The following is a 250,164-nucleotide window of genomic DNA, read 5'->3' as shown; positions in this document are numbered from 1 at the left end:
CCACCCCGGCTCCAACTCACTGCTGCCCCAGGATCAGCCCCGGAGCTGCTGTCCCAGGACACTGGGGACCTGCCCCCCAACTCACTGCTGCCCCGGGATCACCCCCCGGAGCTGCTGCCCCAGGACGCTGGGGGCCTGCCCCCCGACTCACTGCTGCCCCAGGATCAGCCCCCGGAGCTGCTGTCCCAGGATACTGGGGACCTGCCCCCCGACTCACTGCTGCCCCGGGATCACCCCCCGGAGCTGCTGACCCAGGATACTAGGGACCTGCCCCCCAACTCACTGCTGCCCCGGGATCACCCCCCGGAGCTGCTGCCCCAGGATACTAGGGACCTGCCCCCCAACTCACTGCTGCCCCAGGATCACCCCCTGGAGCAGCTGCCCCAGGACGCTGGGGGCCTGCCCCCCGACTCACTGCTGCCCCAGGATCAGCCCCGGAGCTGCTGCCCCAGGATATTGGGGACCTGCCCCCCGACTCACTGCTGCCCCAGGATCACCCCCTGGAGCAGCTGCCCCAGGACGCTGGGGGCCTGCCCCCCGACTCACTGCTGCCCCAGGATCAGCCCCGGAGCTGCTGTCCCAGGATACTGGGGACCTGCCCCCCAACTCACTGCTGCCCCGGGATCACCCCCCGGAGCGGCTGCCCCAGGACGCTGGGGGCCTGCCCCCCGACTCACTGCTGCCCTGGGATCACCCCCCGGAGCGGCTGCCCCAGGACGCTGGGGGCCTGCCCCCCGACTCACTGCTGCCCCGGGATCACCCCCCGGAGCGGCTGCCCCAGGACGCTGGGGGCCTGCCCCCCGACTCACTGTTGCCCCAGGATCAGCCCCCGGAGCTGCTGTCCCAGGATACTGGGGACCTGCCCCCCGACTCACTGCTGCCCCAGGATCAGCCCCTGGAGCTGCTGTCCCAGGATACTGGGACCTGCCCCCCGACTCACTGTTGCCCCGGGATCACCCCCCGGAGCTGCTGCCCCAGGACGCTGGGGGCCTGCCCCCCGACTCACTGTTGCCCCGGGATCAGCCCCCGGAGCTGCTGTCCCAGGATGCTGGGGACCTGCCCCCCAACTCACTGCTGCCCCGGGATCACCCCCCGGAGCTGCTGTCCCAGGACACTGGGGACCTGCCCCCCGACTCACTGCTGCCCCGGGATCACCCCCTGGAGTGGCTGCCCCAGGACGCTGGGGGCCTGCCCCCCGACTCACTGTTGCCCCGGGATCACCCCCCGGAGCGGCTGCCCCAGGACGCTGGGGGCCTGCCCCCCGACTCACTGTTGCCCCGGGATCACACCTCCTAACTCTCTGCTCCCGTAGGGCACTGGGGACTGCCCCCAGTTCATTACTGTGTTGGGATTCCCTCCCTGGCTCTCTGCTCTCCTGGGACGCTGGGGACCTAGCTCCAACTGAATGATGCCTGGGACCACCCCTTGGATATGGTGCCCTAGGGAACTGGGGACCTTCCCCCATCTCCCAACTCTTTACTGCCTTGGGATCATCCCCTGGCCCTCTGCTCCACTGGGAACCTGCCCCACAACTCATTACTGCCCTGAGATCAGCCCCCTATCTCCAGATCGCTGCTTCCTTAGGACACTGCCCTCTTCAGCTGCCTGTGGCCAGGGGACTGTGCTGTGCTAGCTACTTGACCCCTCTCTGCTCCTAGGGGACCACAACGTGCTGGAAACCTGCTTCCATCCATCCCCAGCCCAGTGGGGAAGGGTCGGAAGAACTGGGCAGGTGCCAGGGGCCGCATTATTAAAAGATAACCTGCACCAGAAAGGTTAAATTACTGTAATTAACATTACTCCTTTTCGACCCAAGTGACTAGTCAAATTTCCAGGCTCTGGGGATGTTCCAGCTGGAAGCAGAAATTGATGGAGTCTGGTATTTTCTTGGATGCAATCTTGTTTATTTTTATGAGCAGCGTACCAAGTCCTGCTTCTCAGAAAGCAGGAGGAACCAAGAACAAAAGCATCAGTTTCTTGGCTTACAACTCCGAGCCTCTTTAGCCAACGGACCTAAAAGCTCTCGCTAGCTTTTCCCAGGGTCACACTGTGCTCACAAGTGACTGCGCTGCTTTCTCGCTTTTTGGCTCTGCCTCTGTCCATCCTTGTCGGTTTTCAGTTTCTGTGTGTTCTCTCTCTCGCACGCACACACACACACAGCTCAGCCAAAACCTCCTGGGTGGGTTCACACACAACTTTTGTCAGGGCTTTGCTTATAGTTATGTTAACTGAAGAGCGAATTCACACCTATCAATCTCAATGGGGTTTTAACTCATAACAAAGTTTCACCCAGCTCATAACATTAATTATTATTTTCTTGTGTTATTGCGGTACTGCCTCAGAGCAGCAGTCATAGGCCTGGACCCCATTGTGCTAGGTGCTGTACAAACACAGAACAAAAAGAAAGCCCCTGTCCCAAGGAGCTGACAATTGAATGCATGCTGTTCTGGTTCCTTGTGATCCTGGTGCATTGGATAATGTTGCCTGTTCTCCACTGAGGTAGGCTGGTGAAGAGTGGAGAGAGGGAGTGTGTCTGTGTGTGGGCAGGGGCTTAGCATCAAGCTCTCTGGCCACTTCAGTAAGGAATCTCAGGGCCCCATTGTTCTCATTGTCTTGCATACACCACTGTAACTCTGTTATTATGAGGGACATTGTTCCTGATTTACCCCCCTAGATACAAGCAGGATCGGACTCATTGTCCCCCTTTCTGGGATTCAGGGCCTCCTGGCAGAGGTCTCTGGTGTACCTTCCCAGCATTGAGAGCTGGGCTTCTCAAGTTTTTCCTTCTGCCTGGCACGTGTGCACTCAGGGCCCTCTCTCTTTCATCAGCCCAAGGCAGGAATTAGAAAGGGGAATTAGTTGCAAGCTGGGGGGAGAAGCTGTGGGGGGCATGAGTGTCTGATCACTATGATTGAAAGGCTGTCTGCCCAAGTAGTGACAGCCTGCTGTGCTTATCTGCTAATAATAATATTTAGCTCTTATTGTTTTTCATATCTAGATCTCAAAGCACTTTACAAAGGAGGATATCATTATTTCCATTTTACAGGTGGGGAAACTGAGGCACAGAGGGAGACTGTAAGTTGCCCAAGAAGTCAGTATCAAAACTGGATATTGAACCCAGGCTTCAAATTTAAAACAGATTAAAGGTGCAGCACAATGCACAATGAGCATGTGGAACTCACTGCAGTAAGACAGCATTTTGAGAGCCTAGCAGGATTCAGTAAAGGATGAGATATTTATACTGATGACGGAGATGTCCAGGGGTGCATTACTGATGCAGTTTGCAAATTAATTCCAATTCAGCAGTCTCTCGTTGGAGTCTGCTTTTGAAGTGTTTTTGTTGTAGTATTGCGACTTTTAGGTCTGTAATTGAGTGACCAGGGAGGTTGAGAGGTTTCAGAGTAGCAGAGGTGTTAGTCTGTATTTGCAAAAGGAAAAGGAGGACTTGTGGCACCTTAGAGACTAACCAATTTATTTGAGCATAAGCTTTTGTGAGCTACAGCTCACTTCATCGGATGCATCGGATGTATTCTTTTTGTGAATACAGACTAACGTGGCTGCTACTCTGAAACTTATTCTTTTACGTAGAGTTCAGTTTGGCCAATGTAAACTGGACTCCATTAAATTAGGCTTGAATAGAGACTGGGAGTTGATGAGTCATTACACAAAGTAAAACTATTTCCCCATGTTTATTTTCCCCCCTGCTGTTACTCACACCTTCTTGTCAACTGTTGGAAATGGGCCACCCTGATTATTACTATAAAAGGCTTTTTTTCCTCCTGCTGATAATAGTCCACCTTAACTGATCACTCTCATTACAGTGGGTATGGCAACCCCCATTGTTTCATGCTCTCTGTGTATATATATCTTCCTACTGTATTTTCCACCGCATGCATCTGATGAAGTGGGTGTTAGCTCACGAAAGCTTATGCTCAAATAAATGGGTTAGTCTCTAAGGTGCCACAAGTACTCCTGTTCTTTTTACATTAGTTACTGTATCACTGCCACTGTTCTGCATACAGCCCTGTCCATCAGGGAGGTGAGACAGACAAAAAGGTCAAATCTATTTACAGAAACAGATACTAGAAACAGGGGCAATGAGAAAAGTAGATAAGGAAAATTGCACCAGGCTTAGGGTGACCATGTTTCCCTATGCTGACTACGGGACACCTGGTAAAATTACTTGTTTTCAAATGAGTTCAATGGCAACCAATCAGACCGATGCAGTACAAACATTCAAATTAACATCAAGTTGACTGAGCCCCTGTTAAAAAGAAACGCTGCGTAGCTGGATTCTTTTTATTTACCTTCTTATCTTTAAAACTTTAGAGTTCACACAGAGAGAGGTGACATACACACACTCCCATACACCTCTCTCACACGGCGGGGAGTGACCGACTGACCCAACCCTCCCTGCCCGGCACTTTCCGCCCTCCAGTTCTGGGTTGGCCCCCGGGATGGACCCACCTCTCCTGGTACCTGGCACCATGTCTTCTTGAGGCAATACATGGGCAGGGGGCATGCAGGGTCGCATGCCCTCCCTCCCCAGATTTCTGCCAGGGTTCACACCAGAATGTGGCCAGCAGCAGCCTTTTGGCACGGTGCTGAAAGAAGGGGATGGGAGCTGCTTCCAGCCACAGGGGAGGAGGGCAAGGGGAAGGGGAAAGGGAAGGGGAAGGGGGGACCTGGCCTGTGTCTTTGCAGAGCTCATCTCTTCCCCGGACACACACACACATCCCTGTGCCTGGAAGCAGCTTATCCCTTCCTGCCCACACAGTGTTGAAAAGCAGCTAACACCTGCAGGCTGCTGCTGGCCACCGACAGCCCAGCCGCCTCCTGTCCCCTGGCAACAGTACGGGCAGGAAGGGGTTAAGCCCTAAGGATGCATCAGGGCCCAGGGAACCTGACTGTAGGGGCTTCAGCGAACCGGGCCAGAGAGGTGGCTCAGCGGAGGAGGGTGCCTAGGGGATGGAGCAGCCCCATGCTCCCTGGGGGCAGGACCCGGGGCTTGGGGGTGGGGAGTGAAGAGGGTGCTAAGCTGCTGCCCAGGGTCTGCAGTAGAGCCTGCAGGGTCAGGACATGAACAGGCTGGAAATCGCTGCCCCCCTGCCACTCCAGAGCTTAGCTGAGGGGCAGAGAGGCTTCCCCATGCCAGCGATGTCCGGGGCTTTGGCACATGCCAGGCTTGGCTCCTCCTGGCCAGTGCACCGGGGCAGAGGGTCTTGGGCTTTCCTAGGGCACCGGCCCAGCCAGAGGCAGCGGGGGGTGGAAGGAACCTGCCAGCCGGGCTGCTGGTGAGCTGAGTGCTCTGACCAGGGGCTGGTTCTCCACACAGCACTGGGGGTTGGGACACGCCCCGCCCAGAGGTATTTGGAGGAACAGCAGGGCTGGTGGGGGTGAAGGGGCAAAGCAGGGAAAGGACAGCGAGAGGGGGAGCGCGTAATGGGCCTACAGGTGGGCAGTAAAGGCGACACGTAGCCAGCCGCTGCCTGGCACCTGCTCGCACTCACAACCCACTGCAGAGCGCAGCCAGCGCCGGCTGGAAACGGGCCAGGGGGCCAGGCCCTGCTGGCCGAGAGCCGATCCGCAGCGGGGCCTGCGCTGACAGACCAGCAGGGAGAGTGGCCAGCCCCCCGTGCTGCAGCTTTGCCCTGCCACCAGGCTTGCACACCCACCCCCATTGTCGGCCACTGGACCCTTCCACTCACTGCTGGTAGGTGGCTAGCTGGCGAGCAGGGATCCGGCCAGCAGCAGGACCCATCAGTACTGGGGGAGAAGAGACAGAAAATACAGGACAATGTGCCCATTTTTAAGAAAACGTAGGGACACATGCAGGAGGGCTTAAATATGGGACTGTCCCTTGGGACGTCTGGTCACCCTAACCAGGCTTGAAGGACTAGAAACCAGAGAAGTGACTGTAAGGACCTTTCGTACATATGGGACAAAACTACAATTTCATTGCAATGTTTCTTATAACTAAATTAATGAGCTAGGTTTCTCTTACATACACTCATCCCCACCCGACCACAAGACCCTGGTCTGGAGAACTGGAGATGCTTTTCCCGTGTAGCCGCCACAGTCAAACCTGCAATCTGAGCTGGGAGAGAAAAACAGACAGCAGGAGCCTGGCCTCCATTCCTGCCTCTAAGCACCGCGCTGGTGACCTATGGGGCTATAAATGAACTGCAAAAGATCTGGGGAGAATTCCTCCAGTGCTGGGTCAGTGTAAGACCCATGTAAATAGCCCTATACTGCTCCCCCTTGCAAGAGCCAGGCTTCATGGGTCAGCTGCAGCAGTGAATCAGTGCTGCCTTTCCACAGAGTAACTCTGCCACCTCCTGGCCACGCGCTTCACCTCTGGCACAGCCCTGTCTCTTATCTGAAAGGCAGTAACTAGGGGACAGAGTCAAGTAACTTTGATCCTGGGTGCCCTGGGGTGGGCAATGGTGTCAAGAGGCAGGATGGTAGGGCACTGTCACCCTCGGTGCCCTGGGGCTGGCTGGCTGGCTGGCTGGGAGAGAGCTCCAACACCTGGGAGCCCTGGGGCTAGAGGGTGCGGGGCATCACCTCACCAGATGTCCTGGAGCCAGCTGGAGGTGTGGTGCAGGAGGAGGAGGGGACAGTGGGTTCAGAGCCAGGTGCCACCTTGCTGGCTGTCCTGTGGCTGGCCAGGGGTGCGGGCCAGGAGGAGGGGTATGTAGGCAGTACAAGGCTCTGCCTTGCTGGGGTCCTGTGGCTGGTTTGGGGGGATGGGCAGGGGGCTGTGAGCTGCCTGTCAGGGTGATCTGGGTCCTGTCCTAGGGGATGGGAGTGAGAGGAATGGGGAGCCAGGGGCTGCTGCCCCAAGTGCCTGCAGGCACCTGGGTGTTGGTGATAATCAGTAGGTGTGGGGTAGGGGGGAGCAGTGTGTGGCCAAGTTCTGCCCAGGGCCAGACTAGGGGTGAGTGAGTGGGATGGGCATAACAGCCTCAGGTGCCCTGGGGCTGGCTGTGGGTGTTGGGGGGAGTGGGAAGGCTGGGTGCCACCACACTGAGTGCCCTGGGGCCAGACAGGGAGCAGACGCCACAGCCCTTGTGCCCTAAGGTGGGCTGTGGGTGTCGAGGAAGCAGGAGGGGCCAAGCACTGCTGCCCCAGTTGCCCTGGTGCCGGCCAGTGGGTGGGTGGGGGGGAACGGGGGGCTGGATCCTACCACCCAGATGCCTGAGGGCCAGCCAGGGGGTTGGGAGCAGTTGGGGGTGGGGGCAAGGCTCTGATGCCCCAGCTGATCTGGGGCTGGCCAACTGCAGCAGTAGAGGATGTAGTGGGCAGTTGGGGGTGATGTGCATTGCTGACCCAGAAGTCCTGGGCCCAGGTTGGGAGTTGAGGGGACAGGACCCTCTGCGGGGGTGTCAGGGCTCCTTCCCCACTCTGAACTCTAGGGTACAGATGTGGGGACCGGCATGAAAGACCCCCTAAGCTTATTCTTACCAGCTTAGGTTAAAAACTTCCTCAAGGTACAAACTTTGCCTTGTCCCTGAACGGTATGCTGACACCACCAAGTGTTTAAAGAAAGAACAGGGAAAAAGCCCACTTGGAGACGTCTTCCCCCAAAATATCCCCCCAAGCCCTACACCCCCTTTCCTGTGGAAGGCTTGATAGGAATCCTCACCAATTTGTATAGGTGAACACAGACCCAAACCCTTGGATCTTAAGAACAATGAAAAATCAATCAGATTCTTAAAAGAAGAAATTTAATTAAAGAAAAGGTAAAAGAATCCCCTCTGTAAAATCAGGATGGTAAATACCTTACAGGGTATTCAGATTCAAAACACAGAGGATCCCTCTCTGGGCAAAACCTTAAAGTTACAGAAAACAGGAATAAATCTCCCTCTTAACACAGGGAAAATTCACATAAAACAAAAGATAAATTAATCCGCCTTGCCTGGCTTACCTATACTGGTTGCAATCTTGGAGACTTGGATTAGGGTGGGTTGGAGAAGATGGATTTCTATTTGGCCTCTCAGTCCCAAGAGAGAACAAACACGTAAACAAAGAGTACAAAATAAAAGCCTTTCCCCGCCCAAGATTTGAAAATATTTCGTTCCCTTATTGGTCCTTTTGGTCAGGTGCCAGCTAGGTTAGCTGAGCTTTTTAACCCCTTACCGGTCACAGGATGTTGCCACTGGCCAGGAGGGATTTTATAGCACTGTATACAGAAAGGCAGTTACCCTTCCCTTTATATTTATGACATGTCCCCCAAATCACAGATAGGATGAAACACTGGCTATGAATTCTTCCTGGAGCTCTAGGAGAAAACAGAGTTAATAAGACACATGCATCTCTAAATATACTACTAACTGTATAAAGACTAACAATATTTCCCACATCTTAAGGACGATTTGGACCAGTTGATTCTGGGAAACTTTCACGGGAGAGTGCATCAGCCACTTTGTTAGAAGCTCCTAAGATGTGTTGTATGTCGAAATCAAAATCTTGGAGAGCTAAACTCCACCAAATAAGTTTTTTTGTTATTTCCCTTGGCAATATGAAGCCACCGTAGCGCAGCATGGTCGGTTTGCAGGTGGAAACGCTGTCCCCAAACGTATGGGCGTAGCTTTTCCAGAGTGTAGACAATGGCATAACATTCCTTTTCACTGATTGACCAGTGGCTTTCCCTCTCAGACAGCTTCTTGCTGAGAAACACAACAGGATGGAACTCTTGATTGGGTCCTTCCTGAATTAAGACTGCTCCCACACCGCGCTCAGATGCATCTGTGGTTACTAGAAACGGTTTGTCAAAGTCTGGGGCCCTTAGCACAGGGTCAGACATGAGTGTCGCTTTAAGCTAGTTAAAGGCCTTCTGACACTCTTCAGTCCACTGAACTGCATTTGGCTGTTTCTTTTTGGTTAGGTCGGTCAGTGGGGCGGCGATTTGGCCGTAATTCGGTACAAATCATCTGTAATATCCAGCCAAGCCAAAGAAGGATTGGACCTGTTTCTTTGATTTTGGGACAGGCCACTTTTGGATAGCATCCACCTTGGCCTGTAGGGGGTTGATAGTTCCTTGACCCACCTGGTGTCCAAGATAAGTCATCTGTTTAGGGCTACTTGACACTTCTTAGCCTTAACAGTTAGTCCTGCCTCCCTTATGCGCTCAAAGGCTTTTTGTAGATGTTCCAGGTGTTCTGCCCAGGAATCCGAAAATATGGCCACATCATCAAGGTAGGCAACTGCATATTCTCCCAGTCCCGCTAGGAGACCATCTACAAGTTTTTGGAAGGTGGCGGGTGCATTCTGCAGCCCGAAAGGGAGCACATTAAATTCATACAGCCCGACGTGTGATGAAGGCCGACCTTTCCTTGGCGGATTCATTTAGCGGTACCTGCCAGTACCCCTTGGTTAAGTCCAAGGTAGAGATGAACTGGGCCCATCCCAGTTTCTCCAATAGTTCATCTGTGCGTGGCATTGAATAGTTATCTGGGCAAGTTACAGCATTTAGCTTATCGTAGTCCATGCAAAAACGTATTTCCCCATCTGGTTTGGGAACTAGAACCATTGGAGATGCCCATGAACTGTGGGAGGGACGGATTACACTCATCTGTAGCATATCCTGGATCTCCCGTTCTATAGCAGTTTTAGCTTGAGGAGACACCTAGTAAGGTTGGACTTTAATTGGGTGAGCATTACCTGTGTCAATGGAGTGGTACGCCCATTCAGTCAGTCCTGGGGTGGCTGAGAACGTCGGCGCGTAGCTAGTGCACAGCTCCTTGATCTGCTGTCGCTGAATACGCCCAAAGGCCATGGAGAGGTTCACCTCTTCCACGCCACCCTCACTTTCCCCTTCGTAGTAGACACCGTCAGGCCACTCACTGTCATCTCCTCCCTGGGCTGTAAACTGACAAACCTTTAATTCTCTGGAATAAAAAGGCTTTAAAGAATTAATATGGTACACCTTAGGCTTTCGGTTGGAGGTGGGGAATGCTATGAATAATTAACAGCTCCCAGGTGCTCTTGGACTGTGAATGGCCCTTCCAACAACGCTTTCATTTTATGGGCCTGGAGTGCCTTTAAGACCATGACCTGGTCCCCTACTTTGAAGGAACGCTCTCTGGCATGTTTATCATACCAGTCTTTTTGCTCTTTTTGAGCATCTTTTAGGTTTTTTTTAGCAAGAGCTAAAGAGGTTTGGAGGCTGGTTTGTAGGTTGGTTACGAAGTCCAGAATGTTAGTTCCTGGAGAAGGTGTAAATCCCTCCCATTGCTGCTTCACCAACTGTAATGGCCCCTTAACTTCGCAGCCATATACAAGTTCAAATGGTGAAAACCCTAAACTAGGATGGGGTATCATAGAATCATAGAATCATAGAATATCAGGGTTGGAAGGGACCCCTGAAGGTCATCTAGTCCAACCCCCTGCTCGAAGCAGGACCAATTCCCAGTTAAATCATCCCAGCCAGGGCTTTGTCAAGCCTGACCTTAAAAACTTCCAAGGAAGGAGATTCCACCACCTCCCTAGGCAACGCATTCCAGTGTTTCACCACCCTCTTAGTGAAAAAGTTTTTCCTAATATCCAATCTAAACCTCCCCCACTGCAACTTGAGACCATTACTCCTCGTTCTGTCATCTGCTACCATTGAGAACAGTCTAGAGCCATCCTCTTTGGAACCCCCTTTCAGGTAGTTGAAAGCAGCTATCAAATCCCCCCTCATTCTTCTCTTCTGCAGGCTAAACAATCCCAGCTCCCTCAGCCTCTCCTCATAAGTCATGTGTTCTAGACCCCTAATCATTTTTGTTGCCCTTCGCTGGACTCTCTCCAATTTATCCACATCCTTCTTGTAGTGTGGGGCCCAAAACTGGACACAGTACTCCAGATGAGGCCTCACCAATGTCGAATAGAGGGGGACGATCACGTCCCTCGATCTGCTCGCTATGCCCCTACTTATACATCCCAAAATGCCATTGGCCTTCTTGGCAACAAGGGCACACTGCTGACTCATATCCAGCTTCTCGTCCACTGTCACCCCTAGGTCCTTTTCGGCAGAACTGCTGCCTAGCCATTTGGTCCCTAGTCTGTAGCGGTGCATGGGATTCTTCCGTCCTAAGTGCAGGACCCTGCACTTATCCTTATTGAACCTCATCAGATTTCTTTTGGCCCAATCCTCCAATTTGTCCAGGTCCTTCTGTATCCTATCCCTGCCCTCCAGCGTATCTACTACTCCTCCCAGTTTAGTATCGTCCGCAAATTTGCTGAGAGTGCAATCCACACCATCCTCCAGATCATTTATGAAGATATTGAACAAAACTGGCCCCAGGACCGACCCCTGGGGCACTCCACTTGACACCGGCTGCCAACTAGACATGGAGCCATTGATCACTACCCGTTGAGCCCGACAATCTAGCCAGCTTTCTACCCACCTTATAGTGCATTCATCCAGCCCATACTTCCTTAACTTGCTGACAAGAATACTGTGGGAGACCGTGTCAAAAGCTTTGCTAAAGTCAAGAAACAATACATCCACTGCTTTCCCTTCATCCACAGAACCAGTAATCTCATGATAAAAGGCGATTAGATTAGTCAGGCATGACCTTCCCTTGGTGAATCCATGCTGGCTGTTCCTGATCACTTTCCTCTCATGCAAGTACTTCAAGATTGATTCTTTGAGGACCTGCTCCATGATTTTTCCAGGGACTGAGGTGAGGCTGACTGGCCTGTAGTTCCCAGGATCCTCCTTCTTCCCTTTTTTAAAGATTGGCACTACATTAGCCTTTTTCCAGTCATCCGGGACTTCCCCGGTTCGCCACGAGTTTTCAAAGATAATGGCCAATGGCTCTGCAATCACAGCCGCCAATTCCTTCAGCACTCTCGGATGCAACTCGTCCGGCCCCATGGACTTGTGCATGTCCAGCTTTTCTAAATAGTCCCTAACCACCTCTATCTCCACAGAGGGCTGGCCATCTCTTCCCCATTTTGTGATGCCCAGCGCAGCAGTCTGGGAGCTGACCTTGTTAGTGAAAACAGAGGCAAAAAAAGCATTGAGTACATTAGCTTTTTCCACATCCTCTGTCACTAGGTTGCCTCCCTCATTCAGTAAGGGGCCCACACTTTCCTTGGCTTTCTTCTTGTTGCCAACATACCTGAAGAAACCCTTCTTGTTACTCTTGACATCTCTCGCTAGCTGCAGCTCCAGGTGCGATTTGGCCCTCCTGATTTCATTCCTACATGCCCGAGCAATATTTTTATACTCTTCCCTGGTCATATGTCCAACCTTCCACTTCTTGTAAGCTTCTTTTTTATGTTTAAGATCCGCTAGGATTTCACCGTTAAGCCAAGCTGGTCGCCTGCCATATTTACTATTCTTTCGACTCATTGGGATGGTTTGTCCCTGTAACCTCAACAGGGATTCCTTGAAATACAGCCAGCTCTCCTGGACTCCTTTCCCCTTCAAGTTAGTCCCCCAGGGGATCCTGGCCATCCGTTCCCTGAGGGAGTCGAAGTCTGCTTTCTTGAAGTCCAGGGTCCGTATCCTGCTGCTTACCTTTCTTCCCTGCGTCAGGATCCTGAACTCAACCAACTCATGGTCACTGCCTCCCAGATTCCCATCCACTTTTGCTTCCCCCACTAATTCTACCCGGTTTGTGAGCAGCAGCAACTGCTGGGTACAGTTTGGGTACAGCTGCAACACTAAGTCCCAATCATTGGAGTGCTCATTTACGAATTTACGTATCATGTTCCATTAAACTTCTCCACCAGGCCACTTGTTTGATGATGGTAAGGGGTGGCAACCAAGTGATTCACCCCATGAGCTTCCCAAAGGCTTTTCATAGTTCCTGCCAGGAAATTAGTTCCTGCATCTGTAAGGATGTCAGAGGGCCAACCTACTCTGGCAAAAATATCTGTTAGTTTCTGGCACACACTTTTAGCTCTATTGTTGCTTAGAGCTACTGCTTCCGGCCATCAGGTGGCAAAATCCATGAAAGTCAGTATGTACTGCTTTCCTCTGGGTGTCTTTTTCGGAAAAGGACCCAGAATATCCACGGCTACTCACTGAAATGGAACCTCAATGATGGGGAGTGGCTGGAGAGGGGCTTTGACCTGGTCTTGGGGTTTTCCCACTCTTTGGCACACCTCACAAGACCGGACATAGGTAGAAACATCCTTGCCCATTCCCTCCCAGTGGAACGACTTTCCCAAATGGTCTTTGGTTCTGTTCACCCCAGCATGGCCACTAGGATGATCGTGAGCTAAGCTCAAGAGCTTTACCCGGCATTTATTTGGAACTACCAACTGTCTCTGAGGATGCCAGTCTTCCTGGTGTCCACCAGAAAGAGTTTCCTTGTATAAAAGTCCTCTTTCTACAACAAACCTGGATCGATTAGAAGAGCTGAGTTGCTCCGTGCCTCCGTCCAAGCTCTCTGGAGGCTTTCATCTGCTTCCTGTTCAGTCTGGAACTGTTCCCTTGATATTGGAGACCAATAAGTTCCTCACTGGATTGTGGACCTGGGCTTGGTCCCTCTGGAAATGATGCAGGGGATGGGGCTGTTTCCGTTGATGCTGAACCGCCCTCCGCTGGTGCACTATGGGGTATTTCAGGCTCTGGCTGAGCCTCTCGTGTAGGGTCATCTGCTGCTGCTGCCAGGGCAGGCTCAGTGGTGCCCTCTGGTGTAGGAGCTGTAGACGGGGTTGCAAGCGCTGGACTCAGTGCTGGCAATGGTTCTGGTGCTGGTTGCTTCGCCAGTTTCGGTTCGGGGACTGGCTTTGGCTGGGTCTCTGAGACTGGATCCACTACGACCGTTGCAGTTGTTGGCAGGGGATCCAGTTCCACCACCTCCATCTGGGTCTCTGGTAACACAGACAGGGCCCTGGTGGAAGGCTCAGGAACAGGGATAGGTGTGGAAGCTTGCTTAGTCTGGCTGCAGGTAACCATTCTCATCCTCTTGGCGAGCTTTACCTGGTTGGCCAAGTCTTCCCCCAGCAGCATGAGAATGGGATAATCATCATAGACTGCAAAAGTCCACATTCCTGACCAGCCCTTGTACTGGACAGGCAACTTGGCTGTAGGCAAATCGAAAGAGTTGGACTTGAAGGGTTGAATCGTCACTTGGGCCTCTGGGTTGATTAAGTTGGGGTCCACTAAGGATTTATGGATAGCTGACACCTGCGTTCCAGTGTTCCGCCACTCTGTAACCTTCTTCCCACCCACACTGACAGTTTCCCTTCACTCTAAGGGTATCTGGGAGGCATCTGGGCCTGAGGACCTTTGGTGTGACCCCGGTGCAATGAACTGTAATCTGTTGGGGTTCTTGGGGCAGTTGGCCTTCACATGCCCCAGCTCATTACATTTAAAACATCGCCCAGTTGACAGGTCACTGGGGCGAGGTGGGTTGCTGGAGAATGGAGTGGCGGGACGATAAGGTGTCTGGGGTTTTCCTTGGGATGTAGGTGGGGCCTTGGGTTGCCCCCGGTGATAGGGTTTTGTTTCGGGTTGCCCCTTCTGATATTCACCCCAACTGCTACTAGTTTTTTTTTCCTTTCTGTCACCTCCACCCATTTGGCTCCAATCTCCCCCGCCTTGATTACATCTGTGGGCTTCCCATCTAGGATGTACCTTTCTATTTCCTCAGGAACACCCTCTAAGAGCTGCTCCATTTGCATTAGGAAGGGCAACTCCTCCGGAGATTTAACACTTGCTCCTGATATCCAGGCACCCCAATGTTTCACAATGTGGTAGGCATGTCGGGTAAATCATAGAATCATAGAATATCAGGGTTGGAAGGGACCTCAGGAGGTCAACTAGTCCAACCCCCTGCTCAAAAGCAGAACCAATCCCCAATTAAATCATCCCAGCTAGGGCTTTGTCAAGCCTGACCTTAAAAATTTCTAAGGAAGGAGATTCCACCACCTCCCTAGGCAATGCATTCCAGTGTTTCATCACCCTACCAGTGAAAAAGTTTTTCCTAATATCCAACCTAAACCTCCCCCACTGCAACTTGAGATCATTACTCCTTGTCCTGTCCTCTTCTACCACTGAGAATAGTCTAGAACCATCCTCTCTGGAACCACCTCTCAGGTAGCTGAAAGCAGCTATCAAATCCCCCCTCATTCTTCTCTTCTGCAGACTAAACAATCCCAGTTCCCTCAGCCTCTCCTCATAACTCATGTGTTCCAGACCCCTAATCATTTTTGTTGCCCTTCGCTGGACTCTTTCCAATTTATCCACATCCTTCTTGTAGTGTGGGGCCCAAAACTGGACACAGTACTCCAGATGAGGCCTCACCAATGTCGAATAGAGGGGGACGATCACGTCCCTCGATCTGCTCGCTATGCCCCTACTTATACATCCCAAAATGCCATTGGCCTTCTTGGCAACAAGGGCACACTGCTGACTCATATCCAGCTTCTCGTCCACTGTCACCCCTAGGTCCTTTTCGGCAGAACTGCTGCCTAGCCATTCGGTCCCTAGTCTGTAGCTGTGCAGTGGGTTCTTCCGTCCTAAGTGCAGGACCCTGCACTTATCCTTATTGAACCTCATCAGATTTCTTTTGGCCCAATCCTCCAATTTGTCCAGGTCCCTCTGTATTCTATCCCTGCCCTCCAGCGTATCTACCACTCCTCCCAGTTTAGTATCATCTGCAAATTTGCTGAGAGTGCAATCCACACCATCCTCCAGATCATTTATGAAGATATTGAACAAAACCGGCCCCAGGACCAACCCCTGGGGCACTCCACTTGACACCGGCTGCCAACTAGACATGGAGCCATTGATCACTACCCGTTGAGCCCGACAATCTAGCCAACTTTCTACCCACCTTATAGTGCACGTCTGGTTTCCACCTTAGGGCTCTGAACCGCCGACGGGAATGCTCGGGTGTTAGCCCCATTCTGACTCTCGCCTGGGTTTTAAACAGTTCATAACCGTTCATGTGGTCCTTAGGCATTTCAGCCGCCACCTCGGCTAAGGGTCCACTGAGCTGCGGCCTCAGCTCTACCATGTACTGGTCTGTAGAGATGCTGTACCAAAGGCAGGCCCTTTTAAAGTTTTCTAAGAAGGCCTCAGTATCATCGCCTGCCTTGTAGGTGGGGAACTTTCTGGGATGGGAAGCGGTACCTGGAGAAGGATTGCTCGGGTTGGTTGGTATTTTCTGCTGAGCCCTTGCCTTCTCCATCTCCAGTGCATGCTTCCTCTCTTTTTCTTTCTCCTCCATAGCTCTCTTGTGGGCAGCTTTCTCTGCCTCCACCCTGGCTTTTTCTGCCTCCATATCCAAGCACCTTAAGGCCATCTGTCTATCATGCTCTTTTTGTTTCTCTTCAGCTTCAAATGTGGCCAGCTCTAGTTTATTAGCTGCTTCACTGGTAGTCATTTTCCTGCTTTCTTGTGCTTAACTCTAGCTATATCCGAGAGTTAGAAAAAAAACACAAAACTTGTGAATTTCCCTGCAGGAGATTAACTACCCTGCCTTTAGGTAGAGAAAACTCCAGCTCAAAAAAGAAAAATCCTTTTGTAAAAAACCTAACACCTGTGTCTCCAGGCAAATAGACAGAAAACTCTCTAGTTGCTCTCATCTTGAAAAAAAAAACCTCTTCAGGTCTGTGCTTTTGGTTCAAAATGATCCCACCCCTCTGCCACCATGTCAGAGTTCCTTCCCCACTCTGAACTCTAGGGTACAGATGTAGGGACCGGCATGAAAGACCCCCTAAGCTTATTCTTACCAGCTTAGGTTAAAAACTTCCCCAAGGTACAAGCTTTGCCTTGTCCTTGAACCGTATGCTGCCACCACCAAGCATTTTAAACAAAGAACAGGGAAAGAGCCCACCTGGAAACGTCTTCCCCCAAAATATCCCCCCAAGCCCTACACCCCCTTTCCTGGGGACGGCTTGATAAGAATCCTCACCAATTTGTACAGGTGAACACAGACCCAAACCCTTGGATCTTAAGAACAATGAAAAATCAATCAGATTCTTAAAAGAAGAATTTTAATTAAAGAAAAGGTAAAAGAATCACCTCTGTAAAATCAAGATGGAAAATACCTTACAGGGTAATCAGATTCAAAACACAGAGGATCCCCCTCTGGGCAAAACCTTAAAGTTACAGAAAACAGGAATAAACCTCCCTCTTAACACAGGGAAAATTCACATAAAACAAAAGATAAACTAATCCGCCTTGCCTGGCTTACCTCTACTGGTTGCAATCTTGGAGACTTGGATTAGGATGGGTTGGAGAAGATGGATTTCTATCTGGCCTCTCTCGGTCCCAAGAGAGAACAAACACGTAAACGAAGAGCACAAAACAAAAGCCTTCCCCCTCCCCCCAAGATTTGAAAGTATCTTGTTCCCCATTGGTTCTTTGGGTCAGGAGCCAGCCAAGTTAGCTGAGCTTCTTAACCCTTTACAGGTAACAGGATGTTGCCGCTGGCCAGGAGGGATTTTATAGCACTGTATACAGAAAGGCGGTTACCCTTCCCTTTATATTTATGACAGGGGGGGAATGAGAGGAGGCTGGATGCTGCCTTCCCATTTGCCCTGTGGAGGGGCTATGTCATCCCTGGGGCCTGGGAAATGATTTGGGGGGCTGCAGACTGCTGCCCTGGGTGCCATGGGGCCAGATGTGCTGGCATGCACCACCTCCCCTGGTGCTCAGGGGACGAGCAAAGTGGGGGGGAGGAGGTGGAAGGGGGGCTAAGTGCTGCCCTGGTACTAGCCCGGGGATTGGGGGAGGGCAGGCGCCTCCTCCCCAGGTTCTCTGGAGCTGGCTAGGGGGAGTGGGGGACCAGGCCCTGTTGCCAGCAGTTAGGGTGGGAGGGTCGGGGCTGCAGAGGGGGCCAGACTCTGAGGTGGGAAGTGGGGTCCAGGCTGCAAGGTGGGTGCTGCTGCCCAGGCTGACAGGAGAGGGGGCAGGTGGAAGGTGGTGGTTGGGGGTGGTGGGGGTGGGTGGGAGGATCCAGACACCAATGTCAGTGGGGCAGAGTGGAGATGACCAGAGTTGTTAGCACTCAGGAGAGTTGTTACAGCTGCTCAGGGCTGCAGTTCCTGGAGCTGGGGAGGCCTCCAGGCACTAACAAGCAGTGCGGCCTGTTAAGTCAGCACCTCTCGATGTTATTCACAAGGAAAGATCATGGGCTTGGCTGGGTGGCAAAGGCGCTCGGCCAGGTCTATTTGTCTGCAAAGCGTGGTACTAGAGCCCTGTGTCACTCACAGGGACACTAACACATGTATGCCCGGGACAAGGCAAAGGCTCAGTCAGGACAGAAGCAGTCCTGTCCCTTCGGCCGATGCAAAGTTGCCCCTTCTATAACTGCTCCTTTTATTCCTCACTACTCCAGATGTTGTCAGTTGCCACCTGTACACCTTGTCCCCGCTGGTTCACACAAAACATCCTGATCCATGATCCTGTCATCCCAGCCTTCTCTTGCGAGGTTTCAGTGTATGCCTGCACAATCTCCTGGGAGTTCATTCATGTAGTTACTTGAGAACTTGGGGTGTTCCTATGCCATCCTCGCCGGTCAGGAACATGCCAATACCTGCTGTGTTACCTTCCTGCCAAGGCCAGGCCTACCCTGGGTCACAGCCTCCGGTTCACACTGCTAGCTAGGCCTAGGCCTCCAGCAAGGCCTACAGGCACCATCCCATGGGTGGCCTGGGCAGGCAGGGAGGATGGTGGGTGTCCAGGCAACACCTCCACAATTGCCCAGAGGCTCTTCCCTTAAGAACTCTGTGTAGCTTGAAAGCTTGTCTCTCTCCTATCACAGGACTGACACAGATACAACTTCCCTTGCAGCTGTCAGATTGAGCTGCCCCCTCGTCTCGGTGGCCAGAGCAGGAAAGGTCTGCTGGGCTCCAGCCTGGGACTCTTGGTCCTTCTGTGGGTCCTTGACTATTAAGCCTTGCCCTGTGAGTCCTTCTTTTAAACATGATGTGGGAAAGAGTAAAAACGTGTAGGAAAATGCAGGGGCAAAGGCATGCATGCATCAAGTAAAGCAGCGAGAAATGCGGCCATCAGGTCAACCAATAGGGCCGCATGCAACTCCAGCTGTACTGTCGAGTTGCAGGGTCCCAAGCTATTGTGGCCATCTGGTGAAGCCAGCTGGCCCAAAGTCCTCTCACTAGCGGGCATGAGTAACCAGGCAGAAACAAAACACAAACTCCTGTGCAACTGTAGATGGCAGGTAGAGTCATAGGGTTCTGAGACCTTCCGACCAAACCAGTGCAGCACTGAGACCGGAACCCGGATCGCAGGATTCAGAGCCCTGAGTGCTGATCATTTCTCCATGGGATCTTCTAATGGCTTTGTCTCTGGACACCTGTGACTCTTGGCACTCAGATGGCAGAACTGTCCCCTGGCCTCACTGATTCTCACCAGCTGGTGTGCCCACACTTCTTGCTAGCATAGCAAAACATGGTACATGCCATGACAAACCTAACACCTGCAATGCTGTTTATGGGGCAAAATCTCAGCTCACGCTTGGATTTATTAAAGCCAGATCTACAGCTACAAATCGGAAATTGTCCAATAAGTCAAGCTGTGGCACGAAGGCCTCACCTCGTCAGCTACAAGTGAGGCCTGGTTTTAGCAGCTGTTTGGGATTATTAGGAGTTCGTAGGTGTTGTACTTTTTGACCGAAGGTCATTAGGCTTTATTACAGGATGTTGGGCATTATCATGAACTTGTTTGCAATGTTTAGCGGTCACTAAGAATTGCTAGATGTTAATTTTCTACAAATCCGCACAGACACACCCCTAGAACCCTGACCAGGGGTATTCTATCTGCTACCCAAGATCCATAAACCTGGAAATCCTGGACGCCCCATCATCTCAGGCATTGGCACCCTGACAGCAGGATCGTCTGGCTATGTAGACTCCCTCCTCAGGCCCTACGCTACCAGCACACCCAGCTATCTGCGAGACACCACTGACTTCCTGAGGAAACTACAATCCATCGGTGATCTTCCTGAAAACACCATCCTAGCCACTGTGGATGTAGAAGCCCTCCACACCAACATTCCACACAAAGATGGACTACAAGCCATCAGGAACACTATCCCCAATAATGTCACGGCAAACCTGGTGGCTGAACTTTGTGACTTTGTCCTCACCCATAACTATTTCACATTTGGGGACAATGTATACCTTCAAATCAGCAGCACTGCTATGGGTACCCGCATGGCCCCACAGTATGCCAACATTTTTATGGCTGACTTAGAACAATGCTTCCTCAGCTCTCGTCCCCTAATGCCCCTACTCTACTTGTGCTACACTGATGACATCTTCATCATCTGGACCCATGGAAAAGAAGCCCTTGAGGAATTCCACCATGATTTCAACAATTTCCATCCCACCATCAACCTTAGCCTGGACCAGTCCACACAAGAGATCCACTTCCTGGACACTGTGGTGCTAATAAGCGATGGTCACATAAACACCACCCTATACCGGAAACCTACTGACCGCTATGCTTACCTACATGCCTCCAGCTTTCATCCAGACCACATCACACGGTCCATTGTCTACAGCCAAACTCTACAATATAACTTCATTTGCTTCAACCCCTCAAACAGAGACAAACACCGACAAGATCTCTATCAAGCATTCTTACAACTACAATACCCACCTGCTGAAGTGAAGAAACAAATTGACAGAGCCAGAAGAGTACCCAGAAGTTACCTACTACAGGACAGGCCCAACAAAGAAAATAACAGAACGCCACTAGCTGTCACCTTCAGCCCCCAACTAAAACCTCTCCAACGCACCATCAAGGATCTATCCTGAATGACGACCCATCACTCTCACAGATCTTGGAAGACAGGCCAGTCCTTGCTTACAGACAGCCTCCCAACCTGAAGCAAATACTCACCAGCAACCACACACCACACAACAGAACCACTAACCCAGGAACCTATCCTTGCAACAAAGCCCGTTGCCAACTCTGTCCACATATCTATTCAGGGGACACCTTCATAGGGCCTAATCACATCAGCCACAGTATCAGAGGCTCGTTCACCTGCACGTCTACCAATGTGATATATGCCATCATGTGCCAGCAATGCCCCTCTGCCATGTACATTGGCCAAACTGCACAGTCTCTACGTAAAAGAATAAATGGACACAAATCAGACATCAAGAAATATAACATTCAAAAACCAGTTGGAGAACACTTCAATCTCTTTGGTCACTCAATTACAGACCTAAAAGTGGCAATTCTTCAACAAAAAACCTTCAGAAACAGACTCCAGCGAGAGACTGCAGAATTGGAATTAATTTGCAAACTGGACACAGTTTACTTAGGCTTGAATAAAGACTGGGAGTGGCTGTGTCATTACACAAAGTAAAACTATTTCCCCATGTTTATCCCCCCCCCACCCCATTCCTCACACGTTCTTGTCAACTGTTGGAAATGGCCCACCTTGATTATCACTACAAAAGGTTTTCCCCCCGCCCCCTCCCCCGGCTCTCCTGCTCGTAATAGCTCACTTTACCTGATCACTCTTGTTACAGTGTGTATGGTAACACCCATTGTTTCATGTTCTCTGTGCATATAAAATCCCCTCACTGTATTTTCCACATCCGATGAAGTGAGCTGTAGCTCACGAAAGCTTATGCTCAAATAAATTGGTTAGTCTCTAAGGTGCCACAAGTCCTCCTTTTAATTTTCTACTAAGCATTGTTGGGGAGTAGGAAATGTTAGGAATTGTTAGGTGGTGATAGGGATTATTTCGTGGGGCCATTAGGATTTATCTGGGGTTATTGGGGATATGTAAGGGTTAGCAGGAGCACTGTTCCCTCTAAGCTGTGCAGGTGTGTGCACACACACAGATCCTAAACCCCGTGCACACGGTGAAACACCGCGTGCACAAAAATTTGCACAGAAGCACAACAATTTGCACAGAAGAAATTTTTTGAGCACACAGCCTGTCAAAAATTAGAGAAAACACTGAGCAGGAGTTCACTGTTAGTAAGCATTATTAGTAATTATTTTGGCATGTACGGTATAAGGGGTCGTCAGGATTTGCTAGGTTTTGTTAATTGTTAGTAAGGGTTGTGAGGTGTTATTGGCATTTTTAGAGTTTGTTGGGTTTTCTTAGGGTTTGTCAGATGCTGTCAGTTTGGAGGAGTTATTAAGTATTGTTAGTTGATATTAGGGATTGTTAGCAATTGTAAGGGTTTGTTTGGGGTCATAAGAAGTTGTTAGGTGTTGGGTTTTTAGGGATTAGTAGGGGATGTTAGAAGTTATTAGGAAATGTTAGGCATTAATTGATGTTGTTGAAGTCAGTCGGATTTATTAGGGATTGATGCAGATGCCCTGATAACCACTAACAGAGTCTGATAAACCGTAACACCCAAACACACAACAACCACCCCTACTAATCGCTAACAACACTTTCTGACAATTAATGCCTCCTAGCAAATCCTGATAATTCCAACAACACCCCATAAATCCTGATGATGCCTAACACCACCAAAGAACCTCTAACACCAGCTAACATCCTATAATAACTCCTAACAACCTTTAATAACATTTAACAATTCCTAATAACCCAAAATAAACCCTAACAATCACTAATAACATTCCTGATGGGTGTGCGGGTATGATGGGTGCATGTGCGTGTGATGCTTCGTCACGTTGGATGAGTGTGCATGTGTGTGTGATGGGTGTGCATAGGTATGATGGGTGCAGGTGGTGAACACACAATATGTGTGTGAATGATAGAAGCAGTTGTGTAATAGTTGTGTATATGCAATGGCTGTGCATGTGCATGACAAGTGCAGGCATGAATAATGGATGCACATGATTGTGATGGGGTGTGTGTGATGGGTGGAAACATGATGTGTGCGTGTGCACACAATGCGTATCATGTGATGTGCGTTCACACTTGGATGCATGCACGTGCATGTGTGTGAAGCATGTGCAATCATAATGGATGTGTGTGCACATGCTATGGGTGTGTGCAAGTTTGTACGAGTTTGTGATGGGTGAACATGTGATGGTTGTGCACGTTTGATGGGTTCACACATGTAGGTGTGTGCGCTTGTGATGGTTGGGCATGTGTGATAGGTTGTGCATGTGATGCATGCTTGTGCTTGAGGGGTGCATGCGCCCAATGGATGCCTGTGTGTGATAAGTGTGCACTCGTGATTGTGTGTGCGTGATGGAAGCACACATGTGGGTGATGGGAGTGTGAGCATGTGATGGATGCACATGAGTCATGGCTATGCAGGTGCCTCAGGGGTCTCTGCATGTGATGGATGTGCACCTGTGCGACAGATGTGTGTGCATGTGTGATGGGTGTATATGCCTCTGATGGGTGCGTGTGTATAGTGGTCGTGCGCGCATGGGGCAGATGCATGATTGTGTGATGGGTGTCCATGAATATGATGGGCACACAAATGTGTGATGCTGTGCGTGTGCACCCAGCACATGTACACACTCAGGTGTGAGCACCCATCACGTGCAGGCATATCCATCACACTCCCATGCACCCACCCATTACATGCAAACATCCATTACACACACGCACATTATTGAGAATTCATAAAAGTCATGTCTGATGCATAAGTTTGGACAGTAAGGGTGGCTTTGGCCCAGAGATCCCTGAGCTAAATGTGAAATGTTGCCTAAAGTGACCTTGTGATTGAGTAAACTTGTCTAAAACTGTTGAATAGGACAAAGAGGGGTGTTTTTCACCCAGGTTGTGCTTAAATGAAAAAATAACATATCTACAAAATGTGCTGCCAGAAAGCAATTAGGGAAAATCAAGCAGAAGAAGAATGGAAAGTGCCTAAAAGCCTGGATGCAGAGAAACAGGTCAAAGTGACCTGGCTAAATATACACTGACTATGCATTAATTGTGTAATAAACTACTCAGAACAGAGAAATGACAACATGAAAATAGCAAGGGCAGCAAGTTATGCCAATTAAAGTTCACACATACATATTATATAAGTCACATACTTAATATTTAATGATTAGAAGAGAACTAGTAAATATGAAATTTGGATGTGTATAATATATGGAGATTGTAAGGCATAGCCAGAGTTCATAAGGAGAATTCCATTGTGACCCACCTATGCCTCAGGAGAAGGCAGCTGATCACTGTACTTTACTGTATGTCTGTCATTTCTTACTTTAATAATAAATGTAACCACAAGGTATGTTTTTGGTTCTAAAAGTCTAGAACTTCATCCAGCAAGTTTTGGTTCAAGATTTTGTTTAAGATGGCTTTTCTCACACACAGTCTTCCAGCAAGATGGTGACTGACCCTTGCCTCAGTTCACATCTCTCCCAGAGGCCCCCAAAGTCCTGGTGCCTTTGTATTCTTAAGTGAAAGAGACAACCTGGATTTTTTCAGATCCCTGAGAGACATAGCTATACCACAGTAAATCCCCTGTGTAGAAAAGACCTAAGAAAATGGTTCATATCATGTAAGACACTTTGTCTAAAACCCCACAGATCAGACAAAGTTCCTCTCCCCAAGAATAGAAAGCAAAATAGCTAAACGTTAATTACCTAGACAAGAATCTCTCATAATTTGCGTATGGATGAAACCTCTTTCTCCCTCCCAACCTAGCTAAAAGAACTCTAAAGTTACTCATTCTGAGTCACACCCTGCCTTCCTATGCAAAATAGCCCATTGCCGTCATGAGCGGCTCAAGAGAGGGGTGGGGAAGCAGCAAGTTTGTTATTTTTAGTTTGCTTATCTGTAAGACTGAAGGTCAAATTGAGCAAACTGCCAGTTACCCCAAGAAATCCAAGCCAGTGGCGCAGTGTGGGGGCTAAGGAAGGCTCCCTGCCTGTCCTGGGGCACTGAGCTGCACCCCGGAAGTGGCCAGCAGGTTCAGGTCCTAGGTTGGGGGGGCCAGAAAGCTCCGTGCACTGTTCTTGCCCACAGGCACTGCCCCCCAGCTCCCATTGGCCAGTTTCCAGCCAATGGGCGTGCAGAGTCGGTGCACAGGATGGGGCAGCACGCAGAGCTTCCTGGCCCCTGGCCTAGGACCCGGACCTGGTGGCTGCTTCCGGGGCGCAGCGCGGTGCCCCAGGACAGGCAAGGAGCCTGCCTTAGCCCAGCAGCACCGCCAACCGGACTTTTAACGGACCGGTTGGCAGTGCTGACCGGAGCTGCCAGGTTACCTTTTCGACCAGGCATTCCGGACACCCGAGCATGTGGGCCTGAGTCCACAGGGGTTCCTTGCCTAAATCAGATTAACTTCTATGGGGGCAGAAGTGGGGCTTCAGCCTAAACATGAGTCAGAGCCTGGGTTTAGACATACTGCTAGAGCCAGTGCTGGCAGCAACCAGGACCACCCCCAGCTGGCCTCCCATAATTACCGCCAATGGAAACTGGGACTCACCTGCTGCTGGCTTCCCAGAGCCAATGGCACCCAGCCCCAGCCCCCGATGGACTCCCAGAGCCATTGCTGGAGACACTCAGGCCCCACCCCCTGCTGACCTCCCAGCACCCAAGCCCCATCCTTGGCTGGTCTCCCACAGCCAGCAAGAATGGCATCCAGGCTCCAATCCCTGCTGGCCTCTGAGACCCACTGTCAGTAGTACCAATGTACCAAGGCTGGACTCCCAGAGGCAAGTGCTGATGGCCCATAGGTACCACCCTCTTGCTGGCCAGCCAGAGCCTGTGCCAACAGTACTTGGGCTCCACTTTTATGCCCAATAATCACAACAACATACCCCAATTTTAAGCTCAAATGTAAAAGATACATGCAAGTTCATAAAATGTCACATTAACCTGTAACTTTTTGCCTTCCTAGAAATGAACTAAGGAAAACAGATCGAGTTGTTTTTAATAAAAGAATGTTATGAACAAGTGCAAGAGAACCAGACAGAGAAACGAGATTAGTCCAAAAGAAAAAGGGCCTGCTGATATGGTTCAAGGACTGTTGAAATCACGCATGTTAAAAGCGGATGATGTTGGGAGTCAGAAATTAATGAACCTAAATTGTTCAACTCCACTGTAAACAATGCCAATAGTATTGGGAAGAAAATGGATGAAGCAATAACTAAAATAGCCAAAATGAATAAAAAGATTCTTGTCCTGGAGCCCAAAGGACCTGCCCCTTTTTCCATTCCACTCCCCATCTTTCCTCCTTATCCTGCTCTTTTGGTTCCACCCACAGCAGAACCCAGGACCATTCCAATTCGGCCCAACCAGAATAATTCTGCCCCTCAACCTTGGGTTCCAAGAAAGGAATTACTATATGAGGGAATAGAGGTACATGAAAATTTAAGAAAATACCTGGTGATAGAAGAAGATATTTTGATCTAACAGTCCAAGGTGATAACATTGTAAAAATCACTATTAGACTGACGAGCTGAAAAATATTTAATTTGCGTGCCTTTGTTTTCAATGCTATTGCAAAGTCCTTGCCCCGATAAACCACTCCAGAAAAGGAAGAGTACACTAGTTACGCAAAATCTTGATGAAAAAGCTGAGAGAGAGAGAGAGAGAGAGAGAGAGAGAGAGAGAGAAGTGGGGACCGGGAGTAGAAAGTAACATAAAAGGAAGGGAGACAGAACAGGATTTTACCTGCCTCTGCAGGACTGGTCATTTGGAATCTCCACTGCTGGGCTGGGGACTGGATGTCATCATGATTTTCAGGACTTACAAGTGAAAAAACAAAGTTTCTTGAATCAGAATAAGGCCTAATGACTTTCCTCTCAGGAAGAAAGTCTTCAGTCTGGTCTGCTCCTTCTGTCCTGGGGGAAGGGAAAATGAGATGAGACAAGCTGGGATGCAAGATGGGACAGGAGACAAAATTATTTTTTCAGTCCCTATTTATGTATTCCAAAAAGGGGGAAAGTGGGCAGCATAGTTCATCCCCTCATTATTTTGTCCACCAGTTAGGACTAATATCCATCACAACAATTTTGGTTCATTAATTTCCTGCTCCACATCATCTGTTTTTACCAAGCATGAGTTCAACAGTCCTTGAACCATATCAGCAGGACCTTTTTGTTTGGACTAATCTAGTTTCTCTGTCTGGTTCTCTTGCATTTGTTCATAACATTCATTTATTAAAAACCCTATTTTCCCATGGTTAATTTCCAAGCAGGCAAAAAGTTATAGCTTATCGTGACATTTTAGGAACTGGCACACACTTTTTACATTTGAGCTTACACTTAGGATCCGATTTTAGATCCAATAATGACAACGTCACCCGCAGCTGACCTCCCACACCAAGTGCTGGTAGCATTCAAGGCCACCTCCTACTGGCATCCCATAGCCAATCGAGGCAGCATCCAGAACCAATCCACTGCCGAACTCCCGGAAATAGCACCGATAGTGTCCGTGCACCACTTGTTGCAGGCTTCTCAGAGCCGGTATTGGGGGCACCCAGGTCCCACCTGCTGCAGGGCTTCCAGGGCCAGCATGGGCAGCAGATGGGCCCCACCTCCTGCTGGCCTCCCAATTCCAGCACCAACAGAGCCTGCGTCCACCCACTGCTGGCCTCCCTCCGTAGACTTGGGCTCTGAGACTCGCTGCTGTGGGAGTTTTTTTGCCATGTAGACATACACCCAGAGCCTGTGCTGGTGGTACCTAGCTGAGCCCCATTCATCTGGCCTCCCACATCAAGGGCTGACAACACATAAGACCGTCCCCTCCTGTAGGGGAAGGTGGGGGGGGGGTTCCCCAGGGTTGAGGCAAGGGTCCCAGATCCTATCCTCACACTTCTGCACAGACACCAGTCCTCCCTCCTGGGGGACGGAGAAGGGGTCAGTGTTAACTCCCAGAACAAGCACTACACTTAATAATTTTATTAAGATGATGTTGAAGTAAAAAGAAAACGGTACAGAATTTAGGCATATTATGAGGGAATAAGGTACAGATTATCAAGGGGTGCGAAATTTGGTTTAGGAGTGGGTGGCGTAAGGAATACATAATCTGCAATCTCCCCGATTGGGGGTAAAAGTTTAACGGGTCAAAGTACAGACATTGAGCTATGGGGGTATGTTGTCCATATAATGACTATATTCAGGTGTGGAGTATAATGAGCGGATATGATGATGAGGATGGATCTACCCTCATTTGGTGGGATTTAATGTTCAGTGAGTTTATGGTTCCAGTTCATATGGTCCAATGGAAAAAGTCTCAGTCCCTTTTTAGTAGAACACTTATCTAACCAGGCAAAGCCAGGTCTGGATCTCTAGCAGGGGTTGGTTATACAGACTCCTTCAGCCCTAGCACAGTATACAGCAAAATAGCTCTTCCCTAGTGTAAGCGGGGGAATGGTCCCACTATTGTGCGGAACTTTCCTGGCTTATACACTACCCCAGTGAAGTGCGCTAACGAAAGGATCTGGGTCCTCGCTCCCGCTTCCTTTACCCAGAAGCCTGCCTGACCTCAAGGGCTCCCCTTCCACTCTCCTGGGTGGCAGAGTCCTCGTAACCCCAAAGGCTGGGCCCAGGATTCCTGCGGGGCTCAACCTTCAACCTTGTCATGGTCACTTAGGGCAGGGACTAGGGGATTCCCAATCCGGGCTGCTCTCTCTGCACTGGATGCTCCCCTGACCCACTGATCATTCCATAAAGTTCAAAGCAAACACAATTTATTAAACAGCAATCAATTTTAAAAAATGGGAAAGGTTAAAGGAAAAACCCATCAGCCCGCTCTGTGGCACAGGGGCACGACAACCAGCGTCTCTGGAACGTCAGAGCAGTTCAGTCCGTTTCTCACACGTCCCAGCCCCTGCCCGGGCCCTGACTGTGCTGCAGGATGCTGCGGGTTGGACACTCGCTCTGGCGGTGGCCACACACACTCAGGCTCCAGGTGGCAGGACCCTTCTTCCCAGCGTCAGCCCCCCGTCGGGGTTACGATCCCCCTCCAAGTCTGGCCTGCAGGGCCTCTTGGCTGGGGGCATCTCCCTGTGCTGGGCCCGCTGCCCAGGGTCCCCTTCGCTCTCCCCAGCTGTTCCCCGCACCCAGCTCCGGACGGCTCCAGCTCCATGACTCTGTCTCAGCTCCAGCTCCAACACTCTGCCTCAGCACAACTGCTGCTGCTTCTCTGGCCCCCCTGGCTCTGGTTGTTAGAGCTCTGCTCCCAGCACAGGTCTGCTCTCCGAGCCGCTTCTGTGACTCTGCTCCCAGCTCTGACCTGCTTCCTGGGCTGCTTTTCTGGCCCCTCTGGCTGGCAGGGTCCTGCTCCCCAGCTCAGCTGCCCTGGGTCCCCACTCTGTCTGACCCAGGCAATTCCAGCTCACAGGGAGGATGGACCCCCCTGGCCTCCTGACTCCCTGATTAGCCTGCCCGCCCTGTCAATCAGGCTGATCTGGAGCATTGGCCTCTCCCCATTGTTCCTGGGGACTGTCGGGATCCTGGATACCCCATCGACCCTTCCCCTTTCTTTTAGTACTGGGGAGCTAGCCAACCAAAACAGCCCCACTGAATGTAAGTAAGGGGACAGTCCCCACACCTGGGTAGACACACAGACTCTCTGCCCCGCCATTGTGAGTCAAGCTAGCCTGTCCCTGCGCTTTGGGCTGGGGCTGGCATGTGGCGTGAGCTCAGCACTGGGCTCAGTTCCTGGCTAGGCATTTACAAGAGTCCCCTTTTGCCAGGAGCCAGTTCCCTTCAAGCAGCTTCCTCTCTACCTAGCATAGGGCTCCTGCTTCACCTTTGTTTCCTTCTTCAATTTCCCAGGCTTGTTTCTCATCCCTTCCCCAGTTCTTTCAAACCCTCGCAAGAGGGAGAGTTAATTCTCTGTGTTTGACTGGCACTCTCCCCCAGCCAGTCAGGTTTGTGCAGATTAACAGGACAGTGGGGAGAAGGGGAAGGAGCTCTCCCACCAGCTCCAAGGGGACCCTGACAGGGCAGGGAGGGGTAGGGCTATGGGTGGCAGGTCACGGCAAGGGGCAAGACTGTGGGGAGCTGTTTGGGTGCAGGGCAGGGCTGTGGGAAGAGCTGTATTTGCAGGGACAGAGGGCTGTTGGGGTTCAAGGTGATAAATGGGGCTCTGTGGGGTCTGTTTAGGGGGCTGGGGGAGGGAGCTGTGTCAGGAGAGCAGGAGGCTGTGTCAGGAGAGCAGGCTACAGGGCATGGCTGTAGGGGGCTCTGTTTGGAGGGCAGGGGGCTATGGTATGGAGAGTGGGGGGAGGGGGCAAGGCTGTGGGTGCCAGGCTGTATGGGGTCTTTGTGTAAGGGGGGAAGGCAGGGTGTAAGTGTGAAAGGGGGTCAATTTATGAATTTGCCATGGTGCCAGTTAGATTTTAAAGCTGAAATCTAACAAACTAGGTTTGCCAATATACAATAGAATCCAATAGGATAACTCCTTTTATTGAGTCCCTGGAGAACTAGCTTATTAGTTTAATGCTGGGTTCTTTTCAGATCAACTTTTAACTTGAGCACCATTTATCAAATCAGGACACTGGGTTATTCTTAACCAATCAATAATTTATTAATTCACCCAGAACCACATCAACAGTTCGTGACTCAAACATAGACACACCCAATTGCATACGACACACACAATACAGACTTGCAAGCAATTATCACAGACTAGAGTGGAGACTCCGCAGTTATACCAAGGAACAATGCAAACCACCAACATTTCTTAGGTTTCAGAGTAACAGCCGTGTTAGTCTGTATTCGCAAAAAGAAAAGGAGTACTTGTGGCACCTTAGCGACTAACCAATTTATTTGAGCTGAAGTGAGCTGTAGCTCACGAAAGCTCATGCTCAAATAAATTGTTTAGTCTCTAAGGTGCCACAAGTACTCCTTTTCTTCTTCCAACATTTCTTATTACATTTATTTATGATCAATTCTGAATTGTTTAGTACCTAACATTTACCAGACTTCCAAAGGTGCCCTTGTCTTTAAGGCATTTTGAAGAGTGTGGTTATTTCTTTTTGACTAGATTGGTCCAAAAGGGACAAGATTAGAATATTAGAAGCAACTGCTTAAAACATTTCTTTTAAATCTCTCGTAGGCCAATTTGCTTAGACTTATAAAGCAGTTAAAATGTAAAATATGGTTATTTGAGGTCTTACTAGAGTGTGCAGATGCAGGAAGATAACCTACAGTTATTTATGCTAAAGAACAGACAGGGAAATACAATCTTTGAAACGAAATCTCATTCTCTGAACTCTGGGATGGGGGAAGAGTACTTTCCACATGGCTAGTCCAGGCATTGATCTCACTTAGTTCTGCAGCTTCTTGTGCTGGAATCAATCAATTCCCTTGAGCATAGCACATGGTGACCTCAGTTTATATCCCCTAGTTTCAGGGCTTGTTGGAGGGGGCCACCGTCTGATTCCTGTTGGATATGTACCAACCAACTGGGTCCTCAGATTTTAGCTTTGTTTCTGTGCAGCTTCCACTACTATCCAGTAGATGGCACTGGTGTATAACAAATGTGAAGTTTCAGAGTAACAGCCCTGTTAGTCTGTATTCACAAAAAGAACAGGAGGACTTGTGGCACCTTAGAGACTAACACATTTATTTGAGCATAAGCTTTCGTGAGCTACAGCTCACTTCATCGGATGCATTCAATAGAAAATACAGTGGGGAGATTTATATACATAGTGAACATGAAACAATGGGTGTTACCATACACACTGTAACGAGAGTGATCACTTAAAGTGAGCTATTACCAGCACAAGAGCGGGGGCGGGGACTCCTTTTGTAGTGATCATCAAGGTGGGCCATTTCCAGCAGTTGACAAGAACGTCTGAGGAATGGGGAGGGGGGGGATAAAAATGGGGAAATAGTTTTACTTTGTGTAATGACCCATCCACTCCCAGTCGCTATTCAAGCCTAAGTTAATTGCATCCAGTTTGCAAATTAATTCCAATTCAGCAGTCTCTCGTTGGAGTCTGTTTTTGAAGTTTTTTTGTTGAAGAATTGCAACTTTTAGGTCTGTAATTGAGTGACCAAAGAGATTGAAGTGTTCTCCAACTGGTTTTTGAATGTTATAATTCTTGACGTCTGATTTGTGTCCATTTATTCTTTTACGTAGAGACTGTGCAGTTTGACCAATGTACATGGCAGAGGGGCATTGCTGGCACATGATGGCATATATCACATTGGTAGACGTGCAGGTGAACGAGCCTCTGATAGTGTGGCTGATGTGATTAGGCCCTATAATGGTGTTCCCTGAATAGATATGTGGACAGAGTTGGCGACGGGCTTTGTTGCAAAGATAGGTTCCTGGGTTAGTGGTTCTGTTGTGTGGTTGCTGGTGAGTATTTGCTTCAGGCTGGGGGGCTGTCTGTAAGCAAGGACTGGCCTGTCTCCCAAGATCTGTGAGAGTGATGGGTCGTCCTTCAGGATAGGTTGTAGATCCTTGATGATGCGTTGGAGAGGTTTTAGTTGGGGGCTGAAGGTGACGGCTAATGGCGTTCTGTTATTTTCTTTGTTGGGCCTGTCCTGTAGTAGGTGACTTCCGGGTACTCTTCTGGCTCTGTCAATCTGTTTCTTCACTTCAGCAGGTGGGTACTGTAGTTGTAAGAATGCTTGATAGAGATCTTGTAGGTGTTTGTCTCTGTCTGAGGGGTTGGAGCAAATGCGGTTGTATCGTAGACCTTGGCTGTAGACAATGGATCATGTGGTGTGGTCCTATGCCTCTTCGATGTGGATGGGACCCTGACCGCCCCTAGGCAGATGGATTCTCCTGCTTCCATTTTTGAAAAAATTGATGCTGCTTTGAAGGTGTATTCTTCTGCTGCTACCTTGGAAGGAAATCCTCTCTCTGCTCCTGAGACATCCCCAGCTGCACCGTGTACTACCACCACCACCACCGCTGCTGCTCCACAGAAGGTCTCTCGGACAGTGACTACGAAGAAGGTCCTAGGTGCTTCCAGGACATTGCAGAGCAGCAGCATGAAGGGCAAGATCGGTGGCTGCTCGAAGGACCCCCTCCGAGATGCTGTTCCAGGAAGATCCTGCATTTTGAGGCCGGCCTGTCGGGACATCACAACCAGAAGAAACATCCCCGCCGCTCCCCAGCAGTACCAGCCGCCATGGGTAAGCCCCCCCACTTTACAGCAGCTGCCAAGCGAGAGCCCCCCCCGCTCTCCAGCAACACCAGCCACCATTGGAGAGCCCCCCCACTCTGCAGCTGCAAGATGCTCTCAGGTGACCACCTCCCACCCCTGCAGCTGCCCAGGTCCCTGACGCTGGTGGTGCTCTCGCTGCTCTTCACACCATCAAGAGAGGAATCTCCATAGATGGGACCAGCATCTCTCCAGAGACCACCTACAGGGTCACCAGCGCCTCGCCGGATGCCTGCCCAGCCTCAGAAACCACCCAGAGGGACCCCAGGTCCCTGCCAGATGACCGCCCAGCCGGACGTCTTGACCCCAACCGCCCACATCAGGATAAACCAGCCAGCGATGCCGCTGATGCTGCTGGAACCCCCCTGCTGCAAGGTAATGAGGACACCATCTACCTGCAGTACCCCCTCACTGCGGACATGCTCATCTGCCCCATCTGCTCTCCGCCCCGAAGCTTCCACCTCCTCGGTGGCATCACCAGGCATCTGAAGAGATGCCACAGCAAGCGGGTCGCCTTCAGCTGTGCCCTCTGCAGCCTGCCCTTTGAGACACAGAAGCAATGCAAGACGCACCAAGTCACCTGCAGGAAACGCCTCAAGGGAACAACACAGTCTCCTGCCCCGGCTCCCAGCCCTCCTGCTGAGCGCTGGCCTGCTGCTCCTGAGCCTCAACAAAGAAAAGCGATTGTGCAAGCTGCCATCAAGAAGCCTGCCCCCATCGTCAGGCCAGCGCAACAGGGTGCTGCGATCGAGAAGGTACCTGCTGCCACGGGGAACATCACCCAGGTCCTCGCCAGCAGGAAGCCCGTCTTACCCTCTCATGTCACAAAGCAAATCTGGATAGCTCAGTGGTTTGAGCATTGGCCTGCTAAACCCAGGGTTGTGAGTTCAATCCTTGAGTGGGCCGTTTAGGGATCAGAGGATTGGTCCTGCTTTGAGCAGAGGGTTGGACTAGATGACCTCCTGAGGTCCCTTCCAACCCTGAGATTCTGTGATTCTGTGATTCCATACTGAGATGACTCAGTACTACCTTGCCCCCTGCCCAGCACGTCCCCGTTCCCAGAAGGATCAGTGCCCCACCACGCATAGCTGCTCTAGATCCTGTTGCCAGAAGAGCCAGCGCCGCCCCTCAGACCGCCCTGCGAACTCCAGCAGCCAGAGGAGCCAGTGCCAAGCCTCAGACCGCCCTGCGAGCTCCAGACGTTACTGGAGGAACCAGCCCTGCAGCCACAGCAAAACACCGGGCCTTCATCGCCAGATGGCCCAGCACGGCCCCCAGGTCCATTCTGCGGGATACTGCCTATGGGAGATCTCACGCTCCAGCAGCAACCGCCCAGGCAGCAGCCACTCCTAGAAGGACCAGCGGTGTCCCAGCAAACCCCCGAGCCAGACCGCGTCTCTCCGACCACTAGCAATGCCAGCATCCCGCCAGAGATCCTGCCCCAGCACCCAACCGAAGGGAATCCTGACCCACGAGATAGACAGCAGGCCAACCATGCAGGCTTTGAGCCTGCACCAGATGAGGTCGAGGACCATGAGGGCCAGCAGCCGACGGTGAGGGCTGCCACTCCGTGGCAGACTGCCTGAACCGAGGAGCTACAAGCGGCAGCTTCCTTTGACGACTTCGACTTCCTCGTAGACAGGCTCACCCAAGAACTGTCTGCGGAAACCGCTCCCAGGAGAAGTTCCAACCAGGAGAAGGCCCCGCCTGCCCACAGAACACCTGCTCCAAACCTCAACGCCACCACCAGGGGAGCCAGAAGTAGAGACGCCAGCCGCCGCTACGATCCAGCAGCGGCTTCAAGGATCCAAAAGCTGTACCGGGCAAACAGCTCCAAAGCCACGAGGGAGATCCTCGACGGGCCCTCGCCCTACTGCACGATCCCATCTGAGCGTCTCTACAGCTGCTTCAAGGATGTATCCGACCGCACAGCCCAGAATGACGCGCAGCGCCCAGAGCGCCTCCGCTCCCTGCCCCGTGTCGACGAAGCAGGTGTCCTGGAAACTGACTTCACGCCCAAGGAAGTGATGGCCAGACTCTCAAAAACAAAAAACACAGCTCCTGGGAAAGACGGCGTCCCCTACAGCCTCCTGAAAAAGCGAGATCCCTGCTGCCTGGTCCTTGCCACACTCTTCAACCAGTGCAAGCGATTCTGCCGGCCTCCCAGCTCCTGGAAAAAGGCCATGACGGTACTGGTGTACAAGAAGGGTGAACGGGATGACCCCAGCAACTGGAGGCCCATCTCCCTCTGCTCCACGATGTACAAGCTCTATGCCAGCTGCCTGGCGACGAGGATCACGGAGTGGTCGGTGAGCGGGGAAGCCATCCGCTCCACCCAGAAAGGCTTCATGTCCTGTGAGGGCTGCTATGAACACAGTACATGATGGTTTGTCCTTCAAACCACCATTGAAACGGCCAGAAGGGCGCGGAGGCAGTGCACGGTAGCATGGCTCGACCTGGCTAACGCCTTTGGGTCCATGCCCCACTACCACATCTTTGCTACGCTCCAGGAGTTTGGGATGCCAGAGAACTTCCTCCGTGTGATCCGAGAGGTGTACGAGGGATGCAGCACCACGATTCGCTCGGTCAAAGGGAGACCGCCGAGATCCCGATCCGGAGTGGAGTTAAGCAGGGCTGTCCCCTCAGCCCCATCATCTTTAACCTTGCCATGGAGCTGTTGCTGCGAGCGATCTCCAATGGCGCAGATGGCTTCAACCTCCACGGTGAAAGGGTGAGCGTCCTGGCTTATGCAGATGACCTGGTCCTGACCACAGACGACCCAGAGAACCTCCAACGTATGCTAGATGCCACCAGTCGAGCTCCCGATTGGATGGGGCTCCGCTTCAATGCAAAGAAGTGTGCATCTCTCCACATCGATGGCAGCAAAAGGACTCGGTGCAGATGACAAGGTTCCAGATCCAGGGCGAGCCCGTCATCCCCCTGGCAGAGGGGCAGGCGTACCAGCACCTCGGCACGCCGATGGGTTTCCGTGTCCGGCAGACACCCAAGGACACCATCCAGGAGATCTTGCAGGATGCCGCCAAGATCGACGCCTGCCTGCTAGCACCGTGGCAGAAGATAAACGCCCTGAACACCTTCCCGATTCCCTGCATCTCCTTTGTCCTAAGGGGATCTGCGGTGGCGAAGGTACCCCTCAACAAGGCAGACAAGATCGTCCGGCAGCTGGTGAAGAAGTGGCTGTTCCTTCCCCAGACAGCCAGCAACGAGCTGGTCTATATCGCCCACAGGCATGGCGGTGCCAATGTCCCCCGCATGGGTGACCTGTTTGACATTGCGGTGATCACCCACGCCTTCCACCTGCTGACGTGTCCCGAAGCCATGCTAAGGAACATCGCAGCAAACGCCCTTCATGATGCAACAAAGAAGCGGATCGGCAGAGTCCCCTCCAACCAAGACACCACCAGCTTCTTGAGCGGTTCCCTGGATGGCGAATTCGGACGGGACGGTGGCGACATCGCTTCACTCTGGTCCCGCGCTCGCAATGCCACGCGCCGCCTGGGGAAGCGCATTGGCTGCCGCTGGGAGCGGTGCGAGGAGCGCCAGGAGCTGGGAGTCCTGGTGCCGCAGATCAGGTCCGACGACAACACCATCGTCACCACGGGCGCCAGAGACATGCTGGAGAGGATCCTGAAGGCGGCCATCCACTCGCTGTACATGGAAACCCTGAAGCGTAAACCAGACCAGGGTAAAGCCTTTGAACTGAGCAGCAAGTGGGACGCCAGCAACCACTTCCTCGCTGGGGGCGGCTTCACCCGTTTTGCCGACTGGCGGTTCATCCACTGCGCCCGGCTCAACTGCGTCCCGCTCAACGGAGCCGTCCGCCACGGGAACCGAGACAAGCGTTGCAGAAAGTGCAGCTATTCCAAAGAGACCCTGCCCCACGTCCTGTGCAGTTGCAAGCCCCACTCCAGAGCCTGGCAGCTGCGCCACAATGCCATCCAGAACCGCCTCGTGAAAGCCATCGCACCGTGCCTGGGGGAGGTCGCCGTGAACTGTGCCATCCCCGGTACTGACAGCCAGTTGTGACCTGATGTGGTAGTCACCGATGAGGCCCAGAAAAAGATCATCCTCGTTGACATCACGGTCTCCTTTGAGAACAGGACCCCGGCCTTCCGCGAATCCCGAGCTCATAAACTGGAAAAATACGCCCCCCTGGCTGACACCCTGAGAGCGAAGGGCTACGAGATGCAGATGGATGCCCTGATCATCGGAGCCCTGGGCGCTTGGGACCCCTGCAACGAGCGTGTGCTGCAGACCTGTGGAATTGGTTGACGCTACGCACGGTTCATGCGGCGCCTCATGGTCTCGGACACCATCCGATGGGCCAGGGACATCTACATCGAACACATCACTGGCCACCGACAGCAACAGGAGATGTGAGCCGGTACGACATCGTGCATGAACTATGGGAAAGGGACTGAGAGACTTTTTTCCATTGGACCATATGAACTGGAACCATACACTCACTGAACATTAAATCCCACCAAATGAGGGTAGATCCATCCTCACCATGGTATCCACTCATTATACTCCACACCTGAACACAGCCATTACATGGACAACATACCCCCATAGCTCAATGTCTGTACTTTGACCTGTTAAACTTTTACCCCCAATCGGGAAGATTGCAGATTATGTATTCCTTACGCCACCCACTCCTAAATCGAATTTCGCACCCCTTGATAATCTGTACCTTATTCCCTGAAAACCAGAAACTTTTATGCCTAAACTCTGTACCATTTTCTTTTTACTTCAGCATTATCTTAATAAACTTAGAGCTTGGCTGTAGACAATGGATTGTGTGGTGTGGTCTGGATGGCCTCCAGCTAATTTGCAAACTGGATACAATTAACTTAGGCTTGAATAGAGACTGGGAGTGGATGGGTCATTACACAAAGTAAAACTATTTCCCCATGTTTATTCTCCCCCCACCCCCCACTGTTCCTCAGATGTTCTTGTCAACTGCTGGAAATGGCCCACCTTGATTATCACTACAAAAGGTGTCTTCCCCTCCCCCCCCCCGCCTGCTGGTAATAGCTCACCTTAAGTGATCACTCTCCTTACAGTATGGTATGGTATGGTAACACCCATTGTTTCATGTTCTCTATGTATATAAATCTCCCCACTGTATTTTTCACTGAATGCATCCGATGAAGTGAGCTGTAGGTCACGAAAGCTTATGCTCAAATAAATTTGTTAGTCTCTAAGATGCCACAAGTACTCCTTTTTTTTTAACAAATGTGAAGGGTGTATACCCCTTTCTTATCCAAGGCTTTTTTAAAGTTTGATTTATTTCAAGGATTGTACTTCCTTATGTGCCCCTACTATCAATTGGGATCCCTTTTTTTAGAGATGTAAGTATTGTTTAAAAAGTTAACCATTTAAATGATTAAAAATATATAGTTTAATTGGTTAACCAATTAAAGGGAGAGGGGCTGGGGCTGGGCTGGCTGGCAGGGCTGGGGTCAGCTGGCTGGCCTGTCCGGGGTTGGGGTCAGCTGGCCAGCCTGGGGTTGCTCCGGCGGTCCCCAGGGCTGGGGGTTAATGGTTAAGGTGGGCTAACCGGCAAGACTAATGCTTACTAGTTAACCAGTTAACTGTTTAATATTTTACATACCTACCTCCTTTCAGCAATTTCTCTTAATATCCCAGTGTTATACACAGGTTTATATCAACATTTCTTTTTCCTTGTGCCAGACAATTACGATTACTTCTACAGTGGAGTGATTATTTTACAATATAAACCAACAAAATCCTTATAGTCTTCTATATTTGGAGGACATACTCTATATGTTCTTTGAAAGCACTTCATATTAGTTAGGACCTAAAACAGAACAAGAGACATTTTCCACATATAGAAGGATGTGAATCTGACTTTCAAGGCAAACAAATGTGCAGATTCTAATTTAGGGTGAAAGACAGATTATTCAAGGTATATTTGATTTATAAGGAAACAATGTATAGTTTATAATTTGGTGTGAAAGCCTGTGGTTTAGATTTCTTCAGGTAATGGTTTGCCTAATTTGACCTTCAATCTTACAACCACATTTCTTATTTGTTTAACTTGCAGCTTTCCCACTCATCTCTTCTTGATTCACCCACTCAACTCCACTTTGCAACGGAAAACAGGGTGTGACTTGTTTGGTAACTCGGAGTCTTTTAGAGAGGTTGGGAGAGAAAAAATGTGTATATGTATGTAAATGAGAGACCCTTGCCTTGCTGATCCTCTCTTGAACTAAAGAAACTGGCTAAATGAAGGTAACACCCAACTTTGGCTGATCTGTATGGGTTTTTAGACAAAATGCCTCACATGATATGGACCATTTTCTTATTGTTTTCATAGGTGGATCCTATTATGGGATAAACAGAGGTGGATAGTTTTTCTAAGGGCAGGTCTACCCTTAAAACACTGCATCACTGCCATAGCGCTTTAATGAAGATGTTCTACAACTACGGGAGTTAAGCTACCTCCTCGAGAGGCGGTAGCTATGTTGATGGGAGAAGCTCTCCTACTGACATAGCACTGTCTATACCAGGGGTTAGGTCAGTATAACCTCAGCGGTGTGGATTTTTCACACCGCTGAGCAACGTAGTTATATTGATGTAAGTGTGTAGACCAGACCTATTTTCTGAGGGCCAGATTGAATCATTAATCAATCATTCAAGGCATATCAGTCCCATATATCGCTTACAAGAGAGGGTGTGGGGCTTTGGGAGGAGTCCTATGTTGGGGAGAGGTCTATGAGGGGATGGCAGCAGGGTGAGGTATGTGGGGGATGTGGGAGAAGCTGTATTTGGGAGGCAGGCAGGGGGCTGTGGGAAGGAGGGTGGGGATAAGTCCGTGAGGAGCTCTGTTTTGGGGGCAGGATAAGGCACAGGGCTGTGGGGGGCTTTGTTAGGGCAGGAGTGGGGGGGCAGGGTGAGGGGTTGTGTTGGGGACAGGGCTATGGGGGGATCTGGCAGTGGGCAGTGGCTGGTGTGGGGAAGGGTTAGGGTGGGGCTGTGTTGGTGAAAGTGGCTGATGGGGGCGGATCCTGTGAGGGGACAGCGGAGCTGTGTTGGGCCAGTAGTTGTGGGGGGCAGGGTGTGTGGAAGGTGATAGTGGGGCTCCGTTGGGACAAGGGTGTGGGGGTCAGGGTCTCTGTTGAGGGCAGAGGCTGTGGGGTGATCTGTTGAAGGAAGACTGAAGCTGGTGGGGGCCAGGGTGAATGGTGGGGATGAGGGGGGCTCTGTTGGGGGTCAGGTGGCTCTGTTGGGGAAAAGGGGTGGGGGCAGGGTAATGGGCTCTGTGGGGGGCAAGGGCTGTGCAGGGCTCTGTGGGGGAAGTGAAGCTGTGGAAGACGGGGTGAAGGTGGGGCTGAGGGGGGCTCTGTTGGGGAAGGGGTGTGGGGACAGGGTGATGGGCTCTGTGGGGGACTGAAGCTGGTGGGGGGCAGGGGCTGTGCAGGGCTGTGGGCTGACAGGGTGAAGGCAAGGTTGTGGCGCCCTGTTGGGGGGTAGGGGCTTGTGGGGGGCAGTGCAGTGACAGGGTGAAGGGCGGGTTGTGGGGGTCTTTTGGGGGGCAGGGTGATAGGCTCTGTGGGGGGAGTGGAGCTGGTGGAGGGCGGGATGAAGATGGGGCTGAGGGGGGCTCTGTTGGGGGCAGGGGCTCTGTGGGGTGACAGGGTGGAGGGCGGGGTTGCGGGGGGCTCTGTTGGGGGGCGGGGGCTCTGTGGGGTGACAGGGTGGAGGGCGGAGTTGCGGGGGGCTCTGTTGGGGGGCGGGGGCTGTGGGGTGACAGGTTGGAGGGCGGGGTTGCGGGGGGCTCTGTTGGGGGGCGGGGGCTCTGTGGGGTGACAGGGTGGAGGGAGGGGTTGCGGGGGGCTCTGTTGGGGGGCGGGGGCTGTGGGGTGACAGGGTGGAGGGCGGGGTTGCGGGGGGCTTTGTTGGGGGGCGGGGGCTCTGTGGGGTGACAGGGTGGAGGGCGGTGTTGCGGGGGGCTCTGTTGGGGGCGGGGGCTCTGTGGGGTGACAGGGTGGAGGGCGGGGTTGCAGGGGGCTCTGTTGGGGGGCGGGGGCTCTGTGGGGTGACAGGGTGGAGGGAGGGGTTGCGGGGGGCTCTGTTGGGGGGCGGGGGCTGAGGGGTGACAGGGTGGAGGGCAGGGTTGCGGGGGGATCTGTTGGGGGGCGGGGGCTGTGGGGTGACAGGTTGGAGGGCGGGGTTGCGGGGGGCTCTGTTGGGGGGCGGGGGCTCTGTGGGGTGACAGGGTGGAGGGAGGGGTTGCGGGGGGCTCTGTTGGGGGGCGGGGGCTGTGGGGTGACAGGGTGGAGGGCGGGGTTGCGGGGGGCTCTGTTGCGGGGCGGGGGCTCTGTGGGGTGACAGGTTGGAGGGCGGGGTTGCGGGGGGCTCTGTTGGGGGGCGGGGGCTCTGTGGGGTGACAGGGTGGAGGGCGGGGTTGCGGGGGGCTCTGTTGCGGGGCGGGGGCTCTGTGGGGTGACAGGTTGGAGGGCGGGGTTGCGGGGGGCTCTGTTGCGGGGCGGGGGCTCTGTGGGGTGACAGGGTGGAGGGAGGGGTTGCGGGGGGCTCTGTTGGGGGGCGGGGGCTGAGGGGTGACAGGGTGGAGGGCAGGGTTGCGGGGGGCTCTGTTGGGGGGCAGGGGCTCTGTGGGGTGACAGGGTGGAGGGAGGGGTTGCGGGGGGCTCTGTTGGGGGGCGGGGGCTGTGGGGTGACAGGATGGAGGGAGGGGTTGCGGGGGGCTCTGTTGGGGGGCAGGGGCTCTGTGGGGTGACAGGGTGGAGGGCGGGGTTGCGGGGGGCTCTGTTGGGGGGCGGGGGCTGAGGGGTGACAGGGTGGAGGGCGGGGTTGCGGGGGGCTCTGTTGGGGGCGGGGGCTCTGTGGGGTGACAGGGTGGAGGGAGGGGTTGCGGGGGGCTCTGTTGGGGGGCGGGGGCTCTGTGGGGTGACAGGGTGGAGGGAGGGGTTGCGGGGGGCTCTGTTGGGGGGCGGGGGCTGTGGGGTGACAGGGTGGAGGGAGGGGTTGCGGGGGGCTCTGTTGGGGGGCAGGGGCTCTGTGGGGTGACAGGGTGGAGGGAGGGGTTGCGGGGGGCTCTGTTGGGGGGCGGGGGCTGTGGGGTGACAGGGTGGAGGGCGGGGTTGCGGGGGGCTCTGTTGGGGGGCGGGGGCTCTGTGGGGTGACAGGGTGGAGGGAGGGGTTGCGGGGGGCTCTGTTGGGGGGCGGGGGCTGTGGGGTGACAGGGTGGAAGGCGGGGGCTGGGCAAGGGCTTGCATTGTTTACATTCAGCTGCTTCCAGGGTAACCGCTGCCTCCGCGTCCCCTGCAACCTGGCGACGAAAGAAAACTTCCCTTTACGGCCACAACGCAGCGCTCCCACGCAGCCCGTGCTCCGCAACTCACCCGCTACGCCCCGTAACCTACGTAAATAACTTCAGGAATACGCTTCCCCTCCCCTCGCAAACCACCACCTAGCTCCTGCTAGGGCTTAACAGCGGTTACCAAGACAACTTCGTTTTCATCTAATCAGTGTGACATTAGTTCATTGCTAAGGGAAACAGCCAATCACTCACCATATCAATCATTCAATCGAGCCAATGAGGAGAGTCCTGAGGAGGGAGATTGCTAATTGTGACGTAAGGTAGTTGAACAGTCTGACCAATAGAGAGCGGACTGGAATTGGGCGGGATTAGCAATTTGAGTGACACCGTTTTAACCGACAGGAGAGTTCTTATTTTGCTGAGCCTCGTTCTGAGCGGCCATTAGTGGCTGTCGGCAGGGGCTGTGGGCGGGGGCAGGAGCGGTGCGCGCGCAATCCGTTGGTATATAAGCGGTGGCGGTTGGCTGCTGTGACGCAGCTACTGTGCAGATTGCTGCGTGACTGTTGCTGTTGAAGGGTGTTCGGTGCCGCCGCCATGAGGGAGATCGTGCACCTGCAGGCCGGGCAATGCGGGAACCAGATCGGGGCCAAGGTCAGTTCTGTCGCCGCCCCCGCGGCGGGCTGGGGGGGTTGGTCCGGCCCCGCCGGGGAGGACCGGCTGCCGCAGGGTGGGGGAGGGTTGCCCCGCCCCGCCCCGCCCCGCCTGACCCGTGCGTCTGTTGCAGTTCTGGGAGGTGATCAGCGACGAGCACGGCATCGACCCCACCGGCACCTACCACGGCGACAGCGACCTGCAGCTGGAGCGCATCAATGTCTACTACAACGAGGCCACAGGTAGGGCTCGGCCTGGCTCCCCCCTCCCGCCGCCCCACCCCCCCCGACCGGCGGCCCCGCGCTCACGCGCTTCCCTCTCTGGCAGGTGGCAAGTACGTGCCGCGCGCGGTGCTGGTGGACCTGGAGCCGGGCACGATGGACTCGGTGCGCTCCGGGCCTTTCGGCCAGATCTTCCGGCCCGACAACTTCGTCTTCGGTAAGCCGGGGGCCTGCGCGGGCCGGGCCGGCGGCGGGTCTGCCCGCGGGGACGGGGGCCGCGAGGCGGCGGGTCGGGCCGCGAGGGGGGAGGGCGGCACTGGCAGCAGCGCGGTAAACGCTCAAGCATCCGCCTTCAGTTGGAGCTGGTCGCGGGCAGATAAAGGGGAACTTCTGAGCGCACCTCAGATAAGCGAGTTCAGGCTGCACCGGTTAGTGCAGGGAGCAAAAGTTAATTTGGGGGGCGCGAAGCGGACCCTTTTGAATGCTAACACTAAGTTGAAAGTAAAGTAGTATGAAATATCTATCTTAAAATACTTGAGTGGCATCTTGTACCTGGGTTGCAATGAGAGCAAGTACTTTAGGGGGGAGGGATTGCTCAGTGGTTTGAGCATTGGTCTGCTAAACCTAGGGTTATGAGCTATTGTGAGGGGGCCATTTAGGGATCTGGGGCAAAAATTGGGGATTGGCCCTGCTTTGAGCAGGGGGTTGGACTAGATGACCTCTTGAGGTCCCTTCTAAGCCTGATATTCTGTGATTCATGGGTGGGGTGTGGGGGCTTCCCCTGGTTATGCAATCATTTGGGGCTCATCCTTCATTTTGCTTGCAAGCAAATGGCTTGCTGTGTTAATCTGAAGTGAAAATGGCTCTTTTCCAGGTCAGAGTGGAGCAGGAAACAACTGGGCAAAGGGCCACTACACAGAAGGTGCAGAATTGGTTGACTCTGTGTTAGATGTTGTAAGGAAAGAAGCAGAAAGCTGTGATTGTCTTCAGGGCTTTCAGCTTACCCACTCTCTTGGTGGTGGCACTGGCTCTGGCATGGGCACCCTCTTAATCAGCAAGATTCGTGAAGAGTATCCTGACAGGATCATGAACACTTTCAGTGTTGTGCCATCTCCTAAAGTATCGGACACTGTAGTGGAGCCCTACAATGCCACTCTTTCTGTACATCAACTTGTAGAGAACACAGATGAAACCTATTGTATTGATAACGAAGCACTATATGACATCTGTTTCAGAACCTTGAAGTTAACTACTCCAACATATGGTGATCTGAACCATTTGGTGTCAGCAACCATGAGTGGAGTTACCACCTGCTTGCGTTTTCCAGGTCAGCTTAATGCTGACTTGCGTAAACTAGCAGTTAACATGGTTCCTTTCCCCCGTTTGCACTTTTTTATGCCTGGCTTTGCTCCACTCACCAGCCGTGGGAGCCAACAATATCGTGCTTTAACTGTACCAGAGCTCACACAGCAGATGTTTGATGCAAAGAACATGATGGCTGCCTGTGACCCACGTCATGGCCGCTATCTCACAGTAGCTGCAGTTTTTAGAGGCCGCATGTCAATGAAAGAGGTGGATGAACAAATGCTTAATGTGCAAAACAAGAACAGCAGCTACTTTGTTGAATGGATTCCCAATAATGTTAAAACTGCTGTCTGTGATATCCCACCCCGGGGCCTGAAAATGTCTGCTACATTCATTGGTAACAGTACAGCTATCCAGGAGTTATTTAAGCGCATTTCTGAGCAATTCACTGCTATGTTTCGCCGAAAGGCTTTCTTGCATTGGTATACTGGAGAGGGCATGGATGAGATGGAGTTCACTGAAGCTGAGAGCAATATGAATGACTTGGTATCTGAGTATCAGCAGTACCAGGATGCCACAGCTGAGGAGGAGGGGGAGTTTGAGGAGGAAGCTGAGGAAGAGGCAGCATAAAACCTGTGCAGTAGCTACTCCTGTAAATTATGTTTAAAGCTGTATGAACTCCCTTCTCATTCAGAAACTTGTCTTTATTCATGTCTTTACTGTGTACCTTCCACTTCTGTTTCCTGATGACTTCATGTCAATGCTGTACAGACACCACAATTAAAGCATTTTTCACAGCGCAGAGTTTTGTGTCTGCCCTTTCTGGTAGGCTTTCCGGGTATTGTTCCCAAATGTTAAGGCATAGCTGTGTCTGAAGGCTGGAAAACAAAATATCGTAGTTCATTTTTGCATAAGTACTTGCCTATTTTGCTCTTAATTTTAGTTGGAGAAAATACTAGAACAAAAATGGTTTTACATGTACTACTTTAAGACTCAAATAAGGATGTCTACTTGCAATGTCCACTTGGACTGAAATAAGACTACTCTGCCAGAGGTGTGGAGTAGTTGTGCATCTAGTGAACTGAAATGCATAATTATAAATACACTTTCCATGTGTTAGTTTAGAGAGAGCTTACTAAATACCTCTATTGAATACTCTATGCTGTAAATGTTTGCAGCATAAATAGTGGATGGCTTCAAAAGACTAGGTTTGTACTCAACTTGTGTTGTCCCAGCTCAGTGAAATGCAAGGACTTTGTATTTTAAAAAAATTTAACTTGCTTTCAAAAACACCACTGCTTCAATTTTGCAGGTTTGCCTGGTTTTTTTGGGGGGGCTTCTTTCAGGTGAAGAGAACCTGAAATTCCTTCCTGCTGGCTGATGATTCAGAAGTGATGCCCAAGATTCAAATTAGGTGCCTGTTAATTTGGGGCTTTTTGGAAGGGGAGGAGCCTAGCTTATGTCTGATTAATATGGGGGAATCTTCTATTATAATTTTTTGAGGTGAAACCTGAATTTTTAATGATGCCTTTCAGGTCTCATCTGGCTATCATTACAGCAACAAAGCAGCTTCTATGTCACCTTTTAAGAGTTGAGCACTGTCTAAAGTGCTCAGAGAAATGAGAGCCTTGACCAATATGGGGGAAGTCAATATACTCGGGGCTGGAGCCCAGAGACTGAAGTGCATAACTGCCTCTAGGTGCCTAAGGCACAGATCTGTGCACTGCTGCTATTTGCAAAAATTCCTCTCCGCTGCCACTGAATCCTGTAGGTATCTAAACTCAATGGGCCCTTAAATTTTTGCAGTAGATGCTTCCTGGGCTGCTGCTTTTGTCAGTGTATGTGCTCTGCTTCCTAGTGAGGGAGTAGCGTCCTTTCAGCATAACCATCAATAGCAGGGTTTAGGTTGGTTTAACTGCTCAGGGGTGTAGTGTGGCTCATTTCAGTTTTTTTAAAAATGAGTGATGTAGTTACACCACCTCAATTTCCTAGCATAGACCTGGCCTAAGTTTCTGCTTTTGGGTATGCAGCCTGCAGCAGTTCATGAATATGGGGAACTCCTGTGGGCCCTAAGGTGGCAGGTATACTTGCATGTTGTTTAACTCTATAGAAAATAGCTGGGGGCAGATGAAGGAGCTCTTGGTTTTTAGCCTAGTGTTTTAAGGTTGTTATGGGGGAGACCCCCCTCAGCTGTATTCCCCCCTTCTGCCAATAAGGCAAAGAGCCAGGCATCCAGTCCCCCTGCTCCAATGTTTATTTAGCCAAAGTGGACCAGCTTCAACAGGAGAGATTGATAGAACTGCACATCAGAATATCCCCTAGTCCAGTGGTTTGGGCACCCTCCTAAAGGCATACAGAGTCAAGTTCAAATCTCTTCCCCAGCTGGAAGAGGGGAGACTTGAAGTGGGAGTCTTTCACAACTCAGGTGAGTACCTTAACCACTTGGCTAAAAGCTAGGGGGGAGTAGCTCCTGCTGGCAGCTTCCTGCAGAGGAAGCCTGACTCCAGCAGAGGGCTCATAGAGAATCCCAAGCAGAACTAGGCACCTCCCTTCAGCCTGGACTCTAGGCATGAACCCCCTGAGAAGGCTGTGACTTACCACATTTCCCCCCCTCTTGGCATCTGTTGGCTAGTTCAGGTGGCTGTATGTGCTGGCTTGTGTGAATCCCATTCTTAGGGAGCCTGAGTGCTGAATTCAGATTTTGAGAGTCTCAGTGGTTTTCCAAATGCCTTGGTCCCCAATCCTTTGATCCTTTTTTGCCTCTGTGGCACCAGGCTTCTCATACAGACCTCTGAGCTGCAGAGTTTTTTGGAGTGAAATTTGAAACTTTTTCAAAATTTCTAACAGTTCAGTGTTGTCTAATTCCCCTTTGGACCCCAGGACTGCTTTTGTTGCTTGGAGAGATTGTTTCCTTGGTTCTGCTTCCCCTTTGAGGCATTTGCAGGGGCTGGTGTCCACTGTAGGCTTCAGGAGAGAGGTGGGCCAAAAAAACCCAGTGGCAAAAGGAAAGGTCTGTGTACTGTGCTCACTCTTCTGCTTGTTGAATGACTTGATGGGGAGCTTGGCTGGCTCTGGGGATAGTGCAGTTTCTCTCAAGTCAGTCAGGGTGGAGGGGTCATCTTGGGCCCTTCTCCCCCAGGTGGGAAAGGAGGTAGGCAGGATTGGAAAAACTGGCTCTGGGGCAAACAGCTCCTCACCTCTGTGATGGGAGTGATGCCAGAGGGGTTCTGTACTAAATGAAAGAAGGCACCTTGATCTTGCATCAGCAGCTGTGCTGCCTGCAGAGCTCAGTTGGACCATGGCACTGAATACAGCATGGGCACTTCCAGCACTGGCCCCAAAATCCTTAACTGCTTTCTCCAAACTCCCTGTACTGCAACCCCACTCATACCCCATGAGGACTCCACAGGAAATAGACTCATCTGCCTCATGTAGATCTCATGCAAGAGAGAGCTGAAGCTTTTGGGGAGTTCATCCCTGTATCTCCTTTCAGATGCACAGAAGGTTCCATGTGTAGGGAGGAAGGCAATAAGACTAGCCTCTTTGAGGACAGGGAGATCGTAACTGCTTGAAATATTTTTGGAGCAATCCTTGAGCCTAATTTCACTCCCTGATCTGAAGAAGGATTATGGGGACAAACTGAGAGTGGAAATCAAATCAGAAGTGAGCTGCAGCTCACAAAAGCTTATGCTTCAATATATTTGTTCAGCTCTAAGTACTCCTTTTCTTTTTGCAAATCAAAACTGTTTCCCCTTCTCATGCTCACAGAGGGCAAAAGGTCAGATCAATGCAGGAAAGAGCAGCCCATGGATGGGCTGATTCTAGCCACACACAGCAGGAATTCTCCTTTGGAGAAGAAGTCCCTACCACACCACCCTGCTGCAAGGCAGTGGTCCTGAGCTCCTCCACCCAGTAAGTGGAGAATGGGGTGCCAAAGGGGGCCACTCTAATGGTAAAAGAACAGGAGGACTTATGGCACCTTAGACTAACAAATTTATTAGAGCATAAGCTTTCATGGGCTACAGCCCACTTCATTGGATCATAGAATGGAACATATAGTAAGAAGAGAGATATACACACACATACAAAGAAGGTGGAAGTTGCCATACAAACTGTAAGAGGCTAATTAAGATGAGCTATTATCAGCAGGAGAAAAAAATGTTCGAAGTGATAATCAAGATGGCCCATTTAGACAGTTGACAAGAAGGTATGAGGATACTTAACATGGGGAAAATAGAAGTTTCTCCTTGAGAAAGATAGAGGGACACAAACCAGTTTCATATAGGATGGGCTGATTTTAATAACAGGAAGTTAAATAGGGGAGGGATAGCTCAGTGGTTTGAGAATTGGCCTGCTAAACCCAGTGTTGTGAGCTCAATCTATGAGGGAGCCATTTAGGGATCTGGGGCAAAAATTGGGGATTGGTCCTGCTTTTTTGAGCAGGCGTTGGACTAGATGACCTCTTGAGGTTGCTTCCAACCCTGATATTCTATGAAATAATTTTTAATCTCTTGCTTTTTTTGTTATAGTCTTAAAGAGAGATTGATTCTCAATGGCTGGTATAATTTGGTGCTTTTAGCTAACCAAAGGGATAGACTGTGTACATATTTATTGAAGCAATTATATAGCTTAACATACATTCATTGGATTCTTCATTTTTTATATTTTTTATTATGTTAGTAAATGGTACAAGGATCTGTACTGGGACCAGTGCTGTTCAGCATATTCATAAATGATCTGGGAAAGTGGGTGAACAGTGAAGTGGCAAAATGTGCAGACAATACACAGTAATTCAGGATAGTTAAGACCAAAGCTGACTGCAAAGAGTTACAAAAGGATCTCACAAAACTGGGTGACCGGGCAACAAAATGGCAGATAAAATCAAGTAATAAGTGAAAAGTAGTGCACATTTGAAAACATAATCTCAACTAGAAAAGGAGTAGTTGTGGCACTTTAGAGACTGACAAATTTATTTGAGCATAAGCTTTCATGAGCTACAGCTGACTTCATCCTGCATCCGATGAAGTGAGCTGTAGCTCACGAAAGCTTATGCTCAAATATATTTGTTAGTCTCTAAGGTGCCACAAGTACTCCTTTTCTTTTTGCTAATACAGACTAACACAGCTGCCACTCTGAAAATAATCCCAGCTATACATACAAAACGATCGGGTCTAAATTAGCTGTTTCCACTCAAGAAAGAGATCTTGGAGTCATCAGGGATAGTTGTATGAAAACATCTGCTCAATGTGCAGCAGCAGTCAACAAAGCGAACAGACCCATTAGGAAAGGGCTAGATAATAAGACAGTAAATATCATAATGCCACTATATAAATCCATGATATGCCCACACCTTGAATACTGTGCACGGTTGTGTTCGCCCAGTGTCAAAAAAGGGATATTAGAAATGGAAAAGGTACAGAGAAAGGCAACAAAACTGCTTAAGGGGATGGAACAGCATCCGTATGAGGAGAGATTAAAAAGATTGGGACTGTTCCGCTGGGAAAAGAGATGACGAAGAGGGGATTGGGTAGAGGTCTATAAAATCATGACTGGTGCGGAGAAAGTGAATAAGGAAGGAACAGTCATTTACCTCTTCACATAAAACAACCAGGGGTCATTCAGTAAAATTAATGGGCAGCAGATTTAAAACACACAAAAAGGAAGTACTTCTTCACACAATGCACATTCAAGCTGTGGAACTCATTGCTGGTGGATGTTGTGAAGGCCAGAAGTATAACTGGGTTCAAAAAAGATTTACATAAGTTCATGGAGGCTAGGTCCATCACTAGCTATTAACCAAGATGGTCATGGATACAACGCCACGCTCTGGGTGTCCCTAAGCCTCTGCCTGCCATAGGCTGGGGCTAGACAACACGGGATGGAGCACTTGATAATTGCTCTCTTCTGTTCATTCCCTCTGAAACATCAGGCACTGACCACTGGTGGAAGACAAGATACTGGGTTAGATGAATAATTGGTCTGACCTGGTATGGCCACTCTTATGTTCAGATGATTAATCTTCCACTTTTCTTTCATAACCTAGGCTGTTTACAGGGCTTACAGCTTAGGATGTTTTGGAACTTTTGTAGCATTTGGGATCAGTGCAAAGGGAATGCTGCTTCCATGTTACACTTCTCAAAGTGGATTTGGCTGTGTGCTTTGAGACTAGTTATACGTCAGACTCTAAATTCTTAACTGAAGGGCAGCAAGTGTGCACTTTGCTAGTCCTCCTGAAGCCTGTAGTTCAACAAGACTCCATCCTGTCTTGTAAACAAGAAGGCCAGACTGCATTTACTCTAGGTTCCAGAGGCGGTCCCTTTCAGTACCAGAAGGCACAGCCCAGCACCTAAACTGACAACGGCTGCATTTCTCAAATTTCTCCACTGAGCTCCTCACTCATGACCTCAGCTGTCAGGTCTTTACCAGATGTGCCTCTTTTTAACGGATGTTGTTGCCAACTTCGAGTACAAGTCCTTCACTGAATCTTCTGTTTTGCACCCTGTTTCCACAACTATGAATACGTCCCAACCACCTTCCCCATCATAGCCCCGGGAACCTGCTCTAAAATTATAACAAACCACCTGCCAGTTGCGTAGCTGCTGGTTATTGCTCATCTCTGCTTGAAATCATGAGGCAGTCCTTATACAGATGTGTAGATCTGTGGACACATATTGTCCCTTTAAGATTATGGGAGGCTCCGAGAACCACAGTCACCTGTATTTGCAGTTGGAATTTCAGTCCTGCTTTTTTCTCCTCTCTGCTTATGCTTAATTTTTTCCTGTTTCTATGTTGCTCTCTCTCACTCTCACATTGTTTCTTTTCTCCTCTCCCATCAGTTTGGGGAAGATCTCAATTTTTATCTACAGAAGGGAGGGGAGTGAGGGAAGCTAGCTACTGAGACTAGGTGGGGAGGACATGGCAGATGGCTCCACCCTGGGAAGGGGCATCGCAGCAGTTCCTATTGCTGTTCCTTGGCACCTGGTGCCCTGTGCTCCTGCCCCCCCCCAGCCTGTGTGCTGATGCTCCCTGCCCAGGTGCTGCTGCCCTGTCCCCCACCCCGACAGCAGGTGCCCCACCCCCAGGCCAGGTGTCTCCTCAAGGACCCTCAATGGCAGGAAGGTGGGGAGAGCAGAACTCTTCCTACTTGCTCCCCAATGGCCAGCCTGACCTAGTGTGCCATGGTGGCTAGTCCAACCTTACCTCCTGATCCTGTTCTCACCTTTGTGAGATAATGTGGGGGCAGAAAACATGAGGTGGGGATGGAAGGAAGCATAAGCCCCCCAGTATTTCCATTGCGGGGGCACTAGTTCCTCCCACCTAGTTCTGGGGCCCCAAGCTACAGTGCAATTTCCTCTGGTTAAAGAGGCACACACAATTGTTGAAATCAGTTCACAGTTTAGGCATGCTGTTTGAGTCCTTGCTGACGCTGAGCTTTCATCGAGCAGTCTCTGCAAGTCAAGTGTGTGCAGCTGGCTGGGAGACTGGGTGCTCCCATTCTTGTGGCTGATGTCTTGGCCTGACTACTACACACGTGTTGCCGCTCAGCTGGACAACAGCAATGCACTGTAGCTGGGCATGAAGCTATCAACCCTGAGGATACCTGATATATGACAGAAATGTCCTGGGCAGGGTTTGCTGTCAATAACGCCATACCTTTGGCACAATGGAATTATCTACAAGAAGGGAAAAATTCCTTTGCGCAGGAAAAGTTTTTTTTTTTCCTGAGACACCAGTCCAAGGCTGTGGAATGGACTCATGCAGGATAACTCACTGTTATCCATGCCTCAGCTTCAGCTAGACAATGAGAAAGCCACTTGATGGCATCTTCAAGGATGGCTGAAATGGAAAATGAAGTTTGATGCTATACTTAAGGCATTTCACGCCACACCTTCTTGTACATTGAAGAGGAGAGGTGGCAGAGTAGAACTCTGGGGTGGAAATCCATGTGAGATCACCTTTGGGGCAGGAAAACAATTGCCCAGTAAAGAAACAAATCCAAAATCGAGCATCCTCATTCCTGTCAGGCTCCACAGGCAAGATATAAGCATCTCATGATCACAGGCAGCTGACAGGTCTTAGAGCCACTTTTTTAGTATTTATCCATGGTGGAACAGTCATTGGGCCAGAGAGAATGAGACACAGAGAATGATTTTGTAGTCTAGTAGTTAGGGCAGCCACCTATGAGGTGGGAGACCTGGGCTCCAGTCACTCTTTAATTAGTTATCCACAGTGCATTAGCGAGAGAGCACCATGTCAGAATATTCCCTAGCTCAGTGGTTAGAGCACTCTCCTGAACAAAAGGAGACCATGGTTCAAGACCTTTCACTCCCTTGGCTCCCACATCCCAGATGAGTGTTCTCACCAATGGGATACAAGTTGTTAGTGGATAGCACCACCTTCTCTCCTGTTATTTAATGTGGAATGAGGCAGGCCATCTACCTCGTTGCCTCAAGAAATGCCTTAGACATCTAACATGGACTGCTAAGCAGAGATGGGCACCTGCCTTCAGCCTGGAGTTAGGTGCCTATCTCCAAGAGAGGGGCAGGGTTTAGCACACACCTGTCTCATCAACATCTCCCATTGGCTAGCTTAGGTGGCTCCTGGGTAAGCCTTTTGTGGATCACATTCTAAGGCACCTGTCTTTGCTCATTCATTGTATAGGGAGCTTGGGTGCCTAACAGCTTGGTGTATCAGTGTTATTCCTGTTTTTTCTATGCACGGCGACACTCAGCATTGCAATGCATAGGTTCCTTAACGGATCCCACTGCAGGTCCACTGAATTTCTATTTCATAATCAACTTATATGCAACCTCGCTTATTCTAGTGGAGTCTTCTCCTGGTATTATAAAAATAACGACTTAGGACAAGAGTCTCCCTAAGGATGGTAACCTATTATCTTGCAAAGTTATTTTTCAGTATCATGTCTCCAATGGCCTCTTCCTGGCCAAAGCTGAGAAACAGTACACTATTATCATCCTTCTTTACCTGTCAGCTGCCTTTGACAGTGGCGATCATGCTCTTCATCTTGAAATCTTGTCCTTTCTTGGCTTTTGTGACCATGCACACAGGTTCTCCTTCTACCTTTCTAATTGCTTCTTCAGCACTGCCTCCTCATCCCCCCCCCCCCCCCGCCCCAACCTTCTGTGTGGGTTCCACAGGACTCTGTCCTTAGTTCCATCCTCTTCTTGTAGTTCCCTACACTTACACAGGCCTATCTCCACACTACCCATCTCTTATTCACTATGAAGATGTTGATGCCTGATTCTGCTCTGCCAGTGATACCTATTTATTCAATTTTCAAGTGCTATCTTGCATGCTACTCCTCAGGCTTGGAAGCAGCATACTTAGACTTCTGCAAAAGTTTAAAAAAAAGGGGGAGGGATAGCTTAGTGGTTTGAGCATTGGCCTGCTAAACCCAGGGTTGTGAGTTCAATCCTTGAGGGGGCCCTTTAGGGATTGCTTTGTCCTGCTTTGAGCAGGGGGTTGGACTAGATGACCTCCTGAGGTCCCTTCCAACCCTGATATTCTATGATTCTACCTCCTTCAAAACTCTCCCCTTTACAGTGATATCTTCAAAATATGAACAGTGGTTAGGCAGCTGGTGTGCTGTAACAATGACCTGTCCTGCTGAACAGAACTGACTCTCTGTTTCTTTGTGTTTCTCCCATCTGTTTGTTGCATCCAATTGTTGTCTCGTCATATTTAGATTGTAAGCTCTATTGGATGGACCATCTCTTTGTTTGTAGAGGCCCAGAACAATGGGAGTTGCATGGGTGATCCAGGACTCAGGCCACCACATACGAATAATTATAAAAATCTCAGTGATTCATGTTTGGTCAGAGAATAAACTTACTTGGTACAAAGCCTGTGTAGAAAGGTATCAGTCCAGCGCTGGTATAAATTTTTTTATTAGGCCAGTATGTCTGTGGTAGTCTCTTACCAAAGTTCCACACTGGGTTTCTTATCATAAACTGAAAGAACAAATAGGAGCTTTTATTTTCAAATTCAAAGTGTTGCAATGCAAATTAATACAATTTTTAATCCACGTTTGTACAACAATTTCCAAAAAATTGAAACTAATGCTAAAGCAGAATCAGATTGGAGCTGGACTAGGGCAATTGGGACACTAGGCTCAGCGTAGCACAGCTGGACTGCAGTGATGGGACACCTGGCTCACCGTGACACAGCTGGACAGCAGCAATTGGGACATGTGGCTCACCATGGTAGCGCTGGACTATGCCAATCATGGCCTCAGGCTCTCTATCTCACAGGGCCCATGGCACTGCACCATTCCATGGCATTGCTTCCCCCACTCCAAGCCTGCAGGGGAAGAAGCCCCATCAACCCTAACCATACACACTGTAGCGAGAGTGATCAGGTAACCTTAACCCTATTACCAGCTCACCTTATTATTACTGGTAATAGCTCACCTTACCTGATCACTCTCGTTACAGTGTGTATGGTAACACCCATTGTTTCACGTTCTCTGTGTATATAAATCTCCCCTCTGTATTTTCCACTGAATGCATCCGATGAAGTGAGCTGTAGCTCACAAAAGCTTATGCTCAGATAAATTTGTTAGTCTCTAAGGTGCCACAAGTCTTCCTTTTCTTTTTGCGGATACAGACTAACACGGCTGCTACTCTGAAACAATATTCAGGTTACTCTCAGTCCCAATGGACTGGTCACTTATTTAAGGTCAATTGCACCCTAGATCTCACACGAAAGACAACACTTGTAGCCAATCCTATTGTAAACTGTCTAAGGATTTATTCACTAAGAAAAAAATGAGTTATTTACAAGGTACGAGCCTAAGGGGACCATCTGTGCCTCGATAGTATGGCCAATATAATAATCCAGGGATACTGCTTGTTACTGGTTTGGTAAAATCTAATTATTGATAAGGCTAAGATTTTGTCATGGTTATTTTTAGTAAAAGTCAGACATGTACGGGCAATAAACAAAAATTCACAGAAGCCGTGACCTGTCCGTGACTTTTACTGCTGTGGCTTCATGGTTTCCCCCACCACCATGGTGGCTGGGAGCTGCATGGTTCTCTCCCCCATCCCCAGGAGGCTGTCCCTGGTCTCTGGAACCCTGAGGAGACTGTCGCCTGTCAATGGAACCCTGCACGGGTACCCTGAGGAGGCTGTCGCCTGTCAATGGAACCCTGCACGGGTACCCTGAGGAGGCTGTCGCCTGTCAATGGAAGCCTCCACGGGTACCCTGAGGAGGCTGTCGCCTGTCAATGGAACCCTGCACGGGTACCCTGAGGAGGCTGTCGCCTGTCAATGGAACCCTGCACGGGTACCCTGAGGAGGCTGTCGCCTGTCAATGGAACCCTGCACGGGTACCCTGAGGAGGCTGTCGCCTGTCAATGGAACCCTCCACGGGTACCCTGAGGAGGCTGTCGCCTGTCAATGGAAGCCTGCACGGGTACCCTGAGGAGGCTGTCGCCTGTCAGTGGAACCCTGCACGGGTACCCTGAGGAGACTGTCGCCTGTCAGTGGAACCCTGCACGGGTACCCTGAGGAGGCTGTCGCCTGTCAATGGAACCCTGCACGGGTACCCTGAGGAGGCTGTCGCCTGTCAATGGAACCCTGCACGGGTACCCTGAGGAGGCTGTCGCCTGTCAATGGAACCCTGCATGGGTACCCTGAGGAGGCTGTCGCCTGTCAATGGAACCCTGCAAGGGTACCCTGAGGAGGCTGTCGCCTGTTGCCGAAATCCTGCCAGGGCCCTGCTGGCTGCCAGCTCCTGTCCCGCAGCCCCAGAGACTGAAGCAGAAAATGTCACAGAGGTCACTGGAAGTCGCGGCTTCCATGACCTGTGACATAAATGTAGCCTTAATTATAGAATATACCACCAGTTTGGGGTGTCTGCCCTGTTTTCAGACAGACTGTCCTGAGTTTGACACTCTCAGTTGTGAACCACATATCAGACAGGGGTTACTATGAGAACTGAAATGTGGATGAGGAACTGGTTAAAGGGGAGACTACAATGGGTCATACTGAAAGATGAACTGTCAGGCTGGAGGGAGGTTAATAGTGGAGCTCCTCAGGGATTGGTCTTGGGACCGATCTTACGTAACATTTTCATTGATGAAAATTTTCATGCACCCCCACAAAAATTGTGCTAGTACAACTTGCAGATGACACAAAGTTGGGATGTATTGCTAATATGGAGGATATCATACAAGAAGATCTGGATGACGTTAAAAACTGGAGCAATAGAAATGGGATGAAATTTAATAGTGCAAAGTGCAAGATCATGCACTTAGGGCCTAACAAGAAGAATTTTTGCCATAAGCTGGGGATATATCAGTTGGAAGTGACAGAGGAAAAGAATACCTGGGTGTATTGGTTGATCACAGACTGACTAAGAGCTGCTAATATGATGCAGCTGTGAAAAAGGCTAATGCAATCCTAGGATGTATCAGGCAAGATATTTCCGATAGAGATAGGGAAGTATTATTGCCATTATACAAGGCCCTGGTGAGACCTCATCTGGGATACTATGTGCTATTCTAGTCTTCCATGTTTAAGAAAGATGAATTCAAACTGGAACAGGTGCAGAGAAGGGCTATTAGGATGATCAGAGAAATGGAAAACCTATTTTAGGAGAGGAGACTCCAGGAGTTTGGCTTGTTTAGCCAAACCAAATGAAAGCAGAAGGGATATATGATTGCATCAGAGGGATAAATACCAAAGAGGGAGAGTGTGGTGGGGCAGCTGCCCCACACAGGGAGAAGAAGGGGTTAAAAGCAGCACCAGGGAGTCTGCACAGAGCCCACTAAGCAGGAAAGGGCTTATTGAGCCCACCAATAGGGGGAAGGCTTGCTGGAGCAGCCAATCAGGGCTGGCGAGGGCCATATATAAAGGGCTGCTCAGCAGAGCAGAGCCTCTCCCTGGAAGGCAAGGGAGGAGGACTGGCTGCCTGAAGAAGCGCCATAGATAGAGCAGGGCTGGGCAGGGGCAGCAGAGTGCAAGGGTGAGCTGCTGGCTCACGACTGCCAGGCTGAGGCCTTGCTACAAGGGCTGAGAGGCTGCTAGGGCTACAGGGGAAGTGGCCCAGGGAAAATAGGCAGCGGGTTGGAGGAGGGCAGTAGGTGGCTGCTGGCTATAGGGTCATTGGGTCAGGACCCAGAGTAGTGGGCTGGCCTGGCACCCTCCCTTGATAATGAGAGTGGCCAATATCCAGTCTGCAGTTTGCCCCGAGGCAAGTGGTGGGACTAAGGTCTGCCAGTCCTCCAGAAGAGGGAGATACCAGAGTGGGGGCACAGCTGGAGGACCGTGCCCAGAAGAGGACACTGCATCCCGGGGAGCAACATGGGTTCAAAGAGTGGAGACAGCAGTGACGGCAAGCATGACACCAGTTGGTGAAGGAGCGCTGGAAGGGCTGAGAAGTTCTGGAGCAGCCTTCCAAGGAGAGCAGAGGGGACAAAAAACCTAACTGGCTTCAAGACTGAGCTTGATAAATTTATGGAGGGGATGATATGATGAGACTGCCTAGAATGGCATGTAGCTGGTCTGCGACTGCTAGTAGTAAATACCCCTAAAAGGCAGTGATGGGACACTCTGACCTACTACAGAGAATTCTTTCCCAGGTATCTGCCTGGTGGGTCTTGTCGACATGCTCAGGGTCCAACTGATCACCATATTTGTGGTTGGAAAGGAAGCTTCCCCGGGGTCAGATTGGCAGAGACCCTGGACTGACTTTTTTTTTTCTTTTTTCGCCTTGCTCAGTGGCACTGGACATGGGTCACTTGCAGGTTTAAACTAGTGTAAATGGTGAATTCTTTGTAACTTGAAATCTTTAAATCATGATTTGGGGACTTCAATGACTCAGCCAGAGGTTGGGGGTCTATTACAGGAGTGGGTGGGTGAGGTTCTGTGGCCCGTGATGTGCAGGAGGTCAGACTAGATGATCACAATGGTCCCTTCTGGTCTTTGAGTCTGCGAGTCAGATCATAACAGCCTTAACTTTGGCCAAAATCAAAAGGTTGTTTGTAGATGCTTCATACTTTCCAAATCCTTAGAATTCTCAGAAATCTTGTGCAAAGGAGAAACATGTAAAAGAGTAAAAGGGTAATATTTTTTTTTTGCAATTTTTCTTCATAACTGAAAGCTTCTGAAGCATCTGCTACAGAGAATTCTATGAAGAACTTTTCCCTCGTTCAAAATAGTGTCCCATTTTTTCAATAGAACTGAGACTGTAGGTTGCCCTTAAAGACAAATGTCCACTGTCTCCGTTCCTCAGCTCCTCAGGGGTCCCTTCTAACTTCCGATGACATCATTTCCCCAAAGAGCAGATGGGCTGTCACTCACTCTGGGAACCGTGGGAGATTGTCCTGTGTACACTGGATGAAGAGCCAAGTAGTCTCAGCCCAGAGAATTTCCAGATGGAACATATAGGCCAGCCCAGGCCACACCTCCAGAGAGACTCGGTGGCTCATCTGACGAGGGCCCAAGCGCCTTCCATTGAGTTTCTCTAGTTTTTTCATACTGGACATTTGCTGGGCCACTTCACGGTCCTCTGTGCAGACTTCTACCAAACGCTGCATTATTACTACTGCATTTAGGTAAGATGCAGACTTTTTGGAAAAGAAGTTCTGCAGTCACTGGTTAAGTAGACTCCAAGCCCCGCCTCCTTCCATTGTGGCTTGTGAGTCACCTGAGTGGCATATACATCTGCAAGCACTCAGAGAAGAAAGGTTACTCATCTGAATTGTTGCTCTTCGAGATGTGGGTGCAGACTCCCTCCATTCCCTCTGCACTGGAGTCTCCAGTTTTGGCTTTTGGAGCAAAGCAACTGAGAGGCATCTGAGCAGCACTTCCCTTAAATAGCCATGTGAGTGGCTATGAGGGGCAAAAGGGAATGTGTATTGTGCCAATGTGTATTTGTAGGCAAAAGTATCTGGCTTGGATGTACTGAGTTCATGCATACCTGAGCCAGTGCAATACACACCTGCACCCACATCTCCTAGAACAACCATTACAGTTAACATAAGTAAGACATCACCAGCAGTGACATCCCCAGAGGGAGTGGAGACTCTGGGGGGCTTGGTCAAGCCTGGAGCGAATTGCAAGAATGGATCTTGAGAGAGGGGGATCTGGGAATGGTGACAGGGCAGTCACAGGGTACCAGGAGACGGTCTTGGCTGTCCTTGCCTGAAGAGGTGGGCTAACAGAAGAAGGATTAGCAGGGCTCTGAAGAGACTGTATGTATCACTAACTAAAAACGCTTCCCACATGATGAGCTTTGGTGGTGAGAAATTCCGGAGACAAGATGGGGGACTCCAAAACTATCCCAGTCACCCAGCAACAAGGTTTGGTGGTGAGAGATGACGTGACACACAGACGGGTCACAACACAATATCTTTGTAAATAAATGAGATGCTCAAGACAAACAGGTAAGAGGAACGGTTTCTGTACATAAAATTATTTCTTTAACACTTCCAGTTCCATGATAGATTATATTTGTTCTTAGTACAATAAATAAGATACTCTTATTTTTACTAACTCTAAGACTAAGTTTGCTATGTACTACTAGGTTATCATGTGTCAAAGTGATGCTACATAATAATTACCACATGCTAGAGTGTATCTCTGTGTTTCCCGGTCCTGTGGAGAAAAGACTTTAACTATATCAAAATGAGACAAGGAGTGAATTCTGGATGATGGCAGCAAAGGTCCCAGATAGAGTCGCCAAGTTTATAGATGTCAGCTTTTCACCAAAGGTTGTCATACAGAGGTACAAATGTTATTACCATCTTGGGTCAATAGATGCAATCCTGTTTTCCCCATGACCCACAAAGGAAGGGGATGAACTGGGGGATTCATAAATTCACAAATTCCAAAGCCAGATGAGATGACCATGAGTAGGCTCAGCAGAATTAGATTTTTATTGTCTTATAATTTCAAGGGATACGATCCATGGATTTTTTTTAAAGCATTTTTAATCAATTTCAATATTCAGTTACAGGAAATTTTGTGGGGGGTAGTCAGAAAATAATTATTTAATGACAGACTATGAGATTCAAAAAATTAAAGCTTTATAATCATTAAAACACAAATCAATGTTGCATGTCAAAATATACAAGGAAAATATCCTTAAATCAAACTCTAATAAGTTCTCAAGCAGCATTTTTCTTATTTTGCCTGTCTGTAAATTTCAACTGTTATCAATGGAAATACTTTTTCATTAGTTTGTGTGTGTGTGGTGAAATCAGTGTTTACTGACATTTACCAATAAACCTGTAATGCTTCCGAGCCTACCCATGACCATCCAGCCTGACCCTCCACCACACACAGGCCACAGAACTTCTCCCGGAAACTGGATTAAAGTACAGCTTTCACTTTCAGAAAGAGATCCAATCTTGTCTTCAACTTTCCATGCACTGTAAGTACCACCTCTCCAGTACACTGTGCCAATGATTATTCAACCCCACGGCTAGGAAAGTGGGTCTATTTCAAGGTTGAAGTTGTCCCGCTTCAGCTTTCTTGCTATGCCTTTGTCAGCAAGGTTGAAAAGCCGCCACTATCTGCTCTCGTCCCTGAGTAGAGTGACTGAATCGCCACTCAACCTTCTCTTTGAGAAGCTGAATAGGTCAAGCTTCTTAAGCCTCACGTCATATGGCTTGTTCCCTAGCCCTGATAATTTTTGTGGCCCTCCTTTGAACTCTCTCCAGGATGCCCACTGTGACAGGTTGGATCACAGAAACCCCCTTGGGAACTGCCAACTGATGTGCTAAGACTACTTCTCCCCCTGCTTTCCCTGCCAGTTTGGGATTCCAGCACCCTGTCTTGCTGAGCCGGACACGCCAGTCTTCTCCAACACGGACCCAGTGGCTGAACCACGTGCCCCAAAGCTGCAGACTTAACTGAAAGCAACTTAGGAAGCGTTCCTGTCTTTAACACTCAGATGCCCAACTCCCAATGGGGTCCAAACCCCAAATAAATCTGCTTTACCCTGTATAAAGCTTATACAGGGTAAACTCATAAATTGTTCCCCCTCTATAACACTGATAGATATGCACAGCTGTTTCCCCCTCCCCCACTCCCCCAGATATTAATACATACTCTCAATTAATAAGTAAAAAGCTATTTTATTAAATACAGAAAGTAGGATTTAAGTGGTTCCAAGTAGTAACAGACAGAACAAAGTGAATTACCAAGCAAAATAAAATAAAATATGCAAGTCCAAGTCTAGTACAGTAATAAAACTGAATACAGATAAAATCCTTACCCAGTAAGCTTCCTTTTACAGACTAGTCTCCTTCTAGTCTGGGTCCAGCAATCACTCACACCCCCTGTAGTTACTGTCCTTTGTTCCAGTTTCTTTCAGGTATCCTTGGGGGTGAAGAGGCTCCCTCTTTAGCCAGCTGAAGACAAAATGGAGGGGTCTCCCTGGGATTTAAATAGACTTTCTCTTGTGGGTGGACACCCCTCCCTCCCCTGTGTAGAATCCCAGCTACATATGGCATTTTGGAGTCACATGGGCCAGTCACATGTCCCTGCATGACTCAGAACTACAGGTAGCAGCCGTGGTTCACATGCTACCTTGAACATCCTCAAGTAGACTTCTTATGTGGATTGGAACATTCCAAGACCCATTGTTCCTTAAGTGTTTCTTGACTGGGCATTTAACTTTGCAAATTCCTTTCGAAAGAAGCTGACCAAATGCCTTAGAAAGCTTACTTAGAAATCAAGCAAGTATACAGTCAATATTCATAACTTCAAGTACAAAAATGATACATGCATACAAATAGGAGGAATGTATTCAGTAGATCATAACCTTCTTGACATGCAGATTCCAGAACTGGATATGCCATTCCATGTATAGGGATCCTGGGCGCCTAACTCAGGCTTTGTGAATCACCTGGGTTTTTCTGGGCACCTAAAAGTTAGATACTGTGAGGCTGTGCATCACAACACCTAACTCCAGGCTTCAACTCTTCGGGGCAGGGCCCATTTTTTGTTTCTGTGGTTGTACAGGGCTAACTAAAATGGAGTCCTGGCCCACAGCTAGGGGTTCTGAGGTGCAAGGTAATACAAATTAGTAACTACAATACCACTGATTCACACAATCACATTGTCATATTTTCTGTTCCATTCTTTGCACATTCTAATGTTTTGTTTGATATTTTGAGCACTGATGCCCATGAGCAGAGGTCTTCATTGAGCTGTCCACAATGATGCCTAGAGTTATCTAAGTGCTAATGTGTATAATACTAGTTTGTGACATGCTTTTAGATCTTTTCCTTCAGTATGAATTGTATATTAGCATTGCCTAATTTTCCACAGGCATAATGAATTTTTCTTTATTTCTCTTGGTTGGTTCCCAAGGTTCAGCTGGATTTCCATATTGAGGAGCCTATTGCTCTACCTTCTTTTTACCCAGAACTCAAGAAATATAAGCAATAAACTTTATTAATTTAAACCCAAAATCCTACTAGATGCTTTATTAAAAAAAATACACCATCCTGGCCCTTAAAATTTTACAATATAAATTTACATGACACAAGGTAAAGGTGTCAAGCATTAGGGAAAGCCTGGGGCTTGGAAGGATGTGAGTTACAGCAATATGGTCATGCAATTAAGAAGTAAAAATTTTGAACATTGTTGACTTGCTTACTGTGGGCATCACAAGAAGAGGTGAATTTTAAATGAGGATAAGGCAATAGTTGCATGCATTAAAGCCGGAAGGGTGTTCCAGACACATAATATGTGGAAAGACTTGAGGATGCTTATGGGAAAAACAGATAAAGCTTATATTTGATGGAATGGAGGAGGAACCAGCGCAGGGTTTTAAAGAAGCGGGTGACATGACCAGACTGACAGCGATGAAGGTCATTTTTGCAGCTATGTTCTAGAGGGCCACAGGGGCGGGGGGTAATGTGAGTGATGAGGAGGCCAGGCAGGAAGAGATCACAATAATCAAGATGGTACAGTACATAATATGGGCATGAGTTAAGAGTTTTTGCTGTTGGGAATGAGAGAAAGGGTCATGTCTTGGACGAGGAGTGGAAGAACAAACAGCAAGGTTTGAACATGGATTAGATGGGAAGGGAAGAGTGAGATGAATGGGAAAGTTGACAGTGACCTGAAGGCTGCAAGCTGGAATGAAAACCAAGACGGTGGTATTACCAACAGTAACAGAGACAGGAGGAAGAGGAGTGTGTTTAGGAGAGAAAATCAGTGGATCTCTTTTACCCATGTAAAGTTGTAATTGTCTGAGAAATATCCAGGGCGAGATGTCAGAGATGCAAGCTGAAATGGGACTGCTAGAGTGGGAGACGTTGTGAGGGGAGAGGTAGATTTGTGAGTCGTCATCATCATAGAGAGGATAGTGAAAGCCATGGGAATGGTTAAGGTCACCCAGGCAAAGGGTGTACAGAGAAGTGCAGGGATCCAGCCCCGTGGGCCCCCTCCTCAGCACAGAGGCTGTAAGTGGGGAGAAGGAGGAACCAGCAAAAGAGATGTGAAAGAAGGAATCTGAGAAATAGGAAGGGAACCAAGAGAGACTGGTATCACTAACGTCAAGGGAAGAGAGGAGGAGGGAGTGATCAGCTGTGTCAAAGGTCAGTGTTGAGGGAAAGTGAGAAGGTGCTGGGGAAGGAGGGACAGACCTTATCAATCTTCTCTGTAGCTGGTCTGGAAATTTCCTTTGGAAAGATTGTCCAACAGAAAATGAACTTTTTGTAAAATCAAAATTTTCTGTGGGAAAATTTCAGTTTCACCCCAAAATTTCAGTTTTCTGCTGGGGAAATTGAAAAGATGGCTCCCAGGAAGAACCTGACAAAAGCCTTCCTGGTGGGCAGCTAGGGAGCTGAGAAATTCCATTTCAGATTTCCCCAAATGGAATTTTTCAGAGTTTTCTGTGCCATGAAAAATGTTGAGTTTTTTTCTTTTAATTCCAAATTGAGACAGTTATTTTCTGAAATCTCAAATTGTCTGTGGGATGAAAATTCCACTTTCTGGTCAGCTCTTGTCTTCTCGAAGATATCAGAGAGATCCTGTGCAGAGAGGAAGGAAATATGGGGCATGGGGAAGATTTTATGAGGGAATCACCAGTGCTGAATAAGCAACAGAGTTTCAAGGTTTGAGTCTTAGTCCTGGTCTACACTAGGAGTTGAAGTCAAATTTAGCAGCGTTAAATCGATTTAACCCTGCACCCATCCACATGACGAAGCCCTTTTTTTCGACTTAAAGGGCTCTTAAAATCCATTCCTTTACTCCACCCTTGACAAGGGGATTAGCGCTGAAATCGGCCTTGCCGGGTCGAATTTGGGGTAGTGTGGACGCAATTAATACTGACCTCTTGGAGCTATCCCAGAGTGCTCCATTGTGACCGCTCTGGACAGCGCTCTCAGCTCAGATGCACTGGCGAGGTAGACAAAAAAAGGCCCACAAACTTTTGAATCTCATTTCCTGTTTGGCCAGCGTGGCAAGCTGCAGGTGAGTGCAGAGCTCATCAGCAGAGGTGACCATGGAGTCCCAGAATCACAAAAGAGCTCCAGCATGGACTGAATGGGAGGTACGGGATCTGATCGCTGTATCGGGAGAGGAATCTGTGCTATCAGAACTCCGTTCCAGTTTTCGAAATGCCAAAACATTTGTCAAAATCTCCCAGGGCATGAAGGACAGAGGCCATAACAGGGACCCGAAGCAATGCCGCGTGAAACTTAAGGAACTGAGGCAAGCCTACCAGAAAACCAGAGAGGCAAACGGCTGCTCCGGATCAGAGCCCAAAACATGCCGCTTCTATGATGAGCTGCATGCCATTTTAGGGGGTTCAGCCACCACTACCCCAACCGTGTGCTTTGACTCTGTCAATGGAGATGGAGGCAACACGGAAGCAGGTTTTGGGGACGAGGAGGAGATTGTAGATAGCTCACAGCAAGCGAGCGGAGAAACCAGTTTTCCCGACAGCCAGGAACTGTTTCTCACCCTGGACCTGGAGCCAGTACCCCCCGAACCCACCCAAGGCTGCCTCCCGGACCCGCCAGGTGGAGAAGGGACCTCTGGTGAGTGTACCTTTTTAAATAGTATACATGGTTTAAAAGCAAACATTTTTAATGATTAATTTGCCCTGGCATTCGCTGCCAGTACAGCTATTGGAAAGTCTGTTAACGTGTCTAGGGATGGAGCGGAAATCCTCCAGAGACATCTCCATAAAGCTTTCCTGGATGAACTCCCAAAGCCTTTGCAAAAGGTTTCTGGGGAGGGCAGCCTCATTCCATCCACCATGGTAGGACACATTGCCAGGCCAGTAGCACGTAGTCGGGAATCATTGCATAACAAAGCATTGCAGCGTATGTTTGCTGGCACTCAAACAACATCCGTTCTTTATCTCTCTGTGTTAGCCTCAGGAGAGTGATATCATTCATGGTCACCTGGTTGAAATAGGGTGCTTTTCTTAAAGGGACATTCAGAGGTGCGCGTTCCTGCTGGGCTGTTTGCCTGTGGCTGAACAGAAATGTTCCCCGCTGTTAGCCACAGGGAGGGGTGGGTTAGCCACGCGGTGGGGGGAGGCAAAATGCGACCTTGGAATGAAAGCATGTGCTATGAAAGAAATGTTAACGGCAAGGTTTACCGTGAAAGAGTGTACCCATTGTTCTATAAAATGTGTCTTTTTAAATACCACTGTCCCTTTTTTTTTCTCCACCAGCTGCATATGTTTCAAGGATCACAGGATCTCCTTCCCAGAGGCTAGCAAAGATTAGAAGGCCAAAAAAACGCACTCGTGATGAAATGTTCTCTGACCTCATGCTGTCCTCCCACACTGACAGAGCACAGACGAATGAGTGGAGGCAGACAATGTCAGAGTGCAGGAAAGCACAAAATGAATGCGAGGAGAGGTGGCGGGCTGAAGAGAGTAAGTGGTGGGCTGAAGAGAGGGCTGAAGATGATAGATGGCAGCAGCGTGATGAGAGGAGGCAGGATGCAATGCTGAGGCTGCTGGAGGATCAAACTAACATGCTCCAGCGTATGGCTGAACTTCAGGAAAGGCAGCAGGAACACAGACTGCTGCTACAGCCCCTGTGTAACCAACCACCCTCCTCCCCAAGTTCCATAGCCTCCTCACCCAGACCCCCAAGAACGCGGTGGGGGGGGGGGCCTCCGGCCACCCAGCCACTCCACCCCAGAGGGCTGCCCAAGCAACAGAAGGCTGGCATTCAATAAGTTTAAAGTTTTAAAGTGCTGTGTGGCCTTGTCCTTCCCTCCTCCACCATCCCACCCGGTGCTTCCCTCCTCCACCACCCCTCCTGGGCTACCTTGGTAGTTATCCCCCTATTTGTGTGATGAATTAATAAAGAATGCATGAATGTGAAGCAATAATGACTTTATTGCCTCTGCAAGCGGTGATCGAAGGTGGTTAGCTTACAGGGAAAAAGTGAACCAAGGGGAGAGGGGGTTTCATTAAGGAGAAACAAACAGAACTTTCACACCGTAGCCTGGCCAGTTATGAAACTGGTTTTCAAAGCTTCTCTCATGCGCACCGTGCCCTCCTATGCTCTTCTAACCGCCCTGGTGTCTGGCTGTGTGTAACCAGCAGCCAGGCGATTTGCCTAACCTCCCACCCCGCCATAAACGTCTCCCCCTTACTCTCACAGATATTGTGGAGTGCACAACGAGCAGCAATAACAATGGGAATATTGGTTTCGCTGAGGTCTAAGCAAGTCAGTAAACTGCGCCGGCGCGCTTTTACACGTCCAAATGCACATTCTGCCACCATTCTGCACTTGCTCAGCCTATAGTTGAACAGCTCCTGACTACTGTCCAGGCTGCCTGTGTACGGCTTCATGAGCCATAGCATTAAGGGGTAGGCTGGGTCCCCAAGGATAACCGTAGACATTTCAACATCCCCAGTGGTTATTTTCTGGTCTGGGAAGAAAGTCCTTTCCTGCAGCTTTTGAAACAGACCAGAGTTCCTGAAGATGCGAGCATCATGTACCTTTCCCGGCCATCCCACGTTGATGTTGGTGAAACGTCCCTTATGATCCACCAGTGCTTGCAGCACTATTGAAAAGTACCCCTTGCGGTTTATGTACTCCCCGGCTTAGTATTCCGGTGCCAAGATAGGGATATGCGTTCCGTCTATGGCCCCACCACAGTTAGGGAATCCCATTGCAGCAAAGCCATCCACTATGACCTGCACATTTCCCAGGGTCACTACCCTTGATAGCAGCAGATCTTTGATTGCGTTGGCTACTTGCATCACAGCAGCCCCCACAGTAGATTTGCCCACTCCAAATTGATTCCTGACTGACTGGTTGCTGTCTGGCGTTGCAAGCTTCCACAGGGCTATCGCCACTCGCTTCTCAACTGTGAGGGCTGCTCTCATCTTGGTATTCTGGCGCTTCAGGACAGGGGAAAGCAAGTCACAAAGTTCCATGAAAGTGCCCTTATGCATGTGAAAGTTTTGCAGCCACTGGGAATCATCCCAGACCTGCAACACTATGCGGTCCCACCAGTCTGTGCTTGTTTCCCGGGCCCAGGAATCAAGGTTCCACGGCATGAACCTGTCCCATTAGCACCACGATGCCCACATTGCCAGGGCCCGTGCTTTGAGAGAAGGCTGTGTCCATGTCCTCATCACTCTCGTCACCGCGCTGACGTCACCTACTTGCCCGGTTTTGCTTTGGCAGGTTCTGGTGCTGCATATACTGCTGGATAATGCAAGTGGTGTTTAATGTGCTCCTAATTGCCAAAGTGATCTGAGCGGGCTCCATGCTTGCCATGGTGCGGCATCTGCACGGAAAAAAGGAGTGGAATGATTGTCTGCCGTTGCTCTGATGGAGGGAGGGGCGATTGATGACATGACTTACAGGGTTGTCTTACAGGGAATTAAAATCAACAAAGGGGGTGGCTTTACATCAAGGAGAAATAAAAACAACTGTCACACAGAATGGTCCCCTCAAGGATTGAGCTCAAAACCCTGGGTTTAGCAGGCCAGTGCTCAACCCTCTGAGCTATCCCTCCCCTTGGTAGTCCAGGTAGGACTGAATCTCCATTAAACTTTTCAAGGTGCCCCTGACAGACCTCACCGAAACGATTGTCGGCCGTTGATTTCATGGAGGGAGGGAAGGGGGAGCAAATGAACACAAAACAGATCTGGTCTATTTCTTGTTTTGATGCACTCCATGTATCTTTTACATCTTTGGCTGGCAGCAGACGGTGCAGTAGGACTGCTAGCCACCCTCATCTCCTGGCTGCTCACCAGAAGACAGTGCAATACAATGGCCGGCAGGACTAAAGAGAATGACCTGGTTGAGTCACTCCTGTTTCAGTCCCTGCACCCATGTCTGCCCAGGCACTCCTGACCGACCTTATTGAGGCAGCCAAGAGCACCTGGGACATGATGACGATGGTTATCAGGCCTATTGCACCGTTTGCTGCCACAAGGCAATGAGTTGCTGCTGTGTAGCAATGAAGTCCCACGTCTGCCAGCACCAGGAGACGTACGGTGACAGTGAGCTGAGCGGGCTGCATGCTTGCCGTGGTATGGCGTCTGCACAGGTAACCCAGGAATAAAGACACAAAATGATTGTCTGTCGTTGCTTTCACAGAGGGAGGGCCTGATGACGTGTACCCAGAACCACCCGTGACAATGTTTTTGCCCCATTAGGCATTGGGCTCTCAACCCAGAATTCCAGTGGGCGGCGGAGACTGCGGGAACTGTGGGATAGCTACCCACAGTGCAACGCTCTGGAAGTCAATGCTAGCTTCGGTACTGTGGAAGCACTCCGCCGAGCTAATGCACTTAGAGCATTTTGTGTGGTGACGCACACAATCGACTATATAAAAACGATTTCTAAAAACCCGACTTCTATAAATTCGACCTAATTTCGTAGTGTAGACATACCCTTACTGAGGAAGATGCAATCCTGTTTGTCAAGGAAGAAGGCAGAACTGAAGGAAGACAGGACAGAGTTATCTGTGCGGGGTCTGATTTTCTGCAGAGGTACCATGCTGGAAACAGGGGGATGTGGATGCTGGATGGGCACCAAAGTTAAGAGTTAGTGGATGGACTATGGGAGAGAGGGGCAGAGGCGTTATGGGTGGAGAGAAGGCATCAACAACAGTCAGTACAGATGGGGGAAAAATGGGAAGGAGAAAGGAGCTGCAGAGAACATGGACTGGAGGTTACAGCAGGGGCAGGCAACCTATGGCACGCGTGCCGAAGGCGGCATGCAAGCTGATTGTCAGGGGCACTCACACTGCCCGGGTCCTGGCCACCGGTCCGGGGGGCTCTGCATTTTATTTAATTTTAAATGAAGCTTCTTAAACATTTTAAAAACCTTATTTACTTTACATACAACAATAGTTCAGTTATAATTATAGACTTATAGAAAGAGACTTTCTAAAAACATTAAAATGTATCACTGGCACGCGAAACCTTCAATTAGAGTGAATGAATGAAGACTCGGCACACCGCTGCTGAAAGGTTGCCGACCCCTGGGTTACAGAATAGGAAGCTAAGAGTTATCTGACTGAATCAGACCAGAGCTGCTTCTCATCCAGCCTCCTATCACTGACATGAGCTGGGTCAGATGCTACTGTGAAAAACTCTGCTTCAGCAAGAGAAGCGGAAGGTAGAAGGGATAGAAATAGGATCATTACACGAAGACTGCTAGGTACTTTAGCCAGGAGAAGTGGTTAGATTTCTACTGATGGGCCTGACACTTGGGGAGATTGGGCTGAAACCATACAGCGGTTTGCCCCAAGATCATATGAGGTTAAAACAGAAAGAGAGCTGTACCTGAGCCAAAACCACAAAACCTGCCAGAGGGTCCAGTGATTCCTTGACATAATGCCTTGCCAGGAGAAGACTATGCCTGTGAATCTACCTGCTTACAGACTGTTGGCTTGCTTGTGATCTAACTTGCCCTCCTAGAAATGGAACAGCTTACTGAGAACTCCAGTCCAGGGCTGCAAACCCCCCAGCACAGAGCCATTGAGCTCACTAGGTAATGACATGTCAGACACACCAATGCCACTGCAAGAACAATTCAGTCTCAAGGTCCTTCAGCTTTCTGGCCTGTTCGACTCCCAGAAAAACACAGAGTGGCCGAACAATTTCAAAAATGCAAAGACACTGAAACCGGTCGATTTTCTGTACGGTTAGTTGTGTTGAAGTAAGTGATCAAACAGAAAAGTTTAAAATGAATTGTTTTGTGAAAGGAGCCGTGTATGTGGAGCAGCATCTATTGTTACATAAGTGTACAGGTTTGCCTGATGAATTCAAGGTCACCCTTCACACCCCAATGCAGGCTCATGAAAAGAGAGCTGCCTGGTGTGTGCTTGTTAGCTGGATGTAAAGTTTAAATAAAGAACACAAGACAAGCTCTCCTTGTGTTAATGTGGAGAACAACATCTGCTTTATGGCTTGAAGCAGAAGGGTTCGTATTCCTTCCAAAACGCTTGGGATTTTTAAAATCTTTGTTACTGTAATTCTGGATGATCTCATTAACTATAGAAATGTCCAATTTGCTTCTGAATCCTACTAAACCATTGGCCTTGATATCTTGTGCCTAAGTTCCACAAGCCACTTGTTTGCTCTTTTGACTGCTGCTGCGTGCTGCGCAGAGGTTTTCACTGAATTGTCTACAGTGATGCACTTGGACATCACTGGGGGGGAAGGGATAAAATGGGATTTAACACAGAAGGCAGAACATTACAGGGTGCTGCTAGGCACTACTGTAATAATAATAAGAATTGATATGGAGTGATGTTCATTGGAGAGGATGGAACATCATGAGGTATAGCGAGAGGGCAAATTTCACAGGGAGCTCGTGTAGGGAGATGGCAGTGCACCATGAAATGCTATATGGGAGTATAAATGGCAGTACTGCTAACCTCAAACCTTAAAAATTATGAGTTGGGCCTCCCAAAATCAAGAGATTTTTTGGGGAAAAACGTTATTTGAATTTTCCTTCCAGTTCTGAACACTTAGAGGGCATTTGGGTCAAATTCTCAAGGTTTTTCTCTGCAGCTATGAAAGCTAGAGACTTACTTTTTGTTTTGAATGAAAGCTGAGATGATTACATAATCACCTGACTCCAGGTGCTAGTGACTTAATAAAATCACAAAACTGACAACAATGAAATGGTCCCTTTTTAATGATGAAGAGTAAATTGTTAAATGGCAACCAGAAATCTCTCTTCAATCTCTGGGTAATGTAAGAAAATCATAAGAGTGCAAGTAGAGGGATCAGAGTAGCAGCTGTGTTAGTCTGTATCCGCAAAAAGAAAAGGAGTACTTGTGGCACCTTAGAGACTAACCAATTTATTTGAGCATAAGCTTGAGCTGTAGTCACAAAAGCTTATGCTCAAATAAATTTGTTAGTCTCTAAGGTGCCACAAGTCCTCCTTTTCTTCAAGTAGAGGGATAAACCCCAAGGTTAAGGCTTTACAGAGTTCTTCTTCAATCAAAACTCCCATGAATTCAAGGAAGGTCTACATTCAAAATGCTCCAGATTGGAAGGCTTCTCCCACCAGAGTAGGGACTCCACCCCAGAGAGGCAGTAGCTAGTTGGCAGGAGAAGCCCTCCCATCGACATAGTGCTGTTTATACCATGGGCTAGGTCAGTATAACTGCATCACTTGGGGGGGTGGATTTTTTACACTCCTGAGCAACATAGTTATACGAACCTACTTTCCTAGGGTAGACCTAGCCTAAGTGAGTGCTTCGGGCATTGTTACAGAGCCTGGGTCTTATAAGAAGTGGCTGAAGTTGCTCAGTGAAGAAAAGGAGATGATCTAGCAGTATCTTAGAGACATGCTACCTATTATCAGGTATTTATGGTATACATCTTAGCAGCCATATAGCATCATTGTAATACTGTGTTGTAGCTGTGTCAGTCCCAGGAATTAAAGAGACAAGGTGGGTGATGTAAATATCTTTTATTGGACCAAGTTCTCTTGGTCAGAGACACAAGTTTTCTATCCCACCAACAGAAGTTGGTCCATTAAAAATTATCCTACTCACCTTGTCTCTCTAATACAGTCACTTTGCTTAGTTGATAAATCAGAAATGAAATGGCTTTTCAGTTCATTCTAATCGGTTACGGCAAATGACGTTCCTTCAGCCTATTACCTAGGAGAGCTTTATGCTGAATATAGAAGAGCCCACATCCAGCTCCTGTTACAGTCAAAGGAAAGGTTCTCGATGAAGGATGGGGTCAAGGCCTAAATCAATTTGCTGAAAAAATGCATGTTGCTATAATTTACCTGATTTCTGTCAAATTCATTCATGGCGTCTTTAACTCCCTGGAGGTAGTTAACACCCATAATCCAAGTGAAGCGCGGTATGAATCCAGTGTAGCCTTTGGGTGAAGATAAGAGAGCATATTTATTGCTTGAGAACACATCAGTACACAGTGTATGGGGCTCAGCAATATACAAGCAGGTGCATTTGGGAGAATTAGATACATATATTAAAAGTCCTATTTTAGGCAAATTCAGATTTTTTTAAACCTTCTCTAAATTAAATTTTAAAATTAGATATTTCACACCCAGTGGTCATTTTGAAACATGGCTTTTTTCACTATCCCAGGGAAAATCCTGTGAGCTAGATGACGCTCTTTGTCTATATATGACCTCCATATAATGGGAACAGAAATACTGTTTCTTCATAACCAATAGCCCTGCGAATGGTATGTCATAGTGGAATACGTAGCCAAGTATAAGAAACACGAAGTCCATCTTTCATTTCTCATGTTCCTTTTCCCTTCCAGCAACTCCTCACTGAGGATCAGAGAAGAAAGCAGCTAGAAAGGTGAAAAAGAAGCAAAACAAGGAAAGAATTAAAGAAAAAAAGAGGATCCAGAATTTCCTCCTCCCACAGACAGAGGCTTCCTTTGGAGGCAAGGTAATTCTGCTTCCTAAACCTTCAGCTATTGGAGCCAGGGATGTACCTCATCCACTCAAGACCTATAAGACTGTACTTTCTTTTCTGCCCCCCAACCAGAAGGGATTAAGAGGGATAACTTTCTGGTGCAGTAGCCCCACGTGGCCTTGTAAAGTAGGCACCAACCCTCTGGCTCAGACTTTCCAAGTGCCATACATCATCATAGGTCTGTAACATCTCAGGGAGGGAGCAGAGAAGGAAATAACTTTTTGTGTGCACTTTGCAACCCTTTTTATGAAGAAAGGCCTCATACCCCTGCCTGAGGGGAAGCAACTATCATTCACATGTTTCATGGATTAGGCAACAGAGTCACTCCAGTCACAGCTGAAAATAGAACCCCCGTCAGAAAGACCTAAGCCTCATCCTTGTTGCCATACTGTCTCTCAGAAGGAACGTGCCAAACTGCATGCTTGTCTATGCTGTGTCTAACTGCATGACCAGTCTCTTCCTAGACCCAGGAAAAAACCCAGGAATCATGATGTGCAACATTGTACTGCTGTCTTATGAATCACTGTAGATCCCCTTGCCTGAGCATGTGTTATCCTCCCTTTGTGGCCTGGTCCACATTGAGGATAGCAAGATAGCACTGATGCTGTTTACTCCTATAGCTGAAGTGACAATGCTCTGTGATGTGAATCTGAATGTGATGGTGTAATCCCTGCTAATGTTGGTGGAATGTATACAGATATGAGCCCATCTTAAATTATCCTGAGGACTTGGAATGATTGTACTTCATTAAATGGTTTTATTTCCCAGAACACTATATTTAGAATTGAATTTGTTTGTGTTAATATTTGATTTATTGTTCCATTTGATGCAGGTAATCTGAAGAATAGAAACTCTCACTTTAAGAACATGAACATTACAGAATATGCTTGAAAGAGATTTTGCCTGTAGGGTCACTGAGGGGTAGACCTCATAAAACTTGATTTAATAAACTAAAATTTCCAGAAAGCAAGCATTGTTCTCAAGGTGTAACATTAGCACTTATTAGAGGCCTGGATTCATCAGGGCACTGCTATTCATAGACTTTAAGGCCAGAGGGACCATCGTGATTGTCTAGTCTGACCTCCTGCACGTTGCAGGCCACAGAACCTTGCCCACCAACTCCTATAATAGACCATAATCTCGGGCTGATTTACTGGAGTCCTCAAATCATGATTTAAAGACTTCAAATTACAGAGAATCCACCGTTTTCACTAGTTTAAATCTACAAGTGCCCCATGCTGCAAAGAAAGGCAAAACCCCCCACAGTCTCTGCCAACCTGACCCAGAGGGAAATTTTTTCCTGACCCTAAATATGGTGATCAGTTAGACTGAGCAGGTAGGCAAGATCCAGCAGCCACACACTTAGGAAAAAGAAAAGGAGTACTTGTGACACCTTAGAGACTAACAAATTTATTTGAGCATAAGCTTTCGTGAGCTACAGCTCACTTCATCAGATGCATCCTGGCTGGGATGATTTAGTTGGTGATTGGTCCTGCTCTGGGCAGGGGGTTGGACTAGATGACCTCCAGAGGTCCCCTCCAACTCTGATATTCTATGATTCTATGATCCCCTCCATAAATATGTCAAGCTCAGTCTTGAAGCCACTTAGGTTTTTTGCCCCCATTACTCCCCTTGAGAAGTTGTTCCAGAACTTCACTGCTTGGATGGTTAGAAACCTTTATCTAATTTCAAGCCTGAACTTATCGATGGCCAGTTTATATCCATTTGTTCTTGTGTCAGCATTGGTCCTTAACTTAAATAATTCTTCCCCCTCCCTGATATTTATCCTGATGTATTTATAGAGAGCAATCATATCTCCCCTCAGCCTTCTTTTGGTTAGAAGTCGCCTCTCAAAAGGTAGAGGTAGTGGGGCGGTCACCCCACTCTGGCTCAGAAAGGGTTAAAAGCCAGCCCTTGGAGAGGGCTGGGGCTGAGAGCAATCAGGAAAAGGCTGGGAGGCAGCCAATCAGGGCCAGGCTGGACCCTATAAAAGGGCTGCAGGGCCAGAAGGCAGTCAGTCTCTTTCCAGCCTTGGAGAGAGGTGGATCTGGCTGCCTGAAAGAGCAAAGGGTACCCTGGACAGTGTAGTGCTGGGGAAGGGCAGGAGGAGCTGGGGGAGCTCCAGCCTGGTAAGCCCCCAAGCAGAAAGCCTGGCTGTCAGGGCCGAAAGAGGTATTAGGGCTGTGGGGAGGCAGCCAGGGAAGGAAGAGTCAACAAGTCCAATCCCCTAGCTGATGATGAGTGGCCACTTCAGTTTGCCCTTGGGGAAGGGGCTAGGTGAAGACTGGCAGTGGGTTGGTGAGGTGAGGTGGGCATAGGAGATTAGGGTTCCCAGGAAAAGGGAGGACCCTGAGTGTGGGGGTACTGCTGCGGGGCAGTACTCAGGAAAAGGGGCACCGTGGAGGGAGGGACACAGGGCCTGAAGTACAGTGGTGGAGACTGACTAGGAAGTAGGTACCGGTAGGGAGACACTGGCCAGCAGGAGGTGCTCTGGGGCTGGGATGAGCTAATTCCTGAGGTAACCAGCAGGAGGTGTCACGGTGGTGAGTGCATGCCATGTTACAGTAGGTTTTCCATTCCTTGGATCATCCTAGTAGCCCTTCTCTGCACTGCTCCAGTTTGAATTCATATTTATTAAACATGGGGGACCAGAATTGCACACACTATTCCAGATGAGGTCTCACCAGTGCCTTTTATAATGGCAATAACCATTTCCCTATCTTTACTGGAAATATCTTGCCTGATGCATTAATCTTTTTCACAGCCACATCACATTGGCAGCTCATATTCATCCTGTGATCAACCAGTACAACCTGTTTTTTCTTCTTTTCTGTTGCTTCCAACTGATAAACCCCCATCTTATAGCAAAATTTCTTGGTGTTAGTCCCTAAGTGCATAACCTTGCACTATTAAATTTCATCCCATTTCTATTTCTCCAGTTTTCAAGGTCATCCAGATCTTCTTGTATGATATTCCGGTCCTCCCCCATATTGGCAATACCTCCCAACTTTGGGTCATCCACTTATTTTATTAGCATAGTCCTACTCTTTGTGCCAAGATCATTAATAAAAATGTTAAATAAGATTGGTCCCAACGCTGATCTCTGAGGCACTCCACTAGAAACCTTCCTCCAGACTGACTGGAGCCCTCCCCACATCCTGGCATGCTCGGTCCCTGTCCCCGGCAGCCAAGCCTGGGCAGGGAGCGGGCCGCCACTGCCTCCGAGCCAGGCTCTCAGGCAGAACAAGCTCCGTCCCGCTCTCTGCCTGGCTGGCAGGACAGTGGCTGAACGTGTAGAGGGGGAGACACAGAGAGAAAAGGACAGAGAGCGCCCCCCTCCCACCTGCAGGTAACGTGGGTCAGGGATAGCGCTGCGGCCCAGGCTGGGTGCATGGTGGGTGATCACTGGGCAGGGGAGACACATGGGCTGGTCACATGCCCCCCAGTATAAGGAGGCACCAGTCATATATGCTGGAGATAGACAAGGATGGGCAGGCTGTGGCCACCAGAGAGAATAGAACCAGGAAGAATTCCACACAGCTCCAAGTTTCAAAACAATACCAGGTCTTCAACTGGGAAACTGGAAGACAATTTTAAAGATCCAGCAGGTCCAAGGGAATTGAGAGATGCACAGGACACACCTGTGAATGGTAGCTTGGCCCAACCTGTAAGAAAATCAAGGTTGTTCACAAAGAGTTCTCCAACCACCCAAGGAAGACAGATGATCCATCTTGGGGTTTCAGTACTCAGAAGAATCAAAAGAATATTCTACAAGGGACAGGTGGACAACAGGACAACGTGCTTCATTCCCAGGGCTAGGCACGAGATATCACACTAAGATTTGATAGGCTTTTGAAGTCGATGGGAAAAGATCCACTGGTGATGGTTCAAAGTAGCACTAATGACACTACATCACAGCATATCTCACAGACAGTAGATGATATCAGGAAATTTTGAAGAGTGGATGTCTAAGCCATCTTCTCTTTAGATCCTTTCTGTCCCATGAGTAAAAGACAGAATGCAGAAGATTCTGAAAGTGAACTACTGGTAAGGCTTAATTTAATTTAATTTAGGCTTAAATAGAGACTGGGAGTGGCTAAGTCATTATGCAAGGTAGCCTATTTCCTCTTGTTTTTTCCTACCCTCTCCCCCCCCCCAGATGTTCTGGTTTAACTTGGATTTAAACTTGGAGAGTGGTCAGTTTGGATGAGCTATTACCAGCAGGAGAGTGAGTTTGTGTGTGTATGGGGGTGGGTTTTTGGAGGGGGGTGAGGGAGTGAGAGAACCTGGATTTGTGCAGGAAATGGCCTAACTTGATTATCATGCACATTGTGTAAAGAGCTGTCACTTTGGATGGGCTATCACCAGCAGGAGAGTGAATTTGTGTGGGGGGGTGGAGGGTGAGAAAACCTGGATTTGTGCTGGAAATGGCCTAACCTGATGATTCCTTTAGATAAGCTATTACCAGCAGGACAGTGGGGTGGGAGGAGGTATTGTTTCATATTCTCTGTGTATATATAAAGTCTGCTGCAGTTTCCACGGTATGCATCTGATGAAGTGAGCTGTAGCTCACGAAAGCTCATGCTCAAATAAATTGGTTAGTCTCTAAGGTGCCACAAGTACTCCTTTTCTTTTTACTGGTAAGTGGTGTAGGGTGGACCATTTTGGTTTTGTGGAAAATTGGCCCATATTCTATGAAGAGAAGGGGCTATGTAGCTGGATGGTTTCCACCTCAGTAGAAGGGTAACCCATTGCCTCAGAGATAGGCTGGCTAGAGTAGTCAGGTGTGTGTTACATTAATAACAAAAGGAAAATGTAAAAAGAGGGAAGATATAAGCGTTCAGCAGCACAAAATCAAGACATTGAGAACAAAATTAATCAAGGAACCAAAGGATATGAAGAGAAGAAATTTGTAATGGCCTATAGACCAATGCTAGGAGCCTGGGTAACAAACAAGAGCCACTGGAATTCCTAATTTATAAGCATAAATTTGATCTACTTAGTATTACTAAACCCTGGTGGGATGATTCACGTTACTGGAATGTTAAAATCAATTTTAACCTATTTTAGAAAGATCAAGTGGGCAAAAGGGGAGGGAGAGTGGCACTCTTCAAAAGTGACATTACCTGTTTCTGAGTCATGAATAACTTGGAAGAAAATTATCTTGACTATTTATGGATCGTATCCTAACAGATAAAGCACAAGATGGGTATTAGCTGGTGTCTGCTACAGACCACCTAATCACACTAGGGAACAGGATGACTGGCTCCTTATACCCCTTTTTATAATGTGCAAGGAAAAAAGTTAAAAACAATTACGAGCCAAATCAGCTGAGAAGAAGAATTTAATCCGAAAAATGTGAATGATAATTAGGAATTGTTTAAGAAGACTTTGCTAGATGCCCAAAAAGCAACTATCCCACAATTGAGGAAGAAGGTTGTGCTGGTTAAAAAACTGCTGCTTTAGAGAGGATGAGAAGGCAGCTATAAAAATATATATAGCAAGTGGAAGAAAGAGGAATTTGATGGTAATAAATATAAATCAGAAGCCACGAATTGTAGAAAATTGATAAAGCAAACAAAGGGACACAAGAAGAAATCTATGGCCAACAGTGTTAAAGAAATTAAGGCGTTTTTAAAAGTATATTAGGAACAAAAAGAATCCTGAAAATGATATTGGTCCACTACTAGTTGGAAATGGTAGAATTATAAATAATAATGCAGAAAGGGCAGACGTGATCAATAAATATTTCTGTTCTATATTTGAGAAAAAATAGCGCAGGATGTAACCATATCATATGATAACATTGTTTCCATTCAACTAGTATCCGAGGAGGATGTTAAACAGAAGCTACTAAAGTTAGACATTTTAAAAACAGCAGGTCTGGAAAACGTACATCCAAGAGTGTAAAAAAAAGCTGGCTCAGGAGCTTGTTGGTTTGTTAATGTTGATTTTCAAGACGCATGAGATGACACAGGTAATTGTAGGTCTGCTGGTCTGACGTTGATCCCAGGCAAGATAATGGAGTGGATGATATAGGACTTGGTCAATAAAAAGAGTTAAAGGCGGGTAATATAATAAAAGCGACTCATCACGGGTTTATGAAGATAGATCCTGTCAGACTAACTCAATATCTTTTTTTGATGAGATGACAAGTTTGGCTGATAAAGGTAATAGTGTTGATGTAACATACTTAGACTTCTGTAAGTCATTTGACTTGATACAGCATGACATTTTGATTACAAAATTAGAATATAAAATTAACATGGCACACATTAAATAGATTAAAAACTGGCTAACTGATAGATCTAAAAATGTAATTGTAAATGAGGAATCATCATCAGAAAGGTGTGTTTTTAATGGGGTCCTGAAGGGATCAGATTTTGGCCCTATGCTATTTTACATTGTTATCAATGACCTAGAAGAAACCATAAATTCCTCACTGATAAAGTTTGCAGATGACACAAAAATTGGGTGACTGGTAAATAATGAAGAGGACAGGTCACTGATTCAGTGTGATTTGGATAGCTAGGTGATTTGGATAGCTAGGTGCAAGCCAACAATGTGTGTTTTGTTTTAATATGGCTAAATGTAAGGTCATACATCTAGGAACAAAGACATTAGGGATGGGGAACCCTGTCCTGGAAATCAGTAACTCTGAAAAAGATTTGGGGATGGGGGTGGATAAACAACTGAACATGAGCTTCTAAGGTAACACTGTGGCCAAAAGGGCTAATGAAATACTTGGATGCATAAACAGGGGAATCTCAAGTAGGAGTAGAGATGTTATTTTATATCTGTATTTGGCACTGGTGCGACCACTGCTGGAATCCTGTGTCCCGTTCTGGTGTCCACAATTCAAGAAAGATGTTGACAAAATTACAGGGCATTCAGAGAAGAGCCATGAGAATGATTAAAGGATTAGAAAACAGGCCGTATAGTGACATACTCAAAAAGCTCAATCTATTTAGTGAAACAAAGAGAAGGTTAAAGGATGACTTGGTCACAGTTTGCAACTACCTAGATGGGGAACAAAAATTTGACAATGGGCTCTTCGATCTAGCAGAGGAAGGTATAACACAATCCAGTGGCTGGAAATTGAAGTTAGATAAAAATGCACACCTTATTTCCAGTCTAAATTTAAGTGAGAGTAATTAATCATTGGAACAATTTACCAAGAATTGTGGTGGATTCTCCATCACTGACCATTTTAAAATCGAGATAGGATGTTTTTCTAAAAGCCCTGCTCTAGGAATTACTGTGGGGCAGGTGTCTGGCCTGTGCGATACAGAAGATCAGGCTAGGTGATCACAATGGTCCCCTCTGGCCTTGGAATCTATGAATCCAATCAGAAATAGACACTCTGCACCTCTCACCTTGCAAAGAATCACAATCTTTCTCAGGTTGATGTGGATTATATCTTCAGAAATTTACATCACCCATTATATACATCTCAAAATGAGAACCCTGAAACACTAGCTGGCAAGGACCTGATGACCACATGCAGGCAGCATGTATCAAAAGTTTCCCATTCCAAAGAAGATGCTACTGTCTCCAAATTGTTGGTTTTATCCTCAGAACATCCTCAGAAGTGTAGCTCCATCTATAAAAATTACCACAGACACAGCCAGCATAGTCTGGAAAGCTCACTGCCACAGTATGACAGCATGGAGGATTGGAATCTCCCACACAGGAAGTTACATATCAACCTCTGACAGCAATTAACTGGGTATTAAAAACATTTCTACCTTATTGCCAGCAGAGAGATATCCATATGGTCAATGACAACACCACAGCAGTGTTTTACATAAACAAACAGGGAGGTGCCCTTGGCACAAAACTATACAGGGAGGGAAGAGCTCTGTGGGAGTGGCACATTCTCCTCTGTCTGTATCCAGTGGCCTTGCACCTAACAGGGAAAGACAACAACCTAGCAGACCAATTAAGCGGAAAATTATGGACACTCCTGAATAGTCACTGAAAACATTGGTACCAAAAGTGATCCTCACCTGGTGGGGCCATCCAGATGTGGACCTTTCCATAGCTAAACAGAAGGTGAGTGCTGAAAATTGTGCTTGAGAACAGGGTGGTACAGTCATTCCACAGCCTGGAGCCAAAGGCCTCTTTATACATGACCCTCTCTTCCACTCGTACGGATGGAAAAGCAGGACAAGACCAAAATTATTTAAATTGCACCAGCATGAGCCAGACATCGATGGTTCCCTGACCTGCTTCGCTTCTCAGCAGGCAGCTATCAATCTCTCCTGGTCTCCCCAGGCCTACTGACTCAGCAACACAGTGGATCTTATCAATCAGACCCAGTCTTCCTTCACCCCACTGCATGGGCAAACTGGACTTTAACCCACTTGGAACTACTTTGTTCAATTGACGTTCAAGAGTTTTAGTTCATTCTAGGAAAAAAAACTCATCTCAGACGTGATACAGTTTAAAATCGAAAAGATTAATGCTTTGGACAAACTCCCGTCCAATCCATATTGGAGTATTTGCTGCAGCTAAAACTCTAAGGCCTCTCATTATTCTTGTTAAGGTTCATTTCTCAGCCATATCAGCCTCTATTCCACTGCTGACAAAAGATCAGTGTTTGCCCATGAAAAAAAAAATTCCAAGAAGTCTCAACAATATCTACCCTCCTATCAAAAGTTCTACACCTTTGTGGGATCTTAATTTGGTTCTCACAGCTAATGAAGCATCTATATGAGCCAATGGGAAAATGTTCTTTATTCTATTTATCAATTAAAATAGCATTCTTGGGAGCAGTTACATCTGCAAGAAGAGTAAGCAAAGTAGATGTACTCAGAACAGAACCATGCTTTACAATTTTCCAGAAGGACAAAACAGTGCATCCCCAGTTTCTCCCAAAGGTGGCCACGAATTTTCACATCAGTCAATCAATACATTTTACCTCTGTTTTTTCCTGAACCTCATTCACACAAGGCAAGGTAAACACCATATGTTAGATGTAAAAGGAGCTTTAGCTTATTATTTAGACAGGACTAAAGAATTCAGGCATTCTCTGAACGTCTTTATCTTGTACTCTGACAACAACAAAAAGCAGACCAGGTCTTTCCAACCATTACCCAGATGGCTTAAGTACTAAGTACTACATTTAACTGCTGTCCATCTCCATGAGGGGATAAAGGTCCCACCCTACCAAAGCCAAGGCAGCTTCAGTGGCATGCCTAAGACACGTACCAATTACAGAATTTCATAAAGCCATCAAACAGAGCTTCAGATGCATTTTAAAAAAACCATTGCTCTCTGGACCTAGGGTTCAGCTCTGCTGCTCAATTTGGCAGAACAGTCATTCAATCTTTTCTTAATTAAGACTCCTCATCCTACCTTTCTTCACAGGACTACTGTTTGGCAATCTATCCCATGCATGGGAATATGTGGAGGCCATTTACTTGTAACCAGAGTTCTTTGAGATGGACTCTGCAAATTCACACTCACTCGACCACTTTCCCCTCTTCCTCAGAGGCCTAATTACAACATGGACTGGAGGAGGCGATGATGGAAGGACTGAGATGGACAGAGTGCTGGGCGCCCTTTTATAGCCTCTCTCTCAGAACATTCAGGAACAGTGAGGGGGGCGGAGCAAGAGGGGACGTGTGAGCACTCCAGTGGGCACTGCTATGTAAGAGTCCGTCTTCAGAGCTGCACCAGCCGGCGCATCCCATGAGTGGGCGTATGCAGAGGCCACTCAGAGACCTCCGGGAACATGTAAGTAACCTTTGTTCACTGTGAAGCAAGCGCCGAGATTCTGCTCAACCTGGGCTAGAGAAAAGGAAGGAGGCATAGTCAGAGGTGGATTCATAGATCCACTGACTTTAAGGCCAGAAGGGACCATTGTGATCCTCTAGTCTGCTGGCGTAGCACAGGCAGAGAATTTTACTGAGTGATTAGCATATTTGATGTATTCTGAACTCACCCTTATACCTGCAACTGGACTTTTGGGATCAGCTCCAAACTTGGGTGTTGCAACACTTAACCCCTAGGTGCCCGGCCACCCAGAGGAATTCTCACCCCCAACCTTAGGTGCCCAGGCTCTTCATATGATGCATGGAGACAGTTAAGCACCTACAGGAAGGATCCTCAGAAGACAGCAAACTGGGAAGGGAGCTGCCAAAGCTAGCCAGGAGTGAAATGCAGAGGAAAGGGATGGAGCTTAGATCCAGATCTTCAAAGGTAGCTAAGTGCTTAACTCCTCCCATTGACCTAGACTTTTGGTGCCTGACTGACAGACTGGAGATAGATCCCTCCTTCTGCTCAGGATCTTCAGCTGTGAACTTTCTCTCCTTGAGTGAGGCACCAATGCGAGGTCAACCACTTAATCAGCCCATGCCCTAACAGCAGCTGAAACCCTGAGTTTTCTAACCCAAACCCAACTGTGTGAGACAGATGACCCAACAGCCTAGTGGACAGGGCACTCATCCAGAGCATGGAAGGCTTGTATTCAAATCCTGGCTCTTCCTGATTTGGAACAGGGACTTAAGCCCACCTCCCAGGTGAGTGCTCCAACCACCACACTGTTGGGTGTTCCGGGGTGGGAATCTATCCCACTTGGTATAAGGAATTAGCTATTAATTGAAGCAGGGACTTCAGCCTGGATCTCCCACATCCCAGCTAGTGCCCTAACCACCAGCTTATAGAGTCAGTCTGTCTTAGCTGGGGATTATATTTAATAACTATTTCAACAGAAAGAAAAGGAGGACTTGTGGCTTTTCTTTTTGCGGATACAGACGAACCCGGCTGCTGCTCTGAAACCTGTCATTATTTCAACAGAGAAATTCAAAGAAGCCTATTCCAGGAGAACCAATAGCTATGGTATTCACTAGGGATGTGAGAGACAGAGCTGGGATTTGAAGTTGGGTCTCCCTTAAACCTCCCTGAAGGGGGGTTCCAAAGAGGATGGAGCTGGGCTGTTCTCGGTGATGGCAGACGACAGGACAAGGAGCAATGGTCTCAAGCTGCAGTGGGGGAGGTCTAGGTTGGATATTAGGAAAACTATTTCACTAGGAGGGTAGTGAAGCACTGAAATGGGTTACATAGGGAGGTGGTGGAATCTCCATCCTTAGAGGTTTTTAAAGCCCTGGCTGGGGTAATTTAGTTGGTGTTGGTCCTGCTTTGAGCAGGGGGTCGGACTAGATGACCTCCTAAGGTCTCTTCCAACCCTAATCTTCTATGATTCTATGATTATCCCAGGTGAATTCCTTAATTACAGGGGTGGGCTCACGCGCACACACACACACACAATGCATGTTTCGAGGGCTGTCTTTTGTGCTGGTACCAGGTCTCAGGTGTGCACACCTACCAGATAGGGCCCCACAGGTGAGATGGGGGCAGTTTGAGCACCCTGCTTCAGGGCCATCAGGGCTAGGGTTCTGAGTAGCTCATTAGCTCTGGGGTGGTGTCTGGACTTAGGGGTTTTGCACATGCCCACCATGAAAACTTAGTTAACTACAGCTTAGGTAGCAGGTGAGCAGTTTGTTTGAGAATGGTGTTGGCACTTAAATGTTGAACGTAGGTGCCTGAAGGGACAGGTAGGCACTTAAGTAACTTTTTGAATTTGGGCCTTTGTGATTGGGGAAAAAAAGAATTTGGATTGTAATCAAAACTCAACCAATGAGGAGCTTCTAAACCAAATCAGGCACCCATATATCTGTTTAACCCAGCTGGCCTTGCGCCACTCACCCAGCCTCTGTGTCTTGGTTTCTCCATCTGTGAAATGTGGATAATAATACACATCTTTGCAATGGAGTGGAAGCCACTGACAAGTCTCTTTAAGATTTTCAGAGGGAAAAGAGGATGAGGAGAATGTTCATTTTGCAGTGAAATGGTTGAGTAACTGCTTGGGCTAATCCTGTATGTGGTCTTGTTCTCTCCTACCTGAAATGGCTTTCCGTTGGATCAGGTTTGGGACATCCAGCTTTGGGAGCTGATTATATCTGCTTACATCCACTGTCTCAGTCACTGCATCCAAAGGCACTCCCTCAATCCTAACAGGCTGAAAACCAAAATAAAACAAGTGCCAATGAAATCTTCTTCCTCTCTTGGGTCTCTTCCATTCCCAGCATTGCCAGAGCCCACAGATCACATATCCTGCCTGTTCTTATGCCTTTACTGTACTTTAACACCTGGGATGATCTGAGACCCTTTTGTGCAGTCACTAATATGGCAGATCAGCTGGCTCGTCATGGCAGATTTTCAAGGGTTCAGCTGAGAATAATGGGAGCTGTTAAGTGCAGAAATCTTTTGAAAATCAGTCCTATAAACTAGTGCTTAGAGTAAGGGACAAGGATGCAGGACTCCTTGGATCTACATCCAACACTGCTACTGATTTGCTTGGGGAAAATCACCTAATTTCTGCCTTCAGTGGATTTGCACAAGCATGACTGATTATAACCTGGTAAGGAATCTTTCTGACACATAGCAAGGAACAGACGGCAGCACACTTTCCCATAGTTGGGTTGGTGCCACAGGGTTAAAAGGAATAAAACACAGTAAAATCTTAGTTCTGTCTCTAAAATCAGCAGCTATGATTAGATACACAGAGGATACATCAACACAGCAACCGCCCCCCCACCCCAGGGGCAGCGAGTCTCAGAGCCCTGGTCAATTAACTTGGGCTCATGCTACAGGGCTAAAAATGGCCATGTAGACATCCAGGCTCTGAGACCTGGCGAGAGGAGAGAATCTCAGAGCATGGGCTTCAGCCCAAGCCTGAACACCTACATGGCTACTTTTAGCCTTGTAGCATGAGCCCTGGGAGGCTGTCAGTTGACTCCGCTCGAAGAGTCACTGCCACGGGGAATGGTGTTGCTGTGTAGACGTACCTATTGCAAACCAATCTGCTGACTCAAACAGTATCCTGGCCAGTAATAAGAGTGGAGCTGCACTTTAGTAAATTACTCTATTTCTCTTCGCTCAGGTGACTGGTCTGATTAGCTCCAATGGGGTGAAAGTAGAGAGACCTTTTTTCAAAAAAGGAATAAAAGACAAAAAAACAAAAGCAGAGAAACAGGAAATGGTTCAAAAACCAAAAACCAGGTATGGAAAACTCCTTCATACCCACATAGTAGTTCTGTGCCAGGAGTTCCCCTCATGTACCTACATACTGCTGGTATCAGAAAATTCCACCATGGCCAGTAGTAGCAAAGCACGAAGGTTTCCTTATGGCCATGTACAAACCTGGAGAGTGCCAGCATAATACTGAACCTCCCCCCCACCCCCGTGCCTAAATCATTATGCATAAATCAGGAGCACCGGAAGCTCCCTAGAAGTGGGGGGCCACCAGTGCCTGGACTGTGGCCCCACCCCACTCCTCCCTCAAGGCCCCTCCCGTCCTCCTAGGCCCTGCCTTCACTTTGCCTTTTCCCCCAAGGCCCCACCCTCACTCTGCCTCTTCCCCCGAGGCACTTTTAAAAGCCTGGATCCTCCCCGTTCCCACGCCCTTGGCATAGATTCGTAGATTTCAGTATGATGATGTAGTCTGAGCTCTTATCTAACACAGGCCAGAAACCTCCCTCTAATGATCAAGTCACTTATTAGCCTTCTCTTGGCTAAACTAAATAGAGTGATTAAATATTTGTTGGGCCGGAGAGAAAATAAAAATGACTCTACAGATCAGTGCCTAGGGCATGCACCTGGGAAGTGGGTGGACCCTTGAATTCTGGTCCCAGCTCCCATGGCGATTTAGTTATAGAAAGTGGAACAGCTTCAGCAGGAGAGAGTAAGCGAGAGTGCCCTCCTGAGTATGCACTAGCTTGGTGGTTAGGACACTCCCCAGGGAGGTGGCAGACCTGGGTTCAGATCCCTGCTCCAAATTAGACAGTCTAGGGATTTGAAACCAGGTCTGCCACCTTCGAGGTGACTCTCCTGATCCATTGGCTTCCATGCTTCATAAGAAAGAACTGACCTGGCTTAGGTGCCAGGAGCAGGCTCTCAGATGAGAATCCTGACCAGGAGGGAGGTGTCTAAATACACCTGTGGATCTGCCCCTCCCCCACCCCAGCCCGCCCCCGGTATTATAGTGATGAGCATGGTGCATGTGCTTATATAGCATAGAAATAAGGCATACATTTTTCACAGTGAGGGTAATTAACCATTGGATCAACTCACCAAGGGTCATGGTGGATTCTCCATCACTGACAATTTCTAAATCAAGATTGGATGTTTTTCTAAAAGATCTGCTCTAGCACAGAAGTTGTTGAGCTTGATGCAGGAATCGCTGGGGAAGGTTCTGGCTCTGTGTCATGCAGGGGGTCAAACTAGATCATCACAGGGGGCCATTCAAAAATTAAGATCTATGAATCTATGCACTGGGTAGTGGTGCTGAGGCACAAAACTCTCCTCCTTGCTCACATACCAGGGCAGTGCCATTCCAGATTCTCCCTCTTCCAGGCCTGTAGGAAGTTCTTGGTAATGCCAGACTAGGAGGGAGGTCTCTCCCATGCTCATGTACCTATGCAGCGTTTGCAATGTGGAAAGTGAACTCATCACCATCCAGCCCTGCACAGCTCTGTGCAGCAGCATATCCCTTTCCATGCTCACATACCTGAACAGTGTAAGGACAGCAGAGAGAACTCTCTTTGTGTCCACATACCTGGGTAGAGAGAACTCCCACCATGTCTACACAACTGTGTGCTGGAGGTCTGGCATGGCCCTCTCAAAATCCCCACGTGCTCACAGGCCTGAAGAGTACCAGAATGGTAAGGACTTCTCCATGCCAGCACAAAGCCAGCTTGATCCAGCTCACTCCCTGTGTAGAGCCAGAGTAAGAGAGCGAACCTCCCCCACGCTGCCTGTCTCTGCAGGAGATGTGTGGCACAGAGCTCTCCCATCCACGCCCACACACCTGTTTGGTTCCACGGAGGCAGGGAGAGCTCCTCCATCCCTGCCCACATGCCAGTGCCACGTCAGGATGGCAGGGTCCATGATTGTTTTGCTGCCCACATGCCAGTGCCACGTCAGGATAGCCAGGTGCCTTCCTCTCCTCCTGCTCAGATGCCAGTGGCGTGCCAGTAGGGGAGGATGAACTCTTCCATCCATGCCCACATGCCAATCTAATGCCAGGATGGCAGGGGATATATTTTCTCTGCTCACGTAGCTGCCTAGAGTCACCAGGGTCTGTGTCCACCCACGACTGTTGTCCCTGTGTTGGCAGCACCATTAGCAGTGGGGCTCTTGATTCAGTGGTTGGTGTGGGACAGCATGGTCCAAACTGGGCATTTTGGTAGGGAATGAACCCTGTAAAACAGAACAAGCCAAGCTATATGAATGTGTACATGGACGCAATCAGGGGAAGGAGAGAGTGCCCATTTCAAGGGGGGGAAAGGTCTGTCCCATAGGCTATGTGCGCTGGGGAGGTCCCACTGTGCCCAGACGACAGACATATTGAAAGCTGCCTCAGGCACTGAGCAGCACCTAGGGGTGCTCGGTGCTGAAGTCATGCTGCACACGCATATGAGCAGATCTCCTAGCAGCGGTTACATTAACATGAACATTTTTGTGGCATGCTATAGACACTCCCCTGGAGCTAGCTGAATGAGATCAGAGCCCCTCGGGTATCCCCCAATCTGTCCCATCGTAGCACCTTAGCACAGAGCCTTCTCCCCAGAGAGACTGAAGAGCCTGGGCACTTAAATTCATAACTTTTCTAGACACAGAAAATCATGGACTGAATAGAGATGCTGGATTTATGGCTTCTTACAACAATCCATAACCCACTTACAACCCTCCCAGCTGCTCCCTCCCTTCCTGGTCCCTTGAAATGTGTTAACTACTTATGCTAAACAATCTGTTCCCCCTTGTATTTAGCAGTGACTCTCTGAGGGTAAGTCTACACTACAAAATTCAGTTAACCTAAGTTACATTGATGTACGGCCACGGCAGTAATTCAACCGCTTTTGCATGTCCACACTACGCTCCTTGTGTCGGTGGTGCGCATCCTCACCAGGAGTGCTTGCACTGACTTAATTGTCAGTGTGGGGCATTGTGGGACGGCGTCTGAAAGGCAGCAACAGTCGATGTAAGCAACACAATGTCTACACTGACACTGCGTCAACCTAAGTGCTACGCCTCTTGCGGAGGTGGAGTTAAGTTGGTGTAGTGGGTGAGTTACATCTGCGGGAGCTACATTTTAGTTAACTCTGTAGTGTAGACCTGGACTGAGTTAGCTTCCCAGACTTGAGGAAAAGCTCTGTGTGATCTCAAAAGCTTGTCTCTCTCACCAACAGAAGTTGGTCCAATAATAGATATTACCTCATTCGCCTTGTCTTTCTAGACTTCTGTAAAACATTTGACTTGGTACAGAAGGCATTTTGATTAAAATACTGGAATGATAAAAAATTAACATGGCACACATTAAATGGATTAAAAACTGGCTAACTGATAGGTCTCAAAATCTAACTGTAAATAGGGAACGGTCATTGAGGGTGGCATATTTCCAACGAGTTCCTGCAGGGATCGGTTCTTGGCCCTACGCTATTTAATATTTTGTCAATGACCTGGAAGAAAACATAAAATCATCACTAATAATGTTTACAAATGACACACAAATTGTGGGAGTGATAACTGAGGCTATGTTTTAGTCACAGGTATTTTTAGTAAAAGTCATGGACAGGTCACAGGCAGTAAACAAAAATTCACGGCCCGTGACCTGTCCAGGACTTGTACTATATATCCTCAACTAAAACTTGGGGGCTCTAGAACAGGGAGCGGCTCAGGGGTACCCCAGGTGCTCTTGGGGGAAGAGAGGCGGCCCGGGATCCCGCTGCTGCTCTGGGGTGGAGGTTGGCAGGGCTGGCAAACTCCCTACCTGGCTCTGCGCAGCTCCCCAGGCTCCGGCCAATGGGAGCTGCAGGGGAGGCACCTGTGGGCAGAGGCAGCACGTGGAGCCCTCTGGCCGCTCCTCTGCCTAGGAGACAAGAGACATTTCACTGCTTCCGGGGAGCACCCCCCCCAAGGTAATCACTGCCCAGAACCCTCACTCCCTCCCACACCCCAACCCCCTTCCACACCCAAACTCCTGCTGCTGCTGTTGGGGGGAGGGGAGGGGAAGGCGCAATGGCCTGAGATTGCCCCTGTAGCAGTCGGTGCGGCTGGCCCAGGGGCTGCCTGAACTGCTCAGGTGGACCCCAGGTGAGCAGCACCAGACGCTGCAGAAGTCACGGAGGGCCCAGAAATTCACAGAATCCGTGACCTCCCTGACAGATTCACAGCCTTAGTGACAAATAATGAAGAGGACAGGTCATTGATTCAGAGCAATCTGGATCACTAGGTAAGCTGGGCACAAGCAAACAATATGCATTGTAATATGGCTAAATGTAAATGTATACATCTAGGACCAAAACTCATAGGCCATTCTTACAGGATAGGGGACTTTATCCTGGGAAGCAGGGACTCTGAAAGAGATTTGGGGGTCATGGTGGATAATCAGCTGAACGTAAGCTCCCAGTGTGATGCTGTGACCAAAACAGCCAATGAGATCCTGTGATGCATAAATAGGGGGGATCCTGAGTAGGAGCAGAGAGATTATTTTATCTCTGTATTTGGCACAGGTGCGACTGCTGCTGGAATCCTGTGTCCAGTTCTAGTGTCCACAATTCAAGAGGGATGTTGATAAATTGGAAAGGTTCAAAGAAGAGCCACAAGAATGATTAAAGGATTAGACAACATGCTTTAGAAAGGAAGGTTAAGGGGTAACTTGACTACACAGTCTATAAGTATCTACATGGGGAACAAACATTTAATAATGGGCTTTTCAATCTATCAGCGAAAGATATAATGCAATCCAATGGCTGGAAGATGAAGCTAGACAAATTCAGACTGGAAATAAGACATACATTTTTAATGATGAGAAATTAACTATAGGAACAATATTGCAAGAGTTGAGGTGGATTCTCCCTCCTGACAAATTTTAAAAATCAAGAGTGTCTGTTTTCTAAAATATATGGTGTAGGAATTATTTTGGGGCAGTTCTCTCGCCTGTGTTATACAGAAGATCAGATTAGATGATCACAATGGTCCTTCTGATCTTGGACATGTATTTTGAAGAATAGTTAAAAATAATCCAGAGACTCGCTGAGCATTGTTGATTCTATATGGGGAGAGATGTTTGTTTAGGTAAATTTTAATTTAATTATTTTATATAAAGTGAAGGATATGTGCAACAGCTGTGGTTTTTAAAGGTTGTGGCGCATGGCTTCATCTTGAGCACATCTGTTGCACCCAGAGTTTTGGCACAGACTAACTGCTTAGGTTCCTTAGATTATACCCAGGCACATTTCAGATCTGAGACCTTTTGGATGTAAGCCACTGCCTTGAAGCTCCCGAACATTTCTGCAACAAGAATGTTGGAGGAGACACCACCAGGGAGCTTGGTTTGCCCTGATGATCAGACCAGATGCTCAGGCTATAAAGTCTGCTAGACGACGAAGGCCTTTCAGACTGTAGGGATCTTCTTCTGTTTTCATATGCCAACTTCAAAAGTAACATTAAAAGGTCAACATCCAAGTTTATCATCCACTCTATGGCTTCCAGTAATATGGAATACATCAAGGCTGTCCTTCAGCAAAAGATCTTAGTGGGCAGTAATGCACTAGATGTTCCATGGTTTGGATGTCTTCTCCACATTCACATATAAGACTTCTTCATTTTCCATGTGTGCAGTAGGCAATTGCAGCACCTGTGTGACGTTCCAATGTGGTTCGCTAGGATCCATGTCTTATGAAGCATGGTGAAGGTAGGTAATTGTTCTGTAGGATCCGTGATCAGGTCTTGATTCTTGACCCTACAGTTTTTGCATAGCCTCCACCACTTGTCTTTTGGTGACACTCCTGAGGTTTTGAGAGCTTTAGCTGCTAACCAGAAAGGGTTCCTGGATTTAAGGTGGCATCTCAGGAGCGGGGTTGGAGACCTTCATAGATGAGCAAGTCTGAGTTTGTTATCACCGAGTCGTATTCTTGTATTATTGCTGCTTCTCTTCGGGGGATGTTGGTAAGAAATGCGCAAGGACGTGGAATCAGAAAGTCAATGTTAAGTTCAGCACTTCTGTGACAATTTGCATAGCAGTGTTCAGTTGCCCATTGGCAAGTTTCATATGTGCACTATCTACTCCTACTGGCACGCAGTATTCAGCCGCTGACGCTGAGGGCCAAGGTGGTTGTCTGCAAGGTGTGAGCATCTGCTCCCCCACTGGTCTTGGCTAGTTTGTGGATTGTACTGTTCCTAGCCTTTATTCTGGCAGTGGTTTCTATCAGACGTTAGGCTACAATCCAGAGCCACACAGATATCGTGGGAAGCCCTCTTGCGTGAATGTCACCTGCAGCGCCAAACGCAGCCATGTCATTACATGCCGGTTGCTCTGGTGGAATGAGGAGGCAGCAATCTGAGGGTTCGGTCGGAGTCACCAGGACCGGCAGCACTTCTTCAGGTTCTGCAGATCTCGCGTTGTGAGGATGTCTTCTGCTTGGTTGAAAGGCTCACTTGACGGCGAGTGTGAGATCACTCTCATATCCAAATTTTCATGACTGGCTCCATGGCATGTCACTGAGATAAATATTAAAGAGAGACAGTGCCAAGACAAATTCCTGTGGCAGCCCATTGTTCAGGAAACGAGGTCAGCTGTTCTGTTCTAGTAGAAGAATGCAACACTTGTGATTGGTGAGCATAACCGTCAGTAGGTGCTGCGTTGCTCTCCATCATGCAATTTTTGACACTTTCAGAATCAGGCTGCCCCATCAAACCATGTCATATGCTGAGGACAAATCCACAAAGGCTGCTGCTGGTTTGAGCCCATATTGATAGCCAGCTTCCATGTAGGTCATCAGTGCATGTACCTGATCACAGGTACTTCATCCCAGTCTGAACCGAGATTGCTCTTTTGAGCCTCAGTACTCAAAGACGGGTGTAGTATCCTTCCCAAGAGCTTGTATATTATGCATAGTAATGATACCAGCTGTTAATTTTTCAGCTTATCTGCTTTCTGCAGTTTCAGGATGGTGGTGACCTTTGCCTGTTGCCACACCTTAGGCATTTGGCCAAGGGCATACACATTGATAAAGAAGCATGTCATCTAGTTGTGGCCATGCTGGCCTAGGTTTTTCAGAAATTCTGGGAAAATGCCATCTGGGCCTGCTGTATTGCCAAGTTTGGTGAGTTTTAGGGGCTTGTTCACTTTTTCTCTAGTGAAAGGCTTTGATAGATTCAGTGTTGCTGGGCAGTAGGACAGGGAGCAGTAAAGCTCTGTCTTCACTGTCCATTTGTGATGAAGATCTTGGAATTCAAGCACATTAGGGTGGTAATGGCGTCAGCTGTGACATATGACACTGTGCAAAGCGGAGGGTTGGCACTGCCATGGTTACGGGGAAGCTTCCAGGCTTTCCTGGTTGAGTGGGTGAAATCGAGGCTCTGCATAGCTTTTGTATATCACTCTTACCTAGCAGAGTTCAGTGTTTCCAGGAGTGTGGTTGCAGCAGCAAGGTTATCTGTTGTCCTGGACTCCTTTAGGGGAGCCTCACTGTCCACCAGTCAGCAGGGACTGTAGGCTTTCCTGTAGCCACAGGGGATGTTCCTTTTTACAGCCTCTTTAAGGAGATTCATGAACCTGTCATAACTATGCATGTTCACAGGGCTTTGTCGAACCACTTTTTCCATGGTTCCATGTAGCTGTTCCAGGGGTCCTTCCTAAAGTTCCAACGTGGCTTTTCCAATGTGATTAGGGGACTAGGACACTGATGCGTATGACAAAAGGTCAGCATTGGCTATGTGGAAAATCACTGAGGACAGTTTGTTCCACCACTAGGGGCCATGCGTTCCAGGCATGGGACACGAAGCATAAGTCGGGTGAGTCATCTTTTCTCTATTTGCAGGATGAAAGGTTCCTGGGTGCTTAGATCAAACAGTAGGTGCTAGTTTTGGTTCAAGGTCCATTTAAGCAGCTGTTTGCCCATGGGATCCTTGTTGTCAGAACCTCAGGACGTAGGATGGCTAGTGATGTCTCCAACCCATATTGAAGGGTGGCTGTGATTTGCTAAAACCAATGTGGGCCAGGTGACATATGGTGGCTTACAGATATTTGTGATCTTAAGCTGGCTGATTCTCATTGTGATAGCATATAGTGTTGAAGAGTTTGAGTCCACAGAGCAGGTATTCCACAGCTGTTGTTTTTCCATTGCTGGTCCATGTTTTGGGTGGTGTTGGCTCACTGCTAAGTGATATCCTGGAATGTGACATTTGATGCTTTCTTGTGGTCCAATAAGTGAACCTCTTATAGTGCGAGGACATCAATCTTCTGTTCATGTATTTGATTGGTCGGGTCATTGCATTTTGCAGGAGAGAGGCCTTCCACATGGAGGGGGCATACACATAGGTAGGAGCCTATTTTTCTCTTTCAGTGTTCACCCTGCAAAGGGTCGTTTCACTTGAGATCACCACGAGTCTGTCAATTGGTGTTCAGTTGTCATACTGATGGCTTGGTTGTGCCAAAGCACTTAACAGGGAGGGCTAAGTGAAGGTTGCCATCACCTCCTTTAGGTGGTGACAAGTATATGGAGCATGCCTTGGGAGGACCAATCAGTAAGCCAAGTCAGACAGTGATGACATTTTGGTGTCACAGAGGTGCAATTCCTGAACCCATCGCTGTAAGGAAGCCATCCCTGCTCAGATCAGGAGTAAAATTATTCAATACTGCAGAGATACATGATTGTATCATAAAGCAGATCTGCTAGTCTCTTCCACCTACCTAGGGTAGGCCAAACAGTGATGCAATGCAACACTGACCAGCTGCTATAAAATCTTACAGTCACAACAGCTACTTCTCAAATACTACAGGAAAAACACATGAGAAAAGAACTCGACCCAGCTGAGTGAACAAGGAGCTACGCCTCAAAGAGGAGCTTACACGGGGCCCAGCGTGCTGCTGCTAATGCAATCTTGGTTTCAGATATTCAGATCTGTTGCACAGGGAGCATGTGTGCTGCCCAAGGGCACTTCTATTCCAGAGGAGCCCAGGGTCAATTCTGAGGGTGCATGCAAAATCCTGTAAGTGCGAATCTATGTGGGCACTTCTCTAAAGAGAAGGAAACGCTTCACTCTACAGGTGCTTGGTAATGAGGAGAATGAGAAGATGCACATTGTAACACCTCTGGCAACAGGAGAATGAGAGGTCTCATTGAAGATCCTTAAATTCTAAGGTCAGAGGGAATCATTGTGGTAATCTAGTCTGACAGTCTGTATATCACAGGCCACCACCATCACCCAGCATCCGCAATGAGACCCACAGGAGTCTAATGGAACTGTGATTATTCCATGAAAGCATGTCCTACTAGTCCAAATATCAGAAACACAAACCCAGGCCACCTCGGTGAAACCTCTGACTTCAGCTGGCAGAACTTCCCTTTGTGTTTATTCCTTGGCAAAATCTTGAGTTTCACTCACCAGTGTATCCGGGAAGGTAATTGTAGTTTTGATCCAGCATCTGGTTTGAAGGATGCTTTGTACCACTAAAGTCCTCTGTGAACCTTGGCTTCACCAGGGGTGCCAGCACAGAGCAAGGGCTCTTCAGAACACTGCAGTCTGTCAGCAGGCGAGAGGTGGTTTTGCCATAGGTTTCTCCAATCTGGTAGCGGATCTGAGGGTAGAACCCACCGTATCTGAGGAGGAAATCACAGACAGGTGCTTACTGGTTTGGCAGTGATGAACATTTTAAAGTCCCAGCTCCTCCACACATAGATAGAATAGTTAGTTTCATTGTTATGTTTGCATGTATCTGAAAGAGCGTGTAATGAGGGAATATGTGGGTGCAAACGTGGGATGCAAGTGTAAATTGCAAATGAAGATGTGTATGGAGATGAATGTGCACATAGAATCATAGACTATCAGGGTTGGAAGGGACCTCAGGAGGTCATCTAGTCCAACCCCCTGCCGAAAGCACGACCAATCCCCAACTAAATCATGCCAATCCCAACACATGCCAATGTGTTGCTATGTGAAAAGCATGAAAGTGTGCAAGTTGAAAGCGTGCATGTGGGTGTGTGAGACGCTTTGTCAGGGAGTTCAGAACTCTAAGTCACCTTGTTACCCTGTCTCAGAAAGAGAGAAATTTGCTGCGACTAAACTGCGTGTCAGCTCCTCAACATTTCAGTCTGTTAGGTGGCCCAACAAACTCTTTAGGATTCTGCCCGTCCTTGCCTTGCCATGCAGATAATCCTGGGTATACTACATTTCCCGAGACCTCTGGAATAATGTTCCGTTGTGGCATCCAGTCCCTGTTACTGGATGCCCACAGAAATATCACGTCCACTGTCTCCAAAGAGAGCATATGCACCAGCCTGTTGTCTCAGCTGAGGATGTGTCCCTCGCTGCAGCATAACACTGAGATGAATTTATAATAAAACAAGAATAAGTTTAATAATAGAGATTTAAGTGGTACTAAGCAGTGATAACAGAAACAGAAAATGGTTACAAATAAAAAAAGAATAACACACTTCTAAGAGTCTACATATAACCTTAGCAGCTACCAAGCTTTGTCTAAAGAGTTCTCACCTACAGTCTCTTTTCAGTGTCAACCAACCAACCTAGCTGGGAATCCACTGTTCATAGCTTCAAAGAGTACTGACCTCTTTGTCCCCTCAGTGATGGGTAACAAGATGCCTTTTTGCTTCTCCTTATATTCCCCAAAGTGCCTTGTCTTTGTCTCAAGAGTCAGGCTGACTCCCAAGGTCCTCTCTTGAGTTCAGCCTGTGGTGTCCTACAGCATGCTGACACCATGATGTTTCCTCATCCACCTGATGACCTCAGATGCAAATGAGCTGCCCATTGTCTTTGGCATCCCTATTTATGTTATAGACATTGGCAAATCAACATTCCACGGTTTGCCAGAAGCTGGGAATGAGTGACAGGGGATGGATCACTTGATGATTACCTGTTATGTTCATTTCCTCTGGGGCACCTGGCACTGACCACTGTCGGAAGACAGGATACTGGGCTAGATGGACCTTTGGCCCGACCTGGTATGACCGTTCATATGTTCTTTGTCTAGGACAAACTTGTTTAACAACTTTGCCCCCAAAACATATTTCAGAACCATATTTCCAGCACACATGCATAACTCAATAAACACCCTCCAAACATACATCACACAATGATATTATTGATCAGTGTGTCACCAGCTTTCATTTGATACTACACACAACTCTCTTGGCAGATAAATACTAGGACAATAATAAGTTAGGTCTAATAAGTGTGTCAGACCTGAAGGGAGTTTACAGACCAGTGAGCAGAGACGACCCATGCCTGCTAATAGTGGGGGGGCGGGGGGCACAACCCCAGAACAGCTGAGTCATGCCCCGCCAGGCAGCCCCTCCCCCCTGGTAAAGCAGTGCCACCCCCTCCTGGAAAGCAGCGGCTGCTCCCTGTAACTCCCAGCTGTTCCTTCTGCCTTTCCCAGCAGAGTTAGAGAAGCTCCCTCTCTCTGCCCGGTGCAGCTCGTTGGCTCAGCTGCCCTGCAGGGAGGTGGCCCAGCTGTACCTTGTGACTGAACAATCTGGGGGGGGGGGGAGGAATGTGACCCTGCATGCCCCCTCCAAGCATTGCCTCTGCCAGTGAGCCCTCTGCCAGCTGGCATTGAGGGGCTCTTAGTGCAACCATGGTTTGTAGGGGTGTGAAAAGGTGCACCTGGGTCTGCATGCATGTGTACAAGTTTGTGAATGGGACTGTAGATGCATGTAAGGTAGCGCTTGGCAGTGTATGTTGTGAATGTGTAGAAGTGTGACTGGGCCTGCGTGCATCTGTGCATGTGGTGGGTGGGAGAGATGGGTGAGTTGTGGCAGTTTGATTTTGGCAAAACCTCAGTCATCATGTGTTGTTTTTATAATTAACAATAAAACCTCTCTGTTCCAGGTGACACACTGGCAGAAAAGGTGCTAGCTCACGCCAAGGCCCCAGGCTTTACTGAACACTTACAAATGCATAGCTGGAAACAAGTCTTGTTTTCCTGGGGTGTCAGCATCATCAGAACAGATAGTAGATGGTAAGTTGATAAGATTGTCTTTAGACTTTATAAAATGCTTCTAGAATGCTGCATGTATTGCTCTCACTGATAATTTCTATAGCCCCAGTATAAAGTTATATTGAGTATTTTCACTGTAAACCTTTGTAATTGTGTAACTCACCAAAACAGGAAAAGCAGCATTGATTAAGGTAAAGTGCTTACTCTGCATACAAGAATGACCCACTGAAGGTGACTGACATATTGTGTAGCATCAAAAGACAGATTTTGTTGATTGCATTCCTAACTTCCGCCAGGAATGAGAGACCAACACATGAACACATCCCATCAGTTTTGGATTCTGGAGGGGAGGGGATAAAAATCCTTGACAAGAGGAAACTGAATTTCTTTTATGCTGTCTGGACTCTGAGGGGCAAGGATTCCTAAACATAAGCATAGAGATCCCCATGCTGGTTGGCACGGGTTAAACCTGAAAAGACATTCAGTGCTGACAGACTACTATCTCTCTGTCACCTTTTGAAACCGTAGACTGACCTCACTTCTGTGTATATGTTGCCTGCTTTAAGTTATAAATAACTCGTTTCTTTTTCCTAGTTAATAAACCTAGAGATAGTTTATTAAAGGATTGGCTACAGGTGTTGTCTTTGGTGTAAGATCTGGGGTACCAATTGATCCTGGGTAAGTGACTAGTCTCTTGGGACTGGAAGCAATGTGAATATTTTGTAATTTTGGTTAAGTGCCAATGTATTACTAAGTCCAGCTTGCTTGGGTGGAAAGATAGACTGGAGAGCCCAGAGGAGTGTCTGCGACTCCATGGTAAGACCGGTACAGTGATCCAGGAATTCACATTTGTTACCAGGTTGAAGTCTAATTATAGAATATACCGCCAGTTTGGCATGTCTGCCCTGTTTTTGCACTCCAGACAGTGTGACACCATGGTTTGAGTTTGCATTCGCAACCTGTAAGAACACTGAATATTTTACAGTCTCCAAATATTCTGTATTTAATCGTGGGTCTAAAAATGAACAAAACAAGCTTTTTACCTTTAAATAATTCCTGCCCTTCTGCTATAAGAAGGGGATGGGGGAAAAAAATAGCAAACTCCAGTAAAACACTGAAAAAATACATATGCAATAATTGATGTGTGTTTCAAAGGAAAAGTTATAGGATGGTACACAATTCAGTAAGGAATTAAGGACACTGAAGATACAGATAGATGGTGTAAACATGATATAGCACATTGATATTAACAGGTCACAGTTACACTGATAGTAACAACTAAAGCCAAAGTCTGGTGCAATAAATGAGTTTGTAACCAAGTAGCAAGCAAATTATTCACAGGGCTTAGTCTGGCATCTTCACTGAGCAGGGATTTCAGATATTTGTGTTACTATTGTGACAGGTTGGATCACAAAAACCCCCTCAGAGCTGCCACCTGATGTGCCAAGACTACTTCTGCCCCTGCTTTCCTGCCCAGTCAACCTAGGACTCCAGCGCCCTGCCTGGTTTGAGCCAGACCCACTAGCCTGCTGCAACCCAGACCCAGGTCTGAACCATGTCCCCTAACAGCTGTAGGCTCCAATTGAAAGCAGCTTGCAGAAATGTGCCTGACTTTAACACTCAGATGCCCAACTCCCAGTAGGGTCCAAACCCCAAATAAATCTGTTTTACCCTGTATAAAGCTTATTCAGGGTAAACTCATAAATTGTTAGCCCTCTATAACACTGATAGAGAGATATGCACAGCTGTTTCTCGTTTCTCGTCCCTCGTCCCCCTCCCCCCCCGTATTAATACATACTCTGGGTTAATTAATAAGTAAAAATGATTTTATTAAATACAGAAAGTAGGGTTCAAGTGGTTCCAAGTAGTAACAGACAGAACAAAGTGAATTACCAAGCAAAATAAAATAGAACTCAAGTCTACATCTAATCAAACGGAATACAGAAAATCTCACCCTTAGAGATGTTTCAATAACTTTCTTTCATAGAGTGGACACCTTCCTAGTCTGGGCACAATGCTTTCCCCTGATACAGCCCTTGTTCCAGCTCAGGTAGTAGCTAGGGGATTCCTCATGATGGTTCCTTCTTGTTCTGTTCCACTCACTGATATATCTTTTGCATAAGGTGAGAATCCTTTGTCCCTCTGGGTTCCCACCCCTCCTTCTCAGTGGAAAAGCACCAGGTTAAAGATGGATTCCAGTTCAGGTGACATGATCACATGTCCTGTGAGACCCCCAAGCCTTCATTTCTCCCAGCCTGACCCACAGGAAGGCCTGCCTGCAAACAGAGCCATCCACAGTCAATTGTCCTGGTTGATAGGAGTCATCAAGATTCCAACCACCATTAATGGCCCACACTTTGCATAACTACAATAGGCCCTCAGAGTTATATTTCATATTTCTAGTTTCAGATACATTTATACAGATAGGATGACCACACTCAGTAGATTATAAGCTTTGTAATGATACCTTACAAGAGCCCTTTTGCATGAAGCATATTTTAGTTATATTATATTCACACTCATAGACTCATAGATATTAAGGTGAGAAGGGACCATTATGATCATCTAGTCTGACCCCCTGCACAATGCAGGCCACAGAATCTCTCCCACCCAATCCTGCAATACACCTCTCACCTATGTCTGAGCTATTGAAGTCCTCAAATCATGGTTTAAAGACTTCCAGGTGTAGAGAATCCTCCAGCAAGTGACCCATGCCCCATGCTACAGAGGAAAGCAAAAAACCCCCAGGGCCTCTTCCGATCTGCCCTGGAGGAAAATTCCTTCCCGACCCCAAATATGATGATCAGCTGAACCCTGAGCATGTGAGCAAGATTCACTAGCCAGATACCCAGGAAAGCATTCTCTGTAGTAACTCAGATCCCACCCCATCTAACATCCCATCGCAGGCCATTGGGCCTATTTACCATGAATAGTTAAAGATCAATTAATTGCCAAAATCATGTTATCCCATCAGACCATCTCGTCCATAAACTCATCAACATACTTTTATAAAATCATATAGAGTGTGTCACAACTATGTCATAGTTCACTGGACCATGAACAAAATCATTTTGTGTTGGTGCTTTTGTTCAGAGCTGACGTGTGACGATTACATGGTTTGTTTGCTCTTTTGCTTCAAGTAATACTATGTCTCTAAGGCCCATTATAGAAAACATATCTTATAGTGAATGACTCAAGGTGCTCAATTCATTTAACTTAACAAAGAGAAGGTTAAAGGTGACTTGATCACAGTTTATATTTACCTGTGGCCTTGGAATCTATGAAATACTAAAAATAAATATTAAACAGAACTTAACTACAAACAAACAAACAAAAATCTTGAAGGTTAAACCACGATATACCATTTAAAGACATCTTTAACAACAAACAAAACCCAGAAAATTCCTATATATATACAAACACACACATATATCACACACACAAAACTATGTTTAAAAGAACGTTATTTAGGTTGCAAAGTCAAATCCTCAACTTTTAGGAAATGCCAGTATTTAGGTTGCTAGTGCTACCTTAATTCAATTCTCTGATGTGTATTCACTATGATATAGTCTTTAATTACATATTCTTTTTTCCCCCTGGACCCTAGTCTTGACCAAATGCACAGGATTGATTGTGGTCAGTGAATGAGCAGAAATTCATTCATGTTTTCTTTCCTACCTGAAGCCAGAAGGGTATTCCTTTGTATGAAGTGCACATTGATAACTGTGCTGGTGGAAAAGAGTTTCTTGATTTTAAGGACCAGGACAGACACTATGGAGCCTCAGAGGAGTGCATCTGGGAGTGAGCCTCCCAGCCTGGGCAAACAGATTTATCCTACTGGGGCTCAAGCTAACATACTAAAAATAGCAGTGTGGATGCCGAGGCTTGGGCTGGAGCCCCTGCCATGCACTGTGCATAAGGCTGCGGGTCCACTGGATATCCAGGTTGAGGAAGCATCACTGCCCCTGATTCAAAGAAGAAAGCAGCTGGCCATCAAGGAACCAGAGAGTGAGGAAATCAGAGGAGAGGCATGGCAGTCCATAATCATCAGAGGCAAGAGGACGAGGTGGCATTTTACACAGCTGTAGGCAAATGAGGATGGGCAGGCTATGAGAACCAGGAGGAATTCCACACAGCTAGAAGTTTCCAATTGATGCCACATCCTCAGCATGGAAAGGGGAAGCTCTCTCTGATGCTCTAGCTGATTGAATGGAAGGGAGCATTGTAAGAGACATCTGTCTGAGCCCAACCCGTAAGAAAGTCAAGCTTGCCCCCCCAAATACCTGCATCCATTCAAGGAAGACAACAATCCTTGTTGTGGATTCTATACTGAGAAGAACGGAAAGACGGTTCCACAAGGGCCAGGCAGATGACAGCCCTCCCAGAACCAAGATAGGTTTCTGAAGTCAGTGGGGAAGGATCCACTGGTGAGGCTGCCTATTGGCACTAATGACACTGTTATGGGGCACCTCACAGATTATTGACGACTTAAGGGACTCAGAAGGGTGCTGAAAGAGAGGAATGCCTGAATGATCTTTCTTGGAGATCCTTCCTGTCCTATAAGCAAAGGAAGATTCTAGGAGTGAACTGCTGGCTAGGGAAGTGGTGTACAGGTCTGGCTTTGTGGATCTTTGGGCCACCTTCTATGGGAAGAGGGGTGGCTGTAAAGTTTGGATGGCCTCCATCTCAGTACAAGGGGAACCAGTCTTCTAGCTAGGCTGGCTTCTGAACATGTTGTCTAGAGTAGTAAGGGGGCAGTGGGATTCACTAGGGGACTTATGTGCTTGGATCGTTCACCTCCCAGGACAGTGCCTTAATCACTGTGTTAACAGGTATTCTAGGGCCGGGCTCTTTCAATCTCTCCTGTCCACTTTGTATAAATAATTAAATAGAATAGCTGAAAGCCCATGCTGTTACACGTGTGTGGCATTTGGGCCAAGTATTCCACCAATGCAATGATTACTTGCAAATTAGCTGCAGAGTAAGGGTGCTGATTGGTTGAGTTACTTTTGATATCACAGTTGTCTAGGCCTCTTGGAATGGCATAACTGTATGCTGCACAGTCAAATGGTATAACAAGAACCAGTGGCTAGAAGTTGAAGTTGGATCAATTCAGACTAGATGTGAGGTATACATTTTTAATGGTGAGGGTAATTAACCATTGAAACAATTTATCTTTCATGGATTCTCCATGACTAGCAATGGTTAAATCAAGATTGAATTTCTAAATCACAACAGAAAAAACATCGTGATGTACATTCTCTAGCTCACACAGAAGTCCTGTGGCCATCATTACACAAGAGTTCAGACTAGATGATCACAACGGTCTCTTCTGCCCACACAGTCTATGGATATTTTGTTTTCCCTTTTTTCAATGTGTAGCTCTTTGCCTTATTTGCCACACACTATTAATACCCTGCTCTGAAGACAGAATTCTTCATTTCCTCATGCACTTTTCTATGGCGCTCATCACTATAATATCTCAGTGCTTCACAAGCACTGATTAATATATTTTCACAACACTCCTATATGATGAAGGGGTATTATCATCCTATTTTACAGCTGGAGAACTGAGGCACAGAAAGATTAAGATCAGAACTATCCACTAATTTTGGGTGTCCAATTTGAGACACCCACCCATTACATATAATCATCTGGCACTTTATATGTTCAATGCCTGGCTGCCATTGACTTCAGTTGCAGCTGAAGATGCTCAACACTTCTGAAAGACAGATTCCCAGAGTCTAAAGTCAGAAAATGAGGAATATTGACCAACTATGAACATTTGATACCATCACACAAGAACTCTTTGGTACCAATAGAATCCAGTTCCCCACAGCAGCATTCAACCACCTTAACTCTGCCTCTCTCTTCTCGCGATTTCCTGTCTCATTCACTACACACCTTCCAACTTCTGTAACCATTAAAGCAAGAGTCTTACAGATAACAAAAAGAAAAGGAGTACTTGTGGCACCTTAGAGACTAACAAATTTATTTGAGCATAAGCTTTCGTGAGTACTCACTGTAGCTCACGAAAGCTTATGCTCAAATAAATTTGTCAGTCTCTAAGGTGCCACAAGTACTCCTTTCATAGAATCATAGATCAGAAGCTAGGAATTGTAGAAAATTGATAAGGGACCGCGACAAAGTTGGGGATTTTTGTAGTGTTTTACATGAATAGTGTATGCACTCAGTTTCCCTGTGTGCTGCATGTTTAACAAGGTGGTGGGAGAGGGTTTGTTGTTGCAGAAGACCAGGTGTGAATCTTGCCTGGCAGCCGGGACCCCCAGACAATGGCCTGGAGATGCGCAACCCTAACAACTGGTGACCTGGTGACTAACCCAGCTCGGCAATCAGTCGGTTCTGGCCAGTGGGAGGACAAAGGAGAGAGGACCCCGCTGACCTGACCAACCAGTTCCAGCCAGAGAGGAACAAAAGATGGAAGAGAGAGGGCCCTAGCATTCTGTTTACGTGGGACAGAAGACAAAGGACAGGGGAGGAGCTGTTGGGGCCAGTGATATAGGATGCCTCGGCTGGAAGGCGGGGGCTGCTGGACTGGGTAGAGAGTGCAGCCAGAGCCCGCCTGGATGCAGGAGAGACTTAGATGTCCTGTGCTGAGGGACACCAGGCCTGAGGGCCTGGAGAGTTTCCTGTGCTGGGTTCAGATGCTCAATAAACCCTCCTGTTTTACACTGGTGGAGAGTCACTCCAGTCTAGAGATCAGGGTTGCATTATTCCCTCTGGGTGTGGAGGCCCTGGGGGTCCAGAGCCAGTGGACTCCCTGTGGGGCCCATGGCGAGAGACAGGAGTGCTGAAAGCTCAGACAGAGAGTGCAGTTCCAGGAGGTGGAGGGGCTTAACCCCTGAGAGAGAGCAGACCCCCGAGAAGGGCTGTCACACTGAAGGGGGTTCCTCCCAGGGACCGTACAGAGCTGAGAAAGAGCACAAGTCCTGTGAGTCTGTGAAGGGACACAGAGATATACGGCCAGCAGAGTTAAGGACAATAAGGAGTTTTAAAATATATTAGGCACCAAAATGATCCCGACAAAAGTCCTGTCCATTACTAGATGGAAATGGTAGAATTATCAATAGTAATGGAGAAAAGGCAGAAGTGTTGAATAAATATTTCTATTCTGTATTTGGGTGAAAAAGAAGCTGGCGACTGTCTCCTCATATGGGGATGATAACACTCTTTCCATTCCACTAGTATCTCTGGAGGATGTTAAACAGAAGCTACTAAAGTTATACACTTTAAAACGAGCAGGTTCAGATAAAACTCTTGGCTGCAAGTTAAAAGAGCTGGCTGAGGAGCTCACTGGACCGTTCACGTTGATTTTCAGTTAGTCTTGGAGCACTGGAGATGTTCCAGAGGACAGGAAGAAAGCTAATGTTGTGCCCATTTTTAAAAAGAGTAAATGGGATGACCTGGGTAATTATAGCGCTGTCAGCCTGACATCAATCCCAGGCAAGATAATGGAGCAGCTGATATGGGACTCGATTAATAAAGAATTAAAGGGAGGGTAATGTAATTAATGCAAATCAACATGGGTTTGTGGAAAATACATCTTGTCACACTATTTTTTTACGAGATTTGTAATTTGGTTGATAAAGGTAATAGTGTTGACATAACATACTTAACCCTCTGTAAGGCGTTTGACTAAGTACCTTGCAACGTCTGAGAATGATATAAAACTAACTGATAGGCCTCAAAACAGGACTGTAAACAGGGAATGGGAGTGGCTGTGCTTCCGGTGGGGTCCTGCAGGGGTCCGGTTTTGGTCCTATGCTGTTTAGCATTTTTATCAACGACTTGGAATAAAGCAAAATCATCACAGATACGTAGTAAATAATAAGTGGTAAATAATAAAGAGGACAGCTCACTGATTCAGAGCGATCTGGATCTCTTGTTAAACAGTCTGCAAGCAAACACTATGGCTAGAGGTAAGTGTATATATCTAGGACCAAACAATGTCAGCCACACTTACTGGATGAGGGACTCTATCCTGGAAAGCAGGGACTCTGAAAAAGACTTCAGAGTCATGGTAGAATATAAGCTGAACATGAGCTCCCAGGGTGATGCTGTGGCCCAAAGGGCTGATGCAATCCTGGGATGTCCAAACAGGGGAATCTCAAGTAGGAGCAGAGAGGTTATTTTAGGTCTATATTTGGCACTGGTGCCACCGTTACTGGAATCCTGTGTCCAGCTCAGGTGCGCACACTTCAAGGAGAACGTTGACAAATTGGTGAGAGTTCAGATGAGAGACATGAAACTGATGAAAGGATCAGAAAACCTGCCTTAGTGATAGACTCAAGTTCCTCAATCCATTTAGCTTAGCAAAGAGAAGGTCAAGGGGTGACTTGATCACAGTCTATACGTACCTACATGGGGAACAAATATTTACTAATGGGCTTTTCAATCTAACAGAGAAAGATCTAACATGATCCAATGGCTAGAAGTTGAAGCTAGTCAAATTCAGAGAGGCAATAAAGCATACATTTTAAAAGATGAGTGTAATTAACTATTGGAACAATTTACCAAAGGTTGTGGCGGATTCGCCATCACTGACAATTTTAAAATCATAATTGGATGTTTTTCTAAAAGTTCTGTTCTAATAATAATTTTGGGGAAGTTCTATGGCCTGTGGTATCCGGGTGTGTGCGTGTCAGACTAGATGTTCATAATGGTCCCTTCTGGCCTTGGAATCTATGAATCTAATGGGCACAGACTTTTGTGTCTGTTCCCTCCAAGCTTGAACCCTTCTGATCCATCCCCTCCAACCTGTCCCTGTTCCATTGCGGTCTCTTCCCCACCTGTCTCCTCACCCTAGCTCCATTCTCCTCAACTAGCCAGCACCCATTTCTAATCCTCCATCTTCTCATTCTAGTCCCCGTCTCCCCCTCCAGACTCCTGTCCCGTCTCCCCGATTCCTATTCTCAGTATCCATGCCCAGCCAGTCCCACTTTCCCTCCTTCCAGATCCTCATCCAATCGGTCTACTTTCCCTCCACCTCCTTCTCCCTACTTTACTGGTTTTCAGTCCCAGTTTCCTTGCCCAGCCAATCCCAGTCTACTCCCAATACCTAGTCTCCTTCCCTCCCCCATGCTCCTTGTCCTAATCCACTCCTCCACACTGAGAGCAGAGGAGAGTCAGGCTCCATGCTTTCATTTATGGTGTCTGGTGCTGGTCCAGCCCAGAACAGCAATTAAAGGGAAAGACCTGCTCTGCCCCCAACAGCCTCAGGCTGGAGCAGCCTCAACGCAGGTGAAGTCTTTTGGAAATTTAGCTGCAAAGCTCTAGCAGGTGTCCTCTGAGCATGCGTAATCTGCTGTTTTTCAAAGTCTGATGACTTGGTCAAGTTTGGGCATATTTAAAAGGGCTGGCAAAAGGCAGGTCCCCGATATAAAGGCCAAGTCCCTGCCAAATTTCGAAATGCTACTCCAAAGAACAGGGGCAGGAGAGGTTCTAAAAGAAAAGGACATCAGAATTTAATATGGGCAAAACATATTTTTCCTTACCCCTGTTCCTACAGCTAAGCCATTTTGGCTGAAGGTCTCTAAAATAATTCTGCCTGAAACAGACACCCTGGGTGGAAAATTTCAGCCCAGACAGTCACAGTTTGGCAAAAGTGATAAGAGATTGAAAATAGCGTCTTCTAAAAGGAAGTGTCAGGCAGCCTTCGCACTAGTTGGTGCTGTCAGCCCCACCTATAACATGCATGTATCTACATTAACAATCTTCTCCCCACATACCCAGGCACACACAACCAAGCTATGTTAAAAAAGAATGTTAAAGTTGCCAAGTCAAGCGCTCACAAAGGAGGAAATGCCAGACCTTAGTTCAGTCCCCTAGTGCATTATACCACCTTTAATTATATAATATACAAATGCTCCCCTGCCTCGTTCAGTGCACTTTTAAATGGAGAGTTTCCTTATATCAGGAAAGAGATCACAATTCATGTCAACAATACACCCCCCCACCAGTCACACCAAGTTCCTTCAGCTACTGCAAGTGATACGTTCCCCGCGTGCGAGTCAGAACTCACCCTGGGATGTAGTGAGGTTCGGGGGTGAAGAGATGGTGTTTCAGTGGGGCTGCCATTGTCGCTCAGCATCTGTGCTTGGGTCTTCAACTTACAGGGGGCAGCTGCCGGGCCGGGGTGAGGGCAAACACCATGGTTGCTGTGGCAACCATTGTGAAGCAGCCATAAAGCCCCAGCAGCAGCAATGCCAGAAAATTGAATACGCTCATAATTAGGCTGCATACCAAACGAAGCCCTGTACGTATCGGTTTTCTGGACCAACGTGTACAACAGACAACTGGCCACGTTCCGAGGTGAGTCTAGGGTCTCTCCAGGATGGTGAATGAAAGGGCTTTTCTTAGACTTGAACTACCGTACTTGAGTTAGCATAATACGTTTGGAAAGCCCCCGAATACTTTGGTAAGACACAGTTTAACACCTTTAAAGTTGTGTTAGCAGGTTGTGTAGTAGCCTATGTCATGTAGCTTTCACCTATATTGCAAAATACCCAGCTAACATGATTGTGAAGTTGTTAAACTGTGTCTACACAAGGTGCTTCAAAGTGCTTCAAATCATGTTAGCTAACTGGATTTTAAAAAGTGCGACCTGTAGCCTAGCCAACATAACACACAAGGCAGACTAATATTCCACAGGCTGTCCCAGTGATTTGTGCACTGTAAAAATGGCCTCTCTGGCCATACAGGCAACTTTCACTACTCCGGGATCAACCTGGCTGAAAGTTACCAGTTTAAACTTCCCAAAGTAGCCATACAGGATTGTGATGGGACAACTGCCCCTCACTGGTAATGTAAGGGGTTAAAGCAACCCTGGGGAGGCTATATGGGAGGCAGCCACTAAGGAAAAGACTTGTAGTGCCAGCCAATTAGGAGAAGGTTTATTGGAGGAGCCAATCAGGGCTAGGCTGGCCCATATAAGAAGAGGCTGCAGAGCAGGGGCAGTCACTCCCTAGAGTTTGAGGGAGGAGGGCTGGCTGCTTGGCTGGAGGACTATGGACAGAGCAGTGCTGGGCAGGGTCAGCAGAGCAGGAGAAAGCGCCAGGCTGACGGCTGCCCAATTGAGACCCTGATACCAGGGCAGAGGAGGTGCTGAGGCTGCGGGGAAGTGGCCCAGGGAAGGAGATGGCAGACTTGGAGGAGGGGCAGTACGTGGCTGCCAGCTATAGGGTCCCTGACTCAGGGACCCTCCATCCCTTGCCCCCGCTGGCCACTGAGGGAAGTGGCCAGTGCATGGACTGCAGTCTGCCAATGAGACGAGTGGCTAGAATCTGGACCGCAGATTGCCACTGAGGCAAGTGGTAGGACTGAGGACTGTCGGTCCCCTGGAAGGCGAGAAAGAACTGAGTGGGGCACAGCTGGAGGGCTGTGTCCAGAAGAGGATGATGTGGTCTGGGGAGCAACACAGGTCCTGGACACGGAGACAGGAGTGACAACTGGTGAGACACCACCTGAGCAGAGTGCACTGGCAACACCGAGCTAATTCCCAGGATGGCCAGCAGGAGGTGCTGTGGCGGTGAGTCTATGACACTCACTACTTTTGGAGAACCACTTCCAGAGCCATCTGAACACTGGTAATCAGTTTGGATCTATAGTGCCTATTAACAAGAGATCCCTGGGGCTGCCAGCCACAGACAACAAAACTCTGACTGCTTTTTGGGCCAAGGCATCAGCAATTCAGGGCCTTAGCTTCTGAAATCAATCACAGAAGGTATACAATGGGATTTCAAAACAACTCGCTGAACAGATAATTGCATGCACCAGTAGCCAGAGCTGGGATGAAATCAAGGGGTGGAAGGTGGTCTATGAGCAGGCCAAGGCAGTAGCGGTAAGTTCAGGGGAGCACAGTAGGTGTCCATTTTATGCTGCATTTTGAAAGACTGACCCATCACGAGCACAGAACACTGAATGGACATGGCCTGCACTTGAGGATGTTACAGTCAGAAAAGCGATTAGCTCTGCTACCCAGGCCAAACCTGCTGAGCCCAACAAGAATCACACCAAGCTTGCCAAGACCTTCGCGAGTTAATGAGAGACATGCAGGCTGCTCCACTTCAGGAGACAGAGCTTGAAGAGGACGTGCCATCCCTACCCAGTCAGTCCTGTTTGTTTGTAATATCTCTTTTCTTGGACATTGTGGACATGTTGTGAGTGTTCAGACAAAGCTGCCGGTGGTGGCAGTGTTGTTATGGGGAAGTTCTGGCTCTATGATAGGGTGGAAATGTCTACCTGTCTCTGTGCTTCCCTCCACCTCTCTGGTCATTCCTGCTCTGGTTACTGTGATGAATATGGGAATGAGCTAATAAAATATTACAGAAATCTGTATGACCTATCCACTTGGCATGGCTATCCCTTGGGGGATGTGGGGGAGGGAGAATTGATTTTTCTCCCAGATGCATGGGAGATCAGAGAAGGTGTCTGAGACATGGATCCATTAGGGCTGTGGGGGTGAGGGTCAACTCATTTGAATGGAACACCCTACCGAGATAATGGAAATAGCACACCAGGTATTTCAGCCGGAGTTCCCACAGTACCCTGCTGTACATGGAACTCTGTCTGGGTTCCCAAAGGATCCTGCAGGGCCCAGGTCTTGGAGGTCTCTTGCTGTGCTGTCAGAGTCTTCTCCCTCTGAGACTGGGCCAATGCTTCCAGCAAAGCCAAGCATTGTTCCCTCTGCCCCTTGGCTTCCACCTGGAACCAGGCCAACTCCTGCTCTACTCAGACCAGCTGGCTAATGACTTTCCCTTGGTATATGTTGGACTCGTCCAACTCTTGTTGGCACTTCCTCAGCAGGTCCCTCACATCTTGGGCATCATGGTCTCACCACTGGGCTCTTTTCCGGTGTCTCCTTACCCTGGCTCCCAGCCCCTCTGCTTTCTTTCCAGTCTGGGCCCAGACCCTCTCAGTCCTGGGTCACTCTCAGGTCTTTCCCACATGAGGGCTAAGTAACCCACCCAGTCTCACCCCAAGATTACGGGCCACGCCAGGTCCTTGACCACACCAACCTGGAATCTAGCTCTCCGGCCCTGTACCTCCAGCTCAAATTCTGCTGTGGGATAGATTCGGGTCTCTCCATGTACATTGGAAACGTAGTGGGAGGTGTCAGTCCAGGCTAGTTGCCTTCACCTGGTCCTCCCAAACCACGGTGTACCTACACCCTGAGTCTAACAGGCCCTTAACTACCATTCCTCGCAGCCTGTCACTACCCCTTGGTCAGGCCACCCTCATCTTTGGCGTAGACCCCCCCCCCACTGATTGGTCCCACTCTAACAGTTTAAAATAGTCACATTCCATTACTGGGCAGTTCCTGGCCCCACCTGTAGCAGACTACCAGGTCTCCTAGCTCCTTCGCACTAGTACTTCCCATAGGCTGCAGGGCTCCCCGGACTCCTTGCAATTGCAGTGCACCCTTTGAGTCTAGAAGCCTTGGGCCTTTCCCCCTTGTGAGCTTCCCTGGGCCACCCCCCGGTGCACCCCTCTCAGTTTACCAGACAGCTTGGGCCATTCCTCTCCTTTGACCTCAAAGTAGGCCTCAGCTCACTTGATTGCTTCCCCCACTAAGGCTGGCTGTAAACTCCTTACCCAGCTGTGCCCCTCCTGGTAGGACCTTCATGAATTGCTCTAGGATCACCTGATCCAGGAGCTTCTCCACCAAGCTGATCTCTGGACAAAGTCAGCGCATTGCCAGGCCCCGTAACTTCTGCGCCAGAATCCGTGCCTGCTCCCCTTGCGGGAATGATGCTGTCTGGAACTTGTGCCTGTACGTCTCTGATGTCAGCCCTAGCCAATCCAAAATGGTTGCCTTCACCACTAGGTAGGAACTTGCCTGCTCATCGCTTACCACCCAGTAAGCTGTCTGTGCCTCACCCATCAGGAACGGTGCTACACAGACTGCCCAAGTTGACTCTTTCCAGTCTGCTGCTTTGCCACCTGCTCAAAGGTCTGAAGGAAGGCCTAGGGGTCATTGTCTGATCTGAGTTTTGCCAGGCCTGGAGCCAGCCAACCACCAGTTCCATCACCGACTGGGCTCTTGGGTGTGGTGTGACCCGACCGCCTCTGTATCCACTCCTGCTGGTTGAAGTGGATCTCCTGCCACCATTGCTGCACCACAAACTGGACCTCCTGTTGCCATTGCAGGTTCTCCATTAATTGCATCAGTAGGGCCTGGGTCAGCTGCTGCTGCCCCTGCATAGCAGTCTCCTGATGTTGCTGGCCTGCCACCAACAGGAATATCCCCTCGTCCATGGCCATGTGCCCCTTGTTGATCAGAGGTCAGTCCAAAGGATCCCACTTCTGGTACTAAATGTAACAGCATGGCACCCACCTCTCACGCATGCCCCTTCTGGTTAGATGTGTCTGCAATATCAGGCCATCCCCTCAGGGCTTCCTCCCTGGAGGCAATGGTTTCACTCTCTTGGTCTACTCTGGCCCCAGCTGGGCCACTAATAGTTCAGTTCCCCTTCTGGGGGTCTCTTGCTGTCTGACTGTAGGACAGTTCCCCACTGGGCTATGGGGGGACACCCAGGCCCACCCACTACTCTGGGTTCCAGCACAGGGACCCTAAGAATAGCAGCCACATGCCATCATGTTCCTTTAACTACATTGCTTTCAGTTCCCTGGGCCACTTTTCCGTGGCCCCAGCCTTTACCAAAGCTTCATCCTTACCCCGGGGCTCATCTAAGTTCAGACCCAGAAGCCAGCCAGGAGCTCTTCCTTACTGCTCCAGTCCCTGCCAGCACTGAGCTGTCCACGGTGCTGCAGTTCCCTTTAGCCAGTCAGGAGCTCCGTCTGTGCTCCTCTAGATCCAGCAAGGAACTGACTGTCTCTAGCTCTGCACCTCCTTTTAGATGGCCCTCCCGCAGAAGCAGCCACTCTAGGCTGCTTGGACTCCTCTACTGCTCCTTTCCTGGTACAGGTGTGGCAGGACACTGAGGCCTCCAGTAAGGGGCCTCTGGGCCTAGCCCACTCCACCACAGACAGCCTGCATGGCTAGCCAAATCCTCCTCCCTGCACAGTGGAACCATACCAGTTCCCCTCCAGTTTGGACCATCTGACAGGGCAAGGGAAGCATCTGACACAGGCTGTTTACATCTGTCTATGATTAAAAATGGAGAACTCTTCTTGGTTGTAAAAGTACCTGTTATATTTCCTCAAACCTGAATGTTTTGAGGTAATATAACAAGGACAAAAATACTAACTGAAAGAAGTGAGACATTTAAGGAGAGGTGTCCCAGGGCACCAGGAGAACCACTGCAGTGATGCTTCCATTTGTCCTTCAGCCTTTGTCAATTCTGCCTGGATGATGCAGGCCTTTCTTCTCAAATTATGCTTAGAAATTCCTTCCTGTGTCCATTTCATGACATGACCAATGGATGTTCATTCTAAGGTCACAAACTGCCATTTATATAACAAGGCTACAGCATGTTGATCTAGACATATGTCCTCTGTGCAGACACTCAGATAATAAGGAGAAATTCACCTCCGTTGAGTTTACCATCAAGATTTATTGATATGAGAGACAAATGTTGTATGAATCAATATTTAAATTGGGGGAAACTAAATCCTGACATTAACAAACACAAGAAGTCAGTTTACATACGTTTACATATTCCAAATGTTTTAAATCAGAAGTATCTGCAGCTCTCTCCTGTGGCTGTGAAGATGATGGCAGAGAGCCAGAATCAGACTATTATTTGCTTCCTAGCAGCCAGTCAGGAAGCATATAATTGCATAACTGAACTGATTGGCTGAAGCAAGAAAAATTGTTAGCTTCTGAAGAGCCAATCAGGATGCAGTCATTTGCATATGAGATCTAACTGGTTAACATTGTTACAGACTTCAGTATAGTTGATCTCTGAGGAAGCAAACAGCAGAAATTTCCTGATGCATCACAGGACAGTTTCGAGCCAATTCTACACCAGGATTTTCTTCTTGCACACACAGTATTATTGTAGCTATATACACTTTCCTTCTCCCTAATGGCCTCCCCCTCAATACACACAGAGCTCTTCACATCAGCCCATGCACCGGCAGGGGATAGAATATGCTTGTGACTCAGGAGAGGTTAAGACTAATTCCTGCTCTGAATTAGGTGCTTTATAAGAGTTTAAAAAGCCTGGAGAAGGAAATGCTAAATTTTCACCTTCTCCACTGTAGGAGATTTTTTGTTTGGCCCTGAAGCCCGTCATGACATGATTAATAAGGGGGACCATCCACCCAGACCCCCGGTAAACCAGCAATGGGGAAAGTAGGCTCTGAATTCTCTGCCCCCCACAAAACCTTGGGGAAGAGCATTCTGTGACATCATCAAAACAAGACATCACTCGCAGTTCCATGACTAGGTATCTCGTAGGTCGGCGGCACAGGGTGTGAAGAGCAAGCCCAGCACAATCAGCAACAACAGTCTCCTCTGGCGTGTCAGCCCCTCCTTGCCAGAAGGAAACCTCCCACAGGGCCAGGCAGGCAGCACCTTTGCCGGTATGGTAGAGCTGGCCCTGCCGCAGCAGGAATGTCCGACATGTTGACAATACCAGTACAGATGGGCAGATGCTGGCGTGGTAGGTGCTCTCTCCCTTGTGCTCAGGCACGCACTGAGCTCTGACAAATGATGCAGCAATTCGGCTTTCACCCATTCCGTCTCACCCAATGTGAGCTCCCTCCCACCACATAACAGCATTGACCTAGACATCTCATATTAATGGGTATTTATACAGGATTCATTGCACATCAGTCCATTCTGGCTACAAGTTCATAAGGATAATAAATCTACATAGAGACAGTAGTACGGTATCAGCTATTTTCCAATACAAACCTCTACCCCAACCTTTATTTGTAGGTCAAAGAAAGATCCTCTACTACAGTGACCTTCCTATGACCTTTGACATTCATTTTTTAAAGATAAAAATCCAGTGTGGGAAAAAGGCACATATATAACAAAAGCAGTGCTTACTAACCACAGGAATAAAAGGACACGGACTTGGACTCTTCTATCCACATCAACTGCAGTCCCTGATCATATTACCTCCAAACGGTTGCTAAATCTAACTCTGTCTGGTTCTCAAGTCCCCGTAACCACTGCCTATTTCTATTCATTTATAGTTAGTTACATCATATATATTTTCTTTAGCAAGGACATACTGAATTGCTTGCTAACGTGCACAGAGCTGCTATATTTTTAGAAGACTGGAGCCTTTATTTCTCTGCATCCTTTCTTCCAATCCTAGCTCCTGAGCTGTTAGCTTTCTCTTCTTGTCTCTTTGGGGAGAGCTGAGAGTCCCTTGTAAAGTCTTCTCCAGTTTTTCTGTCCACAGGTGTCTGTAGCCATGGGGTGCCAAAGAAACCCCCCTCACAGTATTCCCAGGAAATTATGCAGAACAGGAGATGATTCTTCTACCAATAAAATAGGTTTCCTCTGATCATGTATGTCAGGCCATGGCCAATAAAACGAGCAGCTGCCATGGACATCTCAATTTAAAAGAGATTACAGTCTAAGGGACTGTAGTGAGGGCCTCCTGCCCATCTGTTTGGGAGAGACAGGCAAAAAGAGACACCACCAAAGTCATCCTGTTCTCAGCAATTTGTCTCTTTTCCGCTCAGGTCAAATGTTACAGTCCATTTGTTCTACCAGAAAGTGGTGAATCGTATCAAAAGTGGGACGATCCTTTATATCTCGGCTCCAACACTTTAACATCAGGTCAAACACAGAGTTTGGACACAGAGATGTTTGGGACAGATAGATCTGCAAGCAGGAAAAATACAACTAGTTCAGGGTTATTAATTACCCAATTAATAACAAGGGACGGCTGCCCTTTCTCTAGGTTTTACAAGACAGTGACCAGCCATGCATTTTCTTAACACTTACTGGGGTAACTTCCTCTTAGCAGGTAAAGTTTCAATGTCATTTTTTTTGTCAGCCCCCCAGGGAGGAAACTGATACATGCATACACATTAGCTATGTGGGTGTTTTGTTACCTCAGTTGATAACACAGCTGTGATCAGAAAAAGGGATTTTCATCCAGTGAGAAATTCCAACATTTCAAAATTTGTTCCAAATCGAAACAAAAAGTCAAAATTTCCGTATTTCCATTAAATGAAAATTCTAGTACACCCCAGACAGGGACAATGGGAAATACTTAAGATTAACAATAGTACTTACATTTCACAAAGGTTATGCTAAAAAAGCAGCTGAATCATTAGAAAAACCAATTTAGCTGACTACTCTGAAGGGAGGAGGGAAGGTAGGAGCCATCCAGAAGGAAAGAGAGAGGAGGAGGAGGAGAACGGAGGTATGGTGCAGGAGAGAGGAAGATCAAGTTGGGTAAGGGATTCTTCCTTGACACAGATGGATCTCCAAGGACTCACCAGGGAAGGGTGACCCAGTGAGGAGGCTGTGGGTTCAGATATTTATTGCTTTGTTTCATATTTGCTCTCCTGTGCTTTACATGATTAAGTAAAGAGCATGTGTTAGACCCTGTGCAAAGTGTACGACGTGTGCTCACCGCTTCACAACTGCTATAGGCCCCTGAGAGAGAGATACTGTATCCAGAAGCTCACACCATTTGGGTGGAGTTCAGGGAGTGGGTTAAGTAACTGGGGCAGCTGGAGGGGCAGCATGGGGCAGGTAGGCTGAGCAGTTCCATTTCTGAGAAGGGGCAGCAGATTGAGAGTCAGTGCCCAGGATGTGCCAGACAGGCCCAAGGAGGAAACAATGCTGCAGCCTGCTGAGACCCAGGGAAGTTTGAAACACCCCCAGGGATTCAGAGCAATGAGGCGTGGCTTCTCCTCACAGCAGTCCTAGTGGGTGGTAAGGAGGGGTGCTGGCTAGGATCTGTGGCACCTAGAATCACAGCAAGAATTTGTGCCCCCTGCCAGCAGCTGGCCCTTTGCTGGCAGTCTCAGCAGAGAAGCCAAGGCCTGTGTGAGCCATGATAACACAACTCCGTGTCATCACTAGACAAAACAATCTCCAGGTCAAGAGACATTGGTACGGAGTGTGTGTGTAAGGCTTATCCTGCTGCTCCAACTGTTCTAGAAAGAAAGAGGGGACTTCAAGCTTAAGGGCTGTTGAATTGGTACCTTTCACCTTCCCTCTCAGTGAGCCATTGTGAACTAATCAAACCAAGGATTAGATTTTACACCTCAAAACCCAATTTGAAGCTAATATCTTGGTCTGAAAGCATAACAATTAAGGAATGTAGTTGCCCTTGGGGTTTTGCTCAAAAAGCTTTACCCTGCATGGCAGCAGATTTTGGAAGTGCTTTTCAAAGGAATCCATCCAACTGAAGAGTAGGTCCATGGGACACTGTTCAAAGGGCTTTCCCCTCTGACCTTTAAAAGCAGTAGCTCTAAAGGTATTTTACCCAGCTCCAAAAGTGAAATCTGGGTCACATCTCTGTCAGTTCAGGTGCTCCGACACTAGCCTGATGCGTGTGTAGTGAGAGAGTTCCTGATACCCTTAGACGTGGCAACGAGGCTAGTGCACATTCTGGGGTCCCCTGAAAGCTAGGGGATGGGCCACAATTATTTTTCTTCCTCTTCTCTATCCTTTCTTCATGTTGAATTGTTCCCGAGTGTGTAATTGGCTCCAGTTAGGAACCATTTGGTCAATTTGGAAGAATGAAGAAAACCGTGGGCTTTTCTGCCTGATTGGCACTATAAGAGCTGCCAGTTATTAATCACGAATGAGCACTATTACAGCTCAGCAAACTATTCATAACAAATATTGTATGCAACAAATGTAGCCGCCCTTTCTGCTCCAGGTACATCTCTGGGCAGAGAGGGATTTCCTGAAATGGATTCAATGTTCCAAATTATTCTACATCTTTATTGGTGAATTGTTTTAAGCTCTGTGAATTGATCCCAATTCATTCTCCAGGCATATTTTGATATACTATTTGCTCGTTGCAGTGATTAGTCACATAAAGCAGGTGACAGGTTTCAGAGTGGCAGCCGTGTTAGTCTGCGTCAGCAAAAAGAACAGGAGGACTTGTGGCACCTTAGAGACTAACCAATTTATTTGAGCATAAGCTTTCGTGGGCTAAAGCCCACTTCATCAGATGCGTGCAGTGGAAAATACAGTAGGAAGAGATATATATATATATATATATATATATAGACAGAGAAATTAATTAATTAATTCCAGTTCTGCAGTTTCTCATTGTAGTCTGTTTTTGAAGTTTTTTTGTTGAATAATTGCAACTTTTAGGTCTGTAATTGAGTGTCCAGGGAGGTTGAAATGTTCTCCGACTGGTTTTTGAATGTTATAATTCTTGATGTCTGTTTTGTGTCTGTTTATTATTTTACGTAGAGACTGTCCAGTTTGGCCAATGTACATGGCAGAGGGGCATTGCTGGCACATGATGGCATATATCACATTGGTAGATGTGCAGGTGAATGAGCCTCTGATACTGTGGCTGATGTGATTAGGTCCTATGATGGTGTCCCCTGAATAGATATGGGACAGAGTTGGCAACAGGCTTTGTTGCAAGGATAGGTTCCTGGGTTAGTGTTTTGTTGTGTGGTGTGCGGTTGCTGGTGAGTATTTGCTTCAGGTTGGGGGGCTGTCTGTAAGCGAGGACTGGCCTGTCTCCCAAGATCTGTGAGAGTGATGGGTCGTCCTTCAGGATAGGTTGTAGATCCTTGATGATGCACTGGAACCTCTCCCCATGCTAATTTCCCCCCACTGTTACTCTCACATTCTTGTCAACTGTTTGAAATGGGCCATCCTGATTCACTACAAACGTTTTTTTCTCCTGCTGATAATAGCTCACCTTAATCGATTAGTCTCATTAGAGTGGGTATGGCAACCCCCATTTTTTCATGTTCTCTGTATATATATATATATATATCTTCCTACTGTATTTTTCACTACGTGCATCTGATGAAGTGGGCTTTAGCCCACGAGAGCTTATGCTCAAATAAATTTGTTAGTCTCTCAGTTGCCACAAGTACTCCTCATTCATAAGACAGGTGATAATGACTAGCTGAACAAGCCCTTTCAGGGATCATACTTGTATGTGGACATTCAAAATTTGATTTCCACAAATCCTTGTACATGTGACTTTGAAAATCATATTCCACAACCTGTTCCTGCAATTGAAACCTATCCCTGGAATGAGTGTGGAAAGCAAACCAAAAAGCAGGGTGGCTGAGCTCAGTTGCCATGAATTCATTCCAGAATTGGAGTGCATATTTCCTGAAGTTTGTTGCAGTGTTTGCCCATCCCTTGTTGCTATGCCTGTCTGCCAAGTGCCTTCAGTGTGCTCTGTGCCATATACACAAGAAAAGACTGAGAGCCTTCCCCCCCAAGAATGCCATACTAGGTCCGACCTGAGAACTCTCACTGGTGGCAACTTCCATTTGCCTGTCTAACCCAGAGCCACCCACATCCTCTGGCTCACCTACCCCTGTAAGCTGCACTCGCAGATCAGCTCTCACACTCACTAAGCGAGCCTCTCCCTCAACCTTGTCTTCAGCCAACACTGCTCCCTCTCTGATCTCTGTCTCTCAGAATTCCCTCTCCAAACCTCACTCAAACCCATCAGCATCGCCCACAGCCTCCTGGCCCTCCATAGCCTCTGGGCTGCTCACATCCATGTCTGCTCTGCCAGTCTCAGTCTTCTCTTCAGCACACTCCCTCCACTCTGCTTTCTCCGGCCCTGATGACTCCCGCACCCCACTCTGCCAGCATAGAGTCTGACCCGCTGACTGGTTCACTCCCAGCTCTGGCTATTATGCTCCTGGATGGCCTGCAGGGAGTCCCATGACCATGCTGAGGTCCTCCTCTGCAGACTTCTTGACTCCTACTTTTCCTCTTTCACTGAATCCCATGTACCCCCCATTACTTCCTCAACTACCCTTCAACTTCCTCCTGAAACCCTCTTCCACCCCTCTCTGTCCAGGAGCTGCCTGACTTTGTCATGTGGAAAATGGACAAAGCCCCCTTCTCCTCAAACGCCTTCTTCCCCTTCTCCCCTGTTGCTGACCTTGAGGTGTTTCACCTCCTCTCCCCAGCTTCAGCAGTCCTGTCCCTGCCTGTTGCCTATCTCCATTGCCCCCAGGCTCCTTCCAGTCTCATTCTCCTTCTCAGTCTGTCATAACCCCCCAGTCCTTTCCCCTCCTAATGTAAGCCAGTGTGGGTCCCCCCGACCCGCAGTAAACCATTCCTCAATGCCTGCTTTGTCTCCCGTCACTTCATTACTTGCTGAGCGTGCAGTCTGCAACCAACATGCACTGAACTCCTCTCCTCCAGCTCTGACCTGGCTCCCTCCCAGCCTGGCTCCTGCCCTCGATACTCCACTGACTCTGGTCTCAGCCTGCTCTCTAATGACCCCTTTCTGGCCAAATCGAAGGGCCTCTTCTCAGCCTCCTCTTTTTCATCCTCTCTGCAACACTGGTTCACAGATTGGATTCTAAGACCAGGAGTGTGATGATAACCAGCACTTTCCCACATGAGTCCCCCCTTTGGGGTGTACCGTGCAGAGGCCTGGCACCTATGAATGACAAGACAGCAGTCATTTGGCTCCCAAGAAAAGGGACAGAGGTCCATGGAATAAAGACAATGAGGAGTCCGGTGGCACCTTAAAGACTAACAAAGTTATTTGGGCAGAAGCTTTCATGGGTAAAAAATCCACTTCATCTTCTGCATCTGAAGAAGTGGGGTTTTTACCCACAAAAGCTTATGCCCAAATAAATGTGTTCGCCTTTAAGGTGCCACTGGACTTCTCGTTGTTTTTGTGGATACAGACTAACATGGCTACCCCTCTGATACATGGAATAAAGAGCAGAGTCAGAGAAGGAACCCAAAGGATTTTGCTTCAGCTGCCGTCTGGGGGGAGCACAGGTGGCAGGGGAGGGCACAGAAGGCAATGCAGGCAGGAACAGCCTCCAGTAGGGTGAGCACGAGGAAGGCAAGTGGAGGCTGTGAGGGCCAGAGTCACAGAAAAGGCCCAGCCAGAGGGGAGGAGGTGTTCCCACTGGAGAGATGTGGAGGAGAGACCAAGAAAGTCGAGGCTGACAGTGAGTAAATGGCAGCGTCAGAGACAGCAGGAGTGTGGAGTGTGGACTGGGCTAGGAGGAGGTGACGAAGGGACTCAGGGAGAGCAGCACGTGGAGTAAAGGGAAGCAGGACACAGGGGATCCAGTGGGGTGCAAGAGGAGGGGAAGAGCCTATGCTCCGAGGGTCTCTGAGGTGAAGGGAGGCAGAGCATCTGCTGGAGAGGCCAGGGATGGAAGGCAGAGGAGGCCAGGGCTGTGTGAGGGCCAGGAAAAGGGAGCAGCTGAACAAGATTTGGGAGAGCAAAGGGGGAGAGGTGGTGTTGCCTCACCTGCCTGCCCTGGCTCCGGAAGAACTCCCCGGTGTTCTCGATGACCTGCTCGTCCGAGAGGAGGCTGTAGGGCTGCTCCTTGCACAGCGTGAACATCTCCCAGAGTGTGATCCCGAACGCCCAGACATCGCTGGCTGTGGTGAACTTGCCCTGTGGAGAGAAGAGCGGGTCGGCTGCTGCCACATGCACAGAGCTGTTTGTGCCCAGCCTACCGATCTGGGACACAACTGGTGGGAAGAGTTGACCGTTTCAATCCACTGTCTGCACATGCAAGAGGTAGGGAAGCACAAACCCAGCCAGAGGGGGGAACTGGAGTCTCACCAGCTCCTTCTCTGAGCAGTCACACATGGACAGCATGCCCTCGCTATAACGCCCTTCACAATTACGAACCTTGGGATACAGCGAACCTGGTCCCTTGATCCCACCTCGAGCCCTGGCGCTGCGGTGGGGGGCTGAGAGCTCCTCCGGCCCTGGGGCTGTGGTGTGGGGCTGAGAGCTCCTCCGGCCCTGGGGCTGTGAAGCTGCAGAACGCTGAGTGCTCCTTCGGGGCAGAGAGCTGTCAGCCGCGGCCATGGTCCGGAGGAGCTCTCAGCTCCCACTGTGGGGCACGAGTTGTCAGCCACCCTCATTCCCCCAAGCAGGGCTCTTTCGCTATAACAAACCTCTGGCTATAACGAACAAAAGGCTTGGCTCCCCAGGCGTTCGTTACGGAAAGGGTGTACTGTACTTTTAAACCTAGGTGCGGTAGGTATCCTGGATATTGACTGCAAGGAGGTGAAGAGCGTTGGGGGATAAGAAACACATGGTGCCCGCAGCCTCGGCAGTAGGGCTTTGAGGAAGCTGCTCTCTTTGCCGGGGAAATGCGTTCCATGCAGACCTTCCGGAGACAGAGTCTCGTACACACTACGACCCACTCTCATCTTACCCCCGTGCAGAGGGGAGGGAGTGACTGCAGTAAGAGAGCCAGGCTGCAGGGTGGATGGGTGTCTTCTCTGGCAAACGCCAGACAGCCCTAAGAGGTTGCAGCTTGGGGAAGGGTCCCTGGTTCGGGAAGCAAGTCGGAGAGAAATTCAGGGTGCTTCTGCCTCTCTCTGACAGGTGGGGTTTGTGTCACCAGCGGCAGCAATCCCAGGGGTGAGCTGCTGTGCTCTCCCCTCAGCACTGGAGCGTGGCCCTTTGCTCTGAGCAGCACACGGTCATTTCTCGGTGATTGGGTCTCTGCATTAACCAGCTAATAAAACGACTGCAAGGCGGTGTGACACTAATACATTAAGGGTGGGCGGGGCAATGAGTTGCTGGAGGCTTGGCAAGGACTCAAGTTATCCTGGATGGAGATTAGCTGCCACAAAGAAAGAAAATGGGCCAGTTCTGTGTGACACCTACATTCCTAATCTGCAAGAGGGGATTAAACAGCATGGTTCACAGACATTACATTTTTTTGAGTTGGAAACACCACTGAGGACAGAGAAATAATACAAAGGAACCTAGACAGTATAACAACACAGGCAGAACACAGCCAAATAAGATACAAGCGGGGGAAAGGTAGGTAATCACTGGAGACAGACCACTCAGGCACATAGATACATGATGGGAGGCAGAGCTCTAGGCATGACACTAGACAGGAAATTAGTCTTGAGGTTGCAATGAGATATAGCTGCCAAAAAGTCGAATGTGATTTTGGCCTCTGAATGCACAAAGTTGCGGGGTCAAAGGGTAGGGGCAGGCGTTGCCTCTGGTGCGACTGCACCTGGAATATTGTGCTCAGTTCTGGACAACACACTGCCAGAAAAATAATCAGCAGCACAAATGATCAGGGATCTGGCGGGCCTGGCTTGTGAGAAAAGATCAAGGAACGAGTTCTCCGCAGCTTCACCAGGCGGTGACTACAGATGCCATGAGAACAGTCGGCAAATATCTGAGGGGTGTTCACACAAGGAGGAAAAGGAATAATGTGGTGTGTTATAAGAGAGTATGATTCAGAGCAATGGTGCAAAATTATGAAAATGTTTACCTACCAGATGTGTAGGCCTGTTTCTTGGGGTGAGGATCACTGTGTTGGGCACTAAGGGAAGTGGGGGGTAACTGCATGACTGGACAGATTAGTTAGAAAATGGAAACCAGGAGGAATATGAGAGGAATGTCCTGAGAGTGAAACACATCAGGCTGCAGAGCTGGCTCCTGAGGGGAAGAGGTGGGAGCCATATTGCTTGGGACCTTGAAACTTAGACTAGGCAAATCAGTGAGGCCATCCTGTGGGTACCAGTCTTACCAGGCTGGCTGGGTGCATGGCACCCTGCGGTGCTTTCTTGCCCCTAACTCCCATCCCTATGAGTCTTGCCACCTTTCTGGCACCTTGTTACAATACCGCTGGCAGTGCTGCCTATCTACTAATTAACTCCAGGGCCAGATTTTCAAAGGTATTCAGGTGCCCAAAGAGGCAGATCGGCACCTCCTGGGATTTTCAAAATTGCTGCAGCAGGGGCCAGATCCACAAAGAGAGTTAGGCGCTGTGACGCTGAGCAAATCACAGGAACAACACTGCGATGCACAAAACCTGGGCTCCTGTACTATGCATGGGGAGAGACAGGCCCCTTGGAATTTGATTCACAAAAACCTGCGCGCTAGGCGGGGAGCTGCCTAGCCAATGGGAGATGCTGAGGAGAGGGGAGTGTTTTAAGCCTCACCCCTCTCAGGAATATACGCACCTAACTCCAGACGGCAGGGAAGTGCCTATCTCTGAGCTCTGAAACTCACCCCACTGCCGGGATTCAGAGACCAGGCTCCAGCCTGGCTGGGAACGTCTGCAATGATATTCTTAGCTCCGCTGCCCGAGTCAGCCGACTCAGGCGTTGAGACTTGCTGCCGCGGGGTTTTTTTGCAGGACAGACATACCCTGAGGTGCCTGCCTTGCGCCACACACGGTGACTGGAGGAGGCAATGCTGGTGGTGCCCACCTTCCAGCTTTCAGCCCAGTCATTAGCGCACTCCTGGGGATGTCAGAGACCCAGGTTCAGCTTCCCCCACTCTGCCGGAAGAGGAGAAAAGATTGAACAGGACCCTCCCGCCACTCCGCTCAGTGCTCTAACCCCGCAGCTATGGGATCGTCTGACATGGGGTGCCTTCAGTCTCTCCTGCTGAAGCTGTTGAAAGAGTCATTGGACCCGAGAGAGATGTGAGAATGACTCTGTAGATTGGTGGTTAGGGCATGCACATGAGAGGTGGGAGACCCAGGTCCTGATTCAGTAACTCTTTAGTTATTTAACCTGTTTAGCTTCAACAGAAGACTGAGGACTCGCTACGCCAGAACATCCCCTAGCTCGGGAGTTAGTGCACTCACCTGAGGGGGCGAAGGCTCTGTTCAAATCCTTTCTTCCCCAGTCAGAGGAAGACAGCAAAGGGCTGAAGAAAGTACTCCAGTTGGAGCTTGGGTTTACTCCGGACTTTGGTTGCTTCTGAATAGGTGGAGTGTTGGTTTAGCTAAACAGACATACCAATCAGGGGAAACTGAGGCACCAGCCACTCTTGCACAGGGAAGGTAAGAAATGTGTAATAGTTTAAATACTTAAAATCCAGTTTAAGCTAGTGAGTTGAGAAAGAGGGAAAAGATCTCTCTCCTTCCTGCCACATTTTGGCAATTGATAAACAGAGGCACAGAGAGGTGACTTGCTCAGATCCGAGCAGGGAATCTGTAGCATTCAGGAATAAAAACCCAGCTTTCAGACATTCACTCCTGTGCTGTAACCACGTGGTTGCCTTCCTTCTCTGGAGGAAGAGATGGGCTCAGTTCAGTTTGATGGAACAGTGCCACTGCGGTCTGCATGGTGGAGAGTCAGAGGCTGCACACAGCATATGGGATGCGTGGCATAGAGGGTGCCTCCAGTTACCAAAGGGGATACACGATAAGCGGTACAGCCAGCTGCCAAGATCCTATTGATTCGTAAAGGAGACAATAAGGATAGAAAAGGAGACTTGTGCTGTTACTCAGTTTCCTGTACAAAGTGTGCACACACCCACACCCACACCCCATGGGGGGCACATACTAAAGGAAGAGAGAAAGAGCGCTGTGAGCAGCCCCTACCAGGAGGATACTTTCCCAGGCCATCCAGCGTATCGGTAGCACAGCTCTGCCCTGGATACGGTAATAATCCCCGCTGTATAGATTCCTGCTCATTCCAAAATCTGCAATCTTGATGGTGTAGTTGTTCCCAACCAGGCAGTTGCGGGTGGCCAGGTCTCTGTGCACAAAGTTCAGGGAGGCTAAATACTTCATTCCAGAGGCGATCTGGGTGGCCATGAACAGTAGGTTGGAATAGCTGCATTTAAAACAAACAGAAAGTCAAAGGAGAGTTTCCTTGCAGTTGCTTTTCTCTGGACTCTTCCTGCTGCGGGAATCTTGCATGCTGTGTGTTGCAATAAGCACAATGGTGTCACTTAACTCCTCATTCCTCACTATCCCTGTCAGTCTAGAGTGTACATTTGCAATGAACTAACTGCCTTCCCGGAAGTGTGAGCCATGTATGGGCTAGCCACCTGAGCACGGATCCAGGGGTCTGGTGGGCTTGAGAGCCCAAGCTGCAATGTTCACACTGCTATTTTAGCACACTAGCTGGAGCCCCGCCTGTGTGACTCTGGCTCCCTGCACTCTCTCCCAGCTGCACTGTAGACATACCCTGAGATGTTGAGAGCCCATAAACCAGGGATTTCACAACTGTGGGACAGATTCTCCAAAGCACTCAGCTCCCATTTAGTCACCAAAAGAAGTAGCCAGATTTCCAAGGGTGCTCAGCACAGGGTCCTCAGCCATTTTGACAATCTGGCCTCAATGGTGTATGCTGATCACTTGGAAATTTGGCTCCAAGCTATTGGGAAATCTGGCCCCACGTCACACAAGTCCCTGATTTATGGGTGCTGGTTGGGGCTTAGGTATCTAAGTGACCTGACTGGCAGTCACAGACAGAGAGGCTAGTGCCTGTAAATCTGGCCCTAAACGGCATATTGTTATTTCGTGGGGAAGAGCTTGTGTTCTTGCAGGGCTGAGAAAGGGCAGGATGTCCTGACTGCCACCATTACCATGTCTCTAGAAATACCGTTTGTTATTTTTCATGCCCTTAATCCTGCCCCCTTGTGCACATGTATTATGACACTGTCTTTAATGACATGATCACATGTGGGTTTTGCCAGCAGACTCTGTCTCAAACAACTCAGAACTGGGAAGATGAGTGAATGAGGCTGGTGCCTTCAGAAAGAAAAAATACAGTCTTGTGGTTAAGGCAGTGGGCTAGGACCCAGGAAAGAAGGGTCCTATCACTGGCTCTGCCACAAGCTTCCCTGGGATGGTAGGCAAGATAGCCTTGGTTCAGAATTTTCAGAAGCAGCCACGATTTATCCTTATTTGTGTTACTGCAGCACCAAGGAGCTCTGCCGCTACCCAGTGTACTGCACTGCCTGGCCCATTTGTGTGGGCTCATGGCACAAACACACACCAGGTTGTTACATTTGCACCACTTGTGTATTTATTCCTTCCTTGCCAAGTATAACAGTGTACGTCAGGGTTACAGCAAGAGGAGGTTTCCCCACAGCCTTCACTCTTCAGCCCTATATCACCCTCTGAGCTTTCCTTCTCAGTTTTCCTGGCTTCCTGCTCCTTCCACTTATGTCCTCCCAACTACATCATTAACCCAGTGATTACCACCCAGGTGCTCATAATCCCCCAACAGAAAATGTTTAATTGCTCATAGCTGAGTTTGCAGGCTTCTTCATGCTGCAGCCCCCGTCACAGGAACCTGGCCATGGACAAAGACCCATTGTGCAAGGCGCTGTACAAACACAGAACAAAGAGACGCTTCCTGCCCCAAAGACTTTGCAATCTGAGTATAAGACAAAAGACAACAGACAGACAGACGGGGGCCTACAAAGAAACAAGGAGACAGCATTGATCAGCAGGATGGGCCATGGTCTCGTCACACCAGCAGCCTAACCATTGTCAAGTTTGTTGTCACCATCACCTCGAAGGAGAGTTTCAAGGAGGGGTTTGAATGTGTATAATTGGGTAGGGTGTGGGTGTTTACAGGGAGCTCCTCCCATGAATGAGGAGCAGGACGGGAGAAAGCACACAGTGGCCGGTTTGGAGATTTAACGAGTGGGCAGTGAAGGCTGGCATTGGCAGGAGGAGAGCGGGGAGCTGACCTCTCAAGAGCAAATGAGAGATGATTGGTGGGCGCGGATAGGCCATGAAGAGCCCTGAAAGTGAAGCCAAGCAGCTTCTATTTGAGGCAATGTGGGGGCAGTGGAGGGAGGCAAAGGAGCGAAGGGGTGATAAGGGCAAAGCAATGGGCTAGGGAAATGATCTTTGCAGCAACATTCTGAATGCTCTGAGTGGGGCAAGATTGCATCTGTCAAGGCCAGAGAGAAGGATGTGGCAGTCATCCAGATGTGAGATGAGAGCCTGGACGAACCTCTGAGCTGTGTGGATGGATAGAAAGGGCTGTATCTTAGATGGTATGGATGAGGAAGGGCAAGATTTAGACATAGATGGAAATGAGGACCTAAAGAGAGGGCCGAGTCAAAGATGACACCCCGGTTATGGGCCTGAGTGACAGCATGGTGGTGCTGTCTACAGTGACTGAGGAGGTAGCAGGAAGGGTTCGGGGGGAAGGTTAGGAGCTCTGTTTTAGCCATATTTTCCATGCAATGGCAGCTAGACTTCCACGAGGAGATGTCCAAGAGACAGGCTGAGATTTCAGTTTGGACAGAAGAAGGCAGGTCTGGAGCAGAGAGGTAGATCTGTGTGTCATCAGCATAGAGATTACCCAGAGATAAGGTGGAGAGGGACAAGAGAAGGGAACCAAGGACAGAGCCCTGTGGAACCCCCACAGAAAGTTGCAGGGGGCACAAGGAGGATCCTCCCAAGGGCACGCTGGAGGAATGATTAGAGAGGAAGGAGGAGAATCAAAAGAGGACAGTCACAGAAGCCAAGGGAAGAAGCAGATTTCAAGAACAAGAGCATGGCTGATGGTGCCAAAGGCAGCTGACTGGTCAAAGAGGATGAAGACGGAGCACTGGTTTTGAGCTTGGCTAGAAAGAGGTCATTAGTGACTTTGGTGAGTGTGGTTCCAGTGGAGCGCAAGGTGCAGAAGATGGATTGGAGAGGGTCTAGGGTGGAATTGGAGGAGAGGAACTTTAGACAGTGATTGTAAGCAGAGCATTCAATGAGCTAAGAGATGAAAGGAAGAAGGGAGCAAGTGTGGTCAAGGGGGGTGTTTTGAAGATGGAAGAGACTAAAATGTTTGTATTGTGTGGGGAACGAGCCAGAGACGAGCGAGGGCTAACAAGAAGAGTAAGGGAGAGGATGAGAGTGGGTGTGAGGGAGATCAGGAGACGGGATGGGGACACTGGGACAGGTTGTGGGGTTAGAGGAGAGCAAATGAGAAACTTCTGTGTCTATGACAAGAGAGAAGGAGGCGAAGCTGTAGAAGGGGAACGGAAGGCTGTGTCTTATTTTGCCAGTGTTCTCTTTCAAGAAATTAGGTAGCTCTTGTGTAGGAGGAGAAGTGGGGGAGGGAGGGTTTGAGGATTGAGTCAAAGGAGGTGAAAAGTCAGCTGGGATTGCCCGCATGGAATTTGATCAGTGTGGAAAAGTAGAGTGGCTTGGCATAGGACGATGGCAGAACTGAAGGAACAAGTTGTTGGCATGATCAGAGGATACTAGAGATGCTCTGCTGCATGAGAGAGGATGTTGGGGATGAGCTAGGGCTGGGGCTGGCAAAGGATTCAAGAGAATCAACAACCACCAGGGAAGAAAGGGAAGAGAACGCAGGGAGCAGAGAGCAGCAGAGAAATTAATTATCGGCATTGATGGAATGAAAGTCAAAGAGGGTATGTCTACACTGCAATGTAAGTCCAGGGTTAGCAGAACTCGAGTTAGCAGACCCTGGGTTTGTTAACCTAGGGCTTGAGCATCTACACCCATTTGTAACCCCAGGTTAGGAATTGGTGAACCGTGGGTCCCAACCTAGGGCTCCAGCCTCTACACTGCATTATATGGGCCCGAGTCCAAACACCCATATCCCAGACTTCTTAGCACCCTCCCAAAATGTGGCTGCTCTCGCCCTTTGTTTGTGGGGGAGTGTGGAAGAACGTGGGACTGTGTGATACTTTTGGCAGACTCCCAGAGCACAAGTCCAGTGGGACTGCATTTACACTGCAAAGCAATAGGGCTTGAAGGGTCTCAGCTTGACTCAGGCTTGGACCCTTCAACCCCCATGGGACTTGGGGTCCGAGCCCTGGGTTAGCACAATTTGTGTGAAGACAGAAGGGGAGGGGTTAGTCTTTAGCCTGAATTTGAACCCTAGACACACCCAGAAGGATCGAGTGACAGAGTGAGGGGGAGCTGCTGAAAGAGACCAGGTGATGGGGGACCTCAGAACTCATGGTGAGATCACAGAAAGCAGGGCTTGGGGAAGACCAGGTCAAGTGAATGGCTCTTCTGGTGAGTGGGAGAGCCCAACCAGTGCTGCTTGGTTGATGAGGTGAAGGTGAGGAACCACGAGCTAAGGGGTCGGATGGGTCATCAGTATGGAAGCTGAAATAACACTCTATTAACACTGATGGAATAAATTGGCCCAAAGAGTCAAAGGGGTTAATGTGACCCTCTCACTGTCCAATATTAAACAGTTTTAAACAAGGTTTGGTATACAGAGACCTCAGCTGGCTTAGTCCAGAGGCAAAGAACACCATTAAGCACCTTTAACCTTTTATTAAAGAGACAGGAAAGAAGGAAAAACAGTTAAAGCATCTGAAATGTACAGTAAATTATTTAAGGCTTTCTTTTTAACAATATCCCTTGTTCCCTTTACCTTTAGCTGAAGAGAGTTTTAGAAGGAAAACACCTCCAAGTGACAGGTTTTTAGGTGGTACTACACATGGTAATAGCTGTTCTTTTGGGGGGAAAGGGAAGAAGTTAGGTGAGCTGGACTGGAGCTGTTATTGTTGCTGCTGTTGAAGTCCGATCCTGTTTTCTAAAAGACAAACCAAGACAAACACACACAAAATTGGGGGAGAAAAGAACAGTCAAGATGGAAAATGCAGCTTCCGTCTCTGGTGAGAACTCTTACTTGCAACTTCCCTGCTGGAGAAATAGAGGCGCAGCACCTGGTCTGATCAGCCACTCTGAGACCTGGCAAACTAGTACCAGCATCGGGCAGTTCAGGGCACTGCTTTTATCTGCTCTTTTGGTCACAGGCTCACAGCAGTGTTGCAAAGTATGCAGTCTTGGCTGGCTAAGCCAGACTCTTATTAGACAGAAGGCAAAAGGAGATGGATAGGAAAGAGAAGAAATATGGTGGAGAAGGAAAAGAACACACAGAAGGGTGTGCGGGTGGCGGCAGAGTTTGACAACGTCTCACATCCCAGATAGTTTGGGATTTAACTGAAGCCGGTGGAGGTGGTGATGTCATCTGGGACCCTCTTTCTGGCCCATGCTGGTCAGGACATTGTTCAGGATCTGGACTCTGAAAGCCCAACAGTGTTACAGTGGATCATGGGGGACTCAGGAGATGGTGGGGGTGGCAGCCAAGATGGTGAAGCTCGCTCCTTCAGATTCTCCTGTCATTCAGTTGGCCATGATCTGTGTCCAGTTTTTAATCCATCTGATGTATGCCGTGTTAATTTTGTATTGTTCTAGTTTTTTAATCAAAATATCATGCAGCTGCTAGTCAAATGCCTCACAGAAGTCCACAATTGCACTATCAACCAAACTTGTAATCTCATAACATAAAAAGATCAAGTTAGCTTCACAGGATCAATTTTCCATAAACCCATGTTGATTGGCACTAATTATATTATCCTCCATTAATTCTTTATCAATCAAGTCCCATATCAGCTGTTCCATTATTTTGCCTAGGATCGATGTCAGGCTGACAGGCCTATAATTACCCACGTCATCCTGTTTACTTTTTTAAGATATTGGCAGAACATTCGCTTTCGTCCAGCAGTCTTCTGGAACTTCCCCAGTGTTCCAAGATTAATTGACTATCAACATTAATGGTCCAGTGAGCTTTTTGGACAGCTTGTTTAGGAAAAATGTTTCTACACAAAAATTAATAGATGAATCTGCAGCGGCTCTGGTGCAACTGGCCATTTAAAAGTATTTAGAGTCTTTTCCCACCATTATGTTTCAAAATTGAAAGTTTATATGCTAACGGGTAACCAAAATATAAACTCTTTGTTGGATAACATTTTTTTCATTGTATAGACAAAATTCCTCCACCATATACACAAAATTTCTCCATAGGATAAAATTCTCTCTCTGAGATAAAAACTTCTCCATCAGTTGCTATACTTTTCAATCACATTTTATCCTTCAATGGAAAAAGTTTTATGAGTTGCTCCAGAGAGAGAAAGTTTTATCTGATGGAGAAGTGCAGCTGCTGATGAATTAACTCTTCTCTCTCAAGCGGGCAGATGAAATCTTCTCTCTCAGTCCCGGCACTAGTGCTGTATGCAAACTCTGGAAGCCATCCTCCCTAGTTTGCCCCCAAACCCCAACACTCTCCTCAACTCCCCTCACTTAAACATTTAGAAAAACCAGGAAATGAATACACAAAACTGTATGTGAAGCAGTTTGGGTCGTCACACCCACAACATACTTGGCACAAACACACAAATGCAAGGGAATAAAGCCACCGACCAGTACATACTCTCTAGCTGTCCACCCATAGGCATCCACTTTATCACTGCTACCAGTACTGTCCGCAGCTGTGGATATTAGATGTTATAGTTGTGCCCCAGAAACCAACTGGTGCCAACTGGCAGAGGGCACAGAGACATATGGGCTTAAAGGGATCGTCCGGGTTCACCAAAAGAGGTTATGTAAGGTCTCTATTGAATGCCTGCGTCACACACATCATCGTGACCGTCGTGAAATGTCGGTGCAGATAACGTGTAAGGAGTTTATGTATGTTTACTGAAAATTGTGTTTTTAAAGCATGTAAGTTAAGACAGGTCACTAGAAGGTGATCCTAGGCAGTGGGGGGTAGCAAACACTTATTTCTCAAGCAGACTATTGTGTATTGTATGCCATTGTGCCGACTCAGTTAGTATAAAAAACATTGGGCCTACCTGGAGACTGGCTGTGTTTGCTGCCTGGGCCAGGTGCAGGCCTGAGGATTTACAAAGACAACCCCCCCCCCCCCGCCCCCAGCCCCAGAATAAATCTCTTTAGAGGGAACCTCCTGTGGTAAGGGACCATAGTCTGTAACTGCAAAAAATAAGTGGAGAGGGGATGATTTCATCCCTCTGTCTGGGAAGACAAGCTGCCAGCAGGCTTGATCTTAGGAAAGAAAGGTCTCAGCCCTCCTGGCTGAAAACGCTGGGGCAATGACTTGGGGTAAGCTACTATGTAGGAGACAGGGGAATGTCTTGTGAGTTAAGTTTAGGCTCTAGAAAGCAGCTTATGAGTTTGTTACCATTTGTTTCCAGTGTTCTTACTTACTGTCATTTGAATCTCTGTTCTTTGGTAACAGACTTCTCCTTGTTTTCACTATCACTATAGCGAAGTGTTCTGCGTTAAGCAGAGTAGTGATCCTGAGATGAAACTGGTGCTTTGGTGTGTGCTCCTCCTTTGGGAGTAGAGAATCTGAGGTCTAATCTACACGTCAGACCTATATCGGTATAACTGTGTGGCTCGGGGTATGAAACATCCACATCCCTGAGCGATGTAGTTATACTGACCTAACCCCCGGTGTAGACAGTGCTAGGTTGGCGGGTTTAAGTGTAGACTTGCCCTGAGAGTTCTGTGAGTGTTGAGTGGAACAGCGGCTGGGCACTCCAGAGGAACTCTCCAGAGGAACTGTTGGTAATCTGAACAGAGACAATGAGGCTGGCAGAGGACTGGCAGGCAGTGCTTGCGTTGCCAGAGGCTGGTGGAGTCAGGAGGCTGACACACAATGGCACAGACAGGTGGTAGCAAGGAGCTTCACAACCTTGGGTACCCTGGGGAAGCATCGGAGTAGTTTGCTGTGAGGAGAGAGTGGCTTGGTAAAGGGACTGACAGAAGCTGGAATCCTGTGGCAGGCAAAGTAACGTTGTGGTGTTTAGTCTGTGGTGTGCAGTACTCGTGGTATGTTACACATCTAGCATCCGTAACTGGTTCACAATTCAGCTTGTTTTTAATATTAATGTACTTTAAGTTCAGGGCACTGAAACTGTTGCATTAGAACGTGCGACTTCTCCTCTTACCTGACGCATGGAATGTTGTTTGAAATGGTGAATTTACTGCAGATCTCCCGCTGTGACAGGAACTGGTTGAGGTCTCCGTTCTCCATATACTCTGTTATCATGCACAGAGGGTCATCACGCACACACACTCCCAGCAGCCGGATGATATTTGGGTCCTTCAGCCGGGACATGATCTTGATCTCCTTTAGGAAATCATTTCTTAAAAAGAGAAAGACATAATGTTAGGATATAGATATTCAGGCCTGTCGGTAAAGGCCTATACTGTAAGAATTTAGGTGTATTCTTATCACTTGGCTAGTTATAGAGGTATAAAAGAAAGAATCAAAATCACCGTCTGCCGGTGTAAGAGCCTTCTCTCACTGTGACAGTCTGAGGCCCTGTGCTTAGGCTCAGGCCTCTGGCTAAGCAGCAGAGGCAGCCATAAGCTGGGAAGGGACCGGCAACAGCCTCACATTCCAACCTAGTCACATTGAAAGAAGGTGCTATTGGGCTGTTACGATACAATCCTGTCCTGATGATGCCCGTCACCTCCAGAGAAAGGGAAGTGCCTAGAAAATGTAAAAGGAAACTTTGTTTGATAGCATCCCGTCTGGCAAGAACTCACTTATCAATAGCTGGGATGTGAAATCCTCATTTCTGTATTGTTTTGTCATTATAGTTCCCACTTTGCTATTGTTTGTCTGTATAATCTGTGTCTGGTTCTGTGATTGTTTCTGTCTGCTGTATAATTAATTTTGCTGGGTGTAAACTAATTAAGGTGGTGGGATATAATTGGTTACATAATCATGTTACAATATGTTAGGATTGGTTAGTTCAATTTCAGGAAAATGATTGGTTAAGGTATAGCTAAGCAGAACTCAAGTTTTACTATATAGTCTGCAGTCAATCAGGAAGTGAGTGGCTGGGGGGGGAATGGGAACAGGGAATGGGGGTGGGGAAATTGGAATCATGTTTGGCTAAAGAGGGAAATGGGAACAGGGAATGGGGGTAAGGAAATTGGAATCATGTTTGGCTAAGGGCAAGAATGGGAACAGGGATACAGGCGTAAGGCTCTGTGGTGTCAGAGCTGGGAAGGGGGACACTGAGGAAGGAAACTGGAATCATGCTTGCTGGAAGTTCACCCCAATAAACATGGAATTGTTTGCACCTTTGGACTTCGGGTATTGTTGCTTTCTGTTCATGCGAGAAGGACCAGGGAAGTAAGTGGGTGAAGGAATAAGCCCCCTAACACATAAGTCTGATTTCTTGAACACTGTCCTCTTTCCTTTTCTTGAGGCATCTGGGAGGAGCGAAGGGGAAATAGAGAGGCTCTGAATACGAGGAATGGGAGTTTTTCTGAAGTCTCCCAGAAGAGTTGCCTGTCTTTTTCTCCCTAAATTATTCTCCCACTGATTTCCCTTTATTCTGCTTTGTAACCAGAGTGCACCCTCTTGAAATCCCTTTTGCACCTACAGCTGCAGCACAGAAACAACCCCAGAGTGCAGGGCTTAGCCACACAGGCTCTGCAGGGAGGGAGCCTGTGGCTGGGCCAGGCCCCAGAGGGTTTTCTGAAGGTAGAAGGGAGTGGTGGGTGAGAAGGTGCAGAGGCTGTTCCAGATGTGGTGATGTCAAAGTCTCAGGGATAAAGGATGATGTATTAGCACTATGCGGGAAGTGAAAGTTTCTATACATCTGTCAATCCTGCGTCCATCACTGTAGTATATGATCAGGTCATTTTTCTATCAACATGTCTGTATTTCTATAGTTTCTACGAGTAACTGGATCAGCCCATGGGGCTAGCAGTCTAGTATTCTGTCACTGACAGTGGCTAGTACCACAGAAAAGGGTAAGAAACCAAAGTGCTGGCCATGATGGGAAACCTGCTCTCTGGAAGCGTTTCCTTCTAATCCCCAAGAGCTGGAAGTTGGCTCATGCCCATATAAATTCTGGAGGGCTTTTATCCAGTGTAAGGTCACTGTGGATGTTCCCATTCTCTACATAAATGTCCAGCCTTCTGTGAAACTGGCCAACCTTGTTGTTTTCATGTCATTCCTTATAACGCACACGATCACATCCTTTCCAAAGTACTCCTCCCACTCGGTGTCTTTGTGACCCTTTCCTGGATGAACTGGACTTGTTCACCTATCTCTGTGTGCACAGCATTAGTGGATAAGTCCACTAGTGCCTGCTGGATAGGGGGAGTGATATAATAAAATATATCATTATTAATCACACTTGTCCATCAAGAATGGATGATAGGTCTCTGCTCATGAGCTCCACTCAGCAGTCAGGATAAAACTGATATTCCACTGACTTCCATTACTTCTGTTCAAATACCCACTTATGTGCTAACTGCTCATATATGCACACACCAAGGGCTGACTCGCCTCTCACTTACACAAGTGTAAATCTGGAGTAGCTCCACTGAAGTCAGTGAAGCTAACCTGTGTAAAACTAGTCTCAGAGCAGAATCAGGCTTCATACTCAGATTAAAGCTGTTGCATAGTGTCATGTGGTTACCTGGCTGTTTTGTTGACATTGGATCTTAGCATTTTCACTGCCACTAGAACCGGTTGGTTGGTGAGTTCCGTAGACGAGAGTCCCAAAAATTCCAACAGGCCATCTGCTTCACACAGGTGCACCTGGAAAAGGGAGTGCAGGGTCAGCCATGAACATGTGGTAAAGTCAGGGAAGAAGAGGGAAAAACACATCACGTTATGGATAATCATTATGGTTAGAATTGATTGAATTATCCCATGAAAGTAAATTATTCAGTGAGTTTAGTCTTTTTTTGTTTCTGAACAGAAAAAGTTGAAAAACTGCCCCTAGCTTCTGTGAACAGATTTGTTATTTGTAAGTATTTGTTGAAGAGCTTATGTGAACTACTTTCATCCTATGGCTTATTTGTTAACTGTTCACTTCAACTATTGAGTATTCATGATATTTGATTGCTCATCTACTTACGTCACATGGTATGGTTTCTACTCCTGAACCGAATACCTGAAACTTTAAACAAAGAAATAACAAATAGCAATACCCTTGTCTGCATGTGACTACAGGGACTGAGTAAAGTACAGCTACGCCCCAAACATTCCTGGAAATCCAAGCTCAAGTGTGGGAATGCTCGTTAATGGTAACAAAGGGCACAAAGGTGGTCATTTCATATTCTAATATTTATGAGTGTTTTCTTGCAGAACTCATCCAGCTCTCCGGATCATTGTAGCAAATGGCCAAGACAGTCATAGAAGCACTTTGCTGCTGCAATAAAAGGCATTCACTGGCCAAAGAGACTCCATTTCACACCCAATCCTGAAAACCATTTGGAGTGATCCAGAAAATCCGTTGTTTGACCATCACCTTCTGCAAACATTTTGAAATAAGCAAAGATTCGAATCACTGTGGTATTGGCGAGGTGATTAACATAAGATAATGGCTTCTTGAACAAGGTCCTCCCTGTTTTGCATTAATAAGTTCCACCAGTGATGAACTCCAAAATCTCCCTTCAATAGCCACAAAGGACCAGGATCCATTTCTGTAGGCAGTGTGGCGGTAGCCATGTCAATCCCAGGATATTAGAGACAAGGTGGGTGAGGTGTAATATATTTTATTGGACCAACTTCTAATAAAAGATATTACCTCGCCCACCTTGTCTCTCTAAGGGTCCATTTTGCAAGCCACAGATAGCCAGCGTCCTCTAACATATCCTGCATCTCTATGTGTTAAGCCAGGTGTGACCTGGGGACCTCTAGGTGCCCACTGGCAGAGGACACAGGGGTGCATAAGGGTTACATGGATTCCCCTTGGCCTGGTCTCTATGTACTATTTTGCCAAAGAGCATCGTGCATGGTCTCTATTCTTACTGGTCTCCATAGTCATTGCAAGCTGTACGTATGGATAATATGTGAGGAGTTATGCATCTACACTGAAAATTTTGTTCTGAAGGTCTGTGAGTTGGGGCCAATCCCCAGAAGCTGATAAACAATTTTCTTTCAGTCACAAGATGTTCATCTAGCAGTCTGTCTCTATGTAAATTGAGTATTGTACAGTTCACAATGGATGCTCACTTGCAGTCTAAGCCGAATGCTAGTGAAGGGATTGTGAAACCTTCACTGAGGGAATTTACAGGAAGAAATAAATCAAGAGGAGGGAATCCTGTCTATAGGTGAAAACAATGGAGTTCTGGACTATACCTGTAGATACAGGGACTCTCTCCGAATCCTTCACTGAGGAAGTAAGCTGACAGTGTGTTTGCTTCATGAAAAAAGGATCACAGCCAGCCAGGTTGTTACATGCTGGTTGGAGAACGTTGGGTGAGATACCCTCCTGTCTAAGGAAGTTTATCTTGTGAGGTAAGTCGAGACTCTAGACCAAACTGTGGCTCACGAGCCACATGCGGCTCTTGTACCTTTAAAGTGCGGCTCGTGGAGCCCCCTCCATAGCCCCCCACTCTCCACCTACCAGACTGGGGTGGGGCTGAAGGCCTGAGCCCCATCAGGCATCTCCCACGGGGCTAAAGCCCTGAGACCCCCCCCTCCCCGATAGGCGGAGGCCCCTACCCCACCACCCTGCTGCAAGACAGAGGTCCTGAGCTTCCCCCCAGCCCAGTCTAGTAGGTGGAGAATGTGGGGGGAGAAGGGGGCTCTGTGACCCACACTTTAACGGTAAAAGAGCTGCATGTGACTCGCGAGCCGCAGTTTGCCTCCGCCCCCCAATCTATGCAGAGGCGTAGTGACCCATCCTCCTTCTTCACAAAGAGGAATGGTGTCCCCGCTGGAGAGGTAGATCGCCGAATGAAGCCCTTGGCAAGGTTTTCCTGAACAAACCCATGTCTTGCCTCCAGCTCTGGTTCAGACATGGAGTCTGTTTGTAGGACACCTTTGCCCTGGGGTGTAGGTCTGCTGGGCAGCTGTAGTCTCTGTATGGGGCTAGTGAGTCAGCATTTTTCTTTTTGAGTGCATCCAGGTAGTCATGGTACTTGGCATGAAGGCTGAGGTTCTGGCCTGGAGCTACTCCCGAGTGGCTGGCCGCCTGCCGTCTGGGGTTCCGCTTCCGAGGTTCTCCTCCCATCCTGGGCCCTGGGAATGGGTCACTTGGGGGCTGGCTGCTTTGTCAGAGGCACACTTTGTGACAGTATTTGGAGGGAAAACTACTGCTCCTCCACCACCAGGAAATACACGGGTCCTGCTGCTCCAACCTAGGAATGCCAAGAATGATGAGGAAGACTAGAGAGCGGACCACATTGAAGCATATTACTTCTTGGTGCCCTTCCACTTCGGCTCCTAATGGGACAGGTCTCCTGAGTCACCGGTCCCGACGAGAGATGTGATCCATCGATCCTCTCCCCCAGGTCCAGTGTGGGTTCCGGCTGGAGAGGGATCTGGAGGGTTTTGGCTGCCTCAGCAGCTACAAAGTTGGCGGCAGCCATGGAGTCTATTGCTGCTAACTGTGGGGGGATCTGCTGCACCTGCCCCAAGACCTCCAACCCCAGCAGCAACTGGAAACGCCGGGAAACACCAGAGTTCCAGGTTCTACTTGAGGGCGGGGGAGTGGTTCCGAAACATAGAGCTCGGGTGGTGCCTCATTCCATTCAGCATCAGCCACAAGCCGTTGGAAATGAGCAGCGTAGGAGGTAGCTGGCCCTCGTCCCTGTCAAAGCTTCTGGAGGGCAGCCTCTGCAGAGCAGATGCAATGTGGGTCATCAGAGATGGTCACGTCGGCTTGCAGGAAGGCATCCCAGTCAGAGACCACTGGACTGTTCTGCTCCAACAGCGTGGGGTTCAAGCAAGCCCTTTGTCAGAGAACAGGCTGACTATTAGCTGCACCTTAATCTGGTCTGCGGGAGACGCGTGGGGGCACAGCAGAAAGAGCAGCCTGCATAGCTTCAGGAACCCCCCATATTTCCAGCAATACCCGTCGAACTGTTCGGGCAGTGGCACCATGGGGGCTGGTTCAGGTGATGCATGGTCTGTCCAGGCTCGTAGCTCTGTTGTTCTCCCTGTGAGCATGCTAGCTGCTCAGGTAAGGTCTGTGCTTTGGCCATGAGCTGTGCCACCTGAGCCTGCAACCGGACTAATTGCTCATGCAGGGTCTATCATTTGAGTACACAGTGCGTAGCATGGGTCTGTAGTAAGAGGTTCTCTGCCGGCAGATGGGTCCTGCAGGCCCCAAGCCCTGGGAAAGCTGCAGTTGGAGGGCGGCCAGCGCCTTCCATCATTTGTGGAGGGAATGGATGGATTTGGGGGAGGGCCAAAGGTGGTCTGAGCAAACTGTCACGAGAGGGTCGTGGGCGGTCTGACCTAGTGGTCCAAGCAGGAGTCAGGCTGCGTCAGATACCAGGAGGTTAGAGTCTGGGATCGCATAGAGGGCAGCTTGAGAGTCAGGCATCAAGAGGCAAGCAGGATCAAGTTATCAGGAGGTCAGAGTCTGAGACAGGCCAGAAGGCAAACAGAGTCAAGCATCAGGAGGCACGCAGGGTCCAGTTACCATGAGATCAGGGCCAGGAGCCAGGTTACAGACAGTAATCGTAAAGCGCAGTTGAGGACAAACCAAGGTCAGAAGTCCGAGTCTAGGGTCTATCGCAAGCAGGGTCTGGAGCATGGAGGCGGTCACTATTGTTGGTCAAACATGGCTTCATGGTTTATATGGTGGTATCAGCCAATCAGTGAGCTATGAGGGGCAGCCACCCAGGCCCTGCTGGGTGGTACTTCCTGCTGAACCTAGAATCACAGGGTCCTCCAGTGGCCAGGGGTGATGAGGAGGTGTCAGCAGCACAGAACCCACATGGTTGCAAGTTCCAGCCCTGCAGGGTCTCACACTGAGTCTATCGCTATCATAGAATCATAGAATATCAGGGTTGGAAGGGACCTCAGGAGGTCATCTAGTCCCACCCCCTGCTCAAAGCAGGACCAATCCCCAACTAAGGTATCTTTTAAAAAATCATTCTTGTGGTTCTTCTCTGAACCCTCTCCAATTTATCAACATCCTTCTTATCAAAATCAAAGGGAAACAGGAGTTCAGGAGAGCTGACAATTTCTCAAAGGGACAATATTAAAGACACAACAGCAAACTATCCTGATGCGAAGGAAAGATAGGAAGAATAGTGAGATGTCAATATGACTCTATCAAGAGTTCTTTAATGACCTGAAAATCAAAAAGAAATCCTACAAAAAGTGGAAACATGGACAAATTGATAAGGATGAATACAAAAGAATAGCACAAGCGTGTAGGGACAAAACAGGAAACGCTAAGGCACAAAATGAGCTACACTAAGCAAAGGCCATAAAAGGCAGTAAGAAGAGACCCTATGTGTATTAGGAGCAAGAGGAAGAATAAGGAAAATGTTGGTCATCTACTTAGCGGGGAAGGAGAGTGAACAACTGATGGCATCAAAAAGGCTGAGATGTTTAATGTCTATTTTGTTTCATTCTTCACTAAAAAGGTTTATGGTAACCAGATAATTAACACATTAATATGAACAACAAAGGGGGAGGAATGCAAGCCAAAATAGGGAAAGAACAGGTTAAAGAATATTTAGATAAGTTTGATGTATTGAAGTTGGCAGGATCTGCTGAAATTCTCTCTCGGGTACTACTTAAGGAGCTAGCTGAAGCATTCAGGGAACAATTAGTGATTATCCTGGAGAACTCATGGAGGAAGGTAAGAGCCCAGAGGGCTAGAGAAAGGCAAACATAGTACCTATCTTTAAAAAGAGGAACAAAGAGAACCTAAGGAATTATAGCCCAGACAGCCTAATTTCAATACCTGGAAAGATCCTGGAACAAATTATTAATCAATTGATTTGTAAGCACCTAGAGGATAACATGGTAATAAGTGATTGGCATGATTTGTTCTTTACAAATCCAAGTAGTCTAACTAACGTAAGGCTTTGTCTACACTAGCACTTTTGTTGGTAAAACTTTTGTCAGTCAGGAGTGTGAAAAAAACACCTCCCTGACTGACATAAAGTTCACTGACAAAAGTGCTGGTGTGGACAGCACTATGTTGGCATGAGAGGCTCTCCCATCAACAGAGCTCACACCGCTCATTGGGGGTGGTTTAATGAGCCTGGTGGGAGAGCTCTCGCCTGCTGGCAAAGAGCAGCTACACGGGAGACCTTACAGCGGCACAGCTGTAATGTCCATAGTATAGACATAGTCTAATTTCCTTTCTTGACAGGTTTACTGGCTAACTGAATGGGGGGAAGCTGTAGATGTTACCTCTCTTGATTTCAGTAATGCTTTTGACACAGTCCCCACATGACATTCTTATAAGCAAACTAGAGAAATGTGGTCTAGATGAAATTCCTACAAGGTGGGTACATAACTGGTTAAAGACTGTACTCCCAGAATAGTTATTAATGGTTTGCTGTCAAAGTAGGAAGGTGTATCTAGTGGAGTTCTGCAGGAATCTGTCCTGTGTTGGGTACTGTTCAATATTTCTATTAATGACTTGCATAGTGGAGTGGAGAGTATGCTTATAAAATCTGTGGAAGGGTTGGGAGAACTTTTGAGGACAGGATTAGAATTCAAAACAACTTTGACAAATTGGAGAATTGGTCCGAAATCAAAACGATCGAATTCCATAAAGATAAGTGCGAAACACTACACCTAGGAAGGAAAAATTAAATGCACAACTACAAAATGGGTGAATAACTGGCCAGTTGGCAGTACTGCTGAAAAGGATGCGGGGGTTATAGTCGATCGTAAATTGAATATGAGCCAACAACGTGATGCAATTGCAAAGGCTAATATCATTCTGGGATGCATTAACAGGAGTGTCGTATGTAAGACACAAAAGATAATCGTCCCGCTCTACGCAGCACTAGTGAGGCCTCAAATAGAGTACTGTGTCCAGCTCTGGGCGCCACACTTTACGAAAGATGTGGACAGATTGGAGAGAGTCCAGAGGCGAGAGAGAAAAATGTCCAAAGGTTTAGAAAACCTGACCTATGAGGAAAGGTTAAAAAACTGGGCATGTTTAGTCTTGAGAAAAGAAGACGGAGGGTGGAACCCAATAACAGTCTTCAAAATGTTTAGAACTGTTATAAAGAGGATGGAGAACAATCAATTGCCATGTCCATTGAAGGTAGGGCAAGAAGCAAGTGGTTTAATCTGCAGCAAGGGAGATTCAGGTTAGATATTAGGAAAAACGTTCAAACTACAAGAATAGTTAAGCACTTGGAAGGGAGGTTATGGAATCCCCACCATTGGAGTTTAAGAACAGGTAAGACAGACCTTTGTTTTAGGGATGGTCTAAGTTTACTTGGTCATTGCTTCAGCACAGAGTGCTGGACTAAATGACCTTTTGAGGTCCCTTCTATGATTTTTGTATTGTGGACATCAAAACTAGGTCACACCAGTGCCAAATACAGAGATACAATAACCTCTCTACTCCCACCTCAGATTCCATTGTTCATGCATTCAAGGATCAATCACAGTAGCGCTTTTGGTCAAAGTCGTACTGGGAGCTCACGTTCAGCTGATTATCCACCATGATGTCAACCCCCAAGACTTTTTCACAGTCCCTGCTTCCCAGGAGAGAGTCCCCCATCATGTAAGTATGGCCTACATTCTTTGTTCCTCGATGTATATATTTAGCATACTAAAACATATATTATTTGCTTGTTCCCAGCTTATCAAGTGATCCAGATCACTCTGAATCAGTGACCTATCTTCATCATTTACCACTCCCCCAATCTTTGTGTTGTCTGCAAACTTTATGCATGACAATTTAATGTTTTCTTCCAAGTCAATGATAAAAATGTTAAATAGCACAGGGCAAAGAACTGATTCCTGTGGGACCTCACTTGAAACACAGCTGCTCAGTGATGATATCCCATTTACAGTTACATTTTGAGACCTATCAGCTAGCCAGTTTTTAATCCATCTCATGTGTGCCATGTTAATTTTGTATCATTCTAGCTTTTTTAATCAAAATGTTGCATGGTACCAAGTCAGATGCCTTAACAGAAATCTAAGTATATTGCATAAACCCTATTACCTTTACCAACCAAACTGATAAGCTCATAAAAAAATCAAGTTAGTTTGACAGGATCTATTTTCCATAAACCCATGTTGATTGGCATTAATTATATTACCCTCCTTTATTCTTTATCAATCAAGTCTTATATCAGCCACTCCATTATCTTGGCCTAGATCAATGCCACACTGACAGGCTTATATTTACCTGGGTCATCCCATTTACTCTTTTTAAATATTGGCACAACGTTAGCTTTCTACCCATCTTCTGGAACTATCCCAGTGTTCCAAAAGTTATTGAAAATCAGCAGTTGGCTATCCTGCCTGTAGCCACTGAACCATGTTCTGCTCCTAGATCCAGAGAGACCAGCCAGGAATCCCAGTGTTCAGCGCTCCCCCGATGTCTCATATCCATTTGTTTAACCCACTGACAGCATGAGTGGTGGGTGTGCCTGTATGGGCTGGTCCATATAGAGAATGACAGCATGCTTCCCCTCCATGTCCCCCTTTCCTAATTACCCTGATAGCTACAGTGAAAGAGATGTGTGCTTTGGGTCTGCACCCTGTGTGTTCTAACCATGCAAAGGAGAAAAGAACATACCTCTGCATGTAAAAGTTAGTGTACCTGGGGTCATTGCTGAAAGATTTTATATTGCAAATCATTGTATTGAGAAGTGAATGTTGTGTTAATATTTTACTGTTGCATTTCTATTATTTGTATTTGTTCCAGCTCCCACATCACAAGTTCCCCACCCACGCTTTGCACCAGACAGTGAGGTTGGATGGCAGGGAAGTCTCTTGCTATGTATCTGGGGAGAGAGAGAGAGAGAGAGAGAGTAGAATGGGCACAATGGTGCCTGATCTCTGTTGCATTCTCTGGTGACAGCTCCTGAAGCAGGAGGCCAAAATCAACTTGCTCACAGACAGTCTAGTTAAAGGGAGAGCAGGTCCAATGAGTCAGGAGGGGATGAGATGGAGAACCAGGCAGGATTCCGAAGTCACTGAGAATGAGGGAGCGGGATTGTGGTGAGAGGAAGACAGAAAGCCCTAAGAGCCAAAGGTGGAGGGGGAAGTCAGTCAGTCCACAGCAACATGGTTGGGGGGAGAAGAGAGTCGGACGGAGTACTGTGGACTGGAAGAGAACGAGTGGGACGAGGAGGCAGGAGGGCTGGAAGCAGCAGGATCGGGAGAGAAGAAGGCTACTGCCTCACCATGCTCTCTGGAGGGTGACCCAGGGGCAGGCAGCAGGAGGAGAGGTGGGAGGGCAGTGAGAGTCAGGCGACGCAGAGAGAGGCTGTGGCCGGCAGTGAGTTTTCACCACTGAACAAGTATTCCCGAGAGCCCAGGAGAAGGGGAGAGTGGTAACAGTGTGTGATTGGCAGGGCAGTGACGGTAGAGCTGTGCTGGCTGTGAAGAGGGGCACCAGAGACAGAAAGGCTGCGGCTCAGGGCAGTGCCAGGGCGGGGGTAGCTGTGGCCAGAAGGAGGGAGACAGTGGAGGTGAGTGTTGGATTTGTGGTGGCAAGCGGGGGGTTGGGAAGGGTGGCAACAGGAGAAGGTAGAGCTGGCGGGAGCAGGGGAGGGGGAGGACAGGAGGGTTGCGGAGATGGTGACAGTGTGAGAATGAGATGGGAAGGAGGCAGGGAAAGTGAAGGAGAAGTGAGAGCCTGCAGAGGATTTCAGTGGACAGGGCAAGGGGAGCTATGGGAGAGCACGGCTAGTGGGGAAAGTCAGCAAACTCCTGGGAGCTAAGGCCAGGCTGGCCAAGGTTCCTGACGCAAACCAGGGGAGGCAGAATGCAGTGCGGTCAGGGTCTCTCAGTGCTGGTGGTCTGTCTCCACTGCCGGCACTCTGGCTCAGGGCAGGGGCCAGGAGGGAATGTGCAGACCCCCCAGAAAGCCAGCTGCAGGTACATGAGCTCTGCTGTAGCACCCACACTGCAGAAGGGGGTCCAGCATGGACACTGCAGGCAGGGAGCTGAGCAAGCAGCTGTGCCAGGGCCATTGTACTGGGGTACGTGCCCCCATTCTGCTGCCGAGGGGGCGGAAAGATGCCTGTACCTCTCCGAACTGCCCTTCTCCCAGCTTCTCCTTGAGTCGCAGCTGCTGCCGGGGGAACTCGCCCACGGAGATGTCCTTCTTGGTGAGCGAATCGACCGTGAGGGCGGGCACGGCGTACATGTTATTGCCCGTCACGCCCTGCAGGCTGACAATGTCGGTCTCCGCGTAATGAGGCACGTTGTTCTGGAAGCCCTGGTGTGGGGTGGACTTGGTGAGGTCGGGCTCAGCGTAGTCACCACTGCACGCTGAGGGAAAACCAAAGACATGGTTAGTCAAGCACACCTGCCTTCTCCAAATCACGGTGGCCGGGTTGCAGCCAGGCCTGATCCTGCATAGGAACCGTGGGCGGCTCATCTCAGCCCCAGTGCTGCTGCTTGGGCCTGCATGGAGATTTTGCTCCTGTTGTAACTAGGATCCACCCCGGTAAACTGCAAACATCTGTCCCCCCGAACAAATGTTTGTGGAGTGTCCTGATTGTGTTAAATGGCTATCGACCCACTCATGCCACAACCAGAGACCATACTCTCACCTAGACAGCCCCGTATGTGATACAGGGCATCTGAGTGTTGCTAGGTAATGACTTTTGGGAAGGCGGTACTGGGGAAGCAGCTTGGAGCTCCTCCACCTTTCCCCATCTCAAGGTCAGGTCACTGCGATGCATACCACAGGGGGCTGCACGTCAGCTCAGAACAGGAAATTGCTCTGGTGCAGAATGCCTAGTAAATGGTGTTTCTCAGGAAGAGCACAAGTCGCCAGCAGGAGCTCCATGGTCTGCACTGGCTTCCTATTGGCTTCTGGATTGAATTTAAGCCACTGCCTTTGATCTACAAATCCCCTACTGGAGGAACCACCTCCCCTCGTGCCAGCCTGTCACAGCTGCGATCCATGGGGGCACTCGAGCTGCTCCCCCTCCAGTTAAAAGAGATGGGGGCTGGCAGCACAGCATCCTCAGTGAGGGGCTCTCAGCTCTGGAAAAGGCTTCCCCCTAGACTGAAATAACCCAGGTCTATTGACCTTGTGGGCACGCTGAGGGACATGGCTGTTTACGTGGGCTGCTGCAGAGGGGTATCTCTGAGAGAAATCAGCCGGGTGTTCTGTGGGCAATCTCATTTGGGTCAGTAATTTATGGCAGGGGTCTTAGAGCCTGCATAGGTCCCTTTTCTAATTATTTCTAATTTTCTACTTCTACGATGACGTTTCATACAAACCCCGCTGTGTGAAAAGAATGCTGCTCAGGTTGCGAAGTCAAACACTTAGTCATTAAGTGGTCAGCCAGGAAAACCTTTGCCTCTTCTCTGAGCTCCAGCACATGATTGAGAACATCCCCACATGAACGCCAGGGAACATCACTGTGGAGAAGCTGCCGATGCCAAATGCTCATTTCTTCACATCAAACAGTCCATTGGGCTCACCTTTAATAACGTTCACAACTTTCACAGCCTCATCACACGCCTGTCAGTTCCCCTGGCATCCTCTTTGCTGCTTCTCAGTGAACGGAACACGTCCAACTGGCTTGGGGTGACCCCGCTGGGTTCTAGGCACAAGGCTACTGTGGCTTCCTGGCACCCTCATTGCTAATAGGAACCCAGCAATGTCAATCCAGCTGCACTGCCAGAACTGTCTGCTGGAAAGAGTCAAAGATTCTCCCTCCCCTCCCTTCCCATACACCATGAAGGTGATGTGGCTCCAGCCCTCTGCTCTCTCACTACCTGCTCCCCTCCTCTTCCAGGAATGGGGGCTGCTCTCTCCCCTCCCCCCGAGCAACATGTAATCAAATACAAATACAAACCTTCATCTTAAGGCAGTTACCCTCGAGGCCACAGCCAAGAGCCCTGAGGGCCACAAGATCCCCTGGGCTGCAGGTTGGACACCTTTGCCATACAGCCTTGAGTTACAGTAACACATACTGTTCTTACCATGTGGTTTCCGCCTCATTAAGTGCACAGGACGGATGGTGTTCAGGGTATGAGGTATCCTCCTTTTCCCCTGAATATTCAATCCACTGCCTCTTGCCTTATTTACTTCTCACCCTACACTGAATAGGGAAGAATTCATGTCCTCCTGGGAGTTGCTGTGATGCTCATCACTGTAGCATATGAACCTCACAGACATTAATGACTTGATCTTCGCAACTCACCTGAGAGACAGGAAAGGGACTGTAACCCCACTTTACAGATGGGGACTGAGGCCCAGAGAGATTTAGGCCAAATTTTACAAAGATGTCCACGCCTTTTGGGTGCTTCAATGACTGGAGGCCCAACTTGAGACACCTATAGCTTGAAGCCCCTGACTTTCTTCACGACATTCCTTCCAGCTTCTGCTGTGAATGAGGCAGGAATAATATGGACAACAGCCTCCTATGCTATACAGTCCCTTCTCATTCATCATCCTTCCAGTGCACTGACTGAGGCAGGGGTCCTCTGGAAAAGGTAGTATGTGAACACGTAAGAACATAAGAACGGCCATATAGTGTCATACCAAGGGTCCAGCTAGCCCAGTATCCTGTCTTCTGACAGTGGCCAATGCCAGGTGCCCCAGAGGAAATGAACAGAACAGAGCAATTTTCAAGTGGCCCATCCCCTGCCACCCAATCCCCCAGCATCTGGCAGTCAGAGGCTTAGGGTCACCCAGGGCATGGGGCTGTGTCCCTGATCATCTTGGCTAAAAGTCATTGATGGACCTATCGTCCATGAACTTATCTAACTCTTTTTTGAACCCAGTTATAGTTTTGACCATCACAACATCCTCTGGCAATGAGTTCCACAGGGTGATGGTACATTGGGTGAAGAAATACCTCCTTTTGTTTGTTATTAAACCTGCTGCCTATTAATTTCATTGGGCGACCCCTCGTACTTGTGTTAATGTGAAGGGGTAAATAACATGTCCTTATTCACCTTCTCCACACCAGTCATGATTTTATAGACCTCTATCATATCCCCCCTTCGTCGTCTCTTTTCCAAGCAGAAAAGTCCCAGTCTTTTTAATCTCTCCTCATCTGGAATCTGTTCCGTACCCCTAATCATGTTTGGTTGTCCTTCTCTGTACCTTTTCCAATTCTAATATATCTTTTTTGAGATGGGTCAACCAGAATTGCACACAGTATTCAAGGTGGGGGTTTATATAACTGCATTATGATTTTTTCTGTCTTATTATCTATCTCTTTCCTAATGGTTCCTAACATTTTGTTAACCTTTTTGACTGCCACTGTATATTTAGCAGATGTTTTCAGAAAACTATCCACAATTACTTCAATATCTCTTTCTTGAGTGGTGACAGCTAAGTTGGACCCCATCATTTTGTATGTATAGTTGGGATTATGTTTTCCAGTGTGCATTACTTTGCATTTATCAACATTAAATTTCATCTGCTATTTGTTGCTCAGTCACCCAGTTTTGTGAGATCCCTTTGTAACTCTTCACAGTCTGATTTGGACTTAACTATTTGAGTCATTTTGTATCATCTGCAAACTTTGCCACCTCACCGTTCACCGCATTTTCCAGATCATTTATGAATATGTTGAATAGCGCTGGTCCCAGTACAGACCCCTGGGGGACACCGCCATGCACCGCTCTCCGTTCTGAAAACTGACCATTTATTCCTACCTTTTGCTTCCTGTCTTTTAACCAGTTACTGCTGAGAGGACCTTCCCTCTTACCCCAGGACAGCTTCCTTTGCTTAAGAGCCTTTGGTGAGGGACCCTATCAAAGGCTTTCTGAAAGTCTAAATACGCTATATCTAGTGGATCACCCTTGTCTACATATTTATTGACCCCTCAAAGAATTCTAATAGATTGGTGAGGCATGATTTCCCCATACAAAAGCCATGTTAACTCTTCGCCAACAAATCATGTTCATCTATGTGTCTGATAATTACATTTCTTTACTATCGTTTCAACTAATTTGCCTGGTACTGATGTTAGGCTTACCGGTCTGTAATTGCCAAGAACCCCTCTGGAGCCTTTAAAAAAAACTGGCATCACATTAGCTATCCTCCAGTCATCTGTAATTAAAGACTATCATAATGCATATGCAGGAGGGAATCAAATTAAGTTTGCACGGGCAACCATAATTCTGGCATTTCCTAACTTTTGAGTGCTTCACTTTGCAATCTTAACATTCTTTTAACGCATTTTTAATATTAAGTAATTTCTTACAAAAAAACCCTGGAAAAACAGAAATTCTTTCATGTGGAGCTGTATTGACCTCTCAAATGAGTACATTAGATCCACAGCACAGACCTCTGTCTAAGGTGTGAGCTAAAGCTAGCAGCTGTTCACCTTCCTTGCAGCAGGGGGCGCGGGTTATCTGCAGGGATCATTTGGATTTGCCCAATCTGTTCAATCCCCTGCCATTGCCGGGGCCTCAGGCACTGGTGGCACCTCATTCTGTCTTGTTCTCTGCCAGTGACACACAAGAGTGCAGCCTCCTGAGGACTAAAATGCTTTAATTTAACTGAAATCACTGGGGTATTGTGTGAAATGTAATGGCCTGCGATATACAGGAGGCCAGACTAGATGATCCCTTTCGGCTTTAAATGCTATGAAATATTAAGTAATGGGAAATTCTCCTCCAGTGGAGAACAGCCACCAGAGGGGGATATAACATACACATTGCCAGTGACTTGCGAGCTAATTGCTATGGAGCAGTGCACTGCTGAATATCAAGACTCCCGGGTTCTGTCCCTGGCTCTGGCAGGCGACTGTAGTGCAGTGCTCAGAACAGACTGCCAGGGCACTGCGTGAAATCAAGGCACATTTTTAAAAGTTGAAGGAAATCAAACAGATGAATAATCCCTCCAGACACGGCTGACTCCCATACACTGGACACTTTTACCTGAATCCTCAGCGCTCTGGGAGAGTTCTGGTAGCTTCTGGAGCAGTGTGGCAGGCTGATGATATTCCAGGTCCAGTGGGAAGACCCGTTCGTAGGTGGGATTAGACTGGTGGATCTGGTTCTGGTTGCTGACGATGGTGTAGCTGTAGAAGGAGAGACGAACCATGGCGTCCTCCTCCAGGATTCGCCGTGGGGCCTTCGGAAGAGAGAACAAGCTGCTGAGCTATTGGGAGCAGTCAGGCAGTGAGCTGGCTGCAAGGGCGCTAGTCACTCCATACCACAGCAGCATCCTGATTAGGGCCTGCTCCATGCTGAGGAGCCTAGGATGTGATGGTGGGGAGCAGGGAGTGGGAGCTCCATGACACCATGGCATCCTGTCCACTGGGGACACCACAGGGACTCCCCAACACTTCTTAATATATCCTAGAGCTCGGCAAGGCCAACACAGCTCCAGACTCCCATGTACAGCAGCACTGTCACGTTACCTTCTCCAGTCTCTTCTGGACATACTGCTTCCACAGAATGATGATTATAATGATCAGGAGCAGAAGGATAATAGCCACAAGGCAGCCAACCAGGATGGAGGTACTGGAGTCATCTGCTTTCTCCCCTATCCAGGTGCTGGTTATAAAAGAAGTGGTTTCTGTACAGAGGAAGAAAATGAAAAGAAACTGGAGTCACCTGATGTAGGGGTTGCATTCACAGGCTAACAGTCTGGTGCAGAGGAGAACTGGGGCAACTTCCTGGACAAAGCGAATCTGTTTTCATACTGGTTTAATCAGAAATTCTCTTTTCCTGGAACTTCACAAATAACTTGGTGCTAGTGGCTTCGGGAGACACATACTGTTCTTGCCTTTGGAAATGGTGGCTCTGGGCTACTGTAACTCATACTAGGGTGAAAAATGAACCTGGACTCAATTTCAGGGGGAAGGTTTTGAGATTTCATTGGCTGCACATGTGCGCTTGGGTCTCCTGCCCCCGGTGGCCTGCCCTATCCTAGGCCTGGCACTGTGGCGGGGCAGAGACATCCCTGGATTAGTGAGCGTAGCATAAAGCACTTAGTGCTGGATGTGGAGGGGTGGTGCTGGGGCATATACAGTGTTACAGGAAGCACTTTGCAGGGAGGGAAGGGCCCCTCTTGTGACAGAGAGGTGCCTTCCATCCGTCAGTACAGTCTGGCGTCTGTGCAGTAGAGGAGGGACTGTGGTCAAGTCCTTACCCCATGACGCCTCAGTAGCGTTGTACTGTGCATCCAGCAGCTCTGCTGTGCTTGTGGCTAGAGTAACCAGAATAGGATTTACATTCTCCATGTCTGTGGAAGGTAAGAGCAGGTGTCAGTCCGTTGCATACTCCCTGCTGCTGCCAGCAGTCTCTGTGATCCCCAAGCAAGGCCCCTGCATTCACACCCAGGGCTGTGCCAAGAGCCACAGGGTTGGTCACCCTGCTTCCTGACTGCTCCACACTTGCTCCCCAACTGCCCCCGCTCCTCTCCCTCACTGCCCCCTTCCTCCCACTGATGGTCCTGTTCCTCAGCTCTTGATCCCTGTGAATCTTCCATCAACCCTGCTTCTGCCAGCCTCAATCCCTGTTCAGGCTCCCCATGTCTGCCTCCTGCTCCGCACAATCTCCTACAGCCCCTGTAAGGAGACTTACCAGACTGGAAGGAAATCTCACTGATCATCATCCAGGTGTCAGCAAAGTAGAAATGGCAAAGGATGGCTTTGCCCACCCGCTGATTCAGGGGGATGGTCACAAACCTCGCACTGGGGTTTTTGTCATCCAAGATGGTGGAAACGCCAACAGGTTCAGACTCCCACTCTGCAATCAGCCGTGGTTTGAAGAGGCATTCCACCTTCTGGAAGATCTTCACCCCCTTAGAAAACATGTTGTTGCAATGCACCTGGCAAAAGGAAAAAGGACCAAGCAGACTGAGTTCTCTCCTCTGACTCCCCATGTTAACACAAGGACCAGCCATGCAACCAATGCACTGTACAACCCTAAAATCCTTGCAAGAAAAAAGTGTCTAAATAATGCATATAATCACAGTAGAGAGGAAAGGCACCATGCACTCTGCAGTATCTAGGACCAAGAACCAGAGGACAAGACCTCTGGCTTCTGCATCCTGAATTCTGCAGAAAATTGGAAATTCGGTTGTACCCCAGACACAGTCCCAAATGGAGATGAAGGTGATGGTTTGTATCACAGCAGCATCTATGCTCCCCAAGTGGGGCCTCAGCATGCTGGTGCTGAGCTGTTTCTTTGGAAGCAGTGAATCTGTGAATACTGCAAGTGTCCCCTGGATGAGGGGCTGGATGCGCCACAGAGACGCTTGGAGGACTCGAGGGTTTGGGTGTGCCAATTGCTAACCTGCGGAGTAACAGCAGGGCCTGCGAGGGGAGTGCATGTGTTGGCCATGGCCAGTGGAGTTGGGGAGCTGACCCCAGCAGGCATAGATAAAGCTTCCTCATACAAAGGGCAGGTGGTAGCAAGGTGCTTCATGATGATGGCTTCCTCCGTGAAGCATCACACCAACACCCTGGAGGGAAGCAGGGAAGAGGCTGACAGAAGCAGCAGCCATGCTTCATCCAGCCTGAATGCAACTGGTTCACAGGTGGACCACTCAAGGATACAGCTGGACAGGAACCGGCTACATCTAGAAGTACAGCAGCAAGCAGACCCAGAGCAGGAATGAGCAAACTGGGAGCAAGAGCAAACAAACCGGGGAAAACAGCATCAGCATGAGGAGAAAGAGAAGGAGGATCAAGGCCAGCACGAGGAGAAGCAGTGCCAACACAAGGAGAGGGAGAAGGACAAGGAGTGGCATTATCAGCTCGAGATGGAGATGGCACCAGCAGAATCCTAGTCCAGCTGGTGAAGCCAGACCCCATGTACCTGTCCTGATGGGTGGCATAGATTCCAATTTACTTTCTCGCTTTAGGGAAGGTGGTGACATGGGAGTGTTTCTCAATGCTTTTGAAATGGGGTGTGAATTGAAGAAGGTGGGGCAGGAGGACCTGGTATGGTATCTGGCTCCACGACAGACAGTCAGGGACAAAGGCTTTGGACATTTTCTCTCTATGGACAGGGAGGACTATAAAGATTATAAGTGATGTAAACAAGCTTTGTTGCAAAACTTTAAACTGACCCGTGAAGTGTACAGGAGAAGGTTTAGAGAGTTCAGAAAAACAGGGGACACGACCTACGTTGAGGTTTCAATCCAAATTAGGGATTATGTAAGAAAATGGGGAATTGGTTGGGAGGGGGTTACCATGGTCAATGAGCCCAGTGAATTAGTGGGTTTAGAACAATTCTATAACTCTGCTACCCTGACCTTAAAACCTGGCTGAGAGACAGAAATCCCAGAGATGGTAGCCACAGCTGGGAAATGGGCAGATAGGTATGCAGAAAATCGACCTGGGTTTGACAGAAAACCTAACAGAGATGGAATGGGATCAGAGGACAGGGATCAAGCCCAAGCCAAGACCACAGCCAGGAGCAGGGAAACCACCTGAAAAGCCCTGGGACAGGTGGGAAAATGCAGTGCCCCATATGCGGCCAGTGGGGTCACTCTGCCTAGAATTGCCCAACCCACCCACTGAGGCCCAGTGCAGTGCTGGAAGGGGCAGCAGAGCCAGTCTCCAGGCAACCTAACGAGTGCAGCTGGCCTGTAGTAGGCTGCCTCATTGGCTACAGTCGCTGACTGGTGGGAAGAGTCAGCAGACCAGCTCTTAAGCCCAGCAGCCATGGCAGTGTGATGACTGCTCAAAGCATTTGCCTATAGCTGCGTTGGTTCCTGCACCTGTTTGTTCCAGTCTTGTTCCAACCCCACGCCTGCCTCAGACCCAGCCTGTCTCCTGCCTTGGCCACAGCTTTGCCTCCCACCTTGCCTCACTCCAGGTAACCTGGCTTTGACCCTTAGCTCCTATTCTGGACTTCTGGCTCCGGCTCTGACTCTGAGCTCTGGCACCTAACTCCAGCTCTCACCCTCAGCTCTGACTCCAGACTTCTGACTCCAGCTCTGACCTCGGGCTCCAATTCCTGGCTACTGACTCCTGCTCCCACCAGTAGGCATGACTTCCCCTGTCCTGATCTCTGACAATCTGAGCAGCCATAAAAACACAAAAAATAAGGGAACTACAGCTCATACGGTGAGCATGGATCCAAGAAAGGAAAATATCTTTGTTGGAGATAGTGGGAGCCCTACAGACCTGCAAACTCAAGCCGCGCTGCCTTCAGCTCTAGCCCCTGATTCCCATGAGCCCAAGCTCCCCCTGCCTGACAAGTTCAGTGGCAACTGTGACAAATTCCTAAATCAGTGTTGACTCCTATTTCAGCTATGCCTGCAGTCCCACCCTGCGTTACAGGTCCTGAGGAGAAGAGACCCATCAATAGTCTCAACCAGATCTGGATGGACCGAATGTGTATGGTGGGAACAGCATGGCTTAAGTCCATAAAGTTACCTGAGGCCCTGTAGTCAACCAGGGCCTCTAGAGGGATCTTCGAGCTTACCAATAGTCAAATTAATAGAGGTATTCAGGGTTGTGTCGGAAATTGACTTGGGAATCTTACTGCATTGGCTGTGGCCCATGGATCCTGGGAACTGCCGGAGGGGAAAGACGACCAGGCTGGCTCAGACCCCTCCTAAGGGCTGGGGACCTGGCATTTCCTAGCCCCAGCTCCACCCGAGACTTTGCTGGACACATCAAGGCAAGATGGTTGGGGTCCTCACAATATAAGCACAAGCCTAAAGCCTGATGTTGGTTCTTCCCCAAGTCGGAGAGGTGCGGGCGAGCCTGGTGAGCTAGCATGAGCTCTGATGCCAGTCAAGACCTGTGTGTCTGGGATGTCAGGGGCACAGAGAATGGTGGCTTCTGGAAAAAAATTGATGTATGCTCACAACACCTCTCCATGAGGTGATCATCCGTTCTGATACACAATCCAATCAGATTGTCCAAACTGGATGGAGGTTCCACCCACGGAAGCTCATCCTTTATCTCCTCATTTAACCCCAAGAGGAAATGGCAGCACTGTGATGCCTCATTCCACCTGGTATCAGAAGCCAAACGATGAAATTCAGCAGCGTACTTGGCTATGGGCTGGCCTCCCTGATGTAAGGCCTGAAGGATTACCTTGGGGGTCCGCATACAGTTGGCATCACCGAAGATGATGGATGTAGCTTGAATGAATTCCTCTAATCATTGCAAGAGGGGGCTGGACTGTTCCAGGAGTGGAGAAGCCCAGGCCCAGGCCTCTCCAGTCAACAAACTTAAGATGAGCCCCAAACAGGCCTGGACTATGGGGAATGATATGGGGTGTAGAAGGAACAGGAGCTCACTTTGGTTCAGGAAATCCTCCCTCCCCAAACTTGTCCTGATCTCTAACCAACTTGTTGGGCAGCAGACTCCTCAGCTCTGGGAGGGGCAGAGTAGGAGGAGCCAGCAGAGCAACCTGCACTTGCAGAGGCAAGTTCTGTGGTTGCAGGGCAGTTATTTGCACCTCCAGGTTCTAGATGGAGTCCACCAGTTCTGCTGGCATTTTAGTAGCATCCATGTTAGCATCAAGAGCCCCTGGCCCCAATATTAAGGGTTCGCAATCTGTCAGCTGACCGGGATGGGGCAGTTTAGCTTAGTGGTGGGAGTGGAGGAAACTTGCCTTTGAGGCCACCAAGAAATCCTCCATTTTGGGCCAATTCATGCACTGCATTCATTAGCTGTCCTTGGCATCCCTGGCTCATCACCCATGATTCATGCATATGCTGGTGGTCAGGCACAGTATGCTTTGACTCTCCGTTTTGCTGACAATCCTGTTTCCCTAGAGCCGAGTGGGGACCAGCAACCCTTCAAGGTTTACTCAGTCCTCCAAAGAACCCAGAGACACAAAGAAAGGGTTCAAAAGCAAGCCTGGCAACTCACTGAACTCCTCCAACAGCTCCTGTTAAATACCAACACTATGCTGATGTGTTCAACAAAAAGAAAGCCAACACTCTACCGCCACATCACAGCTACAACTGCTCCATGAACCTCCAGCCAGGGGTAGAGGTTCCCTTCAGGCGCATTTACTCTCTCTGAACCCAGAGTTACCTTGAAGAAAACCTGCAGAAGGGGTTCATTTGCCATTTCTATCAGAAGCCTGGATCTTCTTTGTGGCAGAGCTGGCTCCCTCTGGCCTTGTTTGGACTACCGAGCTCTGAACAAGATTACAATCCGATATTGGTTCTCCTTATCACTTATTAATGAGCTGTTCGAAAGACTTTGCTTTGACAAAGTCTTCACAAAGTTGAACATTCGCAGAGCTTATAACCTGATGCGGATCCAGAAAGGAGATGAACAGAAGACCACCTTCTGGACCAGGTACAGCCTCTTTAAACATTTGCTCATGCTGTTTGGGTTGTGCAATACCCCAGCAATTTCATAAATCCAGCATTTTATAAATGACATCCTTAGGGGCATGCTGGACCAATTTGTCATCAGTTACCTCGACGACATCCTTATTTTCTCAGAAAGTCAGGCCCTCCACAATCATCATATGCACAGTCTTGGAGAGACTCTGCCAAAACCACCTCTATGCAAATCTTGAGAAATGCAAGTTTGGTAGGGACAGAGTGGAATTCTTGGGCTATATCATCTTGCCTGAAGCACTCACCATGGACCCATGTAAGGTAGAAGCAGTATCTGACTGGGCCACACCCAAGACATACACAGGGTGCAGCAATTCCTAGGGTTCGGCAGTTTCTACAGGTGTTTTATTAAAGGATTCTCTAGCCTGGCTGCACCCATAAAGCCACTCTTGTAAAAGGGGGCCACGTTTGTTTGGTCCATGCTCCTCACTCAGACTTTGATTGACTGAAGAGGCATTCACTTCAGCATCCATCCTGCTTCACCCACTAAACCATTTAAGATAGAAGCCAATGCCTTGAATTTTGCCATAGGTGCAGTACTGTCTCAATATGTGGGCTCCAACAACCAATTCCATTCTTTTATTCTTGGAAGATAACCCCAGTGGAAAAAAATTACGTTATTTGTGACAAAGAACAATTATCAAGCTGGCTTTCGAGGAGTAGCACCACCTCCTCGAAGGAGCCTGATTCCTGGTCCAAGTTCTGACGGATCACAAGAACCTGGAATACCTACAAACTGCTAGACACCTTAACCAATGCTAGATCTGCTGGTCCCTCTTCTGCACTAGCTTGGTAATTTATCACCTAGGGATGAGAAACGGGAAAGCGGATGCCCTATCCCACAAAAATGAATCTCTCAAATCTGGTGAAGAGAACTCTGCCACCGTGCCCAAGGTATCCAACTTTGTCAATGGGACAATCAACAACAGTCTGACATCCTCCAGCCACGCCCTGCTCCCCAGTGACCCTGACTTGCTCCCCAGTGACCCTGACATGACATGTGTTTATCCAACCTGACTCTTGATTTCAGATTAGAGAACAGCCTTCTCTATTGTACAGGTTGTATTTAGGTTCTGGAGGAACAACCTAGCCTTCAGGTACTGAAACTATGGCACGATTCGCCTCTTGCAGGCTATTTTGTCCAATTCAAGACCCGGAATCTGGTCTCGAGGAGCTTCTGATGGCCAGGCCTACGAGCTTACATCAAAGATTATATAAGGTCCTGCAGCCTTTTCGTCTGTACCAAGAACCCATGATCAAAACCCCTAAGTCTCCTCCAGCCTCTGCCCACACTTCCACAGCCTTGGTCTTCTATGGACTTCATTGTAGAACTGCCATGCTCCCAGGGACAGCTGGTAATCCTGGTGGCCATCAGCCTCCTAACAAAGAGGAGTACTTCATTCCATGCTGAACTGTTCCTACTGCATTCATTAGTTGTCCTTGGCATCCCTGGCTCATGACCCATGATTCATACATCTGCTGGTGGTCAGGCACAGTACGCTTTGACTCTCTGTTTTGCTGACAATCCTGTTTCCCTAGAGCTGAGTGGGGACGAGGGAGACAGCTCAGCTCTGCGTGGAAAATGTTTTCCACTACCCCGGGTTATCGACAGGTATTTTGGATCAAGAACCCAATTCTGGTGGGAATTTCTCAGACTACTTGCCATCGAGTCCCTCGCCTCAGCCACCTAATACCCACAGGTTTCAGAGTAACAGCCGTGTTAGTCTGTATTCGCAAAAAGAAAAGGAGTCCTTGTGGCACCTTAGAGACTAACCAATTTATTTGAGCATGAGCTTTCGTGAGCTACAGCTCACTTCATCAGATGCATCTGATGAAGTGAGCTGTAGCTCACGAAAGCTCATGCTCAAATAAATTGGTTAGTCTCTAAGGTGCCACAAGGACTCCTTTTCTTTTTGCTAATACCCACAGACTAACAGGCAAACAGAGAGGGTCAAACAAATCATGGAGAAGTATCTTTACTGCTTTCTGAGTTACCACCGGGATGACTGGCTCCCGCTGCTGAGCTCTGCTGAATTTGCATATAACAATGTAATCCACACCTTGACCCATATCCCATTCTTTGCTAACTATGGCTTTCACCCCCGTTTCAATCCAGACTTACCCATGAGTTCCCTAGTACCGGATGCTGCAGATTTAGCCTCCCACTTACACTGGGTGCATAAGAACTCAAGAAATACTTGCAGTCTGCCAAAGAATCCTATAAACACCTCACGGAAGAAGACCATCAGGCTGCCTCCAATCTGGCCATAGGGGACAAGGTGCAGATCTCTGCCCAGAACTTAAATCGAGCCACCCATCCACCAAACTAGACTACCAATATCTAGGCCTCTTCAAGTTTATAGATTGGGTAAACCTAGTGGCCTTCAGGTAACAGATTACAAGTCCTTGAAGATATACCCCTTCTTTCACATATCATTTTTAAAGCCTTACACTGAGAACCCATATCCAAACCACTCCAACCTGCCACTGCCACCCATAACAGTCTGCAGACAAGAGTATTGGTCCACTGAATCTTCAACTCTAGATGAGTTGGGGGAGGGCCCTAGTGCCTGGTGGACTAGGAAGGCTACAGTATGGACAGGCAATCTTGGGAACCAGTAGACAACATCCAACCTCAAAGCATTTTCCCAGAGCTGTGTTGGTTCCTGAACCTGCTTGTTCCCAGCCCTGCTCCCGCCTTGGACTCAGCCTTGCCTCACTCCAAGTAACCCGACTCTGACCCTCAGCTCCTATTCCTGACTACTGACTCCTGTGCTCACCTCTAGGAACGACCACCCATGTCCTGGTCTCTGACACAGCTCAAATACTTCCAACTCCAGGGAATGCCAAGGGTGTTAATTGGCTGTGAATTACAGCTACTTGGCCAATTAACACCCTCAGAGCCCCCTGGAGTCCTGTGTACACTGCCAGTGCAAACTGAGGTCATCCTATGTCGTCTCAAAAACAGGAGAACTTAGCACAACCTCAACTCGCAAAGGCAGTGTACACATGGTCAAATACTTCGGGCTCCAGAGAACTGGGGGGGGGGTGTTAATTGGGTGTGAACTACACCTAAGTGGCCAATTAACATCTCTTGCTTTCCCTGAAGTCCAAAGTACTTGATCATGTACATTTGCCCTGACTGACTAAACCTCTGGAGGGAGATGGCATCTAATGTCCATGCTGAGCCATTCACAATCCATACCACTGTGCAGATGTCCTATGTTTAGTCTGCGGAAGAGAAGAATGAGGGGGGATTTGATAGCTGCTTTCAACTACCTGAAAGGGGGTTCCAAAGAGGATGGATCTAGACTGTTCTCAGTGGTAGCAGATGACAGAATGAGGAGTCATGGTCTCAAGTTGCAGTGGGGAGGTTTAGGTTGGATATTAGGAAAAACTTTTTCACTAGGGGGGTGGTGAAACACTGGAATGGGTTACTTAGGGGGGTGGTGGAGTCTCCTTCCTTAGAAGTTTTTAAGGTCAGGTTTGACAAAGCCCTGGTTGGGATGATTTAGTTGGGGATTGGTCCTGCTTTGAGCAGGGGGTTGGATTAGATTACCTCCTGAGGTCCCTTCCAACACTGATATTCTATGATTCTATTGCACCCTGCTGGGGGCAGATCCAACAGATTGCCAGGGGGAGCAGAAGGTGGTAGTTACTGGGGGGACATTCATTGGATGGAGAGATACTGGGCATAGATGCAGACATTGCAGTGAAAACACCAGCTTAGTGTGCAGTGACACTAGAGAGAAAACTGTGAGGATACCTAAAGAATGGGACAGGAAATAATAATATATAATTTATATAATGTCATTATGTAAAATGGTATGATGCCCTTCCCTGGAAAACTGTTCAGTACCAGTCACCCTGTCTTGGAAAGATACAGCAGAAAAGAAGGGTCTAGTGACAGGTGATGAGATCCCAACACAAATCATTCCTCCCAGTGTGCATTTCTTGGCATTTGTCAGCACTGAATGTCACCCCTCATTGTGATGCCCATTCACCGTCCTCTCAGTCTCCCCTAGTCTTGACTTACTTAAATTTTCCCATCTGACTGTTCACCCCTTTTCTACACAATTAATTAATATACTAAACAACACCGATGCTAGTACCAGATTCTGTTAATTTAGCTCATCTTTCTTAATCTTTCTTTCAAAGTAGCAGCCGTGTTAGTCTATTCGCAAAAAGAAAAGGAGATTTATATACATAGAGAACATGAAACAATGGGTGTTACCATACACACTGTAACGAAAGTGATCACTTAAAGTGAAAAGAAAAGGAGTACTTGTGGCACCCTAGAGACTAACCAATTTATTTGAGCATAAGCTTTCGTGAGCTACAGCTCACTTCATCGGATGCATACTGTGGAAACTGTATGCTGTAGCTCACGAAAGCTCAGACTCAAATAAATTGGTTAGTCTCTAAGGTGCCACAAGTACTCCTTTTCTTTTTGCGAATACAGACTAACACGGCTGTTACTCTGAAACCTGACACTTAAAGTGAGCTATTACCAGCAGGAGAGCAGCAGGGGCAGGGGGGAGGGGGTGTGACAGACAGACGGGACCTTTTGTAGTGATAATCAAGGTGGGCCATTTCCAGCAGTTGACAAGAACGTATGAGGAACAGTGGGGGTGGGAGGGAATAAACATGGGGAAATAGTTTTACTTTGTGTAATGGCCCATCCACTCCCAGTCTCTATTCAAGCCTAAGTTAATTGTATCCAGTTTGCAAATTAATTCCAATTCAGCAGTCTCTCGTTGGAGTCTGTTTTTGAAGTTTTTTTGTTGAAGAATTGCAACTTTCAGGTCTGTAATCGAGTGACCAAAGAGATTGAAGTGTTCTCCAACTGGTTTTTGAATGTTATAATTCTTTACGTCTGATTTGTGTCCATTTATTCTTTTACATAGAGACTGTCCAGCTTGGCCAATGTACATGGCAGAGGGGCATTGCTGGCACATGATGGCATATATCACATTGGCAGATGTGCAGGTGAACGAGTCTCTGATAGTGTGGCTGATGTGATTAGGCCCTATGATGATGTCCCCTGAATAGATATGTGGACAGAGTTGGCAACGGGCTTTGTTGCAAGGATAGTTTCCTGGGTTAGTGGTTCTGTTGTGTGGTGTGTGGTTGCTGGTGAGTATTTGCTTCAGGTTGGGGGGCTGTCTGTAAGCAAGGACTGGCTTGTCTCCCAAGATCTGTGAGAGTGATGGGTCGTCCTTCAGGATAGGTTGTAGATCCTTGATGATGCACTGGAGAGGTTTTAGTTGGGGGCTGAAGGTGATGGCTAGTGGCATTCTGTTACTTTCTTTGTTGGGCCTGTCCTGTAGTAGGTGACTTCTGGGTACTCTTCTGGCTCTGTCAATCTGTTTCTTCACTTCAGCAGGTGGGTATTGTAGTTGTAAGAATGCTTGATAGAGATCTTATAGGTATTTATCTCTGTCTGAGGGGTTGGAGCAAATGCTGTTGTATCGTAGAGCTTGGCTGTAGACAATGGATCGTGTGGTGTGGTCTGGATGAAAGCTGGAGGCATGTAGGTAGGAATAGCGGTCAGTAGGTTTCCAGTATAGGGTGGTGTTTATGTGGCCATTGCTTATTAGCACTGTAGTGTCCAGGAAGTGGATCTGTTGTGTGGACTGGTCCAGGCTGAGGTTGATGGTGGGATGGAAAGAGACTGGGAGTGGATGGTTCATTACACAAAGTAAAACTATTTCCCCATGGAGTACTAGTGGCACCTTAGAGACTAACCAAATTATTCGAGCATAAGCTTTCATGAGCTACAGCTCACTTCATCCGATGCATCCGATGAAGTGAGCTGTAGCTCATGAAAGCTCATGCTCAAATAAATTGGTTAGTCTCTAAGGTGCCACAAGTACTCCTTTTCTTTTTGCGAATACAGACTAACACGGCTGCTACCCTGAAATCTATTTCCCCATGTTTATTCCCCCCCTCACTCCCCACTGTTCCTCAGACATTCTTGTCAACTACTGGAAATGGCCCACCTTGATTATCACTACAAAAGTCCCGTTCCCCCACCCCGGCTGCTCTCCTGCTGGTAATAGCTCACCTTAAGTGATCACTCTCGTTACAGTGTGTATGGTAACACCCATTGTTTCATGTTCTCTATGTATAAAATCTCCCCACTGTATTTTCCACTGAGGGATAGCTCAGTGGTTTGAGCTTTGGCCTGCTAAAGCCAGGATTGTGAGTTCAATCCTTGAAGGGGCCATTTAGGGATCCAGGGCAAAAATTGGGGATTGGTCCTGCTTTGAGCAGGGGGCTGAACTAGATGACCCCCTGAGGTCCCTTCCAACCCTGATATTCTATGATTCTATGAATGCATCCGATGAAGTGAGCTGTAGCTCACGAAAGCTTATGCTCAAATAAATTTGTTAGTCTCTAAGGTTCCACAAGTACTCCTTTTCTTTTTGCTTAATCTTTCTGTTTGTTTACTATCTCTTAGCCAGTTTTTAACTCATGACAGAACTTGACCTCTCACCTTTCACAAATGACAACTTGTATGGGACTTTCCCAACGGCTGTTTGAAAACACAAATAAACTGCTCCTTTTTTAGCAAGTATTTTACTGGCACTCTCAAAGTACCATAGGAGACAGGAGAGGCATGTCTCTCCTTAACAGGAGCTGTATTTCCTCTGTCATGTCATGGTAATCTAGGCACACTATATCTCTGTCTTTAATTATTGTTTCAACCAATTTTCCTGATACTGAAGTAAGGCTCATTGGTGTATAAATCCTGGCATGATCCCAGGTCCTTTTCTAAATGTAGGTACATTTGCTATCTTACAATTCTGTGCTATAGTATCTTATTTTAATGAGCGATTGCATATATTTTTTAGCAGCTAGGCAGCTTTGTTCTTAAGTTCTAAGTTCTTTCAGAATTCCTGGCGGTACAACTTCTGTCCTGGGAACTTGTTTCTCTTTAATTTAACAATTTGTTCTAGGGATTCCTTTTTCTCCTGTCTGTATCGGAGGATGTCTGGTATATTACTTGGTATGTTTCTGTACCTTCACTGAGTGGAAGTGGCTTTTAGAATCACATTTCCAGTGACAGGTTTCAGAGTAACAGCCGTGTTAGTCTGTATTCGCAAAAAGAAAAGGAGTACTTGTGGCACCTTAGAGACTAACCAATTTATTTGAGCATGAGCTTTCGTGAGCTACAGCTCACTTCATCCGATGCATCCGATGAAGTGAGCTGTAGCTCACGAAAGCTCATGCTCAAATAAATTGGTTAGTCTCTAAGGTGCCACAAGTACTCCTTTTCTATTTCCAGTGAGAAAACTTGCATTTGCAAGTTCAAAATATTCTCTAAAATTCACTTCAAATTAGCTGTTTCTACAAATATTTCTGCCCATAAAGTAATTCATTGCGATAGACTAAAGGCCACAAACAAACAGAGCCAGAGGCAATGCAACTGCTTATTGAAATAAACACTGAACAGAACACGCATGGCGGTATCAGTCCAGAACCAGAATGCCGAGGAGACTCTGGGACCCTGTGTGCCACACAGACAAAGCCAAGATCTGGGGAGATGGGAAGACTGCAGTACCTTCATAGAGGTGAAGTTCCTCTGCCGGTCAAACTGAAACTCCATTTCGACAAAACCTGTGCTGAAGCTCTCATTCTTCCAGCCGACATAGTCATACCCTGGCCACACACGGTACTGGTGACTCTGTGTGAAATCGTCCAATCCCAGTACACCATCTGTTAGCTGGCCCAGACCTCCATACAAATGCCTAGCAAGAAATGGCTCATGGTTAGACAGAGCACCAGAGAAGAGAGAGAACAGAATCATAGACTCTTCCGGGTTTGACCGGACCTCTACTCCTCTCTTGGTACTGAGAAAGGATTGATTTCATTATACCTACGACACCCTGGAGAGATGAGTACCTAGTTCCAGTCCCGACTGTCTCCTGAATATTCCCAGCCACTCCTTGACCCACGGCAGCTTTTTCTGTTTTGAGGGACAATGAGAACCCTTTTCTCTAATCCTGCATGTGAAGATGTAGCCAAGCGGCCAGTGCAAAAGCAAAGATTGGAGAAGGTATTACTGGGCTCAGAGTCTTTCCAGAGTCTGTCAAGCCCCTTTGTGATCAGAACATAAGCAGCTCAGGAACATAAATAGGCAGTTTTCTCTTGCTGAGTGGTTTAGGCAGGGCCAAGCCCAGCACTGGATAAAGCCAGCAGTTTGTGTGCTGATCTGAACCATTTGCCAGTGAGAGCAAAACACAGCCATGGACAACTCTTGAGAAAGAAAACGGAGATTCTCAAAAGGGACATTTCAGTTCCACCAGATAGGTGGGGCTCAATCCTGGGATTTTTGCCACTGAGCTGTGGAGGGGGCCGTGTGGAGCTGCCTGCCCAGGGACATTGCTGGGGAAACTGTCACAGGAAGGCTGCTCCTCTCATTGGGCTGGCACAGACTGTTCTCTCTGGTGCACCGGCTCTTGTGGACCCTGCCTGCTCCCCTCCCCTGGGAGAGCAGGAGTAAACAGTCCCTGTGCGCCACCGGGCAGATTGGGCAAGGGCAGTTACCGTGGAGACCCTTGTGCAGACGTGTGAAAGGGGAGTCTTTTGCCTACCCCTGTGCACCTGAGCAAGGAACCTCCAAATCCAGCCTGTAGACAGAACACACCCAAACTCTGACTCTCTTGAGAGACGGTGGCTTTGGATTTGGGCAGGACTTTCCAGGGCACCTGAGTTAACCTCTTAGACAGAAGAGCCCCAATGGAATGAGGATAACATACTTCAGACATTTCGCTCCTGCAGGCTATTCTAATGTTCTGGAAACCCTTAATAGAGTTTCAGTGTCAAACAGTATGGGCCTGATTGTGTCTCCTTGATCTGTGCATGGAACTCACCTGTGCGTGGAAGGGGATCACCAACCTCCATGGCAATTTTTCAGACTAATAGTTTATTTGCTGAAAAATGCACTTGCAGTCAACCCAAAACCATTTGTGACTTTGACATGAAAGAGGAGCTGATAGGGCACTTACTTGCGATGTGAGGACCCAGATCTGAATGATTGCTCAGGAGCAGGGATTTGAACCCCTATGTCCCCCCCATGTAAGTATCCTAACTGCTGGGCTATCCTGAGGACAGATTCTTATCTTATCTGGTTACGAGGACAGATTCCTCAGGATAGGCTTCTAGGGGCACAAAGCTCTAAAGATATAGAGCAGGTTGCACAGAGGAGCCAAGAGGCCAGTGAAGAAGCTTGGCAACATGTGACCTCCAGAAGAGGTAAGCGGAATGTCCGGGTTCCAGTAACACAGACACAGGTAACTAACCGCTTTCATGTTCTCTCCACAGGTACCGTTGCGGAGAGTGGACCAGATGATATGTCTGGGGCGAGAAAGCAGAAGGAGACTCCGCTGGTTGGAAGGCATGAGATGCAATGTCCTGAGGTTGGGGGTTCCACGACCACCACTCCCAAGAGGAGAAGGCGGGTGGTGGTGGTCGGGGACTCTCTCCTCCGGGGGACTGAGTCATCTATCTGCCGCCCTGACAGGGAAAACCGAGAAGTCTGCTGCTTGCCGGGGGCTAAGATTCGCGATGTGACGGAGAGACTGCCGAGACTCATCAAGCCCTCGGATCGCTACCCCTTCCTGCTTCTCCACGTGGGCACCAATGATACTGCCAAGAATGACCTTGAGCGGATCACTGCGGACTACGTGGCTCTGGGAAGAAGGATAAAGGAGTTTGAGGCGCAAGTGGTGTTCTCGTCCATCCTCCCCGTGGAAGGAAAAGGCCTGGGTAGGGACCGTCGAATCGTGGAAGTCAACGAATGGCTACGCAGGTGGTGTCGGAGAGAAGGCTTTGGATTCTTTGACCATGGGATGGTGTTCCATGAAGGAGGAGTGCTGGGCAGAGACGGGCTCCATCTTACGAAGAGAGGGAAGAGCATCTTTGCCAGCAGGCTGGCTAACCTAGTGAGGAGGGCTTTAAACTAGGTTCACCGGGGGAAGGAGACCAAAGCCCTGAGGTAAGTGGGAAAGAGGGATACCGGGAGGAAGCACAGGCAGAAATGTCTGTGAGGGGAGGGCTCCTGCCTCATACTGGGAATGAGGGGCGATCAACAGGTTATCTCAAGTGCTTATATACGAATGTACAAAGCCTTGGAAACAAGCAGGGAGAACTGGAGGTCCTGGTGATGTCAAGGAACTATGATGTGATTGGAATCACAGAGACTTGGTGGGATAACTCACATGACTGGAGTACTGTCATGGATGGTTATAAACTGTTCAGGAAGGACAGGCAGGGCAGAAAAGGTGGGGGAGTAGCACTTTATGTAAGGGAGCAGTATGACTGCTCAGAGCTCCGGTACGAAACTGTAGAAAAACCTGAGTGTCTCTGGATTAAGTTTAGAAGTGTGTGCAACAAGAGTGATGTAGTGGTGGGAGTCTGCTATAGACCACCGGACCAGGGGGATGAGGTAGATGAGGCTTTCTTCCGGCAGCTCACGGAAGCTACTAGATCGCATGCCCTGATTCTCATGGGTGACTTTAATTTTCCTGATATCTGCTGGGAAAGCAATACTGCGGTGCATAGACAATCCAGGAAGTTTTTGGAAAGCGCAGGGGACAATTTACTGGTGCAAGTGCTAGAGGAGCCAACTAGGGGGGGCGCTTTTCTTGACCTGCTGCTCACAAACCGGGTAGAATTATTGGGGGAAGCAAAAGTGGATGGGAATCTGGGAGGCAGTGACCATGAGTTGGTTGAGTTCAGGATCCTGACGCAGGGAAGAAAGGTAAGCAGCAGGATACGGACCCTGGACTTCAGGAAAGCAGACTTCGACTCCCTCAGGGAACAGATGGCCAGGATCCCCTGGGGGACTAACTTGAAGGGGAAAGGAGTCCAGGAGAGCTGGCTGTATTTCAAGGAATCCCTGTTGAGGTTACAGGGACAAACCATCCCGATGAGTCGAAAGAATAGTAAATATGGCAGGCGACCGGCTTGGCTTAACGGTGAAATCCTAGCGGATCTTAAACATAAAAAAGAAGCTTACAAGAAGTGGAAGGTTGGACATATGACCAGGGAAGAGTATAAAAATATTGCTCGGGCATGTAGGAATGAAATCAGGAGGGCCAAATCGCACCTGGAGCTGCAGCTAGCGAGAGATGTCAAGAGTAACAAGAAGGGTTTCTTCAGGTATGTTGGCAACAAGAAGAAAGCCAAGGAAAGTGTGGGCCCCTTACTGAATGAGGGAGGCAACCTAGTGACAGAGGATGTGGAAAAAGCTAATGTACTCAATGCTTTTTTTGCCTCTGTTTTCACTAACAAGGTCAGCTCCCAGACTGCTACGCTGGGCATCACAAAATGGGGAAGAGATGGCCAGCCCTCTGTGGAGATAGAGGTGGTTAGGGACTATTTAGAAAAGCTGGACGTGCACAAGTCCATGGGGCCGGACGAGTTGCATCCGAGAGTGCTGAAGGAATTGGCGGCTGTGATTGCAGAGCCATTGGCCATTATCTTTGAAAACTCGTGGCGAACCGGGGAAGTCCCGGATGACTGGAAAAAGGCTAATGTAGTGCCAATCTTTAAAAAAGGGAAGAAGGAGGATCCTGGGAACTACAGGCCAGTCAGCCTCACCTCAGTCCCTGGAAAAATCATGGAGCAGGTCCTCAAAGAATCAATCTTGAAGTACTTGCATGAGAGGAAAGTGATCAGGAACAGCCAGCATGGATTCACCAAGGGAAGGTCATGCCTGACTAATCTAATCGCCTTTTATCATGAGATTACTGGTTCTGTGGATGAAGGGAAAGCAGTGGATGTATTGTTTCTTGACTTTAGCAAAGCTTTTGACACGGTCTCCCACAGTATTCTTGTCAGCAAGTTAAGGAAGTATGGGCTGGATGAATGCACTATAGGGTGGGTAGAAAGCTGGCTAGATAACGGGTAGTGATCAATGGCTCCATGTCTAGTTGGCAGCCGGTGTCAAGTGGAGTGCCTCAGGGGTCGGTCCTGGGGCCGGTTTTGTTCAATATCTTCATAAATGATCTGGAGGATGGTGTGGATTGCACTCTCAGCAAATTTGCGGACGATACTAAACTGGGGGGAGTGGTAGATACGCTGGAGGGGAGGGATAGGATACAGAAGGACCTAGACAAATTGGAGGATTGGGCCAAAAGAAATCTGATGAGGTTCAATAAGGATAAGTGCAGGGTCCTGCACTTAGGACGGAAGAATCCAATGCACCGCTACAGACTAGGGACCGAATGGCTAGGCAGCAGTTCTGCGGAAAAGGACCTAGGGGTGACAGTGGACGAGAAGCTGGATATGAGTCAGCAGTGTGCCCTTGTTGCCAAGAAGGCCAATGGCATTTTGGGATGTATACGTAGGGGCATAGCGAGCAGATCGAGGGACGTGATCGTCCCCCTCTATTCGACATTGGTGAGGCCTCATCTGGAGTACTGTGTCCAGTTTTGGGCCCCACACTACAAGAAGGATGTGGATAAATTGGAGAGAGTCCAGCGAAGGGCAACAAAAATGATTAGGGGTCTAGAACACATGACTTATGAGGAGAGGCTGAGGGAGCTGGGATTGTTTAGCCTGCAGAAGAGAAGAATGAGGGGGGATTTGATAGCTGCTTTCAACTACCTGAAAGGGGGTTCCAAAGAGGATGGCTCTAGACTGTTCTCAATGGTAGCAGATGACAGAACGAGGAGTAATGGCCTCAAGTTGCAGTGGGGGAGGTTTAGATTGGATATTAGGAAAAACTTTTTCACTAAGAGGGTGGTGAAACACTGGAATGCGTTGCCTAGGGAGGTGGTGGAATCTCCTTCCTTAGAAGTTTTTAAGGTCAGGCTTGACAAAGCCCTGGCTGGGATGATTTAACTGGGAATTGGTCCTGCTTCGAGCAGGGGGTTGGACTAGATGACCTTCAGGGGTCCCTTCCAACCCTGATATTCTATGATTCTATGATTCTATGATTCTTATCCTTTCTCTTTGGATAACATCTCTCTATTCAGGACTTGCAAACTGAGATTTTTTTCAGAGCCTTTTATCTTATCCAAATTTCAGCAGGTTTTCACAGGGACGGACAGAAAAAGGCATTTCGCTGGCATGAGGGTGACCCAGCGGCAAAATCTCATGCCCTGCTCTACAGCATGGAAGCTCTAGAACCTCTCAATGAAATGGCTGTAAGACGTTTTTAACATGTGCAAAACAACGTATTTTTCCTTAATTTCATTCTTGGAAGCAGCTGAACTGTTTTTGCTGAAACTTAAAAAAAAAAAAAAAAAAAATCAGCCTGAAACAGACACCCTGCACAGAAAATTTCAGCCAGAACTGTTCAAGTTTGGCAAAGTTAGAACAAACTGAAAACAGGGTCTTATAATAGGAAGATTCTCTATATCCTAGTAAGGAGGGAAGGACGGAAGTTGATAAAGCACAGGTAGGAAGTGAAGAGAAGTCAAATGAAAAAGAGTCCCGTTCAGTTTCATCACATAATGGCAGACAGATGACAAATTTCATAAGATACAAATGCTAGAAGTCTAAATACTAAGATGAGTGAACTTGAGTGCCTCGTATTAAATGAGTGGAACAATGATAATCAATGGGATACAGTAATACCAGGGTACAAAATACATAGGAATGACAGAGTAGGTCATACTGGTGGGGGCGTGACACTATATGTGAAAGAAAGCATACAGTCAAAGAAAGTAAAAATCTTAAATGAATCAAATTGTTCTATAGAATCTCTAGAGACAGAAATTCCATGCTTGAATAATAAGCATATATCAGTGGAGATATACTAGCAATCGCTTGACCAGGATAGTGATGGTAATTGTGAAATGCTCCAAGAGATTAGACATGCTATACAAAATAGAAAACTCAATAATAGTGGAGGATTTCAACTATCCCCATATTGACTGGCTACGTATCGTCCCAGGATAGGATGCAGAGATAAAATTTATTGACACCATCAATGACTGTTTCTTGGAGCAGCTAGTCCTGGAACCCACAAGAGGAGAGGCAATTCTTGATTTAGCCCTAAGTGGAATACAGGATCTGATCTAAGAAGTCAAGATAGCTGAACCGCTTGGTAATAGTGACCATAATAATTATATTTAACATCCTGGTTGAGGGAAACACCAAAGAATCCCATCACAGTAGCATTTAACTTCAGAAAGAAGAATTACACAAAAATGGGGAAGCTAGCTAAACAGAAATTAAACAGAAATTAAAAGGTATAGTCCCCAAAGTGAAACGCCTACAAAGTGCATGGAAACTTTTAAAAAACATAATAGATACTCAAATTAAATGTATACCCCAAATTTAAAAAGAACATTGTAAGAGGACCAAAAAAGTGCCACCATAGCTAAACAATAAAATAAAAGAAATGGTTAGAGGCAAAAAGGCATCCTTTAAAAATTGGAAGTTAAATCCTACTGAGGAAAATAGAAAGGAGCAAGTCAAGTGTAAAAGTATAATTAGGAAGGGCAAAAAAGAATTTGAAGAGCAACTAGCCAAAGGCTCAAAAACAAACAGCAAAAAAAAGTTTAAGTACATCAAAATCAGGGAGCCTGTGACAATCGAGGTTAGAAAAGAGCACTCAAGGAAAATAAGGCCATTGTGGAGAAGCTAAATTAATTCTTTTCATGAGTCTTCACTGCAGAGGTTGTGAGGGAGATTCCCACACTTGAGCCATTGTTTTTAGGTGACTAATCTGAGGAACTGTCCCAGTTTGAGGTGTCAATAGAGGAAGTTTTGGAACAAATAGATAAATTAAACAGTAATAAGTCACCAGATCTAGATGGGATTCACCCAACAGTTCTGAAGGAACTCAAATATAAAATTGCAGAACTACTAACTGTGGCATGTAACCTATCATTTAAATCAGCTTCTGTACCAGATGACTGGAGGACAGGTAATGTGATGCCAATTTTTAAAAAAGGCTCCAGAGGCAATTCTGGCAATTACAGGCCAATAAGCCTAACTTCAGTACCAGGCAAATTTGTTGAAACTACAGTAAAGAACAGAATTATCAGACACATAGATTAACTTGATTTGTGGGGAAGAGTCAACATGGCTTTTGTGAAGGGCAATCATGCCTCACCAATCTATCAGAATTCTTTGAGGGGGTCAACAAACAGATGGACAAAGGTGATCCAGTGGATATAGTGTACCTGGACTTTCAGAAAGCCATTGACAAGGGCCCTCACCAAAGGCTCTTAAGCAAAGGAAGCAGACATGGGATAAGAGGGAAGGTCCTCTCATGGATCAGTAACTGGTTAAAAAACAGAAAACAAAGGATAGGTATAAATGGTCAGTTTTCAGAATGGAGAGATGTAAATAGTGGTGTCCCCCAGGGGTCTGTACTAGAAGCAGTGCTGTTCACCATATTCATGAATGATCTGGAAAAAGGGGTGAACAGTGAGGTTGCAAAATTTCAGACAATGCAAAATTACTCAAGATAGTTAAGTTCAAAGCAGATTGTGAAGAGTTACAAAGGGATCTCACTAAACTGAATGACTGGGCAACAAAATGGCAGATGCAATTCAATGTTGATAAATGCAAAGTAATGCACATTTGAAAACATAATCCCAATTACACATACAAAATGATGTCTAACTTTGCTGTTACCAATCAAGAAAGAGATCTTGGAGACATTGTGGATAGTTCTCTGAAAACATCTGCCCAATGTGCAGCAGCAGTCTAAAAAGCTAACAGAGTGTTAGGAACCATTAGGAAAGGGATAGATAATAAGATAGAAAATATCATAATATCACTATATAAACCCATGGTACTCCCACAGGTTGAATACTGCAAGCAGTTTTGGTTGCCCCATCTCAAAAAAGATATTAGAATTGGAATAGGTACAGAGAATGGCAATAAAAATTATTAAGGGTATGGAACATATTCCATATGAGGAGAGATTAAAAAGAGTGGGACTTTTCAGCTTGGAAAAGAGATGACTAAGAGGGGACATGATGGAGGTCTGTAAAACTGTGATTGGTGTGGAGAAAGTAAATAAGGAAGTGTTATTTACTCCTTCACATAGCCAGGGGTCACTCAATGAAATTAATAGGCAGCAGGTTTAAAACAAACATAAGGAAGTACTTCTTCACACAACACACAGTCAACCTGTGGAACTCGTTGCCAGAGGATGTTGTGAAGCCCAAAACTATTACAGGATTCAAAAAAGAACTATATAAGTTTATGCAGGATAGGTCCATCAGTGGCTATTAACCAAGACGGTCAGAGATGCAACGCTAATCTCTGGGTTTCCCTAGCCTCTGTTTGCCAGAAGCTGGGAGTGGCGGACAGGGGATGGATCACTTGTTAATTGCCCTGTTCATTCCCTCTGAGGAATCTGGCACTGACCACTGTAGGAAGACAGGATACAAGGCTAGATGGGTCATTGATCTGACACAGTTCTTAAGCATGTTCTTAAGCATGGTGGTAAAAGCCACTCTGCCAGAGTGGGAATTCTCCTTCATGGAAAGCATGGAAACATAACAGCTTTCCTGGATCACGGTGGCTACTCTTTTTACATAATGAGCATCCTTCTATGATAACCCCAATATCCCAGATCATGCCAAGCCATTGCTCTGGTCTTGGGTCTCAGCATGTCTTGGTGCACCTCATGAAATCCACTATGGACTTCACTATTATCCCTCAGATACTACGATGATGGGCAGTGATATAAAACCCACAGATAGATAGAGAGAGAGAGAGAGAGAGATGTAATTGACAATTTCTTTTTCTGGCACTCAGGAATGACTACCATTCCTCTACCAAAGAGAAGTCCTGCTCCTTCATAAGCCAGGGACATCATCCTTCTTTTCTCTTGGCCAAGTCATTACTGTCAGCACTACTTGGAGCTGCGAATCTCCTTTAGTGACTCCTCCTAGCCTGACAGCATATATCCGTCTCTCCTCTGCAAATAAGTCTCCCTTTTCTGGAGGGGATTCGACCGTTACTGTGACCATCGTCTCCACCAGGATCCTCAGCCTGCATGGGTGTATTGTACTACGAGCCTCTGCTTCTGAAGCTGCAGAAACATTCTCCACAGGTGTGCTAACGGATGGCTTCCTAAAAGGTGCCTCCAAAGGCCTGTGATCAGTTTGAACTAGGACTGTTATTGCTGAAAGTGAACTAATGAAACTTTCTCACTGCATACAAAGCTGCAAGCAACTCTTTCCCACTCTCTGCTTAGCTTTGTTCTGCAGTATTAAGCTCTTGTGAGGGATCTGCTACTGGCTTGGCTTTCTTGTATTAAACCTGCTCTCAACCCATTTTTCAAGGCATAAAACTTGAGAATTGAGAACTGTTGGGGTGTGGAAGGGGACTGGGTTACTGGAATCTAGAAACTTCTAGAACATAAGCAGGGGCAAGATAATATAATTCTACACCAAGAGGGCTGACTCTTTTTATTTGCCAGTCTTCACTGCTGAAGTCACTGGATAATTGTTTCTCATTCTAAATGTAGTAAATGTGAATGCTACAGATCAATACTGCTAATGGGTGACTAGTATGTACGGCTCGGTTCTGTCACGCGTACTTACCCTGAGTTGTATTTTACTCTGGCATAAACTCACACGAGAGGTCACGCTCAGATTGGATGAGCTTCTGAAGTCAAGGATGCCCTGGTGATGGTGCATATTGGCTCTAATGACACTGCATCATGGGATAACTCATAGATTATAGATAACGGCAGGGAACTGGGAAGGGTACTGAAGAAGAAGAATGTCCAAACCATCTTCTCAGAGATTGTACCTGTCCCGTGAGCAAAGGAAGGCAGAAGATTCTGGAAGTGAACCGCAGGCTGTGAAGTGGTGTAGGGTAAAGCAGAGTAACATTGGTCCTTCTTCTACAGGAAGAGGGGGCTGTACAGTGTGGATGGCCTCAATCTCAGTAGAAGGGGAACCAATCTCTGCAGGACAGGCTAGCTTGCTTAGTCAGGAGGGCGTTATAGTAATAGCAAATGGGGAGGATGAACAGAGGGAAGATATGAGGACTTAGCTCAAAATGGAGATTTGAGAACAACATTACTCAAGAAGCACACAGACATGAAGAGAAGAAATTAATTGCCTACACATCACTGCTAGGAACCTGCGTAACAAACCAGATGAGTTGGAATTGCTTGTTTATGAGCATAAATTCAATCTAGTTGGTATAACTGAAACCCGGTGGAAAGATTCACATGACTGGAAAGTTAAAATCAATGGTTATAACTATGCTTGGCAGATTTTTTTTCTATAATTTTGATGGATAATATCAATTTTTATTTTTAAGCATTTTTAATTTTTTTAATCTATTTAGATGTTCACAGTTGCAGGAAATTATGGGGGATCAGACAATAATTATTTAATGATAGCAGATATTGAGATTCAAAAAATTAAAGCTTTGTAACCATTAAAGCAGAAATTGTCAACATCACAGGGTAAAAATATCCAAAGTAAATACCTTAAATCAAACTGATGGGGTGTTTACCACACACTTGCCCAGAAAGAGTTAATGAAGACTGAGAAGGGGGCTAATTAACACCACATGCCACAGCTGAGGGGAATCAAGTGGCTAAGTAATCCCATGACTGAGTCAGGCAGCCCAGCTGAGGAGGAATGAGCTGGGCTGGGGCTATAAAGACAGGGAATTGGAAGCAGAGGCGTGTTTGGGAAACTCTGCAGTAGCTCCCTGGGAGAAGGGAGGTGCTTTTGGGCTAGCAAACCCGGGGGGTGGGGGGGTAAGCCAGGAAGGTAGGGTAGGGCTCAGGGAAAGGCAGTAAAGTCTAGAAGGGAACAAACCTTGACTGCTAGCTAGAGGGTCCCTGAGCTGGAACCTGGAGTAGAGGGTGGGCCTGGGTTCCCCTACAGGCCACTGCAGGAATGGCATCATGGGGCAGTGATTGAGACTGCTCATGTGCAGAGAGACTTTGAAAGACTTTGGTACCCTGGAAGGGGAAAATGCATAGACTTGCCGGAGGTCTTGTGCTGTGAGAGAAGGGCTGCAGACCAGAGAGAGAGGTGGAGAGACAGCATGTAAACGCGGGAAGGGGCGCTGACCTTGCGAGCTATTCCTCACCGTGACCAGGAGGAGGTGTCATCCTAGTGGCGAGTGAAGTGCCCCGTCATAGTTGGTGGAGAATGCGGGCAATGATGGTTGCCCTGATACAAGGGGAGTCTGAAAGACTGTGCAGGAGATTGCCCCTGATAGAACGGGAGTATGAGACTCACAGATGGTTTGAGACAGCCGCCCCTGATAGAAGGGCAGTGGGAAAAGCTGTAGAAGAGACACTTGAGGCAAAGGGACAATGGAGCTGCCATGTGCAGAGGCCTTCTTTGCGAAGGGCAGGTGTACCCTCCCAGGCTGGACCATTGAGCTGCCACCCACTGTCCACTGCTACCACCTGATCTCCTCAATGCCAGTGCAGGTCTAGCCAGACCCCCAAGTTGTAACCCTGAGGTGCCAATGGTGGTTAGACAACCTCCGTCTTAGAAGTGACTGTAGTTAGCCTTACCTCTGTCTTGCCTGGACTGAGCCTCAACCATGCCCCAACTTCTGGACCCTCCCTGGCAGAAAGCCACTCACAGCAGTTCCCTCCACTCCCCCATGGAGCAGCAGATGCGTTAGCAATGTTAGTGATCGACAGTAGCAAAGGCAACTGACATATCTAGTAGCGCAAGCAGGGAGACCTGATCACTGTCCATTGCTAGGAGATCACTCACCAACGCAATAAATGCAGCCTCGGAGTCAAATCCAGGTCTGTACCCAGCCTGACAAGGGTCACAGGGCTCTGACACAGACAAGTACTGTGAGAGCTTTGTCGCCACAACTCTCTCTACCCTTTTAACCAAAAGGGGAAGGCAAAAACCTGGACAATAGCTGGTCATATAACAACAGGTGTATGCAGACCCACTTCATCCCGCCACCTCCAGCAATGGACCCAGTACTTTCCTGCTAACCTTCACTAGCCAGAAGGGTCTGGGTCTGACGCCCTACAGGCCTGCATGCCCTTTAGGGACAATATCTGCCCAACACATCACCAGAGGAATTAAAACAACCACATCCCTCAACTCGCAAAGTGGCCGATTCCAGAGGGATTCTGGAACAAAAAGTATAGCGATAGGCTCAGGGAAAAAGAGGAGACAAGGTGCACAGTGCCAGAGAGAGACCAGGGCCGCCAGTCCCACCTGCGCTCCTGGAAGCCATCGTAGGTTGAGTCATTCAGGTAAATGACGGGAGAGCCTGGGGCCGCTATCGTCCCTCCCTCAGGGATGCTGTAGGACGCCAAACCATCTAGAAAAGAAGGCCACAGAGCTGAGAAAACACGTCCGCAGCCACTTCCCGTTTCTCTGTCCACAGGAGGGTTTCCTCTTCCTTCTTGATCTGAGCAAACACTGGTCAACAGGGAGCCGTAAGGGCCTGGCACTCACACTGCAAGAGTGGGGCTGTCAATGTGTCCTCATCACAGTGCTGGGGACAGGCAGCCCAGGGACCCTGGGTAGCCCCTCTAGAAGGGAATATGGAAACAGGTCCTTACCAAACCACATGCAGCCGTAGAGCTCCACCCTCATGCAGACAGTCATGGGCAGCTCCGTTACAGGGATCACCCGAATATAACGGGCAATGATTGGGGGCCGAAGATCTTTCAGGACCACATCGTATGTATCAATGTTGCCTTGAATCACCTGGAAACAGAGGATGACTTAAGTGACCAGCTGCAGACATAGCAGGACACACACTCATGGCCTTAAATGCAGCTGGAGAGAGTAATGCTGGAAAAAAGAAGCTGGCAAAACAAAGCACTACTTCCTGACTACACCACTGCCCTGAAGGACCAGGTGGCACAATCACAGAGCCCCTCACTGCTGTGTGCAGGATGGGGGGCTTGGGAGAAGCTGAGCTCTGCAGTTTGGAGAGAGTGGGAGAAATTCAATTCTGGTGTAAGTCCAGTGAAGTGAATAGACTTAAACAAAGGATGATTTTGGCCCAGAATGGTCAGCATGATGGGGCCCTAAACCCTCTGCCTCACCAGCTGACATCCCCTTTTCCCTCACGTTGGAGGCTGTTCATGCTATAATACATGATAAATTTTAAAAAAATTATTATTATTGATAATAACAATCTGACAACATGAAGGAGCAGCAAGAGACTCGTGATGGCTGGTGATACACCAGCAGGAACCCTTTGCTATCCAGGATGTATGTCGTTCATTAACAAGAGAATCAAAAGCTGGCAATCAATGTTTACTGTGTTCTAGTCTCAGAAAAAGTAGCTCAGTATGACCTGCTGAGCATTTCCAGTGATGGAGAATGTCACTGCAATAGTTAGCATTCCACCCAGAGCTGGATTAAGGTCTCGGCCTAGTAGGCCCAGGATCTGGGAGTCATGTGATTATGTCTGAATCCCAGCTGCATTAACAGAAAAAAATGGCTGCTTGTTCTCATGGGTGTTGAAAAAAAATCTTGAAGACATGACCCGGGTGTAACCAATGTAGCACCGTCTGCCTGAGTCTGAAGAGAGTCTGAGATGATAGCTCTGAGAGGACCAACAGTCCTGAGTATAACCCTTCTTTTACAGACAGGCATCCAGCATACTTCCTATCCTACCCACCCCATCCCTTGACCTACTGATCCATATCCAATCCACCCCCATTCTGTATGCCCTCCCCTCCTCGGAAAAGGGTACTCTGGGTGGAGGCCTGCTGCTCTCAAGACAGCAGAAAAGATGGCTCTGCAGTTTGTAGTTTAGGTGAGGAGAGGAGACAACCTGGCTAATGGGAAGGTGGTGGGCACACGGTGTCAGATCTGTATTTCAACATGTCTTGGCTGAGCCTCCATGCAGGTGGGGACTGCGGGTTAGCCAGGCAACCCAATCTCAGGTGAGGGTAATGGCTGGTGCTTGGGGCTCAGTTATAGAGAATTGTGCTGCATATCCTAGTAGGCCGGGGACTCAGGCCCTGCGGCAGAGCCCTTGGCAAGGTTTAGCACTGACAGAAAGGTGAGCTGCTCTAGCGAAGGCAGCAAAGGTAAAGGGGGACTGTATCCCCTGGAATTCAAAATCCCTGCAGCTTTTCCAACTGTTGTGGAAAGCCCAGAGGCTGTATTGAGGGGATTGTCACCCTGTAAACCCCCCTTGCACCAACCTGCCTGCCCTGCCGATCTTTCCAGGAGATCCAGTGCTCCCCATTGCGGCTGTAATCGATGCGGTAAGCACGGGCGAACTCTTTGCCTGTGGCACGGGCATGCCGTCCCTGCGTCCCGATCAGCGTGATGAAAAAGAGCTTGTGCAGGTCGATTTGGAGGAACTGCACATCTTCCGGCTGCAACAGGCCTGCTGGGCACCACGCTCCATCCCCTTCTTCCCTCTGCAACCTGATGGGGTGAGAGATGCACACCTAAAAGGCCTTACTCCCAAGGATTTAGCCTTCCAGGCACTCCTCCCTCCCAAGGAAGGAACTGCAGCATGAAGGGGCACAATCCTAGCCTGTGGTTCTTTGGCACAGACACTGTGACTTCTTCAGTCCATCCATAAGCCACTCCAGGGCTTCTGCAGCACTGTGAGGCAAGAGATGAACAAGTGCCCCAACAGCTGACAGTCACTTTGGCATAACTTATTGCTAGCACGCCTTGTTTACACTGACATATTTGGTACCCCCAGCCTCCAATGAGTTCAGCAGCACGGGGGTTGACAATGCTTTAAGTGCCCGTGTAGAAGAGACCTAAGACTTCATGTCAGCTTTTCATCTGTAAATTGCACTGTATATATAGATATATGCTATGATACTAAAACAAACAAAAAGCCTACGGTAAAAGCATGCTGTCAGAGGGCTTTCCGTTCACCCCTTCCCCGGTTCTGGTCATGCAGACAGAAAGCAGAAGACCAGAAGTCCAAAGTGCAGGCAATGTGATGTTTATTGGGGTTAGTTCCAAACAAACACATCCATAGCGCTACATGCCAGCAGAATTTGTTCCCCAGTGTTCCGTTCCCAGCTCTGATGCCGCAGAACATTTACCCTGTGTCCCCCTTCCCAGCTCTGACGCCACAGAGCCTTGCCTGTGTCCCCATTTCCCATTCCCACATCCTCCTTCTTAGCAGCCCCAAATATACCTGCAATGCATGCCCCTAGTCATACCCCTTACAACAGTGGTCCCCAACCTTTCTGTGAGAATAGCACATTGCTATTCCCAACAGACAGTGGCGGGTGACAAACAGCCCGCCGCCGAAATGCGGCAGTGGAAAGAAGCCTTGCCACCAAAATACCGCTGAGAAATGGCAACGCTTCTCATCGGCATTTCGGCGGGCAGTTCTCAAGTGGCCGCACTCGGTGGCGGCATTTCGGCGGCGTGGTGTCCTGCGGGCGCACACAACTGCCCCGGCGGGCGCCATTGCGCCCGCGGGCACCACGTTGGGGACCCCTGCCTTACAACTTATGGTCATGTTCCATTTTGGAGGGTTGTGAGTCTGGGATCTTCCTCCCACCTCTTTTGCATCCCATGGGAGCGGTAAGGAGTGAGATTGTGTTCTGGCCAAAGCCAGGCTTTTCTTTGGCGTTTAGTGTTTCTTATAAAGAACAGGAGTACTTGTGGCACCTTAGAGACTAACCAATTTATTTGAGCATAAGCTTTCGTGAACTACAGCTCAATAACTGATCACTTGACCTTGGCTTGAGAGAGGCGCCAGGCAGCCTTCCAGTGTATGCTCATACACTCCCACCATACCCAAAACACTTTAGTTCCATCTCTTATCTCTTTTCACCCCATCTGCTTTGTGGGCAGAAGCAACACATAATGTCTTTGTTCACACATCAGTAAGGATATAAGAATATCATAAAAGTCAAACCCAAAATTCTATCTCAAGCTAACAAACAGGCCTATACACTAAGACATGCCATACGGCTGCAGAGTCAAAACCTCCAAAGGTAGGAAATGCACAATAGACAGGCTGGATGGTGCTGAGGGCTGTGTAGCGAACGAGGACCGCACAGGTGGATGGGTCTGCCTCAGTCGCTGCAAAAGTTGACGTGTGCAGGACGATAGCTGGTTAAAGTAACTGACACCCCACCTCCGATACGTGGATTCTATCACTGCGTCTCCCCTTGACTTGTGTGGCAGCAAGAGCTACACTGTACTTCAGGGTGCGTCGCAGACTTCAGTTTAAAAGGAGCTTTAAACCTTTATTTTGTAAAAATCTTATTGAAATGGCAAAAAGCCAAAGTACAGAATATCAAATGTGAGCCCTGAATTGCTTATGTTTAATAAAAATGAATTGAAGTGGCGATTTTTTCACTGTATCGTCTCACTTTTTTGTCCCCCTTTTGTAAAGAAGTCTAAAGCACCCTGGGACAGGCCCTGTCCTTTGGCTCCTCATGTGATGATTCCTAGAATATCCGTGATACACTGGGAGAGTTTGTCTGGACAGCATTTCAGACCCATAGCTGAACGTTGCTGTGCCAAGCTGAACCTGACAAGCTTGACAACGAACCTGACACAGCATGAGAACCCAGCCGAGACCCACCGAATACCTGTGCAGCCAAGGTGACCATTCTCTGAGCTGGGAAAGAGGAGAACGGGAGTTGAAACCTCCCCTCTTCCAAGAGGTGTTTAAATTCCTGTGAACCTCACTGCCTTATTTTTCACTACAGCCAGGACCACCAATCTTGCAAGCAGTCAGGGGAGACCTGTTGAACATCCCCACCCTTTTCATTTGATAAATGAGTTAATAGAGAGCTAATGGGAGGTCCCCACAGACCCAGCTCTCTAATGTGACAACCCCCATTCTTATCCACTGCTCCACACTGCTTTTCAGAACGGCTAAGCCGGTTTTGGTTACCCTATCTCTCACCACTAAAAAACACACTCCTCTCCCAGAGTGAAGGACAGAATCCAGGGTCCCTAATCCCCCTTCTGCTCGTGCTGACTAGTAAACAGCTGTGTTACCCACAGGGAAAGTGTGTGTCAACTCTTCCTTCAGTGGCTGGTCTAGAACAGGGCCAGCATCTGTTTCTGTGGTTCAAATGGTAAGGCCCTAAGCTACCAATGAGAAGGCTGAATGGTCAAACTGTGCTGCTGACCTTTGTGGGTGGATGACAGGGCTGTGATGAGGAACTCTTAGCCCCGGTCTACACTGTGGGGGGGTCGACCTAAGATACGCTGACTTCAGCTACGCGAATAGAGAATAGCGTAGCTGAAGTCAGCGTATCTTCCGTCGACCTACCTGGCCATGAGGACTGTGGCGAGTCGACCGCTGCTGCTCCCCGGTCGACTCCGCTTCCGCCTCTCGGGAGCAGGAGATCCAGAGTCGACGGGGAGCGATCCCTGATAGATTGATCACTACCCGCCGACCCGGGTGAAATCCTGCCCTTAGGGTGTGTCTGTGCTGCAAAGTGAAGGTGTCATGGTAGGCAGACCTCTGTTAGCTTTTGTCTTGCTAGCCCAGAGAACAGCTGTGCTGATGTGGTGGCACAGGCTAGTTATCAGAGTACGAGCCCTCCAGGGATCCTGGGTACAAACTCTGGTTGCTACCCCTGTGTCACCAACATCTACACAGCTTGTTACCCGGGCTAGCTAGATTAAAGCTAATGCTGGTGTGTCTACCTGTGTCACACTCACACCTTTGCTTGCAGCGGAGACATACCCTGGCCACAAGTTTTATCCTGGGGGAGGGGGGGAGGGGATAATCTGTAAATTGTGGTGAGACTCACCAGTTGCACATTTTGCTTGTTGTGACCCACTGGTGAGCACGAGTGTTGTGTGTCCCCTTCTGTGCCCAATACACTGAGGAGGTGAATCTGTGACAGCTCTGGCTCAAAGCCGGCACAAGCTGTAAATATGCATGTTGTGAGCTCTGGAGTTCATCAGTTCAGTCCCAGAACTACCCACATTAGCTGACAGCTGTCTTCTATATGATGTGACAGCTGGAGTCTCCTACCACCCAGACTATAACAACATTTCTAAAGAGCCCAATGTGTGCACCACACTCTCTCTTCACACTCATTGTACTGCCGTCCAGGGCCCTGCAGTCATAGTAGGTCTGTCCTTCCCAGGGTGTTCCTGGGTAAGAGCTGCCATCAAAATCCTGTGCTTGTCCACTGGGTACAACTTAAAGTCCTGATCGGAAGATGGGACTGCCAAGACCAGGGCTCTTGCGAATTGATTTTTAAGGGCATTCATTGTGCGCATGCGTGAGAGAGTGAGTGTGTGTGTGTCCAGGACCACTCCTGGGATTTACACAACAGGTCCTGCGACGGGGCAGCCAGCTCCACATAGTCTGGAATGAATTCTCTGCAAAATCCTGTCATGGCAATAGGGGTGGATAGGGATAGTATCACCCTAACCTTATCCTGCTCTAGGGACCTACCTCCTGCCTCCGGTGTGACATTGAAAAACGTACCCTTTTGCTGCCCCAGTTGGAATTTAGTGGGAATAACCTTTAAACGAGCCTCCAGTAAACGTCTAAGGACTTCCTTCAGGGCCAGCAAGCAGATCTCCCTGTTGCTGGTGTGAATAATACCACATAGCATACAACATGATCGGCCCAGGCCAGACCTTCAGCTGCCTGTTCCATGTGGGTATGGAAAATGGCTGGGCTATTATGGAATCCTGTGGAAGCTCTGTCCAGGCAAACTTGCTCTTTCTCAAAAGTAAAGGCAAATGTATACCATGAATCCCATGTACAGGCAGACTCCAAAACCCATTATAGATATCTAGTGCAGGAAACTACGTTGAACCACTAACAACTCTTGCCATCATCTCAGGGTACGTCAGTGCAGGTTTTATCCTCACTCACACCAGTTTCTTGTAGTTTTAGGGTTACTTTATCCTCCCTCCAACCCCCCGCTCAAAACAAACAAACAACCCCACATTGATTACTCTGCAATTTTTTACAAATGCACAACATTACTTATGCTGAGCTACAAAACTGCTGAATCAGGACAAGCTTCTGTGAGGCCTAAATATGCCTTTGCTCCCAACACTTATAAACTGTGATCAAGTCACCTCTTAACCTTCTCTTTCTCCAATTAAATAGATTAATCTCCTTGAGTCTATCACTATGAGGCGGGTTTTCTAATCCTTTAATTATTCTCAAGGCTCTTCTCTGAAGCCGCTCCAATTTATAACCATCCTTCTTGAATTGTGGACACCAGAACTGGACACAGGATTCCAGCAGCAGTCGCACTAGTGCCAACAAAGAGCTAAAATAACCTCTCTGCTCCAGCCGGAATTTAGTCTCCTATTTATGCATTCAAGGCTCACATTAGTCCTTTGGGCCACAGCGTTGCACTGGAAGCTCATGTTCAGCTGATTATTGACCAGGATCCCCAAATCTCTTTCAGAGTCATTGCTTTGTTCCTAGATGCATACATTTACATTTAGTCATATTAAAAGGTATATTGTTTGCTTGTGCCCAGCTTACCAAGTGATCCAAACTGCTGTGCATTAGTAACCTGTACTCTTTGTTATTTAGCAATCCCCTCCCCCCAATCTTTGTATCATCTGCAAACATGATCAGTAATGATTTTGTTTTCTCCCTGGTCATTGATAAAAATCATAAAAGTAGCACAAGGCCAAGAACTGATCCCTGTGGGACCCCATTAGAAACACACTTGCTTGATGATGATTTCCTGTTTATAAGTATATTCTGAAACCTGTTAGTTAGCCAGTTTTTAATGTATTTAATGTGTTCCATATTAATGTTGGATTGTTCTAGTTTTTTAATCAAAATGTTGTGTGGGACCAGGTCAAATGCCTTACAGAAATCAAAGTGTATTACATCAACACTATTATCTTTACTAACCAAAACTTGTCATCTCTTCAAAAAGATATCAAGTTAGTTTGACAGCCTCTATTTCCCATAAACTCATGTTGATTGGCATAAATTATATTATCTTCCTTTAATTCTTTTTATTAATTCATGTATCTACCATTCCAGTATTTTGGTGCTCCTATCCTTAATCATTCCTTTTGCTAAAGACACTAGAGAGGCACGACTGAACATACCCTAACCTTGCTACCACCCACAATGCAAATAATATTATACCAGCTGTCACACCTGGAATCACCCTGGATCCTTCTGCTGCAGAGGAGTCGGAGACTTTCTCTATCTCCTCAGTTTCTGGGACGTTATTACTCTCCTCTGTGATCCCAGCACAATATTCCCTTTTGCTGCGGATTACCACATTAACAGCCTTAGACATATGCCAAATATCATTCCCAACCAGTATTTCAACGGGATATTGTCCACCACCCCTACAATCAAATCACCTTCTAAACCCTCCACTTCACGTGCACTTTCGCTAAAAGTGCAGGACTCCTAGATCCTCCCCTACCATAAGCTCTGCCATTAGGCCAGGTAACACGTCACTCTCTTGGATCACACTCCGCGGAACCAGAGAAATCTGTACACCAGAGTCTTTCCACTCTGTGCGCTCTCTGTTATTGATCTTGACAACCATAATAAATTCCATATTTGGCTCGGCAGGGCCAGCCCCCACAAAACTAGTCAAGCAAACTGTAGGTGCCTCTGGGGCTTTTGTGCTGATGACAGCTGCATTAACATGGATTGGCTGGGGCTCAATTTCATTCAGCTTAGGGCACTGATTTTTCTGGTGCTCAGTAGAGTGACACTGGTAACACCTTCTTGGGTCCTCCCCTTCCACAGGAGATTTCTGGTGAGGATTACCAGGAGAGGAATGATTCGGCAGGAGTGAGTGCTTAGGCTCCTAACCACTGGGGAAAACAGGATCCCCTCTTTCGACCGGGTTTGTGCCCCTCCTTCTGTGGCTTGCGCCTAAGGGAGATCTGGGCTTGCACAAAGGCATCAGCCAGCATAGCCATCTCTGCTACAGATTTTACAGAGTTACACCACAGGCAAGTTTTTACATCATCAGAGCATGTCCTCAAGAAATGTTCTTGGGCAATGAGATCAAGCAATCGGTCATAATCCTCGGCCCCTTTTCCTTTTACCCGTTTTCTTATTAGGTCACACATCTTATAAACATATCTACTATGACTCATGCCAGCACTCCTTTTAAGATCTCTAAATTTCACCCTATACACTTCAGGAGTAATTTGGAACCTTTGTCTAACAGTTTCCTCAAATTTAGAAGATATCAAAGCTTCCCGAATTGGCATTTCATTAAATACATTCAAAGCTTTACCAGACCGTTTTGCAATCGGTGTGGGGACTCTCTTGTCCACAGGAATCGTATGAACTTCACATAGCTTTTCAAAAGTGGTGCAGTACTCTTCAATGCAGTCTATTCTCTTTGGAAGCAGGACACAGCTGGTGCCAGCTGTGGATTCCTTCAGTGTAGGGAGATGTCAGTGACTCTGGGATCTTTCCATGTTTTTCAAAGAGTTCCAGATTGTATTTTCTCTCTTTCTCCTCAGCCCCTTTGTCCCCTAGCCTCCTGGCTCATTTATGGACTTCAGCTTCCTTTCCTTCAGCTCCATAGCTCTCCTATGGGTGGCTTCTTCTCTTTCTTCTTTTGGCTTTTCAGCTTCCAGCACAGCAGCTGTTTCTTTCGGTCTCACTTCCGCCTGCCACATCTGGTGCTGGTGTTCTCTCTCTTCTTCCGCTGCCTCCAGTCTGGCCCGCTCTACCTGTGCAGTCGTGCCATTGCTGCTCATTTTTATGCTTTACTGTTTTTACTTCCCTCCCCCCAAATACGCAAACAGACAACAACAAACTGGAGCCCTTCTTTGACTGTCTCCCGCCAGCCCACTGGAGACTCTGACATTTCAATGCACACTTTGCACAAAATGTATCGCCGTCTTGAAAAAGGGGTGAACACAGGGGTACAGACTGTCACAATTATCCACAGACCAACAGCAGTAATTCAGGGGTAAGGCTGGAAATACGTTGTAAGCCATCAGTCTTTTTACAGGCTGAAAAAATGAAAATGTGGTACCGCTGAAAAAAATTGAAATATTTATCGACAGAGAAAGGAATGGATTTGACAATTCCTTCACTGTATATTTCCCAGATTGTAAGGCATTCTGATGGTTTAAAAAAATGGGATTAGAACAACCTTCATTGAACATAAAGTCCAATGAAAGATATTCCATCACCCACCTTTCTCTCTAATATTCTGGGATCAACACAGATACAACTATACTGCACACAATTCCCACTGGTCTCAACTGCCGGGCTGGAGCAGAGAGCGGTAGACAGCGCTCGGAACAGACAAGGCTTTAGCAGTAATAACCAACACTTCCATTGTAGGAACTGCTGTTTATGGAATGCAGATGTAATATGCTCTGAATGCAAGACTCTGCTAAGTAAGCAGCCACCCTTTCTGGGGGGGCTGGGTAACAGTGAAAAAGTTCTACTAAAGGAAACGTGACCATCTACTTGCCAAGCAAAGATGAATAAAAGCCCTCCTGGTCACTGCTGCTTACCTGGACATCCAGAAACAGCCAAAGAAGTGGTAGGACTTCTGTGCTACAAATTGCGAATGTTCCCCATTGATTGATGATGCTAAAAGTCCCAGCTGCATAAGTGACTTTGTGTGGTTCACAGTTTCAACCAAATTGTCTGCAACAGTCAACCTGAAACACAGGCTCCCAGAGGCATTGCCCGTGTCCACCAGAAAATCACAAGTCCTTTGTTCTATTTATGCTCTATCTTTATGTGACCACAGTATGGAATATAGTCACCTACGTAGGTGGTGAGTTTTAATAAGGCTGATATTAGGGAAACAGGGTTTCATCTTAGGCTAAAAGATTTTCAGTTCAATTTTATATGTTTTAGAGTGCAATTGGATTGCTTTTGCAAGGGGGTAACTCACCGTGCATACTGGGGTCCTGTGGAGTCATACCACTGACTGGAGGCTGTAATGTCTTCATCTCGGATGGTCCCTTCATGCATCCCCAAAGGGTATCGGCATATTGCTGGAGGGGGAACAGGAGCAGGTTAAACATCAGTACCAGACTTTTAATTTGAAGCTCAAGACAATTTTGCTTAAAAGCCCATCCTGGTTGGGAGGAGAAGTGAAGGCAGTTTTATAACAAATGGAAAAAAGGAGAAGCAGACAGCAATCAATATACATTAGAAGAAATGGAGGAGAGCAAATTGATAAGGGAAAACTGATCAAGGAAAAATCCAAAGCTGGCAGGGCCACGGACAAGAAGGAGATTTTTTAAGTAGATCAGGAGCAAAAGAAATCCTAACAATGGTATTGACCTAGATTAACAGATTTTAAGGTCAGAAGAACCACTGTGATCACTCAGTCTGACCGCCTGCATAACTCAGGTCATAGGATTTCCCCATTACTAGATGGAGATGGTCAAATGGTTAATAAGGATACAGAAAAGGCAGAAGTGTTCCATACATATTTCTGTTCTGTATTTGGAAAGAAGTTAGATGATGTACTCGAATCCCCTGAACTACCTTCCAGGTCACTAGTACCGAAGGACGATGCTTAACTGCACCTGCTAGGGATCAACCCTTTAAAATCAATAGGTCTGAATAACTTATGTCCACGAGTCCTAAAGCAGTTGCCTGAGGAGATGTCTGTGCCACTGGTGTTAATTTCTAATAAACTGTGGAACACTGGAAAAATTCCAGAAGACTGGTAACATGTTAAAGTCATGCCAGTCTCTAAAAGGGGCAAGCAGGAAGGTCTGGGGAACTAGTCTGGTTAGCCTGACAACAGCCCTGGGCAAAATAATGGAAAGCTGGTACAGGATTCAGTCAATAATGAATTAAAGGATGGAGCTATAATTAATGTCAGTCAACACGGTTTATGGAAAATAGCTCTCGTGAAGCAAACCTGAATCTGGTCGATAGGAGTTGTGAGGTTGGCAAACCAGGTGCCAGCTCATGCCAAAGCCCCAGACCGATTCACTTGTGTACGTATTAGTATAGATCAAAGTGATTGTTAAATGTATAAGATGTATTTGGTGTTTAAACTTCATGAAAACCTAATGTGATGTTACATGCATTATTTTCACTTATCTGTGTCCTGTTATAATGTAGTAGTAAACATTTACTTGTGTATACCCCATAACTAAATACCCCATCAAACGAGAAAGAAGCCCCATGGAATGCAAATGAAGAACTTTAACATAAAAGTGGTAATTTCAAGGCAAGTAATCATTGTGTGTGACGACTGGAGGCCAAAGACTCTAAATGCATTCCTCACTCACTTGTCTGTCATCAAAGGAAGAGGCCATGTGGATAGTGACCCTGTCAGCTTGTTTTCTGCGAGAAGAAGCTGTAAGTATGGATTCAGGGAAAGAACCTATCTCTGGACTGTTCACAGAATCATAGAATCCTAGTATATCAGGGTTGGAAGGGACCTCAGGCGGTCATCTAGTCCAACCCCCTGCTCAAAGCAGGACCAATCCCCAATCCCCAGACTGTTTGGATTCTAAAAGAGAGGAATAACTGAACGAGCAGATGGAAATCCTCAGAGTTATTCTGGGTAGCCCTGAGAGCCTGTTGGGAAACTGGCAGATCACTACATCTCTGCTGCCATTTGGAATTACAGACTGAGACTCACCTGTACATATATTTTACCTGCTTTAACCTCTCAAAAACTCTCATTTCTTTTTCTTAGCTAATAAACATTTAGTTAGTTTACTACAGTTTGCTACCAGTACCGTCTTTGGTGTAAGTAGCAAAGGAAAACTTTGGTATAAGTACCAAACTGGCCTGGGGCAAGTGACCAATCTCTTTGGACTGGGGGCAACCTGAATGTGGTGCAATTTTTGGTGTAAGTGACCATTTTTCACATAGTCCAGCTTGCCTGTCAGGCAAGAGAGACTGGAGTGTCAAAGGGAACTGTGACTCATTAGAATACTATACTACTGCAGTACTTTGGGAGTTCACATTTGGTCCTGGGATGGTAAAATCTAATTATAAACCATACCACAAGTTTGGGGTGTCTGCTCTGTTTTCTGACAGTCTGCCCTGAGGCAGACACTCATGGTCGTGAGCCACTCCAGACAGCATGACAAGGGTAACAGTAATATACTTAGAGACATGGCTACAACTACACTGTAATATACTTAGACTTTTGTAAGGCCTTTGCCTTAGTACTATATAACACTGTAATTGAAAACTTCACACAATACAGTATCACCTGAAATCATAGAATATCAGGGTTGGAAGGGACCTCAGGAGGTCATCTAGTCCAACCCCCTGCTCAAAGCAGGACCAATCCCCGACTAAATCATCCCAGCCAGGGCTTTGTCAAGCCTGACCTTAAAAATTTCTAGGGAAGGAGATTCTACCACCTCCCTAGGTAACGCATTCCAGTGTTTCACCACCCTCCTAGTGAAAAAGTTTTTCCTAATATCCAACCTAAATCTCCCCCACTGCAACTTGAGACCATTACTCCTTGTTCTGTCATCTGCTACCACTGAGAACAGTCTAGATCCATCCTCTTTGGAACCCTCTTTCAGGTAGTTGAAAGCAGCTATCAAATCCCCCCTCATTCTTCTCTTCTGAAGACTAAACATCCCCAGTTCCCTCAGCCTCTCCTCATAAGTCATGTGTTCCAGTCCCCTAATCATTTTTGTTGCCCTCCGCTGGACTCTTTCCAATTTCTCCACATCCTTCTTGTAGTGTGGGGCCCAAAACTGGACACAGTACTCCAGATGAGGCCTCACCAATGTCGAATAGAGGGGAACGATCACGTCCCTCGATCTGCTGGCAATGCCCCGACATATACATCCCAAAATGCCATTGGCCTTCTTGGCAACAAGGGCACACTGTTGACTCATATCCAGCTTCTCGTCCACTGTAACTCCTAGGTCCTTTCCTGCAGAACTGCTGCCGAGCCATTCGGTCCCTAATCTGTAGCAGTGCATGGGACTCTTCCATCCTAAGTGCAGGACTCTGCACTTGTCCTTGTTGAACCTCATCAGATTTCTTTTGGCCCAATCCTCCAATTTGTCTAGGGCCCTCTGTATCCTATCCCTACCCTCCAGCGTATCTACCTCTCCTCCTAGTTTAGTGTCATCTGCAAACTTGCCGAGGGTGCAATCCACACCATCCTCCAGATCATTTATGAAGATATTGAACAAAACCGGCCCCAGGACCAACCCTTGGGGCACTCCACTTGATACCAACTGCCAACTAAACATGGAGCCATTGATCACTCCCCGTTGAGCCCAAAAATCTAGCCAGCTTTCTATCCACCTTTATAGTCCATTCATCCAGCCCATACTTCTTTAGCTTGCTGGCAAGAATACTGTGGGAGACTGTGTCAAAAGCTTTGCTAAAGTCAAGGAACAACATGTCCACTGCTTTCCCTTCATCCACAGAGCCAGTTATCTTGTCATAGAAGGCAATTAGATTAGTCAGGCATGACTTGCCCTTGGTGAATCCATGCTGACTGTTCCTGAACACTTTCCTCTCCTCTAAGTGCTTCAGAATTGATTCCTTGAGGACCTGCTCCATGATTTTTCCAGGGACTGAGGTAAGGCTGACTGGCCCGTAGTTCCCCGGATCCTCCTTCTTCCCTTTTTTAAAGATGGGCACTACATTAGCCTTTTTCCAATCATCTGGGACCTCCCCCAATCGCCATGAGTTTTGAAAGATAATGGCCAATGGCTCTGCAATGCTTTAAGAACTACTAACTGACAGATCTCAAAAGGTGGTCGTCAGTGGGGAATTGTCACTTAATAGGGATGTTTCTAGTGGGGTTCTGTAGGTATTGGTTCTCCACCCAACACTGGTCAACATTTTCGTCCATCACTGCGGATAAAAATATTGGCAGAGCTGTAAATAATGATGAAGACAGGGCATTCATACAGATCGATCTGGATCACTTGGTAAGCTGGGCCCATCCAAACCAGATGAATTTGAATACAGCCAAATGACAGGTCATACGGAATGCAGCCCATACCTACAGAATGGGGACTGTATCCTGAGAAGCAGTGACTCTGAAAAGGATTTAGGTGTTTTGGTGGACAAGCAACTGGGCATGAGCCCCCCCAGTGCAATGCTGTGGCAAAAAGGATTAATATGAATTGAGATGTAAAACCAGGGGAATACTGAGTAGGAGTAGGGAGGTGATTTTACCTCGAATAGGAGACTGAGACTGGAATACTGCATTCAATACTGCCGTACACATTTTAAAAAAAGATGTTGGAAAAAACTGGAGTGGGTGCAGGAAAGAGCCACGGACATGACTGGAGAGCTGGAGAACCTGCCTTTCAGTGAGAGACTTCTGCCAGGCATGTCCTCCCACCCCGTAGCAGGCCACTGATAGAAAGCTAGAGGCTGCTGGACCTGTGCAGCAAGAGGGAAAGGAGCCAGAATGAGGTGCCCCAGGCCCTGAAAAGGGAGTTTGCCAGCAGGCCAGGCCAGCTCTATGAACTGGAGTGCAAACCAGCTGTATCAGAGGATATGCTGGAAACAAAGAGGAGAAAATGGTGGGGAACACACAGCAATGGCAGGGAGCAAGACCACCAGTGGCAAAGGGACCTTTCTGAGAGACTGCAACAAACATCAAATCAACACATTTTAGGACGCATCTGCCCTGAACCCTACCCTGGCCCCAGCCACTCCACTCACATCCACCCACACTACTACGTTCTGCAGTTACCGGACCACTTGGGGTCAGGGCTCAGCCAGTCTATGCATAGAAGTGCACATGGTCAGCAGTCCGCAATGCAGTCCACCCCAAGGCCTGCACAGAGGAAGGGGAGGAAGGACACTGACCACGTGTAATGCCATTACACGGGACATTGCCCTGCACTGTCACATTGGCTCGTTGTGTGCACTGTGGGTTTGTTTTGTGCTTTCGCACTCGGGCGTTAGTTTGTGGTAGGTGCCCGGCCTGTGCTGGAAAGCTATACTACAGCTTTTGTACTGCGATCCCATGCAGGTGGACTTTGAAAACACTAAGAGGAAACAGCTACTCAAAGGTAGCAATTTTAATGAGGTCTCAGATGTACAATTCATGCAACTGCACCAAGCCAGCAAAATCCAGTCGCTATGTATCTTGCATCATGTATGATTTTTTGATGCATTCATAAATAAACTCATAAATAAACTCAAATTCATAAAGTCCACCATTGTGCTCACAAACCCTCTCCTCCGCAAACCAATGATGTGGCCACACAAGGCATCCCGTATTTTCCTGTCTCTCCTGGACCTAGCTGCACTGTCTGTCCGCTCGTACAGGGCTAGCACCGTCATCGCCCCAATCCTGGAGAGAGCTCTTCCTACATACGTCACACAGTGCACCATACGCCCACTGGAATGAATGACATTATACGCTCTGGCACCCAAACAGCTGTGTAAGCAGCTCCATCTTGCCTTCAGTTGGCCAAAGGCACCGTCTTGCTCCCACTCAAGGTGTAATTAAACCTTCTGCCAGGTGCTCTTACATCAGGTCAAGACTTCATGAGCCAGGGGAGTAGAGGATAGGGTGGATCTCCCAAAATAACATTGGGCAAAGACACCCTGCTGATATCCACATTGTTACGTGGACATAAAGTTCCAGTCTGTCCAATTCGAAAATGCCGGCACGCCAGAATACTCTGCCATCTTGCATTCTGCCAGTGCATCCCACGTTGGAGTTTGTGAACCTCCTTCTAGGGTTGACTATGGTCAACATAACAAATATCCTTTCCGGTTTATAGAATCATGTACATCTGAGGGGTGGGGGCAGACAATGAGCACGTGTGCCATTGATGGCCCAGTGCAGTTTGGGAAGCTATTCACTCAAAGACAGCTATTATTTCAGGGACATTTACAACTTCACCGCCCATAGCTGAACCATAGAATTGTAGGACTGGAAGGGACCTCGAGACATCATCTAGTCCAGTTCCCTGCACTTAGTCCTGCCTCAATAATGGCAGGACTAAGTATTATCTAGATCAGGGGTCTCAAACACGCAGCCCACGGGCCACATGTGGCCCACAGAGTTATTTTCTGCGGCCGCCAAGCTCCCCTCACCCACTGCTCCCCCTCCTGCCGAGCACGACGTGTCCCCGCTTCTCTGCCTACCTCCAGGTGTTTCCTCCCTCCAAACAGCTGTTTGGCGGCACTTAGCACTTTCCAGGAGGGAGTGGGGAGGAGCAGGGAGCTGCACGGTATGGGGAGGAGGTGGAGAAGAGGCGGGGCAGGGGCGGGGCCTCATGGAAGAGGTGGAGTGGGGGCGTGTCAGTGATGCGGCCCTCGGACCAATGTACTAGTCCTCATGTGGCCTTCGTGGTCATCTGAGTTTGAGATCCCTGTTCTAAGACCATCCCTACAACAATAATTGCCTAGCAAACATCCTACACAATAGAATCAACATTTGACTTGGACTGGGTTATCACGGGTCTGCAGGTTACGATTGAGGGTCATCAGCAGAACTGTATGTGTGGTAGAGCACAGGACCTGACTAGTAGGGGCTCTGTGTCAGGATTGAGGGGCACTGGCAGAGCTGGGGATTGCGGGGAAGCCCAGAGCTGGGAGAGCGGAGGAGCTGCAGGTTCTAACAGCAGGCAGGGCCAGATTCAGCTTATCAGGACTATAACCCTGTGTGTAGGGCGCTAGCTCCTGGAGTCCTGTGATTAGCCCTGAGGGGGACAGCTGCCCTGTGCACCTCAATAGGGTGTTAGCCCCACCCATCAGAGGGCTCTGGGGGTGACCCTTCATCCTGGGTAAGTATTGCCTCCCACACCCACTGCTGTTCCTACCTCTCCAGAGGGAACAGGTTTCCAGATGCTGCTTCTGAGGCAGGAGGGGAGCCCAACTGTTACCCCACTCCAAGCTGGGGATGGGGCCACCGCATGGGGTCTCATGTCAAGGTGCGTCATGGGCCCCAGGTTGCTTTACTCTGGCCCTGGCTGCAGCCCAACATAGCCCAGGAGCTGGGGCTACGCTGGGGCTCAAAGCGGTGGAGAGGGACCAGAGCAGGGACAGAATAGGACACTTGCTGGGGGCTCCAAAGAAATAATGTTAGAGGCAGAGAGTCCATCAGGCCCCTCCAGGACAGAGCTGCCCTCCCATACATGACCAGGGGTTTGCCAAGACATGGCCCAGCATCACGCTGGGGCTGCTTACGGACAATCCCACAGACCAACACACCTCATCACTGGGACTTTCTCTGACTTTCAAGAGACACCTTCCCCTTTCTGCACCGTGTCCGACCCCTCTCACTTATAGCCTCTGACCTGCCCCATGGGACCCCGTCCCCTGGGCATGTCCCCCTCTGCTATCCATAGGCCTATGTCCCTCTGCCCTGGGACTGGACCAAGCACTAAGCCACGCTTAGCCCAACCTCTCCTCCTGCATCAGTCCTTCCAGAGTCCACTCCTCCTGGCTGCAGCTCTCTAGCTCTCCTGCCTGCCTGTATCTGGTGATTTACTGCCTGCAGTGAGCCCAGTACCCCAGAGCCAGCCTGACACTTGCCTGTCATTGCTCATTTAGTGCCCATGTGGCTCCTGGTGGTAGCGGGATCCCCGGTGCTGAGACAGTAGTAGGGGAAGCAAAAGTGGATGGGAACCTGGGAGGCAGTGACCATGAAATGGTCGAGTTCAGGATCCTAACACAAGGAAGAAAGGAGAGCAGCAGAATACAGTCCCTGGACTTCAGAAAAGCAGACTTTGACTCCCTCAGGGAACCGATGGGCAAGATCCCCTGGGAGAATAACATGAGGGGGAAAGGAGTCCAGGAGAGCTGGCTGTATTTTAAAGAATCCTTATTGAGGTTACAGGGACAAACCATCCCGATGTGTAGAAAGAATAGTAAATATGGCAGGCGACCAGCTTGGCTTAACAGTGAAATCCTTGCTGCTCTTAAATACAAAAAAGAAGCTTACAAGAAGTGGAAGATTGGACAAATGACCAGGGATGAGTATAAAAATATTGCTCGGGCTTGCAGCAGTGAAATCAGGAAGGCCAAATCACACCTGGAGTTGCAGCTAGCAAGAGATGTTAAGAGTAACAAGAAGGGTTTCTTCAGGTATGTTGGCAACAAGAAGAAAGTCAAGGAAAGTGTGGGCCCCTTACTGAATGAGGGAGGCAACCTAGTGACAGAGGATGCAGAAAAAACTAATGTACTCAATGCTTTTTTTGCCTCTTTCTTCACTAACAAGGTCAGCTCCCAGACTACTGCACTGGGCAGCACAGCATGGGGAGAAGGTGACCAGCCCTCTGTGGAGAAAGAAGTGGTTCGGGACTATTTAGAAAAGCTGGACGAGCACAAGTCCATGGGGCCGGATGCGTTGCATCCGAGAGTGCTAAAGGAGTTGGCAGATGTGACTGCAGAGCCATTGGCCATTATCTTTGAAAACTCATGGCGATCGGGGGAAGACCCGGACGACTGGAAAAGGCTAATGTAGTGCCCATCTTTAAAAAGGGGAAGAAGGAGGATCCGGGGAACTACGGGCCAGTCAGCCTCACCTCAGTCCCTGGAAAAATCAGGGAGCAGGTTCTCAAGGAATCAATTCTGAAGCACTTAGAGGAGAGGAAAGTGATCAGGAATATCAGCATGGATTCACCAAGGGCAAGTCATGCCTGACTAATCTAATTGCCTTCTATGCCTTCTGGCTCTGTGGATGAGGGGAAAGCAGTGGACGTGTTGTTCCTTGACTTTAGCAAAGCTTTTGACACGGTCTCCCACAGTATTCTTGCCAGCAAGTTAAAGAAGTCTGGGCTGGATGAATGGACTATAAGGTGGATAGAAAGCTGGCTAGATTGTTGGGCTCAACGGGTAGTGATCAATGGCTCCATGTCTAGTTGGCAGCCGGTATCAAGTGGAGTGCTCCAGGGGTCGGTCCTGGGGCCGGTTTTGTTCAATATCTTCATAAATGATCTGGAGGATGGTGTGGATTGCACCCTCGACAAGTTTGCAGATGACACTAAACTGGGAGGAATGGTAGATACACTGGAGGGTAGGGATAGGATACAGAGGGCCCTAGACAAATTGGAGGATTGGGCCAAAAGAAATCTGATGAGGTTCAACAAGGACAAGTGCAGAGTCCTGCACTTAGGACGGAAGAGTCCCATGCACTGCTACAGATTAGGGACCGAATGGCTCGGCAGCAGTTCTGCAGGAAAGGACCTAGGAGTTACAGTGGACGAGAAGCTGGATATGAGTCAACAGTGTGCCCTTGTTGCCAAGAAGGCCAATGGCATTTTGGGATGTATATGTCGGGGCATTGCCAGCAGATCGAGGGACGTGATCGTTCCCCTCTATTCAACATTGGTGAGGCCTCATCTGGAGTACTGTGTCCAGTTTTGGGCCCCACACTACAAGAAGGATGTGGAGAAATTGGAAAGAGTCCAGCGGAGGGCAACAAAAATGATTAGGAGACTGGAACACATGACTTATGAGGAGAGGCTGAGGGAACTGGGGATGTTTAGTCTTCAGAAGAGAAGAATGAGGGGGGATTTGATAGCTGCTTTCAACTACCTGAAAGGAGGTTCCAAAGAGGATGGATCTAGACTGTTTTCAGTGGTAGCAGATGACAGAACAAGGAGTAATGGTCTCAAGTTGCAGTGGGGGAGGTCTAGGTTGGATATTAGGAAAAACTTTTTCACTAGGAGGGTGGTGAAACACTGGAATGCGTTACCTAGGGAGGTGGTGGAATCTCCTTCCCTAGAAGTTTTTAAGGTCAGGCTTGACAAAGCCCTGGCTGGGATGATTTAGTTGGGAATCGGTCCTGGTTTGAGCAGGGGGTTGGACTAGATGACCTCCTGAGGTCCCTTCCAACCCTGATATTCTATGATTCTATGATTCTATGACAGGCTTACTGGTTGCAGACCCACCTGGAAGGCAGGACAGGGAATATGTCCATGCCCCAGTGTGGAGCTGGGATTTCCACGGGGCGGTGTTTCTCCCTGCATTCTGGGAAGGCTGGGCACCTGGCACACAGGCAGCTGCTCTGGAGCCATTTTTGTAACTTCATACAAATGGGTCCATTGTAAGAGGGAAAACAAGGGGGGAAATGAAAACACACAAGGTAGGAGATTAGGGTCCTCCCCACATTCGGTGGCTCCCTACCAGGGTTGATTTCAGCACTGGATGGCTCAGGCAGAGCAGCCAGCAGCAGCATGCAGAGGATCATGGTGGGCAATGGGAAGTGCTGCACCGGGTCAGTCGGGCGCGAGTCCTTCACAGCCAGCAGCTGCCATCTACATTTCTGAAAGACAAAGCAAAAGAGAGGAGATGAAAGTCCTCTAATCGGGGCCCTTGTGGAGCTGCAGACCCTCAGCACTGTGCCCTGGCGCAATGAGTCACAACACCCTGCGCACACTGGAAACAGCACCTGCTGGCACAAGAATGGGCCGCATCTCGCTCCTGGCTAGCAGCTAGTGTGTTATCCTAATACTTGCCCGGCTGCTAGTGTTGACTCTGGAGCTATTCAATGCTGTGGGAAGTTCACCGTCTAACAGCAGAGCGGCTCTGCATATTGTGCCCCTACTCTACTTGCGCTACATTGATGACATCTTCATCATCTGGACCCATGGAAAAGAAGCCCTTGAGGAATTCCCAGCCTTCCACACAAACTTCCTCATGGCTGGACCTTACAAAAACTAGACAAGCCATTTACAACACACACTTTGCTTCTCTACAAAAGAAAAAGGAAACTAAACTATCTAAACTACTACATGCCACAAGGGGCCACAACAGTGGTTCCCTTAACCCACCCAGCAATATTGTTAATCTATCCAGCTATACTCTTAGCCCAGCAGAACAATCTGTCCTATCTCGGGGCCTCTCCTTCTGCCCCTCCACCCCCACGAACATGATACAGTTCTGTGGTGACCTAGAATCATATTTTCGACGTCTCCGACTCAAGGAATATTTCTAACACACCTCTGAACAACATGCTAACCCACAGAGACCTTTCTACCAACACTACAAAAAGGATTCTGGGTGGACTTCTCCTGAAGGTCGAAACAACAGACTGGATTTCTACATAGAGTGCTTCCGCCGACGTACACGGGCTGAAATTGTGGAAAAGCAGCATCACTTGCCCCATAACCTCAGCCATGCGGAACGCAATGCCATCCACAGCCTCAGAAACAACTCTGACATCATAATCAAAAAGGCTGACAAAGGAGGTGCTGTTGTCATCATGAATAGGTCAGAATATGAACAAGAGGCTGCTAGGCAGGTCTCCAACACCACTTTCTACAAGCCATTACCCTCTGATCCCACTGAGAGTTACCAAAAGAAACTACAGCATTTGCTCAAGAAACTCCCTGAAAAAGCACAAGAACAAATCCGCACAGACACACCCCTAGAACCCCGACCAGGGGTATTCTATCTGCTACCCAAGATCCATAAACCTGGAAATCCTGGACGCCCCATCATCTTAGGCATTGGCATCCTCACAGCTTGATTGTCTGGCTATGTAGACTCCCTCCTCAGGCCCTATGCTATCAGCACTCCCAGCTATCTTTGAGAGACCACTGACTTCCTGAGGAAACTACAATCCATCGGTGATCTTCCTGAAAACATCAACCTAGCCACGATGGATGTAGAAGCCCCCTACACCAACATTCCACACAAAGATGGACTACAAGCTGTCAGGAACACTATCCCCAATAATGTCACGGCAAACCTGGTAGCTGAACTTTGTGACTTTGTCCTCACCCATAACTATTTCACATTTGGGGACAATGTATACCTTAAAATCAGCGGCACTGCTATGGGTACCCGCATGGCCCCACAGTATGCCAACATTTTTATGGCTGACTTAGAACAACGCTTCCTCAGCTCTCGTCTCCTAATGCCCCTACTCTACTTGCGCTACATTGATGACATCTTCATCGTCTGGACCCATGGAAAAGAAGCCCTTGAGGAATTCCACCATGATTTCAACAATTTCCATCCCACCATCAACCTCAGCCTGGACCAGTCCACACAAGAGAGCCACTTCCTGGACACTACGGTGCTAATAAGCGATGGTCACATAAACACCACCCTATATCGGAAACCTACTGACCGCTATTCCTACCTACATGCCTCCAGCTTTCATCCAGACCACACCACACAATCCATTGTCTACAGCCAATCTCTACGATACAACCGCATTTGATCCAACCCCTCAGACAGAGACAAACACCTACAAGATCTCTATCAAGCGTTCTTACAACTACAATACCCACCTGCTGAAGTGAAGAAACAGACTGACAGAGCCAGAAGAGTACCCAGAAGTTACCTACTACAGGACAGGCCCAACAAAGAAAATAACAGAACGCCACTAGCCATTACCTTCAGCCCCCAACTAAAACCTCTCCAGCGCATCATCAAGGATCTACAACCTATCCTGAAGGACGACCCATCACTCTCACAGATCTTGGGAGACAGGCCAGTCCTTGCTTACAGACAGCCCCCAACCTGAAGCAAATACTCACCAGCAACCACACACCGCACAACAGAATCACTAACCCAGGAACCTATCCTTTCAACAAAGGCCGTCACCAACTCTGTCCACATATCTATTCAGGGGACACCATCATAGGACCTAATCACATCAGCCACACTATCAAAGGCTCGTTCACCTGCACATCTACCAATGTGATATATGCCATCATGTGCCAGCAACGCCCCTCTGCCATGTACATTGGTCAAACTGGACAGTCTCTACGTAAAAGACACAAATCAGATGTCAAGAATGATAACATTCAAAAACCAGTTGGAGAACACTTCAGTCTCTTTGGTCACTCAATTACAGACCTAAAAGTGGCAATTCTTCAACAAAAAAACTTCAAAAACAGACTCCAATGAGAGACTGCTGAATTGGAATTAATTTGCAAACTGGACACAATTAACTTAGGCTTGAATAAAGAGTGGGAGCGGATGTGTCATTACACAAAGTAAAACTATTTCCCCATGTTTATTCCCCCACCCTCCACTGTTCCTCACAGTTCTTGTCAACTGCTGGAAATGGCCCACCTTGACGATCACTACAAAAGGTTTTTGTTTTGTTCTCCCCTCCTCCCCCCGGGTAATAGCTCACCTTACCTGATCACTCTCGTTACAGTATGTATGGTAACACCCATTGTTTCATGTTCTCTATGTATATAAAATCTCCGTACCATATTTTCTACTGCATGCATCTGATGAAGTGAGCTGTAGCTCACGAAAGCTTATGCTGAAATAAATGTGTTAGTCTCTAAGGTGCCACAAGTCCTCCTGTTCTTTTTGCAGATACAAACTAACACGGCTGCTACTCTGAAAGCAGCACACCAGTATCACTTTCATATGAACCCTGGCAGGTCACCTGTTAAGAGCTCCAATGCAAAGTCACTTCTGCCCCTGTTTATTCGCTCCCCTCCTTTAATACACAGCGATCACAGAGATGCCCAGACACCTCCTTATGGCAAAGCATGCAGGGTCACTTTCAAAGCATGCCTCCCTCAGCCATGAGAAATGAGGCAAACACTTCCCGGGTCTCTGCACTTCCGGTGTGCGGACACACGGGGGCAGAATGATTGCACTTGGACACAAGCGCCTTGCTTTGTGGGACCTGCACTCCGGAGAGATGGTGCTGAGCACAGCACAGGGGCTCCAGGGGCAGGCACAGTGACTGTGGGCAGCGAGCAGCAGCATGTGGTTTAGTGACTAGTTGAGCCTGTAAAGCCTCACAGCACCATCCATTCGCCCTGCCGCCAGCAGCTCCTGAGTGACTTGTGTAACTGAGCTGGGCAAATCCCTATCACTCTGGCTGCCTCTGCATTCCTCTTGGAACAGGCCTTTCCCCCTTGCTCATAACCTTCTCAGACTCATACCCTCTGGGCGAGCGTTTCCCAGGTCTACTCTGCACCTAATGGTCAGTTTGTTTACAGTGGAACAAAGGCAGGTTGCTGTTTTCGAGTGTGTCCGTTCTGTCCTTCCCAAAACCCTGCTGCCCCAGCCCAACAGCAATTTGGGGTAGCAATGCAAACCGGGCCAGCGAGAGAGTCCGTAGGGTTAACGTGCAGCTTTTCACGCGAACACAGATACTAACGATTGCCAGTTTGTTACTAACAATCTGACAGCGCTCTATTGGTGCCCCGTGATGTTTCTCTCCGGTGACATATCTGGAATAGGGCAGACCCCTACCACATTCAGTGTACACAAGACTGTACTCAGTTTGCAAGGGTTCTATGAGAGCTCTTGTCTTGCTGAGCATATCCTGCAGGAATGCCACCAAGGAAACTGTTCCATAAGAAAAAGTGTCGTTGCTTCCTATCTGTTGGGGTTTTTTAAACTAGGAAATGCCACAAAAAGCTACCTTAAAAGACCAGTAAGATTATACAGTGCAGCCCTCAAAAGTTCAAGTCACATTCACCTGCCTAACCTCAACCTCTGTCCCTTGTGCACATGCGTTATGACTCAGGCATTCATCACAGCAGGGGCAGGCAACCTATGGCACGCGTGCCGAAGACAGCACGCAAGCTGATTGTCAGGGGCACTCACACTGCCCGTGTCCTGGCCACCGGTCTGGGGGACCCTGCATTTTAAGTTAATTTTAAATGAAGCTTCTTAAACATTTTAAAAACCTTATTTACTTTACATACAACAATAGTTTAGTCATATATTATAGACTTATAGAAAGAGACCTTCTAAAAACATTAAAATGCATCACTGGCACGCAAACCCTTAAATTAGAGTGAAGACTCGGCCCACCGCTGCTGAAAGGTTGCCAACCCCTGGGTTACAGGATCACATGGTATTTCTGATGCAGAACCCTGCCCCACTAGTTACAGCACTGAGGCTGTATGGTGAAAGATGATACAATGTTAACAAAAGACAGCTGCCTGGTTCACTGCATCCCATTCAGCCAGTGGCCTGGGTAGGGTCCGAAGGCATGGGTGACCATGCAGACAGGATCTTGCGCTTGTTCTGCCCTGGCTTTTGAGTGTTGCACTTTGCAAAGGAACCTTTGAAAGCTCCTGTTCCATACAGAGAGACACAGAAATGAAAAACTGAACTGCCAGCCAGAGGGCCCTGGAAATACTTACACGTCCCACAGAGGAAGTATAACAGAGAGAGAGAGTTCTACAATCCCATTCCAGAAGGAGCCCTTTAGTAAACACAGCGCTGCTGACTGCACTCATCCGACGGCAAACACATGGTAATTGCTGACCCTTCCTCGCATAAGGGGGCCCCTGCAGGATGGTGCACGCCCACCTGCTCTGTGGGCCAGCATGGAGGGGGATGGAGACATGGCCCTGCCTCCTCCCTGCCCTCTTAGGGAGGCTGTTGACTGCAGTTGCAGCTGACCCTTTCAGACCAGGCACAGAGCACGGGGAGGCAAAAGGAAACCCAAGAGGCAATAAGGCTGTCATGTGTTCAGTACCTTGCTTTAGCTAAGGATGCTGTCCTGCCCAATGCCAATGTGACTGTAGGGCACTTGTTGATCAAATACAGAACTGATCAAATACATCCCTCCGAGAGATGAGCCTGATCAGATCAAAATCCTGTGAATTATTGGCCCAACAAACAGAGTGTAAATATATGTACATTCCCAGATGCTACCCCACATATCTGAGATTACAAAAGATAATGAGCGATATTATTTTGTATCAGGAGAAACAGTGTGTAGCAGCTTTAGGATCATGCACTGAGCCTCATATGTGCTGTTTTCTGACATTTAAATGCTTCGATGAATGTCCAGTTAGCAAAGTGTAGCCCGCCAGGAGCTTACCTAGGTCCCTGGGTCTCTGTATGCCGGAAGTTCGGGGGAAAGCCAAGGGCAGACTCAGAGTCTGCTGGGCCACCCTGCGGGAGAGTGGAGAGACACTATCTAGACCAGTGTGAAGTGAGCTGTAGCTCACGAAAGCTCATGCTCAAATAAATTGGTTAGTCTCTAAGGTGCCACAAGTACTCCTTTTCTTTTATCTAGACCAGAGCGACAGGGGCCCTGTCAGCTAGGGGGAGGATGGCAGGAGCCAGTATGGCTACCAACCCTCTGCTCAGAGGAGGGGCAGTCTCTGAGAGAAAGGAGGGGGGCAGAGCCAAGTGACTGACAAGTGAAGGCCTGGAAGAAGAGCAGCCCTGACCACCCTTGGGGAGCACTGGAGAGGAGAGAAGCCAGTCTGAAGCCAGCCACTGAAAGGGCATGGCTGGCTGTGGGTGAGCTGATGAGTCCCAGGGTGCATGCAGGGTCCCCCTGAGAAAGAGCCTCTGGCTGCAGCACCTCCTAGCTTGGTCCTTTCCCTCCTCAAGGTGACTCCCAGTGTCTCAAGTTAGTTGGGAAAACTCCCCCCATCCAAGCCAGTCTGAGTTAGTTCTCCAGTTCCCTAGGGAAACCAGTCACAAAATGGCACCACTTCTCTGGTCCAGGCTGCCGCCTGCTGTGAGTGTGTCTAAGCACTATGGTAGAAGACGAACGTTAGGATCTTAGTCAAGTTTAATAACCTGCATCCTTTTGTGAGGAGCAGAAATCCTGGGACCAGAAGCAGTCAGACTCCTGCATGAGGAGGATGTGGCCAGCAGCCCTCGGAGGTGTCCAGAGCTCCATCTTTCAGATGATCAGGGAAATTGTTTGGGAGACTCCCGACTCCCAGAACGGTGTCCTCAAGCCAGTGGTAAGGGTTTGGGGATTTTATTACCTGCTGCCTATTAAACCTGCGGAGTGACTTACTACCTTATCCCATGTGAGTCTTTTGGGCTGTACTGAACCCAGTCAGCCAAGGTGCTAATTGCTGTTGCAGAAGATATTATCACAGGTCATCCAGGGCCCCTACAAACTACACGTACCAATGGGACACTGATTTTTATGTTTTCTGTATCAGGTCAGGTGATGGGGAAAATTCGCGGGTATTACCTGCGTGGGCACCAGTGACCCTGAGAGTAGTGTTTTACTATTATATTATATTTACTTCACGTTTAATATAATTACTGTGCTGAATACATTGTGTGTGTTTGTGTTATTTCTTGAGAGTCTCCAACTCTGGCAAGCAAGTGGGGGTTACCCGAGCGGCCCTGGTGACTGTGCCAGGAAGGACCAAGAGGAGTAGAGACGCACCAAACAAATTAATATGGAAAGAAAATAAGGGAAGTTACACCCTCCTGAGCTGGAGGTGGGATCCAAAGGAACCCAGGCCTGTCCATCAAAACTCATGAGGAGGTTAGTGCTAAAAGAGGTAACGGGGTGGAGAAGGATGCTACACAAGCAATTCAGATGGACCTGCCCTCCTCATTATTTACCACTCCAATTGCTGTGTCATCTGAAAAGTTTATCTGCAGTGATCCCAGGAGTACACTCCTGATAAAGCTGCAGTCACTACCATTCACTTTCATCAAGCAAAACCAGTTTCATGGGTGATACGCCCGTAAATTAGCCATGCTGATATGCACTGTCCCAAGGAAAGCGAGTATGAAGTAAGAATATTTTATGTTTACAGTGATTTGTCCACAGGGACTTCTCAGTATCTGTGTCACAAATGCAGGACCCAGGTCTCCTGATTCCTAACCCTAATGCAGTACATCAGTGCAGGAGGGGGTCACAGAAGGCTGTCAGGGGCATCACTGAAAATTTATTACAATCTAAAGCAAAGAAAATCTGGCTCCCCCACTCCCTTCACACCCATTAAGAGTCAAATATTCTCTGTCAACCTCCCAAAACACATGCACACCCCTAGACGAGGCGCTGGGTATTGCTGATATATTTTTACTCTTAATTTTATAGTAAATATAATGGAACCATGAACATTTTTGGCTTTAAATAAGGGATCATCGATGTGAAAAGGCCAGTGCACCATGCCACTCAACCATTCTGAGCTTCACACTTTCCTGACTATACGATGGGGCTGTTACTTTGCACTTCTCATACGTAGGTCTCACAGGCCCTTACAGACCGGGTGTGCACAAGCAGCCCCCTACACCAACAGGACAAGTGGGGCACAGAGAAGCTAACTGACTTATCCAAAGTTGCAGAGCAAATAGGTATGGACATGGCTCTTGTTTCAGGTGTGTGGCTAATCTGCTGGCTAGACCATTGTTCTTCCCAAGGTGGGGGACTAACCCTGGCCAGGTCTACAGTGGAAAATACTTCACCCATTTTCTGCACCATTGTAGTCCCCCACTCCTCCCCAGTTCCCATGGCAGCAAGCTACAGTGTCTTTGCCACCACGCTGCCAATTCCTGCTCGGAGCAGCTCCTGGGCTCAGTCACCACGGCCTGGCGTTATGCTGTACTCTGTGGTGTTGTGGGGCTGGCAGGAGCCAGCAACAGAGAGGGCATGTCTACACTGCAATTAAACACCTGCAGCTGGCCCATGTCAGCTAACTCAGGTTCGTGGCGCTGGGACCATGGGGCTGTTTAATTGCTGCACAGACATTCAGGCTCGGGCTGGAGCCCGGGCTCGGGGACCCCATGTGCACGGCTGCATGGAGAAGCCAGGGTGGCGTTTGAGTTCTGCCAACTGAACCCTCGCCCCAGGGAGGCAGCAGGTCCAGCCTGGGTGTCTGGAGGAAGCAGGAGGTGGAGGGCATGAGCACGTTGAGTTAGTCCTTGGGTGCAGTTCGGAGGCAGGTTGGCTGGACAGCACGCAGCCTGCCCAGATGCTGCAAAGGGGCAGCAGGGTATCAAGGCAAGAGCTCACGAGACAAGTAGTGGGGCCAGGGCCATGATTGAGGAGGTGGCGATGAGGGATTGGGGAAGCAACACATTGGAGCCATGAGAAGACGTGGGAGTAGGGGCTAGAGCCTGGACATCAGAAGCAGCAGGGAAGTGGGGGCACGCAGGCCTTTTGAGAGCACCAGAGCGTGAAACCAGGGCACTCTCATCAGGTTCTGGAGTGACTGCTTCTTCGGAGCAGGTCACAGTGCATGGGCAGCATGGGGAGCAGCTCCCACACTCCGCTTCCCCTCTCGGAGGGCTGGTTCCATGGGTATTAGTCTCTCCCCACCAGAGCGCGAGATCACGCTGTAACACCAGGGAGTGTGTCAGCACAGGGCCGTGTGTGCGTGTTACACTGGCTCCCTGGCACTTAGCAGGCAGCTCCCGACTGCCAGAGCCTCTCTGCTGCCTCTCCCTTCTCCTGCAGCACACTTGGCTGAGATGCCTAATGCGATCTCTGAGCGTTTGAGGAAGCTCCTCTCACCCCTTGGCTTTGGGGCCCTGGACTAGAAAGCGTCTCTCTCTGCCCCAAGCCCCTCTGCTCTGCACGCTGCACAGTTGCTGCGTTCAGCCTAGTGCCCCAGTTCCCCTCTCGTGTTCGCTTGCTGAGCCTGTACCCGGGGAGAGGCTGCCTCAGCGTTAGCTGTCACTGTGAGGAGATCTCTGCGAGGGGAGCAGTCCTGGGCAGGGGGCTGGGCTTTGTGCTGGTCGGTCTGTTCTGCCTGCTGGTTTGTGTGTTGGGGTATCAGGTACTGGTCTAGCCGGTGGGCACCTAACAGTTCTGGGTGGGCCATGTAGGGTGCTGCCATAGGGGGATTAGTGTTGATGAGCTGGGGGAGCGAAGTGTTTAATTTCTGATCCTTACGTGTTTTGTGGGAGGGGCAATATTTGCAGTTTTGCCTGAGGTGGCCCCAGACGCCGGTTATCCTTTCCTGCCTGTTGATTGGCAAGGGACGTTGAGGGGGCAGCCCCGGGGACTGGAATCCCTGTACATACAGCGTGCTCCTCTGCAGCACTGGAGGAGGGGGGTTTCCCTTGGGGTTTGATCTCAGCCCATGAAAGCCACTGTGAAAGCTGCGCCCGAGACTTTACTCCCGGCTGGTAGCATGGGTTGGATGATGCTGCTGGATAGGTTTAGCAGTGGTTTTCTCTCTCTCCTGTTTTCTTTCTGGTGTGGAGGGCCCACGAGAGCTTTTCACTGCACCCAGAACACCTGGCTGTATTTGTTATGACTTTATTCTAAGCCTGCTGTCACACATCTACCCCCAGAGAAACTGCCATACCTGGAGCGCAAGGCCCACATTGGCACCAAAACCCCAGGCAATAGCAAAGCCTGAGAGCGGCAGGAAAGCATTATCCCTGTTTGCTGGGCTGGGTGGATCAAGTTGCTAATTGCTAACAGCTGGCTGCATCAGAATAAAACTCTGTTACAATCATTATGTGAGCAGAAAAAAATCTCCCTCCTGAAAAATATTTCACTCACGGGGTATGTCTATACAGCAAAGAAAAGCCCGCGGCTGGCCCATGCCAGCCAGCTGCAGGGCTGTTTCATTGCTGTGTAGACTTCCGGGCTGGAGCCCAAGCTCTGGGATACTCCCGCCTCATAGGATCCTAGAGCCTGAGTTCCAGCCCGAGCCCGGAAGTCTGCACAGCCCCGCAAGCAGAGCCCCGCAAGCCTGAGTTGGCTGTGTAAACACACCCACTGAGAAGTGGAGAGAGCAGCTTTCTCCAGCATACAGAGCAGACACCAAGTCAGAGAAACAAGCCCGCCTCTTCACTCCTGTACAGGCAAAGGCCACTACTGTCCCCAGTGGAGCAGGTGACCCACCTGCTAGCGAAGGCATTCCATAACATTCCCTACAGTGGGAACAGGAAGGAACTGCTGTTTACATTTCTAACTGGAAATAGGTGGAGTTTTGGGGCCCTCCTTCGTCCCATCTTCTCTTCAGAGATCCATTGTGGAGGGCTGGAGCGTTCGGGAGGCTTTGGGGATCCAAGATGAAAGAGACACTATTGTTTGAACTTGCTTGTTTGCAAACGGTTCCCTGGGAGTGGGAGTCCTGCTACGGATGCAGGAGGTTCTGTGGCAGTGATCCACCTGCTGGCAGCAGTGCACAGGCTGGAGGAATCGGCTTCTCTCTTTGATTATGGGGTGCATCGCGCTGCTGTACAGGCCTGCCTTTGGCATGGTTCTAGTCAGGGAAATGGCTCTGTGAATGGCCGACTATATAAACCCCTCTCCACTACTGAGAGGTCGAGTGGGCTGGAGGACGACAAGCCTGTTTCATGACAACTGTCAAGGTTTCAGAACGTGTTTACATTCTGCATCGGAATGAAAACAAAACCTCTTAAAAGTTTTCATGAAACAAAAAGGTGGCCAGCCAGTCACACTCTGTCTCATCAGAAGTGGCCAGAGAGCCGTGGAACTCGGAACACTTCCTGTCCTAAACATTTTGGCCTCGATGAAACACCATAGTGCAAAGAAAACACAATTTGTTGAAAATGTTCAACCCAGTTCCACTTTCAAGTCAGTTTTGCTCAGCTTACAAGTCAAACAAGGATTTTGCTGATTCTAATACTTGTTTTATGGTAAATCTCCTGTCTCTTTCTTCCTGTTTGACATCATTGCTTTTGACCAAGATTCTGCCTTTGAAATGTAGCTGCAGTTTGATGAAGATGCACAGGACAGACTGGAATACAGCTGTCTTCCCAGGGTGTCGGACACAGGCCCTAGGGAGGAAAGCCCTCGGCCACACCATACCTCACCAGTATCCTCTTGCCTACAGAACAGAAGCCCCTGCAGTTCAGATGTGCGGGACTCTGCCTGCAGCTATTAACACTTCTCGGTTTTAGCTGCTGCCAGGACGAGTTCGAAGGCGAAATGCGGCATTGGCTCTGGGCTGGAATGGAGATTCCTGGGTGAAGCAGAGCATGCTGCCACCGACGGCACTCGGGGGCCCCTGCCCATCAGTGAGGGAACAGACACATACACTCCAAACGACTTCATTCAACTAACGACCTTGTGCAGCTCCAGCTACTAGTATTACCATATATGGTAATCACTCATTAGCATAGGTTAATGAGCACTACGCATTTGGGGATGTACTGGGGTAACTATTTTCAGATGGGTTCTGTGTGTCCAATGGCTCGCGTGTCCCAAACAGGACCCATGCACACGGGGGGCCTGTCAGGCATCTCGAGGGTAGAAAGAGCAGTGCTGTGTTCCAGGATGCAGTTCTAAGCGCAACTCGGAGAAGCACACAGGCAGCCACAGCTCCGGAGGGCGCTGGTGCGAGTGGGGCTTGCTGAAGGGCTGTCCCGGCTCTCCAGATTAGCAGGCACTGGGCTGGCGTTTCTCCTCCAGCCGGGCATGCTGATCCCAGCTCGTTACATCACACTACCACCAAGTGGGCAGCAAGCCACGGGAGACGGGATGCTTTCTGGAGACGGGATGCTGGGAAACCTTCCCATCTATGACCCTAGTGCTGTTGCATGCGGCCACGGGGCTCTAGAGTTTATCTGCTCCCCGTCATGTCTTGTCCTGCATGCAGAACTGCACCTGCGCCATCAGAGATGGGAGCTGCACCTTTGTCCCCCGGGGGGCATCATGGCGGCAAACATGCACCTACGCACACACACAGGTGTGGGAACTAAGGGTGCGAGGGGTGCTGCAGCACCCCCAGGTTTTACGCAGGGTGCTGGCCGCCGGCCTGGGGTTCCTGTTGCCAGCTCCTGCCACCACGCCTGTCCCCAGCCTCGGCCCCCTTGCCCCTGTCTGCTCCCGGCCCCAGCTTGGGGGAAGGGGTGGCAGACAGCAGTAAGGGGGCTGGCTTTCAGCATCCCCACTATTAAAAGTGTTCCAGAACCACTGCACGTACGTGCGTGCACCCAGCCCCACCCCCTGGTGCCCCTGGGCAAGGTGAGCATGGTGTATTGTGATGAGCCCATCTCTCACTGGCGGGAGCTGCCTGCGTGGGAAAGATGGTGCCTGTCATTAGCTTTTATTTTAGATTTGTACAGTCAGAGTTGCTGCCCCCTGTTTCTCTGGTATATTTCAGTAATTATCATTGTAGGTTCATACATTCATGGATGTTAAGGCTGGAAGAGACTATTACTACGATCTAGTCTGACCTGTATAACACAGGCCAGAGAAGCTTACCCAGGGATTCCTGCGTCCAGCCCAATAACTTGGGGTTGAGCTAGAGGGTATTGTTTAGAAACATACAGTCTTGACTTAAAGACTCCTGTTGATGGAGAATCCAGCACACTCCTAGGTACTTTGTTCCAAATGTTAATAACCCTCATTGCTAAACATTGGCAGCTTACTTCCAGTCTGAGATTGTCTCCCTTCATCTTCCAGGCATTGGCTCTCATTCTGGCTTCGGCTGCTAGACAGAAAAGCCGGTTACAACCAGAAATCTCCTCCCCATGTAGACACTTACAGACCATGATCAAGTCACCTCTTAACTCTATCTTGGAGAAACTAAATAAATTGAGTTTCTCAAGTCCCTTACTGTAAGGCAAGTTTTCCAGATGCTGAATCATTCTTGTGGCTCTTTTCGGATCCCTTTGCAGTTGGTCAACAAATCTCAAGCTACCAAAGAAACATCTGACACAGAATCATAGAAATGTAGGACATCCACTCCTGTCCCTGGCACTGAGGCAGGACTAAGTATTATCAAAACCATCCCTGACAGGTGTCTGTTTAGCCTGTTCTTAAAAACATCCAGTGACAGAGATTCCACAACCTCTTTAGGCAATTTATTCCAGTGCTTAACCACCGTTACAGTTTTGAAGATTTTCCTAATATCTAACCTAAATTTCCCTGACTGCAGTTTAGGCCCGTTGCTTCTTGTCCTGTCCTCAGTGGATACGGAGAACAATTTATAACATCTTATGTACTTGTAGACTGCTGTTAAGTCTCACCTTAGTCTTTTCACCACACTAAAAAACCCAGTTTTTTCAAAAAGAAAAGGAGGACTTGTGGCACCTTAGAGACTAACCAATTTATTTGAGCATGAGCTTTCGTGAGCTACAGCTCACTTCACGAAAGCTCATGCTCAAATAAATTGGTTAGTCTCTAAGGTGCCACAAGTCCTCCTGTTCTTTTTGCGGATACAGACTAACACGGCTGTTACTCTGAAACCAGTTTTTTCAATCTTCCGTCATAGGTCATGTTTTCTAAACCTTTAATCATTTTTGTTTCTCTCCTCTGGACTTTCTCCAATTTGTCCACATCTTTCCCAAAGTGTGGTTCCCAGAACTGGACACAGTACTCCCGTTGAGGCCTTATCAAGTCTGAGTAGAGTGGAAGAACTAATTCTCATGTTGTACTTACAACACGCCTGGTAATACACTCCAGTAAGACGTTTGCTTTTTTTTTTTTTTTTTTGCAACAGTGTTACACAGTTGACTCATATTTAGTTTGTGATCCATTATAAGCCCCAGATCCCTTTCTGCAGTGCTCCTTCCTAGGCAGTCACTTCTATATTTGTGCAACTGCTTTTCCTTCCTAGGCGTAGTATTTTGCATTTGTCCTTATAGAATTTCATCCTATATATTTCAGACCATTTCTCCAGTTTGCCACGATCATTTTGAATTCTCATCCTATCCTCCAAACCGCTTGTAACCCCCTCTCAGTCTGGTATCTTCCAAAAAGTTTATAAGTGTACTCTCTATGTCATTATCCAGACCATTTATGAAGATATTGCTTAGAACCGGATCCAGAAAAGTTCCCTGTGGAACCCCCTCCTGCAATATGCCCTTCCAGCTTGACTCAGAGATAACTACTCTCTGAGTACGGTTTTCCAATCAGTTATGCACCTACTTTACAGAAGGTTTGTCTAGGCTATATTCACTAGTTTGCTTATGAGAAGTTCATGTGAGACAGTACCAAAAGCCTTATTAAATGCACGATGATTATTTTCTGATCTCGAAAGGACCCCTCTCTAACCAGAGAATCCCTCTGTGACATAAACGCCCTTGTGAAAGAAGAGGAAAAAGTAATTGTTCATGGGGCTGCTAAGTAGCCTCAAAATGTACTAGGCAGCAGAGAATCAGGTCCTGAAAGTTCCCTGAACCGGCAAACACACTTACTGTAACTAGTGATGCATGAATGCATAAGACTCTGTGAACAGTTGGAGACTGAGGGAAACTATCCCTGTGATTGCTCAGCATCCAAATCTCTTGCTTAAATCAAAAGCACATTTTCCCAAACAATGCTAGTCCTTGACTGGAGTTCAATGCTTCAGGCTAGCACTACATTTAATATAGTCTGCTCCAGAGCTAAGGTTGCACTAGGATTTTCCTTTTAAATGACCCAGTGTCATCTTCTAGTTCTGTTCTGTCTTGAATAATTTTTAAGTGTACATGAGATGATTATTCTTAGCAGGTTTGTACTGTAGAATATACTCTTGGCTGGAAAGTTAAGTACCTGTGATGTGACAGGGTATCAGCAAATCCAGTTTTCCAACTTTTCAGACTCTCCTGTATTTTGAAACCCTTTGGATTAAAAACTCCATAGCATGTAAATACATCAGAATTCACATTATGTAGTAAATGAGACTGTTGTCTAGGGCAACGGCAGTACAGACATGGAACAAAAAGTAAAGTACAGTTAAGATCACTGAGAGACATCCAGGCTTCCCAGGGAATCAGTTCTGAGGAAAGAGGGTTTGGGGCATAGGAGTTCATGACACATAGCAAAGGCACCTTTGTGATAACTGTCTAAAATTATTCCTCACCAGAACAATTCTACATAACAGAGGGGCTTAGCAATGCAGAGTGTACAGTGCTTGTCTTTGTTTACAAAGTCCCAGTACGTAATACTATGCAAACATGATTATTTAGTTTCCCCTGGTTTCTGGGTAGAAACAAGGCATATATATTTTAACACTGAAAGTCATTAATCCTTGGAACAACTTACTGAGGAATGTAGTGCATTCTCGATCGCTGGCAATTTTTAAATCAAAATTGGATTTTTTCTAAAGGATCTGCTGTAGGAATTGCTGACTGTGATTGAATAAAGTTGATTTGTTAAGGGACTGAACAGTATGTGGCTGAGATTACAGCTACAAAAGTATAGAATTTATCCAAAACAAAAATAAAATCTACACCCGTAAATTATACACTATGATGAAATCAAAATAACTTGTAGCCTACCCTCATGATCTGCACAGCTATCACTCAGTCTTGTCATAAATCAGTGGCATCTCCACATATCATACCATTACAACTAACCACATGGTTTTATTATATGAAGATTTCTTATCTTAAACTCACACAGAAAAACACTAGAACTGGACACACCATTCAAGCAGTGGACACACCAGTGCAAAATACAGAGGCGAAATAATCTCTCTACTCCTACTTGAGTTTCCCTGCTTACACATCCTAGCATTGCACTAGCTCTTTTGGCCACAGCATCGCACTCTTAGCTCGTGTTCAGCTGATTATCCACCACAATCCTCAAACCTTTTCCAGAATCCCTGCTTCCCATGACAGAGTCACTCATCCTACAAGTGTGGTCTACACTCTTTATTCCTAAAGGTAAACATTTACCTCTAGCAATATTAAAACATATATTGTTTGCTTGTGACCAGTTTACCAAGCGATCCAGATTGGTCTGCATTCATTATTTACCACTCCGCTGATTTTTGGGTCATCTGCAAACTTCATCAATGATGATTTTATGTTTTCTTCCAGGTCACTGATAAAAATGTTAAATAGCATATGGACCCCCCTGGAACCACTCCCACTCAATAATGATTCCCTGTTTACAATTCAATTTTGAGACGTATCAATCAGCCAGTTTTTAATCTATCCAATTATTCCAGTCATCCCACTTACCCTTTTTAAAAAATTGGCACAATATGAGCTTTCTTCTACTGGAACTTCCCCAGTGCTCCAAGACTTATTGAAAATCAAAATTAATGGTCCAGCCAGTTGCTCAGCTGGCTCTTTTAATACTCTTGGATGCAAGTTATCTTAACCTGCTAATATAAGGCAGTCGTCTGAATGAGCTTTCTGCTGCCATATACTGATGAACTGGAGGAAACTACCTCATGGGCAGACTTTATTTGCATAGGCACATCTATTTTGCCCAGGTGACCAACAGACACATCTGCTTTGCCAAGGAGATTAATTTTGGCTGTTTTTGGATTAAAATTCACTTAAGTCTTGGATGCAGGGGTAATGAAATTTTGTTATCCTTCCTGCATGACTAAAGGGAAGCAGACCTATAATTGACATGCCCTTGTTGAGCGGTTACCGTAACAATAACCTCACTCACTGAACGTGGGGGCAGCAATTCAAGTGAAAGTCAGAGGGGGCGGGGAAGCTGTTTCTCCTCTGCATTGAGGATGCTACGTGAGAGTCCATTTGATCCTCCCCCTCCAGTGTTTAAAGACAGATCAGTGGCTTCAACCAAGTGTCTTGTCTCTTCTGGTGATCGGTAGGTCCAGGGGGCTCAGCCTTAGCCCCAGTGGTGTGGACAGCACTGCGATGAAAACAAGGAAGCAGAGGCAGCAGCGAAGCATTTAAGACCCTGAGAAATCACTATAGCGGAGATGACTGAGAACCTGGCTGGGCGGTGGAACCTCGGCTCATGGCATGGTGGATAAAGGCAGTGTGGTGAGAGACGCCGCAGCAGCTGTGACTGTTAATAGCGGAGGCAGGTGGTTATGACACCGTAGGGCCAGACTGGACCAAAGGATGCAGCAGAGCAGCCGTAAAATCAACAATGGCAACTGGCAGCATCACTCCCTCCCTCCAGCTCCCCACCCTCCTCCAGGGCTGGAGGTGAACCAGCCTGAATGCCCCCTTGCACTCTGGGGCTCCAATGACCTCGGACAACAAACCGTGAGTGGAGTGCACCAGAGAGAAACCGGCAATGGTGTACTGAAGGGACTCTCGTCTATTGTGCTATCACGCTGCAAGCTGAGGCAAAGGACACTGCCCAAGATATTGAGGGTGCGTGGTTTTACTTATTGTTTGCATACTTTCGAACCACTGTTGTAGTGTTTTCCCAAATTAATGCTGTGTTCCCTCTCCCCCTAATAAAAATTGTCTTTGTTATACGCAACCAGAGGCCTAGTCTACACCTAAAAATTAGATCAACCTTACTATATTGCTCTGGGCTGTGAAAAATTTTGCATCCCGAGTGCCGTGCTTATGTCAACTTAGCCCCCACTACAGGTACAGCTAAGTCAACAGAAGAATTCTTCTGATGACCCATCGACCACTTCTTAGAGAGGTGGATTAACTACTTTGATGGAAAAACCCACTCCATCGAAGCAGGAAGTGTCTATGCTACACTGGAGTGTTTGAGAGCGGGGAAGTATTACTGGCTCCTAGAGGCACCCCAATGGGTGGTATTTAGTTTTCACGGGTTTCTGAGTAGAAAGGAGGCACATATATTTTTAACAGTGAACGTAATTAACCATCGGAACAACTTACCAAGGGACGTAGTGGATTCTCTATCACTGGCAATTTTTAAATCAACTCTGGATATTTTTCTCAAGGATCTGCTGTAGGAATTGCTGACTGTGATTGAATAAGGTTGAATTGCTAAGAGACGGAACAGTGTGTGTCTGAGATTTCAGCTACCCTTGAAGCTGGGGGCGTGATTCCCGGCTCGCCTAGATATACCTGTGCTAGCTCGACTTGGACGAGCGCACTTAAAAAAGTGTAGCTGCAGTAGCATGGACAGCAGCGACATGGGCTAGCTGCCCTGAGTACAAACCCATCCAGATCCCTTGGGTACATACTCAGGGCAGATAGTCTGGGCTGCCACTCACTGCTCATGGTGCCCTGGCTCCACGTGAAATTTTGCACAATCCCAGCTAGGGCTGGGCATTGGCCGGTCCGAAAATAAGCGATCAATTATTGGTCAAATAATGTCAAATAATGTAAAAAATAGCCCAACATTTTAAAGCACTAACTTATTAGAACAGTAACAAAAGACTTTCTGGTTTCCAATAGGCTTAAGCCTCAGATACTTATGGCTACATTACAAAACACAACCTACTTAATGGAGTTATTTTACTCAGAAAAATGTGAAACACAATGAAATCAAATTCTAAAAAAGGAAAGAATAATTATTCTTACTTTTGTTAGTGATGCTAGGTTAGCATTTAAATGGGAATGTCAGTCAAAACTGAACAACTACAAAAAGAAAAGAAAAATGAAATGTCCCAGAAATAAAACAATCTAGCAGCTATAGAAGAAAAAAAGGCATTTTTAAATGCGGCAGGCCAATTTTTCAGGCAGCCTCATAGCTGTGCATCTAGTCTCTTTGTGCTGGGGGAGGAGGTTTAATGACTGGGAATCCTCCTCTCCCTCCCCCACTCCCTTCAGAGGTAATTTCTGTATGTTCGTCTGGTCAATTTAGCTTGTAAGCTCCACATGTCAAGGACTGTGTCTTTGAACTTGTTTAATGTGCTTGGCAAACCGCCATGTACACTGACGGCCTAATATACTAACAAAGATACACATACATACAATGTTCTTTCTAGAAGATTCCAACTGACTTAGAGGCTCAACTTTCAATTAATTCACCTTGTTCTCAAGAGGTGGCATTAACACATGGTAAAGTGACTGATCAAGATATTTAAGTAAGCTTGCTAACAGATGGCATCATGATGCAAATCAAAACAGGGCATGCTTGCTGGGATCAGCAAGGAAAGCTACCTTATTGAGGTCAGAACAAGTAGGGATAAAGTGAGAAAGGCCAAAAGCCAAGTAGAGTTGGACCTTGCAAAGGGAATTGAAACCAACAGTAAAAGGTTCTACAGCCATATCAATAAGAAGAAAACAAAGAAAGCAGAGGGACCGCTAAACACTGAGGATGGAGTAGAGGTTAAGGATAATTTAGGCATGGCCCAATATCTAAACAAATACTTTGCCTCAGTTTTTAATGAGGCTAATGGGGAGCTTAGGGATAATTGTTGGATGACAAATGGGAATGAGGATATGAAGGTAGATATTACCACATCCGAGGTAGAAACCAAACTCGAACAGCTTAATGGGACTAAATGGGGGGGGGCCCAGATAATCTTCATCCAAGAATATTAAAGGAATTGGCACATGAAATTGCAAGCCCATTAGCAAGAATTTTTAATGAATCTGTAAACTCGGGGTTGTACCGTATGACTGGAGAATTGCTAACATAGTTCCTATTTTTAAGAAAAGAAAAAAAAGTGATCCGGGTAACTACAGGCCTGTTAGTTTGACATCTGTAGTATGCAAGGTCTTGGAAAAATTTTTGAAGGAGAAAGTAGTTAAGGACATTGAGGTTAATCATAATTGGGACAAAATACAAAATGGTTTTACAAAAGGTAGATCATGCCAAACCAACCTGATCTCCTTTTTTGAGAAGGTAGCAGATTTTTTTTAGACAAAGGAAACACAGTGGATCTAATTTACCTCGATTTCAGTAAGGCGTTTGATACGGTGCCACATGGGGAATTATTAGCTAAATTGGAAAAGATGGGGATTAATATGAAAATTGAAAGGTGGATAAGGAACTGGTTAAAGGGGAGGCTACAATGGGTCACACTGAAAGGTGAACTGTCAGGCTGGAAGGAGGTTACTAGTGGAATTCCTAAGGGATTGGTTTGGGGACCAATCTTATTTAATCATTTTATTACTGACCTTGGCACAAAAAGTGGAAATGCGCTAATAATGTTTGCAGATGACACGAAGCTGGGAGGTATTGTCAATACAGAGAGGGACCAGGATATCATACATGAAGATCTGGATGACCCTGTAAACTGGAGTAATGATAATAGGATGAAATTTAATAGTAAAAAGTGCAAGGTCATGCATTTAGGGATTAAGATCAAGAATTTTTGTTATAAACTGGGGACGCATCACTTGGAAGTAACAGAGGAGGAGAAGGACCTCGGAGTATTGGTTGATCACAGGATGACTATGAGCCGCCAATGTGATATGGCCGTGAAAAAAGCTAATGCGATCTTGGGGTGCATCAGGCGAGGTATTTCCAGTAGAGATAAGGAGGTGTTAGTACCGGTATACAAGGCACTGGCGAGACCTCACCTGGAATACTGTGTGCAGTTCTGGTCTCCCATGTTTAAGAAGGATGAATTCAAACTGGAACAGGTACAGAGAAGGGCTACTAGGATGATCCGGGGAATGGAAAACCTGTCTTATGAAAGGAGACTCAAAGAGCTTGGCTTGTTTAGCCTAACCAAAAGAAGGCTGAGAGGAGATATGATTGCTCTCTATAAATATATCAGAGGGATAAATACCGGAGAGGGAGAGAAATTATTTAAGCTCAGTACCAATGTGGACACAAGAACAAATGGATATAAACTGGCCATCAGGAAGTTTAGACTTGAAATTAGACAAAGGTTTCTAACCATCAGAGGAGTGAAGTTCTGGAATAGCCTTCCAAGGGGAGCAGTGGAGGCAAAAGACATATCTGGCTTCAAGACTAAGCTTGATAAGTTTATGGAGGGGATATGATATGATGGGATAGCCGAATTTTGGCAATTAATTGATCTTTGACTATTAGCAGTAAATATGCCCAATGGCCTCTGATGGAACACTAGATAGGGTGGGATCTGAGTTACTGCAGAGAACTCTTTCCTGGGTGTCTGGCTGGTGAGTCTTGCCCACATGCTCAGGGTTTAGCTGATCGCCATATGTGGGGTCGGGAAGGAATTTTCCCCCAGGGCAGATTGGCAGAGGCCCTGGGGGATTTTCACCTTCCCCTGCAGCGTGGGGCATGGATCACTTGCTGGAGGATTCTCTGCACCTTGAAGTCTTTAAGCCACGAGTTGAGGACTTTAATAGCTCAGACATAGGTCAGGGGTTTGTTACAGGAGTGGGTGGGTGAGATTCTGTGGCCTGCATTGTGCAGGAGGTCAGACTAGATGATCATAATGGTCCCTTCTGACCTTAAAGTCTATGAGTGGCCTCTGCTGCTGAGGACACTGGTGTTGTTTGGGCAAGAGATAAGCTACAAGACATTTTGCGGATGATACAGTCATTGGATACCAACTTGGATGGAAGGAAAAAACTCGTTATGAGCATGAAAGCAGAAGCTGCTAAAGTGGGAGATTGTATCATTATACAGAAGGCCAAGACCATGCGAACAGGAGAGAATGCTGTCAATACTGACAGATGTGTGATTGATGGAAGAGAGTATGGAAGAGTTTATGACTTTGTCTATCTTGGAAGTACAATATCTGCTAATCGCCAGCTCACTAAGGAAGTGAAGGCAATAAATGGTAAAGCCAGTAGATCATTGTCCAATTTGTCAAACATCTGGAAGAGTACGAAGATACATCTACACACTAAAATGAGATTGCACAACACAATTATCCTTCTAACACTACTGCATGCCTCTGAAATGTGGCCGATCATGGAAATGCACAACAGGAAGCTATATGCATTCTGCCAGCGTTGTTTAAGAAGAATCTTGGGAATTCATTGGCGAGATCATGTAACCAATGTGGAAGTGCTGCGCCAATCACATGGAGCAGCAGACTGTGAACTCAATAATTGGACAGAGACAGCTACAGTGGTTTGGCCATGTCATCAGACTACCCCAGGGCAGAAGCACACCTTAGATTGAATTCCCCCTGGAGGGCAGAGAAAGCATGGAGGACCTATTGCAGGATGACTGAAAAGGGCTGGGGGAAAGCCAACAGATGCGGAGGAGCATGTGGTTCGAACATCCCTTAGGGGAGGATCTATAAATGGAGATTCCCTATGTCCTAATAAGGAGGAGAGGATGGAAAATGATAAAATACAGGGAGGATCTGATGAGAAACAGTTAAATGAAAAGAAGTCCCATTCAATTACGTCATGCAATAGGGGACAGCCAAAAAATGACAAGTTTTAAAAATGCTTATATACCAGTGCTAGAAGGCTAAATAATAAGATGGGTGAACTAGAGTGTCTAGTATTAAATGAGGATATTGATATAATAGGCATCACAGAAACCTGGTGGAATGAGGATAATCTATAGGACACAGTAATACCAGGGTACAAAATATATCGGAAGGACAGAACCGGTCGCGCTGGTGCGGGAGTGGCATTATATGTGAAAGAAAGTGTAGAATCAAATGAAGTAAAAATCCGAAATGAACTAAATTGTACTATAGAATATCTATGGATAGTAATTCCATGGTTGAAAAATAAGAATATAGCAGTAGGGCTATGCTACAAACCACCTAACCAGGATGGTGATAGTGACTGTGAAATTCTCAGAGAGATTAGAGAGGCTATTAAAATAAAAAACTCAATAATAATAATGGGGGATTTCCAACTATCCCCATATTGACTGGGTACATGTCACCTCAGGAAGGGATGTTGAGATAAAGTTTCTTGACACCTTAAATGACTGCTTCTTGGAGCAGCTAGTCCTGGAACCCACAAGAGGAGAGGCAATTCTTGATTTGGTCCTAAGTGGAGCACAGGATCAGGTCCAAGAGGTGAATATAGCTGGACCACTTGGTAATAGTGACCATAATATAATTAAATTTAACATTCCTGTGGCGGGGAAAACTCCACAGCGGCCCAACACTGTAGCATTTAATTTCAGAAAGGGGAACTACACAAAAATGAGGAGCTTAGTGAAACAGAAATTAAAAGATACAGTACCAAAAGTAAAATCCTTGCAAGCTGCATGGAAACTTTTTAAAGACACCATAAAAAGGCTCAACTTAAAAGTATACTCCAATTTAAAAAACATAGTAAGAGAACCAAAAAAGAGCCACCATGGTTAAACAACAAAATAAAAGAAGCAGTGAGGCAAAATGGCTTCCATTAAAAAGTCGAAGATAAATCCTAATGAGGAAAATAGAAAAGAGCATAAATTCTGGGAAATGAAGTGTAAAATATAATTAGAAAGACCAAAAAAGAATTTAAAGAACAGCTAGCCAAAGACTCCAAAAGTAATAGCAAAATTTTTTTTAAAATACATCAGAAGCAGAAACCCTGCTAAACAACCAGTGGGGCCACTGGACAATCGAGATGCTAAAGGAGCACTCAAAGACAATAAGGCCATTGCGGAGAAACTAAATGAATTCTTTGAATCGATCTTCACTGTTGAGGATGTGAGGGAGATTCCTAAACCTGAGCCATTCTTTTTGGGTGACAGATCTGAGGAACTGTCCCAAATTGAGGTGTCATTAGAGGAGGTTTTGGAACAAATTGATAAACTAAATAGTAATAAGTCTCCAGGACCTGATGGTATTCACCCAAGAGTTCTGAAGGAACTCAAATGTGAAATTGCAGAACTACTAACTGTCATCTGTCACCTATTATTTAAATCAGCTCCTGTACCAAATGACTGGTGGACAGCTAATGTGACACCAATTTTTAAAAAGGGCTCCAGAGGTGACCCTGGCAACTACAGGCCTTTAAGCCTCACTTCAGTACCAGGCAAACTAGTTGAAACTATCATAAAGAACAAAATTGTCAGACACACAGATGAACATAATTTGTTGGGAAATAGTCAACATGGTTTTTGCAAAGGGAAATCATGCCTCACCAATCTAATAGAATTCTTTGAGGGGGTCAACAAGCATGCGGACAAAGGAGATCAGGTGGATATAGTGTATTTAGATTTTCAGAAAGCCTTTGACAAGGTCCCTCACCAAAGGCTCTTAAGCAAAATAAGCAGTCATGGGATAAGGTTCTCTCATGGATTGGTAACTGGTTAAAAGATAGGAAACAAAGGGTAGGAATAAATGGTCAGTTTTCAGAACGGAGAGAGGTAAATAGTGGTGTCCCCCAGGGGTCTGTACTGGGCCCAGTCCTATTTAACAGATTCATAAATGATCTGGAAAAAGGGGTAAACAGTGAGATGGCAAAATTTGCAGATGATACAAAACTACTCAAGATAGTTAAGTCCCAGGCAGACTGTGAAGAGCTACAAAAGGATCTCACAAAACTGGGTGACTGGGCAACAAAATGGCAGATGAAATTTAATGTTGATAAATGCAAAGTAATGCACGTTGGAAAACATAATCCTAACTACACATATACGATGGGGTCTAAATTAGCTGTTACCACTCAAGAAAGATCTGGGAGTCATTGAGGACAGTTCTCTGAAATCATCCACTCAATGTGCAGCAGCAGTCAAAAAAGCGAACAGAATGTTGGGAATCATCAAGAAAGGGATAGATAATAAGACAGAAAATATCATATTGCCTCTATATAAAACCATGGTATGCTCACACCTTGAATACGGCATGCATATGTGGTCGCCCCATCTCAAAAAAGATATATTGGAATTGGAAAAGCTTCAGAAAAGGGCAACAAAAATGATTAAGGGTATAGAACGGCTTCCGTATGAGGAAAGATTAATAAGACTGAGACTTTTCAGCTTGGAAAAGAAGCAACTAATGGGGGATATGATAGAGGTCTATAAAATCATGAGTGGTATAGAGAAAGTAAATAAGGAAGTGTTATTTACTCCTTCTCATAACACAAGAACAAGGGGCCACCAAATGAAATTAATAGGTAGCTGGTTTAAAACAAACATAAGATAGTATTTTTTCATGCAACACTCTGTCAACCTCTGCAACTCCTTGCCAGAGGGTGTTGTGATATTCTATAACAGGGTTCAAAAGGGAGCTAGATAGATTCATGGAAGATAGATCCATCGATAGCTATTAGCCAGGATGGGCAGGAATGGTGTCTCTAGCCTCTGTTTGCCAGAAGCTGGGATTGGGTGACAGGGCATGGATCACTTGATGATAACCTGTCTGTTCATTCCCTTTGGGGCACCTGCCATTGGCCACTGTCAGAGGACAGGATACTGGGCCTGAGGGACCTTTGGTCTGACCCAGTATGGCCGTTCTTATGTTCTAATGCTGCCATCATGGGAACAGCTTACAATGAAGTCAAACACCTTGCTCTGGATAGACAGCTGTGGGGGGAAATGGGTTGCCTCATCTCCCACCAGGCACAGGAGATTCTAAGTATAGCTGAGGCCCGAGCATGTCCCACTGAACGTGGGCCATCCAGCCTCACATTTCCACTAAGCAAGAGACTGTGCAAATTCAGTGGGCTCCTGACTGAATGGCATCTCCATGCATCTCCAAATCTTCATGTGACAGCACGAGAGAATTGTGCTTTGGGCCCAGCTGGACGCCCCAGCACAATAAGGAAACCTTTCACCGCCCAGAGTTACAATATTTGGAAGAAAAAGCTATTTTCACCAAACATGACAGGCTATTACAGCTTTATTGTGAAATATGAGCCATCTGCATTTTAGCTACCAACAGAAACACTCAGCGCAAAAGTTCGAGCAGCAAAGAGGGGTGGGAAGAGAGGGAGAGAGAGAGAGTTAGTTAACGGACACTCTAAAGCCAAGTACCTGGAAAAGGCCCTACCTGCCCAGCTCAGGGTCTCTTCACCAGAGGGAACCACTGAACTAACTCCATTTAGCCAGCTGGGCTGCAGCTTTCCGCCAGAACACGATATGTTCAAACTTGACGAACTCCTCCCCACACCCTGCCTTTGTCACTGCTGTTCCCATGGCAACTCCAGACGGACCAGATGGAAACGAAGCTGTTTTCTAGGCAAATCTGTCCTCTTGGATTCCTCTGCTCTCCCCCACTCCTTGCTCCAATGCATTCCCTAAGGGCTGCTCTGTTGGCTCGAGGCCCGGACTCTGCCTGGACACAGGCCAAACTTTGAATACAATGTAGTAAAACCACAACATATAGCTGCTCTCCTGCTCAGGAAACAGGGCCCATGTAGTCCCAGGGAAAAGCCAAGCCAGTCTGCACTCTTGCATTGCAACAGAGAGCCGACTGACAGCGTCTTGTTTAACTCACAGGCCTAGCCATGCATCTGGGTGGAAATATGTAGCACAGACGGCCCTAGGATTGATTTTTCCCCCCCTCTTGCTTTTTGAAGGTGTGCTGTAATGCTGGGGTTCTCACGACAAATTTTTTGGTGGGCTCAGAGAGCTGCTGCCGGCGTGCCGCCAAAGATGGGGCGGGGAGAGCCGAGCTGTCGCCGGCGTGCTGCCAAAGCATCAAAGGTCCGGAAGCGCTTCTGCCGCCGTGCCCGCAGCCCTCCTTTGGCCGCGCTCCTCCTGCCGCGCACCCCCAGGGATGGTCGCGCGCACCCCACTTTGGAGCCCGCTGTCCTAGACAAAGGAATGTGGGTTTCCCTCAATGTACAGATTAGCAGCACACAAAGCCATGGAGCTAAATCAGTGGGGATTATCCTGCAACTGAACTCGAGAGACACAATTAACATGTCCCCTGCACCCCTGAGAGACACAGGAGACTCCATTTTTATCCATCACCTCAGGAGACAAAGAAACCAAGCGATCCGATCGCTGTGTTCGGCCCTGGCCAGGCTGGCCTGTGGAAAGCTGGAAAGGAGACGGGGGTGACAGAAACCATCCTGAACACCGACTGGATCTTGCTGGGTTACGGTTTAGACATTTAGATGCGCATTGTCACTTTTATGTGCTTGTAACCGTCTCTGCCTTTATCCCTTTTCCTTGGTATCACCTGACCAGGCTCTTTGGTTAATAAACTTGTTTCACTTTTACTATGAACCAGGTCAGTGCTGGGCTTGAGGGGAAGGTGTATTTACCCAGGTACATTAATAAACTGTGGCGTAGCGACTCTTTAACAGAGCAGCGAAGTTCCTATCTTCTGTGACTGCACCGTGGCAGGGGCTCTGCCCTGCAGAGAAACAGCTCTGAGGAGCTCGGGGGCAGGAGTTCCCTGGCTGTTACCTGCTAGGCGAGGTCAGGGCCAGGAGAGCCTAGAGGGGTTTGCTGGGGAGGCAGACAGGCTGGTGTGGCAGGGAGCTGACACATAGTCTAATGGCCAACAAAGTTCCCTCTTGCTGCGGCAGAGGGGTAACACAACAGTCCCAGCTCTGGGTACCTCAGCAGCATGTTACAGGGGGCTTGTGAACCCAGGAAACAGAACCATGACAGGAGCCAGACTAAATGCAGAATGCTCACTGCCAGCTGATACGGGAGAGATCGCCAAACTGGCTGCACTGAGAGCTAAATACAACCCCCACTTCTCAGCCCAGCCTTCCCACACCAGACCCTCATTCTCATACTTCTGGAGTTATAGGAAAAAGCCAGAGCATCTAAACCTGTCCCCCGGGGGCAGGGAAGGGAGAGACATGGTTGTCATCATATTTACTTGTGGGCAACACTCCAGTACTACAGTGACAGATGAGCCAGCCTGGACCCCAGAGAGAGAAGGAGAGAGAGAGAGACTGAAGCTGCTGCTGAGACATATGGCCTGCAGAGCTCTCTAGCACGTATGCTACAGAGGGCTTCTCCAAACTCGCCCATGCAGCTTTCTGAGTCCTTTCACTCTGCTTTAGAGAGAGCTGCGGTAGCAGCAGGAGTCTCATGCCTCTGCAGTCCTCTTACAGTCAACCAGCACTTAGCAGCGCTTTGTTAAACTGGCTCAGTTGGTTCTAAAAGCGAGCCCGTACGCTGCATGCTCATTGCCCCAGGTCAGGGTTACACGAAGCATTCCCTCTCTCCTCATACACAGCTGCAGCGCTGCAATGGGACCTCCCCAGTGAAATGCAGTTCCCAACAGGAGGGGATACACAAGAGGCCAGCTCCATGCAAGGAATTTGCTGCTGAAGTAGTGACCCCTCTGAGCTCAGACAGAGAGAGCCTGTGTTTTAACCCTTATAGGCCTGCACTAGTTTGGGCATAGACAAACGCACCCCAGTTTTTACACTGCTGCCGCAGGGCTTGATTCTGTGACAATGCTGCCTTGTGTGAATGCCCTCGGCAGGATGGTCTCTCCGTATTAGGACAGCCAGCAGCAGACACCCTGATGGGTGGGAGTCACAGCACACAGCTGGAGGAGGAGCCCTGTTATCACACCTGTTGCTGGCACTCTTCACGTCTGTTTCACAGTGCAGCTTGTTAATAGACTGACAATGTGCCAAGTCAGAGCCTGCTGGAACAAAGAGCAGACAGATACAAGCCGACATTTCAGCAAGTCCGAATTGCTCGTATGACCTCAGGCTCCGTCTTCTACCCCCCAGTGCGACTTGTGGACTCCCAGGGTGCCAGTGGGGTAACTGTGCATCACTACAGCACGACACTCCCACCCCAAATCTGGTTCCAACCAAAGCAAATCAGCCTCTCTTACGAGAGCCTGTGTCTTGAGAGCCACAGTAAGATGGGCACAAAGCTGAAGCAGACCATGAGCTCCTGCGATGGTGAGGAAGGAGAGGAATGCGAAAGGGCAGGCATTCGGCTCAGCCCATTGCAGAGGTACACGCACAGCCCAGCACTCTGGGAGACGAGAAAGGGCAGACTTTTGAAACAACTAAGAGTGACCAATGCAGGGGGCTAGGAAATGCAGACACCAGCCAAATCCGCCTCTAGCTGACATCCTAGCATGAGCGGAGAGCACCACAAGAGCTTTTGTACAGCAACTGCCAGAGAAGCCTCCAAAACACAGCCCTGGGGACCTGGCTTTGAGATGGAAAACACGCAGTCTGCACTTAGGTTCATGAGAGGCTGAAGACAATAATTTTGATATTGCTGCAACTCCCTGATAAGCAACTGAGCCTTCAAAACATCCAGAAAGCAGCCTGTCCAAGCAGGGCAGCCCTTCAGCTCTCTTTCCTGACACCGCGTGGAAACAACAAGGCAAGTGAGGCTCTGGCGCTGCTCTTGGGAATCCCTCCGGATTGTGGAATGCAGCTGGCTGTTTGGTATCCTGCCCAAACTGCCTTTCTGCACAATGGGAAAGAGATTTTAACCGTCCAGCAGAAAACCCACCTTTTCCCCCGACACATTACTGCATCTGATGTAGTTCTGTGTTCATACAACACTCAGAGACATATTGAAAACTGGAAACGTGGCGACACGAATGTGAACTGAAGATCACAACAAACAGCACAGGGGCGCCTGGACCGACTGGGTTAGCTGGTATCACAGTTCATTCATTAGAGCTCTCTACCTTTTAATTTAAATGAAGCTCGTGCACCGTTTCAAAATTTCCCCTCTGCTACACCAGAGCATTGCAAAATGCAGGGACTTCACCACAGAATTTTGGTCCAGCTTGCCAAGGAGTAAATCAATCCTTGGTTATGGAGGCCTATGGGTTTAAGCTGCGTCCTCAGCTGGCTTCTGTCCATGTTTGCACTTCAGTCATCGCCTTTGCTAAGCAGGGAGGTCTCCAAGCCACTGTATGTTGCAATACCCAGTTTTGTCTGAGGAAATAACTAAGCGTTACAGAAAGTCCATCCCAACAGAACTTTTAGAAGAAAACCGGTCTGCAGCCTGGCAGAGCCATGTGCCCGTCACTGAGCAGCCATAATACAGATGCATGGTGGCACTTCACTTAGCTGGTTTGGCCATTGACATGGCCTCCTCACTGAGCCCCAAGGCCATTTCCAAAGGAGCTATCCAACAAGAATGGGCCACGTTCTCCTCTAAGGAAAAGCAAAAACTACAAGTTCAGTGTGCTGCATGGGCTACACCTCTGTATCAGCCGTCTGACCTCAGCAGCACTCTGCTGCCGATGGGTGGGGCATATTCACATGAGAGATCCGAGGGGACTGGCTGTTTTCACTGTATCAATCCATCTGGTTGGGGAAGATGTCCCGCCCTATTCTGCAGCCTTTCAAATTCCAGCTGGGAGATCCTAGGGAAGAGAACATTTTTTGCTTTGCCTTCCCCTCCCTCCCTCCCTCTGTCCTCTCCCCTTTCCCGTCTCTCCAATCTACAGCCTGCCGACACAGTGCAATCCTACTGCTGCATCATCTTACTGAAATCTCTTCACTGGCTGAAGCTCTGGGCAGCCCCATTTCAGGCTCTGGGTACAGAACAACTGGAGCTGTGCATTCCTGCAGCCAGGCTTGAGCAAAGTACCCAAGCTCCAAGAAGGGAAGTCAAATCAGGTCAAGCAGACGTCATCCACACTGGGAGCCCTTCCAAAGAGCCTCCCAGAGACTTGCTGCTTTAGCCTCGGACAAGCCCACGCTTCCAAATCTTGGAAGCAGCTCCGCCCAGTTTAATTACTTGCTGGTATGTTCTGTGGGGTAGCAGCATTAGTTCAGAGAGGACCAAGACTTACAAAGCTCCACACTTGAAACCTGAGGCAAAAAGCAAGTTCTACGCTTCAAATGACACTTTGCAAACCCTTTGGGACAAGGACCATGGCTTCCCATGGGTATATACAGTACCTAGCACAAAGGGACCTTTGGGAGCAATATTATTAATAAAAAACAAAAGCCATCAAGCCTAGCTGGGCTTCATCCAAGAGTTCTGAACAATCTCAAGTGTGAAATGGCTGAGCTGCTAACAAAAATATGTGGTGTTTTCCACCTGCCTTTGTAAAAGTTTGATTTGTGTGTAGGGCACCAGGCTCAGACTGGGGAGATGAGGGTTCATGTTTGGTCAGAGAGGGCAGACGCAGAGCTCAAGAAAGAGAGAGGAACCCCTTGGAATATTGGCTGAGTCCTTCCCAGTGAAATCAGAGTGTCTCGCTGGGAAAGGGGTCCTCTGCAGCTCTGGGGAGTCTGATTGGTAGGGAACAGGAAGAAGTGACTTGAAATCAGCCAGATGCACCAAATATGTTAACTGCCTTTAAAAAAGGTGATCCTGGGAACTACAGACCAGTGAGCAAAGACACTTGGTTGAAACGGTCATTTAAAAAAGGTTTATGAAACAAGATCAGTAAGACATGAGTGAGACAGACCAGCATGGATGGTGATGCTGCTCAGAGGATGAGGTAGACATTCAACATTTCTTTTTTACCCTCATGAGGCCCTAGGCAGTGATGAGCTGCCAAAATCTTAACAAACGGTTCCCTATAAAAAGTTCTGATGTAAGGGATGTGCCCCAGTATGTATTTTTTGTACCAACAGGGTTACCATACGTCCTATTTAAGAACCAAAAGCCTGACCTGTCCAGGAAAATACGGGTGTGTGTTAACCCTGCCTAAAGTTCTTTTTTAAAAAGATGAGCCTGAGCTAGAAACGAGCTCCAATTCACAGGTGTGGGTCCCCACCACACCCTGGGGGTGCACTAGGGTGACCAGATGTCCCGATTTTATAGGGACAGTCCCGATTTTGGGGTCTTTTTCTTATATAGGCTCCTATTACCCCCCACCCCCATTGTGATTTTTCACACTTGCTGTCTGGTCACCCTAGGGTGTGCACGTGTGGGTCCCAGCTGCTCCCTGCCCCCCTCATTGAAGCAGGTGTGCAGGGTTACTGCCCTGGGAACTGCAGGGCACCAGTGGACGTGGGGCCAGCTGCAGACAGGGGTGTGGGGCAGGGCTAGCTGGAGGCAGGGCAGGGGCTGACTAGAGGTAGGGGCTCGCTGAAGACAGGGCAGAGGGGTGCAGGGCTGGCTGGAGACAGAGGGTGTGGGGCTGCCTGGCTTCGGGCAGGGCTGCAGGGGGGTGCAGTAGGGGTTGGCTGGAGACGGGGGGTGTGGGGCTGGCTAGCTTCAGGCAGAGGGTGCGTGCGGCAGGGGTTGGCTGGAGGCAGGGCAGGGGGTGCGGCATGGGCTGGCTGCGGGCAGGGGGTGCGGGGCTGGCTGTGGGCAGGGCAGGGGCTGCGGCAGGGGCTGGCTGAGGACAGGGCAGGGGCTGGTGCGGGCACGGGGTGTGGGGGTGGCTGGAGACGGGCCGGCTGCGGGCAGGGCAGGGGGGTGCGCGCGGCAGGGGCCGGCTGCGGGCAGGGCAGGGGGTGCGCGCGGCAGGGGCCGGCTGCGGGCAGGGCAGGGGGTGCGCGCGGCAGGGGCCGGCTGCGGGCAGGGCAGGGGGTGCGCGCGGCAGGGGCCGGCTGCGGGCAGGGCAGGGGGTGCGCGCGGCAGGGGCCGGCTGCGGGCAGGGCAGGGGGTGTGCGCGGCAGGGGCTGGCTGCAGGCAGGGCAGGGGGTGCGCGCGGCAGGGGCTGGCTGCAGGCAGGGCAGGGGGTGTGCGCGGCAGGGGCTGGCTGCGGGCAGGGCAGGGGGTGGCTGCAGGCAGGGCAGAGGGTGCGGAGCTGGCTGCGGGCAGGGCAGGGGTGGCTGGAGACGGGGGCTGGCTGCGGGCAGGGCAGGGGGTGCGGGGGGGGGGGCTGGCTGCGGGCAGGGTGGTGGGTGCTCACGGGGACAGCAGCAGGACGCAGCCCAGGCCCAGCAGAGCAGCCGGGGATCCACCAGGCAGCAGCCCCAGGGCTCGTGCCCAGGGCCAGGGGGCAGCCCACATGGCTCCCGCAGCAACGAACTGGTGCGAACTGGCTCCAGCTCACCACTGGCCCTAGGCCTTATTTACCGCTCACCAGCCAAACCCTGCCACAACATGGAATTACTCATCTCTTCGTGGGTTTCATTATAGCACTTATCAATGTAGTAACTGAGTGTCTCACAAATATTAATGAATCTATCTTCACAGTTCTCATGCAAGTTAGGTGAGTATTATTATCCCCGCTTTACAGATGGGAAACTGAGGAGAAAATAAACGGTTACTTACTGTAATCCATGGTTCTTTGAGATGCAGGCCTGTGTCCACTCTGGAGGATACAGTAATAGCATGATGGTCCGAAATGGATGGATGGATGACCACGTGGCCAATCTGCAAATCTCTAATATGGAAAGGTCACTGAGGAATGCTATTGACGTTGCTTGCGTTCTCATTGAAATGAGCTCATATCTCCTGAGGAGGCATAGCCAAAGCTGTCTCGTACGCAGTCTTGATATAAGATGTTATCCATCTAGAGACAGTCTGTGCAGAGACCACGTGTCCCTTCATGTGGTCTGCAGAGGATACGAACCGGTGAGGCAAAGCACAAAATAGTTTAGTTCTGTTTGGCTAAAAGGCTAGACACCGCTTGACATCCAATGTATGGAAGCACTGTTCCTTTGGGGAGGAATGCAGCTTAGTGAAAAACACAGGTAAATACACTGCCTGATTCAGATGAAACAGAGACCACCTTCGACAAGAGCTTTGGGTGTCGTCAAAGCATGACCTTGTCTTTGGAAAACTGCATGTAAGGAGGCCCTACCATCAGGGCCTGCAACTCACCCACCCTCCTTGCGGACATAATGGCTATCGGGAACACAGGTTTCTGAGATAGGAGGGGCAGTGAACAGGAGGCAAGGGGCTCAGATGGAGGGCCCATTAGCACTGCAAGAACCATGTTTAATTCTCACAAGGGGACCAGCTTTTGAACCACAGGATATACGCGGAGGAGTCCTTTCAGAAATCTTGTCACCAAGCATTTGGAAAAAACTGATTTTCCCTGAATAAGGGGATAAAACACTGGTATTGTTGTAAAATGCACTCTCAGTGCAAAACCAGATATCTGCAGATGCTCTAGGTACTCCAAGGTGTCCTGGATGGAAGTCCCTGTGAGCTGGGTCCCATGGGCCAAGCACCACACTGAAAACCCCTTCCATTTTGCTAAGTAGGCCATCCTAGTGGAGGACTTCCTTCTGTTGAGTAGGACTTGTTGGGACAGCCACTGAGCACTGCTCTTCCTCTTCATTCAGCTATGCAGCAGCCATACTGTAAGGTGCAGGGAGCTGAGCGCAGGATGGACGGTGCGGCCATGGCTCCAAGTAAGCTGGTCGGGATCGAAAGGAAGCAGTATGGGAGGCTGACCTGACAGAGCAAGGAGTTCTGAGAACCAGCACTATCTCAGCCACGCTGGAGCAAGGAGGATGAGCTTGGCCCGATCCGTCTTGAACTTGAGGATGACCTGAGGAATGGTCGGAAAAAGGGGAAAGGTGTACAGATGAGTCAGCCTCACCTCTGTCCCTGGAAAAATCATGGAGCAGGTCCTCAAGGAATCAATTCTGAAGCACTTAGAGGAGAGGAAAGTGATCAGGAACAGTCAGCATGGATTCACCAAGGGCAAGTCATGCCTGACTAAACTAATTGCCTTCTATGACGAGATAACTGGCTCTGTGGATGAAGGGAAAGCAGTGGACGTGTTGTTCCTTGACTTTAGCAAAGTTTTTGACACGGTCTCCCACAGTATTCTTGCCAGCAAGTTAAAGAAGTCTAGGCTGGATGAATGGACGATAAGGTGGATAGAAAGCTGGCTAGATTGTCGGGCTCAACGGGTAGTGATCAATGGCTCCATGTCTAGTTGGCAGTTGGTATCAAGTGGAGTGCCCCAAAGGTCGGTCCTGGGGCCGGTTTTGTTCAATATCTTCATAAATGATCTGGAGGATGGTGTGGATTGCACCCTCAGCAAGTTTGCAAATGACACTAAACTGGGAGGAGAGGTAAATACGCTGGAGGGTAGGGATAGGATACAGAGATACCTAGACAAATCGGAGGATTGGGCCAAAAGAAATCTGATGAAGTTCAACAAGGACAAGTGCAGAGTCCTGCACTTAGGACGGAAGAATCCAATGCACCGTTACAGACTAGGGACCGAATGGCTCAGCAGCAGTTCTGCAGAAAAGGACCTAGGGATGACAGTGGATGAGAAGCTGGATATGAGTCAATAGTGTGCCCTTGTTGCCAAGAAGGCCAATGGCATTTTGGGATGTACAAGTAGGGGCATTGCCAGCAGATCGAGGGATGTGATTGTTCCCCTCTATTCGACACTGGTGAGGCCTCATCTGGAGTACTGTGTCCAGTTTTGGGCCCCACACTACAAGAAGGATGTGGAAAAATTGGAAAGAGTCCAGCGGAGGGCAACAAAAATGATTAGGGGACTGGAACACATGACTTATGAGGAGAGGCCGAGGGAACTGGGATTGTTTAATCTGCGGAAGAGAAGAATAAGGGGGGATTTGATAGCTGCTTTCAACTACCTGAAAGGGGGTTCCAAAGAGGATGGCTCTAGATTGTTCTCAGTGGTAGCAGATGACAGAACAAGGAGTAATGGTCTCAAGTTGCAGTGGGGGAGATTTAGGTTGGATATTAGGAAAAACTTTTTCACTAGGAGGGTGGTGAAACACTGGAATGCGTTACCTAGGGAGGTGGTGGAATCTCCTTCCTTAGAAGTTTTTAAGGTCAGGCTTGACAAAGCCCTGGCTGGGATGATTTAATTGGGGATTGGTCCTGTTTTGAGCAGGGGGTTGGACTAGATGACCTCCTGAGGTCCCTTCCAACCCTGATATTCTATGATTCTATGATATGTGGGACGCCCACTAGCATAAGGCGTCTAAGGCCTTGTCTAAACTATGCACTTGTCAATCTAAGCTACGCAAATTGAATTACATTAATAGCGTAACTCAAGTTGACGTAGCTTAGCTCTACTTATCATGGGGTCCACACTATGTGATGTCGATGGGAGACGCTCTTCTGTCAACTCCCCTTACTCTTCTCAATCCGGTGAAGTACAGGAGAGTGACTGGCAGTCGATTTAGCGGGTCTTCACTAGACTCACAAAATCAACTGCTGATGCATCAATCACCGCAGTGTCGATCCTCCAGTAAGTGTAGACAAGCCCTAGGACTAGTGAGAAAGGCGAACCAATCTGAGCCACATCTGAAGAGGGCAAAGGACCTCTGAACAGGACCACCTGTGTACAAGTGGACATGTCGAAACAGGCTAAGACACACCTGGACGGTTGGGGAGGGCTGAAATTATAGACCGAGGCAGAACTGTTGAATTGCCTGGAAGTGATCGATCAGGAGGAACGCTCTTGACTTTGTGGAATCTAACAGGACCCCAATGAACTCGATTATTTGAGTTGGAGCCAAGGCTGACTTTCTGGTGTTTAAAATGAGTCCCAGACAGTCAAGCAAATGCAACATGGTGTTGATGTGGGCAAGGACTTCCTCTCTGGAGGCGCCCCATCACTAACCAATCCTCGAGGTACAGCAAAATGTGGATTCCTTTCCTCCTGAGGTAACCACAGCCATGCATTTGGTGAAAACTCAGTGGGTAGAAGAGAGGCCACATGAGAGAACTGTGTACTGAAAGTGGCATTCTCCTCCAACGAAATGAAGAAACTTTCTGTGGCTCAGTAGACCCACATGTGAGAGTAGGGTACCCTGAAGGTCCAGAGCTGCGAACCAGTCATTCTGAGACAACACGGGGAGGATAGCGGATAGAGTGGCCGTGCAAAACCTCATGTATTTGATACATTTGTTGAGGCAGTGACAGAGGTGGATTAAGATTTATCGGGGCCCTGGGCACGCAGAACATTGTCCCCCCCCAAACACCACGGGACCCTGCCCCCTGCACCTCCCCTTCCCCCCACGGCCCTGCCTCCTGGCCTGTCCGGAAGCCAGACTGTGGTAAGAGCTGCCCAGGGAGCCTGGGCTACTGTGGGGAGCCTTGGACGCTCCACCTGTCCTCGACGGTGAGCCCTTGGGGGTAGGGACACAGGCCGGGGGCTGCTCTTGGGCACCCTGGCTCCTCACCCAGGGCAGGTGGAGGGTCCAAGGCTCCCCACAGCTGCCTGGACTCCCTGGGTGGCTCTTACTACAGTCTAGGGTGACTATACGTCTGTTTTGGCCAGGACAGTCCCCTTTTTAAGCTCTGCCCCAGATGTCCCAACTTTTTTGGCAAAATTGGGCATTTGTCCCTCATCAGTCGGCAAGAGCAAAGGGGACAAAAGTCCAGTTTTGCCAAAAAGGGGCTCGGTGGCCCCGAGAAGGGAAGATCTGATTACAAATACAGGGAGCAAAGGAGCAGTGTTTATATATATTTAAAAGAGTGGGGGAATTTTGGCTGTCTAGAAGGCCCATTCAAATAGGGAAGGAATGAATCTGAGTGAGGATGAGAGGGGAGCAGAGAAAAGCCTAGACAACTTATACATAATGTACTGGAGTCTTTTTAAAAAAACAGCTCTGGGGGAAAACCAGCTGTTTATTGAAGACAACAAAGGAACCGTGTACAGTTGCTGCACTTTATTTTACTGCTTTTATTGTTTTAAAGGAGTTAGAACTGCTTATCTTATTGCGATGGGTTTAACAAAGAAAAACAGGTAATGATTTAAAATACTTCAATTATTCCTGTTTAACTTAGATACCAGACGTACATTTTCCTTTTTAAGTGGTTTGAGAAGCTGATGTAGTCAGAGCATCTGAGCACCGGCGGTGGAGCCAGAAAAACGAGTTCTCTTCCTCCCTAGGTGATCTTTGCTTGCTGCATAACTTTGCATTGTCTGAGTGTCCACATCATAAAATGATTTTTACTTACTTACCTCCCAGCAGGGAGTGAGGATTAATTATTTAGCTTTTATAAAGCAGCTTGAAGTTTAAAAACACTAAATAAAAGCGACATATTTATTGGAAAAATACTGGATTGTAAACTGCTCAGGGCAGGAGCCTTGTCTCTTTACATGTCAGAGAATCAAACACGAATATAAAATAGGCAGCACAGAAATAAATATGAATGAAAATAAATGGTTCAACACACTAAAAATGTGGCTCTCGTCAATAAATTATTTGCTTTTGATATAATAACCCTGCTGATACGTGTGATAGTAGTTTTGGAGCGGGTAGTTTCAGGTGCGTGAGTGTGGACAGCTGCAGCTGTCTGTACACATAATACAGGGTTATGCCAGAGAACTCTGCCTAAGTGCCAAATATTGTAATAGCTGAGACAAGAGGTTTTTCATTAAAACAGTGTTGTCTATTGGTAAGTGTTGGAGACTGGCCATCAGGACTCTCGAGTTCTCTAACTAGCACTGATATGCGATTCACTTTCTGCGTGACTGTAGGCAATTCACTTAACCTCTGAGTGTTTCACTACACCCATGTGTAAAACGGGGAGAAGGCGAGGGGCTGGGGTGGGGGTAGCTCTGCTAAGGGAAGGAGCAGGTGAGGGGCACAGCTGCACGTGTGGAGGGAGAGGGGCTGGCGGGGGGGGGGGGGGGGGGGGGGGAAGGAGACAGGCTGGTGAGCAGGGCCAGCTCTTCGTGGGAGGGAGGGGGGAAGAAGAGGGACTCGGGGGAGGGGAGCAGCTGCACGGGAGAGGGAGAGGGGCTGAGGGGGCAGCTCCATGCGGGATGGAGAGGGAAGGAGAGGGACTGGGGGGGGGGGGGCAGCTGCATGCAGGAGGGATGGAGGAGGGAAGGAGAGGGGCTGAGGGGCTGCTCCATGTGAGATGGAGAGGGGCTGGGGGGGGAAGGTCCATGTAGGAGGGACTCAGGAAGGAGAGGGACTGCGGGGGGCAGCTCTGCGTGGGAGGGAAGGGGAAAAGAAGAGGGACGAGGGAAGGGGCTGGGGAGGCAGCTCCATGTGGGAGGGATGGAGGGGGAAAGGAGGAGGAGGCAGAAGGAGAGGGGCTGAGGGGGCTGCTCCACATGGGATGGAGAGGGGCTGGGGGTTGCAGCTGCACGTGAGAGGGAGAGGGACTGGGGGGCAGCCTCAGGAGGGAGGTGGGAATATCTCACCCTAAGGTGTGGATGTCCTGCTCCTCTCTGTCTTCTTCCCCACAAGGCCCTGTCCCCTGGCCAGGCTGGATGCACACCCCAGGAGAGACAGAGGAGGAGGAGTAGGGGGCGGGGAGGGACTTTGGTGATGGGGTGGAGTCCCCCAGTTGGCCAGGTCCCTGTGGGCCCATAAGGTAACCCGCCTCTGGGCGGAGAAGGTGAGAATGGGTCTCATCCCTCCCTGGGGTTTTGGTATCCGGAAGTTCCAGGAGTAGAAGCCGTGGCCTCAGTGTTTCAGTGGAACTTCCTCCACCATTCCCAAAGTCAGCAGAGAGCTGACCTGCTCAAGGAGCAGTGTCTCATGAGAGGGGTCCCTGAAGGATGCGGAGGGGGTGTGGAGAGGAACTGGATGGCGTAGCCTGATCTGACAGTGTCTAGGACCCAGCTGTCTGAGGTAATCAAGCCCCAAGCATTGTAAAAACAGGCCAGCCTATCCCCAAAGGGATGGGAGGGACAAAGAGGGCAGTGCAACAACTGGAAGAATGTTCTGGACCAAGGAGTCAATATGGGCACTTAGTAGGTGCCGGGAGGGTGTGTGTACTGGCCAAACCCCAAGCCCGACTGCTTCCTCTTATGAGATAAATCCCTCTTTCTGGGATAGTCCCGCTGCTTTTTTTTTTTCTTTTTTTGGAGGGTGGGGGGGGGTGGCGAGCGCTGCACAAAGGAGTGCTGCGGGCGATATTGTTGCTACTGCTGAGCCCCATTGTGGTGTCTCTGCATGGATGGCGTGTACTCCCCCAAGGACCTCAAGGTAGCCCTGGAATCCTTAAAGGAGTGCAAAGTGTCATTGGTCTTGTCTGAGAACAAAGTCCGGCCATCAAAGGGCAAGTCTTCATTGGTTTGTTGGACATCCAAAGCAATTCCAGAGTTTTGCAGCCAGGAAGCCTCCTCAGAGTAACTGCAGAGGCCCTCAGCCTGGCCAAAGGGTCTGCAGCATCAAGCGTGGACTGCAGGGACATTTTGGCCACTAAGCAGCCTTCTGTGACAAACGACCAAAACTCCTCACACAAGGCCTCGGGCAACGTGTCCACAAATCTGGAGCTGGCTGACCAATTGAGAAAGTCATACTTGGACAGCAAAGCTTGTTGATTCATAATCTTTACCTGTAGGGACAATGAGTTGCAGAACTTTCTGCCCAGAAGGTCTAATTTCTTGGAGTCTCTGTCCTTGGGGTTGGACTTGAAGCTACCCTGCTGGGCCCTGTCATTTATTGCTGTTACAACCACAGAATCAGAGATTGGATGGGAATAGAACTCTTCAAATCCCTGCAGAGGAACGAAGTAGCACTTCTCCATGCACTTAGCTACAGGCAGTACTGAGGCCAGTGTACTCCAGAGAGCTCTTGCCGGCTTGAGGAGCACATCATTAATTGGGAGAGCCGCTCTCCCTGGAATGGTGGGCTGCAGAATGTCCATCAGCCTGTGGATGTTCTCCTGGAAAACCTCTGCCTGGATTCTGAAAGATGCAGCTACATGGCATAAATGGTTCTGGTAGGTCTTACAGTTCTCTTGAATGGAAGGGGAGGATGAACCAGGCAGCACGGCATTGTCTGGAGATGATGATGAGGCTCTTGGCTGAGCCAAAGAAGGCTCTTGCTCCCGGGATGATGTACCTAGACAGGAGAACTCTGGTGGCTCCACAGGGAGGAAAACTGCCGATGCCTTGGCTTGCGGCTAATCTGCAGCCACCCAGGTCAATCTGGTGGGTGATCTCGCCTTTGAACGGGACGAGAGCAGGATCTCCATGAGCAAGGAGTGTCCCACTGAGTCCAGGGAGGCCATTGAGATGGGTAGGGCATTGATGGCTAGTAGGCCCTGGGCCAGAGACCTCTGTCTTAGACAAGGGGCACATGACAACCCTGGGAGCCATACTGGCGGCCCTTGGAGCTCATCCCATCATGTGGAGCGGGAGGATGATGATGACCCCAACTCAAAAGCAGAAGAACCCCGAGACCTTGCAGACATGGGCAGAGTAATTTCCGAGGAAGCCAACAGGTGATCCAATTTGTCCGTCACCCAGAACGAGGCAGCATCAATGCTCCTGATAAAGGGGATACCGTTGGTACCGAACATGCCGGTGCCTCAGGCAGTGCTGGCCCCAGGGCACCCGAGTGCGCCAACGTTGAGGGTGGTGAAAGCCACCATGGAAGCATCTGTGGCATCAATTGTAGTGGGGCCAAGGACTAATTCTGGTACCGGCTCCATCCCAACTGCTGGGAAGGGAGTGCCTGGGTGCGGTGCTGAGGGACAAGATTCAGCAGCCTGCTCCAGCGGAGCAGCTGTTGAAGACACAAGCCTCAGAAAGTCCTGAGCCAGCGGTGAGGATGGAACCGAAAGTACCGATGGTACTTCGACGCAGTGGATACAGTCAGTACCAGCATTGCCCTCGTCAGTACCAGATTCAACGGATGCCCTGAGGCCAGAACCGGAGTCAACAGTATGGGTTTTCTGACCTCGCTATTTGGTACAGGGGAAGGGTCAGAGGTACCCATGCCATCCCGCATGCCAGAGCCAGTCCTGTGCCGATCCACGCTTTTCCTGGGGGAGGTCGAGGACTTGCCCGAGACCTGGAGAGGTCTTGATTGGTCTTATGAGACGTCCTCCTCAGCGCTGACAACAGAGAACGTCTTCTTCACCTTTCCCGAGAGGTGCCGGCCCCGGAATGAAAGGCAGCAGCAGTCTCCAAGCCTGAGGTGACCTTCAGCCTGAGGAGGGCCTGGGTACCAGATCAGGCCGCATGGCCTGTTCAAGCGGGTGCTGCTTGAGGCGCAGGCCCCATGCCACCTGAGTCCTTTTCTTGAACAACGTACACATCGAACGGTGCTCTTTAAAGTGGGTCTCGCCAAGACAGAGCAAGCACCACATGTGGGGGTCACTGTCGGGGATCACCCTTCTAGAAGAAGGGCAATGTTTAAATCCCAGTGAGGGCATCACCAGGGAATGCTATATAGCAACTAACGCTAACTACAATTACTAACTAACACTATCTAGCTATATCCAATAAAACTGATTAAGACTAAGTGCAAGGCTGTGAGAATACAAGTACACAGAGGACTGACTCCAGGCATGGGTGGTGAGAAGGAAGTGAGAGGGGTCAGGGCAGCATCTCATATAGCCTGGGGAGGGGCCACAGCCACAAGGCAAGAGAACTGCTCCTCTAAGGTTCTGGTAGGCAAAAGTTTCCAGCTCCGGCACACTGGGCACACACATCCCTAAGTGGAATACACGTCTGCATCTACTCGAAGAAGACAAAGGTATTTGCCTGAAGCTAAACAGTGAGTTAATAGCAGAGCCAATCGAATGCTCAGAATCTCCTGACTCCCAACCCTGGGCTCGTTCCTCCAGATCACACTGCCTGGCTGCTAGTGAATCTGAGAAGCCACAACTCTGCCTCTGAATCCAGTTGCAGTTATCGATGCTCAGCATTTCTGAAAGGGAGGCCCCAGTTGGCTCAAGTTTCGCACCCAAAATATAAGGAAAACAGTGAATGGCACCTTCAAACATTTGGATTAAAGTCACCTCTCCACCATCATGCAGGAAGCCTGTTGCAGGTACAGTATCCTAGTTGCATTCAACCACAAACAATCATTCTTTGTCTCCCTCCAGTCACCTGTCTTGTTCTCTACACACCTTTCAACTTCTTGAGTTGAATGAGGCGCACACACACACACGCCTCATCCAGTGGTATACCCGGAGGTGAAAGTAAGCCGGTACGCCCCGGTACGGCGTACCGATAAGAGCCGGTGCGCCGTACCAGGACCGGCTTTCCCAGAGGGCGATTTAAAGCCCTGGGGTAGCGGCGGCAGGGCTGTGGCGGGGATTTAAAGGGCCCCGGAGCTCCAGCCACTGCTAGTGCCCCGGGGCCCTTTAAATCCCAACCTGAGCCCTGCTGCCCGAGCCCTGGGGTAGCGGCGGCGGGGCTCCGGAGGGGATTTAAAGGGCCGGGGTGGTAGCAGCGGCTGGAGCCCAAGCCCTTTAAATCCCCCCCCCGAGCCCTGCTGCCCGAGCCCTGGGCTGAGGGGGTGGGGGCTCTGACAGGGATTTAAAGAGCCCCGGAGCTCCAGCCACCGCTACTGCCCCGGCCCTTTAAATCCCCGCCGGAGCCCTGATGCCGAAGCTGTGGGGTAGCAGCAGTGGGGCTCCGGGGGGCATTTAAAGGGCCGGGTCGGTAGCGGCGGCTGGAGCCCCGGGGCCCTTTAAATCCCCAATGGAGCCCAGCCACCGCTACCCCAGGGCCCATGCAGCAGGGCTCAGGCGGGGATTTAAAGGGCTCCGGCAGCTGCTACCACAGCGGAGCACCAGGCCCTTTAAAGTTCTGCCGGAGCCCCGAGCCCCGAGGTAGCGGTGGCAGCTGGGAGCCCCCAGGGCTCCTCAGTGATTTAAAGGGCCCGGGGCTCTGCTGCGTAGCAGTGGCTAGAGCCCTGGGCCCTTTAAATCGCCCCCGAGCTCCCAGCCGCCTCTGCAGCTGGTAGCTCGGGGGTGATTTAAAGGGCCCCAGGCTCCCAGCCACCACTACCACAGCTGGAGCCCTGGCCCTTTAAAAATCAAGATTTAAAGGGCCCGGGGATTTAAGGCCCTGCCTCTTCCGGTTGAGGCCACACCTCCCCCGGTTGAGGCCATGCACCCTGCTCAAGACTCTGGCGTACCGCTAAGTCCTCTAACTTACTTTCATCCCTGGGTATACCTTATCCAGTCCACTAATTGCCCCAACAACAACTATGTGGGTGAAACCAGACAATCACTACGCTCTCGAATGAACTCGCTCAGAAAAATTATAAAAGACAAAAACATCTCATCACCTGTGGGCGAACACTTTTCACAAAATGATCGCTCCATATTTGACCTCTCAGTACTTCTCCTCAAAGGAAACCTGCACAACACTTGCAAAAGATGAGCCCAGGAGCTTAAATTCATAACTTTGCTAGACGCTAAAAGTCATGGTCTTAATAAAGACATTGGATTTATGATTTATTACAGTACTCCCCATTTTTGTGCTATGACTGCAGAGGCGGCCACTTCACCTTGAATGATCCCTAACAATGTGTACTAACTACTTATGCTAAACAATCTGTTCCACCTTATATTTTGCTGTGATGTTCCTATCTTTCCAAGATTTGATAACAGCTCTGGGTAGCTCAAAAGCTGATCTCTTTCACCAAAACAAATTGTTCCAATAAAAACTATTACCTCACCCACCTTCTCTATCTAATGTCCTGGGACCAACATGGCTACAACAACACTGCAAACATGAGGACACCAGCCATGTGAATTGTATATTAAATCTTTCTGGCTCACGAGCCTAAGTGTAGATTCTTTTCCTACAAAACACACTATGATCTCATCTGCAAGCAATTAGCTTGAGAAATCAGCTTGTTAAAAGGAAGCTTCTAGGAAAGCATGAAAGCAGAGCTGTCTTTGGGGAATGTGGTGGCCTGCACAATTTTCAGTGGTTTTGTTAAACCCCAATTGCTCTTTTCCCAATGGGAAGACTAAGAGCCATTTCTCCTCCCACCTAACCCCAGACAACAGGACAGCTTGCCAGTACCTGGCTGGATCTTCATGTTATGGTTATGTACAGTTTTCAAGGGCTCCAGTTTCTGTGCAAACTTCCATCATGTTAGGAAGTGATGTAGAGGCTATGTAAGAACAAACTTGCAGAGTTGCAGGCGGGATGTCAGCCAGAGCTGGAGTCAGTTACACTGACTTGGAGGCAGGGTATGAGGCAGATGGACTTGCCTTCTGTGACTGTCTCTCCCTTTCCCGTCTCATGGCTCTCAGCTTTCAGTGTGTGGCAGCATCTCCCTTCAAGGCCCATCCCACAAGCAGTGCCCCAGCCATCTCCACTGCTTCAAGGGAGAGCGGTGCAGTCACTAGTGAAGTCCAGAAGCAGAGGAGGAATGGTGAACAGCAGCAGCAGAGCCCAGCAGCTCCCCACGAGGACGGACACTGAGCTCTCGGACACCTGGGCTTCCTCTGGAATTAAATCCATTGTGAAACTCTGAAATGCCCAGCATTTCAGAGCTCTTCAGTCTGCCAGATCCACACTAGTCTAGGGCCCACACTAGACTAGTCAGGGTCTCTGCATTTCTAGTGAAGGCTTTGGGGAAATGTGGGTAGGGCCACAGTGCCAGAACACACACTGCTGGATCACAAATTCTGCTACCAGTTCCTCTTTCTGCAGCGGGATGTGCCTGGCTTTTTGGCATGCGCACTGTGGCATTCTACCCCCGCTCACAGCCTGAGTCTGGGCCAGGCAGAACGACATCCCCCGCTCAAGGGAGCACAGAGACTGCTCCCTTGTTTCTGCTTCCCCTACATTACAGCTAGAAGAACTGGGAGACTGCATCAAAGCACTCAAAGTAGCACCCTGGGGCAGCCCAGCTCCACAGAACCCACTGCTCTGGGCTCTGCCTTAACAGCACAATCAAGCCCCCTATAAACACTCACTTGTATGCAGGGGATTAAAAAAAAAAAAATCCTTCAAAACAATGCAATTTTTATAAAGACCAGAGAAAAACAAGTTAACCAGGCTGACTGCTCAGTCTTACCAGGTGGGGCTCCAAGAACTGATCCCATTTCCCATTCCTTAGTCTGGTGCTGCTTACAGCCCGTTTCAGCTGCTGTGGGTATTCACCTATTTTCAGTCATAGAATCATAGAATATCAGGGTTGGAAGGGACGTCAGGTCGTCATCTAGTCCAAGCCCCTGCTCAAAGCAGGACCAATCCCCAACTAAATCATCCCAACCAGGGCTTTGTCAAGCCTGACCTTAAAAATATTTAAGGAAGGAGATTCCACCACCTCCCTACGTAACAAATTCCAGTGTTTCACCACCCTCCTAGTGAAAAAGGTTTTCCTAATATCCAACCTAGACCTCCCCCACTGCAACTTGAGACCATTACTCCTTGTTCTGTCCTCTTCCACCACTGAGAACAGTCTAGATCCTCTTTGGAACCCCCTTTCAGGTAGTTGAAAGCAGCTATCAAATCCCCCCTCATTCTTCTCTTCCGCAGATTAAACAATCCCAGTTCCCTCAGCCTCTCCTCATAAGTCATGTGTTCCAGTCCCCTAATCATTTTTGTTGCCCTCCGCTGGACTCTCTCCAATTTTTCCACATCCTTCTTGTAGTGTGGGGCCCAAAACTGGACACAGTACTCCAGATGAGGCCTCACCAATGTCGAATAGAGGGGAACGATCACGTCCCTTGATCTGCTGGCAATGCCCCGACATATACATCCCAAAATGCCATTGGCCTTCTTGGCAACAAGGGCATACTGTTGACTCATATCCAGCTTCTCGTCCACTGTAACCCCTAGGTCCTTTTCTGCAGAACTGCTGCCGAGCCATTCGGTCCCTAGTCTGTAGCAGTGCATGGGATTCTTCCATCCTAAGTGCAGGACTCTGCACTTGTCCTTGTTGAACCTCATCAGATTTCTTTTGGCCCAATCCTCTAATTTGTCTAGGTCCCTCTGTATCCTATCCCTACCCTCCAGCGTATTTACCTCTCCTCCCAGTTTAGTGTCATTTGCAAACTTGCTGAGGGTGCAATCCACACCATCCTCCAGATCATTTATGAAGATATCGAACAAAACTGGCCCGAGGACCGACCCTTGGGGCACTCCACTTGATACTGGCTGTCAACTAGACATGGAGCCATTGATCACTACCCGTTGAGCCCGACAATCTAGCCAGCTTTCTATCCACCTTATCGTCCATTCATCCAGCCCAGACTTCTTTAACTTGCTGGCAAGAATACGGTGGGAAACCGTGTCAAAAGCTTTGCTAAAGTCAAGAAACAACACGTCCACCACTTTCCCCTCATCCACAGAGCCAGTTATCTCAGAGAAGGCAATTAGATTAGTCAGTCATGTCTTGCCCTTGGTGAATCCATGCTGACTGTTCCTGATCACTTTCCTCTCCTCTAAATGCTTCAGAATTGATTCCTTGAGGACCTGCTCCATGATTTTTCCAGGGACTGAGGTGAGGCTGACTGGCCTCCTTCTTCCCTTTTTTAAAGATGGGCACTATATTAGCCTTTTTCTAGTCGTCTAGGACTTCCCCCGATCACCATGAGTTTTCAAAGATAATGGCCAATGGCTCTGCAATTACATCCGCCAACTCCTTTAGCACTCTCAGATGCAGTGCATCCGGCCCCATGGACTTGTGCTCGTCCAGCTTTTCTAAATAGTCCCGAACCACTTCTTTCTCCACAGAGGGCTGGTCACCTCCTCCCCATGCTGTGCTGCCCAGTGCAGCAGTCTGGGAGCTGACCTTGTTCGTGAGGACAGAGGCAAAAAAAGCATTGAGTACATTAGCTTTTTCCACATCCTCTGTCACTAGGTTGCCTCCCTCATTCAGTAAGGGGCCCACACTTTCCTTGACTTTCTTCTTGTTGCTAACATACCTGAAGAAACCCTTCTTGTTTCTCTTAACATCTCTTGCTAGCTGCAACTCCAGGTGTGATTTGGCCTTCCTGATTTCACTCCTGCATGCCCAAGCAATATTTTTATACTCTTCCCTGATCATTTGTCCAATCTTCCACTTTGTGTAAGCTTCTTTTTTGTGTTTAAGATCAGCAAGGATTTCACTGTTAAGCCAAGCTGGTCGCCTGCCATATTTACTATTCTTTCTACACATCGGGATGGTTTGTCCCTGTAACCTCAATAAGGATTCTTGAAAGTACAGCCAGCTCTCCTGGACTCCTTTCCCCCTCATGTTATTCTCCCAGGGGATCCTGCCCATCAGTTCCCTGAGGGAGTCAGTCTGCTTTTCTAGAGTCCAGGGTCCGTATTCTGCTGCTCTCCTTTCTTCCCTGTGTCAGGATCTTGACTTTGACCATCTCGTGGTCCCTGCCTCCCAGGTTCCCATCCACTTTAGCTTCCTCTACTAATTCTTCCCTGTTTGTGAGCAGCAGGTCAAGAAGAGCTCTGCCCCTAGTTGGTTCCTCCAGCACTTGCACCAGGAAATTGTCCCCTTCACTTTCCAAAAACTTCCTGGATTGTCTGTGCACCGCTGTATTGCTCTCCCAGCAGATATCAGGGTGATTGAAGTCTCTCATGAGAGCCAGGGCCTGCGATCTAGTAACTTCTGTGAGTTGCCGGAAGAAAGCCTCGTCCACCTCATCCCCCTGATCCGGTGGTCTATAGCAGACTCCCACCACGACATCACCCTTGTTCCTCACACTTCTAAACTTAATCCAGAGACACTCAGGTTTTTCTGCAGTTTCATACTTGAGCTCTGAGCAGTCATACTGCTCTCTTACATACAGTGCAACTCCCCCACCTTTTCCACCCTGCCTGTCCTTCCTGAACAGTTTATATCCATCCATGACAGTACTCCAGTCCTGTGAGTTATCCCACCAAGTCTCTGTTATTCCAATCACATCATAATTCCTTGACTGTGCCAGGACTTCCAGTTCTCCCTGCTTGTTTCCCAGGCTTCGTGTATTTGTGTATAGGCACTTGAGATAACTCGCTGATCTGCCTCATACTGAGAAAGAGGGACAGAGCCCTCATGCAGCTAATTAACGTGAAAGGCAAACAAAGTCAGCAGAGCTTAGACTGGAAATAATAATGAATGGTTAACAATAAATACTGGATTTGTTCATTGCTGTGTGCAGTGTTGTTGTGGCCGCGTTGTCTCTCTGATATCCCAACTATACATATAAAATAATGGGATTTAAATTAGCTGTTACCACACAAGAGAGAGATCTTGGAGTTACTGTGGCTAGTTCTCTGAAATCATCCACTCCAGTGGCTCTTAACCTGGGATGCACGCACCCCCTGGGAGTGCAAGATGTCCTTTCTGGGGATGCGAGACAAGCCAGATATTTTTTGAAGGTAAATCATCGAAAACACAAATTAAGCACAGGCACATAAGTACAACTACTTTGTTTCATCAAACCCTGTGTATTTATTAACATTATACATTTAACGATTACTGTCATACAAAAACAAAAATATATCTAGGTTTAAAGAACTGACCTACTTCAACGATTTTTGATAAGGGGTGCGACAACATATTCTGAGAACCAAAGGGGTGCAGGCTGCAGTAAAGGTTAAGAACCACTTATCCACTCAATGTGCAGCAGCAGTCAGAAAAGTGAACAGAATGTTGGGAATCATTATGAAAGGGATAAGACAGAAAATATCATATTGGCTCTATATAAATCCATGGTACCCCCACATCTTGAATGCTGTGTGCAGATCTAGTCAGTCCATCTCAAAAAAGATATATTGGAATTGGAAAAGGTTCAGAAAAGGGCAACAAAAATTAGGGGTATGGAACGGCTGCCATATGAGGAGAGATTAATAAGACTGGAACTTTTCAGCTTGGAAAAGAGATGACCAATGGGGGATATGATAGAGGTCTGTAAAATCATGACTGGTACATAGAAAGAAAATAAGGAAGTGTTATTTACTCCTTCTCATAACACAAGAACTAGGGGTCACCAAATGAAATTAATAGGCTGCTGGTTTAAAACAAAAAAAAAAAAGGAAGTATTTATTCACACAACGCACAGTCAACCTGTGGAACACATTGCCAGAGGATGTTGTGAAGGCTAAGACTATAACAAAGTTCAAAAAAGAACTAGATAAGTTCATGGAGGATAGGTCCATCAAAGGCTATTAGCCAGGATGGTGTCCCTAGCCTGTTTGCCAGAAGCTGGGAATGGGCAACAGGGGATGGATCACTTGATGATTGCCCTGTTCTGTTCATTCCCTTTGGGACACTTGCCATTGGCCACTGTCAGACAACAGGATACTGGGCTAGATGTACCATTGCTCTGACCCAGTCTGGCCATTCTTATGTTCTTTATATCAGGGGACCAAGGTGGGTGCGGTAATGTCTTTTTTGGACCAAGTTCAGTAGATCAGAGAGGTAAGATTTCAGGCTTACGGAAAGCTGAATAAGATCTCTGCATAGCTTGAAAGCTTGTCTCTCTCACCAGCAGGAGTTGGTCCAATAAAAGATATCCCCTCCCCCACCTTGTCTCTCTAACACTGGATCAGGCTAACTAGGGACATGGTGGATTCTCCCTCACTTCAAGTCTTTCCTTTGAGACTGGGTGTCTCAATCTAAGAAGATCTGCTCAAGAGTTGTTGGGCTGAATGCAGGGGTCCCTGGGTGGAATTCACTGGCCTGTGTTGGTAGGTAGCTGAGCTAGACAATGCCAGTGCTCCCCTCTGGCCTTACAAGCTATGACCATGAACATCCTTTGAGGTGAAAGCAGCCCCATGAATGCTGCTATAAAGGAGGCCCATCGTGCTCTGTGACAAAGCAGTTCTGCCCCTGAAACATCCCAGGTAAGCAAACTGGAATGAAGAAACAAACTCTCCCCTCTTGACTAACTTCCTGGTCCTCAGAGCAGAAACTCCCTCCCAGGTGGGCTCTGGTGGGAGGAGAGGGTATGGGTATCTGGCCTGGGGGGGCCCGCAGTTGGGCTCTGGGGAGGAGGGGGTTTGGGTGTATTGGCTCTGGGAGGCCCTGCAGGTGGGCTCTGGGGAGGAGGGGTTGTGGGTGTCTGGCCCCCGGGCTGGGCTCGGGGGAGAGGGGGCAGAGAAACAGGAACTGGGTTGTCATAGGGGTTTCTCTAACTCTCTGCTCGTGGGGGGAATTCTGTGTGTGTCTGTAGTGTTACAGACATACTTGCTGACAGGTATTTTGAAATAAATTACCAAAATAACTGAAACTGGCGTGATTTTGTAGTGTTATTTTGACAAATAAAATGTACAGAATTTTTAATTTTTTGGCGCAGAATGCCCCCAGGACTATTGCTAAGGCACCACCGCAAAGCCCAAGCTAGACCCAAGATCACAGCTGGGCAGGAGGAGCAGCTATGAGCACAGAGACCCCTTCTGCCTAGAGCTGGTTAGTGAAGCTCCTCTGGCCCAATGCTACAGAGCACAGAGCTGGCCAGCTGATAATGCCAAGAGAGGATGAAATGAAGGACATAAAGGCCTGAAGTGCTCGACTGCTTTTTAAAATTAGTCTTTCATCAGATAAAATGAGGCAATTCAGATCATTGTCTAGCTGATTGGGCGATGGGGAAGAACTTATAGATAAAGAACAGTTATAGATAAAGAACAGTTTAGGAAAACACTTGATGTATACAAATGGGCCAGATGAGGTCAGCACACAGCTTCTGGCGCTAAGGGAATCAGACAATGACCCTTCAGTGTTGCAGCACCTGGGTAAAGGGCATGTGCCTATGACTGAGCCAAACATGGCTGTGGGGCTGGCTGGTGGGAAACAGGAAACACTGGGAAGAACTTGCCATGTCTATACAGTACTTTGCTGTAGTGTGCACCTTCCCTGAGAGTTGTCAGCCCTCAGCCTTCACTGCCACTGGATGCCCAAAACTGACCACTAACACCTGGGACCAGCCAGAGGGCGTGTCCCATCCCATTGGGTGCAGGCCTGCACATAGATCCATGCATCTTGGGCCTCTAGGCTCAATTCCAACCAGGGCTTTGGAGCTGTGCTCCAGCTCTGCTCCAGCTCCAGGCAAAAACCTGCAGCTCCACTGCTCCGGAGCTGCTCCACGCTCCAGCTCCGGGCTCCGCTTCAAAGCCCTGGTTCCAACAACTCCTTATAGCTAGCAATGAAGCCCCACACCCTGGAAAGTTCCAGCCAGAACCCAACGCAGCAGCCTGTTGGCTCAGCATTGCAGGTTGCTCTGCTCTCTGCACTGGCTTCCCACTGAACAGAGTCCAGTTCACGTTCTCTGTGCTGATATCCTAAGCCCCCATGGGATCGGCGCTGGCTCCTTGAGAGATAACACCTCTCACCATAGAATCATAGAATATTAGGGTTGGAAGAGACCTCAGGAGGTCATCTGCTCCAATCCCCTGCTCAAAGCAGGAACACCACCCATTAAATCATCCCAGCCAGGTCTTTGTCAAGCCGGGCCTTAAAAACCTTGAAGCATGGAGATTCCACCACCTCCCTAGGTAACCCATTCCAGTGCTTCACCACCCTTCTTCTTCACCACCCTTCCCTTCACCACCCTCCTAGTGGAACAGGGTTTCCTAATATCCAACCTAGACCTCCCCCACTGCAACTTGAAACCATTGCTCCCTGTTCGGTCATCTGC

The 250,164-nt window shown here is 48.2% G+C and overlaps 4 protein-coding genes across 4 annotated transcripts; 2 read left to right on the top strand and 2 right to left on the bottom strand.

Annotated features, from left to right (window-relative positions):
- Positions 1 to 42,811: 42,811 nt before the first annotated feature.
- TUBB4B (tubulin beta 4B class IVb) lies at positions 42,812 to 45,277 on the top strand. The gene is made up of 4 exons (XM_077836065.1): positions 42,812 to 42,949; positions 43,083 to 43,191; positions 43,277 to 43,387; positions 44,045 to 45,277. Exons 1-4 carry the CDS (start codon positions 42,893 to 42,895, stop codon positions 45,103 to 45,105), a joined length of 1,338 nt encoding a protein of 445 aa, XP_077692191.1. The 5' UTR covers positions 42,812 to 42,892; the 3' UTR covers positions 45,106 to 45,277.
- On the bottom strand, positions 45,268 to 112,692 carry CIMIP2A (ciliary microtubule inner protein 2A). Its single transcript, XM_077836233.1, has 7 exons — positions 112,493 to 112,692; positions 95,838 to 96,052; positions 91,675 to 91,739; positions 85,287 to 85,404; positions 72,713 to 72,807; positions 54,329 to 54,446; positions 45,268 to 45,353 (listed from the first exon to the last, which is right to left on the bottom strand). Exons 1-7 carry the CDS (start codon positions 112,690 to 112,692, stop codon positions 45,268 to 45,270), a joined length of 897 nt encoding a protein of 298 aa, XP_077692359.1.
- On the top strand, positions 56,241 to 66,811 carry LOC144276158 (uncharacterized). Its single transcript, XM_077836067.1, has 2 exons — positions 56,241 to 65,503; positions 66,148 to 66,811. Exons 1-2 carry the CDS (start codon positions 64,966 to 64,968, stop codon positions 66,660 to 66,662), a joined length of 1,053 nt encoding a protein of 350 aa, XP_077692193.1. The 5' UTR covers positions 56,241 to 64,965; the 3' UTR covers positions 66,663 to 66,811.
- A 3,129-nt stretch (positions 112,693 to 115,821) lies between the features above and the next one.
- Positions 115,822 to 239,142, bottom strand: LOC144276263 (discoidin domain-containing receptor 2-like). Its single transcript, XM_077836232.1, has 18 exons — positions 239,024 to 239,142; positions 238,174 to 238,525; positions 198,171 to 198,309; positions 188,005 to 188,107; positions 179,359 to 179,587; positions 177,754 to 177,901; positions 177,404 to 177,509; positions 164,815 to 165,001; positions 152,504 to 152,750; positions 152,070 to 152,162; positions 151,336 to 151,493; positions 150,851 to 151,046; positions 146,019 to 146,263; positions 136,503 to 136,624; positions 134,004 to 134,201; positions 125,845 to 126,079; positions 121,767 to 121,916; positions 115,822 to 116,179 (listed from the first exon to the last, which is right to left on the bottom strand). Exons 1-18 carry the CDS (start codon positions 239,140 to 239,142, stop codon positions 116,039 to 116,041), a joined length of 3,168 nt encoding a protein of 1,055 aa, XP_077692358.1. The 3' UTR covers positions 115,822 to 116,038.
- Positions 239,143 to 250,164: the final 11,022 nt, after the last annotated feature.

The sequence above is a fragment of the Eretmochelys imbricata genome, chromosome 16 (genome assembly GCF_965152235.1).
Source record: "Eretmochelys imbricata isolate rEreImb1 chromosome 16, rEreImb1.hap1, whole genome shotgun sequence".
Classification (NCBI taxonomy): domain Eukaryota; kingdom Metazoa; phylum Chordata; order Testudines; family Cheloniidae; genus Eretmochelys; species Eretmochelys imbricata.
This window is presented reverse-complemented; position numbering and strand designations above follow the sequence as displayed.

What these genes read in the sequence shown, in the direction of transcription:
- CIMIP2A (XM_077836233.1), bottom strand. Translation starts at nt 112,692, where the DNA reads ATGGCCATGGACGAGGGGATATTCCTGTTGGTGGCAGGCCAGCAACAT. An exon ending in ATGAATTTGACAGAAATCAG is followed by an intron (nt 54,447 to 72,712) that starts GTAAATTATAGC and finishes TTGTTCTTTCAG; the next exon opens with TTTATGATAAGAAACCCAGT. An exon ending in CTACACAGGCTTTGTACCAA is followed by an intron (nt 45,354 to 54,328) that starts GTAAGTTTATTC and finishes TTTGTTTTCCAG; the next exon opens with CCTTCAGACACAGCTATGCC.
- LOC144276158 (XM_077836067.1), top strand. Translation starts at nt 64,966, where the DNA reads ATGGAGTCCCAGAATCACAAAAGAGCTCCAGCATGGACTGAATGGGAG. An exon ending in AGGTGGAGAAGGGACCTCTG is followed by an intron (nt 65,504 to 66,147) that starts GTGAGTGTACCT and finishes TTTCTCCACCAG; the next exon opens with CTGCATATGTTTCAAGGATC.
- TUBB4B (XM_077836065.1), top strand. Translation starts at nt 42,893, where the DNA reads ATGAGGGAGATCGTGCACCTGCAGGCCGGGCAATGCGGGAACCAGATC. An exon ending in CTACTACAACGAGGCCACAG is followed by an intron (nt 43,192 to 43,276) that starts GTAGGGCTCGGC and finishes CCTCTCTGGCAG; the next exon opens with GTGGCAAGTACGTGCCGCGC. An exon ending in GCCCGACAACTTCGTCTTCG is followed by an intron (nt 43,388 to 44,044) that starts GTAAGCCGGGGG and finishes GCTCTTTTCCAG; the next exon opens with GTCAGAGTGGAGCAGGAAAC.
- LOC144276263 (XM_077836232.1), bottom strand. Translation starts at nt 239,142, where the DNA reads ATGTTCGGTACCAACGGTATCCCCTTTATCAGGAGCATTGATGCTGCC. An exon ending in CAGTGCTGAAATCAACCCTG is followed by an intron (nt 188,108 to 198,170) that starts GTAGGGAGCCAC and finishes TTCCCCCTCCAG; the next exon opens with CAATATGCCGATACCCTTTG. An exon ending in CCTGGGAAAGTATCCTCCTG is followed by an intron (nt 121,917 to 125,844) that starts GTAGGGGCTGCT and finishes TTCTCTCCACAG; the next exon opens with GGCAAGTTCACCACAGCCAG.